Source organism: Felis catus, chromosome A1 (genome assembly GCF_018350175.1).
Source record: "Felis catus isolate Fca126 chromosome A1, F.catus_Fca126_mat1.0, whole genome shotgun sequence".
In the NCBI taxonomy this organism is placed as follows: domain Eukaryota; kingdom Metazoa; phylum Chordata; class Mammalia; order Carnivora; family Felidae; genus Felis; species Felis catus.
Window position 1 is genome coordinate 149,948,645 of NC_058368.1, and position 288,358 is coordinate 150,237,002.

At 36.0% G+C, this 288,358-nt stretch overlaps 2 long non-coding RNA genes and 1 pseudogene across 3 annotated transcripts; all 3 read right to left on the reverse strand.

The window, feature by feature from the left end:
• Positions 1–12,307: 12,307 nt before the first annotated feature.
• On the reverse strand, positions 12,308–207,135 carry LOC123379038. Its single transcript, XR_006582969.1, has 3 exons — positions 206,661–207,135; positions 23,263–23,419; positions 12,308–12,911 (listed from the first exon to the last, which is right to left on the reverse strand). It is a non-coding gene; the product is annotated as an uncharacterized LOC123379038 (long non-coding RNA).
• On the reverse strand, positions 199,902–202,007 carry LOC123379035 (annotated as a pseudogene).
• A 1,117-nt stretch (positions 207,136–208,252) lies between the features above and the next one.
• On the reverse strand, positions 208,253–239,956 carry LOC109502164. Of its 2 annotated transcripts, XR_006582970.1 has the most exons (4): positions 239,791–239,956; positions 224,243–224,301; positions 209,706–209,879; positions 208,253–209,240 (listed from the first exon to the last, which is right to left on the reverse strand). It is a non-coding gene; the product is annotated as an uncharacterized LOC109502164 (long non-coding RNA). The 2 variants fall into 2 exon arrangements; XR_002743844.2 differs by lacking the exon at positions 208,253–209,240 and having other exon boundaries at positions 209,564–209,879.
• Positions 239,957–288,358: the final 48,402 nt, after the last annotated feature.

Below are 288,358 nucleotides of genomic sequence, written 5' to 3' on the forward strand. Positions count from 1 at the left end.
TATTAGTTGTGGGTCTTTTATATATGGTCTTTATGATGTTGATGTATGTTCCTTCTGTCCCTACTTTCTTGAGGGTTTTTATCAAGAACAGATGATGTACTTTGTCAAATGTTTTTTCTGTATCTATTGGGAGGGTTATATAGTTCTCATCCTTTCTTTTGTCAATGTGGTGTATCACATTGACTGATTTGCAAATAATGAGCCACCCATGCATCCCTGGAATAAACCCCACTTGATCATGATGAATCATTCATATATATATATATATATATATATATATATATATATATATATATATATATATATATCAGAGAGAGAGAAAAAAAGAGAGAATGCTAGTGGCAGGGGGGTGCAGAGAGAGAGAGGAAAGAGAGAATTGTAAACAGGCTCCAGGCTATCAGTGCTGAGCCTAACATGGGGCTACTAAATCCCATGGCTGTGAGAGCATGACCTGAGCTGAAGTCAAGAGTTGGATGCTTAACCAACTGAGCCACACAGGCTCCCTCAGTGATTCTTTTAATCTGTTGGATTCAACTTGCTAGTATCTTGTTGAGAATATTTGCATCCATGTTTATCAGAGATATTGGCCTCTAATTCTTCTTTTTAGGGGTGTCTTTGGTTTTGGAATCAAGGTACTGCTGGCCTTATACAATGAGTTTGCAAGTTTTCTTTTTCTTTGGAACAATTTCTGAGGAATAGGTATTAGCCCTTCTTTAAATGTTGGGTAGAATTCCCTGGGAAGCCATCTGGCTCTGGACTTTTGTTTGTTGGGAGATTTTTGATTAATGATTCAATTTCTTTGCTGGTTGCCAGTCTTTTAAAATTTTCTATTTCTTTTTGTTTCAATTTTAGTAGTTTATATATTTATAGCAATTCATCCATTTCTTCCAGATTTCCCACTTTGCTGGCATATAATTTTTTATCATATTTTCATATAATTGTTTGTATTTCTGTGGTGTTGACTGAGATCTCTCCTCTCTCATTAGTGATTTTATTTATTGGGGGTCCTTTCTCTTTTTGATAACTCTGGCTAGGGGTTTATCAATTTTATCATTTCTTTCAAAGAACGAGCTTCTAGTTTCATTGATCTGTTCTACTATTTTTTTTCATTTGTTTGTTTCTGCTCTCATCTTTATTATTTCCTTCTTTCTGCTGGCTTTAAGTTTCATTTGTTGTTCTTTTTCTAGCGCCTTTAAATGTAAGGTTAGGTTGTGTATTTGAGATTTTTCTGACTTCTTGACATATGCCTGTATTTCTATATATTTCCCTCTTACGGTCACTTTTTCTGCATCCCAAAGGTTTTGAACCATAATGTTTATATTTTCATTTGTTTCCATGTATTTTTTTATTTTTTCTTTAATATCCTGGTTGATCCATTCATTCTTTTGTAGAGTCTTCTTTAACTTCTATGTATTTGTTGTCTTTCCAAGTTTTTACTTGTGGTTGACATTAAGTTTAGTAGCATTGTAGTCTAACAATATGCATGGTATGATCTCAATCTCTTTGTACTTTTTGAGGCCTGATTTGTGACCCAGTATGTGATCTATTCTGGAAAATGTCCCATGTGTGCTGGAAAAGGTTGTGTATTCTGATGCTTTGGGATGAAATGTTCTGAAAGTATCTGTTAAGTACATCTGGTCCACTCTGTCATTCAAACCTAGTGTTTCCCTGTTGATTTTCTGCTTGGATCATCTGTCCATGGTTGTAAGTGGGGTATTAAAGTCCCCATACTGTTATTATATTGTTATAAATGAGTTCCTATATGTGTGTTTTGTTTTCTCTATTTGGGTGCTTTCAAGTTGGTGGCATAAATATTTATAATTGTTAGATCTTGTTGTTAGACCTTTTTATGATGATATAGTGCCCTTTTTCATCTCTTATTATGGTCTTTGGTTTAAAATCTAGTTTGTCTGATATTAGTATGCGTACTCCAGCTTTCTGTTGACATCCATCAGCATGATAAGTGGTTTTCTGTCCCCTCACTTTCAATCTGCAGATGTTTTTAGGTCTAAAATGAGTCTCTTGTAGGTAGCATGTAGACAGGTCTTGTTTTGTTGTTTTTTTTATCCATTCTGATACCTGATTCCTTTGATTGGAGCATTAGTCCATTTACATCAGAGTGATTATTGATAAATAGTTATTTAGTGCCATTGTATTACTTGTTAAGTTCTTGTTTCCAGAGATTTTCTCTGTTCCTTTCTAGTCTTTGTCGCTTTTGGCCTTTCTTTCCCTCTGAAAGATTCCCATTTAATATTCCTCCTCAGGGCTAGTTTAGTGGTCACAAACTCCTTTGGTTTTTGTTTGTCTAGGAAACTCTTTATCTCTCCTTCTATTCTGAATGATAACCTTGCTGGATAGAATATTCTTGGCCGCACATTTTTCCCATTCAGCACATTGAATATATGGTGCCACTATCTTCTGGCCTGCCTAGTTTCTGTAGAGAGATCTGCTGCTAACCTTATTTGTCTTTCTTTATAAATTAGGGATTTTTCCCCTGCTGCTTTTAGAATTTTTTACTTATCTCTATATTTTGAAAATTTTACTCTATCCCTTGTATTGGCCTGCTTTTGTTGATTTTGACGGGAGTTCTCTGTGCCTCCTGAATTTGGATGTGTTTCCTTCTCCAGGTTAGGGAAGTTTTCAGCTATAATTTGCTCAAATAAACCTTCTGCCCCCTTTTCCTTCCCTTCTTCTTCTGGGACTCCTATAATATGAATGTTATTATGCTTTATGGAGTCACTCAGTTCTCTAAGTGTACATTCATGATCCAACATTTTTCTCTTCCTCTTCTTTTCAGCTTATTTTTTCTTCTATATCACTTAACTCTTTCCTCTGCTTCTTCAGTTCTTGTCAGCATTACATCCACTTGGTTTCACATCTTGGTTATAGCATTTTTATTTCAACCTGACTACGTTTTAGGTCTTTTATCTCTGTGGTAAGGGACTCGTTGGTGTTTTCTATGCTTTTCTCAAGCCGTAGTATCCTTAGGATTGTTGTTTTAAATTCTGGATCAGTCATATTAATTATATGTGTTCACATAGATCCCTGTCTATGACCCTTTCTTCTTTCTTTTTGGATGAATTCCTGCATCTTGGCATTTTGTGTAGGTCTCTGTCTTCTGTGTGTTAAGAAAGCTTGTTATGTTTCTTGCTCCTTAGAGTAATGACTTTATTAAGAAAAGGTCATATACTGTTCAGGACCTGGTGCTTCAGGAAGTTTCTGGTGTATGCTGTGTGCACTCTGCTCCTGTGTTTTGGCTGCTCTTTCCTAATGTCAGTCCTCTGCAGAGTTTCTCCTTTCCTGCAGTCAGAAATATTTGGACCTTTTCCAGAGTGTGGTGAGTTTAACTAGTTGTGCCCTAGTCTCTTTGTTAAAAAAGGCCTGACCCTATTTCCAATAGAGCTGTAGCTTTGAAGCATTCTATAGCCAGTAGACTTGTTGTGTGCATGGGGGTGGGGGTGGGGTGCTGGTCTTCTGAGAAAAGACCCACTGCTCTGGTTCTCAGGCACAGTGCCCTAATAAAGAAGCACCTGCAGAGCACAAGGGGGCAGGGTTAGCTCAGGTTAGCTCAGGCCTCCACTGTTGGCATTGTGTTGCTCACTGAAGTCAGTTCATGCTGATGGGCAGGGGAGAAAAATGGATCTGGCCCTCTTCCTACTGTCTGGAGAGGGGAGTTCATCCCCACCATTCTCTGGGAAGCTCTCACGGAAGAATGAAAAATCTCCCCTGGTGTGTCCAAGGCATCCTTAGATCACTGCCTTCACCTTGACTGTGTCTGGACCTTCTGTCCACCTGGCAGCTGCAGTCCACTGTGTTTTATCTCAGGCATGCCACTGAGTTTCAAAACTCCAAACTCTAAGGGCCCAGTATGGCATAGACCTGCACTGATTCTCTGGGGAAGAGTCTCACAATGCTATGGCTGGTGCCAGTTTGTCCCAGAAGGGCAGCCACACCAACATGAAGGAACGTGGAGTTTAAAGTGCAGCAAAAGCCAGCATCCAGGTTAGCTGCCCTCAGCAGGTGTCTCTGCCCCTATGCTTAAGGGGTGGGGGAGTGCAATGGCCCCTGCCAGCTCTTTTGTTCCCTGAGAGGCAATCCCACCTCTCCCAGATGCACTCAGAAGGGGAGCCATCTCTCCCAGCATATCGGAAGGAATCTCCAGATTGCAGCACTGTCTGTTCCAGGGCCTCTGCCCTGCTTCACAGGAGCACTGCAGTGCCTGCTGGGCTCAATACCAGCCACAGCACAGACTTCTAAAATTCCAGTCTTTGAGTTCCACTGGTTCTAAAATCTCATGATAGTCAGCCCCTCTCATTTTCCCAGTCAATGGGTTTAGGGAGGTGTTTTCCTTGTGCAGTCCCCTGTGTGCTGCTTTCTCCCTCTCTCTCTCCTTTCCATGATCACGGCTCCCTCCCCTCCTCAGCATCTGCAATCCTTTTCTCCCCCAAATCACCTCTCCACACCTCCTACTTTCCACGATCTGGTCTCTTCTCTCTCTCTAGTTGTGCAGTTTGTTCTGTCAGTCCTCAGATACATTTCTTGGGTGTTCAGAATGATTTGATATTTATGTAGCTGTGTTTGAGGGATGAGGCAAGCATAGGGTCCTCCTACTACTCCACCATTTTAACTCCTCACCCCTAGTCTCTTTATTGTTTGATATACTGAACACATTATTAAACTTCTTAATTTCTGTGAATGTCATTTTATGAGGAAGTATGGCAATATTAAGCCTGACTTTACATCTTATTGGCTGTGTGACCTTGAGCAAGTTTCCCAGCATAACAGTGCCTCAGTTTTCTTCTCTATAAATGGGGATAATAATAGGATTGTTGTGAACAGTAAATTAATTTATGTAAAGTACTTAAAATAAGCCTGATGTATTTTAAACCCACCAATAATGTTAGGGGAAAATAAAAGATTAGGTTCAGTAGATACACTCAAAAAATTCATTGGCTATACTCTAAGAATATTTCTTGAAACAAATTTTTGGTAAATTTTATCAATTGAACAGTCAGTTTTGCCATTCAGGAACTGGTTATTAATCAAAATGATTTTAAAAGGTTAATTTTCAGTTAATTTCTATGTTATCTATTAATAATCATTCTTTATGTGTGTGTTTGTTGTAGTTGTTCTTTAAAATTTTATTTCTCCAAAAATAGGGGCACCTGGGTAGCTCGGTCAGTTAAGTATCCAACTTTGGCTCAGGTCATGATCTTGCAGTCGGTGAGTTCGAGCCCCACATTGGGCTCTGTGCTGACAGCTCAGAGCCTGGAGCCTGTTTCAGATTCTGTGTCTCCCTCTCTCTCTGACCCTCCCCCATTCATGCTCTGTCTCAAAAATAAATAAATGTTAAAAAATTTTTAAAAATAATAAAAATAAAATAAAATTTTATTTCTCCAAAAATCATGCTTTAGATGCCATACATGATTAAGAAAGCAATTACTATTCTGATATAAAAAGTTGTTAAGGATTTCAAAAAAAGATATTCAGTGCACATGATTAGAAACTTGACTCATTACTTAACAAAAAAAAAATTGGTATTTTACACCTCCAACTGAAAAATGAAATATTAAGAACATGTTGCTACATTATTTTCAAACATTTTTATACATTATAGAAACAGATGATGAAGGTATGAGTTATAATGTAATAGTTCATTGAAGGATAAATACAAACCCTGAGTCAGCTAAGTAACAATTAATCCAGAGTCTTGAAAAATATCTTTGGCCTTGCAGTATTGCACAATGTTTTTTTTAATATACATAATTTTTTAATGTTTACTTATTTTTGAGAGAGAGAGAGAGTGTAGGGGAGGGGCAGAGAGAAAGGGAGCTGTCAGCACAGAGCTTGACATGGGGCTTGAACTCACGGACCATGAGATCATGACCTGAGCTGAAGGTGGATGCTTAACCGACTGAACTACCCAGGTGCCCCCCATTTTTTAACCTTTTAAAAAATGTTTATTTATGTACAATGTTTTCTAATTGCATTTAATGGAAAATTTTTTATCAGGTCATTATTTAAGGTAGGGGAATGAGAATACAAATCTCTACGTTGTTTGGTTTCATTGTTAGCCCAGGGAAGACGGGGCATTAATTAATAGTTAATAGCTGAACAATTCAAGCGCCATGGTTTGGATCCAAAAATATTCTTAGAGCTAGGAGAGCCATATTAACTGCACTAAGCTGTAATATCCAGCTGGTTCTGCTGATCCCAAATCATAGGATTTTTACTTTGCAAGGGGCTCTGTAAATCATCTAGCCTGAACCTTCAATTGAGGCTATTTAAGGGAAGTTTTTAGAGACTTCAAAGGCTTCATAAGACCGTATATTTGCTAGGACTACTTATTACAGCTAAATCCTCCAAGGCTTTTGAATGTACCCATGTACTGAAGAAATTATTCAGCTTGTTGAAGGTCACTTATTAAAATGTGGCTCTGGGCTACTTGGTGAGAAAGAAAAGTGTAAAAGGCACGGAGAGGCTGGAGGAAGCTGCCCTGTTAGGGAGACTTGGCCGCGGCCCAGGCTCTTGCGTGTGCAAGGAAAATTTTATATACAATAAGCAGGAGGCCAACTACCAAGAGATAAGCCACACTTGGTTGTCACACATGAACATGATGCTACCATATTCTTCCAAGTTATGGATTTGTTAGTATGGGTCTTGTTTTGTGATTTTCTGTAGCCTTTTCCCCCACCTCTAGAGGAAGCATTAGGTTTGGGAATTTCATCAAAAGAAATGTATGACCTGAATATTAGAGTTGACTAGTATGGGTTATGATTACAAAACTGAGACCCAAAGGGACTAGTCTTACACTGGTGTAGCATTTCAACAATCCTCCAAACAAGAGTTCCAATCTTCTCACACACCCTGTCTCTCTTCTAGCCTCTTATGCTCCCTGAATCCATGTTCCATCCTGCTAGGCTTTCCCACTTGGAGCCCAGCAGACACTTCACCCCAACACATGCAGCTTCCTGTGAAAGGTAGTTTGTCTTTGGCTATTACTGTTTTCCTCAAGACTTGCCTGAGTGGATTTTGACCTCTGTCTCTCAGAGAGCAGGGAGCAGAAGCTACATGGGACATACCCAAATGTACTTTCACTGACCGGTTGGGGCTGAGCAGGAGATGTGAAACAAAGGGTAAAATTTTCCTACAAATTTTTGTTCCTTTGGAGATTAAAATATTAAAAATTATTTCAGCATCTATTCAGCCTCTTCAAATAGCTCTGTTGTTTCTATGCATCAGTGACTAACATTTGAGCTAATCGAACCGACCATCATCCAAATCAGACATTTGCAGCTCAGAAATGGCTCACTGGTCAAACACAGAGTGGATGCCTCATGATGGTAGAAGAACTGTTAATAAATTATATTTGTGCTTCATGCCTAAGCATAAAATGATAACATTATACTCATATCAGAAACATGGGTAGAAAGGAGACAACATCACAAAGGGCTGTAGCCTTACATCAGATTATGGAGTAAAATAAAAGCAGACAACTTTGTGAGAATGTAATTTTTCCCATGTATGGCTTTGTCTTTGGTGCTGTGATGCTAAAACTACATTTTGGAGAACAGAAACAGCTCACAATTAGGCAGTTTTGAATGTTACCTACCTCCTCTCTCTCTCTCTCTCTACTGGGCATGAATAAGCAAGTAACTCCTACATTGAATGGAGATTAAGTATTTATAGCATCTGCAACTAATTTCTCAAATTGTCAGGAAAGGAATCCTCTATTAATACTGGGTCCCTATGGGAATATAGTCTTTATCTAGGAAAAAAAAAGGAATCAAAATTAGTGTGCTCAATAGCAAATTACTATTTTCCTCTCTATACTTCGTTGAAAATGAATTTGAAGTTCTCTCATACAGATCTCAGATATAGCTAAGATTTTCAAAGCTGATGATATAAACATGTAAAAAGGGAGTTCCAGAAGACAATTTGGATATGTCTACAGAAGAAAAATTTGAAGGCATATGTCTGTGAGACTGCCTGTAGAAGCAGTCAAGAAACTGATGGATAAACTGATTGGAAAGAGATTTTAAGACCACTTGCTTCTGTTTTCAAATATTCAATAAATTGCTATTACATGTCGGGGCGCCCAGGTGACTCAGTCAGTTAAGGGTCCGACTTCAGGTCAGGTCATGATCTAGCAGTTCATGAGTTCAAGTCCCATGTCAGGCTCTATACGGGCAGCTCAGATGCTGGAGCCTGCTTCAGACTCTGTGTCTCCCTCTCTCAGTCTGTCTCGGTCTCTCTCTCAAAAATAAACAATATATGAAATTTATTGTCAAATTGGTTTCCATACAACACCCAGTGCTCATCCCAAAAGGTGCCCTCCTCAATACCCATCACCAACCCTCCCCTCCCTCCCACCCCCATCAACCCTCAGTTTGTTCTCAGTTTTTAAGAGTCTCTTATGCTTTGGCTCTCTCCCATTCTAACCTCTTTTTTTTTTTCCTTCCCCTCCCCCATGGGTTTCTGTTAAGTTTCTCAGGATCCACATAAGAGTGAAAACATATGGTATCTGTCTTTCTCTGTATGACTTATTTCACTTAGCATCACACTCTCCAGTTCCATCCACATTGCTACAAAGGGCCATATTTCATTCTTTCTCATTGCCATGTAGTATTCCATTGTGTATATAAACCACAATTTCTTTATCCATTCATCAGTTGATGGACATTTAGGCTTTTTCCACAATTTAGCTATTGTTGAGAGTGCTGCTATGAACATTGGGGTACAAGTGCCCCTATGCATCAGTACTCCTGTATCCCTTGGGTAAATTCCTAGCAGTGCTATTGCTGGGTCTTAGGGTAGGTCTATTTTTAATTTTTTGAGGAACCTCCACACTGTTTTCCAGAGCAGCTGCCCCAGTTTGCATTCCCACCAACAGTGCTAGAGAGTTCCTGTTTCTCCACATCCTCTCCAGCATCTATAGTCTCCTGATTTGTTCATTTTGGCCACTCTGACTGGCGTGAGGTGATACCTGAGTGTGGTTTTGATTTGTATTTCCCTGATGAGGAGCGATGTTGAGCATCTTTTCATGTGCCTGTTGGCCATCTGGATGTCTTCTTTAGAGAAGTGTATATTGATGTTTTCTGCCCATTTCTTCACTGGGTTATTTGTTTTTTGGGTGTGGACTTTGGTGAGCTCTTTATAGATTTTGGATACTAGCCCTTTGTCTGATATGTCATTTGCAAATCTCTTTTCCCATTCCGTTGGTTGGCTTTTAGTTTTGTTGATTGTTTCCTCTGCTGTGCAGAAGATTTTATCTTCATGAGGTCCCAATAGTTCATTTTTGCTTTTAATTCCCTTGCCTCTGGGGATGTGTTAAGTAAGAAATTGCTGCGGCTGAGGTCAGAGAGGTCTTTTCCTGCTTTCTCCTCTAGGGTTTTGATGGTTTCCTGTCTCACATTCAGGTCCTTTATTCATTTTGAGTTTATTTTTGTGAATGGTGTGAGAAAGTGGTCTAGTTTCAACCTTCTGCATGTTGCTGTCCAGTTCTCCCAGCACCATTTGTTAAAGAGACTGTCTTTTTTCCGTTGGATATTCTTTCCTGCTTTGTCAAAGATTAGTTGGCCATACTTTTGTGGGTCTAGTTCTGGGGTTTCTGTTCTATTCCATTGGTCTATGTGTCTGTTTTTGTGCCAATACCATGCTGTCTTGATGATTACAGCTTTGTAGTAGAGGCTAAAGTCTGGGACTGTGATGCCTCCTGCTTTGGTCTTCTTCTACAAAATTACTTTGGCTATTTGGGGCCTTTTGTGTTGAACATGGTCTTATACCAAGCTGCACCCACTAGTACATCTGGTTCATGATGAATAACTTTTGGTGAACGGTTATTTTAAAAGTTTGTTTTTTGGCAACTTTTTAAAATCTGATTTAGCTATGTAATTAGTTACTATGGCTGCAGCTTTTCATGTCACCAACTGCAAAATTTGGTGGACACTGCTTACCCTCTGCCATACAGGTACACTCAATTTAACAAATGTTCATAGAACAGATGCAATAATTACTAGAAACAGTAAAACAAACAAACAGCAGAGGAACTGATTATCTTACATCTTCTGGAAGCACAGATGACAGAACTGTGCTTTGGACTTTATTTATTCAAATCAGTTGCTGTGTATTATCACTCTTTAGAGTTTGGGTTTTTTTCTTTGTGTTTGTTTGCGAGTGAGTTTGGGTCTTTGAGTGGTTTGCTAAGATGTCCAGGAGAAAGCCAAGAGTGGGTTTGTAAGAACAGCTACTTTTGCCTATGGTTCTTTTAACAGCACATGTCTGCTTTATTTTCATTTATTCATTATTTTATTTGGCTCACTGTTTCATACCTCAGCCTCACTCCAGGACTTAAGAGGTCTCAGTCTTTGTACTGGTCCTTAGAATCCATTCCCACAAAGTTACCTCACTGATCACATTGCCTGCCAGTGACTTCTGCCTCTCAGAAGGATCACAGGGCTCCACGCTGACCCAGCAAGCCCTGAGATTCTGATCTGCCAAGTCCTGTCCTGTCCAGGCCTCACACATTACATTCCCTTCTGTAATCACAAGTGTGACTTGAAAATTGGTGTTTTTGCATACTTGTATGTGTGAATGCGGTACCTTGCAGCTGCTAGCACATGTACGTGTGTCATTTTTAGGGGACTGGTTCTGCTTTTCATTTCCCAGAAGTCACTACCATGCAGATTTTCTGAGAAATGTTTGTGTGTAGCAGGTTAATGTTCTGGTTTTTGTCCTTTTTGTTTCCTGTTCTTATTCCACGCTGTGATGTTGCCCTTCTTGAGAGGCAATGATGCCAGATAGGAGGATGGACAGGCTGAACACAAGGATTAGAAGGAAGTGGTTTCCTTAGCAACAAAAACCTTGCGAGGAAAGCCACACTACTCAGCCACTACTCATGTCTCTCTTCGTCTGGTTTAAATAACACTGAGGTTCTGAATGCTAAGTACATATCTGATTCTGAATCATTTCTAGTGGAAATGATAGCAAACTGGCACTGTCTACAAAAACTTGAAAATTTGACAAGTGTGCAACATACTTTTATATGTTAATAGACACCTGCAAAAGTATCTCCTTCCTATTAGCGTGTCATTGCTTTTGCACTTTTTATGACTTGAAGCCGCAAAATAGTTTTCTCTCTCAAAAACAAAGCAGGTAAAGAATTTGCAAAAATCCAGATTAAAAAAAAAGTTATAAGAAAACTCCCCTTACACCTGTAGTGTTTGCTGTCTATCCCAGTGGTCAAAAATCAATCTGTGGATTAAATGATAGGGTAAGAAAGTCACTCTAATTTAGTAACTTGATTCTGGTTCTTAGTAGTACTTCATTTTAAGATCTTTAAATTATTCTTTTCTTAATTCTGCACTTATTGATATCCTGGCACGAGAGTATTAACATTTGAGTGATGATTAGTCATTAAATGGGAGCTGACACACTGAACTTGGTTCTCCATATTTACTGATCAGCACTTAACATTAATAAATATCTCATACCACACAACCAGGCATAAGTTTGGCACCTGAGTATCATACCAGACTTAGTCACAAAACTGTCATTATATCTGAACACAACTATTGATGAAGAAAAGATCACTTGCCAAACTATTACCTCTAAAATACCGGTCCATCTTTGAAAGATCAGTTATTATCCATTATTTTCTTAAAATTTTTGACTTAATAATCATTGGTAACATTGAGTGGAGGAGGGGCACAGAGAGAGGGAGACACAGAATCCAAAGCAGGCTCCAGGCTCTGAGCTGTCAGCACAGAGCCCGACATGGGGCTCAAACTCACAAACTGCAAGATCATGACCTGAGCCAAAGTCGGACGCTTAACCAGCTGAGCCACCCAGGCACCCCAGTTTATTTATTTATTTTGAGAGACAGCGAGTGTGGGGGAGAATCAGAGAAGGAAGGAGAGGGAGAATCCCAAGCAGACTCCACACTGTCAGTGCAGGACTCATGAACCATGAGATCATGACCTGAGCTGAAATCAAGAAATGGATGCTTAACTGCCTGAGCCACCCAGATAACCCCCCCAAAAATGTTTCTTATTTGAGCAAAGCTGGTTAAGAGTATAAAACAATGCTGTCCAATAGAGATATAAGGTGAATAAAATTAAAAAGCCATGTATATAGTTTAACATTTTCTAAAAACTGTTTTTGTAAAAAGGAAAAAGAAGTGAAATAATGTTTTAAATATCTAAAATATTATTAATACATATAACCAATATAAAATTATTGAGATTTTTACATTTTTAATACTTCATCTTCAACATCTGACTTGTATTTTACATTTAAGTTTATCTTAGTGTGAACCAGCCTTATTGCCAGTGCTGAACAGCCGCAGGTGGCTCATAATTACTGTATTGGATAGCACAGGTATAGAGCATAAAATATCACCAAAGGCATTTGAGGTTCACCTTCTTAAAAGGATGATGACCCTGTAGAAATACTATTTTTCTTAGTAAGATAACAGAATCCATCTCTTGAGGTGTTTGGAAAAGTTAACAAATTGGCAATGTTTTCTGAATTTAATATTAGGTGCTCCCCAAAAAAGTGTTTAAACGCTCCTAAGAACTTTCCCAATGTTCTTCCCAGAGACTGTAATTAAGTTGATGGTAATAGATTAGAAACCAGTGGCAAACTTAGTGAATTCTGTTTTGCCCATGAAATATTCTTGGAAAAAGTTCCTCACAGATTGAGTAGATCGGATTGTGATATTAGCATAATAGAACTGAGAATATCTTGCAGAAACCAGCTCTTTACTGAATTATTTTATAACTACTATTTTTAGAATGTAAACGTACACAGTGTGGATCCGCGGTGACTGAAATGAGGAAATTGTAAAGTCTTCTAAAGGAGGTTTCATTCCAGTCTCCTTGATTACAGAGAGATACTTCCTTCTCAGAATGCTATTCCAGCGAAGAAAAAGAGAAAGGGAGGAAAGGAATGGTTTAGCTTTGCCAACTGGCTGAATTAAGCAAATTTATTTTTCTCCCAATTTCCTGTAATATTTACAAACCATTTTCAGAAAACCTAGGTAGCAAGGACACAACTAATTTTTGAATAATTTCCATGGATGAAGATATCCTAAAGATTTTTGGAATAAATAAGGAACTATTATGTGATCTCACAAACTAATTTATAAGCTTTCCATTTTTAAAGAAATTCAAGACAAGTGTTTCATTTGGAGATTCTACCCCCTATCATTTATTAATACTGTCATTAGCCCAACTGGATTCCTGAATGTATACTGTCACTAGACAACTTAAGCCTAGACTGTAAATAGTTAACAGTAACCTATTTGTGAATTAAAGTGAAAAACCATACATTACACAATGGGTGAGATTAATGGGAGAACTAGACTTCTACATGTAAGGATCAGAGTAGCTTTTTGGGATACAGAAGCAAGGAGCAACAAATAACTTATGGCACATTACCAGGAAACAATCATTTAACTCATTGAGCCAATAAATATTTTTAGAACTACCATATGCAAATTACTTGACTTAGATGCAATAGGAACTCAAAGACAAATCACATGTGAATTCTGCATTTAAGGATTTATAAGTTAGTGGATGAGAAAACACCATAAAGAGCTATAATGGAGGCTTAAGAATCTTGAGATCTAAAGAAGAAAGATAAGGTTTAAGGGTAGAGGCTATTATTGTCAGGAAAGGAGTCAGAGCAGCGACTTAGAGGAAGCAGACTTGGACTGGTCCCTGATGGAAGGGTTTAGTCTCACGAAAGAAGCAGAGGGCACTGAGGGAGAGAAACTACGAGCAAAGGGAAGACTCCTGAGGGAACACAAGAAAACTTTGATTCAGAAGTGATAATATATGTTCCTGCATTGCTCAAGGATTATGTTCTGCATGGAAAGAAATTTTCACATATTAATAATGGTGATTCTATGCAGTTTTTCAGCATCGGTTCAGATTTTTTAACTAAGAAGTTACTTTCGATCATAGCTTGCAGTAAAATAAATTCTATGTGCAAATCATAAGCATGTGCCTCTGTCTCAAGTTTTGTGCTATTTCAGGAAATCAGATTCATTAATTAACTCACTGGTTTTGCCCATATAGGTGTTACTGGCATTAATATTTGCCAGCATAAAGAAAAATTATTTACGTAAAATGGAAAAGAGAGATTAGTTAAAATAATATGAATTATAATTTGATGTTATCAGTAAAAAGTATAGGCAATTTCTTATCCAGTAAATTTTGGTCTTATGTATTTTTTCTGATATTTTACTTACATGATGTCTATAGCAGGTCTACAGGCACTTTCCTTAGTGATTTGTTATAAATATTTTTAAACACCTGTTTATTTTTGAGAGAGAGAGAAGCAGGGGAGGGGCAGAGAGAGAGGGAGACACAGAAGCAATAGCAGGCTCTAGGCTCTGAGCTATCAGCACAGAGCCGGACTGTGGGGCTCAAACTCACAAACCATGAGATCGTGACATGAGCCGAAGTCAGACACTCAACTGACTGTTTTAATGTTTGTTTACTTTTGAGAGAGAGAGAGCGTGAGCAGGGGAAGGGCAATATGGGATTGCTGGAGAGTTCATTTCAACTAGTGGAGGACTAGAGTTGATGGATATGCCCTAGCCTCCTATATATCAAGAGATAGTTGTAAGGTTATGATTTCGCAGTGGGTCACCAGCTGGAGCACCCCTGGATACAAGACTAACTAGTTCCCTAACACACCCTTTGCTGACTTTCTGGTTTTTTTCTGGCTCTCCACTCTCACTCCCAAATAAACCACTTGTACTCGTCAGGCTCTAATTTATGAAAGAACCACATATCACCATTCTTAAAAGGAATTAGGCACTTAAAAAAAAATTAGGTTCAGTAACAAGGTGACTAAAGAACTTCCATCAGGGCCCATCAACAGAACGCTGAGAAAATCAGAACCCTGTGTATAAAAATGGATTATAATCAAAATATTAACTTATGTATCATTGGTCTTAAAGCTGGAATATACTTCCTAACAAAAACACATCACAATGATGGCTAAATTCCCGGTTAACAGAAATGAATTAAGCTCACAAATAACAGAAAAAAATTAAGTAATAAATGTAACTCATCCTATTTTATGAAGCACATATCATTAGTGTGCAGGGGCTGCCATAATAAATACCAGACTGGGGGGCTTAAACAAGAGAAATGTATTTTCCCACAGTTTGGGGGGCCAGAAGTCTGAGACCAAGGTGTTGGCACGGTTGGTATCTTCTGAAGCCTCCCTCCTTAGCTTTTAAATGACTGTCTTCTCCCTGTGTCTTCATATTTTCTTCCTTCTGTGCACACCTGAGTCCTAATCTCCTCTTCTGATGAAAACACAAGTCATATTGAGTTAGGTTCCTCCCTAATGACTTTATTTTGACTTAATTACCTCTGTAAAGACCTTGCCTCTGAATACAATCACATTCCTAAATTTTTTTTAATGTTTACTTATTTTTGAGAGAGAGACAGCACACGAGCAGGGTAAGGGCAGGGAGAGAGGGAGACACAGAATCTGAAGCAGGCTCCAGGCTCTGAGCTGTCAGCACAGAGCCCACTGTAGGACTCAAACTCACGAACTGCAAGGTCATGACCTGAGTTGAAGTCAGGCGCTTAACCCACTGAGCTACCCAGGTGCCCCCAGAACAATCACATTCTGAAGTACTTGGGGTTAGGGCTCCAACATACAAATTTGAGGAGAAGGACACAATTCAGCCCATAATACACCTTTATCTTTAAACTTTTAGTTTTCAACTCTTTGATAAATGTTAAGTAATCAAATAAACAATGAAATCACATCAACTAAAGAATTAGAACATTGTAAATACCTTTGAAACCATTTGTGGTCTCCCTCCCTCGCCTAACCCCATCCTTCCCTCCAAGAAGTAGACACTAACCTGAATTTTATCAATTACTTGCTTCTTTTATAATCACATATGAATGCATACTTAAGCAATGCATTGTGTTTTTGAACTTTACAAAAAGAGTAATGATTTGGGACACCTGGGCGGCTCAGTCAGTTAATCATCTGACTCTTGATTTTGGCTCAGGTAGTGATCTCAGGGTTTCTGTGTTCAAGCCCCACATCAGGGTCTGTGCTAGATGTGCAAAATAAATAAATAAATTTTCTTAATATAAATAAATAAAATAAATAAATAAAATAAATTAATTAATTAATTTAATTAAATAAATACAGTACAAATAAATAAATTATTTGTATTTATTAAATAAATGCATAAATAAGTCAGACACTCAACTGACTGTTTTAATATTTGTTTAGTTTTGAGAGAGAGAGAGCGTGAGCAGGGGAAGGGCAATATGGGATCGCCATAAATAAATAAATAAATAAATAAATAAATAAATAAAAACTTAAAAATAAAAAAAATAATATATATTATTATTCAAAATAAATAATAAATAAATAAATAAATAAATAAAATAAATGAAATAAATAAATAAAATAAAAATAAATAAAATAAATAAATAAATACTCAAAATAAATAAATAAAACTTAAAACATAAAAAAATAGTACTGCTTTGTGTATGTCTTACGGGACTTGCTTTTACGTCTCAGTATCTAAGATTCTTCCACACAGAAGTAGGTATGGTTCATTCATTTCACTGTTTTCTAAGATCACATTAAGTGATTCCACTAATACATAACTGTTCATTCTCCTGTTGATAGGATTTAGCTTTTCAGGCTTTTGGTTATTAATTATAATGCTGTTGTTGTACATATCTCTTTCACATGTGTAAGAGAGATGCTCTATACCCAGGAGTTCAATTGCTGAATTGTAGGTAATGTGATTACTTACCTTTACAGGATGACACTAAATTGTTTTCTTAAAGTGATGGTGCCAATTTATGGTCCCAACAAGTGTCTCAGATTCCTTGATCATGTGTATTGTGGCCAGTACAGGATATTGTCACGTTTGTAAATTTATGCCAATGTAGATGTCAAATGATAGGAAATTGTGTTTCTAATTTACATTTTCCTGACAACTAATAATTATTATGAGTCTCTTATGTTTATGAGCTATTCATGTTTTCTCTTCTATTAAAATGCTTCTGTGAAATGCTTCTTTTTATTTTTTCACCCACTTTTCTACTCAGCTTTTTTTGTCTTTTTTATTTATGACTTTTTTCTGTACCTGAAAAATGGATTTCTGGAATGGAATGGAATTCTGTTCCATTTATGTCTATATTTGTGGCAGTTGTCATATCTTTTTATTTGCATGTATTTTGAACAGAAATTCTTAATTTTGATGTAGTTGAATTTAGCACTCCCTTGTTTTCTAACTATTGTTTTTGTGTGTCCAAAAAATTCTTCCCTATCCTGACTTTATGTTTTTCTCCTAAACCTTTGTCTCATACATGTTGCTTTTTATGTCTTGTTTTCCTCTCCTGATGTTGTAACTGTATTTCCTTTAAAATGTTTATGGTCTATTCCTCACATTTATATCTTTATTGCTTAGGTAATTGACTTTTGGGTATGGTATGAGGTAGGGACCAAATTCCATTGTCCTTCTGCATAAATAATAAATTGTCCTATCAATGTTAGAATAAAGTCACCATTTTGCTTTTGTACCTATTGCTAAACATTTCAATTGAAACTAAAACTTCAGAAAGAGGAGGAAGTAGATAAGTTGTCATAAGAATATAAGTATATAGTTAGTAGCCAATCAGCCATTTTGCTAGGTCAACAGGTACTGGAGCCTATAAAGGAGAAGGAAGAATGATTTGTACTGTAAAGACAAGCATCCTTCAATGCTGTGTTGAAAGGGAGACTGTAGAAGAAAAAAAGGTTAAGTGTATTCATTCAGGGTGAAGATAGTGAGATGAACCTTGTATTGGAATCATTTATAATACACAGGACCTTCACAAGCATGAATATGTAATCAGAAACCATCTGACCTTGATTTTAAAAATCTACATGCTTTTAAGAAAACCTTTATCTACTGTCTCATTTAATTCTTTCATCTTGTCAGACATATATATAAGACAAAGAGAAATTCAGTCACTTCCCAAAAGACACATGGTGACTTGGGGACAAAGCTGTGCATATGGTTCAGGTTAGATGTGTCAGAGTAGTAAACTTAGAACCAAAAAAATAAAAAATAAAAAATAAAAAAAAAGACAGGGACACAATTTCTTTTTAAATACATCAACACAGTTTGAATACTTTTTTGGACTATTCTTTATTTTCTAAATGTGTGGAAATGTAAACCACTAGTCTGATACCAAAAAAAAAAAAAATGTATTTTGAAAATTTTGTTCTTTATGCCTACCCCAAGAAAGGTTAAGCCTAGAGATAATTTCTTCTATCATATTCCTAGCATGAGTGGATTTCCTCATTTAAAGCTTATCAGTTTGTGTCACTGTAGAAAACATTAGCAATGAAATATTCCTCTCTTGATAAGCAAGTTGAACTTTCTCACCTCCAGTTAGCATGAATAGGTTTGTTTGGCTACTAACGAATAATAGTTTGAGGAGAGCATAAAAGAGTAACCAAAAAAAAAAAAATCCGAGTAGTGTTTACCTTCACTAGGCTTCTTTTATAGTTGATAAAATGTTACAAAACTCACAAGCTATGATCCATGAATTTATGACTTGGAGTTCTGTAACTGTATTTTCCCTTGTAGAAGAAAAAAAGACAATAGGTACAATAATTTGTCTTATAGACAGAATTTTCATTCTTTTACAGCTGTGTTCTGTCTAATATGTGGGTTACAGCACTTGGCTGCCAGGAAATTATTTCTCAGAATATCTGCAAAAACAACTTTGCATCAGGAGCTTGGAATTCTGGAGAAATATTCTTCATTTTTTGAAACAAAATTATACTACAAATGGCTATTTAGCCATCAATTTCTCGAGTTTATGAAGTTGTGTTCAAATGGTTTCTGAATTTTTTGCATCCTCAAAACTTGACTCTCTCTTAACAATGATGCTATATTGGATAAGAGAAAAAACCACAGAGTGAGGACAGATATTTTTATGGAGAAGAACACGATGGAGCAAAAGGGAATCACATTGGTAAGAGTTTATCTTTAAATAAAAATTATAATAAGAGCATTACATAAAAATGTTGGTCTTGTAATCCCACTTCAATAATCTCTTTCATTCTCATCAATAAAAAAGTCCCCAAGTTTATTGAAGTGAAATTGACACACAATAAATGTATGAGTTTTCACAAATACATATGCCCATGTAACCACCACAATCAAGATACAGAAGATTTCAGAAATTCCAAAAGATTCCCTGTATTCCTCCTTTACAAGTTCCTCCTTTGCCCTCTGACCCCAGGCTACCAGTGTTCTTTCTGTCACTAGAGATAAAATTTGCCTTTTTTAGAGTTTCATATAAATGAATCAAAAGGTACATAGTCTTTTATTTTTAAAGTCTTTCCCTCAGAACAATGTTTTTGATATTAATCCAGGTTGCTGAATGTTATCAGAAGTTTATCCCTTTTTTATTGCTAAGTAGTATTCTATTATATAGCTAGCATAATCTATGTACGCATTTATGGACAGTGCTCTGTTCTGACTTAGGGTTATTATGGATAAATCTATAGAATTTCATAAACAGCTCTTTTCATTGCTGTTGGGTGAATATCCAAGAGTAAAAGTGCTGGGTCAGTTGATACATAGATGTTTAACTTTATAAGAAACTACCCAACAGTTTCCCACAGTGACTGTACCACTCTACACCTGAACTAATAATGTATGAAAATCCTTACTCCATATTCTTGCTTTGTATTATACTGTGTATTATCAGTTTTAAAATATTTTACCTATGCTATGGAGTTTGCGTTTATATCTCATTGTTGTTTTAATTTGCTTTTCACTAATGACTAAGGGTAGCTTTTTAATTCTTCTTTTGCCATCTATTTCTTTTGTGAAAATTCTGTTAAAATCTTTGCCTAATTTTAACCAGATTGCTTCTGTTCTTATTACTGAATTTTAAGATTTTTTTGTATATCTGGATCTGGTCTTTAAATATACTTCTTACAAATATTTTCTCTCAGTGTGGTATTTTGTTTTTTAAAAATTTTTTTTTCAATGTTTATTTATTTTTGGGATAGAGAGAGACAGAGCATGAACGGGGGAGGGGCAGAGAGAGAGAGGGAGACACAGAATCGGAGACAGGCTCCAGGCTCTGAGCCATCAGCCCAGAGCCCGATGCGGGGCTCGAACTCACAGACCGCGAGATCGTGACCTGGCTGAAGTCGGACGCTTAAGCGACTGCGCCACCCAGGCGCCCCTAATTGTGTCTATTGTTGAGTAGAAATTTAAAATTTTCATAATATCCATTTTTGGGGGTTTTTTATATGCTTTGTACTTTTTCATCCTAAAAAATTTTCACCAACCTTAAGGTTGCAAATATTTTCTTCTGTTTTCTTCCAGAAGCTTTATAATTTTAGAGTTTATGTTTTGTTCTATGTTCCATTTAAAATTAATTGTTATGTACCACATTTAGGGACAAGGATCACGGTTCATTTTTCTATCCAGTTGTTCCAACACCATTTGTTGAAAATACTATCCTTTCTTCATTGGTTACTTTCACGTGTTATTGAAAACTAACAGGGTATATGGTGGGGGCCAATTTTTTGCATTTCAATATAATTTTATAAATCATTATAAACTAGTCTATAGATCAATGCATACCAATGGGATATAATGTGTCTTAGCCTGTTCAGGCTGCAATAACAAAATCCCACAGACTGAATGGCTTATAAAGAACAGAAATACGTTTTTCACCGCTCTGGAGGCTGGAAGTTCAAGATCAGCGTGTCTGCATGGTCAGTTTCTGTGTTTGGTGGGGTCCTCCATCCAGTTTATGAGCAGTAGTATCCCACCTAATTTCACATGGCAGAAGGTGTGAGAAAGCTTTCACAGGTGGGTTTTATAAGGGCGCTAATCCCATTCATGAGGGCTCAGCTTTAATCATCTCCCAGAGGCCTCACATCCTAATGCCATCACCTTGGGCATAGGAATCGGGGGTCAGTCAGCAGGGAAAGGAGGAGAACACAAATATTCAGACCATGGTACAATTCAAGCCAAAATATATGAGGAACATACATAATTTAAATTTTTCTGGTAGCTACACTAAAAAGGTAAAAAATTAAACCCAAGAAATTATGTTTATTTAACTCAATATACAAAAGTATTTTCCTTGCAAAATGTTATCAATATGAAAGTATTGATGTGAAAATTTACATTCATTTTTGGCACTAGGTCATCAAAATCTGGGGTGTGTTTGTACTTACAGCATATCTTAATGTAGACTAGCCAGATATCCAGTATTCAATAGCATTATGTGATTACGTGGCTAACGGCTACCATTCTGGACAATTTATTTATAGATCAATTTGGAGGAAAACTGACAGATTAACAGCATTTAGTTGTTAATATTCATGATTACATTTTAATATATTAAGTTGTTATTTTCATTAAGTTGAAAATACTTAATTTCTGTGAGTTTTGGGAAGGTGGAGTAGCAGGATCCTGAGCCCAGCTTGGCCCACGGACACACTGAGACAACAGTTACATCTATGTGACTACCAGTGAAAATGACCTGAAGACTAGCAGAGCAGACTTTCCAAAGTCAATCATTGAGAAAGGCTGCACTGGAAAGGGTAGGAGCAGTGGACACATGCATGGAAACCAAAGCCGTGGCATGACTAGCCACAAACAGGAGGGATACTACCAGCACAGAGAAGCAAGAGTATCAGATGCCAGACAAGGAACTCCTGACACCGGGGATACAATTGGCAAGACCAGTCCCCATTATGTCTGGCTTTGAAAACCAGCATGGCCTAACTCTGGAAGCTTTAAAAATCAGCAAGCTTAATTCTGGGAGAGCAGGACAGCTACAGGAAACTAAGCTCCCACCCTTCAAGAGTCAGCACACTAAATAACTCAGCCTGAGAAATGTTACAGAAGCAGAAACGAGCCTGGGGTGTATGTGAAGGAAATATATTCACTTATCTTAATCTCAGAACCTGTCTTGGAGCAACAGGGATCAGCAGTAGATTTCTCTGGGAACAAAATACTACTGGGCACCATTTCTCTTCCCCTTCCCTAGCCTAGACAGATGGACACTTAGAATAGCCTGCCCTAATAACATATGCCCCACCCTGGCATTTTCCTGTGGACCTGCCCCATCCAACCCAACAGTCTAGGCAGACATCCCTTCAAAGTGCCTCCTGCTCTGGGGAGAGGGGAAGATAAGCCCATATCAGCATGCCTGCAGTTCCTGTAGCTGAACATCACAGATGGCCATGCAGGCAGCAAGCCCTGCCCTTTGATGTGTCTTCAGTTGTGACAGAGAGGCTAATTGCAGACAGCTCTCCCATCCACAAGCACACAGCTACTGTAGGTAAGTCTCTCAAAAGTGTGGAAAGCAACCCCTGGCCAGTGCACCCACAGCAGGCAAAGCAGGTCACTGCACCTGGCTGGGCTAAAGGCAGCCATGGCTTGGCCACAACAGAACGACACATGCAGCCCACAAAGGAGACACCATTGCTGTGCCTGGTTCTGGTGACCAGGAAGAGTTGCTCTATAGGGCACCACAGAACCTCTTTGCATAAGGCCACTACTTTTAACACCAGGAGATATGGCAGAACTACCTAACACAGAATTAGACAAAATTATGAGCCAGAGGAATTTGTCAGAAATGAAAGAATGACAAAATTATAGTGAAAGAGCTAACTGAAACATATGAGAAGTACATCTGTTAAATAATTCAAAGTAATGGTCATAAAATACTTGCTGGACTTGAGAAAAGAGTGGACAGAAAATATAAAAAAAAACAGAGTTGAAGAATTCAACAACTGAAATAGAAAATAAACTAGGGGAAATCAATAGATTAGTGTGTTGGGGTTATTACTGAGGATGATGAGATTATACACATTGCTTGGCTAGCTAAAATGTAACAGAGAAATTTCTGGTGGGCTGCAGTTAAGCTCAGGAGGGGCATGGGTAACCACCCTGAGGAATGCCCTGGGGTACCAGCCCTCCCAGGTGTTTCTGCTGTCCTTGGGGAACAATGTATACATTGTATACAATATATACATTGTATACAAAGTTTAGAAAAACAATAGAACACATAGACTCTTGCTGCAAATCTCTGATTTGTCTCTTGTGATTGTGCACTGTTAAGTCATGCACCCCCTGGTTTCACAAGCCTGAAATGTTAAACGCCCTCTGTATACAACAAGCCAACTGAAATCTGTGATTGGCCTGCAATAAATCAGAGTACTTACTAGTGAGGTGAACCAGGTGTTGGATCTTCATCTGCGATCGTTGACCCCCATGTCTTCTCCTCTCTTTCGGAGCCAAGGGTGGAGTAATCTCATTTGTTGGTACAGAGTTTGCTGTCCCTTCTCAGCATTAGTGGATGAAGAAGAATGGATCAGCAATCTGTAAGACAAGGTAATTGAAAGCAACCAAACTGAACAGCAAAAAGAAAAAAGAATAAAAAATGAGAACTAGTTAAGGGAACTTTGCAATATCATCAAACATAGTAACATTTACATTATAGGGATCCCAGAAGCAAAAGAAGAAGGGGTCAGAAAACGTACTTCAAGAAATAAGAGCTGAAAACTTCCCAAATTTGGAAAAGGAAACAGACATCCAGGTTCAGGAAGGAAACAGCCTCTAAGAAGGATGAACCCAAGGAGGTCCTCACCAAGACACATAATAATTAAAATCACAAAAAGCAATGAAATTTAAAAGAAGCAAGAAAAGGGGCGCCTGGGTGGCTCAGTGGTTAAATATCCGACCTCAGCTCAGGTCATGATCTAGCTGTTCAGAGTTTGAGCCCTGCATTGGGCTCTATGCTGACAGCTCAGACCCTGGAGCCCGTTTTGGATTAATGTTTTTTAAAGAAGCAAGAAAAGAAAACAGTTACATATAAGCCTATCAGCTGAATTTTCACCAGAAATTTTTTTGCAGTCCAGAAGGGAGTGCCATGATATATTCAAAGTGCTAAAAGTAAAAATCTTCAACCAAGAATAACCAGCAGGGCTGTCTTTCAAAATATATGGACAGATAAAAAGTTTCTCAAACTAAAGTTAACAGGAGTTTATCTCCACTAAACCAGGCTTGTGAGAATGTTAAAGGGAATTCTTTAAGTGTAAAGAAAAGGCCATAACTAGCAATAAGAAAATTAGGGAAGAAAAAATTTCACAGATAAAAGCAAATAGTAAATATTAATCACTTATAAAGTCAATATGGAGGTTAAAACACAGAAGTTGTAAAATCAATTATATCTACAAAAATTAGGCAAGGAATACAAGAAAATTTTAAAAAATATAGGACATCGTATAAAATGTGGAGAGTAAAGTAAAAATTCAGTGCTTTTTGAGTATGTACTTGTGACCATCACTTAAAATAGACTGCTATACACTCTCAACAATAGCCAAATAGTGGAAAGAGCCTAAATGTCCATCAACTGATGAATGGATAAAGAAATTGTGGTTTATATACACAATGGAGTACTACATGGCAATGAGAAAGAACGAAATATGGCCGTTTGTAGCAACGTGGATGGAACTGGAGAGTGTGATGCTAAGTGAAATAAGCCATACAGAGAAAGACAGATACCATATGTTTTCACTCTTATGTGGATCCTGAGAAACTTAACAGAAACCCATGGGGGGAGGGGAAGAAAAAAAAAAAGAGGTTAGAGTGGGAGAGAGCCAAAGCATAAGAGACTGTTAAAAACTGAGAACAAACTGAGGGTTGATGGGGGTGGGAGGGAAGGGAGGGTGGGTGATGGGTATTGAGGAGGGCACCTTTTGGGATGAGCACTGGGTGTTGTATGGAAACCAATTTGACAATAAACTTCATATATTGAAAAAAAAATTAAAAAAATTAAAAAAATTAAAAAAATAAAAAAAAGACTGCTATACATATAGGATGTTATATATGAACCCAAAGGTAACCACAAATCAAAAATCCTATAATAGATACACAAAAATGAAGATAAAGGAATCCAATCATAACACTAAAGAAAGCCATCAAACTCCAAGGGAAGAGAGCAAGAGAAGAAAGGACTAGAAAAGAACTACAAAAAGAACCAGAAAAAAAATTTAAGAAAATGGCAATAAGTACATAACTATCAATAATGACTTTTTTTATTAAAAAAATTTTTTTATTATTATGTTTATTTATTTTGAGAGAGAAAGACAGAGTGCGAGGGGGGGAGGGGCAGAGAGAGAGGGAGACAGAATCCGAAGCAAGGCTCCAGGCTCTGAGCTGTCAGCACAGAGCCCAATGCTGGGCTCGAACCCATGAGTGGGAGATCATGACCTGAGTCAAAGTCAGATGCTCAACCGACTGAGCCACCCAGGTGCCCCAATAATTACTTTAAATGTAAATGCACTAAATGCTGCAATTAAAATAGAAAGTGTGACTGAATGGATTAAAAAAAAATAAAACATCTATAAGCTATCTAATAGAGACTCACTTCTGATCTAAAGATATATACAGATTGCAAGTGAAAGGATTAAATATTTACCATGCAAATGGGAGTGAAAAAAAAAACCAGGTAGCAATATTTATAACAGACAAATTAGACTTAAAATACAAAAGATAAAGAGACCAATCCTACAAGAAAATATATCAATTATAAATATCTCTGCACACAACATAGGACCACCTAAATATATAAAGCAAATATTAAGAGACATAAAGGGAGAAATCGACAGTTATATAATACTAGTAGAGGAATTTGACACCCCACTTATAACAATGGATAAGTCATCCAGACAGAATATCAGTCCGAAAACAATGGCTTTGAATGACACACAGACTAGATGGACCTATCAGACATACACTGAACATTCCATCCAAAACACAGTAGAATACAAATTCTTTTCAAGTGCACATGGAACATTCTCTACAATAGATCATAGTCACAAAGCCAATCTCAATAAATTTAATAACACTGAAATCATATCAGACATCTTTTTTCCCCCACAATGGTATGAAACTAGAGATCAATTATAAGAAAAAAACTGGAAAAAAATACAAACACATGTAGGCTAAACAACATGCTACTAAACACGCAATGGGTCAGTAAAGAAAGTCAGTAGTGCATGGATACAAATGAAAATGAATACACAATGGTCCAAAATCTTTGGGATGGAGCAAAAGCAGTTCTAAAAGGGAATTTTAGAGGGATGAATTTTACCTCAATAAACAAGAAAAACTTCAAATAAAAACCTAAACTTACACCTAAAGGAGACAGGGGGAAAAAAAAGAACAAAGCCCAAAATGAATAGAAAGAAGGAAATAATAAGGATTAGAGTGGAAATAAGATAGAAACTAAAAAACAATGGATAAGATCAATGAAACCAGGAGCTGGTCCTTTGAAAAGATAAACAAAATTGATAAACCTTTAGCCAGACTTATCAAGAAAAAAAGAGAGAACTCAAAATAAAAAATGGAGGAGAAATAGGCAACACTACAGAAATACAAGGAATTAGAAAACAATACTATGAAAAATTATATGCCAACAATTCAGTCACTCAGAAGAAATAGACAAATTCCCAGAAACATACAGTCTTACAAAACCAAACAGGAAGAAATAGAAAATTTGAATGGACTGATTGCTAGTAATGAAATTGAACTGGTAATCAAAAAACTCCCCATACACAGAAGTTCAGAACCAATGGCTTCATAGGTAAATTCTAACAAACACTATAGAAAAGTTAATATGTATTTTCTCAAACTATTCCAAAAAATGGAAGAAGGAAAACTTTCAAATTAATTCTACAAGCCTAGCATTACCCTGATACAAAAACGAGACAAACATACTACAAGAAAATAAAAGTACAGGCCAAAATTTCTGATGAAGATAGAAGCAAAAATCCTCTACAAAATATTTGCAAATCAAATTCAATAATACACTACAAATATCATTCATCACAATCAAGTGGTATTTATTCCAGGGATGCGAGTGTGGTTCAGTATTTTCAAATCAGTCAATGTGACATATCCTACCAATAAGAGAAAGGATAAAAACCATGTGATCAACTCAATAGGTGCAGAAAAAGCATTCAACAAAATATAACATTCATTTATGATAAAAACTCTTAACAAAGTAGGTGTAGAGGGAACATACCTCAGTATAATAAACCCAAAGCTAACAACATACACAACAGTGAAAAACTGAAAGCTCTTCCTCTAAGATCCGGAGCAAGAAAAGGATATCCTTTCTCACCACTTTTATTCAATAACATACTCGAAGTCCTAGCTACGGCAATTACACAAGAAAAAAAAAAAAGGCATCCAAATTGGCAAGGAACAAGTAAAACTGTCAGATGACCTGATACTATACTAAGAAAACCCTAAAGATTCTATCAAAAAACTGTTAGAACTGATGAATGGATTCAGTAGAGTTGCAGGATATAAAATTAATATACAGAAATATACTTCTATTGACTAATAACAAGGTAGCAGAAAGAGAAATTAAGAAAACAACCCCAGTTACAACTGCATCAAAAATTAAATTCCTAGGAATAGATTTAGCCTAGGATGTGAAAAACCTACATTCTTAAAAATAGAAGACATTGATGCCAGAAACTGAAGACCACACAAGTAAATTCAAAGATATTCCACAGTCATGGAATTGGTCGAATACTGTTAAAATGTCCACACTAAACTAACCAATCCACAGATTCAATGTCATCCTTATCAAAATACCAGTAACATTTTTCACAGAACTAGAACAAATAATTCCAAATTTTGTCTGGATCCACAAAAGACCCCAGTAGCGAAAGCCATATTGATGAAGAAAAAAAGCTGGAGGTATCATGATCCCAGATATTAAGATATACTAATAATTACTACTAAATTGTAGTAATCAAAACAGTATAGTACTGGGACAAAAGAGAGAGTCCAGAAATAAAAATGCATCTATATAGTCACCTAATCTATTATCAAGAAGGATATACAATGGACAAAAGATAGTCTCTTCAATAAATGGTGTCAGGGAAACTGGAGAGCTGCATGTAAAAAAGTGAAATGGGACTTCTTTCTAACACCATGCACAAAAATAAACTTAGAATGGAATCAAGACCTAACTGTGAGACCTGAAACCATTAAACTCCTAAAAAGAAAACATAGGCAGTAATCACTTGGACATCAGCCTTAACAACATATTTATGAATATGTCTCCTCAAGCAAGATGATTAAAAGCAGAAATAAACGGTTGGGACTCCACTAGAATAAGAAGGTTTTGTAAAGCAAAGGAAACCACCAACAAAATGAAAAAGCAACCTACCACATGAAAATGATATTTGAAATGATATCTGATAAAGGGTTAATATCTAAAATATATACAGATTTTATACATGTCCACACCAAAAAAACCCCAGTTAATCCAACTAAAAAATGGGCAAAAGACTTGAATAGACATTTTCCCAGATACCTACAAATGGCCAATGACCACATGAAAAAACGTTCAACATCACTAATGATCAGGGAAACACAAATCAAAACTACTGTGAGATGTCACCTCACACCAGTCAGAATGGCTAGTATTAAAAAGACCCAAATAACAACTGTTGGTGAGAATGTGGTTAAAAGGGAACAACTGTGCACTGTTGGGAGGAATGTAAATTGGTATAGCCACTACAAAAACAGTATGGACTTTCCTCAAAAAATTAAAAATAGAAATACCTCACGATTCAGTAATTCTAGGTATTAAAGAAAACAAAAATACTAATTCAAAAAGATATATGCACCCTATGTTTATTGCCGCATTAGTTACAATAGTCAAGAATTGGAAACAATGTAAGTGTCCATTAATAGATAAGTGGATAAATGAGTTACATATATATGCTGGAATATGACTCAGCCATAAAAAGTAAGATCTTGCCACCTGTGACAACGTGGATGGACCTACAGAGTGTAATGCAATGTGACATAAGTCAGACAGAGAAAGACAAATGACACATGATTTCACTTATACATGGAATCTTAAAAGCAAAACAAAGAAAAAAACAGGCTTAATTAAAAAAATTTACATTTATTTACTTTTGAGAAACAGGGTGAGACAAAGTGTGAGCCGTGGAGGGGCAGAGAGAGAAGGAGACACAGAATCTGAAGCAGGCTCCAGGCTCTGAGCGGTCAGCACAGAGCCCGACGTGCGGCTCGAACTCACAAACTGTGAGATCATGACCTGAGGTGAAGTCAGACGCTCAACCGACTGAGTCGCCCAGGCGCCCCGAACAAAACAGACTTTAAATAAGGGGGAATTGGTGGTTGCCAGATGGGAGATGGGCTGGAGGAGGGGTTAAATAGATTAAGGAGATTAAGAGGCACAAATTTACAGTTTTCAAATAAATATGTCATGGAAATAAGTACAGCATAAGGACTACAGTCAATAATATTGTAACAACATTACACGGTGACAAATGGTAACTACATTGTGAGCAGAGAGTAATATATAGAATTGTTGAATCAATATGTTATATACCTAAAATAATATGGTATGTCAATTATTTTCAATAATAAAATAATAGTAGAGGAGATCATGATTCTTCATTCTTCAGTTCTTTATTTGGATCTGTCCTTTAAATGGATTTTATCTTCAAATATAGCTAGTGAGTTTTCTCTCTCGAATCCTTGCATATTTGAGACTCTTCTTGTACTGTCTTATACACACAAAATGAATACCTGGTATGTTGTATCACATTTTCTTCTATCTCTACTGATTAGCATTAAAGTGTAAGGCAAGAACTCCAAGGGTGAGATCAGGTGGTATTCTACCCAAGACCTACTAAATCAGATCACATGCAAAGTGAGCATCTACTATCTGCATTTTACTCCAACTCTCTGGAAGTTGCTAATTCCCACTAAAACTAAACAACCACTGTTGTAGTGCTCCACCATCTCCTATCAACCACTGCTGTGGTGCTGAAGGCCAAGGCCAACACAGTTTTAGCTCTTTATAGGGTAAAGATTGCTCTACGATCAATACAGCTGTTCATGCCTGCACTAACAGTAGCCTTAGGCTGGGCCAACTGTCCACCAGTTTACTGTGATGTGGTCTTTGAGTGGCCTAGAGAGGAAGAAGCATCTGGGTTTGAGTTCATCCATGTTGTAGCATGTGTTAGAATATCCTTCCTTTTGGAGGAGTTAAGATGGCAGAGAAGTAGGGGGACCAGCATTTTCCTAGACCTCAAACACAGATCTCTTGGAACACCCAGGAAATCAATCTGCAGAGTGACAGAAAGATCTCCACAGATGGAGGGAGACAACTTGGCAGGACAGAGGTGCATGTATGCAAACTGAGAGAGATAAACAGTGGCATAGGAACAGAGGGGAGGGAACCCCTTTTGTGGAGAGACAAAAGGGAAAGACAGGCTGTGGAAGTGCAGTATTGTGCTGATACAAGAGAAAAATCCTCCCCAAACCATGACTGGGGAATGAGAAATATGGAGAGTGCCAGTTTCTATTTTGCGAACAGCTTTAGGAGCTGAAGATTGGAGTGCAAACTGGGGCAACCACTCTGAAAAACAGCGTAGAGATTTCTCAAAAAATTAAAGATAGAATTACCGTATGACCCAGCAATTGCACTACTAGGAATTTATCCAAAGGATATAGGAGTGCTGATTTGAAGGGGCACGTGCACCCTGTGTTTATGGCATTGCTATCAACAATAGCTAAATTATGGAAGGAACCCAAATGTCCACCAACTGATGAAAGGATTAAGATGTAGTATATGTATACAATGGAATAGTATTTGGCAATGATAAAGAACAAAATCTTGCCATTTGCAACAATGTGGATATAACTAGAGTGTATTATGCTAAGCGAAATAAGTTAGACATATGTCATATAATTTCACTCATATGTAGAATTTGAGAAACTCCACAGATGAACATAAGGGAAGGGAAGGAAAAGTAAGATAAAAGCAGAGGAAGGCAAACCATAAAAGACTCAAATACAGAGAACAAACTGAGGGTTGATGGAGGAGAGGTGGGTGGGTGGGGTGGGCTAAAATGGTGATAGGCATAAGGAGGCAACTTATTGGGATAAGCACTGGTGTTGTATATAAGTGATGAATCACAGGAATCTATTCCTGATGCCAAGACTACACTGTATGTTTGCTAACTTGAGAATTGAAAACAAACAAACAAAAAACTAACAAACAAAAACACCTGGCATGATTTTACTTGCTAAAGATTATATTTTTTGTGATAATTAACTTATAATACTGAAATAAACTGTCAAAGTAAAAAATAAAACAAACAAAAATAATCGCTATACCCAAAACAGAGTTTGTAACAAAATTAACATAAAATCAACAATGTTCTTATATATTCTTAAATAATTGGTTAAGTAATCTGATGTAATCCCATTTAAAATGGCAGTAACTAAAAACAATATCACACAGTTCCTGGTATAAAACTTTAAACATCTACCAATAAAAGCTTGAGAAAATAGTTTATAATGTTTCACTGTAGAATGAAGAGGGATGGTAAAGTCTCAGAGACTGGAAGATAAAAGTTAAAAATTGACTTTTGTAAACAAAAAGCACCATAAAGATTTGCTTCACATAATTGTCTCCACAAGATCATTAGTCTGCAATTAGAGGCCACTTCTCACATCATGCATTCCCAGAAGTTAACATCTAATATACCATAGGAGTTATGATATATGAATGAATGATTGAAAAATATTTTATTTCTTATCATTTTATTTCTAGTAACTTCTTCTTTGGTCTGTAAATTATACAGAAGCCCGTTAATTGCCAAATATTTGGGGATTTTCCAGATATCTTTGTTATTCGTCCCTAATTTAACTGTTTAACAGTATGGTTTAAACTGATTCACAATATGCCTTTCCTCAATGAATGTTACATGTGCACTTGAAAAGAATGTGTACTGTACAATTGTTGGGCATAATGTTTTATTTACATCAATTAAGTCAGGTTAGTGCTGTTTGAATCTTCTATATTATGGCTAATATTCTGTTTTGTCAATTACTGAGAAATGAGTGGTAAAATAGCCAAGTACAATTGTGGACTTGTCCATTTCTCCTTTCAGATTGATCAGTTTGTGCTTTATGTGTTTTAAAGCTCTTATTAGATATATAGACATTTAGAAATGTTATGTCATCTTGGCTAGTGAACTACTTTATCATTATCCTATGTTATCACTGGGAATAAAATTCTTTGTTCTAAAGTCTCCTTTGTCTTACATTAATATAGTCACTCGAGCTTTCTTATACTTAGTATTTTCATGGTATTTATATATTATAGTATTTCTACCCTACAGTATAGTTTAATTCCATATTATAGTATAGTATAATATAATATTTCCACATCTTTTTAACTATTTGAATCTTTCTATTTAAAACAGGCTTCTTGGGGCACCTGGGTGGCTCAGTCAGTTGAGCGTCTGACCTCGGCTCAGGTCATGATCTCGCGGTCTGTGAGTTCGAGCCCCACGTCGGGCTCTGTGCTGACGGCTCAGAGCCTGGAGCCTGCTTCGGATTCTGTGTCTCCCTTTCTCTCTGACCCTCCCCTGCTCATGCTCTGTGTCTCTCTCTGTCTCTCTGTTATTTAATGTTAAATAAAACATTAAAAAATAAATAAATAAATAAAATAGGTTTCTTATACATAGCAGTCAGTTGTATCTTGACTTTCTCTATGTATGACACTCTGGTCTTTTGTGTTCAGATCATTTACACTTTGTTTAGATCATTTACATTTAATGTTATTATCAGTATGCTTATTTAAATCTTCCAACTTGTCTATTTGTTCCGTTTGTTCTTCATGGTTTATTTTCCCTTTTCTTCTGTCTTTTTGAATTAAGCATTTGTTAACATTTTATTTTGTCTCCATTACTGGCTTATTACCTATATGACTTTTTTCAACATTTGCACTAGAGTTTATTATATCCAATTTATACTTATCACCATCTTTCTTCAAATTATATCACTTATTTGTAACATATAAACCTTAAAACAGTATACTTCTTTATTTTTTCTTCTGTCCTTGGAGCTATTTTTGTAACATGTTTTACTTCTAAACACATGAAAAAACAGACAATATACTTCAAACAGTCAATTACCCTTTAACGAAAAAAAGAGTCTCTTATATTTACCCATACATTTACTGTTTGTGGTGATATTTTTATGTTTAGGCCCAAGTTTTCCATGTGGTGTCAATTTCCTTCTGCCTGGAGAACTTTAACATTTCAGGCCATCCTAAGTCTTCTAACGACAAACTTCTCAGCTTTTATCTGTTTGTTATTTTCATTGAAGACATAATTCTACATTTGATTTTTTTGTTTGTTTCTCAGTACTTTGAAGACATAATTCGTTTGTCTTCTAGCTTTTGTAGTTTATGGTGAGCAGTTTATACTCTAAACTTAGTCCAGAGAGAACTTACATGCTCTGGCAAGGTGAATTTCCAGACACAATAATGCTTTATTGTGTGTTTCTTCCCCGTCCACCAGTTAACTTTTCTACTCTGTAGAATTCCACATGAGGGTGTGTATTTACACTATCCTATAAAACTGTAATCTCTATGAAGGAAGGCACTAAATGGCCAGTAAATGTTTTCAGTTAGTAAGTTTCATTATTCTCATTATGCAGCATAAAATATTTGGTTAGGACATCTTGGTTCTACTGTTTTAAGGGCCTAAACTATGGTAGCTGAGATAAATAGTCATTGATTTCAAGATACCTTTTTTGAGTACTTTGTATGAACTGGACACTGAATGAATCTTATGAGATACATATTATTATCTCTATTTTACATATGAGAAAAGCGAGGCTCAAGAGTTATTCAAATTGTCTGAACTGAGGGTTGATGGGGGGTGATGGGCACTGAGGAGGGCACCTGTTGGGATGAGCACTGGGTGTTGTATGGAAACCAAGTTGACAATAAATTTCATATTAAAAAAGTAAGTAAAGGGGCGCCTGGGTGGCAAGTTGGTTAAGCGTCCGACTTCAGCCAGGTCACGATCTCGTGGTCCGTGAGTTCGAGCCCCGCGTCGGGCTCTGGGCTGATGGCTCAGAGCCTGGAGCCTGTTTCCGATTCTGTGTCTCCCTCTCTCTCTGCCCCTCCCCCGTTCATGCTCTGTCTCTCTCTGTCCCAAAAATAAAAAACGTTAAAAAAATAAAATTAAAAAAAAAAGTAAGTAAATAAATTATGTGAGCAATACCCATGATCTGAACATCTTCATAAATACCACTTCTTTGAGACAGATTATGGACAGTTAGTATAACACTATGTATCCTGTATATCTTGCATATTATATGTGCTTACGTGCAAGTTTGTCTTTCCTCTTAAAATTTTTAAGGTTTATCAGAGCCTGCTAGGCTTCCTGAAAATTATTAAGACTTCCATGTATTCCAGGGCTCAGAATTCTTATTTATTTAGTTCTAAATAATTTAATTATAATCTATAATCTAATTATAATTTCAAGTGGCAAAACTCAACTAAAGCAAATATGAGGAATTTATTGTCTCACATAACCAATCCACAGCAAATGCAAGTGTGGAATTGGACTTAAAGATGATAGGATTTGGGGACTTAACCCAATCAGGTTTATTTTTCTCACTATCCTGTCTCTATGATTCTTTCTGCATATCAGACATTCTTTTTCCAATTTCAGATGAATCTTCTTCATGATTGGAAATATGGCTCTAGATCACTCCAGACTACAAAACTTCCATCTATGTAACTTGAAAAGCAATAACGAGATCATGACAATCTCCCATTAGATACTACTAAGAAGTCCTCTAGTTCAGTTTGAGTCACCCATTTGGTGTAACTACAATCCTTGTGGTCTCAGAGATAGAGCAGTATGTTCAGCTCAGTATGTATCAGGGACCCATCCCACTTGAAGCTAGGGAAGTGGTATACTAAGGGAAGTCCCCACTAGGAACACACGGGTGGATTGGGGAAAGAGAAATTCCACAAAAGAATGGGATATTGCTTAGGATAATGTAATGTGGGGCAGGATGCCAGTTTAGCAAAAACAGCAGCTACTACAACATGGAAGCATTTTTAGACACTGAGGTTTTGTTGGAATTTTTTTTTTAAAGGAAGGTTTATTGGCATGGGGGTAGTACCTTGAATGCACTTTCCCTTTAAACTTAGAGAATTGGCTTCATAGATAAACAATATGTGGAAGTACTAGAATTTTCTTCCCTTTTCTTCCTTCTTTCTTTCTTTCTTTCTTTCTTTCTTTCTTTCTTTCTTTCTTTCTTTCTTTCAGAAGCATTTTCAATTCTATAGCTAAACTCTACCATTCTCATAGAGGTAGAAGATATGGCTCAGGTCATCAATAAATACTCAAGTAAATACTTAAGACAAAGTATTTAAACAGCCTATTTCAGATAAACTTTATAAACCAATGTATATCCATAAGCTACTCCTTTCTAGAAATATTTCTCAATATGATATCAAGAATTTACATTTTAAAAGTGCCACCAGACCTTATAATGCTACAACAGGGTTTAGGTTTTCATAGAAATTCATATTGCCAAACTACAGGTCAAAGAATATGTGACTTTGAAGGCTGAACTCTCAATTTTAAATTCCTCTTTTATTCATGTTAGGTTACACCATAATATAAGTAGAGAGAAGGCCTGCATATGTTGTCAAACTTAATGGCAAAAGTTACATAGATTGGCTAATTAAATAATAAGTGGATTCTAACTTATATTGAGGTGAAAGTCAGAATTCATCAGTGTGAGTGTTATTTGACAGGGGTGATAAATCTTGTTCTCCAGGGTTGATATTTTCAATACCCTTGTGCATCCTAGGGCATTTCAACTACACTAGGAGGGTTAGATTAGCAGCAGCCTGATTTACTGATACCTTTGGGGGGACACTCTAATTAGCACATATCTGTGATCTTCAAATAGCTTAAAGTGGATCATGCAAAGTTAAAGAGATAAGGAATGCTATGTGAGTATATGCACAAAGAAACTACATATACAAGGAGATGCTGATGGAGGCTTGAGTAGGGTAAGAAAACAAAACATTAAGAGAGTTTCCTAGAATGAAGAAAATGGAGACAAACTATTTTCAGGACTTACAATTCATTGTTAAAACCTCAATGAAGTCACCTAGTCAATGTAAGCATTTTATAGTAAATCATTGATTTGGATCTTAAATGGTGCAAGGAAGTGAATGTACAGAGGTATTTTATATTCAAGGATTTCTTCTGATCACTCTTTTAGTTTTTTTCCTCCATGTTATTTTCCTCCTATTATCATCTCTACTTTGCTCCAGATACCACTGCCTGAATCTTTAGTGAAAAGTGATAGACCTCACACTAGCCTCCAGGAAATAGTGTAGTCTCATTTATTCTCAATACACAACTATAGCAATTTAAGAAACGAGAAGAATAAATTTGTGTTAATAGTGTTGGGACCCCTCCACCTGAAAGAGCAGACCTAGGCCGGCTAACTAGTGACTATGTCCCTGACATGGCCGCAGAAAGAAGTTCCCGCTCAAACCTCAGACCTCCCCTTGAGTAACTTATGTTTTCTAAGAAAGCAGGCTACCGATTGATGCATTCTTCCGAAGTCTGAGGTGGGAGCAAGGGGAGTGTGAGAGGCATGGAAAGTGTGAGTAGAAGAGGGAGGGCTTCTCTCAGGTAGGGGCCAGAGGCAGGAGCCCTCAACCCTGTCCAGGCTTAGAATGACCTGGGAGCATCTTAATAACTGACCCGTCCCCAAACCAATTAAATCAGAGTCTCTGGGGATGGTGCTAGGTATTTATATAGCACAGCAAGGCTGACAGCCAATGGTTAATAGGTGACCAGTGAGAAACGTTCTGTATACACTGAGGCCAAACATGTTAAACAACTTCAGACACAGTGGTTCTTAAACTTCAGGTGCATCAGAATCTCCTGGAAGACTTGTTCAAACACAGATTACTGAGCCCCACCCCCAGAGTTTCTGATTCAGTGGGTCTGTGACCACCAGGCCCAACATTTGCATTTTTAACAAGTTCCAGGTGATGCTGATAATTGCTGATCTAGGACCACACTTTGGCAGCCAATCAGCTGAGGCCACGACCCTTCTCCAGCCAATCGGTTAAGGCCATGATCCCTATAAAACCTTTGTGCTTTTGAAACTCGGGCTCTCTGTCCAGTATCTCCCCACTGCCTCAGTGCAGGTAGGGGATTGAGCTCGAGCCAGCTCAAATAAAGACTCTTTGCTTTTGCATCGGACTCGGCTCCCTGGTGGTCTTTGGGGATCACGAATTCTGGGCATAACACACCCATGTAGCTTTGGTCTCTATGAAGTCACAGGGATAATCTAGTAAAGACTAACTAGTCTGATTTACAGAATGGGAAAAAAACTACTAACCTCACGAAATACAATGGAATCATGGTAAAGATGATCCAACATATCAAGCTGAGCTCTCAGTTTTGTAAAACCTTACATATGCTAATTCTTTCCCCACTGAAACAGTTTTCATCTTGCCACTCACTTTAGCTTTTTTCTCATCAGCAAGGATGGAGGAGGAAGTCTGCAAATGAGAACCTCACTTCCAATACGGAGGTGGTTGTCTTTTGTAGCCCCATCCTCTGAAGACTTGCAGATTGTGACCTGTGATATCCAGCCAACACATACTTAAAGATACCATTTGGGCCATAAATGTTTTCCCTGATATCCAGCACCAATAAAGAGACTGAACACTAAGGATATACTGGTAGTAGATACATTGCATCATAAAGCATTTAGGTTGCTAATGAGAATGCAGGGCACTTAAGGATCAGTAGTAGTTGTCATATAAGACATTATCTGGAGATTAAAGGGCAAAGGGCTGAAGGCATTATTTTAAATGTATGAATGGAGAGAAATTCAGGCCAGTGTGAAAAAGAGAGATGTGGGTTATCCACTGTAACATCTTTGCCTGTGGCCTAGGCATCCAAGATTGCTCACCTCACTTCACTTTGTATAGACTAATTTCTAAAGTCTTTTCAATGACCACCAAGAACTAAGGCTTAGATTTTTTTTGCTTTGTTTTTCAATATTTGCTGAACTCTGTTTTGGAGATCACTAAAATATACATTAACTTTCCCAAGCTATTGAAGAGTGATAGAGAAAAGCAGAAAGAGGACTTGCTTATCAATTTTATCAATAGAAGCAGAAACAGTAGTGGCAGCAACAATTTTTTGTGTTAGGCAATGAGGATGAAGAGAAGCTTTTGGGTCAGCCTTAATGGATTTATGGTTAATTTCTAAATACCTTTTATAAAAAGAAGTGAATAAACTAGATGCAAAAACAAAAAAAAGTTACTATCTACTTATGAACGGTACTTTTTAAACTTTTATGTGCTACTGAGGTCTTTACTTTTAATACTTTTAATCATTTACAAATACCTAAGTGTACATTTGAAATATAAAGCAACCCTTCCGTATATAATAGTTCAACCCAGCTGGTTCATGGGCTCTTAACTTTCTTAAAATTGGAGTCTATTAATTAAAAAACAACTAAAAGGCCTTTCACTTTAAAGGTTACATCTGTCATGAGTTTAAGTCACTAATATACTAATTAATTAGCAACTACTTAAAAGGGGAAATACATCGTTTAAAATACCTAAGCAAAATTCAAGGAACAATGTGGATATCTGTAAGAAATTAATTTATTATCCTGGGCATGGAAAACTAGTATACTTACTATTATACCTATGTGGAAGCTCAATTTAAAGATATACAAAGTGGGGCGCCTGGTCAGTTAGCGTCTGACTCTTGATTTCAGCCCAGGTCATGACAGCGCAGAACTTGCTTGGGATTCTCTCTCTCCCCCCTCTCTCTGCCCCTATTCAGCTCGCTCTTTATCTCTCTATCTCTCAAAAATAAATATATAAACTTAAAAAATGAATAGAAGATTTACAAAGCACTAGTATGTTTAAAAATTCTATATGATATATGTGGTATGGAAGGCAGCCTTCAAAATAAAACATGTAATACGATCTCAACTGTGGTGGGTTATATGTATATATTTATGAAGAGTTATACACTGAAATGTAAAGTTAGTGGTAGGCTGACAGATGAGTATTATAAATTCTTCATAATTTTTTTGTTTTCTGAAATCCCCACAGTGAATAAATATTGTATTTATTATTAAAAATAAAGTAGTTTATGTATTATGAGTACCTATGGACTGATTACCTGATACACGATTTAGGGAAATTGTGGTTGAAGTCTGAACTCTGTGCAGTTGTCTATCCTATGTTCATTGTGAAATGTGGCACTTATAGTACACTGGAATTTTCAGGACAATTCCATTTCCAAGTGCAATTTGGAATATATTACCTAATAGTGTCATAAATGAAGAAAAACAGCAAGTAGATTTACAGAGTAATATCATTACAATTTTAAACACTGGCAAGCAATTCACGAGGAATTAAAACTGATTTTTTAAAAGACTGTTAAGTATATGTAGGTGATGACAGAGTTTGTTATAACTAAGATTGTCTTTTTATTTTAAAATTTAGAATCGGAAAATTTTGAACATTGTTAAACTATGCAGGCAAACTTTCCCACTTATTTCTTACTGTGGGTTACCAGTGTAATTAACAAATAGTTTTATTTCTCTTCTTTGTCAAAAGATGAACTCTTAAAAAAATAAAAAACAAGTATTTGAAAACTCTAAGTTCAACAAAGTGCAAATAAAAATGTGCTACTACCTGGGGTAACTTCTAAATTGCTACTTACCTATTTATCTTTAGCTGGTGAAACATTTTATTAGATGAAGGGGACAAATGTGTGGCTTCTGAGTTCTTGTAATGAAAAGAGTAAAACTGTTAGCGTTTTTTTTCATTAAAAATTTTTTTTTCAGTTTATTTATTTATTATGAGAGACACAGAGTGAACAGGGGAATGTGAGAGTGGGGCTCTGTAGGTTACAACAGAGAGACTTGGGACATTAACTTATTGTTCATAATTAAAAGCTAGAAAACTGGAAGGAAATAATTTAGCAAAAAAAATATCATTTGCAATAGATTTTTTTGAAGTACATGCAGTGTCTTTTCTAACAGATTTAGAAATAGCTCAGGGAAAGGGAACTTACAGCAAACCAATTATTACTGGAAAATAAATGCCATTTGAGAACCATTTGACTTACAAAAGTTATTAAAATCATAAGACAATATATATTTAAGTTACAGTAACTGGTTCTGATGACTCTGGGTAAATTATTGACTAATGTTTATTCTGAAGTTTCACTTTGTCTTCTGTGGCTTTGTTTTCAGAAAATAAAGAGGTGAATCTTTGCATTTTGCAAGCAAAAAATATGCTGGGGTATTTTATACTTCTTAATACTACTTTTGGAATTGGTCTTCCAAAGTATGCTTGTTTACTCATCGATTGAAAGAAATAATTTAACTACAGCAAAAAAACAAAAACAAAAACAAAAACAACAACAAAAAACAAAAACAAAACCTCAATTCATTGTTTTTCTGGAGCAAATGATATTAATATCCATTTATGAAGTGTGATGATTATACTATTTATGTAAGAAGAGATGAATACTTGAAAAGTTATTTATATATGAAATTTATATTTATCGATTATATTTCCCATCTAAAACTCCAAAATGCACTTAAATATAAACAGGATAGCTGCATGATATGACAAAACTGTCCTTCAGACAAAAGAAAAATATTATCAAAATATACATTTTTTAAATGTCTGGGAAAATGGTAGCTAAAATACACGACTGGCACCCTATATTCTTAACTGCAGACCAGGTAACTAATTTCTCTGCATCAGCAGCCACTAGGTTGATAGGTGGAAAGAGGGGGCCCTAGAAGCCTCAAGCTCTTTCAGGTCTGGATCAAGAGGGCTGCACTGAATTTTTCCTGCTTTGAAGGGACAGATAGTGCTTTGCAGACCATTCGGAAAAGTCAAAGCAATAACCAGATAAAATATTTACACTAATTTCCAGACACGGAGATCCATGTGACAATCTTTAGAAGGTGTATAGATTGACCTAGTATTTGGGAAGCTACAGGGAAATTTGATCAGGTAGGTTGGCTGAGTTCTCTTTACTAGGTAAACAGGATGGCAGCTGAGGGGTCTAGAGAGACCTTCTTCCATTGTCAGACAGAGCTTTAGGGACTTGCTGGCGCCTCTGCACCTAGCCCACAACACCACTTTTGGTACTGCCACTTCCCAAGGTACTCCAGTGGCTGTCTGCTCCCCAGTGAGGAATCAAAGAAAAATGTCAACTTATGTAGATGATCCAAAAACTATAGAAAAAGCTAGAAGAAAGACACCTATGAAAGCTTAAATTTAAAATATAAGCAAAGATCAATAGCCTGACTACACTGTAAGGAAGTAGAAAGAGTAAACTAAACCAAAAGCTAAAGGGGCACTTCATCAACACAATAAGTGGCATTTATAGAAAACTTACAGCTCACATCATACTCTGTAATGAAAGAATGAAAACTTTTCTCTATGAACAGGAACAGAACAAGGATGCCTACTTTTACCACTGCTATTAAACATTGTCCTAGAAGTTTTAGCCAGAGTAATTAGGCAAGAACAAGAAATAAAGGCATCTACATTGGAAGGAAATAAGAAAACTTATTTCCAGTTGATATGATCCTATATTTAGAAAACCCAAAAAATCCACAAGCAAAAAAGGCTACCAGAGCTAATAAACTCAGCAATGTTTCTTTTAAGTAAGCAATCCATTTACAATAGCATCCAAAAGATGCTTTATATCCAAAGAAATAAAATAATTTGGAAAAAGGTGGTAAAAGATTTATGCACTTAAAACTACAAAACATTGCTGAAAGAAATTTAAGTAGAACTAAATACATGCAAAGACATCCGTGTTCATGAATTGGAAGACTTAATACTGTTACAATTTCATTGTTATCTAAAGCAATTCAATGCACTGCCTATAAAAATTCCAATGACCCTTTTGGAAGACCTGGAAAAAGCAATCCTCATATTCATATGGAGTTGCAAGGGGTCCCTAAAAGTCAAAGCAATCTCAAAAAGGAGAACAAAGTTGGAAGACTCACACTTCCTGATTTTAAAATCAGCAGTAAATCTACAGTAAAAACACTGTTTTGTGTTGTATTGACATAATCAACATATATCTATAGAATAGAATTGAGAGTCCAGACATAAACTCCTACAACTGTGACCAAAATATTTTCAACAACCTTGCCAAGACCATTTAAAGAGGAAACAAAGTCTCAAGATGTACTGATGGGACTGGCTGGCAGAGGAGCCTGGCAGCTGGTGGGCATTCCTGTGGGCCAGATCACAGCCCCCTTAAGTGCCTGTGAGGGTCTGCATTTGGTCACAAGTATTGCCAAGCCCCAGAAAGCAGGTTCTTAAATACTAAATAAAAACTCCATGTTATTGCACTACTGGTGGGAATGCAAACTGGTGCAGTCACTCTGGAAAACAGTATGGAGGTTCCTCAAAAATTAAAATAGAACCACCCTATGACCCAGCAATTGCACTAGTAGGTATTTGTTGAAAGGATACAGGAGTGCTGATTTGAAGGGACACATGCACCCTTATGTTTATAGCAGCACTATCAACAATAGACAAAGTATGGAAAAAGCCCAAATGACCATCAACAGATGAATGGATAAAGAAGATGTGGTATAAATGTACACAATGGAATGTTACTCGTCAATAAAAAAGAATGAAATCTTGCCATTTACAACTGTGTGGATGGAACTAGAGGATATTACACTAAGTGGAATAAGTCAGAGAAAGACAAATACCATATGATTTAACTCATATGTGGAATTTAAGATACAAAATATATGAACACAGGGGAAAGGAAGCAAAAATAATATAAAAACAGAGAGGAAGACAAACCATAAGAGACTCGTAAATACAGAGAACAAACTGAGGGTTGCTGGCGGGGTGTTAGGTGGGGGGATGGGCTACATGGGTGAGAGGCATTAAGTAGGACACTTGTTGGGATGAGCACTGGGTGTTACATGTAAGTCATGGGTCACTAAATTGTATTCCTGAAATTATATTGTGCTATATGTTAACTAACTTATATTTAAGTTAAAACAAACAAACAAAAACACAAAACCTCCACGTTAGGTCAACAGAGAGCTTGTGGGGCGAAAGGAAAATGTTTTATACTTTTGTAACTTTCATGGCACATTTTCCCTGTTTTAAAAAAAATTTTATATTTATTTTATTTTTGAGAGAGGAAGAGAGACAGAACATGAGCTGGGGAGGGGCAGAGAGAGAGGGAGACACAGAATCCAAAGCAGGCTCCAGGCTCTGAGCTATGAGCACAGAGCCTGACATGGGGCTCAAACTCACAGACTGTGAGATCATGAGCTGAGCCAAAGTTGGAGGCTTAACCGACTGACCTGGCAATATTATCATTTAAATTTGAAGGTGAGATAGTTTCTCAGATAAACAAAAGTTAAAGGAGTTTATCACCAGTAAGCTTTACAATAAATGTTAAAAATATTTCTTTAAGTGAAAAAGAAATGGCCATAATCGGACCTAAGAAAATTATGAATAACAAGATGTAAATTATGGCACCATATACAAAATATGTGGAGGAAGGAACAAAAAAAAGTTTTTTTAAAGAATGTGTTTGAACTTCAATGACCATTAACTTAATACAGACTGCTATATATTTAGGATGTTATATATATGAACCACATGGTATCCACAAACTCAAAATATGTAATACATACACAAAAAATAAAGAGAAAGAATTCCAGACATAATACTGCAGAAACTCATTAATCTCAAAGAAAGAGATGAAGAGAACAATAGAGAAAAATAAGAACAACCAGAGAATAGTGAAATGGCAGTAAGTACATACCTATCAACAATTAAATGTAAATGACATAACTGCTCCCATAAAAAGACAGAGGGGGGTGGAATGGATAAAAAAACCAGACCCATCTATATTCTGCCTACAAAAGACTCACCTCAGATCTAAAGACACAGGTACACTGAAAGGGAAGAGATGGAAAAATATTTATCATGCAAATGGAAGCAAAAAAAAAAAAAGCCAGGTGAACAATAATTATATTAGACAAAATAAACTTTAAAACAGAGACTGTAACAAGAGACAAAGAGGGGCATTGCATAATGTTAAAGGAATCAATCCAACAAGAGGATATACAATTATAAATATCTACACACTCAACAATGGAGCGCCTTAATATACAAAGCAAATGTTAACAGACATAAAGAGAGAAATTGATGATAACACAATAATAGTAGGGGACATTAACACCCACCCCACTTACATCAGTGGATAGATCATCTGGGCAAAAAATCAATAAAGGAATAATATCTTTGAATGACACATTAGACCAGATGGATGTAACAGATAAATACAGAATGTTCTACCCCATAAAACACAATACACATTCTTTTCAAGTGCACATGGAACATTTTCCAGTATAGATCATATGTCAGACCACAAAGCAAACCTCAATAAATTTAAGATTGAAATCATACCATGCCTACTTTCCAAACACAATGGTATGAAACTAGAAATTAACCACAAGAAAAAAACTGGAAAAAACATGCATGGAAAAAGCATGCAAAGGCTAAACATGATATTCCACCAATGGGTCAATGGAGCAATGAAAGAAGAATCAAAAAAATACATGGAGAGAAATTAAAATGGAAACACAAATAATCTAACCTTAACACCTAAAAGACATAGAGTAAGAAAAACAAACAAAGCTCAAGATGGGTAAAATGAAGGAAATAAAAAAAGATCAGATGAGAAATTAGTGACATATCGGTGGAAGGAAGGAAGGAAGGAAGGAAGGAAGGAAGGAAGGAAGGAAGGAAAAAAGAAAGAAAGAAAGAAAGAAAGAAAGAAAGCAAGCAAGCAAAGAAAGAAAAGAAAAGAAAAGAAAAGAAAAGAAAAGAAAAGAAATCAATGATACCAAGAGAAGGAACTTTGAAAACAAGCAAAAGTGATAAACCCTTAGCCATTCTCATCAAAAAAAGGAGAAAGAATTCAAATAAAATTAGAAACAAAAGAGAAATAATAACTGACATTACAGACATAAAGGATTATAAGAGACTATTATGAAAAGCTATATGCCAACAAATTGAACAGCCTAGAAGAAATGGATAAATTTCTAGAAAAATACTATCTTCCCAAATTGAATCAGGAAGAAAGAGAAAATCTGAACAGATAAATTACTAGTAGTGACATTGAATTTGTAATTTAAAAAACTACAAAAAATAAAAATAAAAATCCAGGACAGGATAGGTTCACATGTGAATTCTAGAAAATATTTAAAGAAGAGTTAATACTTATTCTCCTCAAACTATTCCAAAGAATAGAAGAGGAAGAAAAGCTTCCAAATACATTCATTACCCTGACACCCAAATCAGACAAAGATACTACACTACAACAAACAAACAAACAAACAAAAACAAAACAAAAAACCTACAGGCCATTTCTCTGTGACTATAGATGCAAAAGTCCTCAATAAAGTATTAACAAACTGGGGCGCCTGGGTGGTGCAGTCGGTTAAGCGTCCGACTTCAGCCAGGTCACGATCTCGCGGTTCGAGCCCCGCGTCAGGCTCTGGGCTGATGGCTCAGAGCCTGGAGCCTGTTTCCGATTCTGCGTCTCCCTCTCTCTCTGCCCCTCCCCCGTTCATGCTCTGTCTCTCTCTGTCCCCAAAATAAATAAAAAACGTTGAAAAAAAATTTTTTTAATAAAGTATTAACAAACTGAATTCAACAATACATTAAATTCACCACAGTCAAGTGGGATTTATTTTGGGGATACAAGGATGGTTCAATACTCACAAATCAGTCAATGTGATACACATCAATAACACAAAATTTAAAATTATATGATCACCTAAATAGACACAGAAAAAGCATTTGGCATAATTCGACACCAATTCATAATAAAAACTCTCAACCAAGAGAGCTTAGAGGGAACATATATCAACATAATAAAGGCCATATATACCAAACCCAAAGCTAGTATCATACTGAATGGTGAAAGAGTGACAGTTTTTCCTCTAAGATTAGGAACACAACAAGAATTCCCATCCTTGCCACTTTTATTCAAAATACTCCTGAAAGTTCTAGCCACAGAAATCAGACAAGAGAAATAAGAAGCATCCAAATTGGTAAGGAAAAAGTTAAACTGCCATTATTTGCAGAAGACATAACACTTCACATAGAAAATTCTAAAGACTCCACCAAAAAACTACTAGTGGTAATAAATAAATTATGAAGAATTACAGGACATAAAATTAGTATCAAGTGTGCATGGCACCACAAAGACCCCAAATATCCAAAGCAATCCTGAGGAAGAACAACACTGGAGGTATCACAATCCAAGATTTCAAGATAAATTACAAAACGAGAGTGATCAAAAAAGTATGGCCCTGTCATAAAAACAGACATATAGATCAATGAAACAGAATAAAGAATCCAGGTATAAACCCAGGATTATATGGTCAATTAATTTATGACAAGGAAGGCAAGAATACACAATGGAGAAAAGACAGGCTCCTCACTAAATAGTGCTGAGAAAACTGGATAGCCACATATAAAAGAATGAAACTGGGCTACCTGCTAATACCACATACAAAAATAAACTCAAATAGATTTAAAGATCTAAATGTGATAAATGAAACCATCAAAGTCCTAGAAGAGAACACAGGCAGTAATCTCTCTGATGCTGGCTTTAACGATATTTTTTAGATGTACTTTCTAAGTCAAGGGAAACAAAAGCAAAAGTAAACTACTGGGAGCAAATCAAAGCAAAAAGCTTCTGCACAGGGAAGGAAATGGTCAACAAAACTAAAAGGCAACCTACATAATGGGAGAAGATATTTGCAAATGATGTATCTAATCAGGGGTTAGTATCTAAAATATATGAAGAATGTGTATACAACTCAACACCAAAAAACAAACAATCTGTATTAAGAAATGGGCAGAGGATCTGAATAGATGTTTTTCCAAAGGAAACATACGGAGGTTCAAAATACACATGAAAACACACTCAACATCATTAGTAATTAAGGAAATACAAATCAAAACCACAATGAGTTATTACCTCATACCTGTCAGAATGGCTAAAATCAAAAACACAACAAGTGTAGGCGAGGATGTGGAGAAAAAGGAATCCATGTGCACTGCTGGTGGGAATGAAAATCAGTGCAACCACTGTGGGACAGTATTGAGATTTCTCGAAGAATTAAAAATACAAATACCAATAATTCTACTACTGTGTACTGATACAAGGAAAGATATTCAAAAACATATACATACCCTATGCTGACTGTAGCATTATTTACAATAGCCCCAAATCAACCTATGTCCAATAAATGAATAGATAAAAACATGCAGTATATGTATACAATGGAATATTTATGCAGCCATAAAAAGGACAAGATCATGTCCTTTGCAATAACATGGATGAACCTAGAAAGTATTTCGCTAAGTGAAGCCAGAACAATAAACACAAACACTATATGATTTTGCTCATATATGGAATTAATGAAACAAATGAATGAACAAAAAAAGCTGAATCAGACCTATAATTACAGAGAGGAAACTGATGGTTGTCAGAGGTGAGGGGAAAGGGGGGGATTTGTGGCAAAATGGGTGAGAAGGAATGACAGATACAGGCTTCCAGTTATGGAATGAGAAAGTTATAGGAATAAAGGCATAGTAAAGAAAATGTAGTCAGTGATACTCCAATAACATTGTACAATGACAAGTGGTAGCTACACTTGTGGTGAGCACAGCATAATGTACAGAGACACTGAATCACTATGCTGTACACTTGAAACTAAGGTAACATTGTGTGTTGAATATACTCAAACAAGTTTTTAAAATTTATTTATTCTTGAGAGAGGGAATGAGAGAGAGAGAGAGAGAGAGAGAATCCCCAAGAGGCTCTGCACTGTTAGTGCAAAGCCCAACGTGGGGCTCGAACTCACAAACCATGAGATTATGACTTGAACTGAAACCAAGAGTCCAGCGCTTAACCAACTGAGCCATCAGGTGCCCAACGATTTTTTTTAATTAAATAAATACAACTGACTCAGTTGGAAAAAATATTATTTGTGCAAAATTATTAGCAAACATCATTCTGAATGGTGAAAAGCTAAAAATTAAAGTTAGTAAAAATGTGCAACATCATTATAATTCAACTTCTGTTGGAGGTCCTGGTGAATGTAGTAAATCAGAAAACTGAGTCAGAATAAAGATTCCATTACACGTGGGACTAGTACCTATGGGATCAGTCCATATGGTACTTTAATGTATGAAAGATGGTTTATCAATTCTTTGTGAGAAAGGTACACTTTTAATAAGTGGCAGAAAAGGTTATCCACTTGGAAGAAAAGAGAACTATCCCTCACTTTTTGTAAAATACAGAATATAATTGCAGATGGAGTAGAAACTTGAATATGAAAATACAAATTGAAAAAGGAAATTTAGGAGAGTAAAACCTGAGGTACTAGAGGTAATGTTTAATCAAGAACTCTCAAATCATTAAAGGAAACACATGCACACTTAACCATATATTTAAAAATAGCAAGATACCAAATAGGAGACAAAATGAAAAAATATTTCAAATTAGAGTTTTATCTGTAATATATAAAAAATTCATAAATTATTAATAAAATGATTAAAAATGGAAAAATGAACACAGGCCACACTGTGAAGACCATTCACAGAAAAGTAAATTCAAAACTGCTAATAAACTAGTGTGCACATATTTAACCACCATTATAAAAGGAAATTCAAGGGACACCTGGCTGGTGTGGTCAGTAGAGCATGTGACTCTTGATCTTGGGGTGATGAGTCCAAGTCCCATATTGGGCCTAGAGCTCACTAATAACAAAAACAAAAACAGAAAAATGTAAAAATAGGTTATTACTTTACACTTGGCAAAATTCATAGAGAGAGAGAGGATACCTCCTAGTGGCTGGGATTTGAATGAAAGAATATTCTGAAACAAAGCTGGTAGAAATAATTATTCTGAGGAAAATTATCTCAATATTTAAAAATTGAGATTAGTACATGCTCTTTGTCTCCCAAATCCCATTCCTGTCAATCTATGGCATGGGGGAAAGAAAACACTAAAATGAAAGTATAAAATATATATAGTGGCCAAAATATATATAAAATATCTAATATATAGTAGACAGAAAAGTACATAAAACAAAAGTCTATCAGGATAATGAATAACTTGAATATCTTTATTATGAAATATTATATAGCTGGTATAAATACTGAGGCCTGCACTAGCCTTAGAGAGTTTCCAGAATATATATAAAAAAGTACATGCAGAGAATTCTGTGTATATTACCTCAACATATGTAATGCAAATATATGTATAGTATTTATGTATATATGATCATATGGGCATTTATTAAGAAGTCTATTTTTTAAAAAATAAAGTCTTTTCTAAAAATTAAACATTGCAAAACTATCAAAATTAAAACAATATAGATGTGTATGAGTTCAAGTATCAACATTTCCTTTTTACTTCTTCCCCATGTCACTGTTAAAAGTTCGATATACATTCTTTCGGAACTTTGTACACACACATGCACACACACACACACACACACACACAGAGCAGTCGGGTTTTCTTTCGACAGTTAACAGTATCCTATTTTTGTAATTTTATTTGTTTGTCCTTTCTTCCAACATAACAGCATGTCTTAGAGATTTTCCCATGAATAACCATGTATTTATCTTATTCTTCAAGGTCTGTTTCATAATATCAATATGTTATAACTTACTGAATCATTTTTATATTTCTGCAAAAATAGTCTATCTCCAAGTTTTGCTATTATATATAATGTTTAAACAACATTCTTCCTGTAAATACTGTCTCTGTCGTCTCACAAAAGACCACCAGACAGTAAGAGAAGTTTATTGCTTGTTGTAAAGGGAGACTGCACGTCATGAAGAACCATGTGTGAGAAAGCACTTATGAAATATGGGTTTTAGTTAGGCAATTTGGGGCAAGATTCCAGAAAGCTGTATTGTTTTTTTCTGTTTGTTCTCACCTCATCACAGTCACAAACTGACCTTGTCTGATGTTGGTGTTCTACGAGATTATGTCCAAGAGAAGAACACCTCTGTCTCACCTTGGGTGCCAGGCAAGTAACTACCACCATCAAGGCTTAAGACAGTTCCTAGATGTCAGAGGTTGCCTTTTTCTTTGTCAAAATCACTCCTACAGAAGTATTTATGCAAGTGTCAGGATCAAGGAGAATGTGTATTGTTCTTATTTTTTAAATTTTATTTATTTTCTAGAGTGAGAGTAAGTGAGAGTGAGAGTGAGAGAGAGAGAGAGAGAGAGAGAGAGAGAGAGAGAGAGAGAATCCCAAGCAGGTCTGCAGTGTCAGTGAAGAGCCAGATGCAAGGCTTGATCCCATAAACTGTGAGGTCATAACCTGAGCTGAAATAAGAGACGCTTAACCAACTGAGCCACCCAAGAACACCTAGGAGTACGTGTATTTTAAAGTTTAAAGATATTCCCAAAACTCTTTACCAACATACATCCCACCAAGAAGGGAGAGGTAATGAAAGGACATGGAAAGCCCCAGTGGGAAATTTCTTCTAATGAGTAACTTTGCTCAGAGCCAATGCATAGTCATGACACTGTCATTTGTTATTACGTAAGTAGGAGAGAAACCAGTCAAAGTCCTTATTGCTTAGCACCTTAATCAAAGCATTTTATCTTCCTCTTTGGACTCAGGTTAGCATGTCAATAAAACATGCAACATAAAACATGCATCATTATTTTTTCCAAATCCTTGCTTTGTATTTTCTATAAAATTGGGGAAGAAAATATTTTGTTATAACCTTTTAGAAAGAATTCATTCTATTAGAAATAGAGCCCCTGTCTGCCATTTTTTCCTGGGGAGGCAGAATGACTGCTACACAACCATCTGGCAGTTGGTGGATTCTCATCGATTTTTTAACTGATGATGTCTTGCTTGATATTTGATGGAGACCAAGCAAAAGAGTTGTTTCTGGCAGAGAACAAAGAAGAGAAAAAGAAAGAGCATGAGAATGACCCTGGAGCGTAGCAGAGAGAGGTGTCACAAGCCATAAAATAGTCCATAATTGTGAATTTAGCTGAGTTAATTCCCTACTGTATACACTTTTTGGTAGAGAAACTGAACATACTGGCTTGCATTGTATAAAGAATATCTGAATTACCTCAGCATTTTATGGTCTATTAAAAGGGGCAAAAAGTATTTTATTAAATATGGTTCTGATAACTATATTGTCTCTCAAAAAATGCCGTTCCCTATAGGGGTTGGGAGAGCTTAGTTTACTTGAAAGCATCATAGCCATAATTTTAAAATGTAAGTAGGGATTATTTTGCTTAATTCTTTAATGTGTCAACAACTTAAAAAAAAACAAAAAAAACAAAACAAAACTAATAGTCCTATCACTGCAGTTATAGCTAAGCAATCACTATAGTCAAGGGCTTTTGAATGTTTAAAAATCAATTTTACCACTCTTAATTATTATGTCTCCATTTTACCTGGTCCTTTCTTTTATCTCTCTTCATCATGTTAATTAAGACCTCAAAAGTAAAGATGGATTGAGGATTAATCTTGTTTTATTTTAAATCCCTAACATAAGACTAACCAGTTCTTAAGGCCTGCACTACTTTAGCCTTATCTCATTCATTCTAGAAAACCTGGATCATGGATGTCTTCTTCCTCTGTTCACATCCTACTTAACTGTATTAATTATTTCACAATCAGTTGGCTCTGAAACTAAGAATTTTAAGAGGCAGAAACAAGTCAAAGGATTTTTCTTTTTTAAAGCTTTTCTTATTAAAACAATTTTTTTCCGGGGCACCTGGGTAGCTATTGGTTAAGTGTCTGACTTCAGCTCAAGTCATGATCTCATGGTTCATGGGTTCGAGCCCCTCGTTGGGCTCTGTGCTGACAGCTCAGAGACTGGAACCGGCTTCAGATTCTGTGTCTACCTCTCTCTGTCCCCCTGCCCCCCTCCCACCCCACTTGTGCTCTGTCTCTGTCTCTCAAAAATAAAAATGTTAAAAAAATTATAAATTGTTTTCAATATTCATTTATTTTGAGAGAGAGAGAGAGAGAGAGAGAGAGAGAGAGAGGGAGAGTGCATGCAAGCAGGGGAGAAGCAGAGAGAGAGAGAGAGAGAAGGAGAGAATCCCAAGCAGTCTCTGCACTGTCAGCACAGAATGTGACATGGGGCTCGAACTCACGAACCAAGAGATCATGACCTGAGCGGACATCAAGAGTTGGTTGCTCAACCAAGTGAGCCACTCAGGTGCCTTAAAGTCTTTTTTATTTTTAACTTGAATTATTTTTTTAGATTGTAGCATATAACAAAATTTACCATTTTAACCATTTTAAGTGTATTATTTGGTGGCATTAAGTACTAATCTGAGTTAATTTTAAGTAATAATTGGAAGTATATATGTTGGGTTTTGGTTCTTTGCTGATTTTTGCTTCTCTCAAAGTTCAAAAAATTAAGATTTATCATCAGAGGTATGAGGGTCTACCAAAAAGCACCTTTGTTCATAGCCCAAACTCAGGGGAAATGATGTGGTGGCTAGTTTCAAAGAAGGTGAGATATTTCCTCTTTTATGAATGATAATTCAAAGTGATCGTATTGAAATGTAACTGTTCCGGGGCACCTGGGTGGTGCAGTCCGTTAAGCGTCCGACTTCAGCCAGGTCACGATCTCGGGGTCCGGGAGTTAGAGCCCCGCGTCAGGCTCTGGGCTGATGGCTCAGAGCCTGGAGCCTGTTTCCGATTCTGTGTCTCCCTCTCTCTCTGCCCCTCCTCCGTTCATGCTCTGTCTCTCTCTGTCCCAAAAATAAATAAAAACGTTGAAAAAAAATTAAAAAAAAAAAAAAGAAATGTAACTGTTCCTAGTTAGGGCACAGAGAAGTGATTTTCTTTAAGATCTAATATAAAAAACATAAAGCAGAATGTAGACATAATTTCCCCAAAAAGAAAGCATGACTTGCAGAATATTCCATCTGTCTGTTTCCTTCCAATGTTTTATCTTATCAATGCATAAATTATCTTGAGATAAGAAAGGCCAAGGCCTTGTGGTTCCCTATTCTAAACCTGGTCAAAGTTTTTCCAATCAAGTATAGAGAAGGTTTTTTGTTTTTATGACAAATGGTCTCAAAGCTTGATTTTTTTTTTTTTAATTTTTTTTTAACGTTTATTTATTTTTGAAACAGAGAGAGACAGAGCATGAACAGGGGAGGGGCAGAGAGAGAGGAAGACACAGAATCTGAAACAGGCTCCAGGCTCTGAGCTGTCAGCACAGAGCCCGACGCGGGGCTTGAACTCACGGACCGTGAGATCATGACCTGAGCCGAAGTCGGACACTTAACCGACCAAGCCACCCAGGCGCCCCAAAGCTTGATTTTCCAAGTATTTTGGCATAATATTTAACCTGTTTCTCATTAATTTCAACGTACTACTTCTACTCTGTACTCATGAAAATTTCTCTGTTTCACACATTTAAACTTATACATTTAAAACTTCACTTTTTTCCCTAGATGTTTTTTTTAGTTGGAGAGGTAAAACAAGAGAGTTGTGAGATACAGTAATTAAGGGGTGTGGTAGTATGAACATCTGGGGCTGGAACTCCAGCTGGTTCAGTCTGGCTAGCAAGGCTAGTCTGGAAATGAATCTAGGACTGGACAGTCTTTTAGGCTTTTGTTAAACCATTTCTTTGCTCTGAACCTCTACATTATTTTCCACTCTACAAACTGGAGACCTTTACTTTAAAAAGTCACTACTCTTGGGGCATTACTCTTGGCTCAGTCAGTAAAGCATCGGTTCTTGATTTTGGCTCAAGTCATGATTTCATGCTTCATGGGATGGAGCCCCACACTGGGCTCCTTGCTGCCAGCACAGAGCCTGCTTGAGATTCTCTCTCTCCCTCTCTCTCTGCCCCTTCCCCACTTGTGCAGTCTCTCTTTCTCAAAATAAATAAATAAATAATTTTTAAAAAGTCAGTATTCTTTCACAACCTTGCTTGGGCCTTAGCCTAATTCATGGCATGTTTTTCATGGCCTGTATACTGCCAAGTAGTTCAGTTTTAATTTCGCCTTCTCAAGAATGAGTTGCTAGTTAGATTTATTTTTTCACAGGCTCAATAAGCTGAAAATGTTATGGTGCAAAGCCACAAATTATATATATGCATGTGCTCATAATCTCTAAGCAGAATTATATGCTCTGAATGACTGAGACCATTTCTTCTTGGGATGAGACTATAATGGAGGTAAACCTATACTCCAATTTTTGCACTTTAAATTCTTCATGAGCCTTGAAGTTAGGACTAACTCTAAAGTCCCTTCCATTGACTGGGGTGCTTTCTGCAACCCTAACAGATGGTAGAAAACTCATACAATACCAGATGCTCTTTTCCCCATCAACTTGTTCCAGAATGTCTGTGAATCTCAGTATTGAAAGGTGTTAAGAGTTACTAAGTGGTTAATGTTATTTTAAAAGGGTTAAAAATTGTTAAAATGTGTTCAACAATCATTGGAGCAAGATATTTTCTTCTTTATATGTGAAAAGAATCAAAAGAAATTGGCTTCACTAAATAAGAGGAGGAAGACTTTAAATGGTGTGGTCTGACAGTAATTTGTATTAGAGTCTAGAGGAGCACATTTGTAATGTCTTGTGGTAGTACATTTATCTCTTGGTGACAGAAGGAATAATTGCTTTAGAGAGCATATCAGTGGCTGTTTAAAAATTTAACTCTTTATTTCCTCACACCTAAAGTTACAAAATTGAGAAGAGGAAAACATTACAAAAAATTGTAATCTGTGTAGAACAAAGTATTAGTTACCAGAAAAACATATACATTGTCTGTTTTCAAGTAATGGTGAAAGGCTGGAAAAGTAATAAAAATATTTTTTTATTATACATAGGTATTTAATATTTATTTGTAAGTATTACTATCATATATTATTATCATTTCTGCCTGTTTTGTCTCTGGAACATGTTTTTCAAGTTGAACACACCTCTCTCAAGTGGTTTTTGCTCAAAGATGAACTGTGTCAAGTAAGTTGTTAATTAGGATTTGCTGTCCAATGTTCTCAAATTTGACAGCTTTAATGGGTTCTTGAATACTAGCTCCCTTTTATCTATACCATTGTGTGAAGTCTGTTCATCCTTCAGGTCCTTGCTTTCCCCCTGGAAGGATCTGTTGATATTTATGTCTCCCTTGGTGTCCAGCCATCTTCTTAAGAACTGCATTTTATTTCACCCCATTAAAAGATTCAGTGCTTGGGTACAAGTGAAGAGACACTTCAAACCAGGGGGAATCACATAATTTATTGCTTAAACTGATCACTTATAGACATTAATAATTATGTTGGCACAGCAGGTGTAAATTGTCCCAATCAAACCAGGATGCATGATTACTTTTCTTCGAGGCAACCAGGATGGGAACAAAGGTAGGACACTACTGGGATCAAAAAAAATTTTTTTACTGTTTACTCATTTTTGAGAGAGAGACAGAGTGTGAATAGAGGAGGGGATGAGAGAAAGGGAAACACAGAATCTGAAGTGGGCTCCAGGCTCTGAGCTGTCAGCCCAGAACCTGATGCAGACCTTGAACTCACAGACCACGAGATCATGACCTGAGCCGAAGTCAGATGTGTAACTGACTGAGCCATCCAAATGCCCCTTGGATCAAATTTTTAAAAGTCAAATGAGTATTCCTGTATTGTGCAGACAAAGACTGAACCAGTAAAATACATTTGTAGTTACTTTTATTATAAATCTTATGATAATCCAAAATTAAACATTAAATGTGATGTATTTTGCCTCCAAAAATGACTTACTTAGAAAAGATTATCCAAAGCAATCTACAGATTCAATGTAATCCCTATCAAAATACCAATAATATTTTTCATAGAACCAGAACAAATCATCTTAAGATTTGTATCGAACCATAAAAGATCTTGAATAAGAAAAGCAATCTTGAGAAAGAAGAACAAAGCTGCAGGTATCACAATACAAAATTTCAAGATACTACAGAAATATAGCAATCAAAACAGTATGGTACTGAATAAAAATAGACATATCAATTAATGAAATAAGATAGTTCAGAAATAAGCCCACACGTATATGGTTAATTAATCTAGAACAAAAGATTTAAGAATATACAATGGGGAAAAGAAACTGGGAAAACTGGACAGCTATATGTAAAAGAATAAAACTGGACCAAGGCCTGAAACCCATAAAACTCATAGAAGAAAACATAGGCAGTAATCTCTTGGACATCAGCCTTAGCAACATATTTATAGATCTGTCTCCTCAGTCAAGGGAAATAACAGCTAAAATTACTGGGACTACACACCCCAAAAAGCTTCTGCACAGCAAAGAAAACCATCAACAAAATGAAAAGGCTTAAGAGTACACTTATTGTGATGAGCATTGAGTAATATATGCAACTGTTGAATCACTATATTGTACACCTGAAACTAACATTGTACATTAATTAAACTGGAATTTGAAAATTTTAGAAAATAAGATATAACTAAAAGGCAACCTACTGAACAGGCAAAGATATTTGCAAACAATATATCCAATGAGGGGTTGGTATGCAAAATATATAAAGAACTTACACAACTTACCCCCAAAAAACAAAATAATCCAATTTAAAAATGGGCTGAGGACCTGAATAGACATTTTTTCCAAAGAAGACATACAGATAACTAACAGACACTTGACAAGATGCTCGATATCACTAACCATCAGGGGAAACATGAATCAAAACCACAAGGAGATATTACTTCACACCAGTCAGAATGCCTGGTATTAAAAAGAACAGAAACAAGTGTTGGTGAGGATGTGGAGAGAAGGGAACGCTCCCTTTTCAATTTCCCACTATTGGTGGGAATGTAAATTGGTGCAACCACTGGAAAACATTATGGAAGTTCCTCAAAAAATGAAAAATAGGAATACCACAGGAAATTAGTAATGCCACTACTGGGTATTGACCCAAAGAAAATGAAAACACTCATTAGAAACGTTAATCCACTTCTACATTCATTGTAGAATTGTTTAAATAGCCATGATATGTAAACAACTTAAGTGTCCATGGATAAGATGAATGGATAAGGACAATCTAGTATTTTTATATACAAGGGAATATTAATGAGCTATAAAGAAAAATGAGATCTTGCCATTTGCAACAACATGGATAGGCCTAGAGAGTATTATGCCAAATGAAATAGTCAAATACCTTATGATTCTAGTTATATGTGGAATCTAAAGCAAACAAATAAGCAACAACAACAAAAAACAGAAACAGATTTATAAATACAGAGGATGGGTGGAGGGGGCCACGGGCAAAATGGGTTAAGGGAGTGGGAGGTACAGGCTTTTAGTTATGGAATGAGTAAGTCAGAAGAATGAAAAGTACAGTGTAGGGAATATAGTCAATAGCATTGTAACAGCCTCTGTACGGTGACACAGCAGCTATATTTGTGGTGAGCATAGCATAATATACAGAGTTGTCGAACCACTATGTTGTACATCTGAAACTAATATAACACTGTGTGTCAACTAAACTTCAATCAGTCAACATTCTTGTAAACAAAGGCACACTTTGCTTTTGTAGTATATAAATGAACAAGAAACATAATCAAAATGGTTTTTGTGTTTTTCTGAGTCTTGACCACAGCCCAGAGACAAATACTTTAGAGATTAAAAAAAGAAAAAAAAAATTGATGTCACTGAACCAGTCTAGCAGTGCTCAAATAAACATAGATATGGACAAAATAAAATCAATGTATAGTAAAGAAAAAAGACTATATACACAAATATATTTACTTTTAAAAGAAGTATACACACACATATTTCAGTAGGATGCTGGTATTTCTTGAGGTGCTTGTGTTTTCCTTTCTACAACTATTCGTTTTGCACTTTGTAAGAACATGCAATTTTGAAAGGGATTGATTTCCTAAAGGAGGCCAGTTATGCATTAAAGTAGAGGACAGATTTCTAACTAAAACTACATTTGCATTAAATGACACTCAGCTTGTGGCTGGCACATAGTAGGCATTCAATAAATATTTGATGAATGAATAAATGAGTGATGAATTCTAGCTCAGATGTATTTTTCCCCCTGTAGGACCTGAGGGCAGCTAGTATTTCATCTGGTTCATGCTGTTTCTTCAATTTATCGAGGTCACTTTGAATTCTGATCTTCTCTTCTGAAGTGTTAGCAACCCCTTCGAACTTGGTGTCATCTGAAAAATACTACCTGTATGAAATGTGTGACTGAGTTAAGCTAGGGATGTCATGTTGGACATTTTCTTAAACTAGAACACAGCTGGAAAATTATTACACAACCAAAAGCATACTTCATTGCAGTCTTATCAGGCCAGCCTTGTCCACATTTGACTGATTTTTTCTGTTATCATCCATAACCGATCACTCAACTTCTTCGCTAAATAGAAAATAAGATGCACAGCGGAGCCTCATGAAAATTAGAGGGCAAGAAAGGTAATAGGCAGTAGGTGAAGACATTAGAGAAATATCTTGTAAGCATACTTTATAAATTACACTCAAGTGCATACCTATTGTATATGCCTCAGTAGGCAAGTCTTGACATAAAATGTATAGAAACAATCTGCTTTAGACAGTCCCATAGGGCAGATGTGAATTCTGTAATACATTCACATGCCCTCTTTCAAAAATTTGGTAGAAAAGATCTTAGTGCTGGGAGCTCAATTCTCTTCAAGTTTCATAACCAATTCACTATTTTGTTGTCAAGAAAGCTTTTATGTATGTCAAGTAATAATAAAAATCCCTTATTTTGTGAAATTCAAAGTAGTCTTCTAAAATGCACAGAAAAACATTTTTTTTAAATAAAGATGAATAGTAGAACATAAGCCAGTCTCTATATGCAACACGAAAGCAATCACTGAGGTAATTATTCAGGTAACCTAAAATTCTCTTTTGCTTATTTATTTGATAAATTAGGTAAAAATTGCCACTCTTGAGTTTCTATTTGTGGACTCATGTCACCATAGAAACTACTAAGCCATTGTTCAAAAATTAGTGGATTTTTATCTACATTTTAATCTTTCTCTTACTGTTAAATGTTCTTCCTGTCAATAGAAAAACATAAAGTGTGTTTGCTAATATATCAAATTATTTAAAAAAATTTGTACTCTATGATTTTTCTTTTGGGGAAAATACGACATAAGTAAAAGATAAATATCTCGATGGAGTAAGTTTTAAGAGAATTCCTTTTGTTTACATAACAAAGAAAAAAACCATCCTTCTAATGATAAATATCCCACTTCTAGAACATGTTTTAAAATTCTGGTAGCGTGATGTGTTTTAATAGCTAAGGACGACAGTCGCAACACTCTCTTTGATCCATAAGTGGCAGTATGTATTTGTATGAGGAGGTACAGTTGGCAGTGTGAATTCCCAATGTTGATGATGATCTGTATGTCACAGGCTTCATTTCCAACAATGCTATATGCAAATTAGTTATAGCTTCATGCCAGGGTAGAACACCATTCACAGAGTAATTGCCAGCATTTTCCTGGTCATTCTATATACATGGAATGAAAATAATAACCATTTAGGGACCTATTTCTATAAATTAGTAGAATAAAAGCATTATGTTGTACACATTCCTCACATTATTTTTATCACAATTAGAGATGTTCATTTTTGTTACATATTTAATACACAAAAATGGAATTTTAATACATCGTCAATATTTAATCCACTCTGCAATTTGTAAATACCTACTGATTTTTATATAGTTTGGTGTATGAGAACAATTTAAAGTAAAATAAATTCTGCTGCAAATTATTTGAAAGTCTTTAAATGCCATGAATAAAATACATGATGATTAGATGTGTGAGAAATCACTCTCAGTTACTGTGGTAGAACATGGAGCACAAATGTTTAAATTAATTTTTGCTTCACCTAGAAGTGTTTGCTGTTTTCTGAGCATTTCTTTTGATTTCTAAGAGGAACAGTACCCGTTAACTTGAGCACGAATAATGGAAGGGATAATTGTTTTTAATGACAAGAGCTTAAAATTCCTAGCAAGAGAAATTCAGCTCCCTATTTTGAAAGTCTGTGAAAAAGGTACTAATAGGTAAATTAGAAACATGGAAAATTTCTATTGTAGCATCTGGGGGCTTTCCTCATTTCATTTAAATGCTCTCTCGTTTTAGAAATATAGTGATATGTATTCCTCCTTTTCTGTGTCACATGCAAAAGTGAAGCAACTGCTTTCCTCCATACACAAAATGATTTGCAAATGCATTCTGTGAATAAAACACATTAAACGCCATTTGCATATAGTACGTTAACACATGTGAAAAATGGCTCACACAGTACATTAGGAAGGGAATAAACAGAAATGACTTTAAAATGCCTGCTATATTTACAACAATTTAAGAGATAACAGAGCAATGAATTTCAGGTGCATTGGACTTAATTCAGCAACAATGTTTTGTTTGGAAGCCCTTATTTATTAATTTTTTTTTTTTTTTGAAACACTCCTTTGCCAATTGCAGGGCTAAGCTGCCAAGATTTTCAGAGCTGACCAGGAGGTGGAGAGCTCATGCAAATGAGCCCTTCTCCTCTGCTGGCAGCCCACAATGACTGATTCAAAAGAACACTTTAACCCAGAAGATGAGTCTGAGCTGAATGTCACTACCAGAAACCACTCCAGTGTTCCATGTTAGATGGGAAGTTGCCTTCCAAATACTATTTTATACTCCAAAATTTACCGTTTTCAATGATGGAAGGGTTCATTTCCTTTTTCTTTTTCTTTTTTTTTTTTTTACTGAAAATTCCTATACATTAAAAACCTTCCTATCTTTAAATTAAATTTCCAGGCACTGTTTCTATTTCTCCCAACTTTCCTAACACCCATTAACAGGAATATATATGTACATCTTTATTCCCGGGCTGTTCGAATTATATATGGCTAAATGTCGGTGTTTAATATTATATTGAACCTGAAGGAAATGTTGAAAAGTATACAATGTGTGTAAGCCAAAGTTTTATTCGATTTCTTAGTGTGAACTGGCACATGATGTAATTTTCAAGAATAGTATAACGGGGATATGTTGAATTGGCGAGGTGCAAGTCCAGCAGTATATTATAACATCGTCATTTTACCTCAGATTCTGGTTTCGTATACACTTCCGCCTTTGGTAATTTACATAAACATGCATAGGTTATGAATTATGCATAAACCTTATTTTAAATGCAGAGCTTTCAACTCTCACAGTGCACTAGTATACACACCCATTTGATTGGCTCTGCCCTGTTTTCATTACTCGCAATTTCTTGGAACACAAAAGAGGTTGAAAAGGCTGACAGGAATGGACAGTATTTTTTCTTGTGTGTGTGGGAAATATTTGTTTCCTTTTCAAGGCAATTGGTGTTGCAAAGTTTTGCCTGTGATTATTGTTCCTAGTTGTTATTTTTTTCCAAGGAGGAATACATTAAAACGTCTGAACCTGCAACACAACAATCACCATCAGATACTTTATTTATTTTTAAAGGATGCTGCAGAAATTGTTCCCTGTTTGAATAAATCTGAGCACATGTCTATAATAAAGAAGAAATATAGATTTTTGGGGGGAATATCCCAATTACACTTGAAATAAGTGGGTAATCCTAAAGCACTGATGGAATAGTTAGGCATCCAGGAAATTTAAAAATGTGAGCACTATAATTGTGTTTATTCAAGTAGAATTGAATATTCTGACTAATGTACACACATAATGGGTCCTCTGCATTTGAGACACTGTGTGATTATTCTTTTCATGTGAAAGTATTTATATGAAATAATCCACTCAATGATATAAGAAAGGGGTATTGACATTTTTAATTAAACGGCAGTACACTAAATAAAAATTTTAAAAAAACATAACAGTGGCATGTAAACAGAATTTTAAAAAGAAAATATTTTATCTTTGTTTACTAATCACCCTGGGATTTAATATTTTAATATTACTATTAAAATAATAATGTTATGTTTTAAAAGAAATTCTCCATCCTCTATTTTAAAATTTAATTTCTCATCACCTTCTTTCATTCATTTCTTCATTTTCCCTTTATACGTCTCTGGGACTTTGTTCCTTTTTCTCTTTTTTCACCACAGTTTTTCTTTTATTTCCTATTTTAACACATTGGTGGACATGATCCATCAAATTATGCCTGATGTTATCGTCCCTTTTATTAACTCTTTCATTTAGTTTACTTCTTTTTCTTAACATCTAGCTAAGCTTTTATGGAATTCTTTTTTTTTTTTTTTTGGATAAATTCTCTATTAATGGTACAGGAAAAGTGGTTATTTGGTGGAAGTGAAATAGGAGGACCTTGTGCCACTGAATTTACTTTCGGGAGCACTACTTTTGAGGACCATAAAATTTTGATTTCGTTCTGTTGCAGGGAGTTACCAAGTTCTTCCTTTGTGGGTTATACATAAGAGAGGGACATTTGGAGATTAATGACCAAAGGAGCCTTTGAGGTCAATTTGTCATGATTTTACATACAGCTTTAATGTGGTGAGCATCCATTCCACAGCCAGGCAGATTTTAATACTAGGAAAAGGGGGGCAAAACTGCAAATTTAGGTTCACACTTAGTAATGGGAACTTAAAGGGACCAGCAGCAAACTCAAAGTAGTGCCCTTCACCTGAGAGAAGGTGAAGCAATTTACTTCAGCTTTGACTCCAAAAAAGAAAATCACACCCGACAGAACTTGCTCTGCTGATTTAGAAAAAAAGACACAGAAAAGTTGGAGAAGCATGAGCAGAACGAGTGAACTATGTTACCTTGCTCAAAGAGAGTTATTCAACTACAGTTTAAAAGGAGAACAAAAGTCATCTAGCTAGCTATTATCTTTTATCTATGTCTGTATCTGTAACAGTCATCTGTTATCTATGTAATCCTTATGATTATAATTGGTAGTAAGCACGACATTTCTATTTAAATAATACATCTTTGCTCCTATATGTCTTGTTTTCTTTGGCTTTACTAATTGTGAATGCTTTTAATTCAGACTATTTAACAGAAAAGAAAACCCACTCAGATGGCATTTTGCCATTTGATCACAGCAAAAACTTCTTTCAAGATGTTTGGACTCCCTAGAACTATGCAAGTTTGAGTAAAATGCTTGCATCCGTTGTGAAATAAGCCTTATGACAAGAGGATTCTGTACAATGGAGGCAGCTTTGCTGCATTGGGACCCTCAGTGTTGCTCATAGCAGTCAGTTGGCATATACTAGAACAGATATCTCTAACTAAAAACACCTGGAAGACAATCTTTTAATATGGGATTTTATGACAACAGCCAAAAAGGTTAAACGAGAATAGCAAAATTTATATCATGAAATGAAAATGTCTATAGTCTAAGATATTTTAAACAAACATATCAACTTTTAAGTAAGTTCAATATAATTATATTTTGTTGTATTATGTTCCACATTAAAAATTGAAATCACCCATATCCCACTCTCGAACAACTCTTTTGCATCCATAATCTCAACCTCATTCCCATTAAATTTGCTCTTCAGGACCTTAGATGCATCATGCTTCTTTATGCTTATGTTTCCTCATTATTTATCCTTCTTTTGGATTTATTGACTCTTCCCCTGCCTGGAACCATGTGGTTGAATATCTTACCCACTTTCTCTCATCTGAATCTCAATTATTTGATGTTTCTATTGTTTATTGCACCTGCTCAACAGAACCACAACTCTGAATCAATTCTTCAACAAGGCTTCTATGCTATCCTGGCAGAGTAGTACTGCTAAACCTACCAAACAACCCTATGTCAGTCCAAATTTCGCTGAGTCCAAATTAATGGTTCTAGGCTTATCTGGGTCCTTAATGAACCTCAACAGTCTTTACTTTTCAGGCCTGTTCATTTTTCCCATTTGTTTTTGACCAGTTCTTTCTTGGATTCTTTAAGTTCATATATCTCTTTCTTCCCTTACCTATTAATATCCAGCAAACTTCCATTATTGCCCCTATTTGATTTTTCTTCTCACACACTTTCTTTGGAAGTTTCCATGAACCTTCTTGCTTTTAACTTCTCCATCTGTACTCAAGACTCTCATTTTTACATCTTCCACCCTACATTTACCTGCACAGAGCTTTAGATTCATTTACTCTTAGCACAAAGCACGAATGCAAGTCAGATCACGGCACAACTCTGTCAATATCCTCAACACTCCCCGTCTTTTTCAAAATTGAGTCCAGAATCATTATCTGCCTTTGGGAGTTTGCAGTTCCCTTTTCCCTTCTGCTTTGAATACTTATGCCAATGACTGATTCATTTATTTTGCACGGTGTTCAATTGACACTTTTCCAGTGACGGTTATCCCGAACACTCTATTTAAAACCACACACAGGGCATCTGGGTGACTCAGTAGGTTAAGCACAGGACTCTTGATTTCAGCTCAGGTCATGATCTCGGTCTTGAAATCAAGCCCAGCACCTGGCTCCACTTTCAGCGTGGGATTCTCTCTCTCCCTCTCTCTGTCCTGCCCCAGCTCATGCTCTTATTCAAAATAAATAAAATTTAAAATAAAAAAATAAAATAAAACCACACCTTCCCTGCCCTATACCTTCACAAACACACTCTCTACTCACTCTTACTTTGCTTTTCTCCATAGCATGTATTACCATCTGTATATTTTACTTTATTATTTAATTTCTTTCCCATTTCCTCCCTTGCCCAATAAGGTGTAAACTCCTTAAGAGCAGGAATTTTTGTCTATTTTGTTAACTTATCTCCAGAGAATATTATAGTACCTAGGAAAAATAAATCATTTACTAAATAATAGAATGGAAGGATCATGGACTTGGAATTGTAGAGAGTTCACTAATGATATTCAGAAGGTTGGGTGCACAGAAAGGGACAAATGAATTTAAGCCTTGAAGAGAGGAGAAGGTCAAAGATAGCAGTGTAGAAAGATCCTGAACTCACCTCCTGCCACGGAGACACCAAATCTGTACACATAGATCATTTCCATCTGAAAAAAGATCTGAAAGCTAGATGAACTGCTCCCCACAACAAAGGATTAAAGGACCATATGAAGATGGTTAGGAAAGGCAGAGACATGATCTCATAAAAATCCCCACCCCTAGTACTGAGACACACAATAGTGAGGGATCTCATCAGACAGACACTTCTGGAGGAGCAAGGGGTTGATGCCCCACATTGGGCACCTCAGCCTCTGGGATCTGCTCTGGAGAGGTGCGTCCCCAGAACGTCTGGCTTAGAAAGCCAATGAGATAGATGTCTGGGGGCTCTAAAGTGCTATGAGAAACAGAAATTACCTTTTGGAAGGCATGTAGGTGGTCTCATTCACCTCAAGATCACAAGGGAAAAAAAAAGCAATTTGAAAGTGCCTAGAGTATATGGGAAGGAAATTTATTTGCTGATTTGAGACCACCAGCTGGAGAGGCAGGGGACAGTTCACACATTCCCAGGAGATGATGGAGATGTTGGCTGACAACATCATTATAGTCTCCATATAGTCTACTAGCACAGGTGAGCAAGCTCTCATGAGGAACCTTCTTGTCATATTCCTGGAATAGGCAGGGGTGAGGGGTCAAGGCACTTGATGAGGCTGGCATTAGCAGCATTCTTCTATTCCCTGGCTAAAGCAGATGAGCACCAACGGTTTCAGAGTTCTCCAGCTCCCTAGCTAAAGTCTGTGAGCACTGGTGGTTTTGACACTCCCTCACTTTCTGTCTAGGGCTGGTGAGTGAGAACTGTCTCAATAGCCTCCCACTTCTAGCCTAAAGCTGGCATGAGTGCACAGACAAGGTACCAACCTACCGTACTGCTGAAGAATGTGGACTCAGGCAGTCAAGACATTTCCCTTACAGCCTTTCTGAAGCTGGTGAGCTTGCCCCATACCCACCCCTCTCCAGATGACTTGCTCAAGCCAGTGGGCACAGACAACCCATCAGAGGACATCTCTTGATTACCTAGCCTTAGTGGCCAAGAGAGCTGCATTCTCTAACACCATCAGACTGCGACAATCAGAAAGGGTTCTTGGCGGGCACTATGATGAAGTTCTGGGGTGATAGTGGGTTTGTGGGGTCTGGAGCGGATGACTAAGAAATAATTCTTCAAGATGTCTTTGGTGCAAAAAGGTCATTTTATTAAAACATGGGGACAGGACCCATGGGCACGAAGAGCTGCACATTTGTTGTAGGGGGCAACCTTTTATGGAGTGGGGGGAATAAAGTCAAGAGGGAGTTTCCAAAGAGACTCACATGCTAAAGACTTATGGGTGGCCTCGCTATTGTCAAGCTAAGGTTGTTTTTCCTTCTAGCAAAGCAGTAACATTAAGACAATAGGGAGTTCTTGGACTTCAGGCTGTGATGGGATTGCCTTTTTCTGGTAAACTGGTGGAAACGCTTATCAGTTTAACCATTTGGTTTTTTGTCCTTTCCTGTTTTGGGATAGTCTGGAGTATCCAAGGAATATCATACACATCCCACTGGGATTCGGGGGGTGGGGGCGGTGGTGCTGTTAGCCTGCACCTTGCCCTCAGCTTGCCCCATGCTCCCATATCACTACACAGATGACTGAAACACAATCCAGTATTCCTTTGAAAAAGGCCTATTTCCTAGACTGGAGCTTTAGACCGACAGACAGACTTTAGTTTGCCATACATCTAGAGGCTAAGGAGGCACTCCCAGGGAAAATAAGCAAATATGCTTATGCAAAATCAGCAAATATGCAAAATATGCATCATCCTTGCATATCCCCTGGCCTCATTACAGCTTAACAAGATTTCCTTGAAAACAGCTTATACACTTACATGGACCCCTGATTTTTGCAACTGCTCCCTAAAGGACAACACCAGATATCCTGGTCTGGAGGCAAACAGGGATTACAATTGTGGACTCTCAAGACTGTATATATGTGCATACTTTAAATGGCTGGCTTCCAATCAGCCTGCAACTAGATGCTAAATGAGATTCTTCCACGGATAGATCTTGGCATATCTTCAACAACTGGAGTGTATCAGTAATAAGTCAGACAGTTTAGACAATCACAAAGGTTAGAGAGACAACCACCAGCTAAGGCAAGTAGGTTCATCACCTATAGAAGGACACCTCTCCAAGACTGAAAGTCATAGCTCTTTCACCTATTACATAGAAATGGAGTCAAGTAAAATGAGGAGACAAAGAAATACATTCCAAATGAAGAAGAAGACAACATCTCAGAAAATACCTTAATGCTATGGATTAAAAAGTAATTTACCAGATAAAGAATTTCAAGTAATGGTCATAAAGATGCTAATGAACTTGGGAGAAAAATGTAGGAACACAGCGAGAACTCCAAAAAAGAGGGAGAAAACATATCAAAGTACCAAACAGAAGCCACAGAGCTGAAGAACACAATAACTGGACTGAAAAGTACACCAGAAGGGTTTAGCAGCAGACTGGATGAAGCAGAACAGACCATCCAGCTGTAAGATAAATAATGGAACTCACCCAGACATAGCTGCAAAAATAAAAATAGTATTTTTTTTAAAAAAAGATAATTTCAGAGACTTTTGAGAAAACATCAAGGGTAGTAACTTTTGCATTAAAGAGGCCCAAGAAGGAGAAGAGAGAGGCAAAAAGGGGCAGAAAACTTATTTGAAGAAATAATGGCTGAAAACTTTCCTAACTAGTTTAAAGAAGTAAATAGACATCCAGTTCCAAGAAACCCATGGAGTTCTAAATAAGATGGACACAAAGAAATCCACACCAAGACACATTATAATTAAAATGTTAAAAGTTAAAGTTGAAAAAAAGATAATCTTAAGTGGCAAGAGGAAAACAAATTGTTACTTGCAAAGGAAACCCCATGAGCAGATTTCTCAGCAGAAAATATACAAGCCACACTAGTCAAAGTGCTGAAAGGGAAGAATGTCTAACCATGGATACTCTACCTGGCAAAGTTATCATTCAGATTTGAAGGATAGAATTTTCTAGACAAAAGCTAAAGGAGTTGATTACTACTAAATTGCCTTACAAGAAATATTAAAGGGGCCATTAAAGAAATGGTACTAATTACTAAGAGGAAAACATATGTAAGTAAAAATCTTACTAGAAAAGTAAATATATAATAAAGGTAGTATATTAATTACTTTTAAAGCTAATATGAAGGTTAAAGGAATAAAGGTAGTAAAATTAAAACTGTAACGAGTTAATAGATGCATAAAATAAAAACATGTCTAAAGTAAAATAAAAAATACAAAACATGAAAGGTGGAAGTAATCACGAAGAGTTTGGGAATGTGTTCAGATTTAAGTTGCCATGAACTTAAAAGAGACTGCTATAAATACAGGATGATATGTATGAACCAAACAGTAATCTCAAAGTAAAATTATAGTAAATACACAAAAGAAAATGAGAAAGAAACCCAAACAGAACATTAAAGAAAATCATCAAACCACAAAGGAACAGAGAAAAGGAAGAAGAAAAGATAAATTACAAAAACAGCTAGAAAATAACAAAATTACAGTAAGTGCATACCTATCAATAATTACTTTAAATGTAAATGGACTGAATTGTCCAATCAAAAGGCATAAAGTGGCTGAATGGATTAAGAAATAAGACAAATCCATAAACTGCCCATAAGAGACTCACTTTAGAATTAAGGACATCCAAAGACTGAAAGTGAAGGAATTCAAAAAAGGTATTCCATGCAAATGGAAGCAAAAAGACAGCTGTCATAGCTATATGGATATCACCAAATAGACTTCAAAACAAAGCTATAATAAAAGACAAAGGTGGACATAATTACATAATGATAAAAAGGTGAATCTTTTCAGAAGATATAGCATTTATAAATAAAAGTGCACTCAACTTATAAGCACCAAATTATACAAAGCAAATATTAACAGACCAAAAGGGAGAAATTGACATCAATATAATAACAATAGGGTATTTTAACAACCCATTTACATCAATGGATAGATCATCCAAGACAGATTATTATTCAGAAAACATCAGTCATAAATGACACATTAAATGGGAGGGATTTAACAGATATATACAAAACATTCCATCCCCAAACAACAGAATACACATTCTTCTCAGGAGCATAGGGAACATTCTCCAGGAAACATTAAATGTTGAGGCAATAAAACATTGAACACTGAAATCAAGAATACGGAAATCATATGAAGAATCACTTCTGACCACAATGGGCAAAGAAAACTGAAAAAGCTACAAATACATATTACCGAAAAACCACTGGCTCATAGAAGGAATCAGGGGAGAAAAAAGTACCCAGAAACAAGTGAAAACTGAGATACATTAACAAAAATCTATGAGAAGCAGCAAAAGCAGTTCTCCAAGAGAAGCTCCTAGCAATACAGGCCTATCTTCAAACAGAGAGAGATCCCAAACAAACAATTTAACTTTACAACTAAACGAACTAGGAAAAGAAGAACAAATAAAGCCCAGCATTAAAAAAAAAAAATTTAACGTTTATTTATTTCTGAGACAGAGAGAGACAGAGCATGAGTGGGGGGGGGGGCGGTTAGAGAGAGAGGGAGACAGAATCAGAAGCAAGCTCCAGGCTCCGAGCTGTCAGCACAGAGCCTGACATAGAGCTCGAACTCACAAACTCTGAGATCATGACCTGAGCCGAAGTTGGTCGCTCAACCAACTGAGCCACCCAGGTGCCCCAGCCCAGCATTTTAGAAAAAAGAAGGTAACAAAGATCAAAGTGAAAATAAATGGAATAGAGATTAAAAAGACAATAGGAAAGATCAATGACACTAAGAGCTGGTTCCTTGAAAAGATAAATAAAATTGACAAATCTTTAGATAGACTCACCCAGAAAGAAAAAGAAAGTTTTCAAATAAATAATATTAGAAATAAAAGAGAACTTACAACTAATACCACAGAGATAAAAAAGATCATGAGACTACTATGAACATTTATAGGCAAACAAATTGGATAACCTAGAAGAAATGGATACATTCCTAGGAATTTACAATCTTCTAAGACTCAATCATGAAGAAAGAGAAATTCTGAATAAACCAATTACTAGTAAGAAGAATGAATCAGCAACCCCAAACCTCCCACAAAACAAAACATCAGGACCAGACAGCTTCATTGGTGAATTCTACCAAACATAATACCTATCATTCTCCAACTCATCCAAAAAATTAGAGAGAAAGGAAAGCTCTGAAACTCATTTTACAAAGCTAACATTATCCTGATACCAAAACAAGACAAGGAGACCATAAAAAAGGGAGAATACAAGCCAATAGCCCTGATGATTACAGAGGCAAAAATCCTCAAAAATATTACCAAACTGAAATCAACAATACATTAAAAGTATCATACACTGTGATCAAATGGAATTTATTTCAGGGATGCAAGAACTATTCAACATATGTAAATCAAACAGTGTGTAATATCATGTCAACAAAATGGAAGATAAAATTATACCATCATCTTTTTTTTTTTTTAACATTTATTTATTATTTTTGGGACAGAGAGAGACAGAGCATGAACGGGGGAGGGGCAGAGAGAGAGGGAGACACAGAATCGGAAACAGGCTCCAGGCTCTGAGCCATCAGCCCAGAGCCCGACGCGGGGCTCGAACTCACGGACCGCGAGATCGTGACCTGGCTGAAGTCGGACGCTTAACCGACTGCGCCACCCAGGCGCCCCAGAATTATACCATCATCTTAATAGACGCAGAAAAAATCTCATAAAATCCAACATTCATTTACGGTAATTAAATTTTTTTTTTTTATATCTAGAGAGAGCATGAGTGGGAGAGAGGGGAGAATCGAAGGGAGAGAGAGAGAGAGAGAGAGAGAATCCCAAGTAAGCTTGATGCAGGGCTTGATCCCATGACCCTGGGGTCATGACCTGAAATCAAGAGTCGAACAGTCAAATGCACAACCAACTGAGGCCCCAGGTGCTCCTGTGAGAAAAATTTAAACAAAGTGGGTATAGAGAGAATATACCTCAACACAAGGCCATATATGACACATAGCTAATACCATATTCAATGGTAGAAAGCTGAAAGCATTTCTTCTACGATCAGGAATAAGACAAAGACGCCCATGCTCACTACTTTATTCAACATAGTATAACCACAGAAATTAGGCTGAAACAAAGGAAGAAAGAAAGGGAAAGGAAGAAGGATGCATGGATGGATGAATGGATGAATGGATGAATGGATGAATGGAAGGAAGGAAGGAAGGAAGGAAGTAAGGAAGGAAGGAAGATACACATATTGAAAAAAAGTAAATTGTCACTATTTGCAGAAGACATATTATATACCAAAAAATCTTCAACCTCTACCAGAAAAACTGTTGGAATGATTGAATTTAGTAAAGTTGCAAGATACAAAATATACGAAATCTGTTGCATTTCTATACACTGACAAATGATCCAAAAGGGAAATCAAGAAAACAATCCCATTTATCATCATATCAGAAAAAAAAAAGAAATACCCAGGCATAAATTTAACCAAGGAAGTGAAAGACCTGTACACTGAAAACTCTAACACATTGACAAAAAAAGTGAACATGACACAAGTAAATAGAAAGATGCCCCATGCTAATGGATTAGAAGAATTACTATTGTGAAAATATCCATACTATCCAAAATAATTTACAGTTTCAATGAAATTCCTATCAAAATTCCACTGAAAATTTTCACAGAATTGGAAGAAATAATTCTAAAATTTGTATGGAACTATAGAAGACCCTGAATAGCCAAAACAATTTTGACAAAGAAGAACAAAGCTGGAGATATCATGCACCATGATGTCAAACTGTACCACAAAGATATAGTAATCTAAACAGTATGGTATTGCCATAAATACAGATGTATATAGATCACTGGAAGGGAATAGAGATCTCAGACACAAACCCACACATACACTATCAGTTAATTTATGTCTAAGGAGACAAGAATATACAATGGGGAAAGGACCATCTCATTGATAAATGGTGCTGACAAAACTTGAAAACTACATGTAAAAGAATTGGTATGGATTGCTCTCTTACACCATACACAGAAACTAACTCAAAATGGATTAAAGACTTGAATGTGTGACATGAAACCGTAAAAGTCCTAGAACAAAACATTGACATCCGTCTTAATGTTTTTTTCCCTTAGACCTGACTTCAAAGGTACAGGCACAAAAATAAAGTAATGAGAATACATCAAACTAAAAAAATCTTCTGCACAGCAAAGGAAACCATCAACAAAATGAAACACAACTTACTGAATGGGAGAAGGTATTTGTAAATGAAATACAGACCTACCTGTTTATGTTATACTTTGGGCTCTTTTACTGGGCTTAAATAATTGCCTCCCCCCCTTTTTTTTTTTAACAAAAATTCATGGTTTGAATAACTCTGCATCAAGCAGGTCTGCAGTGCCATTTTTTTCAATAGCCTTTGCACACTTTGTGTTTGTGTCACATTTTGTTAATTCTTGCAAAATTTCAAGCTTTTCATTATTATTATATTTGACTTGCCACCATCTCAAAATCAAACTTGAACAAATTAGGAGTTGCTTTATGGATGAGTAATGAATATGTCTTTTACAGATAGAATCTACTCCTAGTGAAATTGTTGTGAAGATTTTTTAAAGTTTATTTAAATTCAAGATAGTTGATATACAGTGTAGTATTGGTTTTAGGAGTAGAACCCAGTGATTCATCATTTCCATGAAACCCAGTGCTCATCCCAACCAGTGCTCTCCTTAATGCCCATTACCCATTTATCCACTCCTCCCAACAAACTTCTCCTCCAGTAATCCTCAGTTTGTTCTCTGTATTTAAGAGCATCTTATGGTTTGCCTCCTACTCTGTTTTTATCTTATTTTTCCTTCCCTTCCCCTATGTTGTGTTTCTTAAATTCCACAGATGAATTAAATCATATATTTGTCTTTCTCAGACTGATTTATTTCACTTAGCATAATACAATCTAGTTCCAACCATGTTGTTGCAAATGGCAACATTTCATTCTTTTTGAGCACCGAGTAGTATTCCATTCTATATATATACCCAACTTCTTTATCCATTCATCAGTTGATGGACATTTGGGCTCTTTCCATAATTTGGCTATTGTTGACAGTGATGCTCTAAACATTGGGGTGCATGTGCCCCTTCGAATCAGCATTTTTGTCTCCTTTGGATAAATACCTAGTAGTGCAATTGCTAGGTTACAGGGTAGTTCTCTTTTTAATTTTTTGAGGAACCTCCATACTTTTCCAGAGTGGCTGCACCTGTTGGCATTCCCAAGAACAGTGCAAAAGAGATCCCTTTTCTCTGCATCCTCACCAACATCTGTTGTTTCCTGAGTTGTTAATTTTAGCCATTCTGACAGATGTGAAGTGGTATCACATTATGGTTTTGATTTGTATTTCTCTCATGATGAGTGATGTTGAGCATCTTTTCAATGTTTGTTAGCCATCTGGATGTCTTCTTTGGAAAAGTGTCTATTCATGTCTTCTGTCAATTTCTTCACTGGATTTTTTCCTTTATGGGTGTTGAGTTTGGTAAGTTCTTTATATAGTTTGGATACTAACCCTTTATCAGCTATGTCATTTGAAAGTATCTTCTGCCATCCTGTTGGTTGCCTTTTAGTTTTGTTGATTGTTTCCTTCACTGTGCAGAAGCTATTTACCTTAATAAGGTCCCAGTAGTTCATTTCTGCTTTTATTTCCTTTGCCTCCAGAGACATGTCTAATAAGAATTTGCTGCGGCCGAGGTAAAAGAGGTTGTTGCTTATTTTGTAGGAATTTTGTAGGTTTTTGATGGTTTTCTGTCTCAGATTGGATGGGTCGTTCATCCATTTTGAATTTATTTTTGTATATGGTGTAAGAAAGTGGTCCAGTTTAATTCTTCTGCACATTGCTCTCATTTTCCCAACACCATTTGCTGAAGAGACTGTCTTTGTTGAAGAAAAAAAGGTTGGTGGAGGTGGTGGTGGGGGGCAGGGGGCAGGATGCCTGATTTTAGAAAACAGGACAAAAACAAACAAACAAACAGAAAAAAAAACCTGTAGTTTGATTCCAAAGAAAAAGAGAGGGAAAAAAAGGAAAAAAGAAAAAAAAAAGCCTGATCCAAAAAAGGTGAAAAGGAAATGAAGAAAAAAAGAAACAAGAAACCATGAGCCTGATTCCACAAGAAAAAAAACAGAAGAAAGAAACAAAGGAAAAATAACTGTAGGCATTGTTTTGAAGCCCTGGTTTTGCAGTGCACTTTGGGCTTGGGGGATGCTGGCTGTGCTGGTGTGGAGGTCCACTGCTTTGGCTGAGCCAGTCTTGCTCCAGTAAATATAAGCAGTCGCCAGGCATGGGACGGAGTGGTGTCAGGGTTTGGTGTAAGTGGGACTTGCCTCCATGAGGGGACTGCTGTGTTACTCTCTGAAGTCCCATTGTGTTGACATTGGGGGCAAAACGGTGCCACCCTAAACTCTTGTCCTCAGACCTGATATCTCATACCCCCTCCCTACCTGCTGTTCAGGCAGCCCTCACCAAATAGCAAGGGCAGTCACCTGGCCCTGTGCCACAAATGTCCTGTGGTTTTTCTTTGGTACATGGCTGGGATTCAAAACCCAAAGTCTTAAAGGACAGGCACCATGCAGATACACTCCCCTCCTCTTGGGTAGAGCCCCTCCACACTGTGTGAAGTCCCCTGTCCCAGAGAAACAGTCCCAGGCCTATACAGTGTGTACAATTTATGGTGCAGCAGCAAATGTTATATTCTCTCTGGGTGCGCCTCTGTCCCCTGCCGATAAGAGGCCTTTGGCTGGCACCGCAGGGTCCTTTGTCCTTGTAAGGCAATAAACCGTCTTGCAAAAATACTCCAGGAAGGGGAATGCTCTTTCCCAGTGTGCCCCAGAGATCCCTACACCATGCTACGCACTCCGGGGCAGCTCTCTCCTTCCCAGGAGGGTGCTCCACAGCTCCATTCCAAAGTCACACACTTCCACAACTTCAGAGTTTAAGCTCCAGATACTGTTTGCAAAAAAGAACTGGGGCACTCAGTACTTCTTATTCTCCATCCGTGGTCCAGAGAGGTTTTCCTCTTCTGCTAACTTGATGCCGCACTATCTCAACCCCTCTTTCTTTCTCTCCCTTTGTCTCTCCAAGGAAAGGGTTCTCTCTCCTCTGTGGTGTGGCTGTTTTTCTTTTCCCCAATTCACTTCCACACACCTCACACCTGCCAAGCTATCTCTCCAACTGTAGAGATCCTTCTGCCAATCCACAGATCGATTTCCTGGGTGTTCCAAGTGATCTGACATCAATATAGCTGTGTTTGAGGGACGAGGAAAGCCCAGGCTCCCCCTACTTCTCTGCCATCTTAACTCTTTCCTCTGTGAAGATTTTTGAAATGATAACACAACATTTCAAATATTGCATAACTAACTAATAAAGCAGAGGCAGGGTTTGAGAGGACTGACTCCAAATTTGAAAGAACTTCTACTGTGGGTAAATATTAATCAGCAGCATCACATGTTTCAGAGAAATTTTTTGTGAGTCGAAGAGTTAATCAACAGCAAACTTCATTGTCTTATTTTAAGAAATTGGCTATTATACTAAGTCAATTAAATCAATCAGAAAAAGACAACTACCATATGATTTCATTCATATGTGGAATTTAAGGAACAAGACAGATGAACATATGGGAAGGGGGTGGGAGAGAAGAGAGGGAACAAACCATAAGACATTCTTAGTTATAGAGAACAAACAATGGATTGATGGAGGGAGGCGAGTGGGAGATGGGCTATATGGGTGATGGGTACTAAGGAGGGCACTTGTGATGAGCATTGGGAGTTATGTAAAAGTGAGGAATCCCTGAATTCTACTCCTGAAACCAATATTGCACTGTATGTTAGCTAACTAAATTTTAAATTAAAAAAAATAAATGATGGGACACCTGAGTGGCTCAGTCATTTAAGCATCTAACTTTAGCTCAAGTCATGATCTCACCATGTGTGGGTTTGAGTCCTACATCTGGCTCTGTGCTGACGGCTCGGAGCCTGGAGCCTGCTTCGGATTCTGTGTCTCCCTCTCTCTCTGCCCCTCTGACTCTTTCTCTTGATTTGTCTCTTTCTCTCTCTCTCTCAAAAATAAAAATAAATAAAATTTAAAAAAAAATAGTAAAAAAAAGGGGCGCCTGGGTGGCGCAGTCGGTTAAGCGTCCGACTTCAGCCAGGTCACGATCTCGCGGTCCGTGAGTTCGAGCCCCGCGTCAGGCTCTGGGCTGATGGCTGGGAGCCTGGAGCCTGTTTCCGATTCTGTGTCTCCCTCTCTCTCTGCCCCTCCCCCGTTCATGCTCTGTCTCTCTCTGTCCCCAAAATAAATAAATGTTGAAAAAAAAATTAAAAAAAAATAAAAATAAACAAATAAATAAATAAAATAAATAAATGATGGTAGACTTCAAATAGGAAGGAAGGAAGGAAGGAAGGAAGGAAGGAAGGAAGGAAGGAAGGAAGGAAGAAAAAGAAAGAAAGAAATTGCCACAGCCACACACACTTTCAGCAACTACCATTCTGACCCATAAACATTTATTACCCATAAACATCACAGCAAGACCCTACACTAGCAAAATAGTGGCAAATCACTGAAACCTCAGAGGATAGTTATCATTTTTTAGAAATAAACTATATTTTAATTAAGGTATATACATTGTTTTTTTAGGCACATGCTATTGCATACTCCATAGACTATAATATAGCATGAATATAAATGTTATATGCACTGGGAAACCAAAAAATTCATGTGACTCACATTATTATGATATTCATTTCATTGTTGTGGTCTATAACTGAATCAGTATCTCTGAGATATGTCTGTATCTGGTAAGTGGTTAGTATCCAAAATATATAAAGAACTCATACAATTCAAAAGCAAGCAAAAATAGCAATATGATGAAAAAATGGAAAAGGATCTGAATAGACATTTTTCCAAAGAAGACATATGGACAGCCAATAGGCACATGAATAGATGCTCAACATCACTAATCAACAGGGAAATACAACTCAAAACCATAATGAAATGGTGTGGGGCATCCAAGATGGTGAGGTTGGTACTTATGCCCTATATGGACACAATGATTCTACACCTACACCTACTTTTAGAGCAATTCCTCCTGAAAAAGAAATGAGGACTCACTGAACAGCTTCTGCACAACAAACAACAGAGGGACCATATAGCAAATGGCACAAGAGACAGACACAGTAATTAAGGGAACCCCACTGTGACACTGCAAACTACAGTAGGGAAGGATAGTACTGAGGGAACAGGAACAGTTTCATCCACTCTGGAGCACAGATAAAAAAAAACTGTGCAGTTTAAAAGAATAGCTAAAATTTAAAGAAACTAATTCTTAAATGACTGCCAAATGGCATGAAACCTGCAGAATCTTCTTCAGTGCCAAGGAGCTGGTGAACACTATTGTGAACACCTTATTATTCAAACAGGAGCAGGATCCAAGCAGTCTACCTGGCCATAAACCCACCAGCCCCAGTCACCCTGAGACACAGAAACAACACAATGGTTTAAATGGACAACAAAAGTGTAAAGGACTCAGCCCTAGAGGGAGCTGCAAGAATTCTCAGATCAGAGAAGCATGCAAGCACCATTGTTCATGCTCTTCCTCCATCATCATAGCAAACACAGGAGCAGGATATGGCACCTGGCCAGCTGGCTCCCTTAGTGAGCCCTGGGCCACTAGCTCACACCAGCCCATGCCCTTGCCCTAAAGCGATACCCTCCCACCTGCCTGAGCTCCAGCCATCCTACTGCGGTGGCCTGAGTGTAGTGCACCCCAGAATACTTCCAGACAGTGCCTATGATAGTTTCATTTATCTCATCAAGGTGACAAATGTGCAAAGCATCAGTGGGACATGCCAGGCCGGAACCTACATCAGCTCCAGACAACTTGCCAGAGCACCTAGTGAAGACATTGTGAAGATTTTTGAAATGGCAAAAATAGATCTATGGAACACCCAGAAATGCCACCAGTCTATGTCCATCTCAGATCCAGTCATCTTGCCAAGGCGTTCCCTGTATAAAGCATCCCATAGAAACCCCTGGTCTGTGCCTGCTTTAGTTCCAGCTGCCCACCAGAACAGTGCCACCCACCAGTGCCTGATTCAGCTTCAACTGTCCTGTGAGGGTGCCCACTGTGTGGAATGCCCCAAGACCCCTGGATCACACCCTTATCAGCTCCAGCTATCCTACCAGGGTGACCCCAGTGGAGAGTCCTCTGAGATTTTCAGCCCATGGCTGCTACAATTCCAGCCAGAGCTGCTAGACACAGCAGTCAACAGTGGGGGATGTTCCTATATGAGATCTGTCCTTCAAGACTAGGAAAAGTAGCTGTTCTGATTCTCAGAAACAAACACAGAGAGTCAAAAAAAAAAAAAAGAGACAGAGAAATATGCTCTAAATGAAAGGATAAGACAAAACAAACAAACAAAAAGAAGTAAATGAATAAAAATAAGCAATCTACTTGATAAAGTCTTCAAAAATTATCATGAAGATGCTCAGTGGAGCATCTTTCACTGAGAGAAGAATGGAAAATTGAGTAATAACTTCAACAAAGAGATAGAAAATATAAAAAACAGAGATGAATAATAGTATAACTAAAATAAAAATAACACTAAAGAGAATCAATAGCAGAGGATGCAGAAGAACAAATTAACCATCTGGAAGACAGGTTAATGGAAAGCACCCAAGCTGAACAACAAAAAGATAAAAGAAAAAAAAATGAGAATAGCTAAGGGATCTCTGGGACAAAACAAGCATATTCACATTCACATTATAGGGGTTCCAGAATGAGAAGAGAGACACAAAGGGGCAGAAAAGTTATTTGAAGAAATAATAGTTAAAATCATCCCTGACCTGGGGAGGGAAACACACATTCAGATCCAGGAATCACAGAGAACCCCAAACAAGAGGAGATACACATCAAGATACATTATAATTAAAATGTCAAGGATTAAATATTAAGAGAAAGAAATTAAAAGCAAGATAAAAGCAACTGGTTACATTCAAAGAAAACCCCATACAGCTATAAACTTAGTTTCAGCAGAAACTTTTCTGGCTCCAAAGGAGTGACATGATATATTCAAAGGGTTGGAGGGAAAAACAACAACCAAGAATACTTCACCAAGCAAGGATATCATTCAGAACTGAAGGAGAAATGAGGAGTTTCCAAACCTAAATGAATAAATAAATAAATAAATAAATAAATAAATAAATAAATAAAAATGTTAAAAAAATAAACAGTTCATCACCGCTAAACCAACCTTATAAGAAATGTTAATAGGTCCTAATTAGAAGAAAGAAAAATATGAAAGGGAAAAAATTTCATGAGTCAAACAAACATACAATAAAGGTAGATCAATTACTTACAAAGCTAGTAGGAAGGTAAAAGACAACAGTAGTAAAAAAAAATCGATGATATCTACAAGTAATCCAGGGATATACAAAATAAAATGTAAAATATGACATCATATATATAAAACATGAAGACTGGAGTAAAAAAGTAGAACTTCTATAACATTTCAACTTCAGGTACTATCAACTTATTATAGACTGCTATATACTTAGGACATTATGTATCAATCTCTTGGTAAGCACACACCAAAAACCTATAATAGATACACAAAAAATAAGGCGAAAGGAATCCAAATAAAACAATAGGTAACAACAATCACAAGGGAAGAGAGCAAGAGAAGAAGAAAGGAATGGAGAAGAACTACAAGAACAATCAGAAAAGAATTAAAAGTGGCAATAAGTACATACTTATCAATAATTACTTTAAATGTAAATGGTCTAACTCCTCCAATCAAGACACATAGGGTACCTGAATGGATTTTCAAACCTAAAGCCACATACAGATTGAATACAAGGGGATGGAAATTACATTCCATGGAAATCGAAGTGAATAAAAAGTTAGGGTCACGTCACTTGTATCAGACAAAATACACTTTTAAACAAAGACTGTGGGGTGCTAAGATAGTATGAGGAACCCAGGCTTGCCTCATCTTTCAAACAACTAGCTAAATATCAAATAATTCTGAATACCCAAGAAACCCATCTGATAACTGACAAACTGCACAACTAGAGGGAGAGGGAAGGCCACAGCATGTAAAGTAGGTGTGGGTGTGGAGATGTGGTTTGGGGCAGAAACAGACTGCAGGTGCTGTGGAGGCTAGAAAGTCCAGGTTGTGGAAAAGAGAGAGAGAGAGAGAGAGAGCGAGCGTACACACACACAGGTTATTGCACAAAGAAAACACTTCTCCAAAGCCAATGAGAAAACAAGAGGGGCTGATTTTTATGAGATTTTTCAACCAGCAGGGCTCAAAGACTAAAGTTTTAAAAGCCTGTGGCATAGCTGAGGACACCATTGCTTCTGTAGAGAAAGCAGGCAGGTAACCTGGGAGCAGATGCCATGATATGAGGATCTCCTGAAATGCACTAGGAGTCACAGTTTCTCCTCCTTGAAGTACATCTCAGAGAGGTGGCATTGCTTCTCTAGGGACAAGGGAGCTGGTGGGTAACATTTCCTTCTCTCACCCCTCAGCATAGGCACAGAGAGACCTACTAAGGGTGGCTAACCTGGACATTGGCTGCTTAATATGCTGTGCTCCAAATTCCATGCTCTTGAGCACTCGTGCAACTGCCCCTCTAGGTCAAACCTACATCAGTCCCAATGTAGCAAGACCCTCTGCCAGAAGACCAGCTCAGGTCCCCACACACCAGGTATCTCAAGTTGGGAGTTTTAAAACTTACCTGTTTCTGGCTCAGATACAGCCCAAAGTGCAATGCACTTCTCCAGGCAGACGACTAACCCAGACACAGAAAGTGTGTAAGCAGTGATCTGAAAAAGACCTAGGTCACATGAGGGAAATTTATCTCCTTTTCTGGGAGGGCTTCCCTGACAGCAGCAAGCATGAACTCCCTCTCTGGGGACAATGGAAATGCTTAGTGCCATTGCCCTCCCTGGCCCCTCAGCATAAACTAACTTCAGTAAATAGCACAGCACCAAGACTGGCTGCCTAAATTGCTTACACCAAGCCCTGGCCCCCTGTATTCTGTTGTTAATGCTTTTGGTGGGCAAGTGAGCCTAAAAACCAGTGTAGCAGGCCTTCCCACCAGAAGATCAGCACAAACCCCTGCATGTACCACGTCTATAGACCATAAAGCTCTGCAAAGCTTCGGCTCTAATGGAAATAGCACCAGGTCTCTTTTAAAAAGCAGACCAGGGGCGCCTGGGTGGCGCAGTCGATTAAGCGTCTGACTTCAGCCAGGTCACGATCTCGCGGTCCGTGAGTTCGAGCCCTGCGTCAGGCTCTGGGCTGATGGCTCAGAGCCTGGAGCCTGTTTCCGATTCTGTGTCTCCCTCTTTCTCTGCCTCTCCCCCGTTCATGCTCTGTCTCTCTCTGTCCCAAAAATAAATAAACGTTGAAAAAAAATATTTAAAAAGCAGACCAAAGCACACTTAGTTAAAACTTGCCACATTCTGGCCAAGGTCCAAACATTCCCAACAGTGGGAAAGGAGAAATTCTGCAGAGGACTGACCTGAGGGAAAAACTACCCGTACACAGCATCACAGTACATGTAGCATACCCAACAATTTCAATTTCTGATGGACAAGCCCCTGATATTACATGACCTCTTCTCCATAAAGCCATTACTCTCAGAAGCAGGAAACATAAGAGGCTTTATAATACACAGAAGAGAGAGACCTAGACAAAATGCCAAATGGAGGAATTCATCCAAAAAGAATGAACAAGAAAATGTCACAGCCAAGGATCTAATCAAAACAAATATAAGTAATATGCCTAATCCAGAATTTAGAGCAACAATCATCAGGATACTAGGTCTGCTTGAGAAAAGTATAGAAGACACCAGGAAGTCTCTGACTGCAGAGATAAAAGACCTGAAAACTAACCAGGATGAAATGAAAAATGACATAACCAAGATTCAAAACAGACTATATATAATGACCACAAGGATGGAAACAGTAAAGGAATGCATAAGTGATATAGAAGATAAAATTAAGGAAAATAATGAAGGTGCATAAAAGAAGGGAAGAAAATTCTTGGTTAATGAAAGTAGACTTAGGGAACTCAGTAATTCCATAACGTGTAATAACATTCAAATCATAGGAATCCCACAGACATAAGACAGGGGAAAAGGTGAAAAGATTTACTCAAGGAAATTATAGCTAAAACTTCCCTAATCTGGGGAAGGAAACAGACTTGCAAATCCAGGAGGCACAAAGAACTCCTATCAAAATCAACAAAAGCAGGCCAATACAAAGACATATTTAGTTCAATTTGCAAACTATAAAGAAAAAATTCTAGAAGCAAAAAAAATTAAAAAATTAAAAAAAAGAAGTCTCTAACTTACAAGGGAAACCAATAAAGTTAGTATCAGATCTCTCTACAGAAATGTGGCAGGTAGGAAGGGAGTGGCATGGCATATTCAACATGCTGAATGGGAAAAATATGCAAGAATGCAGTAAGGCTGACATTCTGAATAGAAAGCGCGATAAAGAGTTTCACAGACAAAGAAAAATTAAAGGAGTTTGTGAACACTAAACCAGCCCTGAAAGGAATATTAAAGGGGACTCTTTGAGTGGGAAAGAAGGACCAAAAGTGACAAAGACTAGAAAGGAACGGAGAAAATCTCCATGAATAACAACAAAACAAGTAATACAATAGCACCAAATTCATATCTATCAATAATCACTCTGAACATAAATGGGCTAAATGTTCCCATTAAAGGATAAAGGGTATCAGAATGGAATAAAACAAAACAAAAACAAGACCCATCTATATTCTGCCTACAAGACACTAATTGTATTGTTATTTATTTATTTATTTAAAATTTTATTTTAGAATGAGAGTGCAAACGAGGGGAGAACGGTAGAGAAAGAGAGAGAGAATCTTAAGTAGGCTCCACACTGAGCATGGAGGCTCGATCCCACAAACCTGGGATGATGACCTGAGCCAAAAACAAGAGTGGGACGCTTAACTGGTAAGCCACCCAGGTGCCCCAAGACTAATTTTAGATGTAAAGACATCAAGAGATTGAAAGTGAGGGAGAATCACCTATTATGCTAATGGATACCAAAAGAAAGCTGGAGTAGCCATACTTATATTGAAAAAACTAGATGTTAAATCAAAGATGGTAACAAGAGATGAAAAAGGTCAGTATATCATCATAAAGGGTTTTATCCTACAAGAAGATCTAACAATTATAAATACTTATGTTTCCAACTTGGAAGCACCCAAATATAGAAAACAATTAATAACAAACATAAAGGTACTCATTGCTAACAATACAACAATAGTAGGGGACTTTAACACCCTACTTAGAACCATGGACAGATCATCTAAGCAGGAAATCAACAAGGAAACAATGGCTTTGAGTGACATGGTGGACCAGATGTACTTAACAGATATATTCAGAACATTTCATTCTAATGCAGCAGAATACAAGTTCTTTTAGAGTACACATAGTACACTCCCCAGAATAGATCACATATTGGGTCACAAATCAGGCCTCATCAAGTACAAAGAGATTGAGATCATACTATGCATGTTTTTAGACCACAACACTATGAAACTTGAAGTCAATCACAAGAACACTTTGGAAAGGCCACAAATACATGGAGGTTAAAGAACATCCTACTAAATAATGAATGGGTCAACCAGTAAATTAAAGAAGAAATTTAAAAATACATGAAGATGAGGGATAATGAAAACATGATGGTTCAAAATCTCTGGGATGCAGCAAAAGCAGTTATAAGAAGGAATCATACAGCAATACAGGCCTATCTCAGGAAGCAAGACAAATCTCAAATATACAACCTAACCTTACACCTAAAGGAGCTAGAAAAAGTACAACAAATGAAGCCTAAAGCTAGGAGAAGAAGGGAAATAATAAAGATTGAGCAGAAATAAATGATATAGAAACAAACAAATAAACAAACAATCAAAAGACAGTAAAACACATCATTGAAACCAGGGACCAGTTTTTTGAAGAAATTAATAAAATTGATAAACCCCTGGACAGACTTATCAAAAATAAAAGAGAAAAGAACCAAATAAATAAAATCACAAAAGAATGAGAGAGGTGAGATCACAACCAATACCACACAAGTGTAAATAATTAGAGAGGATATGAAAAATTATATGCCAACAAACTGGGTAATCTGAAAGAAATGGATAACTTCCTAGAAACATATAAACTACCAAAATTGAAACAAGAAGAAATAGAAAATTTCAAAAGACTGATTGATAGCCAGCAAAGAAAGTGAATCAGTAATAAATTATCTCCAGCAAACCAAAGTCTAGGGTCAGATGACTTCCTAGGGGAATTTTACTCAATATTTAAAGAATAGTTAATACCTATTCTTTTAAAACTTTTAAAAAAATAGAAATGGAAGGAAAGCTTCCAAATTCATTCTATGAGGCCAGCATTACCCTGATTCCAAAACCATAAGAAGACCACTAAAAAGCAGAACTACAAGCCAATATTGCTGATGAACACGGATGCAAAAATTCTCAACAAATATTAACAAACTGAATCCAACAGTATACTCAAAAATCATTCGCCACAATCCAGTGGTATTTAATCCTGAACACGCTGCAAGGTTGATTCAGTATTTGCAAATCAATCAAGGTGATACACCATATTAATAAAAGACAGGATATGAACCATATGATCCTGTCAATAGATACAGAAAAAGCATTTGACAAAGTACAGCATCCATTCTTGATAAAAACCCTCAACAAAGTAGGGATAGAGGGAACATACCTCAACATCACAAAGTCCATATATGAAAAACCAACAGTAGCATCATCAATGTGGAAAAACTGAAAGCTTTTCTTTGATGATCAGGAACAAGATAGGGATGTCCACTCTCATCACTGTTATTGAATATAGTATGGACAGTCTTAGTCTCAGTAATCAGACAGCAAAAAGAAATAAAGCCATCCAAATCAGCAAACTTTCACTATTTGCAGACAACATAATACTCTATGTAGAACATCTGAAAGACTCCACCAAAAAATGGTAGAACTGATACATGAATTCAGCAAAGTCACAGGATACAAAATCAACATACAGAAATCTGTTGCTTATCTATACACCAATAATGAAAAAGAAGAAAGAGAAATCAAGGAATCAGTCCCATTTACAACTGCACCAAAAATCATAAGATACCTAGGAATAAACCTAACCAAAAAGGTAAAAGATCTGTACTCTGAAAACTATACAACACTTATGAAAGAAATTGAAGATGACACAAAGAAATGGAAAGACATTCCATGCTCACGAATTAGAAGAACAAATATTGTTAAAATGTCTATACTACCCAAAGCAATCCACACATTAAATGCAATCCCTATCAAAATACCACCAGCATTTTCACAGAGCTGGAACAAACAATCTTAAAATTTGTATGGAGCCACAAAAGACTCTGAATAGCCAAAGCAATCTTGAATGACAAAAGCAAAGATGGAGGCCTCACAATTCTGGACTTCAAATTATATTGCAAAGCTATAATGATGAAGACAGTATGATACTGCCACAAAAACAGACGAAGAAATCCATGGAACAGAATAGAAAATCCAGACTGTCCCCACAACTATATGGTCAACTAATCTTCAACAAAGCAGGAAAGAATATCCAATGAAAAAATATCGTCTCTTCAACAAATGGTATTGGAAAACTGGACAGAATCATGCCAAAGAATGAAGTTGGACCATTTTCTAACACCATACACAACAATAAATCTAAAATGGATGAAAGAACTAAATGTGAGACAAGAAACCACCCAAATTTTAGAGGAGAAAACAGACATCAACGTCTTTGACCTAGGCTATAGCAACTTCTTACTAGTTGTACCTCTGGTGGCAAGGGAAACAAAAGCAAAAATGAACTATTGGGACTTCATCAAGATAAAAATTTACTACAAAGTGAAGGAAACAATCAACAAAAACAAAAGGCAACCTTTGGGATGTTAGAAGATATTTGCAAATGATGTATCTGATAAAAGGTCAGTATCCAAAAGATATAAAGAACTTATAAAATTCAACAGCCAAAACACAAATAATCCAGTGGAGAAATGGGCAGAAGACATGAATAGACATGTCACCAAAGAAGACATCCAGATGGCTAACACACTCATCAAAAGATACTCGACATCACTCATCATCAGGGAAATACAAATCAAAACTACAATGAGATATCACCTCACACCTGTCAGAATGGCTAAAATTAACAACACAGGAAACAAGAGGTGTTGATGATGATGCAGGGAGAGGGGAACTCTTATACTGTTGGTTGGAATGCAAACAGGTGTAGCCACTCTGCCTAACAGTATGGAGGTTCTTGAAAAAGTTAAAAATAGAACTATCCTATGACCCAGCAATGGCACTACGAGGTATCACCCAAAGGATACAAAAATAATGATTTGAGGAGACACATGCACCCCAATATTTCTAATAGCATTATCAACAATACTCAAATTATGGAAAGAGCCCAAATATCCATTGACTGCTTAACGGATACAGTGGTGTGTGTGTATGTGTATGTGTGTGGTGTGTGTGTGTGTGTGTATACATACACACACATACAATGGAATATTATTCACCCCAAAAAAGAATGAAATCTTACCATTTGCAATGAGGTGGATGAAGCTAGTAATATTGTGCTAAACGAAGTCAGTCAGTCATGGAAAAAAAAATACCGTATGATTTTACTCATATGTGGAAACTAAGGAACAAAAAATCAAATGAGCACCATGAGGAAAAAAGGCAAACCACAAAAATGACAGTAATTGTAGTGAAAAAACAGGGTTGATGCAGGGGAAGTCAGCAAGGGGAAGGTAAAATGAGTTAAATGGGTGATGGGCATTAAGGAGGGCATTTGTGATGAACACTGGGTTTTGTATGTAAGTGATGAATCACTATATTCTGTACCTGAAACTAGTATTACACAGAATGTTAACTAACTGGAAGTTAAATAATGCCTTGAAACTACATAAAAATTAAATAAAAAATAAAACAAAACCTAACAAGAGACAAATAAGGACATTACTTAATGATAAAGGGATCAATCCAACAAGAGATGTAACAATTTTAAGTATCTATGCACCCAACACAGGACTATGTAAAGACATGAGGCAAATGTTAACTAAGATAAAGGGAGAAACTGACAGTAATACTAACAGTAGGGGACTTTAACACCCTACCCTATCAATGGATACATAATCCAGACAGAATATGAATCAGAAAACAGTGGCTTTGAATGTCACATTAGACCAGATGAACCTAACATATATATACAGAACATTCCATCCCCAAACAGCAGAATATATACTCTTTTCAAGTACAAATGGAACATTCTACAGAATAGATCACATACTAGGCCTCAAAATCACTCTCAATAAAATTAAAAATACTGAAATCATAATAAGCATCTTTTTCCTCTAAACAAAAAAAGCAAGCAAGGAAAGGAGTAGGAGTAGGAGTAGGAGTAGGAGTAGGAAAGGAAGGGAAAGGGAAGAGGAAAGGGAAAGGGAAAGGGAAAGGGAAAGGGAAAGGGAAAGGGAAAGGGAAAGGGAAAGGGAAAGGGAAAGGGAAAGGGAAAGGGAAGGGAAGGGAAGGGAAGGGAAGGGAAAGGAAAGGAAAGGAAAGGAAGGGAAGGGAAGGGAAGGGAAGGGAAGGGAAGGGAAGGGAAGGGAAGGGAAGGGAAGGGAAGGGAAAGGAAAGGAAAGGAAAGGAAAGGAAAGGAAAGGAAAGGAAAGGAAAGGAAGGGAAGGGAAGGGAAGGGAAGGGAAGGGAAGGGAAGGGAAGGGAAGGGAAGGGAAGGGAAAGGAAAGGAAAGGAAAGGAAAGGAAAGGAAAGGAAAGGAAAGGAAAGGAAAGGAAGGAAAGAAGAGAAAACAAGAAAGAAAAGAAGAGAAGAAAAGAGAAAACAGAAAATAGAGAAGAGAAAAGAAAAGAAAAGAAAAAAGAAAAGAAAAGAAAAGAAAAGAAAAGAAAAGAAAAGAAAAGAAAAGAAAAGAAAAGAAAAGAAAAGAAAAGAGGCACTTTGGTGGATCAGTTGAGCATCTGACTTTTGATTCAGCTCAGGTCACTCTCCCAGAGTCATGAGATTGAGCCCTACATCAGATTCCTCACTGAGCATCAGGCCTACTTAAGATTCTCTCTCTGTCTCTCTCTGTCTCTGTCTCTGTCTCTGTCTCTCTCCCTCTCTCTCCCCCCCTGCCTCCCACTGCCCCTCTCCCCTACTCACACATGCTTTCTCTGTAAACAAAAAAAAGAGAAGAATGGAAAAAAATAAGTATCTTTTCCAACCACAACAGTATGGATTTATGAAACAATTACAAGGATAAAATGAAAAAACCCACAAACATACAGAGGCTAAGCAACATGCTACTAAAATGCAGTAGATCGACAAAGAAAACAATGAGGAAATCAGAAGTACATGGGAACCAATGAAAATGAAAATACAACAGTCCAAAATCTTTGGGACACAGCAAAGGGAGTTCTATATGGGAAGTTTAATGTGATACAAGACCTCCCTCAAGACACCATAAGAAAAAAATCTCAGGTAAAAAATCTAATCTTACACCTAAAGGAACTAAAAAAAGAGGAACAAACAAAGCTTAAAGTTAGTAGAATGAAGAAAATAACAAAGATCAAACCAGAAATAAATGAAATACAGACTAGAAAATAATAGAAAAGATTAAGGAAACCAAAACTGGTTCTTTGAAAAAACAAACGTGATACACCTTTAGACAGCTTCATTAATAAATAGAGAGGACTCAAATAAAATCAGAAATCAGAGCGGGAATTAGAACTAACACCATATAAATACAAAGGATTATAAAATACTGCTATGAAAAACTATATGCCAACAGCTTCCTTTTCATCTAGGGACTGGCAGAATGGCTCTTGCAAAGAAGGGTGTGCAGAATAAGAATGGCTGTTCTGCCATCAATGTGGTAGTGACCACAGAATACAACATCAACATTCACAAGTGCATCCATGGATTTCAAGAAGTGTGTCCCTCAGACACTCAAAGAGATCCAGAAATTTGCCATGAAGGAGATGGGCACTCCAAAAGTGTACATTGACACCATGCTCAACAAAGCTGTGTGGGCCGTAGGAATAGGAATATTTCATAATATATCTGTGTGCAGTTGTCCAGAAAACATGATAAGGATAAATATTTATCAAACAAACTCTATACATTGGTTACCTGTCACCACTTACAAAAATCTATAGTTCATGTGGATGAAAAGTAGCCACTGATTATCAAATGAAGGCACAAAACTGAAAAAACAAACTATATGCCAACAAATCGAACAACCTAGAAGAAATGGAGTAATTCCTAGAAAAATACAATCTTCTAAAACTGAATCAGATATAAATAGAAAATCTGAACAGACCAACGACTAGTAACAAAATTGAATTGGTAATCAAAAAACTCCCCACAAACAAAAGTCCAGGCCCAGATGGGTTTATAGGTGAATTCTAATAAATATTTAAGCAAGAATTAACACTTATTCTTCTCAAATTATTCCATCAATAATAGAAGAGGTAGGAAATCTTCCAAATTCATTCTATGAGTCCAGAAATAACCTGCTACCAAAACCATATAAAGACACTACAAAACAAGCAAAACCCACAAAAACTACAAGCCAATATATCTAATAGGCAGAGATGCAAAAATCCTCAATAAAATATTAGCAAAATGAATTCAATAAGAAGTTAAAAAATAATACACAATAATCAAGTGGAATTTATTCAGGGATACAAAAATTAATCAATAGTATATATCACATAAACAATGTGAAGAATAAGAATCATATGATCATCTCAAAAGATGGAGAAAAAGCATTTGTTGATTTTTTAAAAGGCATTTAACATGTATTCATGTTAAAACACTAAAAAATAAATGGGTTTATAGGGAACATGCCTCAGTGAAGGCCACATATGGCAAACCCACAGCTAATGTCATTTTCAGTGTTGAAAATCTGAAAGCTTTTCTTCTAATCTCAGGAAAAAAGCAAGGATGGCTACTCTCACTACTTTTATTCAACACAGTACTGGAAGCCCTAGCCGTAGCATTTGGGCATTCAGAAAAGAAAAAGAAATAAAATTCATCCAGATTAATAAGGAGGAAGTAAAACTTACAATATTTGCAGATGACATGATACTATATATAAAGCCCTAAAGACTCCACAAAAAACTCATAGGATTAATAATGAATTCGGTAAAGTTGCAGGAGACAAAATACACAGAAATGTGCTGCATTTCTATACACTAATAATAAAGTAGCAGAAATAAATTTAAAGAAACAAAGTTTCAATTGCACCAAAAGGAATAAAATACATAGGAATAAATTTAACCGAGGAGGTGAAAGACCTACACTCTGAAAACTGTAAGACATTGATGAAATAAACCGAAGGTGATGTAAACAAATGGAAGGATATTCCATGCTCATGGATTAGAAGAACCAATATTCTTAAAATGTCCATACTACCAAAAGCAATCTGCAGATTCATTGCAATCCCTATCAAAATTCTACTGGAATTTTTGACAGAATTAAAGCAAATAATTCCAAAATTTGTACAGAATCACAAAAGACTGTATAGCCAAAGTAATCTTGAGAAAGAAGAACAAAGCCACAAATATCACAGTACCAGACTTCAAAATACATGACAAAGCTACATCAATCAAAACAGTATGATACTGACACAAAAATCGAAACATAAATCAATCAACAGGATAGAAAGTACAGAAATAAACCCTTGCTTATATTATCTATTAATCTATGACAAAGGAGGCAAAAATATACTATGGAGAAAAGACAGTCTCTTCAATAAATGATACTAGGAAAACTGGACATCTATGTACAAAAGAAACAAAACTGGATCATTTTCTTACAGCATACACAGAAATAAACTCCAAATGATTTAAAGAGCTAAAAGTGAGACATGAAACCATAAAAATTCCTGAAAGAAAACAGGTAGTAATCTCTTGGACATCAGCCTTGACAACATATTTATGAATTTGTTTCCTCAGTTAAGGGAAACAAAAGCAAAATTCCTGAGACCACACCAAAATAGAAAGCTTTTGCACAACAAAGGAAACAAAATGAAAAGGCAAACTACTGAACGAAGAAGATACTTGCAAATGATATATTCAATAAGGGGTTAATACCCAAATATATAAAAAACTTATAGAACTCAACAACAACAAAAGAATGCAATTAAAAAAAATGGGAAGGCATTTTTTTGGAAAAATAGACATTTTTCCAAAGAAGGCATACAGATGGCCAACAGATCCTGGTGCAAAAATGGTCAACATCACTAATCATCAGAAAAATGCAAATCAAAACCATTGTTAGATGACCTCACACCAGTCAGAATAGCTAGTATTGAAAAGAAACAATGAGTGTTGGAGAAGATATGGAGAAAAGGGAAAGCTTATACAGTACATTGTTGGCAGGAATATAAAATTCGTGAAACCGATATGGAAAACAGTATGGATTATCCTGAAAATACTAAACATAAAAATATCATACAATCCAATAATTCTACTACTAGGTATTTATCTATGGGAAACAAAAACAGATATATGAACCACTATGTTCATTGCAGGCTTATTTACAATAGCCAAGATATGGAAGCAACTCAAATGAACATAAATAGATGAATGGATAAAAAGAGTATGTGTATGTATGTGTGTGTGTGTGTATATATACACACACACATAACTCAGCCATGAAACAATTACATCTTACCACTTGTGACAACATGGATGGATATAAGGGGTGTTACACTGAGTGAAATAAATCAGAAAATGAAATACAACTGGGTGTTGTATGGAAACCAATTTGACAATAAATTTCATATTAAAAAAAGGAAAATGAAAGACAAATATCATATGATTTCACTTATATGTGGGATATAAAACACAAATCACATGGATAAACAACCAAATGGAAATGGACATATAAATACAGAGAACTGGTAGTTGCCAGAGGGTAGGGGTGGAAGATGGGTGAAAAAGGTGAAGAGGATTCAGAAGTACAAACTTTCTGTTATAAAATTAGTCATGGAGATGAAAAGTACACAATGGGGAATATAGTCAATAATATTGAACTAACATTGTATGGAGACAGATGGTGACTGCACTTAGCACAGTGATGTTGGATAATGTGTAGAATTTCAAGATTCGTATGTTATATACCTGAAACTAATATAACACTGTATGTCAATTCTAATAAAAATAAATAAAAACACAGTAAGATATCACCTTATCCCTGCCAGAACGTCTAATGAGAAATAAATATTGGTTGAGGATGTGGAGAAAAAGGAATCCTCATGCAATGTTGGTGGGAATGTAAATTAGTACAACAACTATGGAAAATGGTATTGAAGTTCCTCAAAAAAATAAAGAGAGAGCTACCATATGATCCAGCAGTTCCATTACAGAGTAACTACCTAAAGAAAATGAAAACATAAATTCAAAATGTACATGCACTTTTATGTTCACTGCAGCATCTTTTTCCAATAGCCAAGATATGGAAACAACCTGTGTCCATCAATGGATCAATAGATTATATAATTACATATATATAATCTTATACCTACGTGTACACACACACACACACACACACACACACACACACACACACACACACCCCACATGGAATACTACTCAGCCATAAAACAAAATGCAATTTTGCCATTTGCAGCAACATTGATGGACCTTGAGGGTATTATGGTAAGTGAAATAAGTCAGAGAAAGGCAAAAATTACATGACTTCACTTATATGTGGAAGCTATAAAGCAAAACAAACCTATCAAACCAGAACCCTAACTGACAGTTACAGAGAAAAGATTGGTGGTTGCCAAAGAGGAAGGGGATGGAGAGGGGGAAAATGGATGGAAGTACAAACTTCCACTTATAAAATCATTAAGTAATGTGTATGTCACATAGAGCCTTGGGGAAATAGCCCCTGATACATTAACTTTTTAAGGTAAACAGATGGTAACTAAATTTATTGTGGTAATCATCTTGCAATGCATACAAATGTTGAATCACTATGTTGTATATCTAAAATGAATACGATATTGTATGTCAATCACACCTCAAGAAGTTTTAAAAAACTCAGAGATTTGTGAAAAGGTATCCAGATAAAGGGAAGCTTACATGAGCCTCTCTTCAGTAATTGCTGGCATGGGAAGATAACAAAAAATGAAACACTGGCATGCACACTACATGGAAGGTTATGAATTAAGAAACATTAGTAATAAGGAAAAATAAAGGCTTTTGCTATTTCATTAGCAAGACTTGATTTCTTATCTCTGTTTTGGTTCAGAACCACTCTGTGGCTCTGGCTCTTCTATGACCTACCGGCCTTTTGTTTTCTTTCTAACCTCCAGTGCCCATTCACTCTGTCTTTTCTCTTTATCATTTTTCTCTTCTTTTCCTTCTCTTCCACTAATACTCTTACACAAATTTCTTTCTGTTACCATAGAAATTAGTGTTTTTGCATATCATCTGGACTTTCAGGAGATTGATTTGATGATTATGTTGATGACCTACTGGTCTAATCAATTCAAAGGCAACCAAGAATACATTTTGGCCATATCTGTAATTCCTGTACTAGATGAAATGAACCCATCAGTCAAATAAAAGACTTAGAGAAACGAAGACTCCAAATCTAAAGATATTTTTACTTAAGCACATTCCTTAGTTATCAAGGAAATTTTGCTATTCTCGAAAGTTGGCTAGAGTGTCTCTCAACTCAAAAACAAAGCATGCAAATTGATAGTTCATGTAGCCTCATAGCCGCAAATATTGTTTTCCTATGCTATGAATGTGTAATTCTTTCTTGAAATTTGCTGAGGTATTTGCCTCACTAAAATCCTGTGGAAATGAGTGCTGTAGATTTATTAGGCACTCCATAGAAATGTATTTCCTTTGTGTTTTAAATTAGTTGCATTTTAATGTCATTGAACATGCCCTTGTTCTTGTTTCCATTTGTGGTCTTGCATCCAGTGGGAATTTATAGGGCTCAGATTTATTTAAATTATGCTGATGTATTTGATCTTTCAACATACAGTGCATGGTAAAAATGGGTGTCTGTCCATATTCATAAATGAAATATGAGGGAAAAGGCAGGCTGATAAATTCTCCACTAAATCAGGTTTAATTAGATATCAAAAAGGGATAAAGCCTGGCAAAGTTTCTACTCTAAGTGTTACAGAGATCTAAGATCAGGAAACGAAAATAGATATTCAAATGTGTATTATAAAACATTTTCTTGAATTTTATAGGTGACAAAGCAAGAACATACTTTTAATTCAGCCAATCCACTTGTTGAGCAATAACTTCCTCTTCATTAATTCTTCCAATTTCACTTTATAAGTAGCTTAGGAAAACCTCTCCACCCACCCAAAAGATTATTAAGCTTGTAAAATACCATCATGCTTGCCTACGCTAGGCCTTAGGAATTATAGAAATATTATCAGCGACCCAAAGTTGACATAGCTATGTTTCTGCTTTTGGAATTTGGGCATAATTTGATGCATTTCTAAAACACAGTGTGGAAATCAATTCTTATGTTTGGTATGGAGGGGTTGCTTGCTAATTAAAAAAATAAGACAACAAATTCATGACATGAAATAGTCTTTTTAAAATAAACAATAACCTCTTAATTTGTGTTTTGCACATATTAGATATTATTTTTATATACTGTGCTTACTGTGAGATACAGTCTTGCAAGTTTCAAGGATCCATGTACCTATGCACAAAAGGACATTTCCTTGTTACAAAGGCATACATTGGCCCTTTTCACTTTCTCCATGTGTCTGTCCACTCTTTTCATCTGTGTTCTTCCAAAACAGATGAGTGAGAAAAAAAATCAAAGTGTCATTAAAATAGTTGTAGGTGTTGGAGGGATATATCCAAATGTGTGCTGGAAAAAATATCATGTGTACCTCCTATTCCATTTGCTCCCTTGTTCACCCTTCAACCTCCTCTCTCTTGTCCTCATACATCATCTTTTGCCAGGAGATTTAAGACATGACACATATGAGTGGAGTTAGCTGTAACTAAAGCTGCTGAAATTGTGCTTGTGGTTCTTCTCCATATCTCTTTACTAACTATAAAAATAAACATAGACTGAAATTTAGGGGTCAACAAATATGTTAAATATCATAACTTTATTTTAAAACATAGCAAATTCAGTGTATTATGACGGAAAGTCTTTTAATACAAATTAAATACATGGCATTCAAAATGCTACCAAAATGCCAAAATAAATGATCACAACAAAAATATCATGTGTACAAACCTTAGAGATTTATGTAGATAGTTCATTTTACCAAGTCCATTTTTTCCTGTGCTAGAGAAATGTTTGAAAATCTCACTAAAACTTTCAAGTTTCTTGTGACTGATTGATTTAGCACACTCATTCTTAAGCTTCCACACCTAGATTTGACTTTCCCTCATATCTCCACAGTTCTTTTAGACTTTCATCAATAGTTCTGATGCTCTGCAATTTCCTCCTGTCCTTTAATACCCTAATTTGTCACTCAATATTTAGCCATACCCATTTCCTAAGCCACCATGGCAACTGCTCCTTTCGTCTACACAAACTATGTAAGTATTCTCAGTACAAAAAAGATTTCAAACTCCAGAGTTATAATTCTGTGTTAGTTTTGTTTTTTAGAATGTCAAATCCATGATTCAATTTCTCTTTGGCAATAACAATTCCCTACCATCAGTTTTGTGCTACTGATTTCATCCCCTTCCGTCCCCTCTCGGATCATCTTCCATTAATCATTCTCACCTCCCAACTCCTCTTCAATTGCCCATTGCTTCTTTTTTTCCCACTGCTATGGTCATAGTGAATACTTTTATTCTAAAAACATTTTCTTTAAACCTGCCCCACAAATTAATCCGCATTGTCATTACCACTTCCTCTTCTTGTATAGTGTTTTAAGTTACAAGTATATTTGTTGCTTTCACTTTTCATTTCTTATAAAATTAGAACTATTTTTTTTGTTCAGTTCACTCAAATATGAAAATAACTTCTCATATGTTTTCATTTATTTCTTACCCATATCCAGTTTGAGAATGGCAAGGATTTCTTCTTGGAAAATGCTCCTCCCTTGACTTTAACACAAAGAGCTAACATTATTTTTATATATACTTTGAGTGCTTTATAAATGCTAGACACTGAACTAAAGGATTTTACACATTTTTTTCTTGCATAATATCCCATTAACTATCCCTATTTCACACATGAAGAAACTGAGACAAAGAAGTTGATTACCTTCTCAAGACCACACAGTGGCAGAAGGGCAGGCTGGTTCCAGAGATCACTCTACAATTATCATGTCTTTCATATTAGGTTCTGGGCTATCTTCCATTGATCACTCTTGTGCTGATCTTTATATATGTATTATATATGTCACAATTTCAAATTATTCATCAGTACATTCTTGTTAGAATTGTAAATAATAAAGAAATATATGGATTGAAAAATGAAAGTTCTCTCTTCTCTCCCTAGCCCAATTCTGAGGCCACCAGAAGACAAAGAGGTTTGTTGTGTATTCTTCCAGACTGCTTTCCACGCATTTACTATATCCATGCATTAAGTTAAAAAAAAAAAAACTATTTCCACAAATGGGATAATATTGCATATTTTTCCATGGGTTAACTTTCTTTACTTAATAATGTGTTTTGGAATTATGGAGTTCAATTCTTTTTATTTCATCACATACAGATCTGAGTCATTTTATTTAATGACAGCATAACATTCCAAAGATGGAAATACTGCGTTGATTAACTTTTAGGCTGTTTTCTAATTTTTGTTATTATAAAAAGTGATGCAACTGGTATTCTTGTACAAATATGTTTGTGAACAGATATACAAGTCTTTCTGTAAAACAAATTCCTAGAGATGGAATTATCAGGTCACAATGGTATGCTCACTTGCTATGTAACAATGGACAAATCTCTTCCAAAAGGGCTGCACCAATTCAAATTCCATCAACAGTATATCAGAGACCTCATTGTTTTACAGCTTTTCTATAGCTTGATGTAATCCATAAGAGATGAGTCCATCTGATGGGAAAATTGTTTGCAATTCCTTAAATGTAAATGACTTTAAGTATATTTTATGTTTCTTGCCTTTTCATCATATTAGTCCATTTAAAAATTATTACTTTTTTCAATTCCTTTAATGTATAGAGAGTAGTTAAACATTATTAATTCTTAGTGTGCTTATTTATAATTGTTACAACTATTTCATACTATTTTATTAAAATCTGTTATTTTTTTAATGTTCCCTTCCTATGCAGAGTTAATATTCCTATTAGCTCCTTGAATTAAAAGTTTAATTTGTTATTAACATGCTTTGTTTTCTGATAAAGATATTAAACCTTCTGTGTTTTCCTTTTAATTCTATCCTATGCACTTTTCACCAATTTCATTTGTAGTCCCTTCTTATTGCAACTCACTTGTGAATGTTACCTATTTTAGGTTTTGATTTCCTCTTTCACCTAAGACTTGCTTAGAAGAGTGTTTTAATTCTTTCCAAGAAGATACATAAAATACTTTGTACATAAACATATACACATGTCTGTGTTTTTGTAAGTAAACACATTTATTTATTTATAGTTTAGTTATGATTTGGTTTAATTCTTTTCAAGAGGCATTCTAAAGTATTTCTTCTGTTACTTAAGTTAAATGTTACCTAGATGCTTTGTTTTAGTAACGATAATTAGATTCTGAATATGTGTCATCTCAGAGCATTTACTAGTCAAAGTATGCATTATGTTACACACATGGATTGAAAGAGACTTACCAAGGAAGGAGGCTAGTAGTGGACAGTGGTGTAGCTAGTTATTTGATGACAGAGTGTGTCATTTTAAAATATCTTTCCTCTTTTATTTACAAAAATCATTATCAGTAGTATTCAAAGAATATATTTCATGCACATTCATATTCACGTATGTTTTTCACATCTAAAAAATTTGTAGTTCCTCAACCAAAATGTTATGCACCTTTGAACTCTGTTGTTTTAAACATTTTAAGCACAAATAAAAATTCCATGTAATCACATAGAGTGAGAGAACTGAGGTAACTCAAGTTCTGTTTGTCTGTGTAATCACTGTATTGTATTATGGATGTATTATGGAGAAAGTTTGAGTCACTAGGTAGAAGACCAAACCAGACACATTTCCCCTGAGGTCAAAGCCTAACCTAGAGAAAGGCTCCAACTGTCCTCAGTTCTGTGATTGCTGAGGTTTAAGGAGAGAAGCAGTCTATATAACACAAGTGCAAGGTAAAGCAGCAAGTGCTGATGTAGAAGTGATCAAGAAGATCTAACCAAGATAGCGCATGAGGGTGGCTACACTCAACAAGAGATTTTTGATGTAGAGGAAATAGCTTTCCTTATATTGGAAGAAGATGCCATTTAGGACTTTCATAGCTAGAGAGGAGAAGTCAAGGCTTGACTTCAAAGCTTAAAGTGACAGGTTGACTCATGTTAGGGGCTAATGCAGCTGGTGACTTTAAGTTAAAGCCGATGATCATTTACTATTCTGAAAATCCCAGGGCCTTGAAGAGTTATGCTAAATCGACTCTTCCTGTGCTCTATAAATGGGACAACAAAGCCTGGATGACAGCACATCTGTTTACAACATGATTTACTGAATATTTTAAGCCTACTGTTGAGACCTACCGCTGAGAAAAAAAAAAGATTTCTTTCAAAATATTACTGCTCACTGGCAATGCACTTCATCACCCAAGAGCTCTGATTAAGATACACAATGAGATTCATGTTGTTTTCACGCCTGCTAACACAACATCCATTCTGTGGCCCATGGATCAAAGAGTCATTTTAACTTTCAAGTTTCGTTATTTAAGAAACACATCTCATAAGGTTATAGCTGCCCTAAATAGTGATTCCTCTGATGGATCTGGGAAAAATAAATTGAAAACCTTCTGGAAAGGATTCACCATTTTACATGCCATTAAGAACACTTATGATTCATGGGAAGAGACAAAAATATCAACATTAACAAGAGTTTGAAAGAATGGATGACTCATTGTGTGGGTTGTCTTTTCACTTTCTTGGTAGTGTTTTTTGAAGCACATTTTTTTTTCTTTTTAGTTTTGATGAAGTCCAATTTATCTAATTTTACCTTGGCTATTTGTGGTTTACATGTCATATAGAAGAAACCAGTGCCTAATCCAGTATTACTAACATTATGTTTTCTTCTAGAAGTTTTATTGTTTTCAATTTTACATATAAGTCTTTGATCCATTTTATTTTTTAAAATAAAGTTTACTCATTTATTATTTCTGAGAGACAGAGAGAGAGAGAGAGAGAGAGAGAGAGAGAGAGAGAGCGAGCACACACACAAATGGGGGAGGAACAGAAAGACAGAGGGAGACACAGAATCCAAGGCAGGTTCCAGGATCTAGGCTGTCACTGGGCTCGAACTCACGAACTATGAAATCATGACCTGAGCTGAAGTTGGGCGCTTAACTGACTGAGCCACCCAGGTGTCCCTTTGATCTATTTTAAATAAAACTTAGTACATGGTGTCAAGAAGAGGTCCAAATTTATTCTTTTCCATGTATATGTCCAATTTTCAAGGAAACTTACTAAAAACACTCTCCTTTTCCCCAAGTGAATCAAGTGAACATAGATACATGACTTTATTTCTGGGAACTTAGTTCTAATCCATCAATGTGCATATCCATTGTTATGCAATGATACAGTATCATTTTAGCTTTATGGTAAGTTTTGAAACTGGAACATTTGAGTCCTCCAACATTGTTCTATTTTTTAAAGACTTCATATACAAAACATGAGTTCTATAAAGTAAAGGGCAATAAAATTCTGGGCCCCTTGCATTTTGTATCAATTTAACAATGAGCTTATCAATTTCTACAAGAGGCTACTGGAATTTTGATGGAAATTAGGCTGAATCTGCCGATCAGTTCAGAGATCACTGACACCTTAATATAGTTTTCCATTCCATGAACATGAGAAGTCTTTCCATTTAAGTCTTTAACTTCTTTCTATATCGTTTTATAATTTTCAGTGTATCAGCCTTGAATTTTGTCAAATTTCTAATTATTCTTTTTGATTTAATTACAAGTGGAATTGTTTTCTTAATTTCACTTTCAGATTGCTCATTCCAGGTATATAGAATATGCAACACAGTGACAAACACGTTTGTGGAAAAATTAGTTTCCAAATTTGACTTTAAGATAAATACCCGGAATTGCAATTACTCAGCCAGTGGGTATGCATCTTCTCCAGTAGTTCCTGAAAATGGATGTTTGCTAGCCAACATATACTATTGTAACATATTTGGTAATGTGGTCTTTGGGCAAGAAATGTTACTTCAGTCTCTTTCAAATGTTTTTTTTAAGCAAAATTAAACTTCTCACATATTTTAGCTTTTAAAAATTTTCTCTTGCTTACTTAACTATAGTAATCTCATTGTTTTATAAATCTTTTTTACTGATCTTTCTATCCTTGCCACCTACCAGGCTATTCTCAACTCAGCAATTCAAGAGATCCTATTACAATGTAGCTCAGCTCATGTTACTCCTTTACTTAAAACCCTCCACTGGTTTGTCCTTTCACTCAGAGCAAAGCCCTAACAATGGCCTACATGATTTGATCCCATTTGCCTTCTGATCTCATTCCTACTACTTTCCACTTCTGAATCTATTCCTCATTCTCTCCCTTTCAACTGCCTTGGTTTCTTTGTTTTTTTCAAACCTGTCAGGGTGAATACATGATTTAGGGCCTCACTTCCCTCTACCTGGAATGCTACCCCCCAAATTTCATATGGCCCCTCACCTCTGTCAGGTCTTAGCTCCAATGGCACCATCTCAGTGAGATCTTTATTGAACTCCTAATTTAAAACTATAAGCATCCTCAAATTTGACTGAAATTGCATTACACTTAAAATTTTCAAAAACTGGAATTTGGGGGCACTTGGGCGGCTCAGCCAGTTAAGCATCCAACTTCAGCTCAGGTCATGATCTCACAGTTCATAGCTTTGAGCTCCGTGACGGGCTCTGTGCTGACAGCTCAGAGCCTGGAGCCTCCTTCAGATTCTGTGTCTCCCTCTCTCTCTGCCCCTTCCCTACACACACTCTGTCTCTCTCAAAACAAACATTAAAAATTAAAAAAAAAAACAGAATTTTAAAAACAATATTTAGTGTTCCTATCTAGGGAAATCATTATGTGTAAATATTTTCTTCATAAAGATCTCACTTACTTTGTTTATTCTCAGATATTTATTTCTTGCTGCAGGAGTTGTCACTATTGTTAAGTTTTTACTCTATATTTTCTTTCATTTTATCTGTATTATATGGAAAAACTCCTTTACGTATTTATCTTATCTTTAGACTAGCTTTGAATTCTCTTTGAATTTGAATTCTCTTTTAAGTGAATAGCTTTGAACGAGTGGGGGAAGGTCAGAGAAAGAGAGGGAGACACAGAATCTAAAGCAGGCTCCAGGATCTAAGCTGTCAGCACAGGGCCCGATGTGGGGCTTGAACTCATGAACCACAAGATCATGACCTGAGCTGAAGTCCGACGCTTAATCAACTGAGCCACCCAGGTGCCGCAATATGCACATATTGTGCTTCATCCTTTCCACTACCATATTTCATTCTTTTTAAAATTTATTTACTTCGAGAGAGTGAGCACGTGCATGCACACATGAGCAGGAAGGGGCAGAGAGAGAGGAAGAGAGAGAATCCCAAGCAATCTTCACACTGTCAACACAGAGCCCAACGGTTTGGGCCTTGGAACCATGGAATCATGACCTGAGCTGAAATCAAGAGTAGAACGCTTAACCAACTGAGCCACCTAGGCAACCCTCCACTACCATACTTTTTTATTTTTGTTTTCTATCTTACTGTATTGAGAGAACTTTCAGAATAAAGTGGAAATAATTGGAGTAGGGCTGGAGGTTCTAACTCTTATTAGAAAGCAGAAAGACATTTTTTACTTCTTCTATAACAAGAAATTGGCAGGTAAATCTAATATATGTACCCTTTTTAAAACCACTGAAGAGTTACAGATACAAGAACACTGAAAGAACAAAACACCAGTGCGAAGAAACCTTCCTAGGTGATCGTGAGATCTAGGATGCTTTATGCTTGAGACCAGATGCTGAGGTTGAGGTTGGACACACAGAGAAATGTCTGCTGTGAGGGATCAGTCTTTGCTGACATGAGGAAAATTAGTCAAACTTTTGACCAAACTATGGGCCAACATGCTGGATTTAAAGCTAGTGGAGTCTTGTCTGCAAACATTATCTTCTCTGCTCAAAATTTTGCAGTGATCATTTGTTGAGAAAGCATGGCTGAGGAAAAGGATGGGAAAGCAAAAAGATCTGATGGTCTTGTAGTTGTTGACTTACAGCCATGAAGGCTCCAAGTTTTAGTCTACGCTCTCACTGTTCCACCGTCTCAAATACCAGGAGGCAGAACTACAATAATGCAGTCAATTCTCTCCCTCTCACCAGCTTCTCATTCTTCATACCAAGAGAAAAGATTCCCACAATTTTGGAGTTTCTCCTCTAATAGTAGTAGTGAACTAGAAACTGACTGTCCTTGAGGCCTATTTTGAAATTAACTGGTTAGCTTTTCTGAAGGAAATTAATGAGGCTTAGGTTGGATCTCAAATAATAAAGTAAATAGAACATGGTATGTTCAACAATAAAACTAACTTATAATCAGGGCTCAGGATGTAGGTTTTATTTTAACTTTCATTTTAACTTTCTAACAGACAATAAATTTACCAGTGTTTTAGTCCTGGTTCCCTGGAAGTGGATCCTGTATATATGATTTTTCAAGAAGTTCTTTCAGGGAAGAGACAGTGAGAGAAGTAGGACAGAGTGGTCTGGAGTTTGGCTTCAGTCTGATCCCACAGAAGCCAGATCACAAAATGTACAGAGTTCATCCCAGGATGAGGCAAGGAGGTGGCTTTCTGGATCTTTCCATTATAGATGGCCTTCTCCATTCTGAGATTATCAAGAATAATACAGGTTCCAGTACTTTAATAATTTCATTTTTCTTTTTTTTCTTTTTTTCTTTTTACATTTAAATGTGTGATCCAACTGGTATTTATTTCCATGTGGTGTATAGAATCTCCCTAATATTTTCCCTAAATTGTTTATTAAATTACAAATCTTTTCCACACTGATTTGTAATTATAATTTCATCATATATTAGATTTGCATATATATTTGAGTCTGTTTCTGGACTTTTAAAATGTCATCTATTCATAAGCCAATCCTATAATGTTTCTACTTAGGTTTTTATAATATAACTTGATTTAATATTTAATAGGCCTAGTCTCCCCTTATTAGTATTTTTTCTTCACAATTTCCCAGCCTATTATTGCTCATTCATTTTTTCCATATGAAAAAACCAAAGATTCATCTGTCTACATAGAAAAACTATTTTTTTAATTTTATTAGGATTTTGATATGCTTATGAATTTAGCAAGATTTGGAAATATTAACTTACTGAATCTTCCCACGTACAGTCAAGTAATGTTGTTCTATTTATTTGTCCACATGTTATTTTCTTGACTATAGCAGCCTTTTACAGTATTTTATATAGCTCCTTCTCATTTCATATTGTACCACAACCTATATAATATGGTTTGTAGTATAAATAAGACCAAGGATTTCTATTTATTAATTGTGTATCCATCTATCTCCCGGAAATCTCTTACAATAGTACAGTAGTTCTATTAAATTTCCTAAGATGCAATTATATTACCTACAAACAATAATACTCTACCATTTCTGATTTTTACACTGATAATTTTCCTTTCCTCTTTTATAAGTATGTTGACTAGTTTCTGCAGAGAGAGGGCAAGTACATGATATCCTACTGACCACTTTTGCTTTGATCCTGACTTTTACAGACATGCTTTAGTGTTTTTCATCAAACATGAAGTTCTTGGACATTTAACTAGCTCCCCTTTATTTCTTTTTGCAGAGCCGGGTGACTTTCTTTCTGGGCTCGTCCAAAGCTGCTCATCAGAAGACTAGCCTTAACTATCTTCCGTTGACTTATTTACTTTATCAAACACAGGGCTCACTGGCCCCGATGGTCTCCTCTCTTCTAAAGAAATAAGATGTCTTTTTATTTCTTCTGAAGATGCAGCATCATTACTGCTGAAGTCAACCAGTCATATGCCCTGGGAAGGCTGCTTCCTCACCCTTCCTCACCCTCACCATTGGCTTCCATGACGCAGGTACAGAGAGGGAATTTCTGATTCCCCTGCCACTACCACTCTTAGTATGGGATCTGGCACCTAGAGCACTCCTCAAAGGGGCCAATAATGAGACCTGAAAGTTCAGGGGCATTAGCAGTCTGTGTTGAACATTGATTGTTGGAAAACAGGAGATGAGTGAAGCTTGCAGGTACATTTTCCTCCACCTCCTCTCCCACGGAGGGATTCAAGGTTTCTCCCTGCAGCCTCTAGAGAAGCCCCAGGTATTCAGCTTATGCACCAGCCACATGACTTGCTAGTTTCCTTGTCACTCTTGTGAAGCATTATTCAGCACTGTCCTGCTTCTCTTTACAGTGTTTCTCATTTTTCCTTGCTGCACTTCCTTTTTTTTTTTTTTTTTCGCATCCTTGCAGTTCTGCAAGGACTTCCCAAATAATAATACATTAGCACTTTTCTACTTGTCTCAGGTTTCGCTTTCCTTCTCAGGAACCCAGGATAATATACTACTCTTAATGCATATTTACTCCTAAACCACACTTAAAGATATAAAGGTTTACCTATTATTGTATCTTTTACCTAGGGAGATGATTTAGTAATTCTAGAAATCAAAATATTTTTTTTCTTTCCAGGTCATAAGTGGCAATATTATCTCTTCTATCAGCCAGGGTTCTATCAGAGAAGCAGAACCACTGGGAATACTGTAGAATAAGAGATTTATGAGAGAGATTTGACTTTAAGAAATTGCAGGAAGTGTTAAAAACAGCCTTATTTTGGCTGTTTCTTCTGTATGTGGTACTAAGTCTACACACACACGGCAGGCTAGTGGGAAGAAAATGAAAAGCAAGGGGGCAGCATGAAAAATTGGAAACCATGAGGAAAAAACTGAAACCTGCATCCATCACTTGCAAAACTCCCTGGTTTCCCTGTAACTCAAAGACTGATTTTGCTTCCATGGATGATCTGCTGGGCAAGTTGTTGTTTTGTTGTACCTGGCTCAGATTCAGAGAAACAGAGAAAAGATTTCTCAATAGCTGGAGCAGCTGTGGACTCTGTGAAAGCTTCTCTGGGCTCCAAAGACAGCCCGAAGGGCATTTACCTTCAGACAGTAAACTGTGCCTATTTCTGCACTTCTGCTTTCTAGATATCAAGTAAGTTTCTGTTGTGGTAACTTTAATTGGAAACATTCAGGGAATTGATTTCTGGCAAATATAGTTTAGCTTAGCCATGTTTACACATCACAAAACCAACTAACATGATGAAGCATCTATTTAGTGCATAAATGAAACATATTAACCTTCACTATAAAAAGGATACAATGTCCCACTATCCAACTTTGGGTAATGTTCATTCTTCATCTAACTGAATCATACATTTCCTTTGATAACCTTTAACTTAAATATGGACATATAAAGTTAACTACTACTAACTTATGTTATGTTTGATAGTTAGAAGATGAGAAAAAGGAACAACAGGAAAGCAACATTTGTACCTATTACAGTCCTCATTATTGCAACTTGTTACATCATTGGAGTTATTTATAACATCCTTCATTCCCTATTTCATATTCCCTTTGCCCTTAGAAAGCATATCAGCTGATCATGATTTCTTACCTGGGGAGTGAACAAAATTTTCATTCCTGAATGGTCTGGATCATTAGTATTCCTTTCTATTGGGTTTAGTTTGCCATTGACTTTATACATCAGGAGAATACCAAGAGGTGCCTGGAGAATCTCATGTATTCCAGACATACTCCTTCTTAGCCTCATTGTATAATAGCAACCTAATTTTCCCTTGGTCATCAAGACAGAACAAATTTAACCAAGGTGGTGAAAAACCTGTATTCTGAAAACTATAGGACATTGATTAAACAAACTGAAAATGATACAAAATAAATAAAAAGTGTACCATATTCATGGAATGGAAGAATTATTGTTGTTAAAGTGTCTATACTACCCAAAGCAATCTACAGATGTAATGAAATCCTTATCAAAATATCAATAGAATTTTTTTTCACAGAATCAGCACAATTAATCCTAAAATTTGTATGGAACCACTGAAGACCTCAAACATCCAAAGCAATCTTGAGAAAAAAGAAGTTGGAGGTATCACACTACCAAATTTCAAGATGTACCACAATCTATAGTAATCAAAATACTATGGTACATAGTATTTTTGTACTATGGCACAAAAAAAAGACACATAGATCAATAGAATAGAATAGAGAACCCAGAAATAAACTCATGCTTATATTATCAATTAATATATGACAAATAAGAATATACAATGAGAAAAAGACAGTCTTCAATAAATGGTACTGGGAAAACTGGACAACTACATGTAAAAGCATGAAATGGACCACTTTCTAACATAATACACAAAAATAAAATCAAAATGTATTAAAGACCTAAATGTGAAGCCTGAAACCATAAAACTCCTACAAGAAAATATAGGCAGTAATGTCTTGGATGTTGGTCTTAGAAGAATTTTTTTTTAATTTTTCCTCAGGCAAGAACAGCAAAAGCAAAAATAAACAATTGGGACAACATCAAACTAAAAAAGCTTACGCACAGTGAAGGAAACAATCAACAAAACAGAAAGGCAACCTACCAAATAGGAGAAGATGTTTGCAAATGATGTATCTGAAAGAGTTTAATATCCAATATATATATATAAAGAAGGGGCGCCTGGGTGGCGCAGTTGGTTAAGCGTCCGACTTCAGCCAGGTCACGATCTCGCAGTCCGTGGGTTCGAGCCCCGCGTCAGGCTCTAGGCTGATGGCTCGGAGCCTGGAGCCTGTTTCCGATTCTGTGTCTCCCTCTCTCTCTGCCCCTCCCCCATTCATGCTCTGTCTCTCTCTGTCCCAAAAATAAATAAACGTTGAAAAAAAAATTAAAATATATATATATATATATATATATATACACATATATATATATATAAAGAAGTCATACAACTCAATACCAAAATAATTAAGAATATGACTTAAAAATGGACCTGATCAGACATTTTTCCCAAGAATACATACAGATGGATAACAGACATATGAAAAAATGCTCAACATCACTAGTCATCAGGGAAATGCAAAGCCAAACCACAGTGAGATAGCATCTTACACCTGTCATAATGGCTAGTATCAAAAAGACAAGAAAAAACAAGTGTTGGCTAGGATAGGGAGAAAAAAGAACCCTCATGCACTGTTGTTGGGACTGTTAATTGGTGCAACCACTATGGAAAACAATATGGAGTTTGCTCAGAAATTAAAAAAAGAAATACCATACAATCCAGCAATTTCACTTCTGGATATGTACCTCAAGAAAACAAAAACAGAAATCCAAAGATATATGCACTCCTATGTTGACTGCACTATTTACAATAGTCAAGATATGGAAGCAACTTAGGTGGTCCTTGATAGATAAATGGATTAAAAAGATGTTGTGTCTATATATGCAACAAAATATTGCTCATCCATTAAAAAAATAAAATCTTGTCATTTGTGATAACACGGGTGGATTTAGGGGGTATTATGCTAAGAAAAATAAGTAAGGAAGAGAAAGGCAAGTACTATATGATTTCACTTCTATGTGAAAACTAAAAAACAAATGAACAAACAAACAAAAAAACAGAAGCAGACTCAGATACAGGGAACTGGTAGTTCCCAGAGGGTAAAGAAGTGGGGGACAGGTGAAACATATGAAGGGGATTAAAGTGAAAGAGGTGCCAGGGTGGGTCAGTTGGTTGAAAGTCCATCTCTTGATTTCAGCTTAGGTCATGATCCCAGGAATACGGGACGCAGCCCTGCATGGGGGGTGGGGAGTATTGTTCAGCATGGAACCTACTTAAGATTCTCTCTCTCTCCCTCTCTGCTCCTCTCCCCTGTTTGCTTGTGCGCTCACTCTCTCTCTCTCTCTCTCTCTCCCTCCCTCCCTCCCTCCCTCCCTCTCTAAAAGACTTATAAACTTCCAGTTATAAGGTAAGTAGAGATGTAATGTACAGCATAGGGAATATAGTCAGTAACATAGTAACATCTTATGGTGACAGATGGCAACTATATTTATGGTGAGCATTTCATAATGTATATGTCTAATCACTACTAAGTACACGTAAAACTAAAATGATATTGTATCTCAACTATACTTCAATTAAAAAAATAGATAAATTGCCACTGCCAGTAACAAAGTCCTCTACTTTGCCTGTTGCTTTATTAGTATGGAAGCCTAAAGTAGCCGTATGGCAGTCTCAGGTCACAGTTAAGCAGAACTATTGTTGTGCACCACACTGGAAGCATTCCTTCTTTGAGAACAAAGATTTCTAGACTAGCAGAGCCCAAATATGTAGAAATGGGAAACAGAAATTTTGCTACCTTATTACTAACAGTAAAGGGATATAAATGAATCCCACTTTCTTCTTCTGATTTCTGAACCCATGAATCGTGGCTTTCAGAGAAACAGCATCATATACTGATCATGGATTGAGAGTACAGGTTGTATCTTGAGGACACTGCCCCAGTAGTGCAAGATATTGCCACCCAGTTGGCTCTCAGCTGTCTTCAATACATCATTCCATTGTTCCATCAAACCAGCTGCTTTAGATGCATGGTAAAACCAGTGAATGCTATGAACATGGAAACATGCTTTCCTTGATATACACATGTACTTTATTTGATATAAAATGAGTTCCTAGGTCAGAAATGATACTGTGAAAAATTCTATGATGGATGAGACATTCTGTAAGTCAGAGATAGTTTTGACAGAAGTGTTGCAGGCAGAGAAGGCAAATACATTGTCAGTGTCTATTACTCCTTTCATGATGAAAGCAATCCAGTTTAATCAACCAGCTACTGAGTAGCTCCTGTTCCTTCTGCAGAAATATGCCCCATCAGGGGCTCAGTGTTGGTCTGTAATTTTGGAGGACTGAGTACTCACTAGTTGGCTGTTGCCAGATGGATCTTAATGAGTGGAAATCATGCTGCTTCACGCAGGTATCCTCCCTACCTGCTGCCATGGCTGGAGAGGGATGTTGTCTGAAGTCCTCATTGTGCGATCTTCCACCTAATCTTAAAATCTTCCTCTGATAGGGTCATCATCCGGTGAGCACTCACATGGGATACAAGTATCTTCATATTCAGAACCTGTTCAGAGAGATATTTCTACAGTTTTCTTACCAAGAGTCTATCTACTCAAACTGTTAGTCACAGCTCACATTTTGGTATAGATCTATGTATCTGGCTGTCCACTTTTCCAGGCAAAACAAACCCGTAGGTGCACTGCTTATAGTCAGCCTCCTGAAAAGTCAGTTCTCTTCATCAGTGTCCTTCAGAGCAACCCGGGATAGGTTTATATTGCTGCAGCAACATGCTTCCAGGTGATACCTGCATATTATGCAGAAAAATATACATACCAGGACTGAGTATTTTCTTCCTCAGCTTAAATATCATTGTACATCTTTACTAGCAATTCATGTTTCCTCCTTTTCAATTGGCTGTTTATATCCAGCATCAACTTTTTATTGGTGATCTCTGAATAGTGATCCACATGTTCATCTTGACCTTCTCTTTTCTTGCCAATGGTTTTTAAAATGTTGGGGTGCCTGGGTGGCTCAGTTGGTTAAGCTTCCAACTTCGGCTCAGGTCATGATCTCACAGTTTGTGGGTTAGAGACTTGCGTTGGGCTCTGTGCTGACAGCTCAGAGCCTGGAGTCTGCTTCGGATTCTGTGTCTCCCTCTCTCTCTGCCCCTCCCCTGCTCATGTTCCATCTCTGTGTGTCTCTCTCTTTAACTCTCTCAAAAATAAGTAAATATTAAAAAATTTTAAAAAAAGTAAATGTTGATCCTCTTGTTGCATTTATGAATGAAACATTAACATAAGTTTCTTTGCTTTAAGGAAGTTTTTGTCTTCAATAGTCATTAAATTTGGGGGGGTGGAGGAGGTTTAATTTTGTTTTATGTTGACAGGCAAGATTTCCTATAAATGTGTGCGGAGCAGTCTTCCTAACTGCACCAGTAAGTGGGACTTTATTGTGGGTGTGAATAGCTTTAGAGTATCTGACTTCTGAGCGGATTTGACTTTTTTCTTCTTTTGTCAGTGTGTCATTGAAGGTGTAAGTTATTCTTTTTATTATTGCTGTCCCCAGTACCCTTTTTATATCTTTCCCTTAAAGACTGTCCAATGTCCTGAGAGAATATCTCTTAGGTTTTATCCAATGTCTAAACTCTACCCTTGCTGCCAAGTGTGATCATATTTTGTATACACGGTAAGTAGAAATGGGAAAAAGGACTCTACTGACTTAGCTGTATTGAAACAAGCTGTCCAATTTATTATGCTATGGTTGTTCCTGCTGTTTGCATTTGTTGACTTTGACCAGGGAGCTTTTCTGTGACTCCCTTTGGAAGGGACCCTCTTAACCCTGGACAAATATCTTATATCTGAAGCTTGATATAATAGTTTATAAGGGTAAAAAGAGATTTATTTGAATAAAGGTTTTACTAAAGCAAATTACTCTGAACCAATTACATTTCTATATGGTTAAAGAAGATTTAAATATTTTATATAAATATAGTACCAGCTCTGCCACTTGTTTTTGGTGTAACTTTGGGCAAGTTAGGTAATCTTTAAATTCCTCAGGTTTGCCTTTTATAATGCTCATAGTGTTGTGAAATTAGTTGACATATGTAGAAAATAATTGGAATCATCTTTAGCAGGGGCATGTTCTAAATTATTTTCTAATGTTCTTCATATTGTACAACTTTAGGTTATAAAAATATCTTTGTGTTTGTCACTGTTTGTACAGATGCAGTACTGATGTTTAAAACACAATGTCTTGAGTTTGGAGCTGAGGAAGATAGCAGACTAGTAGGCTCCTGAGCTTTCCTCAACCCGTAGACACACGGAGGCAACAACTTTTACTTATGAAACTAACTCTGAAAACAATCTGAAGAGTGGCAAAACACATCTTCCACAGCTAACTGTAGATAGACAGCCACATCAAAAAGGGTAGGAGGGGCAGAGACATGGTCAGAAACCAACTCTCCAGTGCAAGTAGACATCAATGGGAGTGACATCATGAGCAGAGAGGACTGAGGGATCAGAAAGACGCCATACTAGGCACCCCTGGCCCCAGGGGCCCACACTGGAGGGACAGTATAGCTTTGATAAGCAGTGAAGCTTAACTCCAGGAGTTCTAAAAATAATCAGGACTTAACTCTGGATGCCTTAAAAACCAGCAGGCTTAACTCCAGGAGAGCCAGAGAGAGATAGGTAACTGAGTCCCCACCCTTAAAGAGTCAGCATACAAAGTAACTTGGCCTAAAACAGCAAAAGCAGCAGTTTGAAAAGCGCCTAGGGCATGCATATAGGAGATTTATGGACTAATCAGAAAATGTGTGCTGGAGAGGGGAGAGATCTGCAGGTTTCTCTGGAAACAAAAAGGTGGGTGGATGCCATTTCTCTTCCCCTCCACTATCCTTAATAGTTGGAAGACTGCAGGAGCCAGCCGTAATAGTCGGTCTACTTTGCTAGCACTGCATGCCCCATCCTGGTGTTCCTGTGTGGTCCCTCCAAACAGCACCCCCTCAGCAGTCATTCCCCCAAAGCAGAACCTGCCCTACGACATTCATTGGGCAGTCCCGGCTGAAACTGGTACTACTCCAAAGAGACTCCCACCCTGGGGATGAGTGGCGGGGCAGGGTAGAGATAACCCCACCTCACACACCACTGCATCTACAGTTCCTGTAGGCAGGTATCTTAGGTGGCTGTGTAGGGAGAGAGCCCTGCCCTTCAGTGCACCCACAGCTCTGGCAAAGGGCTAATTGTAGACAGCCTGCTGACCCACCCACCAACAAGCCCAGGGTTACTGTAGACAGAACTGTCAATAGTGTGGAAAGGAAATCCTGCCCACTGCACCCACAGCAGACAAAACAGGTCACTGGAGCCAGCTGGGCGGAAAGCAATCATGTCTTAGTCACAAAAGAAGGGCACATGTAGCCCACAAGGGATACTCCCGAACTGCCTGGTTCTGGTGACCAGGGGGGAAATTGCTCTACAGGGCAGCATAGGACTTGTTCTACACAAGACCAATACTTTTAAGACTAGATGTAGCTGACCTCCCTAACACATAGAAACAAACACAGAGAGCTAGACAAAATAAGGAGACAAAGGAATTTGTCAGAAATGAAAGTATCACACAAAATCATAGTAAAAGAGCTAAATGAAATATTGATAAGCAAAATGCTTGATAATGCATTCAAAGTGATAATAAGGATACTCACTGGACTTGAGAAAAGTGGATGAATTTAGTGAGAACTTAAATGAAGAGAAAATATATAAAAGAACCAGTTCGAGCTGAATAATTCAGTACCTAAAATAAAACATACACTAGAGGAAATAGACAGATTAGAGGATGTAGAAGAAGGGATCAGTAACCTAGAAGACGGGGTAACGGAAAGCAACCAAAGTGAACAGCAAGAAGAATAAAAAATGAGAAGAGGTTAAGGGAACTCAGTGACACCATCAACTATAATAACATTGCATTATAGGGATCCCAGAAAGAAAAGAAAGGGAGAAGGGGGCAGGAAATTATTTGAAAAAAATAATAGCTGAAAGATTCCCTAATCTGGGGGAGGAGACAGACATCCAGTTTCAAGAAGCACAGAGAGCTCCTAACAAGATTAACTGAAGGAGATCCACACCAAGACATACAATGATTAAAATGGTAAAAATGGGGTGCCCGGTGACTCAGTCAGTTAAGCATCTGACTCTTGATTTCAGCTCAGGTCATGATCTCAAAGTTTTTGAGATCAAGCCCTTCATTGGGCCCTGTGCTGACAGCCTGGAGCCTATTTGGGATTCTCTCTCTCTCCCTGTCTCTCTGCCCCTCCCCCACTCACTCACATGCATGCTCTCTCACTCTCTCAAAAATAAATAAATAAATAAATAAATATTAAAAAATAAATAAAATGGTAAAAAATAAGGATAAGGGATCATTTTAAAATTAGCAGTAGAAAACAGTTATTTACAAAGAAAACCTTGTAACACTATCAGCTCAGTTTTTGGCAAAAACATTGTAGATCAGAAGGGAGTGGCATGATATATTTGAAGGGCTGAAAGAAAAAAACCTCTAACCAAGAAATCTCCACCCAGCAAGTCATTCAGAATAGAAACAGACAGTGTTTCCAAGACAAAAGTTAAAGGTGTTCATCTCCACTAAACAAGCCTTCCAAGCAATGTTAAAGGGAATTCCATAGTGGAAATAAAACACCATAACTAGAAGAAAATTATGAAAGGAATATACTCTCCTGGTATTTAAAGCAAATGTATAAAGGAAGTAGATTAATCACTTAGAAAGCCAGCATGGAGGTTAAAGCACTAAAGTAGTAAAAATCAATTACATCTACAAAAATTAGTCAAGGAATACACAAAATAAAAATATGTAAAATAGTACATCAGATGTATAAAACATGAACAAGGGAGTTAAAATTCAGTGCTTTTAAATTATATATATGAATTTAAGTGACCATTAACTTAACATAGATTGCTATACATATAGAATGTTATACATGAACCCAATGGTAACCATAAATCAAAAACTTATAATAGAAGTACAAAAAATAAAAAGAAAGAAATCCAAGCATAACACTAAAGAATCCCATAATGCCACAAGGAAGAAATAGAGAATTTGAACAGACGGGTTACTAGTAACAAATTTGAATTGGTAATCAAAAACTCCCAACAAAAAAATGTCTAGAATCAGATGGCTTCATAGGTGAATTCTACCAAACATTCAAACAAGAGTAAATATCTATTTTTTTTTAAACTATTCCAAAACTAGAAGAGGAAGGAAAACTTCCAAACTCATACTGTAAGGCCAGCTTTACTCTGATACCAAAAGCAGACAAAGACATTACAAAAAAAGACTGCAGGGCAACATCTGTGATTAACATAGAGGCAAAACCCCTCTATAAAATATTAGCAAACTGAATGTATTAATACGTGAAAAGAGTCATTCACCACTGAAATCAAGTGGGATTTATTTCAGGGATGCAGGGGTGTTTCAAGAGGAAGAATAAAAATTATATGATTATCTCAATAGATGCAGACAAAGTATTTCATGGGGCACCTGGGCATTTCAGACGGTTGAGCATCCAACTTCAGCTCAGGTCATGATCTCATAGTTTGTGAGTTAGAGCCCGTGTCTGGCTCTGTGCTGATGGCTCAGAGCCTGGAGTCTGCTGGAGATTTTATGTCTCCTCCTCTCTCTGCCCCTCCCCATTCGCACTCTCTCTCTCTCTCTTTCTCTCAGAAAAATATATAAACATTAAAAAAAATAGGAAAAGCATTTCACAAATACAACATCTATTCATGATAAAAACTCTTAACAAAATGAACTTAGAACATACCTCAACAGAATATAGGCCTTTTAGGAAAAACCCACAGCTAATATCATAATCAATGGTAAGAAAATGAAAGCCTTTCCCTCTAAGATCAAAAACAAGACAAGATGCCTTTTCTCACCACTTTTATTCAACCAAGTACTAAAATTTCCTGTACACAGAGGGGCGCCTGGGTGACTTAGTTGGTTAGGCATTCAACTTTGGCTCAGGTCATGATCTCACCATTCATGAGTTCAAGCCTCTGAGCTGTTCAGTACAGAGCCTGGAGCCTGCTTCACATTCTGTGTCTTCCTCTCCCTCTGCCGCTCTCCCACTCACACCCTGTCTCTGTCTTTCTCAAATATCAGTAAACATTAAAAATTTTTTAAAATAAACAAAGTTCCTAGCCACTGAAATAAGACTATAGAAAGAAATTAAAAATATCCAAATTAGTAAAAAAGAAGTAAAACTGTCACAGTGTGCAAATGACATGATACAGAACCCTAAAAATCCACCAAAATGCTATTAGAATGGATGAATTCAGTAAACTTGCAAGATACAAAATTAATATACTGAAACCTGTTGCATTTCCATAAATTAATAAAAAAACAAAAAGAAAAATTAACAATCCCATTTAAAATTGCACCAAAAGGAATAAAATACTTACAAATAAATCTAAACAATGAGTTAAAAGACCTACACACTCAAAACAGTAACACGTTGATGAAAAAATCGAATACAAACAAATGAAAAGATATTCCATGCTCATGTACTGGAAGAATTAATACTGTTAAAATGTCCATACTACCACAAGCAATCTACAGATTCAATGCAATCCCTATCAAAATACCAATAGCATTTTTTCACAGAACTAGGACAAATAATCCTAAAATATGTATGGCACTGTAAGACCGCAAACAGTCAAAGCTGTCTCGATAAAGATGATTGAAGTTGGAGGTATCACAGTCCCAAATTTCAGGATAAACTACAAAGGCATAAAAAATCAGAACACTATGGTACTGGTACAAAAATAGACACATAGATAAATAGAACAAAATAGCCCCGGAATAAAGCCACACTTAATCACACTAAATTGGTATGATCAATTCATTTATGACAAATAAGATAAGAATATACATGGGAAAATATAGACTCCAATAAATGCTTTTGGGAAAACTGGACAGCTAATGAAATTTGACCACTTACATACAACTTACAAAAGACAAATTAAAAATGTTTAAAGACCTAAAAGTGAGACCTGAAACCATAAAACTTCTGGAAGAAAACATAGGCAGTAATCTCTTGGAAACATAATTATTGATTACATCTCCTCAGGCGAAGCAAACAAAAGCAAATATAAACTATTGGGAGCACACCAAAATAAAAGGTTTTGGAAAGCAAAGGAAAACCAACAGGATGAAATAATTATCTACTGAGTGGAAGGAGACATTTGCAAATGATACATCTGATAAGGAATTAATATCCAAAATACATAAAGAAGAACATGACTCAATAACAAAATCCCAAAGAATCTCATTAAAAAATGGGCAGAGGACTGGAATAGACATTTTTTCAAAGAAGACATATAGATAGCCAAAAGACATATGAAAAGATGCTCAACGTTACTAATCATCAGGGAAATGTAAATCAAAACCACTGTGAGCTATCACTTCACCAGTCAGAAGGGTTAGTACTGAAAACACTAGAAATAAGAGTTGGCAAGGGTATGGAGAAAAGAGAAATCTCATGCACAGGTGGTGGGAAACAAATTGCTTCAACCACTGTGGAAAACAGTATGTAAAGTCCTCAAATATTAAAAACAGAAATACCATATCATCCAGGAATTCCATTACTGTGTATCTACTCAAATAAAATGAAAAAAAAGAAGAAAATTAAAACATTAATTCAAAAAGATATATGCACTCCCATGTTTACCTTGGCATTATTTACAATAGCCAAAAATTGGAAGCAATCCAAGTGCCAATCGATAACTAAACAGATAAAGAAGATGTATATATGTACAATGGAATATTACTCATCCATAAAAAATAATGATATATTGCTATTTGCAACAACATGGATGGACCTAAAGGGTATTATACTAAGTGACATAAATCATACAGACAATAAAATACAATTTCACTTATATGTGAATTCTAAAAAATAAACAGAACAGCCTCTTAAATATAGAGAAGAAACTGGTGGATGCTAGAGGGGAGGTGTGAGAGAGGGATAGGTGAAAGGGATTAAGAGGTATAAATTTCCAGTTATAAAATAAATAGGTCACAGAGAGAAAAAGTACAGCACAAAGAATACAGTCAATAATATTGTAATAACATTGTATGGAGACAGATGGTGACTGCACTTACCATGGTGAGCATTGAGTAATATACAGAATTGTAAAATCACTATTTAAAAAATTTTTTTCAATGTTTATTAATTTTGAGAGCCAGAGAGAGACAATGAGCAGGGGAGGGGCAGAGAGAGAGGGAGATACAGAATCTGAAGCAAGCTCCAGGCTCTGAGCTGTCAGCACACAGCCTGATGCGGGGCTCAAACTCATGAATGGTGAGATCATGACCTGAGCTGAAGTCAGAGACTTAACCGACTGAGCCACCCAGGCGCCCCTCAAATCACTATTTTTACACCTGAAACTATATATTACATATCAACTATACCTCAATAAAAATGTTTTTTCTTACTTTGAAACAATCTCAAATTTACAGACAAGATGCAAAAACAATAAAAATAATTTTTCCTTTGAACCACTTAAGATCTTTTTGCCACCCTAGATCTCCAAATATTTTAGTGCATTCACTGAAAACAAGTATATTCTCCAATATAACCACAGTACTACTATCAATATTAAAACATTAACCTCTGATACTTTTTTATAATCCTCAGACTCTAATGTTTCACCCATTACTTTCTCAGTAATTTTTTTTAGAGTATAAAGTGTATAATTCAAAATTATGTGTTGCCTTTAGCTATGTTGCCTCCTTCAGACGGGACCGTTTCCTCAGTCTTTCCTTGGCTTACATGACTTTAACACTTTTAAAGATTACTGAAACATTACCTGATAAAATGTCACTCAATTAGGTTCTGTCTAATGTGCCTCATGATTAGATTCAGGTTATACATCTTTGCAAAGTATCACAAAAGCAATGCTGTGCTCTCATTGCATTCTGTAATTGAGTGCACAAATTTTGATTCGTCCCATTACTGCTGATGTTCACTTTGATCCTTTTCCTAAACTAATTGCTAGGATCTCCATTTTTCAAGTTAGTTTTTTAAACTTTGTAATTATTAAGTATTTGCCTTGTAGAGCTAGATAAATATTTTCCTCAAAACTAATGTATTCATTCATCATAATAGACTATGGTTTCCTATTTTATTCAATAAGCTACAATCCACATTGTCTTTTTTATTTAGTGCTCATATTGTCTAAGATTTAACCATTGGGAGCTCCCCGAAGCAGACTCCTGTGTTTTTTGCCATGACCTCATTACTCTTTGAACACTTCATCGCTTTCTAGCATAACAAAATTTCTCAGACATGTCTATACATTTCCTACCTTTCCCTGGAATGAGACATTTCTCTTAGGAACCCTGGTTCTATTAAGTGAATAATGATATTTAATGATATTTAATGATATTTAAAACCAATATCTGATGCTAGCTGAGCTCAATGCTTTGATACATTTCAGATACAATTCCATAGTGGCTGCACCAGTTTGCATTTCCAACAATAGTGCAAGACGGTTCCCCTTTCTCCACATCCTTGCCAACAACTGTTGTTTCTTGTATTGTTAATATTAACCATTTTGTGAGGATGTGGAGAAATGGGAACCCTCTTGTACTGTTGGTGGGAATGCAAACTGGTGCAGCCGCTCTGGAAAACAGTGTGGAGGTTCCTCAAAAAATTAAAAATAGATCTACCCTATGACCCAGAAATAGCACTGCTAGGAATTTACCCAAGGGATACAGGAGTGCTGATGCACAGGGGCACTTGTACCCCAATGTTTATAGCAGCACTTTCAACAATAGCCAAACTATGTAAAGAGCCTAAATGTCCATCAACTGACAAATGGACAAATGGACAAATGTTATGCTAAGTGAAATAAGTCATACAGAGAAAGACAGATACCGTATGTTTTCACTTTTATGTAGATCCTGAGAAACTTAACACAAGACCATGAGGGAGGGGAAGGAAAAAAAAAAGGTTAGAGAAGGGGGGAGCCAAAACATAAGAGACTCTTAAGATCTGAGAACAAACTGAGGGTTGATGGGTGGTGGGAGGGAGGGGAGGGTCGGTGATGGGTATTGAGGACGGCACCTGTTGGGATGAGCAATGGGTGTTGTATGGAAACCAATTTGACAATAAATTTCATATTTAAAAAATAAACAAACAAACAAACATTAAAAAATAATATTAGCCATTTTGAAAGGTGTGAGATGGTATCTTATTCTGGTTTTGATATGTATTTCCCTGATGATGAGTGATGTTGAGCATCTTTTCATGTGTCTGTTAGCCATGCTGATGTTTTCTTTGGAAAAGTGTCTATTCGTACCATCTGCCTGTTTCTTAAATGGGTTGTTCTTTAGGTGTTGAGTTTGATAAGTTTTTATAGATTTTGGATACTAACTCTTCATCATATATGTCATTTGCAAATATCTTCTCCCATTCCATAGGCTGCTTTTTAGTTTTCTGATTGTTTCCTTCAGTGTGCAGAAGCTTTTTATCTTGATGAAGTCCCAATAGTTCATGTTTGCTTTTGTGTTCCTTGCCTTTGGTGATGTGTCTGGTAAGAAGTTGCTCTAGCCAAGGTCAAGAGAGAAATTTTATTTTATTTATTCTATCATTGCCCTTGCTTGTAATCCATGTCCCAGTAATATACCAAGCCCATCCAACTGGCTCTGGCATTCTGTTTGGATGCTCTCCTTACGCTACTCTTGCTGCAATCTCCTGTGCTTCTCTGCATCACTATACAGTAGCCTTCTTCACCCCAGTCATGTTATGAAACTCACTTAGGGTCCATTTCCCACCTCTTGTATATTCCAGCCTCATCTCATTTGGACCTCTGCCCCCTCCTCCCATCACATTTAGACCCACCTAATGACTTTAGTACTGAATTATCCCAGGAGGAAAAGGCTCCTCAGAGGGCTTTAGTCGGAAGAAATAGATATGGGAGTTGTCAGAAAATACTAGGTTTATAGATAAAATTATTCACTTCTTACAGCATGTGGTCGCAAATCCTCCCTGATATGGTCATGGGCACCCTGATCCTTGTACCGCAGGGCCTACAGCTAGTTACAAACATTCATGAATGAACAAAATCTCAGCTCGAGTTTTGTTTCTCTCTTATTTTGATACCCAAGAGTTTCCCCTGTTTTCATTTTGAGTATCCATTTAAAATTTGGAGTTATGATGTATCCAGGTTATCTATGTGTTTGTAATGAGAAAAATGCTTATTTGTATTAGTTTATCCCACCATATTGTCTCACATCTCTTTAGTACAATTTTAAAACATTTTCTATCAGATTTGTGTGATCACTTTCTGAATGATATCCATCAAAAGACAGAAATAGAATATGACAGCTGTTTCTATTTATCTTTTACCAAGAATGTTCCCAGAAGGTACTATAATTAGTACAGTTACCATAAAAGTTCATTAGTTTGAAGCATTATTTCTTAAATGGGACAACCCAATGAACTATCATTTATTGTTTGTTTGTTTTTTGTTTTGGCTTTGTTTGCCTAAGTTTTTATTTTAATTCCAGTTAGTTAACATACAGTATGCTATTAATTTCAGGTGTAGAAATAGGGATTCAAACACTTTCATACAGCACCTGGTACTCATCAGAAGTGCACTCCTTAATCCCCATCACCTATTTAACTCATCCCCCAAGCACCTCACCTCTGGTAACCATCAGTTTGTTCTCTATAATTAATAGTATGTTTCTTCATTAGTCTCTTTTTTTTTTCTCCCTTTGCTTTTTTGTTTCTTAAATTCCACAGAGGAGTTTTATCTTATGGTGTTTGTCTTTCTCTGACTGATTTATTTCACTTAGCATTATATTCTCTAGCTCCATCCATGTGATTGCAAATGGACTGTATTATGGACTATAATATGGACTATATTAATGGAACACCTCTCAAAGTTTACTAACTGGTATGAAATAATGTTGTGAAATACAAAAATAATAGAAGGATTCCCATCTCCATTCCAGGCTCTTATCCAGGCAGGGTCCCCATGGGCAAGAGGAACAAGAGAACGGAGAACAGCATTACATTCCTGATGTTTAATTTTCAAAATCTGTTGTATAAATTCAAGGGAGGAAAAGATACGACTATATTCTGTGATAGCTCCTTATCTCTTCTCATAGAATGGAGATAAGTCAATGACTGGATATTTGAAAGTCAACAGTCACTGAAAGTGGTTATTGAGTCAGAAGTAGAGTCCATCTTCTGCCTAAGAAGGCTTACACCAGAAGGTGTAAGCCATGTGGTAAAGTCAGATCCTCAAGACCCTTCAGGCCCCATTCACATGACTGCTGTACCTCTTCTATGCTAAGCAGGTCTGCAACTGTCCTTTCTGAAGCTATTTCATGAGGACAGCATCAATTCCTCTTTCAATGTTTCAAGACCACTTAAGGACCAGTCCTCATCCTCAGATCAGAGAAGTGGAGTCAAAGTACCATAATTTTTTAAGGTTGACACCACACAAGGAGTCACACAGAAGGACACGATGCACACCTGATATATGTTTCTAATAGTTAGCAAATGTTTGCACATGGATTCTAACTTTGTTGTCTCCACATATAAGTTATTTGTATATTTGTTATGACAGTGTTACAGCAAATGGCAGTGGACTGCACTTTTCACACAAATTCAGTATATGACAATAGTTTTCTAACAAATAACAATAAGTGTCTTATTACAACAGGTATATTCTGTTAATTTTTAGAGGAAGATACCCTGTAATTGAAAAACCTTTTTAATGTAATTATTTCAGTAAGAACCCTCTGCTGCTTTTGCCACTGAAGTCGTGAATGGTATCTTAAAATCAAATAAAAATCTAATAATCCCTTTTAGTATAAGTGTACCGACTAATTTGACATTTTGTATTCCAGTTTATATAATGTGCCATTTGTTTTCTGTTAAGTAACAATTTAAAATCCATAAACATTTTCATTATGACATGAATCATTAAGTAATAATGTATATACATTTACCAATAATCCACCAAGCAGTAGTAAATATAAATGACTGAAAAGTGGTGCTTAGCTAATATATTATAGAAATTATTTATTTATTTTTAATATGGAAATTTTATCAGTATAAAAATTAACTTTATTAAAATTTATCAGCTTAGGGGTGCCTCAGTGGCTCATTTGGTTAAGTGGCCAACTTCGGCTCAGGTCACGATCTCACAGTTTGTGCGTTCAAGCCCAACGCCTGGCTCTGTGCTGACAGCTCAGATCCTGGAACCTGCTTCAGATTCTGTGTCCCCCTCCGTTTCTGGTGCCTCCCCCACTCATGCTCTGTCTCTGTGTCTCAAAAATGAATCAACATCAAAAAAGTTAAAACTTTTTAAGCTTAATATACACATTTTATTTTTAAAATCTACAAGTTTAAGATAAAATACTAACTCTTCTTTACACAGTCCTTTATGATACTAAAAGAATATCATGGCCCTCCTGTGTGATCCACATACCAAGATTGGCCTGCTGGAAAGTTGTTAAAAATGCAGAATCTCGGGCCCTGAAACATTAACTGCATTTTAACAAGATCCCATGTGATTTATATGCATACTAATGTTTGAGAAGCACAGATATGGATGACATATGTAAGTTGAAGAATTACATAAAAATAAAATACAACTATATAAATTGAGGAATTGCATAAAAAAATACATCTATGTAAAAAATTAACTTTTGACATTTAACAATGACCACAATAAAGAAGTGTGATATTGATGGGATGCCGATATATGGAAAATATTAAAAACTGCAGTTGCTTTCTAAAATGTGTCGTGATTCCTGTTGCAATATTGCAACATATTTGCAGTAATCATTTAAAAAACAGATTTCTAAATAGTCTTATAGTTTTATGTCTGAATTTTCAATTATCATTTCTCACTGGAGGATGTTAAATCTCAAAACTACATATTATTAAAAATTTAACGTGAATTTCTGCGAGATGGCAACACAGGTAGATCCTAAACTCACCTCTTCCTGTGTAAACATCAAATCTACAGCTACTTATGGATCGTTTCCTTTGAAAAAAAAATCTAAACAACAAATGAACTGCTTCTCCATAACAAAGCATTAAAAGTCTATATGAAGTTAGGTAGAAGAGGCAATGACACGGTATTGACAAAAACCCCTTCCCCTGATGTCACAACACACAATAGGAAGGGATCCCATCAGTCCCTTCAGAAGGAGCCAGAGCATAATCCCCCACATGGGACACCAATACCCCTGACATTTGCATTAGAGAGACAAGCACAGACTATGTGGCATAGAAAACCAATAGTACTGATGGCTAAGGGCCCCAGAGTGCTACAGGTAACTAAGATTTCCCTTTTGGAGGGCTTACATGTTGACTCATTTGTCCCAAGACCAGGCAGGAGAAAAAGAGTTTGAAAAGAGCCTAGACTGTATGTGAGATTCATTTCCTGATCTGAGGGCATTGGTTGAAAGCGCAGGCAACAATCAAGACATCCCTGGAAATGTAGATGCTGTGGACACCACTGCTGTACCCACCACATAGCCTGCTAGCACAGTCAGGCGAGCTTGGACAGGGGACCCTCCCTCAACCTTCCTAGTAGGGATAGGGGCAAGTGACTGCAGCATTGCTGCAGCTGAAAAGCACTGGTGGTTTCGGTGCCCCCTGCTTGCTAGTAAAATCAGTGAGCAAGGGTGGTTGCAACACTCCCCAACTCTCTGACAACTACAGTTGTAATATTTCCCTGCTTTGACTGGTAGGCATACACAAACAAGGTACTTTTCAGCTGCAACCTTAAACCCTGTGGGTGCACACAATCAAGCCATTTTCCCTCTGCCTTTCTGAAGCAGGGAGGATGGCCCACCTCCTGCACTCTCTATCTACCTAAGTAAAGTCAGCAGCCAAGCGTAAGCCATGCATGTGGCATTACCCTTGATCACCTGACCCTGATAGCCATGGGGGCTGGTATTCTTGAGTTCCATCCATGAGATTTTACAATTGGAAAGACAGTTCTTGGCAGGTCACCATCCTCAGAGTACTGCACAAACAGCAGTTTAAACCACAACTCCAAACTTCCTGAGAAAAAGGTCTATTCTTTTAGCTTGGAGCTTCAGCCTGAGGGACAGATTTCAAGTTTCCTAGGTATCTAGAGACTAAGGATGAACTCTCAGGGAACGTAAACACAAAGACATATTCCACACCTTCTTGGCTTTGCAGTTCCATGAGACTTTCCAGAAAAATGCTTATTCACTAGTCTGGAGCCCCTATATTTGCAACTGCCACCCAGGGGACACCTCCAGATTTCCTGGTCTCAGCAGGGATTAGATTGCTGCCCTATAGGACTATATATATTTGCATACATTAAAAGCTGCTGAGGACCTGGCTTCCTATCAGCCTGAAACTAGATGGTAAATGAAATTTCTTCACTTGCAACACTGACAGGACAAGGCATACCCTTAACCATGGGGACATAAGCAAAAATAAATCAGGCAGTTTAGATAATCACAAAGATTTTAGAGACATCCAAAAGCTAAGGCCAGGCTGAATGAGAAAGTTCATTGCCTACACACATCCTCTCCTTCATGACTGAGGAGTATCTGTTTTGCCTAATACATAAAAAACAAATACAGAGAGTTGAGTAAAATTAGGAACCAGAGAAATAAGTTCCATGTGAAAGAATAAGACATAACCTCAAGAAGAGATTTTAATAATATGGAGACAAATAATCCATCTGATAAAGATTTCAAAGTAATGGTCATAAAGATGCTCACCAACTTCAGAGAAGAATGAATGAACACAGTGAGAATTTCGAAGAGAAAATGTAAGAAAGTACTAAACAGAAGTCATATAGTCAAGAATAAAATAAATTAAAAAATAGACTAGAGAGATTCAATAGCAGACTAAATAAAGCAGAACAATGTATCAGTGAGCTGAAAGACAGAGCAATAGACCTCACCCAGAGCAGCTGAAAGAAAAAAGAGTTAAAAAAAAAAGGTATCCTTGAGAAACCTATAGGACAATGTTAAGAATAACAATATTAACATTATAGGTGTCCAAGAAGGAAGAGAGAGATAAGGGGCCAAAAAGTTATTTAAAGAAATAATGGCTCAACACTTTCCTAATTCAGGGAACAAAATAGACATGCAGGTTCAGAAAGCACAGAGTTCCAAATAGGATGAAAACAAAGAATTTCACATCAAGGGATATTATAGTTAAAATGACAAGAATTAAACAGAATTTAAAAGCAACAAGAGACACACAAATTGTTAGGAGCGCATGCGTGCACGTGTGCGTGCGCACGTGCACACACACACACACACACACAAACACACAAAGTTTAGCAGTAGATTTCTCAGCAGAAATGACGCAGACCAGAGGGTAATAGCATGACATATTTAAGTGCTTTTGACAAGAAAAACTTCCAAACAAGAATACTCTATCCAATAAGGTTTTCAGATAAGCAAAACTTAAAGAATTGCATTACTGTCTCACTTTCAGGTCCTTCATCCATTTTGAGTTGATTTTTGTGAATGGTGTAAGAAAGTGGTCTAGTTTCATTCTTCTGCATGTTACTATCCACTTCTCCCAGCACCATTTGTTAAAGAGACTGTCTTGTTTCCAATGGATATTCTTTCCTGCTTTGTCAAAGATTAGTTGGCCATACATTTATGGGTCCAATTCTGGAGTCTGTATTCTATTCCATTGGTCTATGTGTCTGTTTTTGGCCAATACCATGCTGTCTTGATAATTACAGCTTTGTAGTAGAGGCTAAAGTCTGGGACTGTGATGCCTCCCACTTTGGTTTTCTACTTCAACATTACTTTGGCTATTCGGGGTCTTTTATGGTTCCATACAAATTTTAGGATTGCTTGTTCTAGCTTTGAAAAGAATGCTGGTGCAATTTTGATTGGGATTGCATTGAATGTGTATATTGCTTTGGGTAGTATTAAACCCTAGAGGAGAAAGCTGAGAAAAGCCTCTCTGACCTCAGCTGCAGCAATTTCTTACATGACACATCTCAAAAGGCAAGGGAATTAAAAGCAAAAATGAACTATTGGGACCTCACGAAGATAAAAAGCTTCTGCACTGCAAAGGAAACAATCAACAAAACTAAAAGGCAACCAATGGAATGGGAAAAGAGATTTGCAAATGACATATTGGATAAAGGAGTAGTATCCAAAATCTATAAAGAACTCACCAAACTCCACATCTGACAAATAATCCAGTGAAGAAATGGGCAGAAGACATGAATAGACACTTCTCTAAAGAAGACATCCACATGACCAACAGGCACATGAAAAGATGCTCAATGTCACTTCTCATCAGGGAAATACAAATCAAAACCACACTGAGATATCACCTCACACCCATCAGAGTGGCTAAAATGAACAAATCAGGAGACTATAGATGCTGGCGAGGATGTGGAGAAATGGGAACCCTCTTGCACTCTTGGTGGGAATGCAAACTGGTACAGCTGCTCTGGAAAATAGTGACGAGGTTCCTCAAAAAATTAAAAATAGACCTACCCTATGACCCAGCAATAGCACTGCTAGGAATTTACCCAAGGGATACAGGAGTGCTGATGCATAGGGGCACTTGTACCCCAATGTTTATAGCAGCACTTTCAACAATTGCCAAATTATGGAAAGAGCCTAAATGTCCATCAACTGATGAATGGATAAAGAAGTTGTGGCTTATATATACAATGGAATACTACTTGGCAATGAGAAAGAATGAAATCTGGCCTTCCGTAGCAATGTGGATGAAACTGGAGAGTGTTATGCTAAGTGAAATAAGTCATAGAAAGAAAGACAGATACCATATGTTTTCACTCATATGTGGATTCTCAGAAACTCAACAGAAGACTGGGGGGGGAAGGGGGGAAAAAGTTACAGAGAGGGAAGGAGGCAAACCATAAGAGACTCTTAAATAATGAGAATAAACTGAGTTGGAGGGGGGGAAGTGAGTGATGGGCATTGAGGAGGGCACCTGTTGGGATGAGCACTGGGTGTTGTATGGAAACAAATTTGACAGTAAATTTCATATTTAAAAAAAAGAATTGCATTACTACTAAAATGGCCTTAAAAGAAATGTTAAAGGGACTATTTTTAAACTGAAAAGATATGGTACTAATTAATAACAAAACATGAAAGTAAACATCTTAATGAAAAATGTAAATACATATTTAAGGTAGTAGATTTATCATTTATGAAGGTTAAAAGACAAAAGGAGTAAAATCAAAACTACAATTATTAGTTAAGGGATACATAAAATAAAAAAGATGTAAAATATGACATTGAAAACATAAAGTACAGTGGGTATAAACATAGAATTTTGGAATGTGTTCAAATTTAAATTGCTATCAACTTAAAATAGAGTGTTATATACATAAATAGATGTTTGTGATTATTATAGCAACCGCAAAGCAAAACTTATAGTAAATACACAAAATGAGAAAGGAATTTAAACTTGACACTAAAGAAAGTTGTCAAACAACATGAAAAGAGAAAGAAGAAGGAACCACAAAAACAGACAGAAAACAATTACAAAATGGCAAAAAGTACATACCTATCAGTAATTACTTTAAATGTAAATGTACTAAATTCTCCCATCAAAAGACAGAATGGTTGAATGATTAAAAAATAAACAAAAAGGAGACATGTCTATATATTGCCTACAAGAGACTTGCTTCAGAAGTAAGGACACACAGAGACTGAAAGTGAAAGGATGGATGAAGAAATACCATACAAATGAAAATAGGAAAAAAAAAGTTGGTTTAGCTACAACCATATAAGACAAAAGAGTTTAGAACAAATATTTTAATAAAAATAAAAATATTTTAATATTTAATAAAAGAGGCACTGTCCATAATGGTAAAAGGATCAACTCAGGCAGAAGAATAACATTTATAAATATATATCCATCCAACATGGAAGCACTTGATTATGTAAGCAAGAATTAACACATAAAGAGAGAGATGGATAGCAATACAGTAATACTAGAGTGCTTTAACACTTCAGGATAGATCACATGTTGGGCCACAAATCAAGTCTTAATAAACTGAAAAAAAATGAGATCACATAAAGCATTTTTCTGACTAGAAACCAATCACAAGACAGAAAAAACTAAAAATATGTGGAGATTAAACTTATTGGTACTGAACAACTACTAGGTAATAGAAGAAAACAAGGAAGAAATTTTAAAAAAAAGCTAGAGACAAAGGAAAACTGAAATGCAACATACCAAAATCTACGGAATGCAACAAAAGCAGTTCTGGGCAGGGGGTGCGGGGTGCGGGGGGGATTTTCTAACAACACAGGCCTACCTCAAAAACAAGAGAAATTTCAAATAAATACTGTAACTTTACACCTAAAGCAACTAGAAAAAGAACCACCACAGCCCGAAAGTTAGAAGGAAGGAAACAATAAAGATTAGAGCAGAAATAAATGAAATAGATACCAAAAAACAATAGAAAAGATCAATGAAACTAAGAGCTGGTTCTTTGAAAAGATAGGCAAAATTGACAAATCTTGCCTAGACTCACCAAGAAAAAAGGAGAGCTCAAATAATATCCGAGATGAAAGAACAGAAGTTACCATGGATACCACAGAAATACAAAAGGATCGTAAGAGACTACCAAGAACATTTATATACTAACAAATTGGACAACCTAGAAGAAATATGTAAATTTGTAGAAATTTACTATATTCCAAGAATAAGTCAGGAAAAAATAGAGAACCTGAATAGATCAATTACTAGTAAATGGTATGAATCAGTTATCAAAAATCTTCCAACAAACCTAAGTCCAGGACCAGATGGCTTCACCAGTGAATTCGGTCAATTGATCAAGACTTTATACTTAACCTTCTCAAACTCATTCAAAAAATTGAGAAGAGAAAGCTACTAAACTCATTGTACAAGGCCAATATTATCCTGATACCAAAACCAGAGAACACTATAAAATAAAAGAAAATTACAGGCAAATATCCCATAGAAACATAGATTCAAATATCCTCAACCAAAATATTATCAAACTGGGTTCAACAGTAAATTAAAAGAATAATTTGCCATGGTCAGGTGGGATTTATTCCTGGGATACAAGGATTGGTTCAACATCCACAAGTTAATCAATGTTACGTATCACATTAACAAACTAAAAGATAAAATTATATGATTATCTAAATAGATGCAGAAAAAACATTTGACAAAACACAACATCCATTTATGAAAAAACTCCCAGTAAATTGGGTATAGGGGGAATGTCCTCAACATAATAAAAGCCATGCATGAGAAACCCACTGCTAATCTCATACTCAACAATGAAAACCTGAAATCTTTTCTAAAATTAGAAACAAGGCAAAGATATCCATTATTACCACTTTCATTCAACATAGTATTGAAAGTCTTAGCTACAGACATTAGGCAAGAAAAAGAATAAAAGGCACATAAATTAGAAAGAAAGAAGTGAAACTATACTATTTGCAGATGATGTGATACTCTATATAGAAATTCCTAAAGACTCCACCAAAGTACTGTTATAATAAATTAATTTAGCAAAGTGGCAGGATAGAATTATACAAAAAAAAACTGTTGTTGAAAATTATACCAAAAAACTATCAGAAAAAGAAATCAAGGTAACAATTACACTTGCCATGACATAAAAACATAATAAAACAAAATATCTAGGGATAAATTTAACCAAGGAAGTTAAATAACTGTAATCTGCAAACTTTAAGATCCTGATGAAAGCTACATTTATTCCTAGGTATCTTATGTTTTCTGGTGCAACTATAAATGGGATTGATTCCTTGATTTCATTTTCTGCTGCTTCATTATTGGTGTATACAAACGCCAAAGATTTCTGTACAATGATTTTATATCCTGCAACTTTGCTGAATTCAAGTATTAGTTCTAGCAATTTTTTTTTTTTTTTGGTGGAGCCTTTCAGGTTTTCTACATAGAGTATCATGTCATCTGGAAATAGTGACAGTTTGACTACTTCCTTGCTGATTTGGATACCTTTTATTTCCTTTTGTTTGTTGCTGAAGCTAAGACTTCCAGTACTATCTTAAATAGTAATGGTGAGAGTGGATATCCCTCTTTTGTTCCTCACCATAGAGAAAAAATTCTCAGTGTTTCCCCATTGACGATGATATTACCTGTGGGTCTTTCATATATGGACTTTATGAAGTTGAGCCATGTTCCATCGAAACCTACTTTGTTGAGTGTTTTTTTTTAATCAAGAATGGAGGCTGTATTTTGTGAAATGTCTTTTCTGAATCTATTGAGAGGATCATATGGTTCTTATTCTTTCTTTTATTAATGTGGTGTGTCACATGATTGATTTATGAATAATGAACCACCCCTGCAGCCTAGGAATAAATCCTACTTGATCGTGGTGAATAATTCTTTTAATATACTGTTATAGGAATAAACCTAACCAAAGAGGTAAAAGATTTGTACTCTGAAAACTATAGAACACTTATGAAAGAAATTGAAGAGGAAACAAAGAAATGGAAAAAACATTTGATGCTTATGGATTGGAAGAACAAACATTGTTAAAAAGTCTAAACTACCCAAAGCAACCTACACATTTAATGCAATCCCTCTCAAAATACCACCAGCATTTTTCAAAGAGGTAGAACAAACAATCCTAAAATACGTATGGAACCACTAAAGACCCCAATTAGCCAAAGCAATCCTGAAAAAGAGAAGCAAAGCTGGAGGCATCACAATTCTGGACTTGAAGCTCTATTAAAAGCTATAATAATCAAGACAGTATGATACTTGCACAAAAACAGACACATAGTTCCATGGAACAGAATAGAAAACCCAGAACTGGATCCACACTTATATGGTCAACTAATATTTGACAAAGCAGGAAAGAATATCCAGTGGATAAAAGACATTCTCTTCAACAAATGGTGTTGGGAAAACTGGACAGCACCATGCAAAAGATTGAAATTGGACCTCTTATTTACACCATAAGCAAAAATCAACTCAAAATGGATGAAAGACTTAAATTTGAGATGGGAAACCATCAAAATCCTAGAGGAGAACACAGGCAGCAATCTTTTTGACCTGAGCCATAGCAACTTCTTATGAGACATGTTGCCGGAGGCAAGGGAAACAAGAGGAAAAATGAACTATTGGGACCTCATCAAGACAAAATCTTCTGTATAGAGGTGAAAACAATCAACAAAACTAAAAGGCAGCCTACAGAATGGGAGAATATATTTACAAATGACATATCTGATAAAGGGTTAGTATCCACAATCTGTAAAGAACTCACCAAACTCATCACTCTAAAAACATATTCAGTGAAGAAATGGGAAGACATGAATAAGACAATTTTCCAAAGAAGACATCCAGATGGCTAAGAGACATATGATAAGATGCTCAACACCACTCACCATCAAGGAAATACACATCAAAACCACAATAAAATACCACCTTACACCTATCAGAATGGCTAAAATTAACAACATAAGAAACAGTAGTTATTGGCTAGCAGGCAGAGGAAGGGGAACCCTCTTACACTATTGGTGGGAATGCAAACCAGTGCAGCCATTCTAGAAAATAGGGTGGAGGTTCCTCAAAAAGTGAAAAATAGAACTACCCTATGATTCAGCAATTGCACTACTAGGTATTTACCCAAAGGATACAAAAATACAGATTTGAAGGGATACGTACACTCTGATGTTTAAAACAGCATTATCAACAACAGGCAAACTATGGAAAGAGCCCAAATGTCCACTGACTAATGAACGGATGAAGAAGATGTGGTGTGTGTGTGTGTGTGTGTGTGTGTGTGTGTGTGTGTGTATGCATATTATTCAGTCATCAAAAAGAATGAAAACTTGCCATTTGAAATGATGTAGATGTAGTTAGAGTGTATCCTGCTAAGTGAAATAATTAGAGAAAAACAAATACCATATATTTTCATTTATATGTGGAATTAAAAAAACAAAACAGATGAACATAGGGAAAGGGGGGAAAAGAGAGAAGCAAACCATAAGACACTTTTAACAATTGAGAATGGAGGGTTGATGGAGGGAGGTGGGTGGGGGATGGGTTAAATGAGTCATGGGTATTAAGGAGGGTATTTCTTAGGATGAGCACTGGGTGTTATATGTAAGTGATGAATTACTAAATTCTACTCCTGGAACCAATATTACAATATATGCTACCTAACTAGAATTTAAATAAAAATTAAAAAGTAAGATATTGATGAAAGAAATTCAAGAAGACAAATATATTAAAAGATAATCCATGCTCATGGATTAGAAGAATAATATGAAAATATCCATATTACTCAAAGCAACATACAGATTCAGTTCAATCCTTAGTGAAATTCCAGTGACATTTTACACATATTCTAAACTAATATACTAAACTAATATGATACCAGAGGTATCATACTTCCTGATTTCAAATTATACTACAAAGCAATAGAAATAAAAAAAAAGTATGCTTTTCCCAAGAGCAGCTAGTTCTGTGTTCAGCTGTGTGGGAGGCATGGGTTGAAAAGTCCTGCTCCAAATTTGGAAAGTGAGGAGTACTTCTGACCTTAGTACCCATGAGCCAGGAGGAGGAAAGAAAGAGAGATCATAACACCAGGTAAGCACCCAGGATTTAAAACAAAATAAAACATTGTAATATTGGCATAAAACAGACACATAGATTAATTAATGACTCCCTAATCTTCGATAGGCCATAAATAAACCTACTCATCTATGGTTAATTAATCTAAAACAGAGGAGTCACGATGGCATAAGGACAGCCTCTTCAATAAGTGGTGATGGGAAAACTGGACACCTACATGCAAAATAATGAAATTGGGCCACCATCTTAAACCATATAAAAAGGCTAACTCAAAATGCATTAAAGACCTAAATATAAAACCTGAATCCATAAAAATTCTAGAAGAAAACACAGGCAGTAATTTACTTGACATCTGTCTCAGCAATGATTTGTTTTGAATCTGTTTCCCCAGTCAAGGGAAACAAAAGCTAAAATAAACAACTGGAACTACATCAAGCTATAAAGCTTCTGCACAGGAAAGGAAATCATCAACCAATCAAAAAGCTAACTTACTAAATGAGAGAAGGTATTTGCAAATAATTTATCTGATAAAGACTTAATATCCCCAGTACATAAATGACTCATACAACTCAATAACAAAAAAGCCAACATTCCAATTAAAAAGTGGGTAGAGGCGGGCACCTAAGTGTCTCAGTTGGTTAAGCGTTCAGCTCTTGATTTCAGCTCAGGTCAGGATCTCATCATTCATGAGATTAAGGCCTGCATCAGGTTCTGTGCTGACAGCATGGAGCCACCTTGCGATTTTCTCTCTCACTCCCTCTCTGTCCCTCCTCAGGTCACACATGTGCATTCTCTCTCTCTCTCTCTCTCTCTCTCTCTCTCTCTCTCTCTCTCTCCCTTTCTCTCAAATTAAATAAATATATTTTTTTTAATTTAATAAATGAGCAGAGGACCTTAACAGGCATTTTCCCAAAAAAGACATACAGGATGGCCAACAGACAAATGAAAAGATGCTCAACATCACTAATCATAGGGAAATGCAAATCAAAACCAGAATGAGATGTCACCTCACACCTATCAGAGTGGCTAGTATCAAAAAGACAAAATAACAAGTATTGATGAGAGTGTGGAGAAAGGGATCCTTTGTGATCAATGGTGGGAATATAGCTTCTATGAAAAATAGTATCCAAAAAATTAAAAATAGAGCTAGCATATAATCTACCTGAAGAAAATGAACTGATTCAAATAAATATATTTACCCTCATTTTAATGCATTATTTAAGCCTTATTTACAATAGCCAAGGTATAGAAACAATAAGTGCCCAGTGATGGATGAATGGATAAGATGTGGTGTATACACACACACACACACCCACACAGTGGAATAATACCTCACCCACAAAACAGAATAAAATCTTGCATTTGCCACTATATGGATGGACCTTCAGAGTATTGTCTAATGAAATAATTCAGACAGAGAATGACAATTACCACCAATAACCACATTCTTTCACTTACATGTCCAATGAAAACACAAACAAAACAAACCAGAACCCAAACTCATAGATACAGAGAATGGACTGGTGCTTGTCAGAATGGAGGGGGGGAGGAGCACAAAATGGATGAAAAGAATCAAGAAGTACAAACTTCCACTTACAAAATAAATAAGTCATGGTGAAGAAACATACAGCATGAGAAATACAATCAATAGTATTAAATGACTTTGTACAGTTAATATTATGAATTTTGTATAACTTTGTATAGTGACAGGTACTTACTAGAGTTACTGTGGTGATCACTTTGCAATGTATACAAATGTCCAGTCACTGAATTGAACATAAGAAACTAATAAAATATTGTATATCAGTTATACCTCAATTAAAAAACCCTTAAAGTCATTAATTCTAAGAAAAGATTTCTATATAGCCACTTTTTTATATAAAAGTGGAAATACTGGCACTAGTAAGCTTTAAATACTGCCAGAAAGAATATTATTTCTCTTGCTTTAATGGAAACAACTTTTTTATAACAAATTATTATATTTTAATGACTTAGCTCTTAATTCTCAATTTTCTTCTCCCTGATACTTAATTATCGATTTTGTGTAATTTATGTGAAATGAGTTTGTTGCTGTTATTGAGAAATAAATAACTTCTTAATAAATAAATAAATAAATAACTTCTTTACTGAGGAAGTAAAGTTTCTTTTTTAAACATCCACATGGAGAGACCATAAGCATTAGCTCAAGAGAACCAGTTGGATTTTAGTTAGATAAAGAAAATTCTCTGACATGACCAAGGCAAGACCATCTCTGTCTGGCTGAAATGATTCTTATCCTACGTCCAATTGAATAGCACTAATGTCATTCACTAGTTTACATTATAATTCTACATCTTGCTGCTTTGGGACTCTTAATGCAACAGTTTCTAAGATAGTCACTAGCACACGCATAAGTGGGAGGCAGGGCAGAGAGAGAGGGAGAGAGAATCACAAGCAGGATTTGCACTACCAGCACAGAGCCTGACACAGGCCTTGAACTCATGAACAGTGAGATCATGACCTAAGCTGAAATCCAGAGTCAGATGCTTAACTGATTGAGCTACCCAGCCCCCTACTTTGTTTTAGTTTTATTTTTGCCACTTGTTTCTTGAGGTATTGGGTCATTTTTTTCTACAGGTGCTTTTAAAAATCATGTTGGGTGGGCACACGGGTGGCTCAGTCAGTAAAGCAACCAATTCTTGGTTTCGGCTCAGGTTGTAATCTCACCACTCATGGGTTCAAGCCCTGCACGGGACTCTGTGCTGACATGGCGGAACCTGCTTGGGATTCTCTCTCTCTCTCTCTCTCTCTCTCTCTCTCTCTCTCTCTCTCTCTGTCCTCCCTCTGTTGCACTCTCTCTCCCTCTCAAAAGAAATAAATAAACTTTAAAAAATAATAGGAAATCATATTGGACATTCATTTTTTTTAAGTGTGTATTTAGTCTTTCTTAGGCTCATTAAGAAAAATGAATAAAATCAGAGAGAGCTTTAAAAAAACTTACTAAGTGGAGCATAGATTTATCACATGGATAACCTGCTTCTCTGGAATACAGCGATATATGTCCACTGGTCAGTCTCATTCACAAGAGGCAAACTCCATTACTTGCTGTGAGCTAGAAAAAGGTTACCTGACCCAACTGGAAAGTATTAGCTTTTTTGTTCAGCTATGAAAAAATTGCTTTGCCACTTAGGTCAGCATCATGATGTAAATCTTAATGAAAGTTTCTCAGATGGGAGAGTAAATCAAGCTGTTTGGCCACCTTGATGCTCTCTTAATCTGCTGTTTTCTTGCTTTACTTCCTTCAGTCAGGTTTAGAGAGCACTGATCTTAATGCAGATCCGTTTGCAGGGTACTTGTCACTCCACCCAGCCTTCTCAGCCCTGCTGGCATCCAAGGCTGAGGATACAGGAGATTCATGCACTAGTTTTCTTTCTTTGTGGAATAAAAGCAAAATGATTACAATTTCATTTCCTTTCACTTGAGATTTTTTTCCTTTTTACCTCAAATTTTTATTTAAACTCTAGTTAGTTAACATACAGTGTTGAGATTTTTTTTTAACAAACTGTCTTTCATTTGGGGGTCCTATGTCTTTATTTAACAATAAATAATTGAATGAGACTTTACTAGAAAAGCTATCTGGATTATTTTAATGGATTAGTACACAAGGGGCACAAGACACAAAGCAAACTAACTCAACAGGGCAATTTCAATGATCTTTATAGGCATATCAATCGAATTAGACTTTACTTTTTATTACAAAAAATGAACTATTTTTTTTTAATTTTTTTTTCAACGTTTATTTATTTTTGGAACAGAGAGAGACAGAGCTTGAACGGGGGAGGGGCAGAGAGAGAGGGAGACACAGAATCGGAAACAGGCTCCAGGCTCTGAGCCATCAGCCCAGAGCCTGACGCGGGGCTCGAACTCACAGACCACGAGATAGTGACCTGGCTGAAGTCGGACGCCTAACCAACTGCGCCACCCAGGCGCCCCACAAAAAATGAACTATTTGATAACATAATAAGGCACTCAGATAATCTAGGTGAAATTCAAGTAAACTTGGAAAAAATGTAAAGCAATTATTTAGAATTATTTAGTCATTATGTAATCGAGCAACAGGACAGGATGATAAATTGGATATGAGAGATTAAAAAAAGGAAGAATAAAATTTGTTGACTTGAGCACCTAGAAGGATTTGGCATCATGTGTTGATCTGGGAGAGTCGGAGAAAGATTTTTCTGGAGAAACTCTACAAATTTGTTAAGTGTGAGATAAATTACATATCAAGTGAAGAAATCAAGCTGGTAAATGGATATACAAGTTCAGAGATTGGGGGAAATTTAGGACTAGAGATTTTTACTGGAATCATCTGCATACTGATCATGTCTTAATTCTTACATATAAACAAGTTACTGGTAATCCCAGCAAAACTGGAGAGGAAAGGGGAGTGAAAGCAAACACAGGGGGCATTACAGAGCCAACCAATTGTTTGCTTGATCACATGAGATGTCTTCTGTGCGGATGTCTGAAACCACCATGCCTCTAAATAGTCTTTCCAGAGGGGAGGAAAAGAACAAAATTCTCTTCTGGTTCATTTTACTTCCATGTTTCTCTTGGCCAAAGTCTGCACCATGAGGCATTAGCTCCCTTCCATAAGGTGTTAACTCAAATGCCTAACAGCCACTAGGGAAGCCAGAGCCTCAACTGTCCAGGTAAACAAGTGGTTAGAAGTGGGTGAGCCCTCCTATGTGGAGCTTCTTGGTCTGTAGTGACAGCAGCAGCACTGGCAATGACCTGACTACATGAGCATAAGATCGATGCAAGCTATTCCTAAGGCTGATCTAGCCAGAAAGCAAGGTAAGTGACCAGGGTGGGAGTGGATAGTGCTGCATAGAAGTGCAGATGGTACTGGACTAGCAGTGGACTAGGCAAGAGCTCAAGTAGGGAGAAGGTTGTGCACACAGAGGAAAGAAGGCAGCTGAGTCCTAGAGTAACCAATATTTAAAGACATGAAAGAGAATTTGAATACAGAAAACAAATTTGTGGAGGATCAGTTAATGGAGTAGAAGAAAACCTAGAGAGTGTGATGCTGTAAAAGCCAGAGAGTTGTAAGTAGGAAAGAGTAGTTGACTATATGGAAGGTAGCTGAAGAGTCATCTTAGATAAGAACTTGGAAGCCATTTATCATGTAATTGCAGTAGAATCAACAGGACAATGCGAACAGATGCCCAAATGGAATGGGTTAACAAAAGAACAATATATTAGGAAGAGCAAGAGTGACTATTGACAATTCCTTTAAGAAGTGTATTAAAGGGAAGCAGAAAATAAGAGGGTATCAGAAAAGGGATGGGAGGGAACAGAAAAATTTTTTGTTAAAGATGGAGAAACTCCAAAATGTTTTTATGCTGATGGTAGAAGCTGATGATCAGGAAAAGGATGGGGTAGCTGGTGAGTGAGAGAGGAGAGGAGTCGAGAGCACAAAGGAAAGCCCAGACCCTGGGTAGGATATGGCTCACTGCCTTCATCAATTTCATTATGAGGGAAGGCAAGTAATATTAGTCCAGATACTAGGAAGTTGGTAGATATGGTGGTAGGAAGATAAACTAGTTCCCATATGATGGATTCTGTTTTTTAGTGAAATGTGTTTTTTAGTGAAATGTGAAGAAAATACGTTCAAAGTCAAAAGGCAGACTAAGAGGTTTGGATATTTGAAGAGAAAAGGTACAAGTCATTTCAGAGAGTAGGGGAGTAAATATACAGAAGATGCTTAATGTCTATATGAATTTTGTGGTCATAAATTTATAGTAAGGCCAATCGCTGTACTTTTCTCTAGCCCTAATTAATTGTACTGATATTTGTGAGAAGCAAGCAGATAATAGTTGATACAGAGTTCCACTTTACCTTGTAAGTATAACAGAGAGTTTGGCAAGGAAATTAAAGGTGTAAGGGAGTGATAGATTATAAGCCCAAAATGGTAAGGAAGGAAATTCAGACATCAAGAAATGGAAGTTGTATGGTAAATGGATTGAAAACCTTGAGCAGTCCAGGAAAGACTTTCCGACATATTAATGCATCAGTATTTGGCTAGAAAAATAATAAGAACAGATACTTAATATAAGCACTTTAAAAACAGGAAACTTTAGGGATGCCTGGGTGGCTCTGTCGGTTATAGGTGGCTCTGTTGGTTAAGCGTCAGACTTCAGCTCAGTCATTGTTTTTGAGTTTGAGCCCCACATCAGGCTTCTAGATGGCAGTGCAGAGCCTGCTTGGGAGTCTTTCTCTCCCCCTCTCTCTACCCCTCCCCACCCTCTCTCAAAATAAACTTTTAAAAAACAAATAAAAATAAATAAATAAATAGATAGATAGGTAGGTAGATAGATAAATAAATAAATAAAAATAAAAATAAAAATAAAAATAAAAATAAAAATAAAAATAAAAACAAAAACAGGTGGGGTGCCTGGGTGGCTCAGTCGGTTGAGCATCTGACTTCAGCTCAGATCATGATCTCACAGTCTGTGAGTTTGAGCCCCGCTTCAGGGTCTGTGCTGACAGCTCAGAGCCTGGAACCTTCTTCAGATTCTGTGTCTCCCTCTCTGCCCCTGCCCTGCTCATGCTCTGTCTCTCTTTGTCTCAAAAATGAATTAAAAAAAAATTAAAAATTAAAAAAAAATAAAAACAGGGAACTATCTTGAATCTTAATTGTAATGTCACACATATAGAATTAAGCAGAGGAATTAGACTATTGGTCTAATTTTTAATTTCAGAACATCATAATATATATGTACCTTTTTTAGAAGTACACATAGATTTTAAGGTATCTGCTAAATTCTCATTGTTAACACTTATTTTAAAGATGTCATTCAAAAATATGTCTAACAAAATGTGAATAGAACAGCATAAAAGTATATAATGGGCAAAACAAAAATCACACTGTACTACAATGTAGTTTCTTAGGGAAAGTGTATATTCAATGTTCTCAAATATTTTAGGGTTACTGTAAATGTGGCATTAAAGTCAATCCATTCTTATGTTGTGCCCTTACACTACAGATCTGATTAACTCATTTGAAGACTGTCCACCAGCTATTCCTCACATTTGTCTAATTAATCAGGCTTTTGACTGCAGAATTACTTGGCTATAGATGAGGTGGGGTTCTGGGTGGAAAGCATTTTAGAGCCATGTAGAGAGCATCAAGGCATAGATGCCGATGCACATGCTCTATGGTTCCCACACCTCTAATTTCTTGTCCTGCAATCCTAACCCCTGGTCAACTGTGCAGCACTATCAACATATACGCAGATTCCAAAAAATACACTTGGCTGTGGTCTAGAAAATCCTAGTGAATGATAATGGGATTTTGACAAGATGACAAATAAGGATGTATGCAGAAGATAAGGGAATGTTAGACATTAAAAAAAAAAAAAGAATGTTTTAGGTGGAAAGATGGAAGAAATGACAAGAGGAAGAAAATAGGAAAAAGGAAGCATTGCTAATTTTTAATAGATGTGGAATGCCTCATTTGGAAACCTATTCATTCAAGAATAAAATCACATTGCATTGGTCATATAAGCAACAAGCCCTATAGTTAAAAATGGGGTATAATCATAAATTCTGTGAAGAGCATTCCAAATTCTTTATCTCAGCTCATAACAACAAACCTCCCTTTCCTTCTCCCTGAGTGCTAGAGAAGTGTGCTTACTCTTTCTCAATCAATTTCAGAGTTAGCAGTGTATATTAATTTGCTAAGGCTGAGGCTGCCATAACAAAATACCATAGACTGGGTGGCTCAAACAAAGGAAATTAATTTTCTAACAGTTCTGGAGTCAAAAGTCTGAGATCAAGGTGTTGGCAAGTTGGGTTTCTTATAAGGCCTCTCCTTAATTTATAGATAGCTGAACTTGTAGACGGTTTACTCACATGGACTTTTTCTGTGTATATGCATCCACATAGTTACATTTTGAGGTACTAGGGGTTACATCTTCAATGTATGAATTTTGTCTCCCCAAAACTCAAATTCAAAACTCACCCTGTAACAGAGTGAAACAAGTATATTTCAGAGTATGCGAAAATTTACTTTGAATTATTAAATTCTACTCTAAGAAAATTTGCTTTCAGAATATGTAATTGCTTAGTAATCTGACTCTAAGAAAACATTTTTTATTTTGATTTTGTCTGAGAATTATAATTAACAAAACTTTCATAAGAGATTTTCAGTTACACTTGGAATATAGCAATATAGTTCTGAATCATCTCATTTTTTGCCCTACTGGAAGCACCACAGGACAAATAAAATCTATCATCTATAGTGTTTTACAGAGGAAGATGAGAAAGAGAAAGTACCTGCAAACTCAAAACTATGTGCAAGAGCTTCATAGGCAACTAAACTGACCTGGAAGGCAGGTCCACATGGGAGGTTGTGACAGAACCGTGGGAAGAGTGCAGAGAAGCCCAGCTATAGCAGATCTCATAAATTTACAGCAGATACTCATCCCCCAAAGATAAGACCCTACCTTGAGACCAAACTCCTATGGACAAGGACATGAATTCTAGAGTTGTCGAAGATAGAAAGTATAGAAAGTTCCAGCCAAAAAAGGAAAAAAAATAATTTGAAAAACAAGAGCTATTCACCTGAGACAACAGCCTAGAAAAAAAGAGTGGAGACACTGAGGGCTGGCAGTAGGAATCCTCCAGAGCCAGACTAGATTCTAAGACGTTATGGAGGGAACTCTTTACAGAAGCAACATTTGATGAGAAAATGGCCTTAGGCTTGAGAGATCCTTGACTGGTGAAGCCTGGAAAGTTACCCCAGTTCCTTCAATATTTTGAAAACTTGAGGAAAAATTTAACTTACTCATATAAAAATATTTACAGTATTCATAAAAAAATTATAAAAATGTAAGAAGTAGGACAACTTTCCTGATAGAAATTCACCAGAAAAAAAATTTAAGACGAAACAAATGAAAACTATACCCAGCATACCAACATGAATTAAAATGAAAAAAGAAGTCATGAAGAAAAAAATCACATAATAGAAGAAAATCACATTACCTCAGGGAGGTAATGGTCAGACAATATAAAGGTATAAAACTGGAACTGGAGGAACTTGGTAGGAAAAAAAGAAAATGATAAAACTTAAAAAAGTAAAGACTAATTACTAAGAGTACAAAAGTCCATTAAGGGAAGACAGATATGTGCCCCCTCCCCACCCCCCCACCCCCACCCAAACACACACATACAAATGAAGTATTGGAGACAGAGGTCCATGAGAAAGTCATAGGAAGATCCTGAACTCACCTCTCCCATGGACACATCAAATCTACACCTACATATAAAATTCCTCCTGCAAAAGAATTGAGGCCTAATTGAACAGCTTGTGCACAACAAAGAATAGAAAGACTACAAAGAGAATGGCAGGAGAGATGGAGACACAATAGTGATGGGAACCTACACTCCTTATGCTACAAAATGCAGTAGGCAGGAATAGCAGTGAGGGACTCACAGATAGAGTCACCAAATGTGGGGCACAGAAAAAAAGAAAGCAGTTTAAAGGGTAACTAGACTGTAAGTGAAGAAAACCCATTTATTAACCCTAGAGCACCTGCCAAATGGTAGCGGAACTACTGGAATTTTCTCCTAGGACAGAGGTGATGGTGAGTACCATTGTTTACATTGCCACTTTACCTGGATAGGGTAGAGTCCAGGTGCTCTAGCCTGTCTTGTCTCAGTGAGCTTCAAGACCCTAGTCCATATTAGCTCTACCTCCCCCAAGGTAGCCCACCTGGCCCATTCCTGGTTCAGCCCCATCTATCCTACCAAGGTGCTCCCTGCATGGAGTGCTCTCACTTGAACTTGCTTTAGTTCCAGCTGTCCTTCCAGGACAGCCCTCATGTAGACCACACTGGGGCTCCTGGTCCACACCATTCCAGCTCCAGATAGCCAGCCAAAGCCACAAGGCACATGCAATATACAAAGGGAACATTCCTACACAAGGCCATTCCTTCAAGACTGAGAGGGTAGCTATTTCATCTGATTCATATAAACGCACACAGAAAGTCCAACAAAATGAGAAGACAGAGAAATATGCTCCAAAGGAAAGAACACGACAAAACTTCAGAAAGAGAACTAAGCAAAACAAAGATAAGCTATCTACCGGATGACCAGTTCAAAGTAATAGTCATAAAGATGTTCACTAGACTGGAAAGAAGAGTGAATAAACTCAGTGAGAAATTCAACATATACAGAAAATATTTAAAAGAATTAATCAGAATTAAAGAATATAGTAACTGAAATAAAAAATACACTACAGGGAATCAGCAACAGACTAGAGAATGCAGAAGAACAGATCAATGATCTGGTAGATAGGATAATGGAAAGAACCCAAGCTGAATAGCAAAGATTAACAAGCAAAAAAAAAAAGAGAGAGAGAGAATATGTTAAGGAATCTCTGGGACTACATCAAGCACACTAATATTTACATTTGCTCTGCAGGGATCTAGAAGAAGAGAGGGGAAAAGGGGGAAGAAAGTTTGTTTGAAGAAATAATGGTGAAAAACTTCCTTAATCTGCACAACAAAACAGATATTTGGGTCCAGGAAGTTCAGGGAGTCCCAAACAAGATGAACCCAAGGAGGTCCACACCACAACATGTAATACTTTAAATGTCAAAATTAAAGATAAGGAGAGAATCTTAAAAGCAGGAAGAAAAAAGCAAGTGTATAAGGGAAAAGCAAATGTACAAGGAAAACCCCATAAGCCTATCAGCTGATTTTGAAAGAAACTTTGCAGGCCAGAAGGGAGTGGCATGATATATTCAAAGCGCTGAAAGGAAAGAAACAAAAAGGCCTACGACGAAGAATACTCTACCTGGCAAGATTATCATTCAAATTTAAAAAACAGATACAAAGTTTCCCAAACAAAAGATGAGGAGTTTCACCACAAAACCAGACTTCTAAGAAACGTTAAAGGAACTTCTTTAAGTGAAAAAGAAAAGGCTGTAACTACAAGAAAATTATGAAAGGAAAACATTTCATGGGTAAAAGCAAACATATAGTAAAAGTAGTAGATCAATCACTTATAAATTTATATGGATGTTAAAAGACAGAATTAGTAAAACCAATATTATCCAAAAATAGTTAAAGGATTAACTAATTAAGGGGTTCACAAAATAAAAAGATGTGAAATATGTCATCATACACATAAAAGGTCGAGGGAGAGTAATAAAAATGTAGTGCTTTTAGGACGTGTTCAAACTAAAGCAACCATTAACTTAATATAGACTGATACATATTTAAGATGTTATATATGAACCTGATGATATTCACAACCAAAAACCTATACAGATATACCAAAAATAAAGAGAAAAGAATCCAAGCGCAACACTAAACAAAGTCACCAATCACAACGGAAGAGAGCAAGAAAAAAGGAAAAAGAACTACAAACATGCACACACAAAAACAGAAAGCAATTATCAAAATGGCAATAAATACATCCCTATGAATATTTATTTTAAATGTAAATGGTCTAATTGCAGCAATCAAAGACACAGCATGACTGAATGGATAAAAAAAAAAAAAAAGCCCATATGCCTAAAAGAGACTCAGTGCATATCCAAAGATATATACAGACTGAAATAAAGGAATGGAAAAAGATGTTTCAAGCAAATGTAAAAAAAAAGCCAAGGAAACAATATTTATATCAGACAAAATAGACTTTAAAACAAAGACTGTAACAAGAGACAGGCACTTCGTAATGATAAAGGGATCAATCTAACAGGAGGATATAACTATTGTAATATCTATATGCCTAACATAGAAGCACCTAAATACATGAAGCAAATATTAAGAGGGCTAAAGGGAGAAATAGTAATACAATAATAGTAGTGGAGCTTTAACACCCCACTTACATTGATGGATAGATCATCCAGACAGAACATCAACAAGGAAGGGTGCCTGGGTAGCTCTGTCAGTTAAGTGTTTGGCTCTTAGTTTCAGCTCAGGTTCATGGATTCAAGCCCTTTGTTGAGCTCCGTGCTGTCAGTGCAGAGCCCCCTTGGAATTCTCTCTCTCTCTCTGTCTGTCTCTCTCTCTTTCTCTCTCTCTCTCCCTCCCTCCCTCTCTGCCCCTCCCCTGCATGTGCATACACTCTCTTTCTCTCAAAATAAATAAATAAGGGGGGAAAAAAAGAAAATCAACAAGGAAACAAGTGGCTTTCAATGACTCAGATCAGATGGACCTAAGAGATATATAGAGAACATTCCATCTCCAAACAGCAGAATACACATTCTTTTCAAGTGCACATGTAATATTCCCCAGAACTGAACTCCAGATAGGGCATAAAAAAAGGTCAATAAATTTAAAAAGAATAAAATCATACCATATATCTTTTCTGATCACAATGGTATGAAAGTAGAAATCAATTACAATAAATAAAACTAGAAACCTCACCCCCAACACAAACTTGTGTAGGGTAAACAACATGCTACTTAATAACCAGTATGCCAATGAAGAAATCAGAGAGTGAATTTAAAAATCTGGAGCCATGTGAAGATAAAAACACAATGGGTCACAATCTTTGGGATACAGCAAAAAGCAGTTCTAAAACGGAAGTTTACAGAGATACAAGTCTACCTCAAGAAACAAGAAACACTTCAAATCAACAATCTAACCTTCCATTTAAAGAAACTGGAAATGAAGAGTAAAGCCCAAAGTTAGTAGAAGGAAGGAAATAATAAAAATCAGAGAGGTAATAAATAGAGACTAGAAAAGCCAGTGAAACCAACAACTGGTACTTTGAAAAGATAAACAAAGTTGATAATCCACCTTTAGCTGGACTTATCAAGAAAGAAAGTTAGAGGACTCAAATAAATAAAACCAGAAATGACAGAGTAGAAATTACAACTAACACCACATAAATAAAAAAGATTATAGAAGACTACTGTGAAAAACTACTATATGCCAACAAGTGGGACAACCTAGAGGAAAGGGGTAAATTCCTAGGCACAATCTTCCAAGAATGAATTAGAAAGAAACAGAAATCTGAACAGACAAATTACTGGTAATGAAACTGAATCTGTAACAAGAATCTGCTAAACCAAAGTCAGTACCAGATGGTTTCACTGGTGAATTATACCATTTAAAAAAGTGTTAATGCCTATTCTTCTCGAACTATCCACAAAATAGAAATGAAAGCTTCCAAATTAATTCTCTAAGGCCAGCATTACTTCAATACTAAAACCAAAGATAATACAAAAAAATACAGGCCAATATCTCTGTTGAACATAGATTCAATAATCCTCAAAAACTATTAGCAAACCAAATTCAAGAGTGCATTAAAGGATAATACACCATGATCAAGTGGAATTTACTCCTGGTCTCCAAGGTTGGTTCAATATCGGCAAATTGATGTGATACACCCCATTAACAAAATAAAGAATAAAAATTATATGATTATCTAAAGATGGAGAAAAGGCATTTGACAAAATTCAGCATTCATCCATGATAAGAACTCTCAACAAAGTGGGTTTAGATGGACCATACCTTGACATAATAAAGGCCATATATGACAAATCCACAGCTAACATCATACTCAATGGTGAAAAATTAAAGGCTTTTCCTTTAAGATCAGGAATAAGACAAGGAGCAAGACACCACTTTCATTTAACATAGTAATGGAAGTGCTAACCATAGTAATCAGACAAAAAAATAAAAGGGAACCAAACAGGTAAGGAAGAGGTCAAACAACAACAACAACAACAACAACAACAACAACAACAACAAAAACCCAACTGTCATTATTTGCAAATGATATAATACTATATATAGAAACCTTAAATAGTCCACCAAAAACTGTTAGAATAAATGAATTTGTTAAAGTTACAAGATGAAAAATTGAAAAACAGAAACCTGTTGTTTCTATATACTAATAACAAAAATAGCAGAAAGAGGAATTAAGAAAACAATCCCACTGCACCAAAAAGAACAAAATTCCTGGGAATAAATATAAACAAGGAGGTAAAAGACTTATATTCTGACAACTATAATTAGGAATAAAAATTGAAGAGGACACAAAAATGGGAAGACATACCATTTTCATGGATTGAAAGAACATTATTACAATGTCCATACCACCCAAAGCAATCTACAGATTCAATGCAATCCCTATCAGATACCAATACTATTTTTCACAGAAATAGAATAAATAATCATTACATTTGTATGGAACTACAAAAGACCTCAAACAGCTAAAGCAATCTTGAGAAAGAAGTGCAAAAGCTGGAGGTATCACAGTACTTGATTTCAAGATACCCTTTAAAGCTTCAACAGGGCATATCGTAGTCAAATTCACAAAATACTCAGGCAAGGAGAGAATCATGAAAGCAGCAAGGGAAAAAAAAAAGTCCTTAACTTACAAAGGAAGACAGATCAGGTTTGCAGCAGACCTATCCACAGAAACGTGGCAGGCCACAAAGGAGTGGCAAGATATAATCAATGTGCTGAATCAGAAAAATATGCAGCCAAGAATTCTTTGTCCAGCAAGGCTGTCATTCAAAATAGAAGGAGAGATAAAAAGTTTCCCAGACAAACAAAAATTAAAGGAGTTTGTGGCCACTAAACCAGCCCTGCAAGAAATTTTAAGGGGGACTCTCTGAGGGGAGAAAAGATGAAAATATAAATAAATAAAAAAAATAAAGACCAAAAGCAACAAAGATTAGAAAGAACCAGAGAATACCATCAGAAACTCCAACTTTACAAGCAACACAATGGCAGTAAGTTCATATCTTTCAGTACTCACTCTAAACGTCAATGGACTCAATGCTCCAATCAAAAGACATAGGGTAACAGAATGGATAAGAAAACAAGATCCATCTATATGCTGTTTGCAAGACACCCACTTTAGACCTAAAGACCTTCAGACTGAAAGTAAGAGGATGGAGAACCATCGATCATGCTAATGGTCAACAAAAGAAAGCTGGAATAGCCATACTTATATCAGACAATCTAGACTTTAAAACAAAGACTGTATCAAGAGATGCAGAAGGGCATTATATCATAATTAAGAGGTCTATCCACCAAGAAGACCTAACAGTTGTAAACATTTATGAGCCAAATGTGGAAAAACCCAAATATATAAATCAATCACAAACATAAACTCATTGATAGTAATACCATAATAGTAGGTATTACAGCACTCACAGCAATGAGCAGATCATCTAATAAAAAAATCAACAAGGAAACAATGCCTTTGAATGACACACTGGATGAGATGGACTTAACAGATATATTCAGAGCATTTCATCCTAAAGCAACGAATATACATTCTTCTCCAGTGCACATGGAATGTTCTCCAGAATAGACCACATACTGGGACACAAATCAGCCCTCAGCAAGTACAAAAAGTTTGAGATCATACTGTGCATATTTTCAGACCACAATGCTATGAAACTTGAAATCAACCACAAGAAAAATTTAGAAAGGTAACAAATACTTGGACACTAAAGAACACCCTACTAAAGAATGAATGGGCTAATCAAGCAGTTAAAGAGGAAATTAAAAAGTATATGGAAGTCAATGAAAATGATAACACCACAACCCAAAACCTCTGGGACGCAGCAAAGGCAGTCATAAGACGAAAGTATATAGCAATCCAGGCCTTTCTAAAGAAGGAAGAAAGATCTCATATACACAACCTAACCTTATGCCTTAAAGAGCCGGAAAAAGAACAGCAAATAAAACCCAAAACCAGCAGAAGACAGGAAATAATAAAGATTAGACCACAAATCAATGCTATTGAAAGGAAAACAAGCAAACTAAAGACAGAACAGACCAATGAAACCAGAAACTGGTTCTTTGAAAGAATTAACAAAGTTAATAAACCACTAGCCAGTTTGATCAAAAAGAAAAAGGAAAGGACCCGAATAAATAAAATCAAGAATGAAAGAGGAGAGATCACAACCAACACAGCAGAAATAAAAATAATAAGAGAATATTATGAGCAATTAAATGCCAATAAAATGGGCAATCTGGAAGAGAAGGAAAAATTTCTAGAAACATATAAACTACCAAAACTTAGGAAGAAATAGAAAATTTGAACAGACCCATAACCAGTAAGGAAATCGAATTAGTAATAAAAAATCTTCCAAAAAACAAGAGTTCAGGGCCAGATGGCTTTCCAGGGGAATTCTACCAAACATTTAAGGAAGAGTTAACACCTATTCTTTTGAAGATGGTCCAAAAAATAGAAATGGAAGGAAAACTTCCAAACTCATTCTATGAAGCCAGCATTACCTTGATTCCAAAATCAGAGACCCCGCTAAAAAGGAGAACTATAGACCAATTTCCCTAATGAACATGGATGCAAAAATCCTCAACAAGATATTAGCCAACCAGATCCAACAATACATTAAAAAAATTATTCACCACGACCAAGCAGAATTTATACCTGGGATGCAGGGCTGGTTCAATATCCGCAAAAAAATTAACATGATTCATCACATCAATAAAAGAAAGGACAAGAACCATATGATTCTCTCAATAGATGCAGAGGAAACATTTGACAAAATACAGCATCTTTTCTTGATAAAAACCCTCAAGAAAGTAGGGATATAAAGATCATACCTCAAGATCATAAAAGCCATATATGAATGACCCAATGCTAATACCATCCTCAATGTGGAAAACTGAGAGCTTTCCCCCTAAGGTCAGAAAAACGACAGGGGTGTCCACTCTCACCACTGTTACTCAAAATAGTATTGGAAGTCTTAGCCTCTGCAATCAGACAACACAAAGAAATAAAAGGCATCCAAATCGGCCAGGAGGAGGTCAAACTTTCACTCTTTGCAGATGACATGATACTGTATATGGAAAACCCTAAAGATTCAACCAAAGAACTGCTAGAACTGATTCATGAATTCAGCAAAGTTGCAGGATATGAAATCAACACACAGAAATCTGTTGCATTCCTATACACCAACAATGATGCAACAGAAAGAGAAATCAAGGAATCAATCCCATTTACAATTGGACCAAGAACCGTAAAATACTTAGGAATGAATCCAACCAAAAAGGCGAAAAATCTATACACTGAAAACTATAAAAGCTTATAAAAGAAATTGAAGAAGACACAAAAAATGGAAAAAGATTCCATGCTCCTGAATAGGAAGAACAAATATTGATGAAATGTCGATATTACCCAAAGGAATCTACATATTCAATGCAATTCCTATCAAAATAACACCAGTATTCTTCACAGAGCTAGAACAAATAATCCTAAAATTTGCATGGAACCATAAAAGACCCCAAATAGCCAAAGCAATCTTGAAAAAGAAAACCAAAGCAGGAGGCATCACAATCCCAGACTTCAAGCTATACTACAAAGCTGTAATCATCAAGACAGTATGGTACTGGCACAAGAACCGACACTCAGATCAATGGAACAGAATAGAGAACCCAGAAATGGACCCACAAACGTATGGCCAACTAATCTTTGACAAAGCAGGAAAGAATAGCCAATGGAATAAAGACAGTCTCTTCAGCAAGTAGTGCTGGGAAAACTGGATAGCGACATGCAGAAGAATGAACCTGGACCACTTTCTTACACCATACACAAAAAGAAACTCAAAATGGATGAAAGACCTACATGTAAGACAGGAAGCCATCCAAATCCTCGAGGAGAAAGCAGGCAAAACCTCTTTGATCTTGGCCGCAGCAACTTCTTACTCAACATGTCTCCAGAGGTAAAGGAAACAAAAGCAAAAATAAACTACTGGGAGCTCATCAAAATAAAAAGCTTCTGCACATCAAAGGAAACAATCAGCAAAACTAAAAGGCAACTGACAGAATGGAGAAGGTATTTGCAAACAACATATCAGATAAAGGGTTAGTATCCAAAATCTGTAAAGAACTTCTCAAACTCAACACCCAGAAAACAAACAATCCAGTGAAGAAATGGGCAAAAGACATGAATAGATACTTCGCCAAAGAATACATCCAGATAGCCAACCCACACATGAAAAAATGCTCAACATCACTCATTATCAGGGAAATACAAATCAAAACCACAATGAGATACCACCTCACACCTGTCAGAATGGCTAACATTAACAACTCTGGCAACAACAGATGTTGGCGAGGATGTGGAGAAAGAGGATCATTTTTGCATTGTTGGTGGGAATGCAAGCTGGTGCAGCCACTCTGGAAAACAGTATGGAGGTTCCTCAAAAAACTAAACATAGAACTATCCTATGACCCAGCAATTACACTACTAGGCATTTATCCAAGGGTTACAGGTGTGCTGTTTCAAAGGGACACATGCACCCCAATGTTTATAGCAGCACTATCAATAATAGCCAAAGTATGGAAAGAGCCCAAATGTCCATTGATGGATGAATGGATAAAGAAGATGTTGTGTAGACACACACACACACACACACACACACACACACACACACACAATTGAGTATTACTTGGCAATCAAAAAGAATGAAATCTTGCCATTTGCAACTACATGAATGGAACTGGAGGGTATTATGCTAAGTGAAATTAGTCAGAGAAAGACAAGTATTACTTCACTCATATAAGGATTTTAAGAGACAAACAGATAAACATAAGGTAAGGGAAACAAAAATAATATAAAAACATGGAGGGGGACAAAACATAAGAGACTCATAAAAATGGAGAACAAACAGAGGGTTACTGGAGGGGATGTGGGAGGGGGGATGGGCTAAATGGGTAAGGGACACTAAGGAATCTACTCCTGAAATCACTGTTGCACTATATGCTAACTAATTTGGATGTAAATTTAAAAAATAAAATTAAAAAATAAAAAATAAGATATACTTCAAAGCTGTAGTAATCAAAACAGTATGGTACTGGTGCAAAAATAGATATATACCTCAATGGAACAGAATAGAGGACCAGAAATAAACCCATACCTATATGGTCCATTAATCTGTGACAAAGGAGGCAAGAATATAAAATGGAGGAAAGACAGTCTCTTCAGTAAATGATGTTGGGAAAACAGGATAGCTTCATGCAAAAGAATGAAATTTGACCACTTTCTTACAACATACACAAAGATAAATTCAAAATCAATTAAAGACCTAAATTTAAGACTTGAAACCATAGAACTGGTAGAAGAAAACATACACAGTAATCTCCTGGAAACTAGTATCAGCAATAATTTTCTGGATCTGTTTTTTCAGGCAATGGCAGCAAAAGCAAAAATAAGCAAACTAGTGGAAGTACATCAAACTGAAAAGTTTTGCACAGAGAAATAATTAACAAAGTTAAATGACAACCTATGAAATGAAAGAAGATATTTGCAAATGACACATCTGGCAAGGAGTTCATATTTAAAATATATAAAGAACTCTTATAAAACAAACAAAAAACTCAAAAAAAATAATTAAAAAATGGGCAGAGGGCCTGAACAGTCATTTTTCCAAAAAAGACATAGAGATGGCGTAAAGACACAGGAAAATATGCTCAGCATCACTGTTCATGAAGGAAATGCAAATAAATACCAAGATGAGTTATCATTTCATGCTAGTCAAAATAGCTAGTATCAAAAACAAAACAAAACAAAAAAAAATAACAAGAGTTGGTGAGGATATGAAGAAAAGATACACTGTTGGTGGGAATGTAAATTGGTGCAGTCACTCTGGAGGTTCCTCAAAAAATTAAAAATAGAAATTCCATATAATTCAGGATTCCACTTCTGGGTATTTAACCAAAGAAAATAAAAGCACTACTTTGCAAAGCTATATGTACCCCTATGTTTATTGCAACATTATTTCTAATAGCCAAGATAAAGGAGCAACCCATTGATAGATGGATGGATAAAGCAACCTTTGATAGGTGAATCTATTGATAGAGTAATGGATAAAGAAGTGGTGTAAATATACAAAGGAATATTACTCGGTTATTTAAAAATAAAAAAAACCTTGTGATTATTGACAACATAGATGAACCTAGAGAGTGTTATGCTAAGTGTTAAGTCAGGCAGAAAAAGACAAATACCATATGAATTCACTTTCATATGAAATCTAAAACCAAACCAAACCAAAACAAAAAACACACACAACAGAAATAGACTCCTAAATATAGAGAACAAACTTGTAATTGCCAAAGGAGAGGTGGGAGATCATAGTAAAAGAGGTACAAACTTTCAGTTATAAAAGAAGTCACAGGGATGAGAAGTACAACATAGGGAATATAAGTAAGTAATACTATGATAAGTTTGCAGGGTGACAGATAAGTACGTTTACCACACTGACCATTTTGTAATGTATATCATTGTCAAATCACTGTGTTGTACATCTGAAATATGATATGTATGTCAACTACACTTCAATGTAAAATATAAAGTAGAAATAAAGACATAAAAAGGATTATAGCAAAAAATGATAGGTAAGTCATTCAAAGGAAGTCCAAAACATGCTTAATTGGAGTCCCAGAGAAAGAAAACTAAAACAATAGGGAAGCAACTATTTAAAACCATAACTAAATGCTTTGAGACAAATGAAACTACTTGAAATTTCAAATTGAAAGGGCATACTTTTAATAGATAAAACCTGTCCCAGAATGAGCCACACAGATGCATTGCTTAGAATCATTTGACTTTAAGGATAAAGGTTGTCCAGTAAAACTTGTAGTTATCTAAAGAAACAATATGTATAGCCCATGATTTTATATCAAGTTTACTTCAAGTACAAAGGCTATGGAGAAAATGTTTTGAATATGTAAGAGGTCAACAAATATCGTCCAAATAAATTATGCTTGAGCCAACTACTAGAGAGCAAACTTCAAGAAACCAAGAGATGAGTGATAAAACTTGGGCAAAAGGACTAGTAGCTTTGGCATTTTCAGATTTATACAGAGAGATTGAATATTTTCATGTATGAACATAGTTAAAACTTTTGGGTAGAAGCAGAATATGGAGAGTAATAAATGGTAACTATAGCTGAATACTTAAAAGCTCTACTACTATCTATAAAAATACTCTAAGAATTTTGCCAGTATTTTAAGCATTTCTTGGCTTTAGAATATGTTAGACAACCAGACACTTTAGAATTTGGAATGTTGATTACATCATCTTTTCAGATCAACTGCCTAGCTTTCTGCCAATATAGGCAATATGCATAGGGAAAGCATATACCACAGGAGCCATGAGGCTCAAGATCTTCTGATCTTATACACAGTAAAATTTTAGAATCCATTAAGAATTGTGGATCTTGATTTTCACTGTAAGGAGCCATCAATTTGATAGTGTATAACTCTTTCTAATAGAAAATAATTTAAATACTTAAGAATATGGTAGTAAAGTCTGAAAAATAGTACACTAGGAAGAGTTCCACTGGGCAAATAGGTTACTGGTGATTTGACAGACTTATAAACTTTTTGACTTAAGAACATTTTGGTCAAAGTTGCTACATTTATAAAACTATGGCATATTAATCTTTTCTCCTGTTTATTACTAAATGACAAAATAAATAGGCTTTTAAAACCACTCTGAAATGATATCCCAGAATAATACTCAAAACAAGTCTATAGACTCGTCTATAGACTTGTCTATAGACTCAAAACAATGTCTATAGATATTAATCAGTGTCAAAACTTCAAATTTTTTAAGTCAGAAAAAATAATTTTAAATGTGTCTAATGTTGGGGTGCCTGGGTGGCTCAGTCGGTTAAGTGTCCAACTTCGGCTCAGGTCATGATCTCGCGGTCCGTGAGTTCCAGCCCTGTGTTGGGTTCTGTGCTGACCGCTCAGAGCCTAGAATCTGTTTCAGATTCTGTGTCTCCCTCTCTCTGACTGTCCCCCGTTCATGCCCTGTCTCTCTCTGTCTCAGAAATAAATAAACGTTAAAAACAATTAAAATAAAATGTCTAATGTTTTTAAAACAAATATAATGCCATGTGTATGTAAAATCGAAAATGTAAATTATAATAAGTTCTTTGAAATATTGACATAATATTGGTATTATAATAGACAGCTGAGTTTATCTGCTTCACTTAATGTGACTAAGATTAAAATCAACTTTTTGTGAATAAATGGTTGATAATAATTCATGAATCAATCAGCATCTTATATTATGAAAGGTAAATAGGAAAGATTTGAGGAAGTTTTTTTTTCCCCAGGAGCCCAAGCTAGGAAATGTTTGTTAATCCACTTGATCGTATCATTTTGTTTTATTCAATTATTCAACCTAATTATTCACACAGGCCATTTCTGAAGGCCCCACACTGGTTAAAGCTGTGTGCCCATGTTTTATGTGCTTATTATTGTCTTCCTTTTAAGATTCCTCTTACTCGGACCAGTGGGCTGTATATTTGTGTGGTAAAGAGAAAGGAGTTGGCATTATTTAGTCTTTCTGTTTAAGGCTGTGAATAGATTCGGAAGCCACTGAATTAAATAATATAAAGAAGAAACTATAAAATTAGTATTTTTAAAAAAACCAATGAATAAATTCTATAGAAAATGTAAAAGGAGTTTAGAATGATGTTTTGCTGTATTTGTTCTGTGATATATCAAGCTGTGGATGATGCTGAAAGTCCAGTCAAGAGAAGATCAATGAGTACAAATGGGGAATCAGATATGGATTCACCTCATCTGCTGAGGCACCTTGGGTCATGTCCAGTAAAATACTAAAACCTAGAGGTAGGAAGGCACATCAGATCATGTTGTTTAAAAAGTCTAAACAAAATCACACTTCACACGTACTATCAGAGAGCCCCCCGTTCCTGGGTAGAGACTGAAGAATGAATGGTTCAGTTCTCCAAAAGCCACTGGGAAATGTCAGCACCATCTAGTTAATGAATTCCTGATTTGTTTGGCATTTGCACTTTCTTAAGAAATTGCTGATGTGTTTAGACTTCCTCTTCTCCTCAGCAGCAGTGAAATTTGTTGATTATGATGGCCTTATATAACATCATCCAGGCAGAAAGCTAAAAGATTACACATTAAAAAGAAACAGGCCTGTTTATTACCAGGCATTGTGCTTCCTCATATGCATATCTCTGTTCTTCAGTCTTTGACCAGGTTGCTTTGTGGGAGATGCTTTGTTAAAAGTATTTCCATGGCAGGCCTCCACTAATGCAAATGTCATTTTCTCTGCCTGATTGTGATAGGAAGCCTTTTTCACCTATTGAAACCTGTTAAATTTCCTTCAAATATTTTTGTTTAACACTTTAAAAAAGTTAGTGGAGGACCATTTAAAAACATGTAGGCTTAATGAGGAATTGATGTTTATATTTAAAAACATTTTTCAAAGAAACTGCTTCTGTACTGCTGAATAGAAGCCTGCAATCTTCACAGATTTCATTCATCCAGGTCAAACAAGCCAGACTGTTTATATTCCACATCATTTTCCTTTAACTACTTTTAACCATGTTTGTTTTAGGAGATTGTCCACCACAGCTAAGAATCCTGCCACTTTAGTTTAGTTTGTATTCAGATCAGCCTGGGAAGAAGCTGTGAGGTTAAAATTATTCAATTAAAAACCTTTGGTATGGCTCTAAAAGAGAAACAGAACAGGTTTAATATTCTCTACCTAAATATTATTGCCTTGACCAGGCTAGTATTGCAGGTTGTATCCCGTACTACATAGCTCTTTGAACAACAAGCTAACTTAATTACTATGCGTTATATTCTTATTTATTCTAAAGGGACAAAATTCCTCCCTTAGGCAGGATTCTGCATTTTCGTAACATGTTGCCACCCCCATGGAGCTCCTGTTTGTGTTTCATGGTGTTCTTGCATGAGAATTGTCTACTCTGACCCTCGCACGTCCTTGACCCCCACCGCTGTTCCTTTCAACCCTTTCTTTTTTTTAAAATTTTTTTTTTCAACGTTTATTTATTTTTGGGACAGAGAGAGACAGAGCATGAACGGGGGAGGGGCAGAGAGAGAGGGAGACACAGAATCGGAAACAGGCTCCAGGCTCTGAGCCATCAGCCCAGAGCCCGACGCGGGGCTCGAACTCACGGACCGTGAGATCGTGACCTGGCTGAAGTCGGACGCTTAACCGACTGCGCCACCCAGGCGCCCCCCTTTCAACCCTTTCTTATGCATGACCTTAGCACCTAACTCTTCCCCACTCCTCTTTATGAGTATGAATTACCCAACCAATACCTATTAACCTGCAAGAACAATTCCTCCCTATTCAGAGAACCATTTTTGACTAATTTGACCAAATTAACTGAACTTTGTCTGACCCTTTCTGCTAATGCTCTAAAAATTTTGCCCTCGTTTCCCCAAACAGACCTCTCCTTCAGAGCTTTCTGAAGTCTGGCATTTTTAGCGCAAAAACTTATGGCAGGATTTTTCAATTTCTGCATTACTGACATTTGGGGCTACGTAGTTGTTTGTTTTGAGAGTTTGTCCTGTATGTGACTAGATGTTTAGTAGCCTCCCTAGCTTCCACCTACTAGAGGTCAGTGGTAGTACACACACTGACCTCCCAAGTTGTGACAACTAAAAATGTCTCAGACATTAGTACATGTCCCTTGTGCCATCAAGCTAGGGTCAAAATTGAGGCTTAATTCCCCTGTTGACTAATAGGAGGGATTATGAGAGATTCTGAAATTCTAAAAATCTTCCCCTGTATGTTTACATGTCCTTGTCCTATACAACTATTCCTCTCCACCTCCTGTTAACATAGCCTTGGCTACTAACTGTTTCTGCTCACCCTACTTAATAAACCAAAGTTGCCCACCAATGAATACTGCTATCCAGAATAATTCCTCCCTCCCCCTAAAACCATTCTGACCTGCTCTTCCCAGAACTGGTTTGCACCTGAGCTGACCATAAGGCTCCAAACAGCACTGTCCAATAGAATGTTCTATGATGATGGAAACAGGTCTGTGCTGTCCAATATGGTAATCTGTAAGCACATGTGACTTTTGAGCATCTAACTGTGGCTACTGAAACTGGGGAACTGAATTTTAAATTTTATTTTATTTCAATTCATTTAATCTTACATTTAAATAGCATATATAACTTTTGGCTACTGTATATGACATGAGGGCTAAAAATTTTACTCTTGTTCCCCAAGGCTCTTTTAGAACCTTCTCTTGCCTGACATTTAGATTAAAAGGTTGCCCTTAATGGAGTCAATTTCCTTCATAAAATAGCCTGTTCTTGACCATCCTTCAGTTTCATCTTCCCCTTAATCTTTCATTCTTTCTTCCTTCTACTTTCTTATGCTCCTTTTCTTCTATCTTTTCTTTCCCCAACTGCTCCTTTTCTTTCTTTCTTTTTGCCAATCATTGCAAAACTATCTGTCAGCTAAGCTATTCAATAGGAGTGACGGTGGCAAATAAGACACTGTGTAGAGAAGCAGTAGCTAAAAGAGGCTCATCTTCTTGACCTGTGATATTTACTAAGAACCCTCTGCCCCAACCCTAGCTCCATCTCATTTCAAATCAACCTTGATTATCTTTCTATACACCTTGCTGTCACATTCATAATATTCACTAGTTTGTTTGGCCTTTTGTTACTTAATCTGAAACCTAGTCACTTATGACAATGGTTACACACTTAGATATACAAACTATATCTCCCTGAAACCAAAATAAATATGTCAGTTTTGATTGAAAAAAATGTAGTTGTAGGAAAAACAGCCAAACTATCTATTGGGCATAACGTGTTCTGTGATAGAATCAAAGTATGTTAGTACCAGCTTTTCCAAATTCACAAAATATATTAAAAGAGAAATACTAAGGGATAAAAAAAACAATTGCATTCAAAACATGTTTTAAAACACTTTCTAGAACCTCTAATTAAAATGTTGGACTGAGCTCACGTGTTTGACTTTCTCTACCAGAACTTCATTAAAATAAAAGTAAAGAAATAAAAAAAGATATTATAACTGGTTCATTAAATGGGCTGGCATTGGTGAAGATACAAGAAAGAAAATAAAGCTTTAATTTTCTTCAACCTCTGCTGTGCCATGTTGAATTTCCCTTTCCCACCCTGGATATCTGTCAGGTGTATCTGATAGATGTTTCTGTTATTTTAGATAATAAAATCTCATTAATCTGACCTCAACCAAAATTTCTATTTCATATTCATTTCAAAGGTTGCATTCCCACCTCCTCCCCTACCTGAGGCCTGACCAGGGCTGGGGGACTTACAACAGGTAAACATGTTCTGTATTTTATAACTGATTCCTCCCAGCTCATCCTCTTCTCTCCCTCCCTTCACTATTCTGTTTTTGGATCTTTCAAGATTAAAGTGGGAAAGAGTGATGAGTAACAAAGGAAAATAAAATGTTCATTTATAACTTTTTTGGCTGCTAGGTTTACTTTCCGGCAGCTGTCTAAATGTTGTGTCTTCTGAGTTTTTTTTTAATCTTTTTAGTGTTTTGTTTTGTTTTGTTTTGAGGGGGCGCAGAGGGGCAGATAGAGAGGGAGAAACATACACAGGGCTCGAACTCACCAACTTCAAGATCATGACCTGACATCAAGTCAGACGCTTAACCGACTGAGCCACCCAGGCACCCCTATCTTATGAGGTTTTACATACCTTTAGATGTATCCATATCCCCCCACCCACCACTCTGGGGCCCCAGTGGAGCTGAAAGTCTCCCCCTTAAAATAGTGTTCACTCTTTGGCTGACCTGCTATGACTCCTCTTCTGCTTCTGTCCTGGCCACAGAGTCCATGTCCTTTCTGAGGATGTGACCTTACACCAGACATAAATCCTTTAGGCAGGTGATCTTTCAAGTCTCTATTCAAGTTGCTTTCTGTGGTATTTACTTAGCCCGTGAGGAAAAACCAATGACAACATACTGACAACAACAACCTTGTTTTTGCCCCATCAAAACCTGAGCGATTAAGAGCCACTGGAGTTCTCGGTCTTTGCTCAATTGTTTTCCAATTGAGATTAAGTCACCAGGTTTGTAACTCTAAGCTTCATGGAAAACAAGTCAGATTTTCCAAGAGTTTTCTCACCTCGTGCTGCTCTGGCTTTATAACAGAACAAAGTCAACTATAAAGAAAAGAGAATCTCCCTGGCATTAAATATTTCATGAGTAGTACTGAATGCTAGAAGACTGAAATTAACATTAAAATTCAAAGAAAAAGTCACTTCAACCTAGGATTGTATCCTAATTGTACTACCCATTGAGTGAATAAAGGAATTTCAGGCATCCAAAGACTCACAACATTTATTTCCCACTTATAACTTCTTAATAAGTTGTTCAAGGATGTATACCCAGAAAACAAGAGAGTAAATGAAAAAAAAAGAGGACATGGGGGGAGGAGGGCTACCAGAAACAGCAGCTCCAACTCAAATAAGTAGGGAAGAATAAATCTGTTTGGTCCTATGACAACCAAGCTGGTCTGGAGTAGAATGATTCAAGGCTTTTCTCAAAGAATGGTCTCAAGACTAAAAAGGGAATTCACTATAATCACAGTATCACTGAGAGCTTAGAAAAAAAAAAACTTGAAGATATGCAAGATATAAACAACCACCACCAATGCTTAAGGTTCCTGGCTGTGAACTCTGGTCTCATGAAAGCATGGGAAGCAGGAAGCAGGCAATATTAATCACTGCATCTGAAGTCCCTATCTTAGTTTCTGGCACTCAGAGAGCATGAGGAGCATACTTTTAAAAATTCAATCATTATTGGGGCGCCTGGGTGGCGCAGTCGGTTAAGCGTTCGACTTCAGCCAGGTCACGATCTCGCAGTCCGGGAATTCGAGCCCCACGTCGGGCTCTGGGCTGATGGCTCAGAGCCTGGAGCCTGTTTCCGATTCTGTGTCTCCCTCTCTCTCTGCCCCTCCCCCATTCATGCTCTGTCTCTCTCTCTGTCCCAAAAATAAATAAACGTTGAAAAAAAAATTAAAAAAAAAATTCAATCATTATTGTTCTTCTGTAAGTTTTAGTAGCTGAATTCTCTGCAAACCTCTCACTGCCCTTACAGTCTTACTATGTTGATATTTGAGTGTAAAGTATTAATAATTGTGTAAATCATTCTCAAGCTATAGAAAGCTGATTAAAAGGTAAATTCCTTGAAATCATATGATTCCATCTGGGATGCAGTCCAGAAATCTGAATTATTGACAATCATTTCGGGAGATTCCAATGGAACTGATCTGTAGCCCCTGTCATTTGAAACTCTGATTCAGATATTTTACTGATTTATTGACAGGGAATTCAGAATTAATTCTAGAGTGGATGTTGTTTTCTAATGTGGAAAACATTTTTTTCCTAAATATATCACACATTGTTCTCTTGATCAACTTCTATAAAAAGGAAACTTATAGTGTGAACAGATGAAGGAAAAGGCAACTTTATCCCCTAGGGAGGGAAAAAAAAATCAAAAAATTTTTTTTCATTTATTTACTCTGCCTCAGTTATGTGCCATGGTAGAAACTTAGTTTCTCTATACATTTTTCTCTTAAAATTGCTACTTTTCAGCTGTCTGGACTTATGCTTCCCCCTAAGAAATATAAACATGAAAGAATAAAAGTGATTTTGATTGCTGCACTAACATGCCTCTGTGGTGCTTAAATTGTATTGTTTAAACATTATTTCAAAAACCTATTAGATTATTGGCTTCCCAGGTTTGAAATTCTTTCCTGAGTGTTCCTAAGTTTTCCTTTTCTAAATATTTCTACAGAGTATTATATTATGCAGCACATGTATCTTTATTCATTCATTTATAGATGCATTTCCTTAAGAAGTGGTGTATTAGTGATCTCCGTTATATACAATGAGATAGAAACTATGCATTATTTTTCTTTCCAAGAAAACTAAATTGATGCACAGAATGATTGCTAGTAGCTGAAATTGCAGCAGAGGGGTGCACTTGCCTTATTAAGAAGAAATTTCTGGTTTTATTTATTCTGGAAAAAAAGCTCTATCCCCAAATAAAGGATTAGTCTGGGGACCTGGTACATCAGTGCTGCCATATCGAATAGAGAAGTGAGTGGGATGAATATTATAGCGCACTCTTTATATTGGTTTATTTGTAGGTAGGAAAAAATGAGAAATTGGAGAAAGTATTAGTTCACATTAAAAGGTAAAACACGGAGAGGCCACTGTCAATTCAGGCTGTGCTTGTTGATTTCCAAATAACAACCTTGTCTCTGGAGTCATTAAAAGTATTGCTCTCCAGAGAAGAGGCCGAGGTTCTCTGCCTTCGAAGTTGAATAAACCTGGTGTATCATTTTGTCATTCTTTATGAGAACAGTGGCCCTGAGGATCTTATATTAAAAAAAAAAAGCTACCAATGATTATCTATGCCACCTCCTTTACAAAACAATGTAGGCACATGCATTTAGTGAAATTTATTAGTTATAAAACCAGTAAATATTTCAATTCTTTGGAGTTAACATTTCTCTGGAAGAGGTCTTAGCATGATCGGTTAATATTTGCATTTTTTTCAAATGACAGATCTTTGTGCTCCTACCAGATACAGCATTTTTAAATATTAAAAAATATATATTCTTATGCTAGGAAAGATGTGTTAAACTGCCTAATAATAGATGGGAAGGGATATAGAAATTTAAAGTACTGTTTTCAGATTTCCCAGAGACAAATTAATACTGTGCCACCAGTAAATGTGCAACTGGTTTTATAGATATGCAGATAGAGTTTGCCCTGCCAGGGGTCTATCTGGACAGGCTAAAAATGCCCTTTTCTTGGGGAGGGGCCAGCTGATACAGAGGAGGCCTTGAGATGTGCTTCCTTAAGAACTGGTAGTGGTCTCTACAACATACGAGGCACACCATACACCGAGAGGAGATCGGCTAGTTCTTTGAGTCAGAGAGCCAGTGTTAGTTTAGCAAACATTTTAGGAATAGCAACCGTTCTCCCAAATCATGAAATTCCATTATTATGAACTAGTAGGGAAACTAAGGGACAATAAAATTGTTCATTTGACTGTTTAAGGCTTGTGTTTTGGACAGACTATCCGGGGTACACATCCTAGAAACTGTCTTCTCAAGAACCTTCTAAATTTAAGATGCTACAAATTGTTTACAGCACTTTAGAAGTTTATTTCACAAATTTCAAAACTATAAACCATGTGGTATAGGGATATTTATTGGCAGTTAAAAATAATTTTATTTACATTGATTGGGTGCCAATATTGTTTTGATTGATAATGCAAAGACAACTGATGCAGTTCAAAAATTTGTATTCATTTAAAACAAAATAAATTTGTGTTTATTTTCATTTCTAGTAACTCTGAAGGGCTTTGTCTGCTTTTCCTTCAATGTAAAAAATGAGTCTATTTAAATACATTATACATTTCTTGGGTGATGTTAAGAAGTAATCAGTGAGCTTGTAAAATACAATATAAGGAAAAAAACAGCTAAGTTGGGAGGTGAAAAAGAAAAATAAAATTTAAGATTAGTCAAATTTAAAATATTGGTAAGGGCTCTTTTCACCACCCTTTGTCTATTCCTGGTGCATAGTTTCACCTGCAATAAAAAGTTTTATTTACACCAAAAAGATAAGCTCCTAAGAAAAATAAAAGCTTCTGACACTTTTCATCAGGGATTTTTCTTAACATTGGTAAGTATTTTACCTGTCACTAATAAGTTACATTTTTAAAAGTTTTCTATCTTTTTAAATATTTGTTTAATGTTTATTTATTTTTGAGAGAGAGAGACACAGAGTATGAGCAGGGGAGGAGCAGAGAGAGAGAGAGGGAGACACAAAATCTGAAGCAGGCTCCAGGCTCTGAGCTGTTAGCACAAAGCCTGATGCGAGGCTCAAACCCATGAACCATGAGATCATGACCTGAGCCAAAGTTGGACGCTTGACCAACTGAGCCACCTAGGTGCTCCTAAAAGTTTTTTTGTTTGTTTGTTTATCTTTGATTGCATACAGTCAATGCAATTAAAAGTACATTTAAGGGCACCTCGATGGCTCAGTTGGTTAAGCAGCCAACTCTCCGTTTCAGCTCAAGTCATTATCTCACCATTCTTGAGATCAAGCCCTGAGCAGGGCTCTGCTCTGCAGAGCTGGCTTGTGATTCTCTCTCTCCCTGTCTTCTGCCCCTTCCTCCACTCACGCATATGTGCAAGCAAGCGCGCTCGCGCGCGCGCGCACGCACACACACACCTTCTCTCTCTCTCTCTCTCTCTCTCTCTCTCTCTCAAAATAAATACAACTTTTTTAAAAAGTACATTTAAAAATAGAAGAAAAATTACAAGTTCACAATTTTTCACATTACTTGCATTTTAAAATGACATTATTTCATAGTATTTTATTATATTCTATTACATTTGTCCATAACATTTTAATTCTGGTAAATTTTATACATCCATTTTTTTTCCATTCAGATGCATTTAGTTCCTATATTTATTGTTTATTCCTTTTTATGTAACTGCAAGTTGAAATAAGTAGAATTGAAGGAATCTTAGGGCTTTTTCAACTTCTAGGATACTTTTAAAAAGTATTTGAAAAGGGTAAATAAATCCTGACACCACAACTTCAAATGAATAAAACCTAAAGACACTCATGAAATATATAAGTAGAAAATACTGAATAAAAAATGTAGATCCTCATTTATATTTGTAGCCATGCTTGAAAACACTAATGTCTTTAGGTGACATATTTACTACATCCTTTTCTATGAAATCACTGTTTAAACATAAGCTGTTTTCTAAACAATAAAGTATTTTATTTGTGTAACACATCATAGTTGCTTGAAAATATCCAATCTGATGCAACTGAAAATTCATTAAATTGCTCATTCAAGTGATCTAAGATTGGAAGAATTATACTAAAGTTGTGTACACTCACAAAGAAAGGCTCACAAACTCTAGCAAATTGATCATCTATAATATTGCCATTGTTGATAATGTGTGTAACATCCATATATGAGATTAATATATTACACACTTAGGATACCAATTCTGTTTTTTAGAGAATGTGTTTTAATCTGTTTCCAATTTGTAACATTCTTGATAATATTTTAATTCTCATAAATAAAATCTTGTGTTTTAGAGGAACTTTGTGAAGTAAATGAAACCTAGCAAAATCAACTACTTGCTGAAGATAATAAGGTTGATTCAAATCAGCATCAAAATCCACAATTCTTTGGGTAGCATTGACATTTTAACAGTATTTGTTCTTCCAATCCATGAACATGGGATGTTTTTCCATTTCTTTGTGTCATCTTCAATTTGTGTCATAAGTGTTCTATAGTTTTCAGAGTACAGATCTTTTACCTCTTTGGTTAGGTTTATTCCTAGGTATCTTATGGTCTTTGGGTCAACTAAAAATGGGATTGATTCCTTGATTTCTCTTTCTGCTGCTTCATTATTGATGTATAGGAATACCACAGATTTCTGTGTGTTGATTTTGTATCCCAAAGTAATCTACACATTCATTGTAATCCCTTTCAAAATACCACCTGCATTTTTCACAGAGCTAGATCAAAAAATCATTAAATTTGTATGGAACCACAAAAGACTCTGAATATCCGAAGCAATCTTGAAAAAGAAAAGCAAAACTGGGAGCATCACAATTCCAGATTTCAAGCTGTATTACAAAGCTGTAATCATAAACACACAATGTAGTGGCATCAAAGCAGACATATAGATCCAGAGAACTGAAAAGAGAACCCAGAACTGGACGCACAGCTATATGGTCGACTAGTCTTTGACAAAGCAAGAAAGAATACCCAATGGATAAAAGATAGTCTCTTCAACAAATGGTGCTGGGAAAACTGGACAGCATCATGCAGAAGAATTAAATTGGACTACTTTCTTACACCATACACAAAAACCAATTCAAAATGGATGAAAGACCTAAATGTGTGACAAGAAACCATCAAAATCTCAGAGGAGAACACAGGCAGCAATCTCTTTGATCTCCACTGTAGCAACTTCTTACTAGTTATGTCTCCATAAGCAAGGGAAACAAAGGCAAAAATGAATTATTTGGATTTCATCAAGGTAAAAAGCTTCTCCACAGGGAAGGAAACAATTAACAAAACTAAAAGGCAACTGACAGAATGGGAAAAGATATTTGCAAATGACATATTGGATAAAGGATTAGGATCCAAAATCTATAAAGAATTTATCAAACTCAACACCTAAGAAACAAATAATCCAGTGAAGAAATGGGCAAAAGACATGAATAGGCACTTTTCCAAAGAAGACACACAGATGGACAACAGACACATGAAAATATGCTCATTATCATTTATCATCAGGGAAATGCAAATAAAAACCACAATGCGATATCGTCTCACACTTTCCAGAACAGATAAAATTTGTAACATATGAAACAAGAGAGGTTGGCAAGGATGAGGAGAAAGGGGAACATTCTTACACTATTGCTGGGAATGCACACTGGTACAGCCACTCTAGAAACAGTATGGAGGTTCTTCAAAAAGTGAAAAATAGAATTACTCTATGATCCAGCAATTGTACTACTAGGTATTTATCCAAAGGATACAAAAATACTGATTCAAAAGGATACACACTCCCAGATGTTCATAGCAGCATTGTTGACAATAGCCAAATTATGGAAAGAGCCCAAATATCCATTGAATCATGAACAGATAAAGAAGAGGTGGTGTGTATGTGTGTATGTGTGTGTATACATAGTATACACAAAGTAAAACCTTGGATTGTGAGTAACTTGTTTCTGCACCTGTTCTACAAGACAAGCAAACATTTCTAACAAATTTTAACTTGGTAAATGAGGGATGTCTTGCAGTACAAGTAGTACATGATGCAAAACATCATGATCACAACTGAGCCAATCGGTTCTTGAAATCTGTTTTGATATACAAGTGCTTTGAATTACAAGCACATTTCTGTAATGAATTATGCTCTCAAACCAAGGTTTTGCTGTACACACACACACACACACACACACACACACACACACACACTGGAGTATTACTCAGCTATAATAAAGAATGAAATCATGCCATTTGCAATGACATGGATAGAGCTATTATATATCATGCTAAGTGAAATAGGCAGTCATAGAAAGACAAACACCATATGATTTCACTCATGTGGAATTTAAGAAACAAAACAGATGAATATGGAGGAAAAAAGAGTGAGGTAAACCTTAAAACAGATTCTTAACTATAGAGAACAGACAGGTTTGTTGGAGGGACAAGTTCAAAGGGATGGGTTAAATGGGCGATGGGTATTAAGGAGGACACTTGTGATGGGTACTAGGTATTATATTTTAGTGATGAATCACAAAGTTTTACTACTAAAACTATTAATACTACACTATATGTTAACTAATCGGCATTTAAATAAAAATTTTTAAAAAAGAATCCAGGGCCCCTGGTGGCTCAGTCAGTTAAGTGTCTGACTCTTGATTTTGGCTCAGGTCATGACCTCGTTGTTCATGAATTTGAACCCTGCATTGGGCTCCATGCTGGCAGGATTCACTCTTTCCCTCTCTCTTTCTCTGCCCCTGCCCTGCTCTCATTCTCTTTCTCACTGTCTCAAAATATATAAACAAACAAATAGTTTCTGATGTCCCACAAGAACGTCTTGAATACAAATGTTTTCATCCTATTAAGTCATTAGAATAGCTTTTCAATGCTTCCAGAGAACTGCTTTCATTTTATTCAATTTGACCGAACTCAATTACTGGTTGTTGCTTTGCAGTTTGAATTGACCTCTTTTTTTTTCTCAGCTCCCTATCTTATTTACTATGTAAAGTTTATGACTGACCTGAAGATAAATATGTGTCAGTAAAATGTCAAGAATCCTGGCAAGATTTCAAATATCGAGAGAGAATACTTATACGTTCATGTAAAAAGCAGACACACATATCTCAACTGATATGTACAAAGTGTTTAAGTACAAAATAATGGGAGTTACTTCAAGTAACAGTTACTAATTACAAATATTTTAAGTAGTTTATTAAACACGGTGTTTTCTTTGATGGGCAAAACTCAAGAGTTTAATATACTGTTAAATTTACTCGCACTAGGAAAGACAAACACAAAATAGACAAGCATAAGAATGTCTTGGAAAGGAGCTAACTTAAAACACACACATGGGAGCTGAGCTTTTGAAACACAATTAAACTGAAAGTTTCATCGATGACATGTTGTATTCCTAAGATTTTATTTCCCTAACATATGGTCTTTTGGAATATCAGAAGACTTCACACTGATATTGGCTTTGAAAAACGCATTGACATATAAACTTTAAAAATGGTAATTAGATTGGGATGGCTTTTGTCTTAGCTATGTGGGCTAGTATTCTAATAGTTACCCAAAATGCCAGTCTATTTTTGAGTATGCACTTTGAAGCTAAGCCACAGTCTATTTTTAGAAGATGGTATTACGAATCTCCACATCTGTTCAACCCAACATAATGTGCTTATTCCATACCCACACTGAAAATAATGGGTGGTAGGGCATGAGGATTAAGTATTAATTCCTTTTGATTATGTAGTTTAGAAAAACCAGGTGATTGCAATTGATAGAAGACCCTTCCACTGTTGTATCTCCTTTAATTGGACTGTTTGGCCATCTTTGTATAATTTAAAATAATAAGTTTATTTCTGGGCAGGTTTGAACAACTATAATCAATTAATTGGTACTGTGCTTCTATAGTGAAGACCCTAGTAAAGAGAAGGCTGTTTGACATGACAATGATGAGCTGTGGGATATGGGAATAGACATTTTACAATATATATTTATTCAGAAATGCATTACAAGACTAGCCTGTTGAGGATGAACAGTTACTATACCGAACAGTCTACAAAATCATACATAAGTTTTCAGTAGTGTAATAGGCATAGAAGATAATTAACAGTATAAGAAATATTCAGAACCTAATTGACTTGCAAAATATGGAAAGGTATAAAAAAGAACTTTCTACTACAACTTTCTTACCTTGAATTCAACTCAGTTGGAATGCAGGCCATTTTTCTAGTTGTTGAATAGAGCACAGTTTGATTCTTTGTAGGATGACTATCCTCACAGTATAACAAGAACCCTTCCTGCACACAAATTTCCAGGTTGTTTATAGTTTATTTTCAGGTACCTCTCTCCCTCTCTTTCACCATCTCTTACCCACTCAAGATGTACTAAACAATCGTACAGAAGGGATTTTTTACAAATGTGTGCTACACCCAGTTTTAATATCGACATCAATCATCATCCCCAACCAACTTTTCCTGTTGCAAAGGACAGACCAGACCAATCACAGACTACACATACATTACTGCCTGCTGTGCCTTATTCTAGAGTCCATATAATGAACTGTTCTAGAACCTAGACTTACTCATCCAGATCAAACTGGTGCTCTGGAGATCAATTTCTTTACCCACATACCTCAGGTTTGAAACCTTGACATATTTTCATGCTTCACCTGTGTCTAAAAACACAAGGAAGGGTTGAGAATTCTGTTCAATAAAACTGAGTCATTCTAAAAGCTCAAATCTTTGTATGTAGGGAAGAGGGTAGAGTTAAAGGAAATGTGTGTACACTCACAAAGAAATTCTCACAACCGTGCCCTGGCTTGATTTCGGACCTGGGGGGCATTTGAAGATGTGGGGAATATTTTTAGTGATGGTACTGGTAACAAGTACTGTGGAAGGTGGTTAGTTTTCAAGGATGTGGAACTTCTTTCACCCTCCTTCCAATTCCTACACTAGTTTTGCCCTTTTCTTCTGATCTTTGTTAGAATCAACAACCATTTTTTCCCCATCAATATTTTATGTATGTGTGAAAAGACACCTCTTTGTTACAGATGGTTTTGTAAAACATATACCTACTACAGAATGAACATGTTTATAATTTTTTTTTACTTGCTCAAATGCCTTATAAATACCCTACATATAAGAAATAATATTGATTACAATAAAGATGACTACATTTATCATTGAGAAGATTTCACTTTCTAAGCACCGTGAAGCTAGTTTGTACCAAACTTGGTTTTATAAGTTGTCATCTGACAAAAGTGTATGATGCCGATTTCTGGAGCTTAACAAAGTTGGATGTGCGGCGATGAATGGAGCACACCATTGCATACATTTGTTGTTGTTGTTCTTTATGGGTCCTCTGCATTGCCACTGCTGGCTGGTGACTGGCACTGTAGAACTTTAATAGTCCCAATTTCAGGTATAATTTTTTTTTAAGTCTCAGACCTATTTTAATGGGGGCTAAAGCCATGCAACCAGTCAGGTGCACAACAGCTTAGGAGAAACATCAGACAATGTAGGACAAAGTAGATCGCAATGACTGACTTGCATTTATAGCCTCATTTACATATTCAGATGCCAATATTCTTTTAAAAATAACAATGAATTAAACCTAATAATTGAGTGCATGAATGTAGTTCCTTATGTGATTCATTTGCATGTGGATAAGAAGGTATTATAAGCAGGACATGATCACCTTAGCAGATTAATAACCAAGCCAGTGCTATAATAACATCAAAGAAGAAAAGAGCCCTCCTCAGGAATTATTTCTTTCATAAAAGGAACAACCTTGTCTGGTGTTGGCCAGGGGACACCTTGGGATGAATAAATTTATGGCTGGGACTGAGTGTAGAAAAAAATGCCTGCAACACATGGTCACATATTTGTGATAACAAGAAGATAGTGTCATCTGCAGTATAAATGCAGAGGGAAAGAATCACATTAATAAGTTAAAGTTTCAAGTCTTAAGTAGAGATATGTAAGCAAAAAATTTGAAAATACAGGTTATGATTATCTTTGTCCAGGTATAATGTGATATTTAAATTACTGTCAATAATGAGACTTCTAATTATGGCCACTTGCTCTTCTTACTCCACTTTTCTTCCCCCTCTAGCCACCAAATTTATATATTTCAGCTAAAATCATCTCTGGATTTTATATTTTATTCTAGTCAATACTGTATGTGTATGTTTACTGTTAGTGAAAGGCTTTTCAGTTGCCTATCTATCCAGGATTTAAAGAAACAGCTCAAATATAAAGACTAGATTACAAATATTACCAAGTAGGCCATATAAATGATGAAATGAGGCAATGCAAGAAACTGAAGTGCTTTCCAAAAACAAAATAAAAACCATAATCCATAAAATTTTCTAAGTGTATTTTATCCCATGGGAAAGCCCAGACTTAATAAAATCTTAAATTGTGCCATTCTGCATTTATCATCTTTCTTATTGTAATTAAAATAGCCATAGTAACAACTGCAGAAATATACCTCCAAAGAAATATACAATGTGACTTCATATTATGCTATTTTCCCCACATACACTTAGTATGTATTTATCAAAGGTATTGGTGCTTTATTTTATTTTCATGAATAACTTTAGCACATTATGGCATTAAATGATTTTTCAGGAATGAAACCCTAGGTTTTAACATCAAGTGATTGACTTATAGGAGCTTTGCTTGTACTAGAAACCAATTATGTTAAGACAGGAATCTCCTGTATCTTTGATAAAATTGGTAAGTACTGCATAGGACTATTTTCTATTTTAAAAAGTGTGTTGGATTCCCACCAACAGTGCAAGAGGGTTCCCGTTTCTCCACATCCTCTCCAGCATCTATAGTCTCCTGATTTGTTCATTTTAGCCACTCTGACTAGTGCAGCCACTCTGGAAAACAGTGCGGAGTTTCCTCAAAAAATTAAAAATAGATCTACCCTATGACCCAGCAATAGCACTGCTAGGAATTTACCCAAGGGATACAGGAGTGCTGATTCATAGGGGCACTTGTACCCCAATGTTTATAGCAGCACTCTCAACAATAGCCAACTGACAAATGGATAAAGAAATTGTGGTTTATATATACAATGGAATACTATTTGGCAATGGGAAAGAATGAAATCTGGCCTTTTGTAGCAACGTGGATGGAACTGGAGAATGTGATGCTAAGTGAAATAAGCCATACAGAGAAAGACAGATACCATATGTCCTCACTCTTATGTAGATCCTGAGAAACTTAACAGGAACCCATGGGGGAGGGGAAGGAAAAAAAAGAGGTTAGAGTGGGAGAGAGCCAAAGCATAAGAGACTCTTAAAAACTGAGAACAAACTGAGGGTTGATGGGGGGTGGGAGGGAGGGGAGGGTGGGTGAAGGGCATTGAGGAGGGCACCTGTTGGGATGAGCACTGGGTGTTGTATGGAAACCAATTTGACAATAAATTTCTATTTAAAAAAAATAAAATAAATAAAAAATAAAAATAAAAATAAATAAAAAATGTGTTGGGTGAACCAAACACAACTACTGTGAATGATTATAATTAACCAATTCTATCTGAATAATTGCTTCTATATCCTCCTAATATCTTAATAATAATTGAATGTATATATACCCTCTTAAACAGTAAGCTCCTGGAGTACATGAAGGGGTCTATTTGCTTTTTAATACTTCATGGTGCTTTTAGTACATCATACTAAAAAGGTTATTAGCAGGGGTACCTGGGTGGCTCAGTCAGTTAAGCATCTGACTTCGGCTCACGTCATGATCTCACATTTCCTGAGTTCAAGCCCTGCATCAGGCTCTGTGATAACAGCTCAGAGGCTGGAGCCTGCTTCACATTCTGTGTCTCCCTCTCTCTCTGCCCCTCTCCTGCTTGCACTCGGTTTCTCTCAAAAACAAACATTAAAAGAAAAAAGTACAAAATAAAAATAAATAAAATAAAATGGTTATAGCAGATTAAATGAGTGGACAAGTAAGAAATCCACACTTTACATGTATATAGTTCTGTTGGGAATAGGATAGATTAGATACACAAAATTGAACAGATAAACACAAAGAAAACACCTTCTTGAAGCAATTTTAAACTTTTCTATATTCCAAGGAATCTAATTTTTTTCACGTCCAAGTCTTTCTACTATATTTGTTTCTGAAATAACGCTACATCATTGACTCTAATTTTTACTATTATCACCATTAGATTCTACCTCTTTCCTGAAGCCTTTCCCATTTACTGAATTCCTTCCTTTGAACTTCCAGGTGAACTTTGTGCTTTAACTAGAACATTGTCCTCTTCGCAGTTTCTTATTTGGTGTATCTTGCAGATCTTATATATTTTGTGTATATCATTTACCCACTTGGGAGCTACATTGATAGCTCCCTGAAAACAGGATCTACATTTGTTTCATCTTCGTAGCCTTGTAGCAATTCACAGTCCATAATAGCAATTCAATAAACTGAATGGATGGATAAATCATCAACGATTTTTAAGTGCCTATTCTGTGTACAGAGGTGTGTTACATCCTGAGGATAGAAAGAAACATTAAGAGATAGCTTTTATTCTGGGGGAGTTTATGGTATTTAGGGGAAGTATACATGTATATAAAATTTTAACAATAGTTATTCACAATTCTAACACTTGTGCTCTTCCTTTATTTTTTATAGTCCTTCATTGTCATAGTAATTTTTTAATATATATATTTTTAAATATTTTAAAATATTTTTTTAAAATTTTTAAAATATTTAAAAAAATTTTTATAGGAATAGCTTTATTTTTTAAAATATTTTTTATAGGAATAGCTTTATTTTTGCATTTGACATGAACTAAATTCAAATGACAACTTTATCAAAACCAAATGGGAGTTAAGACTTCATGAGACTCACTAGGCCCTCTCTCTCAGACATAAGATTGTGTGTTTACATGGAACCAAAGCCAAATGCAAGACTACAGAGACTATCAGGATAAATTATGTAAGTTGTTCATTATTTGTCTGGATTTACAGGGTAAATTATTTATATGAGACGCTGTGAAGCACATTAAGTGGACTGTGTCCCAGTCTACTCTGTACATCCCTATCCACACACTTTGAAAGTGCTAGCCGTCTGTTTTGGGACAGAAAATCTATATAGTGCTCTTAGCCAATATCTAACAGAGGGCTGTCAAAACTTAAATCTAGCCTACATGATTTTCATTTTAAGTCTTACCGTCCTTTTTTCCTGCCGTGGTACTAGATAATTAAATATTTTTAAAGGATGCTAAAGCATCCAGAACACAAAATAGACATGAGCTTAGCAACTACTGTGAAAAGTTAAAAGGCAGGATAGGAAGGGAATCAAATCTTCAAACCTTGACCCTTCCCCTCTCCAACAGATCTTGCCCAGAGCACCTATCTATTTCCATTAAAAAGTGCTATAGTTCGTACCTCTTTCTTCCTTTTTGTCATTATGTAACAGATCTTTGACTGTATTTAGAATTTTTAAAGAACTATGTTGTAGATGATAGGTGTTTTAAACTACTAAATAGAGTATTGATGTGTGGGTGGTTATTTGTCTCTTTGTACACTTTGTAGCTGAATGCCTGAGGCATATGCAACCAAACCGTGGAAGAGATTTCAAGAAGCAGGTATGCACCCATGCCAGCTAGGAATATGCATATTATATAGGGAAAATGTTCCCTTGTATGCATAAGCTAATGTTTCAATTCCATCATTCCTATTTTAATATATCTGATATTTAGAGAGGTCAAGTAATGAATGCACACAGTTAACATTTATTGCATATTGCTTGTCAAAAAGCTGTCATAATTGAAGCTAAATATGCTTGCAATTAATAGCATTTTAGCATGGAAAAACGATTCTAAGTATACATGAGATTTTCAGTTTTTGTTTTCTCCCAAAGTTTATTGACTCCAAGATAGCAACTCTGTTTACTCTCTTCTGTTTCTGTTACTCTTATACAAACATCAATATTCTACCACTTTTCTAAAAGAACAGGAAACAATGGCCTGCTCCAGTTTGCATGAAAGACTTTCAATTTCTAAATTTTTTTTTAACATTTACTTATTTTTGAGAGAGAGAGAGAGAGAGAAAGAGAGAGAGAAAGCAAGCAGGGCAGGGGCAGAGAGAGAAGGAGACAAGGAATCCGAAGCAGTCTCCACGCTCTGAGCTGCCAGCATAGCGCCCAATATGGGGCTCGAACCCACGAAGAGGGAGACAGATCATGACCTGAGCTGAAGTAGGATGCTCAACAGACTGAGCCACCCAGGCACCCCAAAGACTCTTTTTAAAAAAGATTTCTGAATGATATTGCAAAGAGATCAAGGAGGCTGGCATTTAGGGCAATATTGCTTTTAATTGTTTAATTGTAGGTAAAATAAACTTCAGTTTGCCTTTCCTTTTTTAAAATTTCAAGCTACAAATACTGAATTTTGTAAAATTCCCCTGCTCTCTCAGGAGTACATCTTGATGAATTTAGGTGATAATACAGATGAACAGAGAGCTGAACACATAGGGGGCTTACCAATTATTCTTTGACTGAAATGTATTTCAATATCAAAGTGAGTTCTAAATTTCTACCTTATATGCTTCTGTGCCAAGATAAAAATATCACTCCACTAATGATTCTATTACCTTGTTTTAGGCATTTATTAAGACAGATCCAAGTCAATTCCCATGGAAATAAAAGGCTGATTCCTGTAGGGATGGATTTAAAAATATTTAACTATAATATACTTCCTATTAATCAGCAAACATTTCTTAGACTACTGGACTATTCATCAATGTATGTGTGAGAGACAGGTGACAAAAACAGAACAAGCAGGCGATCTGAGGGTTATGAGTATATTGCATACCAAGAGAACCTGTGAAAAATGAAATATACAATAAATTCCAACCTGAACTTCATGAATTGAATTAAAATTTTGCAATAGGGGGCGTTCAGCCACATGAAATCAGTATAGAGTTTTTCAACATACAAGAAAGAAAATTGGTTTAAATATAATATCTCAAAATAGCACAACTTGCAGCAAGTATATAATTTGTGAAGTAATTGGGTAATTAATTGAAAAAAAAAGTTGAACAGTGCACGAAGCTTGTCCATCTTTCAAGAATTGGAGCTCAGATGGCATATGGCAGGATGTAAATGCATCTTTTCTCTGTGGCTTTGAATGTTAATTTTACCAACTATTCTAGTTCATCCAATTTGTAAAGCTAAATATAAATTGCAATTCACAGGCGATTTTTTTGGCTTACTGCCATGCTTTTATCACTTGGTTTTTCAAAATTAGTATGAAGTCTTGTGGAATGTTTCCTAAAATCTCAGAATGTTTTCTTCACCTGGTAAAAACGTCTTATCAACGTTTTCTTCCTCAGTATTTTTCTAATGTACATCATGCCTTAGGACACGTGGTAGTTATATTTCACAGTCACTGGGTATTTTCCTTCTAATTTGCCTTATTGTCCCAATATTAACTATTTTCCTTGCCACACACTCCGGACCTCAGTATCACAGAATCTCTCCCCAAACACGGCCATCTCTTTGGTGCTGCTGCACCCAACTGCCCCCATACCCAGATATACACTGCTCCTGAACACTACCTCCTTCTCACCTCAGCTCAATCTGCTGCCCTCTCTGAGCTCTCTGTGCATTGACTCCACTGTGTTAGCAATCTTTGTTCATGAACTTGTCTCCTCCTCTAGATTATACACTGCTCAAAGGAGGAGGCTATGAGTAATTCCTGTTTGTATCCTCAAGTATGAAATTATGGAGCACAATGCCTGAAAACACTCTTGGAGCCTGCCTCGGATTCGCTCTTCCTCTCTCTGCCTCTTCCTGACTCTTCCACATGCTCTCTCAAAATAAATAAACTTAAAAGAATACATGGGTATACTAAGAACAATACATAATAAATAACACAAAATATATCTTCGGCCTGTGACAATGTGTGTCTTTTGTTTTTTTCTTTTAATTTTAAAACATATTACCCAACTCCATTAACTCAATGATTTATAAGTATAAATTTTCAGTCTAAGGATAAGGGCTGCAAGGCAGGGTTCTAGCCAGGATTCTGAGTTTACTCAGGGTGACCTTGAAAAAAACACTTACATTGGCTTTTCTTCTTTGTAAAATAGGAAGAAAAAAAACACCAGTCTCACAGATTGCTTTGTGAGGGTCACATGGTATAACATATGTAAAACACACACGACAGTGCTCTCATTCAGTAACATTACCAATTATTATTTTCACTGCTTTTCTTCTTTGAAATTCATATTCTTTACCACATCATATTCTGAGCTCTGCTTTGCAATAAGTAAACAATTAAATGATCTGCCTTGGAGTGCCTGGGTGTCTCAGCCGGTTAAACGTCTGACTTCGGCTCAGGTCATGATCTCACAGTTCTCGGGTTCAAGCCCCACATCAGGCTCTGTGCTGACAGCTCAGAGCTTGGAGCCTGCTTCAGATTCTGTGTCTCCCTCTCTCTCTGCCCCTCCCCTGCTCACGCTCTGTCTCTGTCTCTCAAAAATAAATAAATGTAAAAAAAAAAAAATTAAATGACCTGCCTTTAGCAGTTGAGATGCCAGCTGCCCAATTTGTCTATTTTTAGCACAACTTAATGTAGAGAAATCTTTCAACTTCATCTAAGATTTCTCCTTGATAAATCCAACTGGTAATTCCAGTGAAACATAATCCAACATAATTCAGGTATAATCTGAACACCTGTGGATAAACCCACATTTTTTGCTCTCAATGTCAGAATCAAAATTATGTCTTAAGAAGTTTAAGCAATCCTATCTTTTCCTTTTCAGGCACTGCTTTATTACATTTCCCATGTTTATCAGACAAAGACAGTATGGTATTATAAGGCAGTATCACTTCTGCAAATTGATGCTGCTTCCTGTTGCACACACTCTCACTAGCAGTAAAAAGTTTAGGTCAGGAATCACCTGTCAGATGATTTCTCATCTCTTGATCAGGCTTGAGCTCAGGGACAGCACAGCTTGCTCTTTCCTACGTACAGCATCATGGATTCTGTGCTCCTGACACTGATAAAGAACAGGTACCAGTGAAGGAGCTAAAATTATAAGTCTGGAGACATATAGAGGGGAGAGAGGTGACATTTTCACCAAGTTCATTTTAACCCTCACTATATTTTCTGAAACTTTGTGTTCTTTTATATTTCCTTCTTCAAATCACCCCTGAAACCCTTCTGAACCTACACATCACTGTCTTTGGGCTGAGAACTATATTATTATGTCGAATTTGAGGCCCTTCACAAAAAGAGAATACTCACGGGGATTATGACCAAGGTGACATGCATTGGGAACCTAGGTAACAAAGTTTGCCAAGGGAAGAGGGAGAATGGAGCTGAAAATACCATTTCCTCCTAGCAAGGAATTAACTTTTTTGCTCCAACTGGTAATTTGTCATACTATTAGAACAAGTGATTTCAGACTTAGAATCAGATGACCACATTATCACGACACTGTTAAAAATGCGTTATTTGGAGAACAAAAGACATCATGGTCGTCAGCCCAACCCAGACAGAAAGTTCGTACCTGAAAGGATGCTGTCTTTCGTTTTGTTTTTTTTTTTTTAATTTTTTTTTTCAACGTTTATTTATTTTTGGGACAGAGAGAGACAGAGCATGAACGGGGGAGGGGCAGAGAGAGAGGGAGACACAGAATCGGAAACAGGCTCCAGGCTCTGAGCCATCAGCCCAGAGCCCGACGCGGGGCTCGAACTCACGGACCGCGAGATAGTGACCTGGGTGAAGTCGGACGCTTAACCGACTGCGCCACCCAGGCGCCCCAATCTTTCGTTTTTTTTTAAAAAACACCATGTAATGAATAAGAGTTACCCACTACCAATAGTGCACAGTGCAAATTAGATGTCTTTAGATTCTGAATCAATCTCTTCAATTGTTCTGTTTTGGTTGATCAATGAAGCCTGAAAGAGTATAATTTCCAAATATGTCTATCTTTTGGCCAAAGGACACCTTAAGCTTTAGGATATTCTAATTTAGAATCAGAATTAATTGGTAATTACATTTAACCATTTGTTATTAGTTTAATTTTAATAAATACAAACACATTTATTGAATTGAAATGAAAGCATACTACTGATGAAAAGATGAATAAAATAATGAAGAGTGAAGAAGAGTAAAGAGTACTACTGCCACAATAGTAAAGAAAAAAAAACGAGACTGGAAGAAATTATGTACAAATTTTAGCAATTAGAATTTGTGTCATTAGAGCCAAGTGAAAAAGTAATTGTCGTTTACAAAACAATGCTAAATTAATTGGCAATACTAAGAGGTATTTAAAAAAAAAAAAACAATGCATTTGTTAATAAGTTTCCTCCCAGTAGTAGAGAATTGGTGAAACTGGTCATCAAAAGTCAAATTAAACGTCCCTAGAATATTTTGAAAGTTGTTTTTAATAGGATCTGATCTTGTTAACTCTGGCCAGCTACCAAGTGGCTGAGACTCAGGAACATAAAACTATTTTTAAATGGAGATATGAAGAAATGTCCTTAATTAGTGTCTCTTCCCCCTACACACACCCACACACACACACACACACACACACACACACACACCACTCATGGCATAGATTTTTTGAAACTGATATCTTTCAAAGAATAATTTGAGCTACATATAAAAAAAAAGAATTTATATCATGATGGACAGTGTTACAATTATATTAGATCAAAAATGCACATTTATCAGATAGTAATTACTTATTTGGAATTCTAAATTCTAAAACAAGTGATGATTATTTCTCTTGTTTCTTTTCCTCCAATGTGTATTGAAAATATTTACTCTCAGATTTCTGAGGTAGGGTCTGTCTATAAAAGTGTCATGGAAAATAGTGTCAAAATTGATTAGCATATATGTGTAATGGTACAGTATCAGCTGCTTGCAAAACTGTTGAAAAAAATAATAAATAATCCACTGATCCTGTATTCTTTGTCAATGCACATTGGTTGAGTCTTAGAAAAATTTTACTAAGATCAACTGTTTTGAATAGATTTGCTGATAATTCAGCGTAAAGATTTTCTTGGAAATTTACAGTTTCAAGTTTATTTATGACCTAGTCAGGCAGGGAAAAAAATGCTGAAATGGAAAGTTTGCATAAATACAAATCAGTAATAATGATTTACACATCTAAAACAGTATCAATATACAGAATATTTCAATTGTAACTTTTGGTGTTATGCAAATTGGCTGCAAAATACTGTAAGAAAAAATTCTGAAAAACTTTTTGTGATACACTTACAGTTGCTTTTCATTTCCAAGACCCTTTATAATTTAATGACAATGCACTTAGTTGACACAAGAGATGGTGAATGTTCTTTGTCAAAGATTAACAAATTTTTCCATAAAAGATGAACCAGTTTCTTTAATATGGGTGAAGATGTTAGAGGAAATGGGGGCACCTGGGTGGCTCAGTCAGTTAAGCCTCATGATCTCACAGTTCCTGAGCTCAAGCCCCACATCAGGCTCTGTGCTTTTAGAGCCTGATTCAGATTCTGTGTCTCCCTCTCTGTCTGCTCCTCCTTCACTCATGCTCTGTTTCTCTCTCTCCTTTTCTCTCTCCTTCAAAAATAAATAAAAACATTAAAAAAATTTTTAAAGAAAATATTAGAGGAAATGGTTTCCTTTGTTACTGAATTTAGTTATTTGAAATTTCAATTATCTTTGGATCTAGTTTTGTATATGAACCTATGATTTCAACTTTTTATTTTCTAAAATCTATATTAAGTGCTTCCAATGAAATTTTGAAACAGATATGGTTTAAGTACAAAATACATCATGGATTTTGAAAACAATACAAAAGAAAATATAAAATCTCATTAACAGTTTTATGTTTATTACATATTGAAATAATTATTTTAGATATACTGGATCACATAAAATATACACTAAAATTAAGATAATGTTTCTTTTTACTTTTAAAATGTGGCTACTAGAAAATGTAAAATGATATACCTGACTTGTATTCTACTTTTATTATTTTTTCTTGAATTTACATAATTTTTCACTATTATTATTTTGCGCATATTTTCCACTTCCCTTGTCTTTTTTTCTTTCATGTATATTTTGTAGTAAACACTAGAGGCATTTATCTATAAAACTTATTAAGTATTTGTATTGCACACTCAGTGGCCTCTGTTAAATCATTATTTACCTAGAATATCATTCTAGTAAATATGGAAATTACATTTTATTACTAATATATAAAATGTATTAGTCATTTTGGACATTTGTCAAGAATTTAATGTTAAAATATTAATAAATGAATCGACATTGTATCTTTTCTTTGTGGGCAATGCCATGCAGAAACCTAAGTCTTAAATATTAACACATCATGTCCTTCCTTTTCTTTTAGATTATCTGTTCTTCTTTAAAATAGACTTTGAACTTGGTAAGAAAGCTTTAAGTGAGGATAAAAGTATATAAATTTATTTTATAGTGTTTTTTTAAGTTTCTTTATTTTTGAGAGAGAGAGAGAGAGAGAGAGAGAGAGAGAGAGAGAGTGTGTGTGTATGTGTGAAAGCAGAAGAGTGGCAGAGAAAGAGGAGAGAATCACAAGCAGGCTCTGCACTGTCAGCACAGAGCCCAAGGTGGGGCTTGATCTCACAAACCATGAGATCATGACCTGAGCTGAAACCAAGAGTAGAACACTTAACCCGCTGAGCCACCCAGGTGCCCCTCAATATTTTTTAGTTCTAAGTGGGTTAAAAATATTGGAGGAAAAATATTTTCAAAATCAGACTTGCTAGCAAAGTAGGCAAGGATAGATCCGCACATATGTGAGACTGTTGGGTGTCATGCTTCAGGGTTTATGTATGGTAAAATTCTCTACATTCAGTCACAGAGGAGGTGAATTAGAAATTAGATAAACTTAACTGTAGAATCACTAGACACAGGCAACATTACTGCCCTCAAAGAGTCCCAGTAGTAGCTCAAATCACAGCCTCAGGGTAATTGGCACTGAGAGACACTTGAAATTACATGTTGGCACCACAGTCTCTGCAACTAATTTAATTATGCTCAGGACCAGTAAAATCTGGTCCAGAATGGGATATTAAGGTTGACTTTGAAATGTGAATAATGCTGATTTGTCACAGATCCAGCTTATAGTGTATTAATGTTTTACTTTAGACTGTGGTAAAGATGTGATGGTCCCTCCCTGGATTTTTTTACTTCCGTCTTTAGAGTTCTGACTTTCTTTTTTTTTTTTTTAATTTTTTTTCAATGTTTTTTATTTATTTTTGGGACAGAGAGAGACAGAGCATGAACGGGGGAGGGGCAGAGAGAGAGGGAGACACAGAATCGGAAACAGGCTCCAGGCTCTGAGCCATCAGCCCAGAGCCTGAAGCGGGGCTCGAACTCCCGGACCGCGAGATCGTGACCTGGCTGAAGTCGGACGCTTAACCGACTGCGCCACCCAGGCGCCCCATAGAGTTCTGACTTTCAAAACATGAACAAAACAGAAAGAGAGAAGGAGGAAGGGAGGAAAATTGGGTAAGAGAAAGGGAGGTAGAGAGGAAAGGAGGAAAAACTCAGAAGAACAAAAAACAATAACAGCAAAAATAAACTCTCAAAACATTAGAAGCAATTCCTGTATTCCTTGCATGAAATGAGTTCTACAATCTCACATTTCTTCCTCTTTTGAGGAGAATGGAGGAGAAAGTATAAATACATTTCAATTTAACACAGAGGTATTTTCCAATCCTTACTTCTTATCTTTATTCTCTTGTGAAGGTGGACACCCTCAGTATCACAATTACCTTGCTCTATCCTGGTAGGCTCCTATTTAAAAGAATCAGAGTATAAGTCCTAACTGGGTTCAATAAAAACTCACATACACACTCGCTGATTTCAAATTGTACTACAAAGCTTTGGATAGTAATCAAAACAGGATGGTACTGGCATAAAAACAGACACATAGAGAACACAGAAAAATCCCTGGTATATATGGTAAATTAATCTATGCTAAAGGAAGCAAAAATATACAACGAGGAAAATGCAGTCTCTTCAATAAATGGTGCTGAGAAAACTGAATAGCTACAACTCAAAAAAAAAAAATGAAACTGGACCACAATCTTATACGACATACAAAAATAAATTCCAAATGGATTAAAGACTTAAATGTAAGATCTGAAATCATAAACTCATTGAAAAAAACCACAGGCAGTAAGTTCTTTAACATCGATCTTAGCAATATATACATATATTTGACCAGTCTCCTCAAGCAAAGGCAACAAAAACTAAAATAAACGCAACTACATCAAGCTAAAAAGCTTTTGCATAGTGAAGGAAGCCATCAAAAAAATGAAAAGGTAACCAAGAGAAAGGTAGAAGGTATTTGCCAAACATACATCTGACATGAGGCACTAATATTCAAAATATATATTTACACAGGTTAATATCAAAAATACCTCCAAATAGCTGATTGAGAAATGGGCAGAGACCTTGTATCAACATTTTTTCCAAAGAAGACATACAGATGCCCAAAGAGCTGTGACAAGATACCATCACCAATCATCAGGGCTATGCAAATCAAAACTACAAAAAACCACCACTTTATTCTGGCAAGTTAGTTATTATCAAAAAGATGAAAAAAAAAATAACAAGTGTTGGCAAGGATGTGGAGAACAGAAAACCCTCATACACTTTTGGCAGGAATGTAAATTGGTAGAGCCACTATGGAAAACAGTACGGAAGTTCCTCAAATAAATAAAAAGATAGCTACCATATGATCTGCAATTCTACTTCTGGGTATTTATCCAAAGAGATATATGCATACTTATGTGCACTGTGGCATTATTTACAATAGCCAAGATATGGAAGTAATCTAGGTATCCAGTGATAAATTAATAAAAAGGTGTGGGGGTTACACACACACACACACACACACACACACACACACACACACACACACACACTGGAATGTTGCTCACCCATAAAGAAGAATGAAATCTTAACAGTTGTGGCAACATAGGTGGACTTAGAGGAAATTATGTTAAATGAAATAACTCTCACGGACAAAGACAAACACTGTATGATTTCACTTCGATGTGGAATAAAAAAAAAAAAAACAGAAACACTGTTAGAGATAGGAAATAAACTATTCGTTACCAGAGGAGGAAGGGATTGGGGGCAGATAAAATAGGTGAAGAGGATTAGAGGTATAAACTTCCAGTTATAAAATGAATAATTCATAGGGACATAATGCACAGTATAGGGAATATAGTCAATAATATTTTAATAACTTTGTATGGTGACAGATGGTAACTAGACTTATCATGGGGATCATTGCAAATATATAAAAATATCAAATCACTATGATGTACACCTGAAACAAATTGGATATTGTATGTCACTTACACTTCAATTTAAAAATGTAAAAACTCAAATTCAGTTAAATGCATGGGCTTATGCACATGTACAAGTGCAAATGCATGTACATGTATACACACATACACACAGATTCCTGCCACAAGGAGTGTTTTAAGGCTTAGAATAAAGCAGCTTATCCATCATTAGAGCAGCTGGCAGTGCAGATATACCATCAGTGCTTTAGAAGTTTCATAATGTACTCGTTACAGTATTTGTAAATGAGTTGCCTGACGATAACACTGTCACGTGCCAAGCAGACCCAGAGAAGGGCAAGGGGAATTAGAGTTCTGCCAGCAAAACTTTTTATTTTAGTAGGGGCATTAGGAAAGCAATAGTTCTATAAAAAGAGACCCTCAACTAATCTAAACTACTCAATATATGGCCTAGGTACAGGGTGGAAAATGTGGTCTATCTTTTTGATGCATATAGTCTTTACCTGATATAAATGAAGTATAGATGTATAGATGTAAAGATACTTATATGACGTGTAGGAATTTGTTTGCCAAAGAGGTTTTACATGAAGTACAACTACATGGAAGCAATGAGAGAACTATGTAAAATTACAAATACAACATTAGTTTTACTTTGTACTTTCTATGTGTCATCACTGGTGTAAATCCTTAAGGAATGTGTGTATGAGTTGCCCTACTTCTTATCCTCTGAAAGGGGTTCAAATGATTCAAGATAATTGCTATCGCCTTTTTATTTATCTCTTTCAACCCTTTCACTGGAGTTTTCATTATAACTCTATGAAGTGACCAACTGGACTTTCCACTTGAACGTGGCTAAGCTGAGAAAATTACTACGGCCAGACCAAGCCTGCATGTGGTGAACAGGCAGTCTCATTAAGATGGAATAAATACCAGCACCACTGTAATTTTTCTATCCTATTTGCCTTAATATACTCCAGCACTTAATCAAATATGTCAAGTAGCATTTGCTGGAGACAAACAGAGATCAAGGAAAGACTTGTTCTTCTCAGGCACCATGGTTCATAATAATTTCTGAGCATCCATAGAGCCTGGACCCAGCTTTGCCCTTTGTGATAGGTGACAGAATTTCTTGAGATATAATCTGTACACACATGTTATAAACTTTAATCATAGTTTTCATACAACCATGATGTTTCCATGATCTTTTTCTTCTCCAATCTGTCTTATTCATGTTGGCCTTAGCATATAAGAGATATCTATTTTTCCTCCCCTCAATGTACAGTCCTAGATTTTCTGATGCCAAACTCCTAACTAGTCTAGTAAGAAATAGATTTTTTTCCTACCAAGTCCCTTTACTAGCATTATTAAATTAAAAAACGGGGACAGTTACTTTTACTTGTCTGTCTCTTTAAGTAAAATTTAAACAATTAAGAAAAGAATTTGTCTTTAACATACTGCTTCAGGAGTCTACTAAAAATTCGTGATGTTTATTCACTATGTACCCAAGCAGTTGATATTATGTAGTATTTTATACATTTAAATAATCTTTAACCTGCCAATTTATGTTAATTGCAGCGCCAGCTGAAAATAATGCACCATGTTACAACCTTCAATTGCATGTATATGGAAATGTCATGTATTTTTCATGAAACTTAAAACTTTTTCCAGTAAGTATGAGCATGTTGCAAAGAATTATAAATGTATTTTTATATGCATAAATAGAAAAAAAACTAGGTAATTTAGAAAAAAGTATTAAGGCAATGTGGTTGTAAAGTGTTTCCATGTGTTTCCCTTCCAACACTTAATCCCATTTTGTAACTCTAAAGATCACATTCTATTTGAAGAATACTCACTACTTACATATTTTAGCCAAAGTCTCCTAAATATAAATGTTGCACTTAACACATAATATTTATTTAGTATTTAATAATAATATTCATTTATGTATTAAGTGCTTAGAAATTCTGAGAGATAATGCATATTTCTATGCTATAACATAATGCATTGTTCATAATCTTCTAAATTGGTGTTCTTTAAGATCCATTTTAAACAAATACCAAAACATCAGAAACTAAAAAACTCACCATTTAATCTACAGTTTAGCTGATATAAAATAGCACGGACTTTTTAAAATCAATGATGCTTCTTTTTCCAAAACTTAGTGTATATAAGAATTGTTCTTCAAAAATGCTGGAATTTCATCTTAAATTGTTGTCTGATTGACTAAATCTACCAAAATATATTTGGTCACTTTAAACAAAAATTCTAAAAGACTTTTCTCTCCAGAATCGTAAATCATTCTCTGCCAGTTATTTATGGTTACAAATGATGTCACAACCACAGAATCTCCAACAGTAATCACTTATTGCCACATATGTGAACCACTTGGTTAGAAGACTCTGATGATGACAGCTGTCACTCAAGTATCTATGGTTTTTCTGATCTACGACCACCACAACTGGGACAACTAGGATAACTCAGTTCTTCTTCTCTTGCCTCATTCAACAGACTAGCCAGTTGTGATCCATCGCAAAGGCACAGAGCTTCTGCTTGTATCACATCTGCTAACATCCAACTGGCCAAAGAAAGTCCCATAGCTAACTTCAGCATCAAGGAGTGGTAGAAGGGGCTTCAACCTTACATGACAGAGGGTGTTGAATTAGGTAAGTTTAAGAAGTTTGACAGATAAAGCAATCATTCCCCCAATACACTCCTCTGCTTCTTTTTACTTAACAAATAACTGTTGTTATAATGATAGCTACCAAATAAAACAAAAACTCACAAAAAAAAAACCCAACATCCCAACAATAGAGAAAATTTAATTTCTGCCATAATAGCACAACCTGAAAGCTCTTACACTTTAGTGAGACTTCACATATTTTATATAGGACAGCTAAGATTAAATTCTACATTGCATACTGTATGTAAGTATGAAAGTAAAAAGTGTTTTTGAAGGATGAAGTTGCAATTTTACATAGGTAGCCAAGGAAAACTGCATTAAGAAGTTTACATTGGAATAAATACATGAAGAAAATGAGAGAGTGTGCCATATAAATGGCTGTAGAAAGAAAAGTTCAAGTAAAGAGAAGAACAATTCAAAGGCCTTGATAGAAGCATGTCTGATGTATTTCAGTAAAGCAAAGTATGATTCAATGAAGAGAAAGAAATATAAGAAATGGAAGTTAGAGAGGTAGTGGGGCTAGAAAAGGTAGAATTATGATTGTTGCAATGCCTTTGACTTTTATTCTCAATGGGGTGAAAAATCTGGAAATTTTTGAGCAATGGAATTTCATGATCTAACTTAAGCTTTAATGGGTCACACACTCTGCTGTGTTAAGAAAAAATTGAATAGTAGCAAGGACAAAAGCAGTGGACTTTAGGAGATTATTGCAAAAAAACCAGGTGGCAAATAACAGTGTTAGGACAAAAATTGTAGCAGAGAAGATGATGAGAAGTGAATGATAAATGTATTTTGAAATTAGAGCCAACAACATAATCTGATCAATAACTGTGGGGTATGAGAAAAAGACACAAGTCAAAATTACTCTAAGGTTTCCACCTGAGCAATTGGAAAATGGAGTTTCTATTTACTGAGATGGGAAAAACAGTGGGAAGGCAGATTTGGGAAGGATATCAGGAGCTAAGTTTCTGACATGTTAAGTTTAAATATCATGTTACATTTAAAAGTCACAGAGACCACTGGATGTACGGAGTATGGAGATCAGAGGTAAGATGATGAATGAAATTATTTATTTGGCAGTCATCCTTTTACAGATAGCATTAAAACCACAGACTGATGTGGTAACCAAGGTAGTCAAGGACAAAGACAGAAGAAGAGGTACAAGAAGCATACTACTGTCAAGAGTGGGAGGGATAAGAAGAAACCAGCAAAAGATACAAAGAAAGGCAGCCAGTGAGGTAGGAGGAAAACCAGGAAAGTACATCTGGGAGTCAAGTGAAGAGACTATAAAAGAAGAAAGAGTGTGTGATATGTACGTTTACACAAGAAGAACTAAGAACTGATGATGCATTTAGCGATAGGAATGCCGTTGATGACTGATGGGGAAAATTGAACCTAAAAGGAGAGATTACTACTGATTTTACAGCCTTTAAAAGGTAATAAGAATATTTTGAATAACTTTATGCTGAGGCATTTTAAAATTTAGATAAATGAGTCAATTTCTAAAAACACAGATCTTACCAAAACAGAAAAGAAAATCTAAATAGGCCAACACATATTAAATTGAATCTGTAATTTACAATATACCCATAAGAAAAATTCTAGGCCCAGATGGCTTCACTTGTGAATTCTCAAAAGATTTTAAGAAGATATACCACGAATCTTATCCAAATATAACAAAATAGAACAGAAAGGAATGTGACTTCTCATTTTATGTGAGCAGACAAGGATGATTCCAGAAAGAACTATTACAGGCCAATCCCTCATAAAACTAAATGCAACCCTCCCAATTTATCAAAGAGAATCCAATAATTAAAAAAATAAATCATGATATACTTATTTATTTATGGGATGTAAAGTTGATTTCATGTTCTGAAATCAACCAATTTAATACATCAATCAAATTAATAGGGCAAAAAACACAAGACACATAATCATTTCATTACACACAGAAATGTATTCAATAAAATAATATTCCACATTCATTCACAATAAAACCTCTTAATAGGTGAGGAATGGAATGGAACTTCCATAAGAAAAAGTTTATTTGTAAAGGACCTATAACAAATGTCATACTTCACTGAGAAATACTGAAAATTTTCCACCTGAAGTTGTTTTCAAGACAAGTATGTTTACCATCAGAAATGTATTGTTACCATATTTTCAAGTATTTTTACAGTCAAAATGTCTGGTAGCTTTTTACTCTATTAAAATTTAAAGCTTCAATCAAAGACAATTTTAAGAAGGCAGAAATGTAGAAAAAATCTTCCAGGAAGATGGTGGAATAGGAGGATCCTAAACTCCCTTCCTTTCATGGATACACATAGATACCATCCACATCAGCGTAAGTAACCCAGAAAACTGCCAGAAGACTGGCAGAACTGACTCTCCACAGCTAACCATAGAGAAAAAGCCATACTGAAAACAGTAGGTAGGGTGGAGATGCAGTCAGGAACCAAGCTGCACCACAAGATGGTCCACAGGAGGATGTACCACTGCAAGCACAGAGAAGGAAGACCAACAGGCTCCATCCCCAGACATCCCAGGCATGGGGCACCTGCACTAAGAAGATGAATCCCCATAAGATTTGTCTTTGAAAATCCAAAGGGCATAATTTCATGAGTTCTTACCATCAGTGGGAATTAACACCTGATACTTTAAAAATAAGTGACTCAGGAGAGCCACAGAGTAAAAAGAAACTGAGTCCCTGTCCCCACAGAGATAACCCAATCAACAGCTCACCTAAAAGACAGCATAGAGCAGCAATTTGAAAAACACGTAGGGCTTATGGGAAGGAAATATATTTACTAATTTTGGAGTATGTGCTGGGGGGCATGGATCTTTGGGAGACTTCTTCAAGAACAAAAGAGCTGGTGAGCCCTATTTTCCTCCCCCATTTCCCTCACCAACCCAGTCTAGATAGATACCTGTGGGAACCAGCATAGCACACTCTCTACCTAGCTTGCTAACAGAGCACCCTGCTTTCACACTCTTCAGTGGACCCAGCACCTCCAACAAACCCTCCACAGTTTTCCAAATCTGGTACCAGGTGTCCTCCCACCACAGACCTGTACAAACCATGCCAATGTCATGTACTCTGCCACCATACTGTTCTACAGAGTTTCCACCTCCAACCTGGCCTCAAAATAAATATATCCAAAAATGTGCTAAAAGTTTAGAATTGCACAAGCAGCCTCAATAGGGGCCAGATCATTCTAAAGTGACTGTCCCTGGGAGAGGGGAAGATACTCACACACATCAGTTTGACTGAAGTCCACACAGTGGGCTGGGGGCAGACAGACACCTGGTCTGATGGCAGGTCTAGCCCACCAATGAAAATCTCCCAGGGGGACAACCTAGGGAGAGTACCCTATAGGTAGGTCAGTGCTACTACATTTCTGACAAATGCCTGGTCTGACCCAACTTAAGCCCAAGGCAGCCCAGACTGGAGACATAGCTGACTTGCCTAACACATAGGAACAGAGAGGTAAAATGAGGATACAGAGGAATACGTTTCAAAGAACAGGACAAAATCATACCAAGAGAACTAAATAAAACAGAAAAAAAGTAATATGCCTGATAGAGATATTAAAATAATTATAATATAGATACTCACTGGACTTGAGAAAAGAGTGGAGGATGTCATTGAGACTCTCAATGGAGAGAAAAGATTTTAAAAAAACCTATCAGAGACGAAGAACTCACTAATTCATATTAAAACATTCTGGATGGAATGAACACTAGACTAGAGAAAGCAGAGTAATGGTTCAGTAACCTGGAGGATGGAGTAATGTAAAGCAATCAGGCTGAACAGCAGGGAGAAAAAAATAATAATAAATGAGTATAGACTAAGGGAACTCTGTGACACCATCAAATATAATAACATTCACATTACAATGATCCCAGAAGGAAAAGAGAAAATGGGTCAGAAATTTTATTTGAAAAAATAGCTGCAAATTTCTTGAATCTGAGGAAAAGAACAGAAATCTAGATCCAGGGGAACAGAGAGCACCCCCCCCCATAAACCCACACACACACACACACACACATACACACACACACAATCCATGCAAGAGGGTCGATACCAAAGCACATAGTGATTAAAATAGCAAAAAGTGACAGAGAATTTTAAAAACAAGAGAAAAGAATTACATATAAGGGAAATCCTGTAAGGCTATCAGCTGATTTTTCAGCAGAAACTTTGCAGGCCAGAAGGGAGTGGCATGATACATTCAAAGTGCTGAGGAAAAAACCAACAACCCTGAAACCAAAATACTCTATCCAGCAAGGCTACCATTTAGAATAGGAAGAGAGATAAAGAGTTTCCCAAACTTAAGTGAAAGGAATTCATCACCACTAAACCAGCCTTACAAGAAAGTTAAAGGGGATTCTTTGACTAGAAAGAATATAAGCAGGAGTAAGAAAAGTAGGAAGTACAAAAGCAGTAAAATTAAGTATATCTATAAAAATCAGTCAAGGGATTCACAACATAAAAGGATGCAAAGAATGACACTATATATTTAAAATATGGAGACAGGAGTATAAATTTAGTGCTTTTAGGATGGATTCCAACTTAAACAAGCATCAACTTAATATACACTGTTATAGGCCTAAGATGCTATGTACAAACCTAATGGTAACCGATAATGGATACACAAATAATAGAGAAAGGAATCCAAAATATCACTAAAGAAAGCCAGAAAACTGAAAGAAATGAGCAAGAGAAGAAAGGAACAGAGAAGAGCTAAAAAAAAAAAAACAAAAACAAAACAAAACCAACAACCATGACACAAGTAAAATGGCACTAAATACACATCTTACCAATATTACTTTTAATGTTATGTAATAAACACTCCAAAGACACATGGTGATAGAATTGATGAAAAAGCAAATCTCATCTATATGCTGCCTACAACAGACTAATTTTAGACCTAAAGACACATGCAGATGAAAAGTGAAGGGTTGGAAAAACTTATTATACAAATACAAGTGAAAAGAAAGCTGGGGTAGCAATACTTGTATAGGAAAAAAACAGACATGAAAACAAAGACTTTAACAAGAGACAAAGAAGCACACTACATACTCAAAAAGGGAACAATCAAACAAGAAGATATAACAATGGCAAATATTTACGTACCCAACATGGGAGAACCCAAACACATAAAGCAGCTACTGACAAACATTAAGGAAATAACTGATAGTAATACAAAAGTAGGGGACTTTAACTCCCCACTCACATACATGGATAGATCATTGAAACATAAAATCAACAAGGAAACAATGGCTTTGAGTGACACATTAGACCAGATGAATCTTACATGTATATTCACAACATTTTACCCTAAAACAGTAGAATACATATTCTTCTCAAGTATACATGAGATATTCTCCAGAATAGATCATGTTAGGTCACAAAACAAGTCCTAACATATTCACAAATACTGAAATCACATAATGCATCTTTTCCAACCACAACACTATGAAACTAGAACTCAACTACAGGAAACAATCTGGAAAGAACACAGATATATGGAGGTTAAGTAAAATGCTACTAAACAATGAATGAGTCAACCAAGAAATCAAAAAAGAAATACAAAAATACATGGAGATAAATAAAAATGAAACACACAATGGTCCAAAATCTTTGGGATGCAGCAAAATCTGTTCTAAGAGGGAAGTTTATAGGAATACAGATCTACCTCAAGAAGCAAGAAATATTTCAAGTGAACAACTTAACCTTACACTTAAATGAGCTAGAAAAAGAACAAAAAAATCCAAAACCAGTAAAAGGAAGGAAATATAGATTAGAGCAGAAATAAATGAAATATAAACTAAACAAAAAAAAAAAACCCCAAAACAAAACAAAACAAAAAACCACAATAGAACAGATCAATGAAACCAGGAGTCAGTTCTTTGAAAAAGATCAACAAAAAAGATAAAATTTCATCCAGACTAATCAAAGAGAGACAGAGAGAGAGAGAGAGAGAGAGAGAGAGAGAGAGAACTCAATCAAAAACAGAAATGAAGGGAAATAACCAACACCACAGAATTACAAAGGATATGAGAATACTATGAAAAATTATATGGCAATAAATTGGAAAACCTAGAAGAATTGGGTAGATGCCTAGAAACATAAAATCTTCCAAAAGTCATCCAGAAAGAAATAGAAAATTTGAACAAACTGATTACCAGCAATGAAATTGAATCAGTAACTTAAACACACACACACACACACACACACACACACACACACACACACACACACACACATACACACACAACTTACAACAAACAAAGTCCAGGACCAGATGGCTTCACAGGTAAATTCTACCAAACATTTAAATAAGAGTTAATACCTATTCTTCTCAAACTACTTCAAAAAATAGAAGAGAAAGGAAAACTTTCATTCCATGAGGTCAGCATTACCCTGATACCAAAACCAGATAAGGACACTAAAAAATTAGAACTATAGGCCAATATCTCTGATTAGCATAGATAGAAAAATTCTCAACAAAATATTAGGAAACAGAATTCAACAACACATTAAAAAATCATTTATCACAGTGAAGTGGGATTTATTCCAGGGATGCAAGGGTGGTTCAACATTCACAAACTAACATGATACATCACATTAATAAGTATAAAAACCATATGATTATTTCAGTAGATGCAAAAAAAGCATCTGACAAAGTACAACAACCATTCATGATAAAAACCCTCAACAAAGTAGGTTTACAGGAACATACCTCAATATAATAGACCATATATGAAAAACATATTTCACTGAAGATGGAAAAAAAAAAAACAAATCATCTTCAATGGGGAAAAACTGAGAGCTCTTCCCCTAAGGTCAGGAACAAGACAAGGATGTCTACTCTCACCACTTCTATTCAACATGGTACTGGAAGTCCTAGCCATAGTAATTACACAAGATATAAAAAAGAATCCAATTGGTAAGGAAGAAATAAAACTTTCACTATCTGGAGATGACATTGATACTATATATGTAGAAAATGCTAAAGACGCAACAAAAAAACTACTAGAACAGATAAATGAATTTAGTAAGGTTGCAGGATATAAAGTCAATATAGAGAAATCTGTTGCATTTCTATACACTAATGAAATGGCAGAAAGATAAATTAAGAAAACAATCCCATTTACAATTTCAGCAAACCTAGGAATAAACATAACCAAGGTGAAAGACCTATACTCAGAAAACTATAAAAAAGTGATAAAATAAATTGAAGATGACACAAAGAAATGAATATTCCATGCTTGTTGAATTGCAAGAATCAATATTATTAAAATATCCATGCTACGCAAAGCAATCTACAGATTTAATGCAATCCCTATCAAAATACCAGTAGCATTTTTCAAAGTACTAGAATAATCTTAAAATTTATATGAAACCATAAGAAAACCCCAAATAGCCAAAGCAATCTTGACAAAGAAGAACAAAACTGGAAGTACCACAATCCCAAATTTCAAGATATACTACAAAGCTGTAGTATTCAAAAACAGTATGGTACTGGCACAAGATAGATACATAGATCAATGGAACAGAATAGAGAACCTAGAAATAAACCAAGGATTATATGGTCAATTAATCTTTGACAAGGGAGGTAAGAATATGTAATGGGAAAAAGACCATCTGTTAAACATTTGGTTGAGAAAACTGGAAAGCTACGGGCAAAAGAATGATAATGGACCAATTTCCTACACCCTATACACATACACAAAAATAAATTCAAAATGGATTAAAGACCTAAATGTGAGACGTGAAACCATAAAACACCTGGAAAGAGCATAGGCATTAGTTTTTCTGATACTGTCCATAGCAACATTTTTCTAGATATGTCTAGATATTATTCAGTCGTATAACAAAGAATGTCTCCTGAAGCAAGGGAAATAAAAGCAAAAATCAACTACTGGGACCACATCAACATAAAAAGCTTCTTCACAGCAAAGGAAACAATCAACATATCTAAATTGCAACCAGTGAATGGGAGAAGATTTTTGTAAATGACATATCCAGTAAAGGGTTAGTATCCAAAATATATAAAGAACTGATACAACTCAACACCAAAATAAAGCCCCCCAAATAATCCAATTAAAAATGGGCAGAAGACATGAACAGACATTTCTCCAAAGAAGACATAAAGATGGCCAATAGACACATGAAAAGATGCTCAACATCACACATCATCAGGGAAATGCAAATCAAAACCACAATGAGATAGCACCTCACACCTGTCAGGGTGGTTAAAATCAGTAACATGAGAAACAAGTGTTGGCCAGTATGTGGAGAAAACGAAACGCTTGTGTGCTGTTGGTAGGAATGCAAACTGATACAACCACTGTGTAAGACAGTATGGAGGTTCCTCAAAAATTAAAAATAGAACTACTTTATGATCCAGTCTGATTATTTATTTAAAGAATACAAAAATACTAAGTCAAAAAGATAAACCCCTAGGTTACTGCAGCATTATTTACAATAACCAAAATATGGAAGCAGCCCAAGTTTCCATCGATAAATGAACGGATAAAGAATATGTGGTATACACTCACTCACACACACACACGCGCGCGCATGCAGGAATATTATTCAGCTGCAAAAAAAAGAAAGAAAGAAAGAAAGAATGAACTCTTGCCATTTGCAATGACATGGATGGAATCAGAGAAAGACAAATACCATGTGATTTCACTTATGTGTGGAATTTAAGAAACAAAACAGATGAATAAAAAAAGAGACAGACAAACCCAAAAACACAGACCTTACAGAAAACAAGCTGATGGTTACCAGAGGAGAGGTGGTAGGGGGACAGGTGAAACAGATGAAGGGGAGTAAGAGTCCTCTTATTGCGATGAGCACTAAGTAGAGAATTGTTGAAGCACTGTATTTACACCTGAAACTAACACCGTACATTAATTATACTGGCATTTTAAAAATACATTAATTTTTTAAGTGCAAATGTAATCTCTGAAGGGGAAGAATATAGTCACCACATATAATATTCAAAGAGCTTATGTATCAAACATGTAAAAACATTTTCAAGTCATTAAGATAGATAATCCAATAGAACAATAGAAAATATATTTGAGCAGGAACTTTACAATAGAGGATATGTAAGTGACCAATAAACATATGAAAAGATGTTCAACATCATTAAGGAAAATTCAAGCTAAAACTAGAGTGTTGCACACCTCATATCACCAAAATGGCTAGGCTTAAAGGAAAAAGACTGATGTTACCAAAGAGCGGTGAGTCACTAAGTAAATGGAGGAATAGGAATTCTCATAATCTGTTGGAAAATGCAAATTTCTTTCAACACATTGGGTATCTTTTAGGATTATCTTCTAAAATTGAATCTACAATGTGATCTTGCAATTTTATTTCCAGGTACATAAAAATGCACATACATATGCACCAAAAAAGGTGTACATCAATGTTTGTGGCAACATTATTCCTAATACCTAAGAACTGGAAACAATCCATAAATCCCAATAACAGTAGACTGGATAAATAGGTTGTGTGCATTTGTATAAGGGACCACCAAAAGGGAAACAAAAAGTAAGGTATTTTAGTTATATTCACCCATGAATACATTTCACAAGCATAATTTGGGGTAAAAGAAACCAGAAATAAAATAAAATGCATTCTAAGATTTTAACTGTATACAATTTTTAAAATATTCAATACTAAACAGCGTTTAGAGACACAGGTGTTAATTTTGAAGGGGCATGAGGATATTTCTGAGTGCTGGCAGTGTTCTGTTACTTGATCTATTTCAGTGTTCTAAACTGGATGTTCACTTCATGTTATTTCCCTGAGATACATGTGTTTCTATATGTGTCATATAGTACTATAGAATATTTTTTCAACATACAGGTTACTGTTTTTCTCAATCACATAATTTAGGATGTTTGCAACACTGGAAATAATTGTGTGATTGTACATGTTCCTGTCAGAAAGATACACTAGGATTAACTGCTGGTGAATGTTCTTTACAAGGAAGACTACAGTTTGCCCCTGATTTAGCTTCCTCTAAATACACAAGAGGGGTGTTTTGGCCTTTCCCCTGTAAAAGTAGGTCACAATGTCAAGACATGCAATATATTTTGAATCTATACAAGACTTTTCTTCCTGCTGTGCTTAATTTCTGAATCCAATGCTGTCATAAAAACAGATGCAGTGTGATGCTCAGTGTAAAGACCAAGTCAGATTTTCATCAGCACTACATGGCCTCAACTGTAAATTGGTCCTGCATACTCGCTCAGGCAGATGAACCACATATTTTTAAAAGGTTTTATTTTAAAGATTGGAAAATAAAAACCAAAGTGCCCCTTAAAATTAAGAGAAGAATTTTTTCCCCACCAAAGGAAAGTAGAGGTGAGTGGGTTTTTTGTTTGTTATCAGAATTTATCTCTATTTTGTGTAAGAATATTTATGGTGTTGTGGAAAATAGTATTTACTAACCTTGGCCTTTTTAAAAGCTCATAATAGGTCTGTTAGCTATTTTGAGTCTGATTTGAAACTAAGTTGACTGGATTCATGATTTAATGGAAAATATCAAATTTTTTAAAAAAAAATTTCTAGTAATTACAAATGAACGAAAATGAGCCTTCCTTATATACCTAAAATGCTAATTTACGAGACAGACAAGATCCGTATCTTTTCTCTTTTCATTGACTATGCAATCCCTCTCTCTCTTTCTCAAATAAACATCAAAAAACTTATGAGAAACTTCTCAATTCTTCTTCAGAGTAGCTATACCGTTCTGCACTCTCACCATCAATGTGTGAGTGTTCCAGTGGCTCTACATCCTCACCAGCACTTGGTTGTGTCAGTTTTTAATTTGAGCCATTTAAATAGGGGACCAATGGTGTCCAAATGTGATTTGAATTTGCATTTCCCTAACAGCAAATATGAAGCCTCTTTTCGAGTGATAATTTGCTATCCAGAGACAGTCTTTTGTGAAGTATGTGTTCAAATATTTTATCCATTTTTTATTAATAAGAATTGAGTTTTAAGAATCCTTTCAATACAAGTTCTTTAGCTCTTTTCCAATGCTTGCTGTCTGTAGCTTCTCAATCCATTCTCTTAATGTCTTTCACAAAACACAGGTTTAATTTTGATGAAGTTCAATTGATCATATTTTTCTCTTATGAATTGAACTTTCAAGGTCAGATCGGAGACTTCTTTCCTAAAGCTATATCATTAAGATTTCACTCCAATTTCCTGGGTGCCTGAGTGGCTCAGTCGGTTAAGTGTCCAATTCAGCTCAGGTCATAATCTCACAGTTTGTGGGTTCGAGTCCCACATCAGGCTCTGTCCTGACAGCTTAGAGCCCGGAGCCTGTTTCAGATTCTGTGTCTCCTCTCTCTGCCCCTCCCTTGCTAACTATTTCTCTCACTTTCTCAAAAATAAGTAAAAAGGGTTAAAAAATGGTTTTATTCCACGTTCTACAGTTTTAGATTTTGTATTTTTCATTTAGCTCACTGATCTACTGAGTTTGCTTTGCAGAAGATGAGAAGTTTAGGATGATATTTTGCTTTGGGTTTTTGTTTGGCCAATGGAGGACTAATTGTTCACACCATATGAAGAGACTATTCTTTACCCATTTAATTACCTTTGCACATTTGCCAGAAATATCTGGTCATATTGGCATGGGTTTAAATCTAGACTCTCTCTGCTGCTTCATTGATCAATGTGTCTACCCCTTCACCAAAACCAGTGTGTGAATTATTATAGTATCATAATAAGTCTTAAAATTGAGTACTCTGATTCTTTCAACTTTGTTTTTCAAAATTGTTTTAGTTATTCTAATTCCTTTTCTTATTCATCTGTAATTTAGAATTGGCTGATCTATATCTACAATAATTTCTACTGAGGTTCCCACTAAAACTGAATCATATCCATAGATCAATTTGGGGAGAATTTACATCTTTACTATGCTAAGTCTTCCAATTTATGAACAGGGTATGTCTCCCCATTTTTAAAACGATTTCTTAAAATTTTTCATCAGCATTTAAATGTTTTCAACATATAGATTCTTTACTTATTTTGTTAGATTGTTAGATTTATACTCTAACTTATTTTAAATTGCTGCTCCAAAAAAAATTATTGCAAACTTAGTGGAGGGAGGCACAGAAAGAGAGGGAGACACAGAATCAGAAGCAGGCTCCAGGCTCTGGGCTGTTAGCACAGAGCCCAACGTGGGGCTTGAACTCACAAACCGTGAAATCATGACCTGAGCCGAAGTCAGCTGCTCAAACGACTGAGCCACCCAGGTGCCCTGATAATATTTGCTATTAAATATTGAGTAAGAGTGATGACAGTGGACACCATTGCCTTGTTTATAATCTTAAAAGGATGTGTTCAGTCTTTCACCACTAACTATGAGGCTGGTTATGAATTTATTTGGAGATTCTCTTTGCCAGATTAAGGGAATTACTTTCTATTCCTAGTTTTCTCTGGCTTATGAAGAGATGTTGAATTTTTTTCAAATGCTATTGAGCATCATTGAATGTGATCACATAATTTATGTTCTTAGTCTGTTAATATGATAGACTAAATCAACTTACTCAAATATTGAGCCAACCTTGAGAATTTTTTTGTGCATTTGTGAGAAGTATTATAGTTATGCTTTGTTCTGTTTTTGTCTGGTGTTGGCATCAGAATAGCACTGACTTCACCAAATGAGTTGGCAAGTGCTCATACTTCTTTTACTTTCTGAAAGTAATTGTATAGGATTTGTTACTTTCTGTTCTTTTTCTTCTTCAAGTACAATTTGGGTTTGGAAAGATGTTCTCCCCCTGAAATTTCTATACATATGACAAATCCAGTCATTTATTTCTTTATGTATAAATGTTTACAGTTTGTGGCTTTCAAGGAATTGGTTTATGTCATTTGTCAAGTTTATGTGCATAGAACTATTCGTAGTATTCCCTTGTAACTCTTTTAATCATTTTGGAATATGAATTCTTATGCATCTTTCTTTCCTGATTTTGGTCATTTGTGTTCTCTCTCTCTCTCTCTCTCTCTCTCTCTCTCTCTCTCTCTCTCTCTGTGTGTGTGTGTGTGTGCCTTTGTTAGTCTAGGTGCAGGTTTATCAATTAGATCTTTTCTAAGATCTTTTCCAAATTGTTTTGTTTCTTAAAATGAGAGCTTAGACTGTGGCTTGAAACCTTTCTAATAGTCAACATTTAATGCTATAAATTTCCATCTCATCACTGTTTTAGCTGCATCCCACTAACTTTCATGTGTTGTATTTTCATATTTTTATAGTTCAGAATGTTGTTTTTTCACCTTCTGAATATATACAAATATGCTAAGTTTTAAGTACTTAATTTAGCAATTCTTTTGGATTATATGTCCTTACAACAAATTCTTATTTTTTTTTTAAATCTGAAAATGCATTCACTTCACCCTCATTCCTGAGTGGTATTTTCACTGGATATAGAATTCCGAGTTTATAGTTCTATTTCGGTACTTTAAAATGTTACTCTGTTTCTAGTGTTCATGGGTTATGATACAAAATCTATAATCTCAATAGGTCATTTTCATATGGCTGCTTTCAAGAATTTTTGCCCTTAGGTTTCAGTATTTTGCTTATAACGTACATTTAATACATTCCTTTGGCGGTATAATCTTTGTTATTTGCTGAGCATTTTCAAACCCTACATTTACATTTTTCACCAAATTTGGCAAGTTTTCAGTCATTATATTTTTGTTGTGTTGGTACATAAATTAACCCATTTATTCTAAGGTAGCAATGTTTCCAATGGTGGAGCTTCTCCTGGTCTTTCATCTCCTTCAGTCTTTTGATGGCAGACTTTACTGTGATGGCAGAAGTGGTGTTGCAGGTCCAGGCAATACCTGCTACCATTTTCATGCAGTAACCTCAATGCCAGATGCCCATCTCCCCCTTTTTGTCTTGGTTTTGTCACAGAAAGAGCAAGTGTACTTGGTGTGCTAGCTTTATTCAATCTTCTTCACCATTTTCCCAGTCAGGCACCATAACAGGTCCCATATTTACTGACGATTCTGACTTTCTTGGTGCATTTAGCCATGTCCGTGCATACTAGGTCTGAACCCAGAGAGGAACAGCTATTATATTTTTAAACGTTTTGTTCTGTACGCTCTTTCTGTACATCTGTAAATATAGTATTAGACCTTCTAAAAATGTTTTGCCAGTGATCCCTGAATCTATTTTTCTGTCATTCAGATTGGATCATTGCTATTGATCTATATTCAAGTTCACTGATCTTTCTCCTCTTATCTTCATTGTGCTGTTGAACCAATCCAAGGAAATTACCTTGCTTATTTTGTTTTCAGTTCTAATATTTCCACTTGTTTTTATCTCCATTTTTATTTCTCTGTTAATACTGTCTTTCCATAAGTTATACATGTGTTTGACCCTCACTTTCAAGAACATGGTTTTAATAGCTTTTTTCTTTAATATCTATGATTCCCCTGTCTTATCTTTGTGTACACACTAACATATTTGCATATTACAAGGAAAAAATAATTCTCTACAAGATCTCAGCTCTTTTGAATATCATGTTATGAAACTTGGAGTCTTGTTTAAATCCTATACAAAATGTTGATTATTTCCACATTTTTTGTTGTGGCTTCAATGTCTGTTTTCAAAACCTCTGCAGTGCCATTCCCTGCATGTCCACTGTCCAGTGGCCAGTCTAGGACCTGGGGCATGCCTCACCTACAGTCAGTTCTCAAAGCTTTGTGTATACTATTAAGTGTGATGTCCATGCATGTGCAGTTCAGGAGTGAACCCAGGGATTCATACAGTTTTGTGGGATTGTTTCCCGGAGCTCACTCCTTTCTACTATCTCTCCAACCCTCTGCAGTTCCCAGAAGCCCTCTCTTCCTGATTCTTTGGCTGTAAAGCTGGAGTTTTGGTTCCATGGCTCTGCTATGTACTTCCCATTATTATAGATGCCTGCAGGGCAAAGTGGTAAAAAGAACAGAGCGGGAAAAAAAGGCAGAGGAGATTCTCCCTAGGCTGTTACAACCACTGGACCTCCCGAAGAGGTTTGTACATTCAAGTTTTACACATTTGCCCAACTATCACTGCTGTTTTCACTACTGCCACTGTGGGGGTGACCCGGAGGGGGGGTGGGGATAGGATGGAAGAAAGGAACTGAAAAACAAAATTAAAGGCATAAAATTACTCTTTTGACACATAGGAGCCCACTTTCCCAATCCTCATAAAGTAAATAGACTCTGTTGGAGCTCTTTCTGTCTGTACTTGATGTGCTGTGTTGGGTTTCAGGCTACAATTCATTCAGGGTAGAAAATTCAAAAAGGGAAATAACATTTATTTTTCAGTTCTCAGCCATCCCATGCCTTCTGTCCAGAAATGTTGGTTGCATTCATTTGCTAAAACAAGGGTAGAAGATGCTTATTCCATCTTGACAAGAGAAGTATTTCTACTTTTTAAAAATAATTTTAAAAATTTAATTGTGGAAAGAAACCTTACAGTTTATCGTATTAACCATTTTTAATTGTACAGTTTGATAGTGTTAAGCATATTCACTTTGTTGTTTAATAGATCCCCAGAACTTTCTCATCTTGCAAAACTAACACTCTCTGAGCATTGAACAACACCTCATTTCTCCCTTCCCTCCAGTCACTATTCTGCTTTTTGTTTCTATGTTTGACTCCTTTAGGTACTTCACCCAACTGGAATCACACAGTATAGGTCTTTTTGTAACCGGTTCCTTTCATTGAACATATTCTCTTCAAAGTTTACCCATGTTTCAGCACATGACAAAAATTCCTTCTTTTAAGTCTGAGTAATATTCCATTATATATATATATATGCCACATTTTTGTTCAGTTCATCCACTGATAGAAGTTGCATTGCTTTCACCTCTTGGCTATTGTGAACAATGCTATTATGAACCTGTTATGAACATGGGTATGCTAATCACTTTGAGACTCTGCCTTCAGTTTTTTGGGTGCACATACCCACAAGTGAGATTACTGTATCACATGGTAATTCTAATTTTTTGAGAAATCCCAATACTGTTATCCATAGTTGTACCATTTTACATTTCCACTAACAATGCACAAGACTTCTAACTTCTCCTTATCACCAAAACCTTTTAACTTTTTTATATAGTAGCCATTCTAACAGTGATGAGCTCATGTGGCTTTGATTTGCATTTTTCTAATAATGATGTTGAACATCTTTTCAGGTGCTTGTTACCCATTTATGTATCATCTTTGGAGAAATGTCCACTCAATCTCTTGACCAGTTTTTAATTGGAGTTATTTATTTTTTGTTGAGCTGTAGGAGTTCTTTATTCTGATTAGTTTCTTAGAAGATATATAACTTATAAATATTTTCTCCCATTCCATATGCAGACCTCCATTTTCTTTTAGCTTCCAGTATCACTATTGATCAAGAGGTCTGCCCTCTTGATCCTTTGTATGAAACCTTTTCCGCCCACCTCTGAAAACTCTTAGGATGTTCTCTTTTCTCTCAGTTATTCAAAATTTCATAATGTAAATTGGCATGTATGTATTCTACTCCATTTTTATGACCCATTTTCATTTAGAAAGGTCTTTCCTTCAGTTCTTGGAAAAATACTTCAATTCACTCAATAAAGATTTCTTCCTTTCAATTTTTGGTTTCTCTGTCTCCTTTTGTTCTAATATCTAGGCTTATTTGAGAACCTATATAAGTTGATATTTGACATTACTGTTATTTGAACTTATATACTTTTAGTTGTACATTTATAATATTCCAGATTCCACTTATCCCTGTTTTTTTTAACTATTGAATTAGAAATTTCATTCTTTAATTCTTGTTATTGTTCTGAAATTTGTACATTTCTGTATCTTTCATTGTGATTTAGGCTTAAGGTCTTATTTTCTTTATCTCTGTGAATGTTAGAACCCCATATCGACTCTCTTTAGTCTATATTCACTATCTAACACTTTGTGGCTACCTAATGCTTATTGCTATCCTTTGACTTTGAACCATTTGTGACCAAAAGAACATTTGTTAGTGGGTCTGTTTGTCTGTATTTATCCAGCATTTCTATTTCTACCAACTAGGGTCATATTGCAGAGTTCAATCTGTTATGTTGCTTTACAGAGTAGTCTACCCATAGCAATTGTCATCGAATATAAAAATATGTTCATACATACATGTAGGTATTTTTTTAAATTTTTTAAAATGCTTGTTGTTGAGAGACAGACAGAGCACACATGGGGGAGGAGCAGAGAGAGAGAGCCACAGAATCTGAAGCAGCCTCCAGGCTCTGTCAGCACAGAGCCCCACGCAGGGCTTGAACCCATAAACCATGAGATCATGACCTAAGACAAAGTTGGAGGCTTAACCAAATGAACCACACATTTGCTTTTTTTTTTGTTTTTGCTTTTTGTGTTTTTGTTTTTTGCTTTTTTAAAAATTTTGCACTGGTGTAGGTATTTGAAGTTATCCACTGAAATAAAACAAGTGCATGATTTTATGATTCCACATAATATAATTTTTGTTAGCACTAACCTTATAAAGAGAGGTAGGTTATTTTGTCTAAACCAAATAACCCTTTACAAATGACACCTTTCAAAGCCTCTGTAGTTGTAGAGAGGACGCTCTCTAACCATCTCAGCTCAGTTTGATAAGGAATATTGCAAACAGCAGTGTATTATAATCCCTAATAAGAAACACTTGTATTTGTTGCAGGGAATGAGATATGGAAGTACTTACCAGACCTTCTGAACTTTGAACAAAGTTAGAAAGCCTGGCAACAGTTTATCCCACTAAACAATGTGTTGGCTGACTTAGAAAACAACTTCTCTATTTGAACCGTGGCTTGCATCCCTCTAAGTTAGCCATAGCAAATGTTCTTCATTATTTTAAAAGGTAGAGAGTAGGAGGGGGAGTAAAATATGGGCCTCAAGCATTTTTCCTCCAAAAATAAAAATAAAAAGAGAAAGGGAAGGAAGACGCCTAAAACAATATTACGCTGCATTCTGCACTTTGTCGTTCAATGCTTTACAATTGCCTAATTGTTCATCAGCGTCACTAAAGAAATGCCTTTTATTTTCTCCAGGCACTTAGAGATGACTAAGTGTCACTTAGTCAATTGGCAGAACAAAGAAGTCAATTTATGGATCACATTTTCTCTGTTTCGTTGTTCTTGAAAATAATTCACTTTATTGGTTTAGTGTTCTGGAAAGGTGAGGGATTGACAGGCTTGAAGTACAGAAATATCATCCCAGAGATTCAGACTGCACACACACATTTCTGTTTGAAACTAGAGGTGAAAAGGTAAGAGTTTTTTAGTCTCTTCATGTAACAAACTACTCTAAAAATTAAACAATACTAAAAACTTCTGACTTCCTTCATGCACATTTCACCTGAAAATAGTTACCCGTCTGCATTTTTCTTTCCACACCAATCCTATTAATTAAGCTAGCCCTCAATCATCTCTTTGGTACATATATAAAGTAGTTATTTAGCATTACAACATAAAAAGCTTAAAATACCATTTCTGTAATTTTCCTCTACTTAAAAGGAGTATTACTCTGCAGAAGTTGGGAAAATATGTACCATGGAAAGAAGAAAATAAAAATTATCCATAATTTCATACCAGAGAAAATCACCATTAACATTTTTATATAATCTTGTCATAATTTTCCTATATTCATGTTAACAAATTGTAATCCTATGACTATAACTTCATTTTTTTATTTGTGAACATTTATAAGAGATCAAATATTCCCCTAAAATGATTCCTAAATTATTGCCCATAAATGAACACATCTAGTTTATTAACCCATTCCCTTTCTATTGGACAGCCAATTTACACTATGTATGACCACAAATAACATTGAAATGAGTATCAGTGAACATGTCTCTGTAAGTATCTCTATCTTCTTAGATTAACTTGTTTGTAGTGGATTACCAAAAGATACTGAAAATTTTAAGGTTTATACACAGTATATGGCCAAATCACCTTTTCTAAATTTACTACCCTCAAAGTAGAGTTAGTTTTACTTTATAGTCATATCTTTGAATGGTGAAATTAACACCATAACTACCATTGGACAATAGACTGCCTTGACTCAGTCTCCAGCTATTGGATTTTTCTATTAGCTTATATAGAAAACTAAATTTACTACGGAAGAAGGTATACTCCTTTATTTTTATTCTTGTACTTTTCCAGCATAATCTTAGAAAGAAAATAAACTTAATTTTATACTTTTAATTATCTTTTAATCTTGTATACCGGTAAACCTCTAAAATAACTCATTGCTATTTCAATCACTTCAGTGTAAATTCATGCCTTAGAAATATGGAATGTATTCACATAACTACATGTTTCCTTATCTTTTAAGAAAGGTGTCTAATTATGGAATATGTCATTATGCTCTTTTAAAAAAAACATATGCTATCCTTTTCAAATTAAACTAAAAACTTTTGAGGGTCTGGTGAGAGAAAAATTTAGAGAAAAAGTTAGAGAAAAAAATTGGAAGAAAGATGCACAGATGTTTGCTATTCCCTTTTAATCACTTTTTCCCAGAAATTGTTCCTTTCACCAGAATTTACTAAATATGGGAATAAAACTGCTGCAGAGTACAATCTATATCCACAAATGAAATTATCTAGTTATATTCAATCTATTCTGTATTTTTGAATGGCAAGTGCATTTTCCATATGCATAGTGAGCATTGAAATGCACTACAGCCACAAATTGCGATTAGAAAAGCTGCTTGTTTAGCAGTTTCAAAGGGAGGCAACATGACAATCAAACATGGAAAGCAGATGGAAAATTTATTTTAGGACATGTAGCAATAATACAGAAATTAGGGAGCAATTAAAACATGAAAAAAAATCAGTTTAGCTGAGAAAGTGAATCCAAAGTTATTTCAGTTCACTTCCCAATTATGCTTGTTCTTAAACGAAGATTTGAATTAGGAAGAATGAAATCTGAATGTTCTTTCAGCAAATAAGGTACAACTGAGAATGACATGTAGTGATTGTTCAAAACAATCTTAACCAGAGCAATTACTCAATACTAGCATTTATTTTTAGATGGTAATTCCCCATATTTAGACTGTTGGCTAGATATCAGCAGTGCCAGAAACTCATTGTATTCAGCTTTGTATACTTTTTAATTATTTTTTAAAATTAAAATTTCAGTTTTAAGTACATTGCATAACGTTTAAGTAGACTGCATAATAGTAAAGGCCCGGTGAGTGATTTTCTCATACCTCTTGTGCCAAATACATCAGGAGAAATTAACGTGACCTTTGAAAATAAATCCTTCTGTAAGTCACCATTATTGGACTTGGCGGGAACATGCCAAGGCACAAGGATACCTTTGTAGGAATATTTGCAGTTCTACATGTAATGAACTATAGCATTAGGTAGAAGTTAATTCCAGACACTTACCCAGAATTCTCGCGCCGCAGTGCTGGAGACTGACACAGAAGGCAGCGGGCAAATCCTGAGGAGACGGGGCTGGTGGAAAAGCCTTGGGTTTGCCAGGGTCTCGGGCTGGATTCCCCGGAAGTAGATCCTAACCAGAGGATTCAGGTGTAAGTGGTTTAATAGGAAAGTGCTTCCAGGAGAACTCAATACAGGAGTGCAGGATCCAAGACAAGGAAGAGGTTGAAGCTAATCAGGCGCTATTTCAGGCAAAGGCAGGCCCTGGAAGGTGGTGTCAGCCTGATCCAAAGAGAAGTTTGAAGCGTTAGTTATGCCTTAGTTTATCCCAGTTACATAAATGCACCTCAGAGAAGACATAACTTGCTTACATTAAGTTGTCACCAAATAGCTGATAGGTCTCCTCAAGAGTTAATAACATATTGAGTAAATAACAGCAGATTCCACTTCTGATGCATCGGACGTTCAACCTCTTTGAGAAGCCTGTGCTATTGGGTCTTTGCATAATTGCCAACCCAACACCATGACTACTCAATTTGAGCTTCTACAGTGGAAAAGACAGTGGTTCAGTTTGGTTCAGATTGTTTTTATTTTTAGTCAAACATGATTTATATTTATTGAAAAAAATTAAACAGGTATATAATGATCTGATGAAAATCCTCCCTTTGATTTCCCCACCTTAAGCCACAGGTATAATCATTATTAATTATTTAGTATGTACCTCTTTTAAAATTTTTTTTTCAGCGTTTTTATTTATTTTTGGGACAGAGAGAGACAGAGCATGAACGGGGGAGGGGCAGAGAGAGAGGGAGACACAGAATCGGAAACAGGCTCCAGGCTCCGAGCCATCAGCCCAGAGCCTGACACGGGGCTCGAACTCAGGGACCGCGAGATCGTGACCTGGCTGAAGTCGGACGCTTAACCGACTGCGCCACCCAGGCGCCCCAGTATGTACTTCTTTTAGACCATTGACTGAAGTTGTATCTGTAACTGTTTATTGAAATACCCAGATCATTCCTGATCCCGTCATCACTTTAAAAAAGCATATGAATAAAGGGCAAGTTTCTCTGTCCTCCTTCTCTTCAGATGCAACTTCTAGAAATAATCGGTTTGGTATTCATTTTCCCTATTTTCCAACTTTATACATATATATCTGATATATATATGCACTTGTATAGATATAGTTTTAGAAAAATATGTTTATTACTCAACGCATTGCTTTTTCTGGTTAAAAATATAATATGCACAAATTTCCAAATATATATATATATGTCAATTATCACATTCTGTTTAATTCTTGTATAATTTGCACTTTATATGACACATCATAATTTATTCACCCATTCTGTCTTACTGTACATTAGATTATTTCTACACATTGCTTCAGAAATAATACTGAAGTAAACACCTTTTTACTGATATTATACTATTGCTTTGTGGGAATATATTCCCCCAAACGGGACTTCATGTCAAGTGTCTTTATCTTTTTATTTAATATATATCATCATTACAACAGTTTTCAAAAATAATGAAAAGTCTCTAAAACACAGATTTTACAAAAAATTATTCTGTTGCAGCAGATATATAACTTAGTGGGAGGGAATATTATATATTTTATAAAACAATGCAGAACAATATATGTTAAAGATGAAAGAAATCTTTGGATTGTTTTAACAATCTTTCACAAAATCCCCAAACATTTTTTATATGATATGATAAAGCCATTGCATGACGTGCATGGCCTCATCTCACGTAACAGAAAAAAATCTCTCAGCCAAAAAGAACCTTTAAAATAATGTCTTTATTTGTCTCTCATTATACTCATGCAAGAATACACGTTCCACAGCAGTACTCATTTAAGTTCTCCTTTTTCTCCCTTTTTTTTTATTCGCACATTCAAGATGTTTCTGTGTTTCATTTTTAATGACTATTAAAAACCTCTACTTTAACTCTAATCTGCATGCTACTGTCCCTCTTTGCTTTCCTTTTCTTCTTGGGTCCTTATTTCAAATAAAAGCATAGGCAAAAGGAAAAAAGAAGAGAAACTAAGTGGGAAAGCTAGAATTCTCTTAAAAGGGAGGTGACAGAAAAGCAGATAGACCTTCCTACCTATCTTTTTGTTTATTAGGCAGAAATTTCTTAAAAGGTTTGAGGTTATTTTAAAAAAAAATATATGCAACACAATAAAAATGAGGCCAAATATAAAAGTGAAACCACAAATTTCTATAGGATAATTACATTGTAGTCTAGAATTTGGCTTTGACCTTCTTCAGAACAGAAGAGTGAAGTTTTGGGTTCTGTTGAGGGTGTACAAAGCAGAAAAGCACATCACTCCCAGCCTTAAAATAATAAAAACATTCAGATACTCAATATATTCACAACTACTTTTGAACCCACAACTACTTTTGAAGTTAAGATCTCAGGGTAACTAACCTGAAATCTAAGGAAACACAGGAACCTTCAAGGAAAGACAAGGTATGAGCACTTACTGTCTTAACACCACACAGTCCAGTAAGAATGACTCAGCCAAAAATTTCAACCAATTGGTAGAGGCCAAATATGGGCTAATGTGAGGATAGTGAACATCTAGAAGAACAGACACAGGGAGGATTCATACTTACTCACCAAGTCTTCTCCATAGACCTCACCAGGTATACATAAAAACTGGAGCAAACTTTTTAGAATTAATAATTAATATTTCATGCAAGCTGTTTCAATAGATAGAAAAAATCCCATTTTATTAAATGAACACTACCTTAATAGCAAAACAGAATTGTAACCGTAAAAGAAAATAAAATGCGTGCTAATTCCACTTAAAAAAAAGATGTAAAATCCTGAATTGAAATGTTGTATAACCTAATTCTACAGCATATTTTTAAAATAAAACAATCGTAGTTGATTAATAGTTATCTCAGAATAATAGAGTGGGTGGGGAATGGGACTAGGCAGCAGGGATAAAGGGAACAAAAAGTAAAACAAAATAAATGAAATAGAAGCAGGGTCATAAATGGACTGATGATGATAATAAGCTTTTTTATTTATTCCATGTACCTGAGTTTTAATTAAAACGAAGATAGACCAGAGCAAGGAGCAGTTATGGGACATCACATGAAATGTTCATTTTTTGGAGATGGACATCACCCTGGGAGAGCTAGTATGGTTTTCTTCCTGCTAGTCTGCATCCTCCCTCCGCCAGCAGGCAATGTCATCTGGTTGGTCTTGTTTCTGTGAACAAAAATTTATAAGGCATTTTATGTCACTACCTAACAAGAATCTTGTGAATTTAAGATTATGTAACCTCTGAGAAGGCAAGACACACATGGTCAAAACACAAAAAACAAATACACATGGTCCGAATTTCACAATACAGAACAATGAAAATTAGAAAGTAAAAAATAATAATAACATCACCTAGATATAGAAGAAATATTAGGCACATATCATTATAGACATCTCTTTAGTCACATCTCTAGACGGAGGATAGAGAAATGTAGAAATAAGAGAAACAATTTCATAAACAGAAATGCACTACACATGTCACTCTAAAATAAAGTATTAAATTAGTTTTATTTAAATGCAACAAAAGAAAAAGGAAATGAAGTGAAACTGGAATAACTGCTAACTTCACATAAACACTTCTTCACCACAAGATATGTTAGTTTCTAAAATATACCTGTAAGGTTGAGGGGGGAGAAAGACTGCAAATTCTTTAGTCATTAAAATAAAATCTTAACTGCATTAAAAATTTCTAGATGCCAATTAACTCCCAGGTATTAAATAAAAGTAATTCATTTGGCACTTGTTTACACCAGAAATTTTTGAAAATATGTCCACAAATTCTTTGACAAGAGATAAAACTAACTCACCAGGAGAATGGGAAAGAGTAACCTCTGAGACTAGGACATGAAGGGTGTTGTGACTTTTATTTTTCTTTCTTCCTTGGACCCCTCATTCTGAGGGAAACCACATACTATATCATAAAGACACTCAAACAGCTCTAGGGAGACATCTACTTCGTGAGCAACTGGGGCTCCTTGGGAACATTAGCTAGGGACCGAGTCCTTTGCCAGTAGCCATTGGTGATCCTCCAGCTGCCCCTCCAGCCCCAATAAAGCTTTCTCAGGACTCAGTCCTAGCCAACATTTTGACTCATGAGAAACACTGAATCAGAACCATCCCGCTAAACCACCCCCAAATTCCTAACCCACAGAAACTATGACTTACAAAGGTATGTAGCAATAGATAGCTAAAACAGTCTTTTATTCTTAAATTATAAAAATTTTGATTCAATTACTCAGTGCTCATAAAGAATGAAATCTTGCCATTTGCCACAATGTTCATGGAACCAGAGTATATCATGCTAAGTGAAATAAGTCAGTCAGAGAAAGACAAATAGTATACACTTTCACTCATATGTGGAATTTAATAAATAAAACAGATGAACATAGGGGAAGGGAAGGAAAAATTGGGTAGAAACAGAGAAGGAGGCAAACCATAAGACACTCTTAACTATAGAGAACAAACTGAGGAGAACAACAACTATAGAGACAAACTATAGAGAACAACAAACTATAGAGAACAAACACACTTGCTAGAGGGAAGTGTGGGGGGGAGGGGCTAAATGGGTGATGGGCATGAAGGAGGGCACTTCTTGGGAGGAGCACTGGGTGTTATGTGTAAGTGATGAGTCACTGGACTCTACTCCTGAAACGAATACTACACTGTATGTTAACCAACTTGAATTTAAATACATAAATTAAAAAAAATTATTCTATCTTCAACACTGGATTTTGTTTTTCATTTGTCTTTTCCAGAAGAGTTAAATATTTGTTTTGACCTTTAAATCAAATGATAATTTAGCCAAGCATAAAATTCACGGGTCACACGCCCTTTCCCTTGCACCTGTGTAGGAGTTGATAGTCCATTTTTTGGCACTGAACATTTAATTAGCTTCCTTAGTACAGTTTTTCCATTTAACCACTAAGTAATTTGGTTCTAAGTTTTTTTTTATATAAAGTTTGTTTAAATTTTTTTTAGATTTATAGAAAAACTTTGAAGGTCAAAGACACTTCCCATATACTCTGTACTCATTTTCCTCTGTTACTAACATCTCACATTACATTGAGTTAGAAGACTTAAATATTTCCAAAATGAGAGGAGTGATTCTGACTAGAGATTAAATGTGGGATTATGGCAATATATGTAGATTTTGAAGCTCTCACCATAGATAAGGCTGCCTAGGCAGTAAGTTTACAAGGACAATCTAGGGGAAAACCTTAAGGAAACCCAATGCTTAATGGCTAGATAGAGGGGGGAATGAGACTACAAAGTAAATATAGACAGAATAATGGCCAAAAATACAGGAAAAGCCATGAAAGTATAGTTATATAAGCCAGTGTTAGAGTATTTCTTGAAAGGAGTAGTTGGGGTTATCAAATGCTATAGAAAGATCAAGAAAAATAAGTGTCTCTTAGATACATGATGTAAAGGTCCCTCTTTAAATATGAAACAAAACTCACCAAGTATGGCCATATTGCAGTTTTTCAAAAGAAGGGTGACATGCTGGGGAATTCTAATAAGGATAATGCAATATCTTTTAAGATTCTTAATTACAATTTTCAATTGAATGTAAGGCAAAATTGCAATCATGGAAAGGAGTCTATACCTAGAGTAGTGACTTCAGGTTCTGCATTTACAATTATAGTATACATGCCTTAACCTGTGTTTGAGGAATATTTCAGAATGTGGATATCTCCTAATCAACTGTGATTAGACCAAGGGTAGATCCTTGATATTACACAGCCCAGTCAGAGTCCTTTCCCAAGTCCAAATTAGAATTGAGAGTAAGAGAGGAGTGTCAACTTCTTTGTGAGATTGTAATCATAACAAAAGAACTTGAAGACCATTTTGTCTCCAGTGTGGTTTGTATAGGCCAGAAAGCCATCTTCTCTGAAAGAGGACACTTGTTCCGATCTCTGTCTCTCATTGATTTAATTCTCTCCCTGTGGATGTTTTATTTGCCACTGTAATATCCAGAAACTACCTGTTTTTCAATGTGTACTTCAGCTCCAGAATTTCCAGGTTTTAAAAACAGGCTATATCACTATTCATAATTTCCAGTTCTTTTTATTTTTTTTAACATTTATTCATTTTTTGAGAGACATAGAGAGAGTACAAGCAGGGGTGGGGCGGAGAGAGAGGGAGACACAGAATCCGAAGCTGGCTCCAGGCTCGCAGCTGTCAGCACAGAGCCCTAAGTGGGGCTCGAACCCACCAACCGCAAGATCATGACCTGAGCTGAAGTCAGACGCTTAACCGACTGAGGAACCCCATAATTTCCAGTTCTTAATTTACATTTGAAAATTATGTTTTTAATTCTAAGAGCATAGTAAATATAGTTATTTTACAATCCGTGACCAGTAATTTCATTGCCTAGTGTGCCTGTGGATCTATTTCATTGTCTATTGTGTTGCTTGTTACTTATGTTGTCTTTTCCCCTCATCTTTGGCTGTGTGCTTAATGTTTTTGAAAAAAAAATGCAGAAACAATTTGAAGGCTGAAATGAAGTTATCTTCCTTCAGAAAGAATTGTCAATTACTTTTGTCAGGCATCTTGGGACACAAGCAAAACAGGTGATCTTAAGTTAATTTCAAGATTTGAGGTTTTCTGTGGAAACCAGATACCTTAGCGCTTGTTCAGTGCTTGAAAGGATTGCATTACTTTCTACTGGATCCTACTCCTAAGGCTTGGGTGACCCTTAGGGGTTGTTTACCAGGGCTACCCTCCTTTGCTAAGCCTTGGACTCAGCTTTTGTTGCTCTAGATCAAAGAAATCGTCAAAGATACTGCTCAACTCCTCAAAGTTCTTTCTAGATGTGAAAATGTCCCCTGCACAGAACGAACTCCAAAGGTCTTTGGATTTCTATGTTCTCCTGGATATTGACATGGTTACTCCTAACATTTTGAACTCCAATATTTCTTTTGGTTGATGATCATGTTTTGTGGGCCCAGAAATTTATATGATTTATGGACCCATCTTTTGGAAAAGGACACAAAATCAGACACAGAGTCTTGAAAGGAAGCATACAAGTGAAAAACCCTGGAACCTAAGCTTCATGGTAAATCCTCCTCTGCTAGGCTTCACTTGGTGGTTTGGTCCAAATTACCTGGTCACCAATTACCACAAGTTCAAGGCACTTTCCTAGATCCTTAAAGGAATGTACGCTATTCAGTGTGGTGTGATACTCACATCATGAAGAGGAGCAGAACTAACAGATCAGAACATCTCTCTCTTTTCACATGCATCTGCTCTTTGAATGGAATGGCAGTAAGAATCAACCCCATTATTTAGATAGTTATTTATATCTCGCTCTCACTTTTTTCCTCATATAAGTAAGCATATTTGAATCTGCAGAAGCTAAATTTGCATGTGATGCAACTCCATTATTATCTGTAATTTTTCTTTCGAGGGCTTCTTTAACACAAAAGCTGCTTCAAAGTGCATGTTCTAATTTCAGATGAATGCATATTTTTAGCTATTTTTTTTATTGTTCATCACAAACTTTATCACACTGTTGCTAGTATTATAATCTGCATGGTTTATGTTTTTTGGAATTTTTGAGATTATGCTGAGACCAAACAGTTAACTTTTTAATGTTTTGTGTATGCTCTAAAAGAACGTATACTTTCTGTTATTGGTAAGAAATTCTCTATAAATCAACTTGATTAAAGCTATCAAATGTGTTACTAAAATTCTCTGTACCCTTATTTATTTTTTGTCTATTTTATTTGTTGATATCCACATAAAATGCCTAATGGCTGTGTACACATCAATTCTTAATGTGTTCATGTTTTGTCCATTCTGTTAGCATGCAGAAAATGGTAGCTGGTGGACCAGAAATTCCAAATAATCTGTGAAACAAGGTAAAAAAAATGGGATCTAACTGGAGAATTTAAAAAGTCTGAAACACACGCAGAGGTGTACATTTCCTGCCATGACATAGTAACAGGGTTTGGATTTAGATTTCCATAGGAAATAATTACAAAACTGGATTAAATTTCTAAAAGAACTGTGTTAAGACATTGGCCAATAGGCACCTTAGGACCATTAAGGTAAAGAAAATGGGAAAACTCTACAATTGCCTGGCTTTCTGCCTGGAGGCACATCCACTTTGCAAACTGTGAAACTGGGAGAGCAGAATGTTGCTCTTGTTGAAGTGACGACCCAGAGACTGGAGTTCAGGGAGGCTGAGGTAGCCAGGGGTTGCAGGCTAGAGTTGTGGAGAAGGGGAGATAAGCAGAAAAGGAGCTTCAAAATTCAGCACGAGAATTCTCTTGAATCTTTGCTGAATACTCAACTATGTATGCAAGGGCAAAGAGGGGGCGGGGGCTTTAAGCTGAACACTTTCCAGAGCGCAGGGATGTGAGAGCCCATGATGTTCACTCAGGGAATTTGGTAAAAACCTCAGAAGAACCATGTAAGACTAAACTATCCCTACAGTAAAGGAGAGCAAAATTTTCAGCTCACCCCAACAAGTGTTGAAAATGCCAGGGAAACCACAAGTAAAATCTAAAGCCCGGCAAGATAGCAGAATACAAGGTCAATGTACAAAACCATTTTTATGTGTATATACTGGCAAATAAATGATTACAAATTAAAATTTTTAAATACCATTGAAGCTAGCATTAAAATCATGGATTATTTAGGGATAAACTTCACATAATATATCCAGATGTGAGACCTAGGTATTGAAAAATCACAAAGATTGTTGTGAGGAATTAAAGGAGATTTTAATAAATGGAGATATCTACTATGTTCATTCACCAGAATACTCAATATTAAGAGTCAATTCTTCTTAAATTCATCTGTAGATTCAATGCCATTTGAATTAAATCCAAGCAAGTTTTTGGGTTAAAATAGAAAAGATTGATAATACCAAATCAAGGATATGGAGCAACTGGAATGCACATCATTGGTGGAAATACAAAGTGATATAGCTAACATATTAATCTTCTCTTGCTGTGTAACGAATTACCATCAGCAGCAGCTTAAAAAACACATTTAGTGTTAATTCATGGTCTTTACAGATCAGAAATAGGGTGGTCCTTTGCTTAGGGACTCACAAAATTTCCATTAAAGTGTGGCCAGGGCTAGGTTCTCATTTGAGGCTTGAGGTCCTTTTCCACCTCCCTCGGGTTTTTTGGCAGAATTATTTTGACTGTGGAATTCATGGAAGCTCACTTGAATGAGAAAGGGCAACAGCAACTCTAAAGTGATTTCAGCACAGATTTGTATGCAAGGTAATGTGTTGACAAGAATGATATCTACTCACATTTGCCACATTTAACTGGTTAGGGGCCAGTCACAGAGTTTGCACACACTCAAGGCATGGAGTTATAAAAAGTATGAACACCAAGAGACAGCAATCATGAGGGTTAACATAAATTCTCTTCCATAGTCAGGCTGAAAATTTTTCTGGTAGTTTCTTATAAAGGAAGTCTATACTATAACCCCACTACCACTTCTAATCATATTTGCCCGAGAAAAATTAATGCATATGTCTGCATAAAGATCTGTATGCGAATGTTCATAGAAAATATATTTATAATAGCCCCAAACTGGAAACAACTCAACTGTCTAGTCACTGGTGAAATTATGAGGTTATACAATGGAATGTTTTTCAGTACTAACAGGGAATAAGCCATTAACACATGCAACAACATGAATGAATCTCAAACATCTGTGCTAAGTAAGTGAAGCCATACACAAAGACTACATTCTATTTATATGAAATTATAAAGAATTTTATGTAGAACAAGAAAAACATAATATGTCACAGTGCCAGCAAGCAGGCTTATGGCTGCCTGGTACCAGGCATGAGGGGTGGAGATTGACCAGAAAGGAGTAATTTGGGATAGTAATGATGTCCTGTATCTGCTCTGCAGCGGTAGCTTTCTGCACGTACATAATGTCAAATATACGCCTGGCACTCGGCAGACCCTTTGCAATGTCATATCCCATCCCTCCTGGGCAGGAAGTAGAGCATGTCCAGGAAATGGGCAGGAAATGAGATGTCCATCTCACTGCTGAGATCAAGGATGATAACATGAGTTCACAGTGCACTCAAAAAAAACAAAAACAAAAACAAAAAAACCTCAACATTCATATGCCCGACTATATGGAAACTGGAGTAAAGGAAATAAATGTGGGGTTTATTTCTGGATAGGAAGTCTCTGAGGGTGGATAGTTCAGGGAGTGAGAACATATTTACTCTGGCTACTCAGAGAATTCAAATTGGTACAGAGCAAAATAAAAACAGAGATATACTAGATGCAATGAAAATGAAAAGAAGGTTAAATGAAAAAGAAGAAATAGGTGAGCTGTAGGTACAGGGGAAAGAAAGGTACAGGCATGCCATGGGTGATGACAAGGTTCAAATCTATAGAAACAGAATTGAGATACTTAGAGTAAGCATGCCGAATCCGTAATTTTGGAAGATACATGAAGTGGAAGTTCAATCTGCCAACCTTTAAGTGAAGTAATTAAATATTTGAAATAAGATTAAAGAATAGACGGGAAGCCTGTAAGTTATGGCTGTGAAGATGGGATGGTCATGATGCAAACAGATACAGGAGACTTCAACAAATGTATCACAGGAGTGAAGTAACCAGAGGACAGTAACTGTTCACTATTCTGAAAATATTCTTATCAAAACACCAATCTCTCCCAAAATATGCAAGGTCAGAAATCACCTTAGGAAATGAGACTGTGGGCTGCCACAATAGCACCTACAGATGTATTGAACTACAGGTTAAATCAAGCCATCAATGAATTTAGGTGCCGTGAGAGCCGATATTGTTTTGGCTGATTCTTGCATATACAGAGTGATGTGAAAGATTCATTTGAACGGGATTTTCTCTGCCACTGGCCCTTTTCTTAAACTGTTTATCAAACTAATTTATCAAGTTAATTTCAATGAACTAGATGCCAGTCAGAGCCCTTAAAAAGAGAAAGCAGTAAAAGGAATTTTGAAATGTTGGGATAAAGCGAAATCAAGAGCTGAATGTAGGCAGCATCTCTATAATCATGATGTAGGGTTCATACAAACCAAGCAATTTCAGGCAGAGAAGACCCAGTTGTCTATGTACGAGCTTCCCATCTTATGTATAACAAAACTATAATGTTCAGGAAGCAGTTAAGCTCCCTGAATTGATTTAAAATATTTTCCCGTGTGGAGACAGAACATTTTTTAGGAAAAAAAAAGTCTACCAAATGATCTTACTAAAGCATGGTACATATCTAGCTTTGGTGGACTTGCTCATAATGCTGGCAATGCTTACTAAGGAGTCAAGCAGGAAAGAAATGTTGCTTTCGATTAACCTCAACCAAAACCTAAAGGTTGTTTGTTACTGTAGGTGAGATTATAGAGCAGAGAGATTGATTCCCCACTACAAATAGAGATCTGTAAAATAGTATTGATGTTTTATTTTATTTTTCTATTACAGATGTTCTTGTTGATGGTGTTATAAAAAGGATAGCATGATCATATCTAACATAAGCAGAAATGTCAATGTGTAGCCATGGAAACAGCCTGGCAAGCCAGTGGTAACCTACCCTTCATGTGGATTATTTTTCTTCTAAATGACTCCTTGGACAACAAATGTATAAACATACAACTATCAAAAATATAAAAATCAGACATGTGTAGATTGAAAACAGTGCTACCCCAAATTCACAACTCAACTCGAATGCCTCAGGTCACAAATTCATGCCTCCAGGGATAGTATAAAAGAACAAACTACCTTGGCAAGAACTCCTGGCAGATGGATAACTGGGACCTGCTTGGAAGAAGCAGTTCTACCTGGCTCCAGAGGTTCATTACTTCAGGGGGATGTCAGCCCAGAACGACACACTTTCTGATTTTCCAAAAAATCAGGAAATTAGGTTTGTATGTAAAATCATGTAATTTTTAATCTTGTCCGCTTATTTTAATTTTAAAACATTTATACACCAAACAAGTTTTATGTGTTTATGTTTTTCAGGGAGAAGCCAGTCTCTGGCCCAATTTTATATCTGGGCCAATGGACTATCAATTTCATCTGATTGATTTACTGATTGAGATTTAGTTGCATCTATATATTCATTTACTTTCTTTGGATTGATTATATAAAGCCCAACGGGTTGGCTTCAAAAGAGAGACTCAGAATTTTTAGGTAATCGGCAAATGAGCTGAACTTTATCTCTTTATGGAAGCTTTAGAAGAACTTTAAATAGGTAATTTAGGATTTAATTTTGTTCACAGAGTAAACAATTGAGTGAATTATGAAACTGGAAATTGTGAATCCATCATTTAAACCAGTTAACTTAGTCTCAAAAGTATCTGATTATTTCACGTAGAATACACTATTTTGGTTTTCTGTAGAACCTAGTTCACTGAATATATACTCTTGTTCTACATAGGTACAAGATAACGGTCTGAAGAGACCATAGCCTAGGGCAGTTTGGATTTGGTTTACAAATATTTTAAAGATGTCAGAAATACCCCAGAGTTGTGCAAGGGCCAGAGATTAAGAGATTCAATCTAGAAAAGAAAAAAGAAATCCCACTAATGATATGAGGAATTGGACAAAGGATGACATTAATGATACCCACTTATATTTTGCTCTGACAGTTCATTTGAGATGTGTGTGTGTGTGTGTGTGTGTGTGTAATGTATTTCTTTGAAAATAGAAATATCTTTCTGAAGGAAGGCTTAGTTTTTTTATGACCAAAGCATAACTGATGCAGCTTAAATAAGCAATAATTGGTGTTGGTAAAAACGTGTTTGAATTTTAATTAGAAAGTTGGAAAATTCTGATGTTTAAAAGAAAAATATGAATTTACCAACATGAGGACTTCTTCCAATACTTCAAATTGGGGTTCTTATATTGAAAACAATAATTACTGTCATCGTTATTATTATTAACCAATGAAGTATTTTGTCTGCAAATGTTTCTGTTGGGATTAAGTTACATGAAGAAATGTTTTTTAGAGAAAGATCTGGTACCAGTTAATTAACTATGTGCTCTGATTTTTTAAAAATAATCTTTATGGAAATAGAGAAGCTTAATAAAAGGCAACTGTTACTGATTAACCTAAATATTCTTTCTTAGTAGAAGTTTTAAATTTAGGATTCTTTAATTAGAAGCTAAGAAATTACCGGTCTACCTTCTGAACAATATATTCCTGAATCAGTAGAAGAAAAAGAATTGCATGATATCAAAGCAAGTGTACTATCAGTTATCCATTAATTTTTATTCTGTACTTTGGAACGGATATGAAATTAAAAATTAATAAATTAAAGGAAAGAAGTTGCCAATAAACAAATAATGGAAGGTCATGGTTTCCAAAATTTCACCAACTTTATTCTAAATATTTGATATGCCAATTGCATCATTTCCCAAGACAGTTCTGAAACTTAGGGGAATTTTAAGGAGACATTGATTAGAATTAACATATACATATAATATCACTTATAGAAAATCCATGTGGATGTTGCTAAATGTACACTTATGAGGATTACTTTCATGGAAAGCCAATGAGCAACTATGAAAGAAAGGAAATTATTTGAAACCATGAAAGCCATACTTAGGCAACCATAAGGCACCACAAAGAAATCTCTTTTTTTCTAAATGCCTTCTAGGAAAACAGTGTCCAGGAATTAGATCCGATCTTCTTTCCCTGCCCTGGCTTTCTTGAGGTCTAACTAACAGACAAAAAAACTGCACACACACTTAATGCATACAATTTTATGAGTTTAGACACATGCATACACTTGTGATACCATCACCACAATCAAGATAATAACCGTTGGATCTAGTGTTTGTAGCATCTTTGATAAGGATAGGCAGCTTTGTAGAAAAGCTTAAGTTGCTTTAAATATTTTTATGTCTTAAGAGTATTGGAAAATATATTACATTATGTGAGGGAGATCAGAGTGACCAGAGTGAAGATGTGACAATTATTAGGAAAATATTGGAAATGATAAATACTCTTCAGTCAGTGGCAACTGCAGTGAAGAACATTGACCTCTTATTTGTGAAGTTTGCAAAGTATGTTCCAGAAAACAAAGAGAAAATCAAAAGCAAACAAAAATACCTATCAGATGTATTCCAGCATTTTTAGCCATCTCCATTCTTATTAAAAAAAGTGAAAAGTGGAGAATATCCTTGACAATGGAAAGCATTTTATGCCTGACATGCATTGTATCACTTAAATATTATGAATCCTGTCAATGCCTGTAATCAGTTCTCACATACATACGTGAGGATTCACATCGTTTCATGATTAGAACACTACATATTAGCATGCATTTTGGAAAACATTATTGCATTTGGGCTCCAAAAGTGAAAATCCTTGGAATTTGAAACTACATATGCCAAAATCATCTTGGTCAAAAGATTCACAATATCCATTGTGAAATATATAAAATATGTTTAACATAAAATAATCTCCATTTCAAATAAAGCAGATACATATCAATATTAAGAAAGCAAAGAGCTGAGCCTAATGTTGGAGATCTCCCACTGACACGTCACTCCCTAGTAAGATATAACCACTGAAGGATGATCACATGAGACTTAACAAAGGGCCACATATGGCCCTGGGTTTAGTTATTAATGTACTGAATTATGTTTTTATTCTAATTGTTTCTTCTTTACTCTTCTATGCTTAAGGGATATGCTCATATAAATGACTGCAAGATAAATAAAGCTGACAAACACAAGTGACTGTATCTTTTGGCATTAAGATAATTATAGATCATTACATGGTAGGAATAGTCAATAGCCCCAAAGTAATATGATTAAATAAAGCACTTTAAAACTGTAATTCACCTAGCCTTTTTAATATTTTACTATTTCTTCTTTGTTGCTCCAAAGCTATGAATTTTAAGATTTATTTGTCACTACTCTCTATATTTTCTGCTGTACACACTATTTGTGGGCTATGGCAACCAATCCCCTTGGGCTTGCTTTTGCTTTAATTTGCATAAACACAGGCATCATATGAATATTCAGTGAGTGGCTTTGCATTAAGTAAGTGCCCTTAATCAGCTTTTCAGTTCAGTTTTATTGGTTGCACGCACAGTCAGTTATTTCATCCAGAAAATCTGAAGGCCCTACAAACTAACCAGGTAAGGATTGTAATTCCTTGATGCATTTAATGAAAGAATATTATCATTTGATTACATAGGTTCTGGAGAATGCTAAAAGCATGGTGGGTTTTTTTTTCCCTGTGTTTTTTTCTTCCCTTGGTGGTCAGGTGGGTGCATGATTCTCTAATTTGCATAAACATCAGATCTATGAATAATTCATCAGGGTTATTTTAAACACTAGGCTTCTACTTTGGATGGCACTAGGGTACCGCCATTTGATTGGCTGAACGCTGTTTTCATCACCAGCAGAATTCCTATAACATGAAAGCACCTAAAGGGGCTGAATTGAATATACAGTATTTGTTTTTTGAAAAATGTCTGTTATCTTTTCAAAGCAAATTGTGCTCTTCTCTCCCTCCCTAACATTAGAACTTGTAGCTTTTCATGATAAATACATTACAAGCTCAAATGTGGCTACCGTTTGTAGACTTGACCGGTATCTATGATTTCTGGAGAATGGGGTAGCAGCTGTATTCTTCTAAACATGCATAAACATGAGCGACATGTAAATAAGAAACTGTCACATGCATATGGAGCCCTGAACAGCTCCATCGCTAGGATCCATCTATTTCTCTTTATCAGAATATTCTCTGAATAGATAACTTTGAGGCTCTTTCATCAATTTTAAAATGCCATGGACAATTATGGCACTGTATATGCATATAGTAAGCATATATGATCTGACAAATTATTTCTCGTGTAATATTTAATTTATAGTTTCCTCTCAGCCCACCTACAGATTTTTAAATTTAGTAGTTCCTTGCCATACGATAGTGACAGGAAAACTGTTAATTAAGAATGACCAGCTAATTAATTAAGATATTAGGGTGTAACTCACTCCCACGATTTACTAAAAATAAATTATGCCTGTATGCTTGTGGAGATGAGGAACACGCAGGTTTACACCATTCTTTGTTAGTTACTTGAACATTAGCCATTTGCATTTCTGGTCTCAGAGTCCTCACTGACAAGATTCTCACTGTAAGCATTTGTGATCTTGAAACATTACAGAAATAGGGGATTGGGGGATGGTATAAATTGAATTTACTCTTTGGCACATTCCATTTTTGTTTTCCTACTTCATACAGGAATGTATCACAAATAAGATGTTGAACAATTACTGTTATGAAAGGTATAGTGAATGACATGTATAATCAGTCTGTGTAATCAACTAAAAAGTACTTCAAGTTCATTGTATTTTCTATATATTATATGGATAAAAATACCAAAGGCATCCTTAACAACTAACAAAAAAGGCTGAAAATTTCTCAGGGTTTCATAGGTTCACCACATAATTTTTTAAGTTTACTCTAAATCAATATTACACTGTATTATTTTTCAGTCTTTTTATAAACAGTATTCAAATATGAGCTTCATATGATGCTGAAGCTGAAGAAAAATGAAAACCTTTTCATTTCCTTTTCTAGCTCTCTATAAAGCTAATGATAGTGTTGGGCTAGTTTCCATTTCTCTTTATTTGAATTATTTGTAGTTAGATGAGGGTCTTTCTTTCTTTTCTCTCTCTCTCTCTCTTCCTTCCTTCTTTCCTTCCTTCCTTCACTCCCTCCTTCCTTCCCTTCTTCTTTCCTCCCTCTCTTCCTTCCTTTTTTTCTCTCCCTTCCTCCCTCCCTTTCTCTCTCTTTCTTTCCTTCTCTATATCTTTAGAATCAATACACTAAAAAAATATTTTTGAGATAATATTCCTTCAATCAGAATCAACTTTCATAAGCAAATTTGACATATTTATTATTTTACCTGTTGACAAAATACTTTATAATAAATGATATGGAAAAAGGAATTCAAAACAAAACTTGTTTAAAATGAGATAAAATTGCAAATATCTCTCAGAATTCCATGTACTTATATTAGCAATTTTGTTTTGCATTTAATTATAAATAATAATATTAATCTCACATCTACAGTGTGCTATATTTAATTAAATCTTGCAGGATTCAGTATGGATCCTGTTTATTTAATTATCAGCCATTAAATGTTTACAGCTATAATAAAGAGCAAGCAATCTTTACTATACTATATAGAGATTATAGATTTGGAACTAATTAACCAAACATTCTCATTCAAGTGATGCTCATTCTACTGAATACTTTTCATGTGAAATCAGCTAAACTTACATTTCTTCAATATTTAGTCCTTTCACTTGTTTCAAAACAATCAAAATTATTTTCTAAACAAGAAATTAATAGTTATGATTTCAGAAGAGATCTTATCCTTCTTTCGATCTATGACAGCATGTTTGTAATTCTATTTTAGGTACATATAATTTTGTGCTTTTACCCTTTATATTATTTGGAATAATAACTGAAGCTCTTTTGAAGAAAACATATTTTAAATGAAGTTGGAAACCACCAAGATAGTGAATGACCACAGGATTTACCTTTCATTTCAGTAAGAGGTTCTTCCTAGAAGGGCAGCAGGCATCTTGTATTGCATAAGCTTTGTATAAAGAAAACAAAGCATTTGTTTTAAATTTTGGAAAGTAATCATCACAAAAATATAATTAAAATTATAATACATTACATTCCTAAGGAAGAAAAATAATTTATATCTTTCAAATAGTCTCATTTCATGTAGTGCTTTTATATTTTTAGACATCTAAGAAGAAAAGCAGTTAGGTATATGTTTATACTGTCATTTAAAAGACATTTTTCATTAAAAAAAAGATTTTTTAACATCTGATCACTCTGTATTTTGTGGATAAAAAACAAACATTCAGATACTATTATCTGTAATGTTTCCATCCTCAATGTAATCTTCTGATTAAAATTGTCAGAAAATTGTCCAAAAATTGTTTTCATAGGATTTAAGCTATTAAAGCTGTGTATATGTCATTACTAAATCAATTGGTAGTTAAGGAAAATTGCAACCAACCAGTGCTTTGATCTATATAAAATAAAACCTGGATTGGTCTACTTAAGTTGAAGCCTTAAACTTATCTGTACAAGGAACACTTGGCTGTACAGAAGTTTTGGAACTGAATATCACCTTAAGGCAAGAGATATCAATTATCTTTTACAGATCCCCTAGCAAGTTCATGCATCCTTATAAAAGACTGAATGTTCTCAATAAATCTAGGATGTCCTTTAGGAGTTCTTAGTCTAATTGACATGACCCATATACAAATCTCTCCACCCAGTGTCACTCTTCTCCAAGGAACCCAATCATTCACATTGGCAAATATACTTGAAATTTTCTTTTCATTTTCCTGAAATAATACTGTTTAAATCTAGACAGAATAGACTAAGTCTTGTTTAATAACACTGTGTGTGAGTTATCCCATTAAGTTTCTTAGTATAGAGGAGGCCAAGGAGGAGGAAAGGAGATGACAAATTGGCTTACTTTTGAGTTCTCTTATTCTGATTGGAGTTCCCCTCAACTACTCTGGTGGCTTGACTCTATTGGTTAAAATTTGTATACTCAATATTTTAATGGGTAGGGTTTGCAAAGTTATTGGGTAATGAATTCATAGCTATTCTTATAATATAGTCCTTGTCATATTTAGGTTATCAGCCAATATCAATAAAGATGCTTCTGGCTTAGGTAGTATATATTTTTATTAAATTTTAAGTTCAGACTTTGTTTGCAATTTCCTAAGTACCACTGACCCAGTGGCACTCTGAACTTAGTGCTGAGGAGAGCAAAAAGTATTTATAACTAAAATTCTATTTTAAAGGTTATTTTTGAGGGAACTAAAACATTTTCAGTCTTCTATCATACCATTTATGAAGGACATATATGATATATTGAGAATCTTCCTGGGATGACTACTTAAAATAGAGCTGTAAGGAGAAATTTTAACAAGAGGCTCTTTTAGGATTATCATGTGTTCTCTTATTTGTTAGCATAGTGTATTACATTTATAAATTTTTTTTTATCGTGACTCTTGAACAAATTACTCTGGATTCAAAGAGTACTATATCCAGTGTTTTTGCATTTCCAATTTTAAGTGAGGCTGGTTAAAAAAACTGGGTTTTTTTTGTCAAGTTTTAGTATCAAAATTATATTAACCTTATAAAATGTGTTGAGCAGATTTCCTCTTTTCTCTGACACAGGTTGTATATGAATTATCAATTTCTTCAAGTTTTGCAAAAATGCCTATAAATGTAACTGGGCCAGGCATCTTTTGAGGGGAATGTTTTTTTCTTCTTGATTCAAGTTCTGGAGTGGTAGTGATCAATTGGGTTATTTCTTCCTGTGTGTATTTCGATCATTTATATTTTTTCTAGAAAAAGGTTCTTTGCACCTAACTTTCAACTTCATTAACATGAACTTTTTCATTGCATTTTCTTATGATTTATAAAATGTGTACTATATGTGTGACATGTCCCTTTTTACATTTTGTATTTTATCTATTTGTGATATTCTATTTTTTTCCCTTGGTCACTCTTGCAAGTAAGTGGTTTATCTGTTATCAATACTTTCAAGAAGTAGTTTGGGGTCATCTATATCATTTCCTTCTCTTTAATTTCATTCATTTCTATTTTTATAGCTTTGTGACCTTTAGTTCCTGAGAAATTGTTGCAAAGCTTTGCTCTAGCTTCAAAATTCTGTGGTTCTATAAAAAGTTATCCTATGTTTAGAAGCCAATGGAACACTCATACAAACAGAAAATGGAGTGGGATGCTATTACTAATTTGGTGAACTTATTTTTTATGTAGAAACCTTTTATCCTAAATAATCATAACCAGACCATTTCATAGGGCCATCAGTAGACTTTAACCTTGGAGGCAATCTACTTGGAAAGACACCTATTCTGCTATCCTGATAACATGATTTTTCTTAGTGACTTTTTAAAAACTGTACCATTTCATTTTGACAAGAGCTCAAATAGTCCACAAAATAGTATTTGAAATATGTTGCGCTCACAATTAAACACAATTACCTTAATTTCTTAGAAAGTATTTGTGAAAAGTTCACAATGCAATACACATTTTATTTATTTTTAATTTTTACAATAACATTTATTTACTTTTGAGAGAGAGAAAGAGACAGAGTATGAGCAGGGGAGGGGCAAAGAGAAGGGAAACACAGAATCTGAAGGAGGCTCCAGGCTCTGAGCTGTCAGCACAGAGCCCAATGTGATGCGAGCCTCGAACCCACGAACTGTGAGTTCATGACCCAAGCTGAAGTTGGACACCCAACCAACTGAGTTATCCAGGCGCCCTTGCAACACACAATTGTTTTAGACTCACACAGAAGATCACTAATCTACTTGGGATTTTGTGTTTTACTTTCTCCATTTTGTGAGTGGACCACTAACACAAAATTATCTTAAAATCAGATAAAGCTAATGAAAAAGTGCATCAGTATTCTACTCTGCTTGCTTTGATAGTATTTTCTTAGTAAAATCCAATTCATGCCCTTGGTATTTTAACATTAAATTAAATTCTCAGTTAATAAATAGACACACATAAAAATCACAGGCTGAATTTTTACTTGTTTCAAGAGTTGGTTTTTGTTCGCTTATGTGATTGCTTAGTTGCCTGTTCAAAAATTCTTCTAGAATGAACTGGTATGAATACCAACGTTTATTCTTCCCTCTAAGCCTGGTAACATGATAAGTCATTTGGTTTAAACAAATGCTGCAGTCAAAGCTACCTGTTGGAAATATTTTAAGTTCCATACACATTTATTTTTTAATTTTTAAGTTTATTTATTTATTTTTAAGAGAGAGAGGCAAGGGAAGAGAGAAAGGGGGACAGAGAATTGGAAGCAGGCCCTGTGCTGTCAGCAGAGAGCCCAGTGTGGGGCTCGAACTCACAAACCGTTAAGATCATGACCTGAGCCGAAGGCAGATACTTAACGGACTGAGCCAGCCAGGTGCCCCAACTACAGAAATATAATGAAATAAATTCCAAAAATAAAATAAGAACTTTCTGGAGAAAAGGTGTTTTATAGAATATAGTAACCTTGTGGAATATGGTAACCTTGACTGACAGCTATGACATTAGAATTTTGTCATCAGTTATAGCCTCCTTACACTTTTCAAAATTTATACTATATGAATTTGACCTACTTTAGTTAATTTTTTAAAAAGGCTCTGATTAATTTATCTGCTTTTAAAATGTAAGTAAATTTGAGAAGAGGAAAATAATTATTCCAATGCTAGTGCTATATACAAGTGGTCAAACATGTAGGAAAAACTTTATTTTAAATACAAATCATACATTACTGAGATATGTTTTAGCCATGATTATTTTCATTCCAATGTGATCAATTTTACATTTCCTTCTTAACATGATTTCAAGAGCAACTTTCTACTTATTTCAAGGTCTGTAAATTGTTTAGTTCAATATCTCGTTCCCAGATATTTGTATCAAAATATGTCTGAGCTTGCACCTATATTTTCACATTAAATTAGACCATTAAACCTAACTTCAAATACCCAACTCAGTGATTCTTTTTCTCTGAGACTACCCAAATTCCTTTGCCACCAATTTTGAAGTCTACTGGTTACAGTGAGAAGAATTTTGCCTACCAACAGACTATTTTAATAAGTCACATAAAGTACCCTGGAGAGAATCTGATTTCACACAGAACAGAGAATAAAGTCTCAATAGTGGTTGTTTCTTGATATCTCTGAGACAATAAATGATGTTTTAAAAGTAGTAATATCAAGATTTGGGGAGTTTTTACTTATAATTAACTTACCATACCTTTGTGCAACCTGATAGGATTTTTACTTGATGGCAGATTTGTGTGACATAGTGGAACAAGCTCGGAAGAGAGTCAAATCCCATACCAAATCTTGCAATTATATAAGGACTCTCCTGGAAAAGAGTTCTCATTCTTTTATAAGTACAATGCAGTATTATATTACCAGTATTTATATTTTATAAATAAAGCATAGAATGCCTTCTATCTTCCTGGTTTTTTTCTTTGAAAAATAAACAATAAATAACTTCCTCTAAGTACTGAGCTTCACGTGAGGCAATCTGTTAAAGGGCAGTCACAATAAAAAAAAATAATAATAAAAACATTGCTTAGAAATACTTTCTTCTTTATGTCAAAATTTGTAGGTTTTTTCTCTTTATGTTACCAGAAACATAGAAGAATCTTGTATTAAGTGTTCATCTGCTTCTTCTGTTCTTGTCCACCTAACAGGTTAGTCTTTGATAATTGTATAAAATAAATTTTACTGAGGCTGATTATAATATGCCAAACAATAGATGCAAGCATGAGAAGAGAATATGAAGCAATAGCAGATGATGAATTTTTAAAAAATCAAAAAACATCCCTTTCATCTAAATGCCTAGGGGAGGGTGTGGGGAGAGAGAAAGGAAAGAATATTGCATTATCTACATGCAAAATAATGAAGTGGATGTTATCTTACAAAAATTAACTCAAATGGATTAAAAACCTAAATGTAAGACCAAAAACTATAAAACTCTTAGAAGAAAACATAGGGATAAAACTTGATGACATTGGATTTTACAAATATTTCTTCGATATGACACCAAAAGCACAGGTAACAAATTCAACATAAACAACACTACATCAACCTTAAAACCTTCATGCACATCGGAGGATAATCAACCAACTGAAAAAGAAGCCTATGGAATGGGAGAAAATACTTGCGATCAGATATCTTATAAGGATTTAATACCCAGAATATATAAAAAGCCGCTACAACTCAACAACAAAAAACAAATCATCTGATTTTAAAATGGACAAAAAACTTGAATAGACATTGCTTTACATAAAATAAACAAATGGTTAAGAAACGTATGAAGGGATCCTTAATATCACTAATCATTGAAGAAATGCCAACCAAATTGACAATAAGATAATACCTCACACCCATTAGGATGGCTAATATCAGAAGAACAGAAAATAACAAATGCTGGAGAAGATGTGGAAATATAGGAGCACTTGTGCACTGTTGGTGGGATTGTAAAAAGTGCAACCTCTACAGAAAACAATAAGGCAGTTTCTTAAAAAATTAAAATTACCATGTGATCCAGAAATCCTTACATTTCTAAAAGAAGTGTAAGTAGGGTCACAAAGAGATATTTGTATATCTACATTCATAGCAACGTTATTCACAGAAGCAATCCAAATCCAAACTCTATCAATGGACGAAGAGACAGACAAAATGTGGTATATACACATATATATGTACCCACATCTATACATATAACCTATGTATATACATACACGATGGAATGTTATTTAGACTTAAAAAGAATAGATACCCTTTTACATGCTGCAACATGGATAAACCTTGAGGACACTACACTAAGTGAAATAAGCTAATCACAAAAAAAGTCTATACTACACGACTCCACTAATACGAGGCATCTAAAGTCGTCAAATTCATAGAAAGAAAAAGTAGAATGGTAGTCACCTGTGGCTGTGGAGAGGAAGAAACAGGGGCATTTTTGCTCAACAGGAATCGTGTCAGTTTTGCAAGACGATAGGGTTCTAGAGCTCTGTTGCACTGCGCAGTAATGTGAATAGACTTAACGCTACTGAGCTATACACTTAAAAATGGTTAAGACGGTCAATTTTATGTCACGTGTTTTTTGTTTTTTGTTTTTACCGCAATTAAAAATTTTCAAGAGGTTTAATAACTCAACCCAAATTATGCCAAACTTTTCACTATTAAGAAAGAAGGGTTTGGGGTGCCTGGGTAACTCAGTTAAGCATCTGACTTCAGCTCAGGTCATGATCTCTCAGTTCACAAATTCAAGCCCCACATCAGGCTCTGTGCTGAGAGCTCAGAGCCTGGAGCCTGCTTCAAGTTCTATGTCGCCCTCTCTCTCTCTGTACTTCCCCCACTTGTGCTCTGTCAATCTCTCTCTCTCAAAACTAAATAAACATTAAAAAATGGTTTCAAATGTGTTAAAAAATTAAGTCTTAACAAATTTTTGAAAGAACAGTATAATTTCAAAGTGTTTAACAGAGGAAGTCAGTAACATACATGATATTAAAGTTTGAAAAATCTGGGTATAGGTAATTGAGCAAACTGGAAAATGCCCACTTTATCCTAAGATATATCTGCTTATATTTGGTTCCTGGAGAGTTAGAGCACAGTCATCTTTTGTTGTACAGTTTGATTAAAATTTTTATCATCTTTTGTTTATGATATTTTTATTTTTTCCTGTTTTTTTTTTTTTTTGCTTTTGTTTCTGTTTAAACAAATGTGCCCCGCAATGGTTCAATAAATAAGACAAATGCTGTGACTATAAAAGCTGCAGTTTGTAATATACCACATCTAGAATCCAGAACAAATGAATTAGACAGAAGTGGTCATTATTCTAATTAAACAATCAGGTAACATCACGACAAGTTGGTTTGCAGCATCAAAACTGTCCATTTAAGTCCTTTTTCTTAATGATCAGAGAGGCCTCATGTTTTCGCCTGCCTCCTCATCCTGTTTTGTGCGAGATCCATTACAGGACGGAAACTTTTTGGACCTCCAACAATGGCAAAACACAGCTTTATCTCCCAAAGCCTCCATGTCAAAAGCATGTTTACTACCTTGGGGCTGTCTTTCTGGATGTGAGGTTTTACCATAGATCTGTTGTGATGATTTCTAACATTAAACCTTCTGTAGGCTAGATAATCAATCGCAGCTGTGTCAGGAGCAATGGTACCTGTTGCGATCTATTCAACTCGCACGTAGAAGTCAGACTCATGGCACCGTTGCCTGCAAGGTGTGTGTGCAGGACCCTAAGAACAAACAGGCTCTCGTGGAAGCAGGGCTGGCGTAAAGGCGTGAAAAGTGGACTAAGCGTACTGATGCCTGGCAGACGCCGAGGTGGGCGGTAAGCACATGTGTGCTTCTGGTATTTTTAATTATCTAGCTATCCAGCTGTCTTTAATTTTCCAAGCACCCATCCATTCACCCATCCACGCATATTTAATTTTCCTCCTTCCTCGCCTTCCTTCCACCCTGCAATACCTGTAGGTGCTTACCATGGCCCTATGTTCCTAAACATTGTAATTCTCTAAGAACTTAAAGAATGTTGAAGGAAGGTCTCAAAGAATTTTTAGGAGTTACCATCATATTGATAAGACTATGGACACATCTTGTACGTACCTATCAAATCCCAGATGATAAGCAACAGCAAACATGACTCCTCCTTTTCTCAGTCCGCGTGACAAAACGTAGCTGCCACCGCGTTTGCTGTTCTTCACACTAGTTGCAGTGTCGGGACAACTGCACATTTTCCACAGTGCTCTCTAGCAAATGTTTTGAAATTTACCCTCCAGAGACCATCTGCTATAAATGGGCTTCAGTGGAGTTAATGAATATTTTATTACTGTCTCGCCTTATTTTGGCTTAAAATGGAAAACATGGGTTAAGTGTAAAGTGTCAAATTAACAGAAATGCTTCACTGAACCATTCAGTCTCTGAAAAAGTTTTGTTAAGTATATGTGTGTATTTCGTGTAATCAGTTTACCATTGTGAATATATGCCAGGGAATACATGAATGACTCAATATGAAATGCCTAATACTTTCTAGGCATAATTTCTGGCACCATAAACACATCACTTTTGATTGATTTGAAATAAGGCAGTCATTGACTGGTTGAACGAATCTGATAGGTCATACGTTCTCTAGAAAGTCAAATGCCTTGAGAACATTTTCTGCAGTAAAGCTATTCACCACACACCATTTTTTCTGTTGTCACTATTTGATCATCCTTTGCTTTGTGACCGTGTAAAATAGTGCTGAATTTCTCAAGTTGTTCATTATTTGCCTATGGGAGAATTACTGTGGAGTCTGGGTCAAATTTGGGGCTTTAGCCTTCAAAATTCCTTCTTTCTAAAATAAAGAACCAACTATTAGTTGAACTATGTATAGTTACAAAACATCACACCTTTGCATTGCAGCAACAGTGTATATGTTTTCTATGGTTTTAAAAACAGATGAGCTGAAATATCAGGTGAGATTTGATGACTTCATGTTGCTCTGGTCACAAGATGCAGTTAAAAAATATCTGCTGAAGATCTATGTGTCTGAGACAATGTTAAAATTTTCAGATATATCATCTCACTTTATCTCCCCAATTACAATGATTGATGAGAATGCATATCAGCTACACTTTACAGTTGAGAAGGTGATAGGTCAGTCACAGATCAGGATCTCACAGTGTGTGAGTTTGAGCCCCACATGAGGCTCTGTGCTGACAGTGCAGAGCCTGCTTGGGGTTTTCATTTTCTCTCCCTCTCACTCTGCCCCTCTCCCTCTCTCTGTCTCTCAAAAAATAAATAGACTTATAAAAAATTACAAAAAAAAAAAAAAGGAAGGGCCAAACAGTTTATCCAAGACCACCCACTTATAAATTGAGGTTTGGGTTAGTCTAACGCAAAAGCCAATGTTTTGTGTTTTATCATGTGAACTCCAGCCCTTCATAGCCCTTCACATGAATACAGTTATTTTTAAATTAGAAAGATTAAAAATTCACTTTGCTTTTTAAAAAGAAAAGGCAAAAGGAATAAAAACTGTTTTTTAAAAAAACTTTTTCTGACTTTTTATTATGTGATAAACATTGTGTAAGATACTTTCAAATGCTTTGTACTGAATCCCTAAAATAAAAATTAGATTATTTCTATTGTAAATATAACAAGTATGGTTGGAATTATGAATTCTAGACTTCATTTCTAGTTAATATAATCCATATTTTTCTTAATTAGGTGGATAATAGATTTTTTTTGACCTCAGGTAAACATTATAGATAATGGATGTTTTGCTTTTATTTAAAAAAAATTTTTTTAAGGTTTATTTATTTTTGAGAGAGAGAGCAAGAGAGTGTGTGTGCTTGAGTGGGGGAGGGACAGAGAGAGAGGTAGACACAGAATCTGAAGCAGGCTCCGGGCTCTGAGCTGTCAGCACAGAGCCCAGCGTGGGGCTCAAACTCATGAACTGCTAGATCATGACCTAAGCTGAAGTTGGTAGCTTAACTGACTGAGTCACCCAGAAGCCCCTGTTTTGCTTTTAGATATCAACAATTGCGACCCCCCCCCCTTTTTTTTGCTAGATTTATTTATTTGCTTACCAAATTTTCATTGCGTACATATAATAGGCCAGGTACCCTTCTAGGTGCTGGAGATGGAAATAGAAACATCTACCCCTATAGAACTTACATTCTACTGAATTTATCTCTAGAACCAACTCATACACTACCTGGAAAAATATTAGTTACAGGTAATATGCCTATTTGACAATCTTCACCTACCATTAGTTTGATTCAAGAGTTCAGGATCATCAAAACATCAAACTTAAATTGTATCTTAATCTGCCAATTGGTAAAACAATTTCTTCCTTTGGCTTTTTTTTTTTTAATTTCAAGAAAATCATTAGAATAAAGTGCTCATATGTTTACCTGAAACAGACTTCCCTTCAGTCAACAAATAACATCAACAGCAAATTCTGAGACTAAGTAGGTGGCTATATTATTGAGCTTCTTTTAATTGTTTTTGGCAGTCATCTCTCTTATATTCCTTTGCTTTCTTATCCTTACCTCTATGCCTAAGGCCTAACACACCCGCTTTATATGGGGGTTATCTCGTACCTTCTTACATTCATTCTTTTTTTTTTTTCTATTCCTAGTGACATTTCTCCGTTTCTCCATTATTTTCTTGCATCTGAATGCATGGAATGAAAAGTTTCAAAGTTGTTATGTGTGTGAAGGAGTCTTGTTTCTGTGGTTACAATGCTATCATATAATAATGTGATGTTTCAGGATATATATTAATCTGTTACAAGTTTCACTCAGTCCTTAAAATTCATCATTACATATATAAACCGGTTGCCTTCATTCTCTGATTACTTGAACAGTTTAACAAGATGGAAAAGTACAGAAAATTAGAGGACATTGCCCCACAAAGTACAAATATTATACCCACCCTAGACAAAAGCAGGAAGTTCAGAAAAAAAATGGGGGGGAGATAATTTCCAAGAAAGCTATATAAATGCTTTTTCTTTAAGCTAAACACAGATGAGCATGAAAATAGAAAAACTGTTATTAGGTAGAAAGCAGAATTTATTTAACCTTTTCTGGTTGTGGGTAATTGGCACAGAAAGGAAACTTTGATCCCACGACTTGTGGGTACAAGAGCTGGAGTTGTTTTCTTCTTGCCAGAGCCACGGCATCAAAGAAAGATGCTTAAAACATGTTTAAAAACATGTTCCTAGTAGTAGACTTGCAGAATTGGAAAGCTTAGCCTGAAATTGCAGCACTTGCCTATCTCTGTGCATTAGAACACAGAAATAGAAACAGCTTATTATCTAGAATTATAATTGGCGAATATTCTAAACTTTTAAAATCAAAACTTTGAACAGCATGCTATTAGCTTATCAAGTTTCACTTGAGTAAGCAGTTGACATGAACTGGATTGGATCAACGTGCTAAGGGACATGGATGATGCTCATGGAATGACACAGAGCCGTATGAGTAAAGAGGAAACAGTTACACCGGAACAGCCCCAGAGACATTGTGCCTAGTTACACCTTAACTAAAGATGATTATTACACCAGGCACTCCTTCCCTCTTTCCCTCCTTATTTCCTTCCTTCCTTCCTTCCTTCCTTCCTTCCTTCCTTCCTTTAGATTGCATAATTTATTAATATCTATACACTGTGATAGGTTTTAGAGATACAACAGTGAACAAAAACCACAGAATCTCCTCCTCAGAACTCACACCTTAGTTATTTATGTATATTTTTCATAGTTTGGTAATATTAGTATAGAGGTAGAGACTCTTTGCTACCTACCCCATATCCACTGAACCCTTTTTTCCTTTTAAAGAAATTTGGGGTGCCTGGGTGGCTTAGTCAGTTGAGTATCTGACTTCAGCTCAGGTCACGATCTCACGGTTTGTGAGTTCGAGCCCTGCATCGGGCTGTGTGCTGACAGCTCGGAGACTGGAGCCTGCTTTGGATTCTGTGTCTCCCTCTCTCTCTGCCCCTCCCCTGCTCATGCTGTCTCTCTCTGTCTCTCAATAATAAATAAACATTAAAAAAATTTTTTTTACATAAAGAAATCTCTGTTATTGAGGGTGCCAATGTAGACAGATAAAACATTTCCCATCTTTCCTTTAAAAGAGAGTTATCCAACAAAATGTAAGCAAAGGTCAATGGATGAGTTTCCCAGCAAACTTCTTTAACTGAGGGCTACATCCTTGTGCACTTTGTCCTTCTTCCTTCCTACTATATGGAACATGGATATGATGGCTGGAGCTGAAGCAGTTATTTTAAAACCATGAGACAACTTGAACACGGAAACAATATTCTAAAAATGTAGAGGGGAAAAAAATCAAAGGAGCCTGATTTGGGCCAAAGATCAGGAAAGCCTGCCTATGAATTTCCACTACATGAAAAATAAAGTCGTATGTGCTTCTTAAATTATTTCAGTTTTTAAAAATATGCCATTCTTTCTAATTATGACAGATACCCAAATATACATATATATATGTGTATATATATGTATATGTACAAAAGACATAAATTCTAACACAAACACAAATTTATACACATATAATGAGATGTTATTCCAAATGGGGACTTGTTTATTTTCAGTCAAAACTTCCACAAACCCCTGCCATTCCAGCTTTAAAAGTTTTTCTGTTGAAAGACTGCTTGAAATGTTTTGAGGAAAGATGCCCAACTAGAGAAACTGGTTGGCCATTCTATGCAATTTTTGGTATTCAGAAGGGATAAACTAGTCAAGAGGAGGAGCCCCTTACCCACTGAAGTTCAAGATAAGCTACTCCTGTTATGACATCTTCTACATTTGCTTTGATTTCAGTTCTACCATTTTCTAAATTCTTAGAGCATATCTTCTATGTCATCAAATTCATTGTTGAATTAACCGCCTTTTAGTAATTGTCATTGTTTATAGGTATCTTCTCTCTTCAGTAAAATTACCCTTGCAAAGAAGAACAGTATCTCTTCATGTTATGTTAGCCACCAGGCTGAGACTAGGACAAGCTATTCAAGTATTAACTAGGTGATCATATGACATGGTATTTTGATTTGGAATATTTAAGGTTTCTTTGTTTTTTTTTTTTGTTTGTTTTGTTTTTTGTTTTTTTTTTTTTTTAAGGGTGCTTGGGGAAAACCTGGGTGGCTCAGGCAGTTAAGCCTCTGATTCTTGGTTTCAGCTCAGGTCATGATCTCATGGTTTGTGAGATCAGGCCTTGCACTTGGTTCCACACTGGTGGTGCAAAGCCTGCTTGGGATTCTCTCTCTCCTCTCTCTCTCTCTCTCTCTCTTTCTCTCTCTCCCCACACACACACTCCACACATGCACATGTGCACACTCTATCCCTCTCTCTCAAAATAAATAAAATAAACTTTTAAAAAATGTTAAAAGGTATTTATATGAGCACTTCTTATAAGATAAATGTTTTTTTTTAATATTTACTTCTTTTTGAGAGAGAGAGAGAGACAGAGCCTGAGCAGGGGAGGGGCAGAGAGAGAGGGAGACACATAATCTGAAGCAGGCTCCAGGCTCTGAGCTGTCAGCACAGAGTCCAATGCAGGGCTGGAACACATGAACCGTGAGATCATGACCTCAGCTGAAGTCAGACACTTAACCCACTGAGCCACCCAGCTGCCCCAAGATAAATGTTTTCTGAAAACACATAAAAGTTTCATCTCTTGTTACAACCTACAAGAGCATTTTTAGAAGAATGTCTTTTGGGGACACCTCAGTGACAAGTTTAGTGATAATAATCAATAGGCTGCTCTTCCATTCTTTCATTCAGCAGATCTTTCTTGAGGACCCTCTACCCAGCAAGCATTGATCTAAGCTGGAGGGGAGGGGAGGGGTGAGACGGATGGGATGGTAGTAAGGCAAAAACTGCACCACAAAGAACTATTCTAACTGGAAAAGCAGACTACAAACAAGTATTTCGAATGTATAATATAATTCTATATCATGAGAATAAAAAGTTCTCGAAATAATTTAAAGCAGAATGGTAGAAAAGAAAATGATAGGAAGAACTATTTTTCCACGTGGAGGTAGCAAAGCCAACAAAACGAAGCTCTGGAAAATGGCTTGCAGGTCCCCAGTTAGAGATGCCCTGGGTTTATCCCAGAAATAGCCAGAAGTCTAGTATGTCTGGACAGCCATGAGTGAGGCGTAGTGCTAGGGGAGGGGCACCCAGAGAGAGGCAGGGAACAGATTGCTCAAGATTTCGGGGGTGAAAGTAAGAGTTTGCATTGTACTCCAAAGGTAATGGTAAGTGACCAGAAAGTTTTAATCAGGGCAATGCATTATCAGATTTACATATTAAATTGTTCTTCTGGCTCCAAGATAAAGGACAGAGTGTTTGAGATGCTGAAAGGAAACTGAGAGACCAGGTAGTAGATGACAAAGGAAGAAAGAATGTGGAGTGGACTGAGGAGAGTAGTGTTGAGAAGTCAAAAGGGGCGACATTCAGCAAATACTCAGCTAGTAGAACTGAGAAGACTTGCTGATGTAGGCGATGTGGTGGCAATATTTTGGTTAGAGTCAACATATAGAGCAGATGAAATCCAGAGTGACAATATAACGCACTGAGGTACTCAATAAAATGTTCTCATTTCATCCAGAGAGAACAAAGCTTTCCTTAAAACATTTTGCCTTTCAACTGTCACCGGATAAAGGGAGTCAGAGAATACTATTAAGAATTCTTATTGGCGGTGAGTATTTCTTTTAAGTGGCTAATCAGGAGGTAGAGGGAGAAAAAATAAAGAATGATAAGTTGTAGGACGATCATTATTTTGTAAACAATGTAAACGATCTGGATTCTAAATTATAAATGTTGAATATTGCTACTTTTATTTTGCCTCAGACCTTCACTTTGTCCCCTGGCAACTGGCAATTTTAATTATAGTAAGAAAATTTTTTAAAAAAATTGACAACTTAAAAATGTATAAAACCAGATTGGATAAGTTGAAAGTGCTCAGTAGGATGCTAGGTATATTTTATTTTTGAATTATTGGGTACCATCAGAAAGATAGACATTCAGAGGAAGGAGCACATACCAGAAGATTGACAGCTTTGCGAATGGCTTGAAAGGTAGGAGAAAGATATATTTTAAAGAATACCAGAGAAAAGGAGTGAAACCTCCCAAATGTAGAGAACTCGGTGATTAAGTGTGTTGTCAATAGCTTCTGACAGTAGGCATGCAGTGAGACTTTGGGTATTTCACAAACTGGCATTTTTGCACCACACAGATAAACACAAATCAACTATTTTGCTCACTGAGTTTGATGAGTTTACTCCATTTCCTCTATAGTCAACACTACTAGGATTTAATGGTATTTATTGTTGATTCCACTGGGAATCTGGAATCCAACCTATCTGGAATATAGCTGATTTGTGACAGATCACAGTGAGAGGTGAATCCACCGGTGATGGATAGGTAGGCAGGTAGGTAGGTAGACAGGCACTGGGGCCACTGTGGCCAGATTGTTGTATCCAAAGAAGGTGAAAATATTTTCTATGCCCTTGTGTAAAATTCCCAGTTTATTTTTATACGATAGCTCTTACTTAGACAGTCTTTTCAATTTTAGAAATTAAAAACCAAAAAGGAACTGATGAACAAAATAACTTCACAGAAATCATTTTGGAAGCACTCAAATTTTAACACTCAATTCTCATTAAAAGTCTCAATGTGGGAAACTTCTAAAAGTGAATCAAGATCAAATGATATCAGCAGTAACAGTTTTTGCCAAGATAAAGCCTGACCTTTCTAACTTAAGCTAGGTTATCAGGTTCACTGGAGAGAATAATGGAACTTGTCGTTGGAACTAGTAGTTAGCAATTAGGGACTGTGCATTATAATAATTTCATTTAGCATTTGAACAACTTTAAGATGTGATTATTATCTCCTTTTCATAAGATAAAGAAACAGATTCAAAAAGATAAATATTATCTGGGACTTGTAAAGAAAAGTAAATGGTGGAACAGTGATTTACACTCACCCTTTTTGTGGTATTCCTACACCCTTCTTGCAGTAGGGAATCTTCATTGGACTGAAAGGAATGGTTAGAAGGTAAATTTCAGCTCCTAGAAAGGAAGCACCTTCTGTCTATTAAACACTCTTCAAGCAAAGCAGACTTTCTCAGGAGATCTCTTCCGGCTGCAACATCAAATGAGTCTACTATGATATTCTATAATCATGATAAAATAAACTAAGAATGGGATTTTTATCATGCAATTCAATGTATTATAAAAAAAATAGTCAGGTAGGTATATATCACCCTTAACAGCACCCGGGGAAGGCAAGGAAAGATGGGCCCGTAACCCCTTCACCACTGTGCGACTACACCAGACTGATGCTGTTCATCTTCAGTTGCCTTGCAGGGCAATAAGGGAAGACACCAGAGTCGGATTGTGAGTTACCAGCCACAGGGAGCTACACATGAATTAATTCATGTTTTGTCCAGATCAACCAGTAAGAGAAAAATGCACCAGAGTTTTGTGGGGTCACAACTGCCAACCTTATCTTCTCCAACTTTTGAAATAGAGATCTGATATTTACTTTGCATCTTCACAAAAGCATACTCTGTCTTCTGAAGGAAACTGAAGTGAAATTACCTGGCTAGTAATTAGGCAAACAAAATTGGCCTGGCTAGTGACTCAAGGTACTCTGGATTGTTATGAATCCAATACAAATTTATTTAAGAGGGAAAAAAAATGCTACTCTAATCTAACCACAAATGTCCTTATCACATAGATACTTCTCATTCAGCTGATGCATTAGAACCATACCAGTTATATTCCTATTTCTTGAGAAGTTGCACTTTATCTAATTTGTTTACATTTTGACCTTCGCCAATAGTTCTGATCAATTTATTTGTAACTGTTACATTCATACATAAATAGAAGCTATAGTTCTACCATTAAATAATATCTACTTAAATTTCAGGTATTATGGCTACTGATAGTGACAAGAAAATTAACAGAAATCTGAAATATATCTCAAGATGCTATGAAATATATTTGCCTCTGCCCTTCAACTTCAGATAAACTGTGCTTTATATCTTCATTATTAATGCATATTATCTGACATGAATATTAAAATACGAGCATTTACAGAAGAAATATAAACTGCATTTACTACCAACATTGGCAGGGATGTGCAGGAACTAGAACTTGCTTACACTGTTGGAAGAAATATAAAATGGTTCAACCACTTTGGTAAATAGTTTTGAAGTTTCTTAAAATTTTAAATATACATCTACCAAATGATCCATTCATTCCACCCTGACTATGCACTCAGGGTGTAAACATACCCATCTGTCAAAGATTTATACACAAGTGTTCATAGCAGCTTCATTTTTTATAGCCCCAAACTGGAAACAACACAAATGTCCATCCACAGGTGAAGAGATAAACAAATGTGGAGGATGCATATTATGAAATACTATTCAACAATTAAAAGGAATGAATTATTGATGTGTGCTACAATCTGGGTGAATCCCAAAATTATGCTTAGCGAAAGCAGTACATACTGTAGGATTACAGTTATGAAATGAGAAAAAAATATGCAAACTAATTTATAGTGGCAGAAAGCAGATCAATGGTTGCCTGGGTAACCAGGTGGGGAAAAGGAGGGATTACCAAGTAACCCAAGGAAATTTTGAGGAGTGAGGGATATGTTCATGATCTTGGTTTTGGTGACATTTTAATGTGTTAATATATATTTCAAACCTTATATTCTACTCTTCTAATATGTAAAGTTTATATATGTCCATTATATCTTTTTTTTTCAATATATGAAATTTATTGTCAAATTGGTTTCCATACAACACCCAGTGCTCATCCCAATAGGTGCCCTCCTCAATACCCATCACCTACCCTCCCCTCCTTCCCACCCCCCATCAACACTCAGTTTGTTCTCAGTTTTTAAGAGTCTCTTATGCTTTGGCTCTCTCCCACTCTAACCTCTTTTTTTTTCCTTCCCCTCCCCCATGGGTTTCTGTTAAGTTTCTCAGGATCCACATAAGAGTGAAACCATATGGTATCTGTCTTTCTCTGTATGGCTTATTTCACTTAGCATCACACTCTCCAGTTCCATCCACGTTGCTACAAAGGGCCATATTTCGTTCTTTCTCATTGCCATGTAATACTCCATTGTGTATATAAACCACAATTTCTTTATCCATTCATCAGTTGGTGGACATTCAGGCTCTTTCCATAATTTGGCTATTGTTGAGAGTGCTGCTATAAACATTGGGGTACAAGTGCCCCTATGCATCGGTACTCCTGTATCCCTTGGGTAAATTCCTAGCAGTGCTATTGCTGGGTCATAAGGTAGGTCCATTTTTAATTTTCTGAGGAACCCCCACACTGTTTTCCAGAGTGGCTGCACCAATTTGCATTCCCACCAACAGTGCAAAAGGGTTCCCGTTTCTCCACATCCTCTGCAGCATCTATAGTCTCATGATTTGTTCATTTTGGCCACTCCGACTGGTGTGAGGGGATATCTGAGTGTGGTTTTGATTTGTATTTCCCTGATAAGGAGTGACGTTGAGCATCTTTTCATGTGCCTGTTGGCCATCCGGATGTCTTCTTTAGAGAAGTGTCTATTCATGTTTTCTGCCCATTTCTTCACTGGGTTATTTGTTTTTCGGGTGTGGAGTTTGGTGAGCTCTTTATAGATTTTGGATACTAGCCCTTTGTCCGATATGTCATTTGCGAATATCTTTTCCCATTCCATTGGCTGCCTTTTAGTTTCGTTGGTTGTTTCCTTTGCTGTGCAGAAGCTTTTTATCTTCATAAGGTCCCAGTAATTCATTTTTGCTTTTAATTCCCGTTCCTTTGGGGATGTGTTGAGTAAGAGATTGCTATGGCTGAGATCAGAGAAGTCTTTTCCTGCTTTCTCCTCTAGGGTTTTGATGGTTTCCTGTCTCACATTCAGGTCCTTTATCCATTTTGAGTTTATTTTTGTGAATGGTGTGAGAAAGTGGTCTAGTTTCAACCTTCTGCATGTTGCTGTCCAGTTCTCCCAGCACCATTTGTTAAAGAGACTGTCTTTTTTCCATTGGATGTTCCTTCCTGCTTTGTCAAAGATGAGTTGGCCATACGTTTGTGGGTCTAGTTCTGGGGTTTCTATTCTATTCCATTGGTCTATGTGTCTGTTTTTGTGCCAATACCATGCTGTCTTGATGATGACAGCTTTGTAGTAGAGGCTAAAGTCTGGGATGGTGATGCCTCTTGCTTTGGTCTTCTTCTTCAAAATTACTTTGGCTATTCGGGGCCTTTTGTGGTTCCATATGAATTTTAGGATGGCTTGTTCTAGTTTCGAGAAGAATGCTGGTGCAATTTTGATTGGGATTGCATTGAATGTGTAGATAGCTTTGGGTAGTATTGGCATTTTGACAATATTTATTCTTCCAATCCATGAGCAGGGAATGTCTTTCCATTTCTTTATATCTTCTTCAATTACCTTCATAAGCTTTCTATAGTTTTCAGCATACAGATCTTTTCATTTTTGGTTAGATTTATTCCTAGGTATTTTATGCTTCTTGGTGCAATTGTGAATGGGATCAGTTTCTTTATTTGTCTTTCTGTTGCTTCATTGTTAGTGTATAAGAATGCAACTGATTTCTGTACATTGATTTTGTATCCTGCAACTTTGCTGAATTCCTGTATCACTTCTAGCAGACTTTTGGTGGAGTCTATCGGATTTTCCATGTATAGTATCATGTCATCTGCAAAAAGTGAAAGCTTGACTTCATCTTTGCCAATTTTGATGCCTTTGATTTCATTTTGTTGTTTGATTGCTCATGCTAGAATTTCCAACACTATGTTAAACGACAGAGGTGAGAGTGGGCATCCCTGTCGTATTCCTGATCTCAGGGAAAAAGCTCTCAGTTTTTCCCCATTGAGGATGATGTTAGCTGTGGGCTTTTCATAAATGGCTTTTATGATGTTTAAGTATGTTCCTTCTATCCCGACTTTCTCAAGGGTTTTCTCAAGGGTGCTGAATTTTGTCAAAGGCCTTTTCTGCATCGATTGAAAGGATCATATGGTTCTTATCTTTTCTTTTATTAATGTGATGTGTCACGTTGATTGATTTGCGAATGTTGAACCAGCCCTGCATCCCAGGAATGAATCCCACTTGATCATGGTGAATAATTCTTTTTATATGCTGTTGAATTCGATTTGCTAGTATCTTATTGAGAATTTTTGCATCCATATTCATCAGGGATATTGGCCTGTAGTTCTCTTTTTTTACTGGGTCTCTGTCTGGTTTAGGAATCTAAGTAATACTGGCTTCATAGAATGAGTCTGGAAGTTTTCCTTCCCTTTCTATTTCTTGGAATAGCTTGAGAAGGATAGGTATTATCTCTGCTTTAAACGTCTGGTAGAACTCCCCTGGGAAGCCATCTGGTCCTGTACTCTTATTTGTTGGGAGATTTTTGATAACCGATTCAATTTCTTCACTGGTTATGGGTCTGTTCAAGCTTTCTATTTCCTCCTGATTGAGTTTTGGAAGCGTGTGGGTGTTCAGGAATTTGTCCATTTCTTCCAGGTTGTCCAATTTGTTGGCATATAATTTTTCATAGTATTCCCTGATAATTGTTTGTATCTCTGAGGGATTGGTTGTAATAATTCCATTTTCATTCATGATTTTATCTATTTGGGTCATCTCCCTTTTCTTTTTGAGAAGCCTGGCTAGAGGTTTGTCAATTTTGTTTATTTTTTCAAAAAACCAACTCTTGGTTTCGTTGATCTGCTCTACATTTTTTTAGATTCTATATTGTTTATTTCTGCTCTGATCTTTATTATTTCTCTTCTTCTGCTGGGTTTAGGCTGCCTTTGCTGTTCTGCTTCTAGTTCCTTTAGGTGTGCTGTTAGATTTTGTATTTGGGATTTTTCTTGTTTCTTGAGATAGGCCTGGATTGCAATGTATTTTCCTCTCAGGACTGCCTTCGCTGCGTCCCAAAGCATTTGGATTGTTGTATTTTCATTTTCGTTTATTTCCATATATTGTTTAATTTCTTCTCTAATTGCCTGGTGGACCCACTCATTCGTTAGTAGGGTGTTCTTTAACCTCCATGCTTTTGGAGGTTTTCCAGACTTTTTCCTGTGGTTGATTTCAAGCTTCATAGCATTGTGGTCTGAAAGTATGCATGGTATAATTTCAATTCTTGTATACTTATGAAGGGCTGTTTTGTGACCCAGTATATGATCTATCTTGGAGAATGTTCCATGTGCACTTGAGAAGAAAGTATATTCTGTTGCTTTGGGATGCAGAGTTCTAAATATATCTGTCAAGTCCATCTGATCCAGCGTATCATTCAGGGCCCTTGTTTCTTTATTGACTGTGTGTCTAGATGATCTATCCATTTCTGTAAGTGGAGTGGTAAAGTCCCCTGCAATTACCACATTCTTATCAATAAGGTTGCTTATGTTTATGAGTAATTGTTTTATATATTTGGGGCCTCCCGTATTTGGCACATGGACATTTATAATTGTTAGCTCTTCCTGATGGATAGACCCTGTAATTATTATATAATGCCCTTCTTCATCTCTTGTTACAGCCTTTAATTTAAAGTCTAGTTTGTCTGATATAAGTATGGCTACTCCATCTTTCTTTTGGCTTCCAGTAGCATGATAAATAGTTCTCCATCCCCTCACTCTCAATCTAAAGGTGTCCTCAGGTCTAAAATGAGTCTCTTGTAGACAGCAAATAGATGGGTCTTGTTTTTTTATCCATTCTGATACCCTATGTCTTTTGGTTGGCGCATTTAATCCATTTACATTCAGTGTTATTATAGAAAGATACGGGTTTAGAGTCATTGTGATGTCTGTATGTTTTATGCTTGTAGCGATGTCTCTGGTACTTTGTCTCACAGGATCCCCCTTAGGATCTCTTGTAGGGCTGGTTTAGTGGTGACGAATTCCTTCAGTTTTTGTTTATTTGGGAAGATGTTTATCTTTCCTTCTATTCTAAATGACAGACTTGCTGGATAAAGGATTCTCGGCTGCATGTTTTTTTCTGTTCAATACATTGAAGATCTCGTGCCAATCCTTTCTGGCCTGCCAAGTTTCAAAAGAGAGATCAGTCACGAGTCTTACAGGTCTCCCTTTATATGTTAGGGCACATTTATCCCTTGCTGCTTTCAGAATTTTCTCTTTATCCTGGTATTTTGCCAGTCTCACTATGATATGTCGTGCAGAAGATCGATTCAAGTTACGTCTGAAGGGAGTTCTCTGTGCCTCTTGGATTTCAATGCCTTTTTCCTTCCCCAGTTCAGGGAAGTTCTCAGCTATTATTTCTTCAAGTACCCCTTCAGCACCTTTCCCTCTCTCTTCCTCCTCTGGGATACCAATTATGTGTATATTATTTCTTTTTAGTATATCACTTAGTTCTCTAATTTTCCCCTCTACTCCTGGATTTTTTTATCTCTCTTTTTTTCAGCTTCCTCTTTTTCCATAATTTTATCTTCTAGTTCACCTATTCTTTCCTCTGCCTCTTCAGTCCGAGCCGTGGTCGTTTCCATTTTATTTTGCATCTCGTTTAAAGCGTTTTGCAGCTCCTCCTGACTGTTCCTTAGTCCCTTGATCTCTGTAGCAAGAGATTCTCTGCTGTCCTCTATACTGTTTTCAAGCCCAGCGATTAATTTTATGACTATTATTCTAAATTCACTTTCTGTTATATTATTTAAATCCTTTTTTGATCAGTTCATTACCTGTTGTTATTTCCTGGAGATTCTTTTGAGGGGAATTCTTCCCTTTGGTCATTTTGGATAGTCCCTGGAGTGTTGCTGACCTGCAGGGCACTTCCCCTGTGCTGTGGTGTATAACTGGAGTTGGTGGGCGGAACTGCAGTCAGACCTGATGTCTGCCCCCAGCCCACCGCTGGGGCCACAGCCAGACTGGTATGTGCCTTCTCTTCCTCTCTCCTAGGGGCAGGATTCACTGTGTGGTGGCGTGGCCAGTCTGGGCTACTTGCACATTGCCAGGCTTGTGGTGCTGCGGATCTGGCGTATTAGCTGGGGTGGGTAGGTAAGTTGCACGGGAGCAGGAGGGGCAGGCTTAGCTCGCTTCTCCTTAGGTGGTCCACTTCAGGAGGGGCCCTGTGGCAGCGGGAGGGAGTCAGATCTGCTGCCAGAGGGGTGGCTCCGCAGAAGCACAGCGTTGGGTGTTTGCGCGGAGAAAGCAAGTTCCCTGGCAGGAACTTCCCTGGCAAGTTTCCCGCCAAACTGAGCTCTGTCCTCCCAGGGCTCAGCAACTCTCCCTCCCTTTGTTCTCCAGCCTTCCCGCTTTCTGAGCAGAGCTGTTCACTTATGACCTCCCAGATGCTAAGTCCCGCTTGCTGTCGAACACACTCCGTCTGGCCCCTCCACTTTTGCAAGCCAGACTCAGGGGCTTTGCTTGTCCGGCAGGCCACCCCTCCACCCCGGCTCCCTCCCACCAGTCTGTGGAGCGTGCACTGCCTCTCTGCCCTTCCTACCCTCTTCCGTGGGCCTCTCATCTGCTCTTGGCTCCGGAGAATCCGTTCTGCTAATCCTCTGGCGGTTTTCTGGGTTATTTAGGCAGGTGTAGGTGGAATCTAAGTGATCAGCAGGACGCACGGTGAGCCCAGCGTCCTCTTACGCCTCCATCTTCCCCTATGTCCATTATATCCTAATGAAGTTAATAACAAAGTACCTTACATAATAGAGCTGCTTCGTTTTGAACAAAAATATTTATACTTAAGTCAAGGCTCATAGTAATATTCAAGAAGTCTTCTTAGAATTTAGTTAATATATTCAGAATACTACTTTTCAAAAAATGATGCAAAATGCCAAACAACTGAATATGTGAATATGTGTCAATCTGACAATATTCTCTTGTCTTTCTCTAATACCATTTTTTTTTCAAAGAGAGAGAGGGAGAGAGGGATGAGGCATTGAGACAAACAGAGTCTCAAGTAGGCTCCACACTAAGCATGGAGCCCAACATGGGGCTTTATCCCAGGATGCTGGGATCATGACCTGAACCAAATCAAGAGTCGGATGCTCGACCAAGTGAGCCACCCAGGCACTCCCATAATGCCAAATTTCAATTATAAAATTCATGTAATTGTTTCAGGTAGCTGATCTTAGAGATATACAAATGAAAAAAAAAAAACTTACGTTGATAAGCTTTACCTCAGTTCAAATTGGATATTATATTTGGTCCATGGTTAGCTTCATTTTAGTTCTACCTCTATTAAAAAGCAAAATGGACTTTTACAATGAAAACTAACCTCCTTTATAATGAAATCTGAATCTGCCACTCTCAGTCATTGCTGTTTACAGTGTTAAGTTACCCAAGCCCCAGTAAGGCATCATGTAGCGATAATAGTCACTTTGGACCATACTCACCTCCATGAACAATGGAATTGTACTCTAGAAAATGTCTTCATTTAATGCTCAACCATGCTGTGCTTCAGAATGAGGACACTTTTTTATTCAGTACTAATCTACCCCTTTTCCAGTAGTAGCTTCAGTACTATCATGTATCTTTCTCTTTAATGATGAAAAAAAAACCACTTTGTTTGTTTGTATTGCTAATGTTCTTTGTCATCTACATATTGTACTAGGTCATCCCAAGTTCAGTTCTAATTGGATGCAGTGATACTTGCTATTAAAATACATTGTGAAAGGAGCCACACTACATAGGCTAGTATTTAGCTGTAGTTCCCATTTGTATGTAAGAATCTGCTTTGTTCCCAGCATTTACTATTTTCAGACAGAAACTCAGTAGGGAGTTTCAAGTCTTCTAATACTTTGATATCCCACTGAGAAGCTGTGTGATACAGGTAGGATTAAATATCCAAATCCTGTCTGTGAGAAAGTTTCTTTTTTCCGAGCATTAAAAAAGGTCAATTGATAACCACTTAAGAACTCTGGCTACCCCCAGGGACCTCCTTATTTAATAACGTATTCAGGAGAGAGGGAATGTAGCCCACCTAAAGGTTGAAAGCATGAACTTAAGGGCAGGGCCAGCTTCATGAGCACTGACAACCTATGCAGTCACACAGTGCCCTGCACTTAGAGGGTCCTATGTTTGTTTTAATGCTCTTCTTTTGCCTCTTGAGGCTCAATAATTGTTGAACAGGGGACCCCACATTTTTATCTTTTTTTTCTTCCAAGATTGTATTTAAATTCAAGTTGGTTAAGATATAACATATAGTGTCATATTGGTTGCAGGAGTAGAGTTTAGTGATTCCTCACTTAACATGTAACACCCAGTGCCCACCCCAACAAGGGCTGTTCTTAATACTCATCACCCATTTAACCCATACCCTTGCCCACCTCTCTTCCAGTAACCCTCAGTTTGTTCACTATAGTTAAGAGTCTTTTATGGTTTGTTTCCTTCTTCATTTTACCTTCATTTTTCCTTCCCTTCCCCAAAGTTCATCTGTTTTGTTTCTTAAATTCCACATATGTGTGAAATCATATGCTGTCTTTCTCTGACTTATTTCACTTAGCATAATACATTCTAGCTCTATCCACATCATTGCAAAGGGCAAGATTTCATTCTTTTTGATGGTTGAGTAATAGTCTATTGTGTATATATATATATCACCTCTTCTTTATCCATTCATTAGCCGATGGATATTTGGACTCTTTCCATAATTTGGCTATTGTTGATAGAGCTACTGTAAACATTGTGGTGCATGTACCCCTTTGAATCAGTATTTTTGTATCTTTTAGATAAATGTGTAATAGTGAAATAGCTAAGTCATAGGGTAGTCCTATTTTTTACTTTTTGAGGAACCTCCATACTGTTTTCCAGAGTGTCTGTACCAGTTTGCATTTCCATCAATAGTGTAAGAGGATTCCCCTTTCTCCACATCCTTGCCAGCATCTTTAATTTGCCAAGTTATTAATTTTAGCCATTCTGACAGGTGTGAGGCAATGTCTCATTGTGGTTTTGATTTGTATTTCCATAATGATGAGCGATGTTGAGCATTTTTTTCATGTGTCTGTCCACCCATTTGTATGTTTTCTTTGGAGAAATGTCTTTTCAAGTCTTCTGCCCATTTATTAACTGGATTATTTATTTTTGGGTGTTGAGTTTGGTAAGATCTTTATAGATTTTAGATAGTAGCCCTTTATCCAATATGCCATTTGCATATATCTTCTTCTATTCCATAGGCTGCCTTTTACTTTTGTTGATTGTTTCCTTCAGCTTTGCAGAAGCTTTTTATCTTGATGAGGTCCCAATAGTTCAATTTTGTTTTTGTTTCCCTTGCCTCCAGAGACATGTCTAGTAAGAAGTTGCTACTGCTGAGGTCAAAGAGGTTGCTGCCTGTGTTTTCCTTTGGCATTTTGATGGTTTCCTGTCTCACACTTAGGTCTTTCATCTATTTTGAATTTATTTTTGTGTGTGGTGTAAGAAGGTGGCCCAGTTTCATTCTTTTCCATGTCACCATCCAGTTTTCCCAGCACCATTTGTTGAAGAGACTTTTTTCCATTTCATATTCTTTCCTCCTTGGTTAAAGATGAGTTGGCCATACAGGTGTGGGTCCATTTTTGGGTTCTCTGTTCTGTTCCATTGATCTATATGTCTGTTTTTGTGCCAGTACCATACAGTCTTGATGATTACAGCTTTGTAATACAGCTTGAAGTCTGGAATTGTGATGCTTCCTGCTTTGCTTTGTCAACATTACTTTGGCTCTTTTCTGGTTCCATACAAATTTTAGGATTATTTATTCTAGCTCTGTGAAAATTTTTGATAGGGATTGCATTGATTGTGTAGATTGCTTTGGGTAATACAGACATTTTAACAATATTTGCTCTTCCAATCCATGAGCATGGAATGTTTTTCCATTTCTTTGTGTCTTCTTCAACTTCTTTCAGAAGAGTTCTATAGTTTTCAGACTATAGATCTTTAGACAGGCTTCTTCTTGACTCTAGGTTTTCTGACATCCTTTCTCTTAGAGCATTGAGTTTCACAAAAGAAATTCTAAGTTCTTTTTCTGCCTTTTCAAGATATAAAACTTCCTCCAGACTTTTACCAATTTTACAACACAGGAATGTCTTTCTCAAGGACCTGAGAGCCAACACATCGAAATGTAAGCATCAAAGGATGTAGCACCTCTATATCCCATCCTTGGTGAGAAGGTAGAGCATAACTTCAATATGCAACAATTTAAAAACACAGATTACCTACTCACATTAACCAACATTCCCACTATTATCCCTCAGAATTTTTTTTCACTGACTTACACCAGCACTTAAAAATCCTCAGCTTTCCCCCGAGTGGAGTTGAGTTCAATCTCTCTCCCTTACTGCAATAGTCTTAAAGAAATTTTTCCATGCTTATTTTCTCTGACACTAAAAACCCTTTAAGGGTTTATGACTATTTAAAAGAGTGTCCAAGCAACCAAGCGGGGTGGATTCATATCCTAGCCACACCATTTATTATCTAGGTGTGTTTGGGCAACTACCCTAACCCCTCCGAGTCCTGGTTTCCTCATTTATATATTAGTAATATTAATAGTACCTATCTTACAGAGTTCTTATGTGAAATGAATGACATAGCCATTTATAATTCTTATCCAATATAAGCTTGGCTAAATAAATATTAGCCATAAACAAATATCTCAATAAATCCTAGCTATTAATATTAGTCACAGCATAAAATTGACATATTATTTGGTCTCAGTGGTGATAACTCAGGCCCTTTTCAACTCTTGTTGTGACTACTAGAAGTTTCTGATTTCCTTTTCAAATCTATAGTCTTGCCCACCCCCCTCAATCCTCAACACAGAAGCATTCTAGAATGCAAGCTTCTATTATTTTTCCCATTTGTATTACCCCTCAAAGTTCTCCCGTTACTATGAGGATTAAGTTCGTAATCCTGAGGATGACATTCAAAGGACACCCAGGTCCAGCCCTGGCCAACTCTCCAGCCTCTTGTCTTGTGACCCTCCCCCCCACCCCACACACTCACATCTATCTGTACCCATCCCCTCATCATTCAAGTCTTCTGGAGGGTCCTGGCAACACAGCCCTATCAACTCTGTAGCTCCCACTACTCCGTGTGCTGGGAAACCCTTCCTTTTCTTATCTTCCACATAAGGAGCATGCATTCTTTGAGACTCAAGGGCCAACTCCCCCTGTGAAGTCTTAATGTTTGTTCATTTTTGTACTGATTTCATTTATGTTTTAATTTAACCTAACTTTATTGCATAATATTCACAAAACTAGTTTACTTAACATGTCTCTCAGTTTTCATATCCTTTATGGAAGGTAATCATTGTTAAGAGTTTGGTTTTCTTTTTCTTTTTAGTGCATTTGTAAACATTAATACACAAAGACATACTCGATATGTTTTTTAAAAACAAGTATGATCATACTGAACATACCATTCTGAAACCTGCTCCTTTTTTAAAACACTATTTCATGGGTGATCCAGTTTACTTCTACAAGGACCCTATAAAATAGATGGCAATATTAACTCCCATATTCCAGCTGAGAAAACATGTTCAGAGAAGTTAACTCTATTGCTTAATTCACATGGATAGTAAAAGGCAGAGGTGAATACAAAATAACACAGGTAGAGATAGATGACCAACTCCAAAGAGAATGAGAAGTAGTCATCAGAGAAAGGTCCAAATTTGACATCTTAGCAGTGGAAGGGTTTAAGGCCTGAGTAAGCTTCAACAGAAACACTGCTGGAGGCAACAGAGAAGGACAAGGAACTTAAGGAATCTTAAATCTCCCTTCTCATGGAGAAGGTGGTAGGCGCACGGAAGGCTGAGTTCAGTTTGGGTTTATGGAACTATGTGTGTTTGCTTCTTTATTTAGGAAACTGGGAGGAATGGTATGGAAAGTATGGCTACCATTTCTCCTTTTGTAGGTAAACATCTGTCCTGAATTTTCCTTTTCCCATGACATGGGACTTTTCGATGCTAGCACTCGTCACCTTGCTTGAAAACAACCTTTTGGAAAAACTCCTCCCATATTTCCACCTCCATCTCTTAGACCTATTTTAATCCCACTCAGCTGTGAAGGTTTACATTAAATGTCACATTTTCCATGTTACCGTCATTTTCTCTTGAATCACAGGTGTGTCTCTCTTCTATTAATTTTTTTATTGGTGTGATATACAGATGCAATCTTATTTTACAGATAAAAATCCTTATAATTTCTCTTATTATATAATAATTTCAATTATTATTTAATAATTATCCCAATACTTCATATTGAATAACTCATCTTTTCCCCATTGGCCTAATCTCCTACCTCTCTCATACGTTGAGTGTTAATATGTGTATGGTTCTGTTTCTAGGTTCCTTCTTAGAATTTAAAGTTCTCAGGAAGAAGTCATTATCCTACTCATTTTGAGTCACCACCACCACCACCAATGCCAAACTCTATATATCCTGCCTGGTGGGTGTTTAATAAAATTTAACGAACTTAATTAAAACAAGCCTATTGTTTGTTATAAGCCCTTTTTTAACTTTCACTGCTTTAGATCCAATGGGACGATTCACAGCAATTGTATACTTTCTACAGCAGAAAGGACACCATTTATATGATTTCCATTACAAAGCCACCAAAACCTGTCCAACATGCTTATGACTATTTACTTGGATTGGATTTCAAATATGACATCAGATTAGGTTATAGAACAGAAAAACCAAAACTAAAAACAAAAAAAAAAACCCTACCATTTCACTTCTAATCAACCAAAGTATTCATTTCAAAACTAAAATGAAGATTAAAAATGGTTTTCAAAATTTGAAAACATGGAGACACTGTTTATGAAACAAAATGTGAAAAGTCTATTGACATCCTGATAAAAACAAAACCATAGGATGGCAAAAGAACGGACTGTTGGAGAAAATCATAAGTAAGATTATTGTCCAGTGTCTAGCTTTTGTTTTGGGTGGTGGGTTCTTAACTGTTTATTTTACTATTTAAAATGATAATTAAATAATACTAAAACATAGGACATGCCTAGACTGATAATGAGAGAACATAATAAACTATAGGTTATGATTAATCCAACTCTGTGCAACTGATGTACAATTCTGAAAAATGGGGAAGTGTCAATAATGTAGACAGATGGAAATACATATTGCCTATGTTGGCCATATGAAATATTGGCTCACTTCAAAACACATATATTGAACATGTATTATAGAATTAGGATTTGGCTTTTCTGAGAAAATAATTATTTTTAGGTCATTGGAAACTTTATATTTGAAATAAGGAATTACTATCTTAAAAATAGAACCAGTAATATAAATTACTTAATTTTAAAAAGTACTCCCTGGACTTTTGACCATGCACCTCATTAATTAAAAATTTAAAAAATACAAGCTCAGTGTAGAAATATCTACTTATTTATATGCATATATATCTTCCATTTTCATTGGCTATTTCAAGGAAAATATGTACATTTAGAGGAAGGTTGGCTATGAATGATGTTCTGTTCTTAACGTCTTCTTACTCTATGTTATGTCATCTTTGAATTACTTTATAATATGGCTGACAAAGAACTCCTACCAGAAGTCGGAGAAATTTCAGCTCTTATTTTTGTATGAATCCTTTATGTACAAATTATAAGTATTTTTGGCTCAATCAGTAATTCCCTCACCATTTTGCAAGGGATATTTTAATTAACATAAAATAACATACTCTGGAAATCCATCTAACCAATTGTGTTTTTGTAATCGGCTGGAGGTGAATAAAGGCAAGAGGACACTCTCAAGGCCTGTAAATGATGGAATTCTCATAGACACCTGGTGCCAGTATTTTTGCCATATTTTTCAAGTACCTATTAAAAAGTTTGTGACAACGACAACAACAACAACAACAACAACAAGATTCTCAGAAGTCCTACTTTGGAGAATTTACATTAAGAAAACTGTCAGTAAAACAGACAAAGATTTATAAACACAAGTATTCCCAGAGCATTATTCCTATTATTGAAAATTTTAAGCTCATTAAAATTGTAACAACTGAAGTATATTTAAACAATTTGTACTCATCCACATGCTAGAATAATAGGCAGCCATTAACATGGTATTTCTGAAATATTTGAGAACAATGACAAATGCTTATAATAATAGTAAGTAAAAACAGCAGGATATAAAATAGTATATACAATTTAAATAAATAAGTGTAGGGAAAATTGTAAGGTAGTACATTTTACATTTTCCTTTGTTCTGTCCTTTAAATTGCAAATTATCCACAATAAGCACGTATTACATTTATTATAATAAAATCTCCCTATAAAGTTATTTTTAAAATTAACCCTCATAATCCTGCCACCCAGAGATAACCATTGTTAAAATTTGGGGCTCTTCCAGTCTTCTTTCTAGGCATATTGATATAGTTGATATCATACCACATATACAATTTTAACATCTTACTTATCAAAGTTAACGCTTTTAAGCACAAAATCAATGTATACTAATACTTAAAAGGTCTTTGGTTTGAATAGACCTGGGCTTAAGTCTTGACTTTTCCACTGACCATTTGCATCAAATAGAATTGTGTTTGGCAGTACTTACTAATAATTTAACTTCTGTGACTTAATCAAACTTAGATAAGGGACTTTCCAAACCTCGGATGGTGCAGTCCATAAGAATTGCCTCAAGGTCCAGGCCTCTCCTAGCCTCCTGTCCTGCCATTCTTAGCTGGTGGTTTTCAGCCATGGTTACGACTACTACACGTACAGCCTTTCCCTGCCCCTTTGGGAAAAGAAAAGGAGAAAGATGAGGGTCAAAAGACTGAAAAAGGCCCATTCTAGTGGAGTCTTCCTTAGGAATACCAATCTCTGCTTAAATGGCATTGACTGTAATTAGTCATGTGGCCAGCCTCAATTGTGTTAGTCTGGTGGTTGAGCACATTGTAAACTCAAATAAAATTGGAGACCTGTTACTAGGGAAGAAAAGAAAATGGAATTTAGTAAGGAAGAAAAGAGAGACTAAACCATAGGTGTATAATCCTCAGCAAAAGTCTTCCTGACATCAGAGTTTTCACATTAAATTAGATAAAAAAAAAGTATCTCACTAGGTGATTGTGAGGACTTAAGGCATGTAAAATGATTGGCAAAATGCCTAACATCTATAAGTATTCAAGAAATTTCAGCTGTTACTTATTAGAACTCATAAACACAATAGTCTATGATATGATGATGTACCTCAATTTTATTGACACTGCTAATTTATTTTGGTTATTGTAAGTACATATATCTTTTATAATTAATAATATTTTTTATTTAAATTAATGCTGCTATGAACAATTTGTGCACAATTTTTCCTTCAGTTTATATTTTATTCTTTTTTATGAATATAGTTTATTGTCAAATTGGTTTACATATAACACCCAGTGCTCATCACAACAAGTGCCCTCCTCAATGCCCATCACCCATTTTCCCCTCTCCCCCAAACCCCCATCCACCCTCAGTTTGTCCTCTGTATTTAAGAGCTCTTGTGGTTTGCCTCCCTCCCTCTCTGTAACTACTTTTTCCCCTTCCCTTTCCCCATGGCCTTCTGTTAAGTTTCTCAAGATCCACATATGAGTGAAAACATATATCTGTCCTTACTTGACTCACTCATTTCACTCAGCATAATACCTTCCAGTTCCATCCACGTTGCTGCTTGAGAAAAATTCATAGAAATTCAATTAATGGATAAAGGAGTTTGAACAAGTTTAAAACACTTGATCCATCTTGATGGCTTTCTCTCCAAAATGTTTTTTTACATAATTTATTGCCACAACAGTTCTAATTTCTTCACTCTAAACTTTACCTCATTGCATACAGTCATTAAAAATGAAACTACTAATTTGATAGATGATTTGGCAAAGGCTACCACCTACTCATCAAAGCCCATACTTTCCTCTTCTTCCTGTTCACACAGCTTATCTATATTTCCCCACCTCCCTTGCAGATAGGTGTGGTGATGTGACCAAGTTCTAGTCAGTAGAATATGAGTAGACATGAGGTATGCCATTTCCAGGCATGGCCCATAAAATTCTCTCACAAGTATCTGTGCATGTTGTCTTTGGGCTGGCTGAGATGGGAACAATGATGGAAACTTTGAAAGCCACGTATTGAATGTGCTAGTTCCTGCATCACTGCCTGAGACGTTCTTTAGCTGGGTCCTGAACCCACTCCTCTACCTTCCCATGCAGGGGCACAACACGAGCAAGAAGTAAACTTCTTTTGCAACAGTTCTTTCAGTTAAGGCTCACAGATCTCTAAGGGGTCCATGGCTAGAATTCAGGTGTGTGGTGGGAAGTGTCAGTGAACTTGAAATGGGAAAAACTATTATTTTCACCATTGTCTTAACTTCAATTTATGAAAATAGGCAACAAACTGGTCGCATTATCAGTGCCTATGAGAGGTATTTTTCTATCACACGACAATTGCAGCAGATATGTGAAATTTAGTTCATACTCTTCAAAACTTTGAAACTGTGGTATTAATTAAACATGCTGCTATATTTTGTTATTGAATATGTTAATAAAGAAGCACCTTTCTTATTATATCACATGTTCTTTTACTATTTTATTGCTCCTCTTCAATTTAATTGGTTTCTTTTGGAGTCTTTGACATTCTATTTTATGTATTTAAAAACATTATTCTGAAAAGAGGTCCGAAGTTTCACCAGACTGCTAACACGGCCCTGGTACAAAAAAAAAATTAAGAACATTTGCTTCCATCATGTTTGAGCCATTTTACATTTTTTAGTCTTTCTGTTATACCTTTTAGCATTACCCTAACTTATACAAGTAATGAATAGTGTTTTGGGGTTTGGGTATTGTAATGATAAATTTGATGTCTATCATTACATATATATGTATATTTCATACATCAATCCTATGATATTATCATACTTGTGGCAGATGTTTTTACCAGTTCTTGTTTGTCTTTTAATTTTATGATAGTTTACGTATAGTATTCAAATGTGTTTATGTGGTCAATTCTATCAGTCTCTTTTTATGTAATTTTTATACATCTTTCTCATTTAAAAAAATTCTTCCCCAACCAAAAACCAGTCACAAGGTGCTAACATTTCTCATCCAAGAGGGTGTGATGGTCAATGTGAATATAACTTCTGGGCTGAGTCTACAATTTGGGCAACTATACTCAGCAACATCAATTTGTTAAATTCTTACCTATGTATTTTAATTTAATTATTTAATCCATTTGGAATATATTTAACTCACCGTTGTGAGATGGATAAGGAAGATGGATAATTTTTACAATGCCAATTTTCTAATAATTTAACTCTTCCACTGTTATTTCCTTTGGAATATATTAAATTATTTAATATATATCGGTCCATTTTTGAACTGATCCATGCTAATCTTGTGCCAGTACTATATTTTTTTTAAATTATTCTTAATTTTATAATATTGTTTTATAGCTGGTTGGGCTAGTTTCCCTTTGTTGTTCATAATTTTCAAGTTTTTGATACTCTGAAAAAATCTTCCAGAAAAAAACTGCAGAATGAAACTTTGAGAGAAAACTGAGAATGAAACAGAGAAAACTCTCAGCAGAATGAAACTTTGACAGTTGCAGGAAAAATGTGTATTGCCAAATAAGGAATAACTCCAAGATCTCTTTGTGTATTTGGCCCAAAAGAAAATATTATATTTTAACCACAAATTTATGAGTGACCTCACTTCAACTTTTTCACTTAATGGTGTGGTGAGAAGAGCTCTGGAATAAGAGTCAGAAATCCTCAGCTTGAAACCATCAATTCTTTCCAGGTGTCTAACTTTAGACAGGTTGCTTATTGTCTCAGAGTCTTAGCTTCCTCATGGGTAAAATGTGAGTAGAGTTTCTATTCTATTACCCAGGACTTTTGTGAAGAATGAGATAATATATTTGAAATCTCTTTAAAACCTGCAAAGTATTATAGGCAACAAATTAATATTTAATTTAAGTTACTGTTTTCCTGGAGCTGGAGATGTATTTACCGTTGTCTACATTTGTACCACTGCATCCATTCTCTAGAGCAGAATTTGAAAAAAGACAGATATGTGTTGGATATTATCCAAGAAGATTTAGTTTTGCTGGAGAAGCCAAAAAGATCTCATTATAAGTTAGTGCCATGACATGGACTCTGAGGATGGTATTAGACCCAGGTTACAATTTCTGTAGCTTCCAGTGTTTGAATGGGGTAATTGAGGGGAAAAGCTAATAATGACATGACCCAAAGTTAAAATATGGAGATGGAAGGTGAGAATAAGTTATACCAGAGAGAGAGAGAGAGAGAGAGAGAGCGCCTAGTTCTAGTTGTACAAAAGAGGAATCCTTTAGAATAGGGATCAGGATTCCAGATGGTTCAGAGTTGTCAAATTTATACATGTCAAAGTCTAGTTTTGCAAGGAGTTTGAGTGCAAGGTAGATAGAACACAGTGGTGATACATTCATTAACATTTCTTGTAGAACACCATTTAATTTCCTTGCAAATACATTCCTAGGAGACACTGTGTGGCACACTATGTCTTCCAAAAATGTATGTACAAATTGCGATTGATATGTTTCCACTCTAAAATTACCATTATGTGGGTACAGTCTACACTGTTGTTGTAGAGAAATACTATAAGCATCAACAGGAGGAGTACATTTCCCTATGAAATGATGCTCACTACTGTAGAAGTGTTTATAAAAAAAGAAGTACATTCTTTAAACAGACTCCATGTGCAGTCTCCTTTGCTCTTTTTAGAATAAGAAGTGTTTTTACCAATTATGAGAAGAAATGGTGAGGGAACTACAATTTTATGGACTCCTACTATGTGTCGCCCATACACAAGCAGTATGTTATAATCATAGCATTATATGCTATATAATCATAGCAGCATATGCTGCCATGCATAATAGCTTTCCGAGTTGATTTCTAAGTTTGCCAAAGTTAACTTTATAAAGCAGAGGCAGTTTACCATAGTACTTGGACTCTAGGCTCAGCGTAACCAGGTTGGGAAACCAATTCTATCTCTTCTACACTGTAAAAATTACTTGACCTCTTTAAATTTAAGCTTGAGTTTTCACTTCTTTAAAATGAAGATACTACTATTAATAATAGGAATGACGATATTAATATATAATAATAACATTAGGAAAAATAATAGCTGAGCGATAAAGACAATAAACAAAGAGTTTATTCAGTATCTAAACTAGGTAAGCAATAAATAATTGCTCATAAGTATTACAAAGACTCCAAAACTTTTACTGGTAAAAAGAAAACTTTCATATTAAATTGTGATTTTAAAAATATTTTTCCTTTACATCTTTTCTGGAATTTATGTATTTCCTGCTAAAACTCAGAAATTTTTCATTGAGCCTGATTACTAATTGAATCTCTTTAACGTGTAAAGCATATCAACTAGATAGCACCCTGGCCCTACTTCGTGATAAGTTTCTGAACTGCTAGTGAAATGCTGTGGGCTCATTGCAATTGGTTAATTCAATTTCCAGCTTCCAGAAACAAAAATAAATTATCTGTAGCCTGGCTGATTTATTATAAAGGGATCTATTTTAAAATTTATACCTCATACTACATAAAGTGAGCAACTAGGAGGTTTTAATCTACTTACAAAAATAATTGAATTATAGTTCCTTAATATCACCAGTAAAAAAAATCCTCAGAGCATTACAATTGTTAAAGAGAAGACTAAAATTCCCTCAGATTCTCTTCCAGTGGCTTCCAGCTCACGGAGAAAAAGACTGATATCCTTGGAATGGCCTACAAAGTATTAAACAATATTCCTCCCTCGACTTTCTGGCCCCAGCACTCACACCTTTCCCTCTAAAACCTTAATTCCTCTGCCAAGCCCTCATTTCTAGCTACACTGATTCTTCCACTAAGACCTCAGGCTCCCATGTATATCTGCTTTTTCCTGTGCCTGGATTGCTCTTTCCAAGATTAACTGATACCTCCCTCACTCATTTCATTTGGAAATTTACTCAAATGTGATCTTTGTGACAAGATCTACCTTAACCCTCTTAAGAACAACCTCCTCGTTTGCCAAGTGCCCTCTGACTCCCCTCTCTCCTTCATTTTTCTCTATAAATGGCGCCTGGGTGGCTCATTTGGTTAAATGTCCGACTTCAGCTCAGGTCATGATCTCACAGCTTGCGTGATTGAGTCCTGCATCAGGCTCTGTGCTGAGAGCTCAGAACCTGGACCTTGCTTTGGATTCTGTGTCTCCCTCTCTCTCTCTGCTCCCCCAAACCCACCAACGCTCAACTCTCTCTCTCTCTCTCTCTCTCTCTCTCTATCAAAAATAAGTAAATGTTAAAAAAAATATTATTTTAAAATTTTCCTCTATAACATTTATCAACTATCTTCCATACTTACTTTATTTTCTTTATTATTCATCTCTCTTGCAACAAAATATAAGTTGTATGATAGCAGAGATTTTGTTTGGTTTGCAGGTCTATCTCCAGTGCCTATATTTATTCCTGGCATATAATGGACACTTAATAAATTTAATTAAATGAATACTTTCTTTCTTCAAAAGTAAAAGTTTTTATTGGTGACTTCCAATATGAAAAAAAAAATGGACATGTACTTTTAGGAGACACTATGACTAAATACTTAGATGTCTGCTTTCGATTCGAGAGCAAGGAAGAACTCCAGGAACACAATTTATTTAAGAGAACATTCATACATTATGTTGTACAACTGGAAGGAATGAAAAAACTGAGGAACTTAATACTAGGGAGAGAGATCCTTGGAACACTGCAGGAAATCTCCAAATGCAATGGGACAATCCCCTCATTCATCATATGAGAAATCATTGGAAGAAGTACATAATTGAAAACTTCTACACCAAAATGAAATAATGTTAAACTAAGAAACAAGATATATTTTAAACTATAAATAAAGCTTGTACTGATGCTATGCTCCTCTTGATTGCTAGTGAATTATTCTGAATGAATTTCAAAATGAAATGTTATGGCTCTCGACAATTGTTTCAGTGGACTGTTTCTAGTTGGATATGCAACAAAATTGCTGCTATTACAGTTTTGCAATTCAACTAGCAATATTTTTATTGGTCTCCCATCTGCCCAACTTTTCTAAACTCTACTCCAAGGTCACACTGCACCCTTTCATTGTGACCGGATTGACAAGGTCAAGCCCTTTTTTACTTTGAGAATGACACCCAGACATCATTTTTCAACCCTGATAATTGATGCAGACAGCACTGTGGGTGGAGGAAAGGTGAAATGGAATTCACTCGGTTGTTGTTAAGGATGCAACACATTTCATGAATGCAATAAAAGACTAATGACAAGGCAGTCTCTGTTCTCTTCGCTGAGCTGTAATGAGGAATTGAAATTTTCTTCTGTGAAAAAAGGGAGATGGCTTATCTTCAGTAATCAATAAAAACATTTGGAAATGATCACTTTAAAAGAGTTGATAACTTCATCATGTTTCCTCTATAAATGGCTTGGATTATGGAGCCATCTCATGTGAGAAGCAAGTTGGTAGCTCTCTGGAGCAAAGGCAAGACAGGGCTTCTGATAACACCCCTAAGAGAAGCAGAGCTGTTTGCTTCCAATGCAGAACTGGGAAGACAGAGACACATTTTGTTGCTTTTGTCATTTTTTTTCAAGTTGATTATCTTTTTCACGGAAGTGATTGCTAAAAATATCTAGCTCCCCATTCCAAGTTTCATCACTCAGATTCTTATGAATTGCTAACAGTGTTTTTCATAAATGTTTAAATCATTAATTACAGTAAACATTAGCTTTGTAGCCATCTCAAAGAAGTACCACTTTAATATTTCCAAATGTTATTTTTATAACACAGATTGTCTGAAGGTGTACGTCATCAAAGCTGAACCGCTGTCTCCTATTCATGCCTCTCATCTTCCTCCTTCCATGACAGCAAAAAAAGAATTCACTTCCTTTACTTAAAATTCCTCCCTCTTCCAAGCCATTGCTTCTATTAAATTATCCTCATGATGTGAGACTAACAGCTTTTTGTTGAATGAAGGTCAAAAGACATGAGTTTAATTGTTTAAAAGTTAATATATATCATAATTTTTTGTTGCATTTAAATAAAACATACACAAATACCTCATGGATACTCTGGCCAATCTATTTCAAGTCTTTTATCTTCCTTTCCCTTTTATGTACAGAACTGGAAACAGGTAGTTGAAATCAAGAGAAAAAAAACAAAAACAAAAACAAAGAATGAGGGCCAATGGGCTCTTCCTTAGTACATAGGACCTACGAGCAAACTGATCAGGAAACTTCTATCCCATTTTTCCCAGGTGTCCTAAGATACCTCTTCTTGTAAGGCAATCCTAGAAACACATAGATAATCTTATTTGAAACTTTCTACTTTCCAATCAGACTCCATAAATCTATTTACATCACATATTTACCATCATTTTTTTACAGGGTTATAGTGTTGAGGATTTACCATATAGAAAACATCATTGCTTCCTGGTTTGGCACTTTCTTATGATCATACATTACTTTCAACTTCTCAAAATGCTTTCACAAACAAGTACAAAGAAGCTGTTTCCCTGTGAGAGTAACATTGCCATTTGCATCCAGCTTAGGCATTAATGAAGTTAAAGTAGAAATAAGTTTAAAGTGTTCAAAACCTGTTTAATACTTTAAAGTAAACATGATACAATTACTGGATCATTTTTTCAATTTTGAATATTTGCAGTGTGTTCACTTAGTACTTCATGATTTGCTATCTAGTCTTAAATCTTCCAAAGTCTTGATTATCTGGGCCAGTGAGGATCTGAAATAGAATGATTGGCTTCACCGTATCAATCACTCCCAGGGACTACACTCAGGCACTTTGAGACGAAGACCTACCTTTTCTCTTGAGAGGTTTAACGTTTACAAGAGCAAGTAGCATGAGTGTTTTATTTAAACCCCCTCTTCTTTTCCCTATAATTTAAATAGAATTATTTAAACTGATGACATATTTGAAATATAATCATAATGGTAAATGATAATTTATTAATCATTTCTTATGTGTCAATCCCTTTTCAAGGCACGTAACATACCTTATGTCATTTCACTCTCATAGCAGCCCTCTGGGTAGGTTCTACTAGTATGACCATTTTAAAGATGAGGAAACTGATGCACAGCATCCTCCATACCCATAATGCAACTTGCCCAAGGTCAAATGGCAAAACATGGCTCTTGTTTTGAAGAAAAATCTTATTTAATAGATGGAACATTCATCTTTTCAAATGATAAATATCAAATATTTCAAGAAATAAGATGCCTACAAGAAGACATGAGCAATGTAGTTTTGTCCTGTGCATATCACAGATTTAGAGGACTGTTTCATGCAACCAGAAGGACTAAGTATATGACTTTAAACAAATTTGGTTTCTTAGGCCCTCAGTGTTTTTGTCTGCCATATTGTCAATATTAATATTGATCTGTGAGAATTAAAACTGAACTAAAAAGGGGCGCCTGGGTGGCTCAGTCGGTTGAGCGTCCGACTTTGGCTCAGGTCATGATCTCACAATCCGTGAGTTTGAGCCCCGCATCAGGCTCTGTGCTGACAGCTCAGAGCCTGGAGCCTGCTTCGGATTCTGTGTCTCCCTCTCTCTCTCTGGCCCTCCCCCCGTTCATGCTCTGTCTCTCTCTGTCTCAAAAATAAATAAATGTAAAAAAATTTTTTTAAACTGAATAAACATGTAAAGACCTAGTATTACCATACTTATTTTAGGTTCTTAATAAATATTAGTGTAATTTTCTCCTTCATGTAGACTCAATATCCAAATTTATGGTAATTTGATTCTCACACTGCACTGAAAATTCACATCTAACTTATGACAACTTTTTATTTAAGAATCTTTGCCCTTACATTTGTCATGTTTAAGTACCCCATTTTATAATTGAACCCCATTTTATAATTTAGCTTCATATTTCTAACTTCTATTCCAAATCTCTCTCTTTTTTCTTATGAAGTATAGTTGACATAAATCTCTCTTTAATATTATAGCTTCTGTGAGATTCCATTGGAGTTGAAATTTCTAACAACATAATTTAGGAGAAAAATTACTTTTGTCCCTATTAAATGTCTTTCCTACTCATTTAAGGTAGACGTGATTGTCTCTTGAAAGTCTATGGCCATATTTCAGATGTTAGTGAAACTTTGATCTAATTTACCCGTTATTAAACTTTGTTTTCTTTTCTTTTAAATATGAGGCTCAGCTACCTAAAGCATAAGTATCATTGTCCATGAATATGCCATGGAAGCTTCTCAACCATTTAATAGGAACCAGAAAACTTCTTATCAGTTATATAGATTGTAAAGGAAAATGTGTTTCCATGTTGGTTTATCTTTTCTGCTTCTTTGTAATATGATTACTCTCAGCACTTGTTTAGTAACAAGTTATGTCATTCTTTTCTTTAAATCTCTAAAATCTTAATTTTACTTGGTAGAAAATCATCTACCTGCTGAAGAATATTATAGGTGGAACAATGCAGCCAATTTTTATAAATAATTGTCTTATCTTAGTGGTGTACAAAATATTTTCTAAAGTCATGTCTGCAAAATCAACATGAACTGAGGGGAAACATCAGAAGACTTAATGACATAATATACCAGTGTATTCCTATGTTTCAAGGCCACGGATAAGAACAAGAAATTATTGCCAATAGTATTATAATGGCTACTTCTAATCCTTTGGATATAGTATGCACCTTTATTTAACAGCAAAAAAAATTTAAGGCTAACTCCATTCAAGATAGACCATATAATCTAATACAATATCCAGCTTAAAACAATCAGATGGTCAATATATTTTTTAGGTTATGCCCAGTCTGTCACTGTATGCCTTCTCTTCTTCTCCCAACGTGACTGTAACTGTCAACCCTATCCTCACCCCATGACATCCAAAGGCTACGGCTTATTTTCATCAGAAATAATGACTTACTGTGGTAGTAATTTTCCCTGGGGTGACAGGAAAGGGGAAGTCAAAACCAAAATAGCATTAATCCAAGTTAAAATAAAAGATTATGAATAGTTTCAAAATCTCTGTCACCACAAGATGTGATGCTATGGCTGATAATGACTTCTTTCTACCATAATCTCCAGGCTAAATCCTGACCAGACACAAGGTGTTTAAGGTGGTCCTGCTTAATATGCAGACACTTGGTGCCAGAGAAACTGGAAGCAGTTTAAAAAGCATGGTCTTGGAACATGGCCTCTACCTCAGCTCCAACTCCCACTCTCCACCTTGGGTTCTGTTTCATTTCCCTGGGCTCTGGTTAATACCGTCACTTTCTTCTCAAGTCTTCATTTTCCAACCACAGGCCTCTGCCAGGTTCTCGTTGCCCACCTCCAGCCACACAAGTGTACTGTGTATGCATGCTGACAGTACAAGATAGCATTTTAAAGCTGAGAAGTCCTCGAGAAATCATTGAATTTAATATCCTCCTTTCAGAGCTATGGAAACCAAGAATCAAATCCGATTTTTCCAATTAAATACTAAAGGTATGGCTTGAGCAGGATACATCATTGGACATATTTTTCTTCCTCACTATGACTACTAGTGGTGTGTTTTCTACAAATTAAGGTATTCCTTATCCAGACTCCACCTGCCATGTGTTTCCTCCCTCCTCAATTGCTTTTCTTTCCTATGTGTTATCTTGGGTCTTGGGCCACCATCAGAAAGACCGCTCTCTCGCATACAATGCAGGTCTACACATAGAATGAGGGATGCTCTGCATTCAACCTCCACTTGCTAGAGAATAACTTCTCATTCTTTTTCAATTTGGGGAACCCAAGGACCATCTGACATCCTTTCTGCAGACAGAAAAATGTCATTTATCCTATAGAGATGTAGAATTAAGAAACTGGTTTTGAAACCTGCTCCCATCTTCAGTTTGTCTGTCATTTAGTCTGCTCCCTGTGCATCTCCTGCTACCACCGGAATCAGTCACATATGCTTTTGAAGTGGTCTGGGTGTGAAAGTCCAGAGCTTAACATGTTTTCTCCCACTGAAACATGTGAGGCATAGTTGAAATAGTACTACTATTATTACAATTGTTCAAGTCCATTTTGCATTAAATAGGCTTTTTTTTTTCATTCTTTCCCAAGAACATATTCAGCAGATACACATAATTTCAATGAGAAATATGTTTTAAGATCCAGCCAGTATCAAAATTAACTTTTAACTCACATAATTCATTCAAAAGTTCATAGCTACCAGAATTTACCTGTTTAAGTCTACATTTCTTGTTATGGTGTTTGTGGATGGTATTTCAATATAACTGAATTTCTTCCCTTGATATTTTCTTGTTTAGCATTGACAGTCAAGGGTTTATATATCAAGACGAGTAAGAGGTAACAGTTCATTCTCAAATGTCTGTTAAAGCTTTTTCTTTCTAGCTGGATGAAAAAAAAAAAGATTCTACATAATGTTAAAGCAAAATAGAGAGTTAAAAGGTCAAGGTTCTGATCAAACTTGCCCAGGCACTGCCTGTTTGAGCTCAAGTTGATTATTTCAGTTTTCTGTGAATCAGGTTCCACATCTACCAAATACCTTCAGTTCTTGTTTTCAAAATACAGAAAAAGTCCTTGAGAAAATGCATTATGTGTTACAGTGCAGAGTACGCTTACCATTGAGAAGAGTGTGTTAAAGAGCTCAGCGTCCACTTTTTGTGCACATAAAATCAACCCACGTTCCAAGGAAATGCATAGACTGTCAGGGCTGTGAAGAAAGGATGCATTTAACACAGGAAAGGGTTTTACTAACTAACACAGTTGTATGCTGTAGTTCAGTTATGGAGGAAGAGGGGCTAAGAATCTTTTATCTGATAAATGTGTGAAATTCATCTTTCTATAGTCAAAGAAACTGCTCTACCAGAAGGAGAAAAAAAGAGAATGTGTTATATATTGTCATACTCCTTTTTAATAAAACCTAGGGAAAACTATTTGTTCCAGGCTGAGGTTGGGAGAAATAAGACAAGAGTGAAAATATGAATTTGTTTTTACAGACTTGCCCAGTATTCGGACACACAACGAAAAACCCATCCAGGAGTCTATTTTTGCACTGGGCCAAAAGGATTGGCAACTGTTTATAAGAGTGGGCAAAATGAACCGAGGAGAGTAATCACCGGGCAATTCAGATGCAGATTGTAGGCATGGAGGAAAGGGTGGGAACATGCAGTTATGATGAGTAAAATCGCTGACTTTAGTCATCAAGACCAAGAGTTAAATATGTGTTTGCTTTGTTAGGGATGAATCAGGCTGAGCGACAATTGTCTGTGGTTGTGGTTATTGAGAAGAGAGAGTCAGTGTGCTATATGAGTGCTGGCAAGTGTTCTCATCCTGCGTGAGCCTAAAAAAAAAAAAAATTCTGTTACCGTTTCCATTGGCCAAGTAATGTGATCGTTCCTAGGGCATAAAAATCACAGCAGGAATTTACAAAAATTAGACAAGAACTGCAGCGCACATTATGCCACATGGTCATGAAAACTGTAATCAATATTAATATTATTGAACATAGAGAATATTAAAAAAAAGGAGTCTGTTGAAAATGAGATATCAAAACTATGTAATTTATAAGTCTTTTATTTAGGGGAATGGTAGGCAAGTGTCTCCAATGTAGAAAGACTTTAACTTCCAACAGGTCGGCTCAGCCAGTCTGTATTAATGAACTATGCCAGACCTAGCATGGGGCAACCTATTATAAAGGATAAATGGGAGGGAGAAGAATCAGCAAGAAAAGAGTACTTTTCATGAAAAAGAGCAACAATGATAGGAGCATCTTCAAGCACTAACTACATTACAAAACCAGGATTGTAAATCCTACAGGAATGTGGAAAAGAGTTCATTCAGAATGAAAATGAGATCAAAGTTTGGATGGTCTACTTTGTATTTGATGAGTTGTAAAGCAATATAATGTGACAGAAAATTTGCTATATAAGTTGTGGGTAAGTCCCTCCTTTTTTGTTTTTGAGCTTCAGCTTCATCATTTCTGACTTGAGGATCACTCTAGTAAGAATAAGTAACACTCATTGACAACATATTCCATTCAGAATTTGAAACTAGACTTTCAAGCCAGGCTATGAGTCATTATTTCACTCGTAATCTTTACCTTTGTAATGGCTTACCTTAATGCCTTTTCTCCTCAAATGAAAATTACCAGATCAGAAGATAAGGTTCCAGATCTGAGGTTCTATAATATGTCAATATTGATTGACTGAAGTCAGTGAAGCCTAAAAACAAAACATAACTCTCTCTTAAATTAACAATCAAAAAGGAATAAGTCCGTGCTTATGGCAACCTGGTAATTGTACAATTGCTGATGGAGTTATTCTTCGAGACGCAAATTAGAAATATCTATTATGTCCATATCTTTCAACTTAATAATTCCATTTCTAGTTATGTTAGGTATAATATTTAGTGTAGAAAATCTATTCGTACAAAGGTGCTTGCTTCAACCTTGACCAGTACAGCAAAGCATTAGATGCAACCAAATTTAAAAAAATGGAGAACTGATTAAGAAAATTGATGGAACACCACGAAGCTACTAAAACTGATAGTTATGAAGACTATAACAATGGCAACCTAAATGCCCATCCAAGTGAGAACAGATAAAAAAAAGTGTGGCATGTGCACTGTGGTTTGTTATACAGAGTCATAACAAATGCCATAGAATGACAGACAACCTTATGAATAAGTCTTAGTACTAAGATTATTAAAGAAAGTAGATTCCAAAAGACCACATGCAGTATACTAAGCTTTTTATAAAGTCAGAAATAAAATATATAGTTTTTAGGATCACATATAGATACAATTTACAATTTATATAGATGTATATATACACCACCATTACATATATTTATAATGTATATAATATATATACAATGTATATATATATATATTATATATTTTTCATACATGTGAAGTAAGGGAACAGTAACAATAGAGTTCTGAATGACACTTCTGGGGGGGGGGAAAGGTAGGTGAGGGCTGGGAGACACAATGTACAGTGTAGGTTGTTGTCGAACTCATAGTTTTTGGGAGGATGGAGGTGAATTTCTGAGGGATTTTATAGTACTACAAATAAGTACATGCTTGAACCACTAATGAGAATGTTGTCATGAACCTAGGATTATGATTCCTGCAATTATGTATATCTACAAGCCAAACAGAAATAAAGATAAGACACATTTTTTAAAAAATATAAAATGGTTTTTAAAGATTCACTAATAAAAAAGACTAGAAGATAATAAATACAAATAATGGTTGTGTTGCTGTGGTAACTGTGTGATTTTTCCTTTTCTTTTTCAAATATTCTAAAACATATTATTTTAATGAGGACAACTGTTTATAACTCATTAAAAAACAGTATGCAGACCCATGGGTCTGTATGCCAATGAACTTTTGTAAATATGAAGAAGACAAATGAAATAATGTAAAATTGATCAGCATTTCAGCAGGCTGTGGACCAATCCCCATAGCTGGAGGACATGAAGAAGTCACTATTGACCTTGCATTGACAACTAATTTAAGAATGAATCAAGAAAAAAAAATGTGACTATTTGCAAGAGCACATGCCAGATCCAATTTGCAATGAAAAGTTATATTACCTACCAGAAAAATCTCCATTTGGCATTGACCTGGGGTGTGCAACTGTTAGGTTTCAAACATGAAAGTAATATGACCGATATGCTCTCCTTTTCAGTTATTTCTGCAGAGGTTGTATACAGAGGAGTTTCAGATTAACATATGTAACATGGACTTTGAGCCCATTAGTTGAATGTTGATGCGCAGAAAACCAACAGGAATAGGGGATGATTCATAATACAAACAAATTGATTGGACACTTTGACAATGATGTTCATAGAGCATGACATTGTTTCTGGTTGGATATTAATGCATTAGGAGGCTCATTCAGCATCAGAAAAATATTACACCAAATTACACTTTTATAAAGAGCTCTAAACCTTTGATTTAGAAACATTTAGACCATTTTCCACCTTTCTTTTAGCTTTTAAGATATAAGCTATATGATTGTTTTTAAAATATAATGATAATTTACATTTGAAGAATACTAGATGAATTAGGCGATATACTTTGCAGCAATGTCATATAAATTTTCCTCAAATTTAGTGTTTTCTTTCTAGTACACCATCTGTAACACATATAAATCAGTAGATTTCACAGTGTATTTATTCCAGTTTTATTTGCCCAGTAATTAAAAAAAAAAATCTTGGGCAAGAAATAGCTTTCAGAAAATAGTCTCTTTACAGAATTTAAAGATTACCTTCCCTTTATCTTCTCTTTTATGCTATTCCTCATTGTAAAATAAAAATAAAGTTGGAAAATATTTTATGAAGTAATCATTTATAATTTCTCATCTATTAAAATTTAAAACCACAAGTGTTTGGTTTTTCTCTTGCTAGTTATTTAAAGTCTCTGGCTTTCAATGACAGGTGTAGAAAGCTATGTGATAAAATAAATTAGATCTTCAGATTCGAAAGAAAAATAACCAAGTTTGAATCCTCCTGCTGCCACCTTGAAAAAAATCATGTAAAATCTCTGAATCTTATTTTCCTAACCTGTGAGAAGATGACAGCAGCCAACATAGTTTACAAGAATCCTTGAAAAATAAATGGGAGCTTCTATTCAAATGAGCAAAACTCTTATTGGTTTTGTTTGTTTTTAATTTTTTATAACGTTAATTTACTTTGAGAGTCAGACACAGAGTGTGAGAGGGGGTGGGGCAGACAAAGGGAGACACAGAATCTGAAGCAGGCTCCAGGCTCTGAGCTGTCAGCACAGAGCCCGACATGGAGCTCAAACTCACAAACCCTGAGATCATGACCTGAGCTGAAGTCAGCTACTTCATCGACTGAGCCACCCAGGCACCCCAAAACTCTTATTGTTTTTAATAATTGTTTTAGAACAAAGCTCTAAAGATAAACATAATAATTATTTTAGAATAAAGAACTTGAAACCAAACCATCCTCCTAGCACAAGGAGGACGAGGCTGTCTCAAGAGTGCACGGAAATCCCAGTGAACGCTTTTGTAAGGGATTAAGAACAGTCTCCTCTGAAATCAGGCACCCAATGCCAATACTACTATGTTGTCCTAGGGACAGCAGGGCAGCACTCGCTTTCTGCAGAGTTGGACTGAAGTCTGTGGGCTCCAATACAAGCACCTACACAGATGTTCTGTGGAGATTCTGGACATGAGATGTCACTGTGTCAGGAGGTAGAGAAGAAATGTGGCACAAGTGAGCTCTATGACATAAACATAGCATCTGGTCTAAGGCTTCTAGCATTGCTAATAATCACGATATTTAAATAAATGTATTTGTTTCTTGCATTTTAAAGTTATTTAAATTATTCATATTTATGTAGAAAATAGATGCAAAAAATAAAAGCAAGCAGAAAAAAATTACCCATAATCGTACTACCATAACTATTAGTTATATTTCTGCTAATAGTATGTAACCACTAGTAGCATTTTGACCAATATTTTATATGTTATTTTCAATGTGCATGGATGAAATATATGTATCTTTAAAGTGGGATCATAGTATGACATTTTTTGGATATGTTGCATTTACCAACATATCATCAACATACTACATATTGATCAATATAGGTTGACCCCATCATTTGTAATTATTGAATAGAATTCCATTTTATGAATATATACGTTATTCAAATGATAACCTATAACTGTATATTTAAATTATTTTCAGATTTTCCCCATTATAATAATATTGTAATATACATCTTCACATTTCTATCTTTATGAATCTCTATGATTATTGAAAAAGAAATTTAGAAGTAGAATTTCTGAATTAAATACATTGCTTCCAACCACACTGTACAAAGTTTCTACTAATTTTACTCCAGTCAGCAATTTGTGAGAGCCCATTTCTTTTCAGGGAACCACACTGAGCATTTTCCTTCTTTAACTCTTTGACAGCCTGATAATTGATGAGAAAAGAGAGGATATCTAGTCTTTTTGTCCATGGTTATGATTACTAGTAAGATGAAATATTTTTCATCATCTATTATCATTTATATTTCTGATTATTGTACCTTGCCTGTTATATGTTCTTTTTATTACTAGTTTGTAAGATTTCTACATCAGACATCAACCTTTTTCTGTCACTCATAGTTATATATTTTTCCTTGTCTGTCATTTGCTTTTTCACTTGGATTATGGTACTTTTCCCCACACAAACGTCTTAAAATATTTAATTATTTAGATCTTTGAATTTTTGCTCTGAGTCTTGATTGAAAGGGCTTTCTTCACCTGTACATATGCACTTGTATTTCCTTCTAGTAGTTTTACATTTTATTATATACTTATATTCAATTCATTTAGAGAATTAATTTTATTTTAAGGTGTGGGTTACATATTTAAATTTATTCTTGCCAAGTGGTTAACTTGTTGTACTTGCCACAACAATTTTTTATCAAATTGTACGTTTTCCTTACCGATTTTAAATGTTACATTTATTATACAGTAGTCTCCCTATCCAAAGTTTCATTTTCCATAGCTTCAGTTACCTGTTATCAACTGCAGTCCAGAAATAAATGACACCCCTTCTGACCTGTCATCAGAAGGTCACTAGTAGCCAAATGCTATGTCCCAATGCTTACATCATTCACCTCACTTCGTCTCATCATGTAGGCTTTTTATCATCTCACACCATCACAAGAAGGGTGAGTACAGGACAATAAGATATTTTGAGAGAAAGAGACCACATTCACATAACTTTTATTGTAGTATATAGTTATAATTGTTCTCCTTTATTGTTCATTATTATTAATATCTCACTGCACCTAATTTATAAGTTAAACTTTATCATAGGTATGTATGTACAGGAAAAAACATAATATATTTTAAACAACATATGTAATATATATATGGTTACACATAGCATATATAGGATTCAGTAGGATCGTAATCTTACCACTATTACTTATGTTTCCACTCTTAGCTATTAGTACCACTATCGTATATATAGATGGTATAGCGGCATACAACCACTAGAAGCATGTAGCTACCATACTGAACAGTAAAAGACTAAAAATTCAGTGCCATCAGGACTTAGATAATGACAAAAGCTTTTCTAGGGGTGCAGCTGGTCCAAGTAGAGTTACAGACTGATATAAAAAGATGGCCTATAACAAAACACAAAGAAAGAACTGGAGTTGAAATGCCAAGGAAGAGGAGCCTGCAAAAAAGGCTAAGAGAGAACAGTGTAAGAAATAGGACAAAAGGGGAGAACATCTGAGATTTGGAAGATGAGAAAAAAAGGTATTGGGGAGAAGAACTGTTGTTTCTAAGTTAGAAAATTTTGCTAATCCATCAAGTCATCTTCAACAAAGGGTTGGATAGCACTGAAAACATACTGGCAATTAAGAAGTAACGATCAATAATGGTTTTAAAATGAGCATCTAACAAATTCAGAGAGTCCAAGAAGAATTTTAACTGTTTTGTAGGTTTTAACTAATTTCAAATATTTAGTTTTTACCTACAATTTTTAGCTAAGCATAAAACTTTCCATTTCATTTTGTGATGGAATAGAGTCATCCTTGATGCCTCAAGTTTTCACATTCCACATCTAATATACTATAGAATCTTGAAGTTTACAACTTTGAAATCTCTCCTCCCAAGTCATCTCCTGCCATCCTGGTACAAGCCACCATCACTTACTGTTCTGGATGATACAGCAGCCTCTGGAACGGGGCTCCAGGATCTTACCCAATCCTACGTTCCAGATTTCACTCTGAGTCAGTGTGATCCTTTTATAAAAGAAGTCAGTTCCTATCATTCCTCTGCTGAAATGCTTGGAGGTATTCCTGTCTCTCTCAGAGTAAAAGGAAGAGTAGGTAAAAATTTCCTACAATTCTCCATGATCTGACCATCTGCTTCCTCACTGATGGCATCTCCTGCAGCAATTTCTCCTTTAGACTTTTCAGCCATTCTAACAATCCTTTACCCCAGCCAGCCAATTTCTAAACTCTGGGCTCCCTCCTTACTTCCTTCAGATTTCTGCTCAAATGTCACTGTACCAAAACACCATTTCCGGACTGTTAGAGGAGCAGCCTCCTTTTCCTCGTTCCATATACCCTTATCCTATTTAATTTTTCTCTATAGCACTTCTTACTCTCTGTTTTCTATTGTATTGTACTACATTGCATTCTATTCTTTTTTATTTGTTTGAGATATATAGAGAGAAAGAGAGTGAGCTGGGAAGGGGTAGAGGGAATAAGAGAGAGAGAGAGAAAGAGAGAACCTTAAGCAGGCTCCAACTCCCAGCAGAGAGCCCCACTGCAGGCTCAATCTCACCATTATGAGATCATGACCTGAGCCAAAATCAAGAGTCAGACAATTAACTGACTGAACTATCCAGCCACCCCTATTCTATTCTATTCTATTCTATCCTATCCTATTCAATTTTTCTCTAATCTCTCCTCTCACTAGAGTGTGAGTCCCATGAGGGCATGAGCTTTCTTTGGTTCCCTGCTGGATCCTGCAAGCCAAGATCAGTGGTGGCACTTATTAACTATATGACTCACTGAGTGAACTTGTATCTGGATATTTTAAAAATCACCATGAGTCTTCTAAATCATTGCTGGCATTAAAAGTAATGTTTCCAATTTTGAAGTCTCTCAGAAAGGTTTCTTCTCCCCAAGAGAAATTTCCATTTCATGTTTTGAAAGATTAAATGAAAAGGAATTTGAGTTATGATGATTGAATTTTGGGGATATCATAATTTCAAGAGATTTTTTTTACTGATAAAATTTTATTGTGATCATTGAAAATAAAAATATTTCTTGAAAGGTCATACGGCATACAAATGAAAAGGTTAAGACTTTAGAGACTTTATAGCAATATCATCTAGTCTTGGAGATCTACTTCCCAGCTGTGTAATTTTGAGGACCCCTATATGCCTCAGTTTTCTCATCTGTAAAACAAAATAAATAATTGTACCTAATTTATAAAGCTGTCATGCGTATTAAATGATTTAGGTTATGCAAAGTGCTTAAAATAGTGCTTTGAACATAGAGTCTCATAAGAATTTGTGATTATTACTTATTTGATAATAGTATTATCACCTCACAAGTTAGTAGGTACTTGTGGTTGACAGACTCTTGGATTTTGTTAGTTTATTTTTCTCTGTAACGATTCCATGAAAAAGACCTCTTTAGGGGAGAAATCTAGGTAGTATTAACCGTGTAGATACAGAAAGTAGATAAGAGAATGAAGGCAATTTCTAGTCATTTGCATAAACTCTCTTCTTTTTCACCTGTGGGACTCAAACAAACTTTTTGGGCCCTTATACTTTGCAAATAAATGCCAACTTGTACCTCCATTTTAGTTTATGTGCACGGGCAAAGTCAAAGAGAAATAGGGCAGATTCAGCAAGTGATTCCCCAATAGAGTAAAACTCTAAAAGCAAGTTTCTTCTGCCCAGAAAAAAAGGCTATTTAGAAGAATGAGGAGTTCCAATATTGAGAATGAGTGAAGAAAGTTCAAATTCACAAACCCTAGGTTTTAAAAAAATTGACCTTATGGAAGTCAGGTCCTTAAATATTTGTCCTCCTCAGGTAAATCTGACTTAAGCTGTTCATCCATACTGTATTTCTAGGACATGACATCAATGATCATTTTTTTAGCCTTCCAAAACACTTAGAAATTTATATATTACATTTCATAAATCGACTAGATGGTGATATTAACAGTCATAATTGATACTGAGCCATGGTGTTTAATTTTGCATCACCTGTGTTTACATGTATTTATCACCTTATTTGAACGTAATCTTTATAAAATCGGGTCTTCCACTTCCTTAGTAATTCCCCAAAGAAGCAAGAGCAGTGTTCAGGAAACAACATTATTGGTGGGGATATAACAATCAAACAGAATTTTTAAGGACATCATGTCCTCTCTTTCAAATATTATTGCTTTTGAAAAATATAATCTGCTACTTAAAAGTAAATTTTAATGAGGAACAGATTATTGTTGCCTATGTAAAACATTTGACATGATTTCTTGAACAATAGTGAACACCACTAAAAGTTGATTTCTCTTCTGCCATGACCTGAGGCATATTTATTAGCTTTTCACTGCCTAAATGTCTCAGCCTAAAACCCAGCAACAATCAAGACTTGATATTCAATTTAACTGAGCAAAATATTCACTTTAAGGATTGAAAAGACAAAAGAATTATATGAATTTATTTTCCTCCAACTCTGCCCCAGGGTTTACAATTGTGTCAGAGACAAGTCAGACTGGAGGAAATGGCATCTAATGAAATGCTGAAAAGGCAGCACTCATTGAGCCAAGAGATCAGAGAAGGAAGTCATCACTTTGTGATCTTAGTCAGGGAGAAAGTGGGGCTTCAGCTAATACCTAAAAGGTATGTAGAGTTTGAAGAAAGAAATGGGAGAAAAGATGGTTACAGCTCTGGCTTTGGAAATTTTGTACTTTTTATTTTTGGCCAGGACACATTTACAGATGATCTATTAAATTAAAAAAAAAAAAAAAAAAAAAAAGACTTTGTCCATCTTTGTAGCCTTTGTGTCTCCCTAATCTACTCAAAGGTGACTCAGAGTCTTTATAAACAAAGTTCAAAAGATCAGTCGGAGACAAAAATCTCATGAATTGTATAAAATTGTTCCTGTTTAAAAAAATAATAGTGAAGGATTTGTTTTGCAGAAAGAGAGGAATTAAGCAGTGGGAGAAATAATAATATCCCCAACATTTATCATAATAGAATTTAGTATCTTTGATTTTGTCACTTACACCCTGGGGAAATATACTACAAACTACATTTTTACCTGTCATGTCCTTTTTTGTAGAAAAATTAGCATTAAAAATATCCTTAGTCAAAGTCACCATTTCAATGTAAGTTATAATTAAAAATGAATGGAATAAAAGGGAATTGATCATTTTTATAGTTTGCAATATGCTTAATTGTGATTTTTCTTAAAAAGAAACTAACCACTACCACAACAAAATTATTTACAGGATATAATAATGTGGGAAGCAAGAGATTCAAGGAGATGGGGAAGGAAAGAAGGCAATTCTTTTAGATTCCCAGCTTTATTTTATTCTAATTTTATTCTAGGTATTCTAATTTTAATATGTGCCATCCTGTAAAAATCCTGCATCTTAACTATAACAGAAAGATATTGATCCAAGATTTTGAGGGGGTTGGGGAAAAAGAATGAGGGAGACACAGGGATTGAGGGAAATTTATAGCTGGAGCTGATACTGAGTGAAAATTTAGAGTACGTACCTAGCTTGTTTTGTGCTTCCTTTCTTCCAGAGAGGAAATGACACTTTAGATTCCCTGGGATGCTGGAACCACATGCAAAAAAGGATGGGCAAATTTGTCATTCAGAATTTATGAAGGATATTTTTTCTTCTCACTGACTAAAAAGAACAAATCAAACACTAGGTTTCCAATTCTGAAAATTAGTAGACTCTGGAGAGCCAATTAAACATTATTCCCCTATCTCGACTCTGTTTTAACATCCTTCTTTATTGCACACTGTTTCTTTCGCTCACAAGGCAGGTAGATGGTGTTATCAGGCTAATTTGGGGACAGTTATCATTATAATGTAATTTTTTGCAATTATGTGGTAGACCAGGTGGCAAGACAGCATGGCTTTGCATTGCCAAGGTGCAAAACAAATTCAGTGTTCAATCAACCTGAGAGAGAAAGGACAATTCTCATTTGCATAAACATGTAGCCACGGAAACGAGATGCACAGAGGTATAAGGGGAAAGAGACCTATTTTACATGATGTGCATAGAATATTTGACAGTTTAGATTGGAGGCGTCATTGATGTGGGTTGGAATGGTACGGTTGGTTGCCATGGATATGGTTTTCCCTACTGGCAGTGCAGAGATTGGCAGGGATGGATGCTGGAAAAAAAAAAAAAAAAGCCCAAACCACTGCAACACTCTGGCAGCCTCATTCTTTTCTTTTGTTGAAAAGCTATGTATCCTTTCTGCACTAATGACAGCTCATCAAGTATGCAGTGTAATCTAGAAACACTGATATTTCTGTAATAAATCATTCATGTATAATATATATGTATTTATACATTCTATGCACATATATATGTGGCGATCTACATGTATATATTTGGAATAACATGTATGCAGATTAATAAAAGATTAGATTCAGGAGGAAAATATTTACCTCTTTCCTACTCTTTTCTATTTAGCATTAATTTAGGAAATCCTTAGATATGATGATTTATTAAATAAAGTAAACAGTGTATAAATACACTGAATTATCATCTAACTTACAAAAAGAGAATTGCACAGTTTGTCTTTGTGGAGAAGGCAAACAATGAAAGAAAGGAGGAGTGGCTCGTCACAAGGGCCTAGTCTCTGATTATTTGACCCCTACAGTCACCACATTGTTGCAATATAACTACTCAAATGATACTTATCCATGAAAAACAAGGTAGTTTCTATTTTCTTTACAGGTTCTAGCACAACATTTAGCATAGTATAAACCCAAATATGCTATTTATGCTGGTTTTCAGAACAGTCAGGCATTTACTTTTTATTTCTAAAAGCTCACCCACCTTGTTTCCAGACAGTTAGTCCAGAGCCTTGCTTTTATTAAAAGGGTTGCAGGAAAACCTTTTGTCTTTAAGAATTTATTCACTAACATACTTTGTGATGGGGTCTGAAGGAGCGAAGTCTCCAACCACCCAGTCCAGCAGGGTAAGAACCTTTGTTTCCATGAATGCAGCTTTGCACTCGGCCATACTCTCAAGATCTGAATGCTGGTAGACAAGTTCTTATGAACTTGTGGGTTTCCTCAATCCTCCTCCCAGAATGGGGAGAAATGTTGACTGGCGCAGCATCCTCTAAATTTTCTGTCCACCCAAACATTGGAAACTGGGTAAAGAGTTGGAAACAGGATTATTGTACTATCAAAATACCAGGATCACTTTTGAAATATGGCTACGTTGTTTGCCTTTAATAATTGGCTTAATAATATAATAGTTGATCCATACAGCCATAACTTGATGGATAACTACCAGTGAACTGATCTGTATTTGGATTAAGATTTAAGAGTGTGCACTTGAAAGAACAATTAAAATATTTTTCTCTCGCCTTGTAAGAGAGGTCTTCTCAATGGGCAAGTGAAGAAAGTCTGCATTGATACTACATAATTTTGCCTTACTTAACATTTTATATGAAGATCTATTCTTTATTGATAAGACATATAAAAGGCACCAGTTATTTTTGCTACTTTATTTTCTTACATGAAACCTGCTAGTGGGTCAGTTCCTGTGAGAACACTTACTCCACCCTCCACCATCATTGTTCTTTCCCTAGAAACCACTCAATAATCGCTAGTATCCATTCTATGCTAAACTAATCAGTGACCCCTTTCTCAAGGTGAAAATCATCTGTAATCATATTGTATTTATTTTCATTATCCTTAAGTCTTGGTTTATTTTTACCTGTGCTTCTTAGAATGCTGAGCTCTTATTTATTCCCTAAATCCTTTTGTCTCCAGTGCATGTGGACATTAATAAATATTTGTTGCCCCCAAAATTAAAGTTAGTAATTGCTTTAATCTTTCCGTTTTGTTTCCTAAGTTTTAAAAAAAAACTCTTAAAAAATGAAACTTCCAAACTCTACGCAGATAATAAGATTATCATATAAGGAGATTCAAATGAGTAAAAAGTGATTAAGTACAACTTTTAATACAGTAAATTAACACAATACAGATGATCAACTTGGCCATATACCTTTTGATCACATGTAGACATTTCTGTCCAGGCACTCCTCTCAACTATATTTTATTGCCTTCTGTACTTTGCCTTATTTCCTATAACACTCTGTGTTCTTTTCTGTTTTTCTTTCCCACTCCTATCATCCTTGTTTGTGCACTATTCCTCCATTTGTAATTGATATAAAAGGTACAATATTGAAGAAAAGCAAGTGATGCTGGGGCATGTTCACCATTGCCCATAGGTTCTGAAGACACTTGCAAGATCCTAGCCTGTTTCTTTACTTATTAAAGGAGAAGAAGAAGAAGAAGAAGAAGAAGAAGAAGAAGAAGAAGAAGAAAGAAACAAAGAAACAAGGAAAGAAACAAAGAAAGAAAGGGAAAATATTTAGGTTAGGTGCTACAGCACTGAGCCCCTCCCACATCATGGTAAAGGTGAACAAGTGATCCGGTATGTATCATGCACTGAAATAAAAGTTTCTAAAACCCTGCTTCTATTTCAAAGACACAGAATTTGCTTGCTCATCATTAAAAATCAATTTTTAGTCTTACAGGAATAAAGAAACACGAATGTGGTTATTTTATGAGCGAAGACCTGATTATCTCATGCTGTGAGTGTGATTCCTCAATGGTCAGAAGGGGAGCTCTGGAGAGGTCTACTTTTCTTGGGCAAGTGTACACTTGCCTCAGTCTCACTCATAAACCAGGAAACAGTCACATGCACTGAGCCTTAAATGTGTTCATTTCAAACCAGGCAGGAGGCCTGACACACACACTAAATTTTCAGTATTAGCATCTCCAAATCTTTATCATCATATACGCAGATTGATTCATTTTCAGAGTCTGGTAACTGGTTCAATGTTATATCATTTTAAAGATTTTGTTGAATACCTTATTCTCTCATTTTCTTGTTGAGACTACAACTTTAGTTAGTTTTAGTCCCTTCCATAAAAGAAAAATGTAAGTTTTACATTTTGTGTCACAGGTTCATTTTTCCCCCCTGAAAATAGACATTTTCCTTATTTCTGAGACTCATCCAAGATATAGGCAGTATTTCTTCCACGAAAGAAGAAAAAGGCAGCAAACTGATTACTTGTTGCGATCAAGCTTATTATAACAGAGACAGAAAACCAGAATGCACTTCCTAGATCTGTCATTAGGTGAATAAAAGGGGAGGATTTCTTTTTCTTGTCTTATTTTCCTCATTTGTGAAGTGACACCTTCTGATCTTCATGAGCACTCTTGACACAGTAAAGCAAGGAAGTCAGGATTTCCGAATTCCTTATGATGAGGAGCAGTCACTGACTTTCCTTGTGCTGTGACTGCAGCTTCAGGTGGGACACGTGCTCAAATAAATGACCATGGTGGAGCTAGTATCTGATGCAGGTGATAAGAGGACAGGTTGGTGGCCAGGTCTGATGGCATAAGTTGTTGCTTGAACTAAATGTTAATCAAAATAAAGCTTGATGGCTAATGATGCATTGGGATCAATCTTGAGAGTAACTGATTGTTGATGACTTAGAACTTTTTATAGAAAGTATTACCTACACTGACATTCACTTTATAGCTCAACTTCTTCAACTCTAAGTAAAATTAGAGACCCTTTTATCTTCTATTTAAATCCATCCCCTTCCTTAAGATGGCATGAGCATTGGTATAATGAAGCATAGAAAGTACATTTGTTATGTGAAAGGTACTAAAATTCCTGATGTAGCATGCATTCTGATAAAATTACACAGATATTAAATTTTCACTCACAAATTTGTCTATCTGCCACCTACACTTACCATGACCTCACAACCCTGCCATCAATTTCGTTTTCTTTTTAGACTACTTCCAAAGAGTTAATAGGAAAAAAAAAAACAGTTTTAGAGCTCAGAATTACTGGATAATGTTTCTTTATCTGGAAAAGAAAAAGCACTTCCATTCAGGGCTAACCTCAAATTTTTATTTTTCTGGTCTTCAAAATACCACATGTCATTTTCTCACTGTACCACTATTCTGTGTCACCCATGAGGACATCAAACCATGTGCCAATATGAACTTACCCTTATCCAGTCGGCTCAATAGGATGATGCCCTTCACCATTCAAATTAAATCTGAACCCTGTGTCACTGCTCCTAAGCTGCTATTCATCAATTTTTTCATGTTGTCATGTAGCCATGCTGTGGCTTTTGCTAATGTCCTTATCTCTATCATTAATTTTACCTTCTGATGTAGTAGTACCGGGTGATATGATTTACAACTTAATAAAATGAGTTTTTAAAACATTAGATAAACTAGTAAATCCATTTTTATAAGAGTCAGCAGTCTAGAGTTTTGAAGGTAGACTTAATTTACCTCCTTTGCCTGATTTCATCTCAGGTGAACTGAATGGCATAAAACAATACAGTAAACAATGCAGTCATGCATAATACATAGCAGTTGAATTCAATTTTAGTGGTTCTCCTAATGGTGTCCAGATGAGAACAAGGTGGGAGTAGAAGTGTTGAGAGGTGTTCTGAGGCATCTCCTTGACTTTGAAATCTTACTTTCTTACCTTTTTTAACCTTTATGCCTGAGAATAAAATTTACCTCTGGGGACACAAATCCTTAAGGGGAGGTTAAATTGTTTTTCACAGCGTGGAATGCCAACTTTTTTTTAAAAAAAGGAATCAGTTGAAGGATAAATAAACTAACATAATAAAGAATATTTCTGCCTCTAGGCAGATAATTAGCCAAACCACCTAAGACAGATATGTAAAACAATCAAAGATATTTATCTTTTAAGTGCAGAAAGAAGCAATTTGTTCTCCCTACTCACCAAGATGCCAATTTAAAGGACTAAGACAATTCCAAATATTACCCAAATGTGTGTCTGGTAAGGTAATCTGAATTCTATAACTGGATAGAATCTAGTCAATTATAAACCAACATACTTTTGAATAGGTTTGGGCATGAGTGACCATTATTCACTTATTCATGAAACTCAATACAAGCTCTCCATATCATCCCAAATACCTGTGTATTTATAGGATCTACTGCCAAAAAATAAAAAGGAACCGACTATCAAGAGAATTTTTCAATGGCCTGAAATAGTGGGAATAAGAATATCTAATTTCTGCATTACTCATCACACCCCCGCCCCCCCCCCAACCCTGGGGAATGGAATGTTAAGTTGAATTTCTAAGCTTTAGAAAGTGCTTTTCTTTCCTTAATTTTGAAATGTCCATGTAAAAAAAAACTAAATTCAAGAAGGAGCTCACAGTATGGGTGAGCACAGAGAGAAGCAACAAATGGACTTCATAGCAAACTGTTATTCTTTTTGTTATTATTTTAATGGCAGTTGTACTTTCTACGAATGATGTGTCAACAAGACCAAATGCAGGCGGCTTTGTGAATATCCCTAAAGGACAGTGACCTCACTTCCCTGGGCCTCAGCCCCTTAGACGTGAATAAAGGTTTGTGCAGCTCTCAGACTTACAATTTCAACATCATCCTGCAGGGTCAAACTCGAACAACTGTTGGGTCTCATTAAGGACCTCACTGGTGCTGAAAGAATAACAGAACAGATTCAAATTTATGGGGCATTTGTGCTGAAATTTTTCTGGCATGTCTGCTTCCTGCACATGAAGAAAGCCTCTCTAGCATTTATAACACAGGTGGAGTCTGTGTTAAAGACTTAAATCTGGAAAAAGATCCAGATGTTGGCAGTACTCTGATAATCCTATACAAGAAACATTTATATTTATCAGCTCAGAAAGACAAAGGCTTATTGGATGTAGGCTCAAAGTTTACAAAATCAAAAGAAAGTTCTATTTAAAGTAAATGGATTATCTATCTCATCAAATCTTAAAATGCTAGAGCAACTAAATACCCCACGGAAACCTGAAATCCTTAATTTTAGCACAGGTCAGTAGACCAGTAATTATTTTATTACTTACCATGTCCAACACAGTGCTAAAATCCATGGTGGATATGGAAGCATCAGGCATGACTCGTACTGCCTACGTAGTTACAATCTAGTTGGGAGGCAAAACAATAATGAAAACTACAAAAGTATATACACAAGTGGTAAATTTTATAACACAGACTACAAGTGTGCTAGTTTATTGTTTTTACTGTGAGTGGTATAATATGGTCCTCTAAGAATGAAATTCCAAACAGGATTAGAAGTTAGATTAGATTAGGGTATCCCAAAGTATGTACCTGAAGACAGTAATCATAGAGAATACTCTTTAACACTGGCTTTTGAGGTCAAAAACATCGTATATTATATCTCCGCTTTGAGTGTTAATGATGTATCTTAGCACACTAGAGGCTCTAAGATGTCATGCAGAAAAGTTATCTTTATAATTTCATTTATTCCAATATTTTCCAAATTTAATTAACCACGGGTCGCTTAATGTCTCTTATCACTTATATTCCTACAAACATACTTTAGAAAACACTGATTTTGGTAAATCCATAAATCATGGAACCATAATACAGTAGTAACTAAACATAAGAAAGCTAGGAATATGTCTGTTTTTGTAAATATAAATTTCAAGATGACAGCCAAGATCTTCGTAGACAAAATTTGGCTAACGGAACTTCGTCCATCTAACATGAGTCTTCATGGCATTTATTATGCTCTTAGGAATCAGTCTAATACCCAGGCTGATGTTTTTGTTGTATTTTTTTTTTTGCAAACTCACAACAAAAGCACACATACAAGCAAAAAATTATTATAAAAATAGAGCCATTAATGACAGCCATAGAATTAGCTGAAGGATATCTCAGCAGCACACATTTGACTCATACATGCATGTGCTAACATAAGGTATAGGTGATGACAGGTTTGCCCTTGACAGCATGTGTTTAGTTCTGATTGTAAGAAGTTTGGTTTGGAAATGACTAGTGTAAAACGACTCAGCAGACCGCTGTGGGCTAAGCCCCTCTATGTCCTTTTCAGGGCATTATATTATTTAAAGATTTAATCTTGAAAAACACACACTTTATTTCTAGCACTTTCTTCACCTCCAGCATAAAAGTTGGTAATGGTGCTATCAATATCTTAACTAAAATAGTTGGCCCACATCATTTTATGTCAAACCCAACCAACTACAGGGTCTCAAAGTAATGGTACTCTGTAGTAGCATAATTCAGAAGCCTCTTGTGTCATTAGCTCCTTGAAAGCACATTGACAGAAAAAGTGTTGCCCAGGTTGAATGGTATTATAAGGATTTCTATTACTACTGTCTAGTGATATTCGCCATTGTGAACCCTTGACTCAGAGCAGCGCCTCCCAAGCTTTCATGTGCAAAGGGATGATTTGGGTGGATCTTGTTAAAATGCACATTCTGATTCAGGAGGTTTGGGATCTGTCCCAAATTCTGCATTTCTAATGAGCTCCCAGGTGTATACTCCCTGAACTGCTCCTTAAATAGCATGATCACAGAAAACGCATTGCAAAAAGCCTGGATCCTCTCCTGTCCTGAGGGCTTATTAGTTTTTAGTTCCCAAAGGCACTTCGTATAGGGAGAGCCGATTGCAGAGCTTTTTTTCAAGAACGTCCCTCTTTCCATGTATTGTCCCTATCTCAAAATTCTAGTCCTTCTTACTTCCAGAGCAGTGTTTATTTTAATAAGTTAATTCTTCAAATAAGTTGTTGATAATTCAGTTGTTTTCAAATAGTTGAAGGTAAGCAAAAAGTTTTTTGTAGACTATCTCCTATCAGTCTTCTCTTTTATTTTATTTATTTATTTTTTAATGTTTATCCATTTTTTGAGAGACACAGAGAGACAGAGCCTGACTGGGGGAGGGACAGAGAGAGAGAGAGACTCAGAATCCAAAGCAAGCTCCAGGCTCTGAACCGACAGCACAGAGCCTGACACGGGGCGCAAACTCACAAACTGTGAGCTCATGACCTGAGCCAAAGTCTGAGGCTTAACCAACTGAGCCGCCTAGGTGCCCTACTCAGTCTCCTCTTTTAAAAGTGAGGCTGGACAGATTGCATGGGCTGCATTGCCTAAAGCCAAAAGATCCTTGCCCAGCCCTAGTTGAGAAGACGTGTGTCCATTTATGCTTTAAATCACTGAGTGTAAGCAGGACTCCCCCAGGGATTGGTCAGACTATAGCAGGGGCAGTCTTCAGGGAATGACCACTTCATTTTACTCTTAATGAGGCGGCAATGCCAAGCTGCTATGGGTTTTACCCAAGGTGTTGTGTAGGCATTTTTTAATGAAGTCTCAGACATATTTTGCATGCTTTTACCCAGCAGCCTAACCATGCTTCAAAGTTTCAATCTTTTGATTGATCTCGCTCATCTTGTTTGGGGACGAGGGGATGGGGGAAAGCTTCTGTAGCTGGTTGGAGGCAGATCCCACAAGAAAGCAATAAACTTCAGAATTGAATAAAAATCTAATTTGTGTACGCTAACTCTTTTTGGTAATGTTAATTTTTTATCATTTTATGGGTGCACTTCCATGGCCATAACATCCTTTTCGTTGGACTACTCATTAACTAATAGCCCACAGCAGTTAATTTCCTGCCTTTCCCTCCTACAATCTCACTTTATTTGTTTAGCTGACAGGCTTTTGAAGCAAGCTGGCTAAAGCCTGCAAGAATTCCTGGCTTTCTTTCTTCCTTTCATTCTCGTTATTATTAGGAATATGGACAAGGTGCTTGTATGTATGTTCCATCTGAAATTCGTGCTGGAGTTTCTATCTCTTGGGAAAGAACCAAATTGCTTCATAATCGTCATGGACCCAATTCTGTAACTATCCGCCGTCAAAATTCTTGTTAGTGCCAACGGGAGTTTTGCCCTCGTTTAAGGTTACAAGATCAAGTGGTAAAGGTATTTATAGCCACCTCACTCTCCCCCAAAAAATGAGTTAAACTAGATATGGGGAAAATTACTAAATGTGCTGTAGATGCTTTTCTTTTCACCAGAACAATTTCTCTGAGGATAAATCAGTGACAAGACTTAGATAAAAAAGAAAATGAAAATTAATTGCTGGCTAGTGTTTTAACTAAGTTATTTTATTTTTCACTTCTCATGACAAAATATACATTTTGGAGGACACAATGAAATATAAAATTTACTGGCTCTCTTTTCTTAGCCAAACATGGAATGCACGTTCTGATCATGTGTCCCTCATAAGATATATAGAAAAGCTAAAAGTTATGAGGCTCTTTGAAGGTCAAACAGCACTATCTTTCCAAAAAATTGTACTAACATTGACTTCGTCAGGACCCAGCTCACTCTGTGGGACTTACATGACTTCCCGGCCCTTTTTCCTTGTCTTTCCTCCCCACACTTCACCCACAAAAATGTGATTTGTGGAGGAACCAGAGAACTTCAAGCCAGAACTTTTGCTCTATCTAGTTTCACAACTATCCCTCTGGTGGAAAGTGCTTGACCTTTCTGGTCTTAATTACCTCATTTATAAATGAGTGGGGTGGATTAGCTATTCTCAGGTTTCTCTGGATCAAATATCCCATCATGAGTACAGGTTATAAATTTTACATAAATATTTAACTTTATCTACTTAATGGGAAAGCTGAAAAGAGAAAAGCCAATCAGTATATTGTACTTTCCATTTCCTATACAACTCTACAGATCTGTTTGTGTTTTGTTTTTTTTTTTGTTTTTTTTTTTAATTAAGTGGATAGTTCTGCAGCAAGAAGAGGGTGAATTCAGACAAGCTTTTCTTAGATTGTTGGCTCTGTAAGGTGACTTTGAACAAGTTACTCCATCTTAAAATAGAAATTTATAATTGACTTATGAGTAAAATTGGGATATTAAAACCTATATTACAGGATTGCTATAGGTTTTAATATAGAGAATAAAGTAAGACTTTCCATGCCAG